Below are 263,412 nucleotides of genomic sequence, written 5' to 3'. Positions count from 1 at the left end.
CCTGATTGGCTCACACCTTATAGACCAGATGGTCAATGTTAGCTCAGTGTTCTGGAGGAGTGTTCATATATATTCCAACCGATTCTGTGGTCTAGTGGTAGTCATACAAAAAAAGACGTTAAAAGATGGTGCTTGAAGTCAGTATACTGTGTCTGAGTAGGGTATTCATGTACTAGTACAAGCAGCCCCCGACGCACGAGCACACACACACACACATGCATGCCGCTATGTAAGTGCAATTTTCTTGGATGCAACTTTAAACCCCATTTCATCTCACCCATGCAGATAGGTTTTGTATCAGAGAGAAAAATCAGATTTGAGTAAGATAGATGAACAGTTAAAAAGAGTGAAATTGAGGACAATGCTCCACAGGATGGTTCCCACTCCCTGCCGGTCTGGGTATTTTGTTCTGCATTGGAAAGTGCATTTGGAGTCAAAAATGACCAGTGATCATGGCAAATGAACAACAAGCTGGTTTTATTTATATCTGTCACGTTTCAGCAGTATGAACTGACGCACAACCATTCCAGGTGGAGATAAAAATTGCAGGCTTGTCGGAAGTAGGTGTGTCATGTGTACCAGTACAGGCTACAGTGTAAAGATGCGATCAGTGTTCTTGCAATGTTGAGGTGATTTCTTGATAGATCTTTTTTGTTAATTGAAAACTTGCGACGCATACTGTATTCATAGCTAGTGATTAGATTGGCATGTCCCCAGTAATGCTTTGATAGTTCTAGTTGTTAATGTAATCAAGGCGTTTAATGGTCAGCCCTATGTGTGTTAGTCACTCGGTCAATTTAACCTGGGCACCAGGAGCCCCTTCCACAATGCGATCTTAGTGCTAAGTTGGTCGTAACTCCCATACTTTATCATAGGCTTACGATCAACGTAGCACTAAAATCACTCTGTGGAATGGGGCCCCGGAACCAACGCATGATAAGGAAAGAGAAATATTCTTGCTCCGACCTCTGACTGCCTCACCTGACGTGGACTGTATTATCAACCACTGATTTGTTTTGTCTAATCACTGACTTGTGATTTGTATCACTCTCTCTCTCTTGGGACACTCTGTGGTGTAATGGAGAAAACGTCTTCCTGGAGAGCGGACGGTCAGTGGTTCGATCCTCGGCCACATCATACCGCAGATGGTACTCGTTGTTAGTTAGTACTTGTTACTAGGGCTGGGACGAATTTACTACACGGGTACCCACCCCCCTATTAACAGACCCTACTCGGGTACCCACTGTAGGCCTCAAGAGACCTCAATGTCCGATTGGGCATTTTGTTACCATAGCACTGGCAAAACATATTTAGATACATGTATTAAATATTCTGGTCATGCATACACTGAAGTTGACTCAAGTTATGTCTTTATTCAAAGTTCAAAGATATGAAAAGTCAGAAGGAATGCGAACATTTGTGACTTGTGGTGTAACCATAGAGTTCTAGATACTTTTTTGTCATTAAGCAATATATCACGTGACTGACCACGGGTCCGGGTAGACTTGTGGGTAAACGGGTCATACTCAGCACCCACCCGACCCGGGAACCCGAGTTACCCGTCCCAGCCCTACGTGTTACCCTGCCTGGCATTAAGGGGTAAAACAAAATGAAGGCCTGGTTGGCTTGGAGTCTGTATATTGTTTCTGAGTGGATATCCATGTTAAACTGTGGCATGGTATCTCAGTCGGCTAGCCCTATAAACTGGGGTTCGTATTGGCTAGTACAAGCACACACACACTGTGAAAACAGTGGACATTAGTTTGGTACCTAATGGTTGTGTGTGATTTATATATTTTCATACGATCAAGTTCTGGGATATTGAACTGAATAAAATGTTGCTATGTGACTATTGTCGTTGTCATTTAGAACAAAAATCCCCTTTAGTCTGTTCATATACAGTAGACAAGTAGCTCCCACCACAACGCATGGTGATGGGATGATAGATACTCTTGAAACAAAGAAACATTGGGATACATATTGATATAGATATACATACCTACTGTGAAGATCCGGGATAGAATAGGTCTTCAGCAACCCATGCTTGCCTCACCCCGTGAAGATCCAGGGTAGAATAGGTCTTCAGCAACCCATGCTTGCCTCACCCCGTGAAGATCCAGGGTAGAATAGGTCTTCAGCAACCCATGCTTGCCTCACCCCGTGAAGATCCAGGGTAGAATAGGTCTTAAGCAACCCATGCTTGCCTCACCCCGTGAAGATCCAGGGTAGAATAGGTCTTCAGCAACCCATGCTTGTCTCACCCCGTGAAGATCGGGGGTAGAATAGGTCTTCAGCAAACCCATGCTGGCCATAAAAGGTGACTATGCTCGTAAGAGGCGACTAACAGGTGGTCAGGCTTACTGACTTGGTTGATGTATCCCAATTGCGTTGATCCATACTCATGATGTCAATCACTGGACTGACTGGTCCAGATTCGATTATTTACAGACCGCTGTCATATACCAGAGACAGTTTCACACCTGATTCAACCTTATAACTCTCTGATTTAGCCATCAGACAACAGAAATCAAACCTACCACAATGATGTTATATTTTTTTATCAGGCCAATGTTAAGGCCATTATACTTCATGCAAGTTCATGTTGGCTGTTGAACTCAAGTTCAGCTTATTAGGATAAAATGTTGATAAATATAATGAGAGTCTGACTATGGACTTAGTTGGGTATAACTGGGGATTTGACATGGAGGCGCTCAAGACAAGGGTTTCGACGATATGAAATACTTTTACAAATAGCACATAAGAGATATGTAAAACATGAATATAATTCTATTTGGGACCAAATTAATAATGTGCGAATCGTAAAAACGCAACCCTGTCCAAGTGCATAACCATAAGGTAGCAACACTTCTCCATGTGATGTGTTTGTTTGTTTGTTGTTTAACGCAACACTCAGCAATATTCCAGCTATATGACGGCGGTCTGTAAAATAATCGAGTCTGGACCAGACAATCCAGTGATTAACATCATGAGCATCGATCTACGCAATTGGGATCGATGACATGTATCAACGAAGTCAGCGAGCCTGACCACCCGATCCCGTTAGTCGCCTTTTACGACGAGCATAGTCGCCTTTTACGGCAAGTATGGGTTGCTGAAGACCTATTCTACCCGGGACTCTTCACGGGCCGTTCTCCATGTGAAACATGAATAGGCCAATACATGTGCCAGATCATTCTGATGGCAACTTTTGAACTGCAAAGTCAAGCCAGGGCCCCATTCCACACAAATCTTAGCGCTAAGGTGATAGTAACTTCCATACTTAAACATAGGCTTACATAGTCCAGTGCTGAGATCAGTTTGTGGAATGGTACGTAGGACTAACGGAACCACAACGGAACAACGTCGCTGAACGTTTGCAAGCTGTCGACTAGTGTAGCCAGGGTATTCAATTTGTTCCAGAGTACATCTCAGAGTTTGGTATCGGCATCGACAGCGTGGTACGTCAAGTGACCGTCCCTACGTTAAAACGGCTGCCCAGGACCGCTTTCTACGGCTACGTCGTTTGCGGCAACACCAACGTGTAATACAGCATCAATTCGATATCTGACCTTCATGAGGCTGGTCTCAGAGCAAGACGACTTGCCAGAAGTGTTGTTTTCATGCAACACCTTCGACACCAGTGGTGCCATGGTGCGATGGAGACCTGGATGCCTTGAATGTTTTGTCACCAGCTGCAAACAGGAGGTCGACAGATTTGGCACTGGCAGTGTAATGATGTGAGGGTAAAACTCAGGCTGAAGAACACGACAACCGTGGATCCATATCCTACAAGGACCTGTGTCCACCATGGATCTGAATCCTACCGTGGATCTGAATCCCACCACGGATCTGAGTCTTACCATGGACCCGATATGATACCTTTGGTATTAGTCAACAATTGATCTTAGACTAACATGAAATGTCCATAATTCCTCCAGGAAAGTCCCTGAATCATCAGCGGGCACTCTGCAGGTAGCCTGACCTTTCAGTCAACTAAACCACGATCGGGAAGGAGACCCTTTAACTTTGACCTCACTGATTATGTATCAGCCTTGTGTGTGTCTTGTTGCTTGTATTATCAACCACTGTTTGACCCAAGCGCCATGCTTGTAATGATGCGGCTGTGATACCGCTGACAATGGCCCATGCTGCGAACAAGCAGACAAAAAATGCAGCTTACAGGACAGTCTGGGTGTCATCTAACCTCAGTGATAGGAATGGTTTGACTCCGCCTGGTTTTGACCACAGAGACTGAGAACAAGACTAGTCTTGACAATCTTACTTGCTCTAAATTATATGTAAAACTTCACACTACATTACTTTGAACTTAATTATCTCCCTAATCAAGCTTACACATAAAAAAAGGAATTACTGTTCAAGGCACACTCATCTCATCGCACGTATATCGTGACCTTGTACTCAATTTGAGGTCACCGAATGCGACTGGAATTTGTTTGGTCTGCAAGGATCCACGTGCTGCAGGGGTCAACGAGGTCGTAGCCATCGACATTGTTGCCTTATCACCGGATCTGTACACTTGGGGAAGATTCTTGGACAAGAATGGCATTCCAGTTTCAAAATAGATCCGATATACACGTCTCTCGCATTGCAGCTGTGGATAATATATAGAAGTAAACACAAGGGATGTCGACACCGCAGCATCTCCACTGGACAAATACCTACACGTCGACAGCCATGAATGTATCTGTCGGGAGTAGGTTTATAAAATAAATATACACAAACAAAACTACAAGGCGTCCTGCAATGCCACTGAGTCTCATTACTGCATTACGCCTTTCCCTGCGTTGGGCGAGTGTCTTAACATTTACATTAAAAGGAATTTGAAATAGACATTTTTTTGCGCTTTATAGTTCAAACACCCCTTTTTCGGTATACAATTTCAGTATTTAACAGAACTCCGGATTTCTGTATGGTATTGTCGATAAGCGCTTCTACACCTAACCTCCATATCGTTCCCACCCAATCTTGCTGCTGAACTCTATTTAATTGTCCATATTCAATCAAGACATTGTAATTGGTGAAATGTCTAAATTGACATGTGTCTGTGTGTAATTATTCATTTCTTGATTGTCTACAGTGGATACTTGTTAATCCGGAAACCATATTGTCCGAATGATTCTTTTAGGAACGTCTGCAGACACATCGTTCGGTAATTTGTTATTTCCGGAAATATGCATATCCGAACGATTCCATTGAGGATGCACTGTCCGAATTAACGGGGTTTCGGTGTACATAATAACAAAGTTTTGGACAGCCGGGATACTCAGGGCATGACAACCTATACAGTCTACAAGAGCGCCTACAGTTGTAGTTCAGGTGTGAACTGTCTAAGGTTCGTGGTGCCAACGTGTTGGTATTTCAAAAGATACCGCTTGTTCTAAATGACCAATTGGAATGAGTGAGTGAATCTGGTTTAACGCTGCTTTAAACAGTATTTCAGGATGCTGTGGGAGGAAATCCCGAAGTGATGCAGGTCTTGGACGTTTACCACTTTGGTGAAACCCACGAGCTCGATATGGTGCTGACAAACCTAGGAACATAATCAGGGCCAGACTTGAACCCACGAGTATAGGTTTCTGACACGTCTAAGGGGTGCAACTCTGCAGAGCGAATAGCGCAGCCTTATTCGACTGAGCCAACAAGTGGCCAATTGGGAAATAAACACCTTCGTGGCGTTCATCCCTTGCGAGTGTTCTCGAGACCTCACAGATCTGATCTGGTCAGATCTACTGTATCTGTTTGGCAACAATAAATATAATGATGTATGTTTGATCTATATATGCGTCAGCACCATTTTTAATGTTTGAGTCTAGTACCAGTATCCGCTGATCGAGGGTTCGAATCCGGTGTTTTATATGGCTATGAGCATTGGCTTCCGAATCAACACATCCGTGGGTTTCATCAAAGAAGGACGTACAAAACCTGTGTCGGGACAACAGAGACCAGGGCACATTCTTATATCAGCTTTGTGGCCCAGAACAAATCACCCAGAACACCATAATATGCAGAGTTTAGCCATCTGTCATTGAGATCGAATGCAGTACATCGTATTCCCTCTATTAAGAACGCGGGCCTAAGCAACTTCAGATTGCCTATGTTAGAGGCCCTGATTTTTAAACTTCTCTCAATCTCACAAAATTCAAATTATTATTATTATCATTTGTATTTTCATTAGTATTAGACCTTATGGTACTCAAATGCAATGGGGAGAAATAAGTAGCTGTAACTTACTCATGCCCTTATTATAAACCCGTCTGCTACTTTTAGACCTTACCTCCAGATCCAGACCCTTAAAGGACGTCTGCTCTTAATAGCGGAATTACGGTAAATACACATGGGTGCCGCACCTTGAACAAGCACGGTGTTAACAACTCACGTGTGTGATGAAGACGAGTAAACACAATAGTGATAACCATCAGCGTTCCCAAAATACCCCCATGATGAGAGAAGAGCTATCGTAAACAAAGCTGTTAGTTTAATCACCCCTCTTGCAGACAGAGCCAAACTGGTTCCTCACAACGCCATGTCAGAAATATATAGGGTAGATATTGAACGGTGTCTTGTTGGCAATATGTAAGCAATTGCGAATGTATTACCGTTTCCTTGAGACAAAAAGTCTAGGAAAATGCATTTATTTTGGGGGAAACTGATATCGGAGTCTACACTTGTCGTCAGGAAGGCCATTTTGATTTAAAATATCTCATTTCACGTTTTTATTTCTCAAAGAATCGTACATTTTACACGCAAAATAACTTTCGATGATGTCATATTTTTATCGGGTTTTTTTAACATAGTGGAAGCGTGTGTGGGTAGCTGCTGATCCACCCAATCCTGCCATTGTAACCACCCGACCCCACGCTCTGTCGCCACTTTAAACATGCCGAGTGAATTTACTTTCCACGAAACAGTTTAGGCTTTTCACAAAATTCTCATAGAAGCAATGTTTCAACGCTTGTGGCATGTCTATAGGTTCGACTTGAGGAATATATCATTACAGATGGACTAGGTTAAGGTCAATTGGCAGTTTAGTTTGAATTAAATTATCCAAAAGACCAAAATCCAGTTGTTCGTCTGTAAGTACAATAATTTTAATGTATTTCAGTCTAACAGTGAATGGTGACCGAAATTACACCGGCAATGATACTTAAATCATAGCCAGGTCACCTCCAAAAGTGTCTCAAAGATTATTTATGATATGTACTCCAGAAGATCTGCACTCATTAACGCAAAACCTGTCGTAACACAGTTCCTATGAATGCTGTCATGAACCCCCTTTACCTACTGTATGCTATCATGATAGTGTTACTATGCTGATTGTCTGTAAAACATGCTATATCTGTAGTATAGATTTGTACCCTGCCCCCTGGGGGTGTTCTGTACAATAAATATCTTGAATCTTGAATATCTCGAATCTTAATGACACAATTTGACACAAGTCACGTATAATGTCTAAACCAGTATTCTGAAAATTACACGGACGGGGACCGGAAACAACACCTTTTGCGTGGCCTTAGACTGGAGATTGGCTCCACATCATGGAACGTCGTCCTCTTTGAGATCCAATTTACCATTGTGAAGGAAACTGTAATTTGAAGCATATTTGCATTGTGATATACAATCAGCTTGATTCTGTATTGCGAGGTTTGCAAAGATTTATGTTTATTGTAGTATGTACGAGTATCCTTCAAGTGTATGGTGTGAGACGCCATTGCGGAGCACCCTCCATGTAGTCACCATTACCATACGAGGTACCCGCCTCAAAGATGATAATAATATCTTCACTAAGCCTCTTTACTGCTATACTTATCTCCTAATCACCTAGTCACAGTGAATGATGTCATGATGCTAACATATGAACTCTAAGTGTGAATCTGGTCGTCCGTGTGTCAGTGTGAATGATTAAGGTTTACTTTTGTTTTTAATTTAGAAAAGCAGTTCCATTCCAAAACATCTTTATTTTAATAATGATTCATGTTACCCTGGATATGGTGTCATTGAACTGTAACAGGGATGTTTCTGGAATAAAAATAAATAAATAAAAAAATAAATAAAAAAATAAATAAAAAAATAAGACTTCACTGAGCTGTCTTGTAATTGAGCTTCGATGTTTGTTTGTTGTTTAACGCGCACTCAGCAATATTCTAGTTATATGACAACGGTCTGTAAATAATCGACTCTGGACCAGACAATACCGATAATTCACACCATGAACATCGATCCACGCAATTGGAATGATGACATGCATCCACCAAGTCAGCAAGCCTGACTACCTGATCCCGTTAGTCGCCTCTTACGACAAGCATGGGTTGCTGAAGATCAATTCTAACCCTGGTCTTCACGGGTGGGGCCTTCGATGTGACGATCTGACGTTATGTTCAAGTATCCCCTGCTGGTCGTGGTCTTTGACGTGGTTGTTTTACGCCGCATCCATCAACATTCCGGAGGACTGTAAACAGGTGGCTGACAACATGAGCAACATTCCACATCGTCGGGGTAAGATGACACGCAATCAACCAATCCGCAGATGCTGACTGTCCGATTCAACATCGTCACCCCTTACGACAGGCAATTATAGATTGCCCGGGACCTATTTGCACCTGGTTCACCACGGACTGTAATGTAATCAAGTCGTGAATATCAGGAACATTATCTGTAGAAGGTCATTGTGGACGTTGTGCGGTGGTTACAAGACCTTCTGTATTTTTTATTGCATTAGCGAGCTTCATTTTGACAGACGATGCAGGTATCAATGCTGCAATATCGTTTCAGATAGCATGTCATTATAGAGAGTACAGAGATTAATGACGATGGAAATAGCTTAACCTTTAGTTGGCAATCACGGATCATGTATTACTATTGTCAACTAAAATAGCAATATTGTCGTCATACACCGTCTAGAGCCAAGAAAATTGATTTTCATCAACGCTTCTATTTTATTTTTGGACCATTTGTTTTCCAGTCGTAAATATGAGACACAAGTCTCCGTATTAATGTCCAATATTATCGACAAGTCGCAAGGAAATTAGGTTCTGCGACTCTCGTCATCTCGTCTTGGAAATAAGAGCGCTTGTGCTTCCTTCTCGTTTTACACATATATGATACACAAACCATAAGTGAAAATCATGTTATTATAAATGTATCTAAAATGGTTAAGCTGGTATGATTTTCTAACTATCGGCATGTTGTAGCAACAGTGGAAAGAGATACAAGCAAACTGGTCTTCACAAATTGTTGGGAGTTGAACCTGCGTCTACACCACCCTGTCAGTAACACACACACACACGCGCGCGCACGCACGCACGCACGCACGCACGCACACACACACACACACACACATGCTACAGCCTATAACACCCTGTCAATAACACATATATTGCATGCCATAGCCTACATCACCCTGTCAATAACACATGTATGCCATGCTACAGCCTACATCACACTGTCAATAACACATGTATGCCATGCTACAGCCTACATCACACTGTCAATAACACATGTATGCCATGCTACAGCCTACATCACACGTCAATAACACATGTATGCCATGCTACAGCCTACATCACACGTCAATAACACATGTATGCCATGCTACAGCCTACATCACACGTCAATAACACATGTATGCCATGCTACAGCCTACATCACACGTCAATAACACATATATTCCATGCTACAGCCTACATCACACGTCAATAACACATGTATGCCATGCTACAGCCTACATCACACGTCAATAACACATGTATGCCATGCTACAGCCTACATCACACGTCAATAACACATGTATGCCATGCTACAGCCTACATCACACTGTCAATAACACATGTATGCCATGCTACAGCCTACATCACACGTCAATAACACATATATGCCATGCTACAGCCTACATCACACGTCAATAACACATGTATGCCATGCTACAGCCTACATCACACGTCAATAACACATATATTCCATGCTACAACCTACATCACCCTGTCCATAACACATGTATGCCATGCTGCAGCCTACATCACCCTGTCAATAACACATATATTCCATGCTACAGCCTACAACACCCTGTCAATAACACATATATTCCATGCTACAGCCTAAACCACCCTGTCAATAATACATATATTCCATGCCACAGCCTACATCACCCTGTCAATAACACATATATTCCATGCTACAGCCTAAACCACCCTGTCAATAATACATATATTCCATGCTACAGCCTAAACCACCCTGTCAATAATACATATATTCCACGCCATAGCCTACATCACCCTGTCAATAACACATATATTCCATGCTACAGCCTACAACACCCTGTCAATAACACATATATTCCATGCTACAGCCTAAACCACCCTGTCAATAATACATATATTCCACGCCATAGCCTACATCACCCTGTCAATAACACATATATTCCATGCTACAGCCTACACCACCCTGTCAATAACACATATATTCCATGCTACAGCCTTAACCACCCTGTCAATAACACATGTATTCCATGCTACAGCCTAAACCACCCTGTCAATAATACATAAACAGCCAAATTGGTTATCAAGCCATGTTTTTCTCATTTGCAGTGCAACATTCCCAAGTTTTAGTGTCACCCTGGTTATAATGTCATCCTGGTTATAATGCCATCCTGGTTATAATGCCATCCTGATTATAATGCCACCCTGGTTATAATGCCTCTGGTTATAATGCCACCCTGGTGTTTATGAGTGAGTGAGTGAGTAAGGTTTTTACGCCGCTTTTGGCAATATTCCAGCAATATCACGTCGGGTGACACCAGAAATCACCCTGGTTATAATGCCACCCTGTTTATAATGCCCCTGGTTATAATGACACCCTGGTAATAATGCCAATGCCAATGTTTTTCAGAACAAATGTTCAAAATCCGTGGTTATTATAATGCCATTTCTTTTGGCAATTTGGCTATTCGTTTGGAGATAATTCAACAAATCGACACACTAATTACATTGCTCTCTGGAGTTTTCACACATAATAATCTGTCCCCACCATCAACGTCTACGTGCAATCACTACATCATGGGTATGATGTGGAGTCTTGAGGCACAAGTCAACACACAAGCTAGGAGTTAATTAACCAGGAGTAGCGCTCATACTTGATTGACAGACTGGCGCAATTATCAGCTGCTTCTTGGCAGACGTTTTTAAAACAATTAAAATTGTCCACATTTGACCCCAAGGTTGGCAACTTTGATGTGTCGAACATGCGGTTGTTTCGAAGTAAGACTTTGGTCCCTTCGTATTCCTTCTTAATTATCATTTTCTGTTGTGTCGAAGCTCGGATAACTCGAAGTATCTACGTAGGTCCCTTCAACTTCGACACACCAGTGCTTGTCTGTATATGATGTAGTCCTGTTTGATAAAATAACCTTGGATTGAATGCATGTCTCTTGGTTCTTATATAATCTTCCATATATCATGTCAGTCAGGTCTCGTTTTCACCTCCCTGGTAATACTGCCATCCTCGTTATAATGCCATCTTTCCCGCTGGACACAACCTACACCACACTGTCAGTAACACATATATGCCATGCCACAACCTACACCACCCTGTCAGTAACACATATATGCCATTCTACAGCCTACACCACCCTGTCAGTAACACATATATGCCATGCCACAGCCTACACCACACTGTCAGTAACACATATATGCCATGCCACAGCCTACAACACTCTGTCAGGAACACACATATGCCATGCCACAACCTACACCACTCTGTCAGTAACACATACATGCCATGCCACAGCCTACACCACCCTGTCAGTAACACATATATGCCATGCCACAGCCTACACCACCCTGTCAGTAACACACATATGCCATGCCACAACCTACACCACCCTGTCAGTAACACATATATGCCATTCTACAGCCTACACCACCCTGTCAGTAACACATATATGCCATTCTACAGCCTACAACATCCTGTCAATAACACATATATGCCATGCCACAGCCTACACCACCCTGTCAGTAACACATATATGCCATTCTACAGCCTACACCACCCTGTCAGTAACACATATATGCCATTCTACAGCCTACACCTACCTGTCAGTAACACATATATGCCATGCCACAGCCTACACCACCCTGTCAGTAACACATATATGCCATGCCACAGCCTACACCACACTGTTGCCATGCTACAGCCTACACCACCCTGTCAGTAACACATATATGCCATGCCACAGCCTACATCACACTGTTGTCATGCTACAGCCTACACCACCCTGTCAGTAACACATATATGCCATTCTACAGCCTACACCACCCTGTCAGTAACACATATATGCCATGCCACAGCCTACACCACCCTGTCACTAACACATATATGCCATGCCACAACCTACACCACCCTGTCAGTAACACACATATGCCATTCTACAGCCTACACCACCCTGTCAGTAACACATATATATGCCATGCCACAACCTACACCACCCTGTCACTAACACATATATGCCATTCTACAGCCTACACCACCCTGTCACTAACACATATATGCCATTCTACAGCCTACACCACCCTGTCAGTAACACATATATGCCATGCCACAGCCTACACCTACCTGTCAGTAACACATATATGCCATGCCACAGCCTACACCACCCTGTCAGTAACACATATATGCCAAGCCACAGCCTACACCACCCTGTCAGTAACACATATATGCCATGCCACAGCCTACACCACCCTGTCAGTAACACATATATGCCATGCCACAGCCTACACCACCCTGTCAGTAACACATATATGCCATGCCACAGCCTACACCACCCTGTCAGTAACACATATATACCATGTAACAACCTACACCACACTGCCAGTAACACATATATGCCATTCTACAGCCCATATTTCCTTGCCAATAATACTCAGTGATGTGTGTGATGATTGATAGTGGAAACCACGTGTGGTCACGATCAATGCTGCCGACCAGCAGTCGCCACACCATAGATCACAATCATAGATTTACAGTAATAGGGTACTCACAAATCAATAGTCTTCATTTCCGACCCCGCTAGAACCGTTACACCAGGCATCTTAATGCACTTTGATCATTCTGGCACAAAACGCCGTTTGCTGGTGCGGGAACAAGTTTGGACATTTGGCAGGTTTGCTGATCGGATGATGGACAAGTGTGTGGGAGTCAATCACAGGGGCTAATTAGTCTGTCAAATTTGAGGATGAATCAGGAATTCGCAATTTCTGTAACGTGTATATTTACGTGGGTTTGCGTGATATAAATATGAGATATGTGTGGAGTGTGATTTGGTGTGAGAGATGTAAGTACAAGAGTAGAACTGAAAATGGTACACATGTAAGTATAAAATGATAAACAGTGTTACAGGGTGTCACTTCCGTCACATCAGTGTTACAGTGTCACTTCCGTCACATCAGTGTTACAGTGTCACTTCAGTCACATCAGTGTTACAGGGTGTCACTTCCGTCACATCAGTGTTACAGTGTCACTTCCGTCACATCAGTGTTACAGGGTGTCACTTCCGTCACATCAGTGTTACAGTGTCACTTCCGTCACATCAGTGTTACAGGGTGTCACTTCCGTCACATCAGTGTTACAGTGTCACTTCCGTCACATCAGTGTTACAGGGTGTCACTTCCGTCACATCAGTGTTAAAGGGTGTCACTTCCGTCACATCAGTGTTACAGGGTGTCACTTCCGTCACATCAGTGTTACAGTGTCACTTCCGTCACATCAGTGTTACAGGGTGTCACTTCCGTCACATCAGTGTTACAGTGTCAGTTCCGTCACATCAGTGTTACAGTGTGTCACTTCCGTCACAGCAGTGTTACAGGGTGTCACTTCCGTCACATCAGTGTTACAGTGTCAGTTCCGTCACATCAGTGTTACAGTGTGTCACTTCCGTCACAGCAGTGTTACAGTGTCAGTTCCGTCACATCAGTGTTACAGAGTGTCACTTCCGTCACATCAGTGTTACAGGGTGTCACTTCCGTCACAGCAGTGTTACAGGGTGTCACTTCCGTCACATCAGTGTTACAGTGTCACTTCCGTCACAGCAGTGTTACAGTGTCACTTCAGTCACATCAGTGTTACAGAGTGTCACTTCCGTCACATCAGTGTTACAGGGTGTCACTTCCGTCACATCAGTGTTACAGGGTGTCACTTCCGTCACATCAGTGTTACAGTGTCACTTCCGTCACATCAGTGTTACAGGGTGTCACTTCCGTCACATCAGTGTTACAGTGTCACTTCCGTCACATCAGTGTTACAGGGTGTCACTTCCGTCACATCAGTGTTAAAGGGTGTCACTTCCGTCACATCAGTGTTACAGGGTGTCACTTCCGTCACATCAGTGTTACAGTGTCACTTCCGTCACATCAGTGTTACAGGGTGTCACTTCCGTCACATCAGTGTTACAGTGTCAGTTCCGTCACATCAGTGTTACAGTGTGTCACTTCCGTCACAGCAGTGTTACAGTGTCAGTTCCGTCACATCAGTGTTACAGAGTGTCACTTCCGTCACATCAGTGTTACAGGGTGTCACTTCCGTCACAGCAGTGTTACAGGGTGTCACTTCCGTCACATCAGTGTTACAGGGTGTCACTTCCGTCACAGCAGTGTTACAGTGTCAGTTCCGTCACATCAGTGTTACAGAGTGTCACTTCCGTCACATCAGTGTTACAGGGTGTCACTTCCGTCACATCAGTGTTACAGGGTGTCACTTCCGTCACATCAGTGTTACAGTGACAGTTCTGTCACATCAGTGTTACAGTGTGTCACTTCCATAACATCAGTGTTACAGGGTGTCACATCAGTGTTACAGTGTGTCACTTCCGTCACATCAGTGTTACAGAGTGTCACTTCCGTCACATAAGTGTTACAGTGTGTCACTTCCGTCACATCAGTGTTACAGGGTGTCACTTCCGTCACAGCAGTGTTACAGAGTGTCACTTCCGTCACATCAGTGTTACAGTGACAGTTCTGTCACATCAGTGTTACAGTGTGTCACTTCCATAACATCAGTGTTACAGTGTCACTTCCGTCACATCAGTGTTACAGTGTGTCACTCCCGTCACAGCAGTGTTACAGGGTGTCACTTCCGTCACATCAGTGTTACAGGGTGTCACTTCCGTCACATCAGTGTTACAGTGTGTCACTTCCGTCACATCAGTGTTACAGGGTGTCACATCAGTGTAACAGGGTGTCACATCAGTGTGACAGGGTGTCACTTCCGTCAGAGCAGTGTTACAGTGTCACTTCCGTCACATCAGTGTTACAGGGTGTTACTTACGTCACAGCAATGTTACAGGGTGTCACATCAGTGTTACAGAGTGTCACTTACGTCACAGCAGTGTTACAGGGTGTCACTTACGTCACATAAGTGTTACAGAGTGTCACAGCAGTGTTACAGTGTGTCACATCAGTGTTACAGAGTGTCACTTACGTCACATCAGTGTTACAGGGTGTCACTTACGTCACATCAGTGTTACAGAGTGTCACAGCAGTGTTACAGTGTGTCACATCAGTGTTACAGAGTGTCACTTACGTCACAGCAGTGTTACAGGGTGTCACTTACGTCACAGCAGTGTTACAGGGTGTCACTTCCGTCACATAAGTGTTACAGGGTGTCACTTCCGTCACATAAGTGTTACAGAGTGTCACTTCCGTCACATAAGTGTTACAGGGTGTCACTTCCGTCACATAAGTGTTACAGAGTGTCACATCAGTGTTACAGTGTGTCACTTCCGTCACATCAGTGTTACAGTGTGTCACTTTCGTCACATAAGTGTTACAGAGTGTCACATCAATGTTACAGTGTGTCACTTCCGTCACATCAGTGTTACAGTGTGTCACATCAGTGTTACAGAGTGTCACTTCCGTCACATCAGTGTTACAGAGTGACACTTCAGTCACATCAGTGTTACAGGGTGTCACTTCCGTAACATCAGTGTTACAGTGTGTCACTTCCGTCACATCAGTGTTACAGAGTGTCACAGCAGTGTTACAGTGTGTCACATCAGTGTTACAGAGTGTCACTTCCGTCACATCAGTGTTACAGAGTGTCACAGCAGTGTTACAGTGTGTCACATCAGTGTTACAATGTGTCACTTCCGTCACATAAGTGTTACAGAGTGTCACTTACGTCACATCAGTGTTACAGGGTGTCACATCAGTGTTAGAGTGTGTCACATCAGTGTTAGAGTGTGTCACATCAGTGTTACAGAGTGTCACCTCCGTCACATAAGTGTGACAGAGTGTCACAGCAGTGTTACAGTGTGTCACATCAGTGTTACAATGTGTCACTTCCGTCACAGCAGTGTCACAGGGTGTCACATCAGTGTTACAGGGTGTCACTTCCGTCACATCAGTGTTACAGGGTGTCACTTCCGTCACATAAGTGTTACAGGGTGCCACTTCCGTCACATCAGTGTTACAGGGTGTCAATTCCGTAACATCAGTGTTACAGTGTGTCACTCCCGTCACATCAGTGTTACAGAGTGTAACAGCAGTATTACAGTGTGTCACATCAGTGTTACGGAGTGTCACTTCCGTCACATCAGTGTTACAGAGTGTAACAGCAGTATTACAGTGTGTCACATCAGTGTTACGGAGTGTCACTTCCGTCACATCAGTGTTACAGGGTGTCACTTCCGTCACAGCGGTGTTACAGGGTGTCACTTCCGTCACATCAGTGTTACAGAGTGTCACTTCCGTCACAGCGGTGTTACAGGGTGTCACTTCCGTCACATCAGTGTTACAGGGTGTCACTTCCGTCACATCAGTGTTACAGGGTGTCACTTCCGTCACATCAGTGTTACAGTGACAGTTCTGTCACATCAGTGTTACAGAGTGTCACTTCCGTCACATAAGTGTTACAGGGTGTCACTTCCGTCACATCAGTGTTACAGGGTGTCACTTCCGTCACAGCAGTGTTACAGATTGTCACTTCCGTCACATCAGTGTTACAGGGTGTCACTTCCTTCACATCAGTGTTACAGTGTGTCACTTCCGTCACATAAGTGTTACAGTGTGTCACTTCCGTCACATCAGTGTTACAGGGTGTCACTTACGTCACAGCAGTGTTACAGTGTGTCACTTCCGTCACATCAGTGTTACAGTGTGCCACTTCCGTCACAGCAGTGTTACAGTGTGTCACTTCCGTCACATCAGTGTTACAGTGTGCCACTTCCGTCACATCAGTGTTACAGTGTGTCACTTCCGTCACATAAGTGTTACAGTGTGTCACTTCCGTCACATCAGTGTTACAGGGTGTCACTTACGTCACAGCAGTGTTACAGTGTGTCACTTCCGTCACATCAGTGTTACAGTGTGTCACTTCCGTCACATCAGTGTTACAGTGTGTCACTTCCGTCACATCAGTTGGAAATCACGGATACTGTATTAATAATGTAACCAATTCACAAGTATGACCACCCGATCGCGGTCGCATAGCTGACATAGGATCTCCAGACTCTGCTGTCGCTATAGATGCCGTGACACTCGTGAAAGTGGGGAGACTCTATTACAGCAATGAAGTCAGATTGACCGCTGTCAGTATATGCTTCTGCGAGTCTGACATGCATGTCTCAAGGATACAATCTATCGGACTGTTTACCATAAACATGAATGTGCCATTACGAGCCAAACATAAAGATGTCAAAACCGTATACCTTAGCAATCACGCTTAACTGATTTCACGTATCATTACACTGATGACATGCATGCGTGTACATGGTGGTCGTGGGTCATCTATAATATCAAACAGTCCACTAAAGTGGCCCTAGTCCCATCACAGCTTCTGGCAGTTTCAGTATTGATGAAGGACTGGGGTAGGCCTAGTTTGCAAGCACTCACCATGTGAACACACCGATCATATGTATATGGTCCCTGGGGCTGCATGAGTTAATAGTCTCGTTTGACAGATAGCCTGGCCTTATGTCCCTCAGATTCCCTATCGATTCATTGACGCGTTCAAGCAGGACGTAAATAGGATCTGATTGATCCTCGGTATGATGTAGCAATATATTGACTTCTTTCACACAAACAAGGCCTGAGCCTAGCTTCACTCTAACAAAGCCGAGCCTAACTTCACACAAACAAGGCCTGAGCCTAGCTTCACACTATCAAGGCCTAGCCGAACTTCACACAAACGAGGCCCGAGCCTAACTTCACTCTGACAAGGCCTAACCTGACTTCACACAAAGAATGCCTGAGCCTGTTTGATATTATAGTGACTTCACACAAAGATCGCCTGAGCCTAGCTCCACTCTAACAAAGCCGAGCCTAACATCACACAAACAAGGCCTGAGCCTAGCTTCACACTATCAAGGCCTAGCCGAACTTCACACAAACGAGGCCCGAGCCTAACTTCACTCTTTCAAGGCCTAGCCGAACTTCACACAAACAAGGCCTGAGCCTAGCTTCACACTATCAAGACCTAGCCGAACTTCACACAAACGAGGCCCGAGCCTAACTTCACTCTATCAAGGCCTAGCCGAACTTCACACAGACAAGGCTTGAGCCTAGCTTCACACAGACAAGGCTTGTGCCTAGCTTCACTCTAACAAAGCCGAGCCTAACTTCACATAAACAAGGCCCGAGCCTTACTTCACACAGACAACGCCAGGGCCCAACTTAAAAAATGTCAAAGCCTAGCCTAACTTTTATACGGAGAAGGCATGCGCTTAACATAACATGTAATAAGGCCTAGCCTTACTTCACACGTAGCAAGGTCTAGCCTAACTTCACACAGACAAAGCCTAGCCAAATTTCACTAAAAGAAGGCCTAGCCTATTGTCACATGTAACAAGGCCTAGTCTAACTTCGCGCAAACAAAGCCTGAGCCGAGCTTCCCTCTATCAATGCCAGAGTCTAACTTCAAAAAGACAAAGCCGAGCCTAACTTCATACGGAGAAGGCCTGAGCCTAGCTTCACTCTAACAAGGCCTAGCCTAACTTCCCACAGACAAGGCTTGAGCCTAGCTTTACACACAATGCCAGAGCCTTATTTCACACAGACAACACCAGGGCCTAGCTTTAAAAAGACAAAACCTAGCCTAACTTTTATACGGAGAAGGCATGCGCTTAACTTCACATGCATCAAAGCCTAGCCTAACTTCACATGTAACAAGGCCCAGCCTTACCTTACACAGACAAGCGCAACCATGCAGCTGGTCTGTAACGTGGTGACTTTCCACTGCACTCCCACTATAACATGCAGTGTCTGTAAATTGACTTAACGCTGCACCCTCACTATAACATGCAGTGTGACTGTAACATTGCGACTTTCCACTGGACTCCCACTACAACATGCAGTGTCTGTTACATTGCGACTTTCCACTGCACCCTCACTATAACATGCAGTGCGTCTGTAACAAGGTGACTTTCCATTGCACCCTCACTATACCATGCAGTGGGTCTGTAACATTGCGACTTTCCACTGCACCCTCACTATAACATGCATTGTGTCTGGAACAAGGTGACTATCCACTGCTCCCTCACTATAACATGCAGTGTGGCTGTAACATGGTGACCTTCCACTGCACTCCCACTATAACATGCAGTGTCTGTAAAATGACTTTCCACTGCACCCTCACTATAACATACAATGTGTCTGTAACATTGCGACTTTCCACTGCACCCTCACTATACCATGAAGTGCGTCGGTACCAAGGTGACTTTCCACTGCACCCTCACTATAACATGCAGTGGGTCTGTACATTGCGACTTTCCACTGCTGCCTCACTATAACATGAAGTGTGGCTGTAACATGGTGAACTTCCACTGCACTCCCACTATAACATGCAGTGTCTGTAACATGATGACTTTCCACTGCACCCTCACTATACCATGAAGTGCGTTAGTACCAAGGTGACTTTCCACTGCACCCTCACTATAACATGCAGTGGGTCTGTACATTGCGACTTTCCACTGCTGCCTCACTATAACATGCAGTGTGGCTGTAACATGGTGACTTTCCACTGCACCCTCACTATAACATGCAATGTGTTAGTAACATTGCGACTTTCCACTGCACCCTCACTATACCAGGCAGTGTGTCTGTAACATGGTGACTTTCCACTGCACCCTCACTATAACATGCAATGTGTCTGTAACATTGCGACTTTCCACTGCACCCTCACTATAACATGCAGTGGGTCTGTAACATTAAGACTTTCCACTGCACCCTCACTATAACATGCAGTGTGACTGTAACATGGTGACCTTCCACTGCACCCTCACTATAACATGCAGTGACTGTAACATGTGACTTTCCACTGCACTCCCACTATAACATGCAATGTGACTGTAACATGGTTACCTTCCACTGCACTCCCAGTATAACATGAGTAAGTCTCTAACATGGTGACTTTCCACTGCACTCCCACTATAACATGAGTGGGTCTGTAACATGACTTTCCACTGCACCCTCACTATAACATGCAGTGTGACTGTAACATGGTGACCTTCCACTGCACTCCCACTGACATGCAGTGTGACTGTAACATGGTGACTTTCCACTGCACTCCCACTATAACATGCAGTGTGACTGTAACATGGTGACTTTCCACTGCACCCTCACTATACCAGGCAGTGTGTCTGTAACATGGTGACCTTCCACTGCACTCCCACTATGACATGCAGTGTAACATGGTGACTTTCCACTGCACTCCCACTATAACATGAGTGGGTCTGTAACATGGTGACTTTCCACTGCACCCTCACTATAACATGCAGTGTGACTGTAACATGGTGACTTTCCACTGCACTCCCACTATCACATGAGTGGGTCTGTAACATGATGACTTTCCACTGCACCCTCACTATAACATGCAGTGTCACTGTAACATGGTGACATTCCACTGCACTCCCACTATAACATGCAGTGTGACTGTAACATGGTGACTTTCCACTGCACCCTCACTATACCAGGCAGTGTGTCTGTAACATGGTGACTTTCCACTGCACCCTCACTATACCAGGCAGTGTGTCTGTAACATAGTGACCTTCCACTGCACCCTCACTATAACATGACCTTCCACTGCACCCTCACTATAACATGAGTTGGTCTGTAACATGGCGACTTTCCACTGCACTCCCACTATAACAGGCAGTGTCTGTGAAATAACTGTCCACTGCAGCCTCACTATAACATGCAGTGTGACTGTAACATGGTGACATTCCACTGCACTCCCACTATGACATGCAGTGTGACTGTTAACATGGTGACTTTCCACTGCACTCCCACTATAACATGCAGTGTGACTGTAACATGGTGATTTTCCACTGCACCCTCACTATACCAGGCAGTGTGACTGTAACATAGTGACCTTCCACTGCACTCCCACTATGACATGCAGTGTAACATGGTGACTTTCCACTGCACCCTCACTATAACATACAGTGTGACTGTAACATAGTGACCTTCCACTGCACTCCCACTATGACATGCAGTGTAACATGGTGACTTTCCAGTGCACCCTCACTATAACATGAGTGGGTCTGTAACATGGTGACATTCCACTGCACTCCCACTATACCATGAAGTGTGACTGTAACATGGTGACTTTCCACTGCACTCCCACTATGACAAGCAGTGTGACTGTAACATGGTGACCTTCCACTGCACTCCCACTATAACATGCAGTGTGACTGTAACATGGTGACCTTCCACTGCACTCCCACTAAAGTGAGTGGGTATGGTTTTACGCCGCTTTTCCTCAATATTCCAGCAATATCACGGCGGGGGACACAAGAAATGCACTCCCACTATAACATGCAGTGGGTCTGTAACATGCAGTTGGTCTGTAACATGGTGACTTTCCACTGCACCCCCACTATAACATGCAGTGTCCGTAACATGACTTTCCCCTGCACCCTCACTATAACATGCAGTGTAACATGGTGACTTTCCACTGCACCCCCACTATAACATGCAGTGGGTCTGTAACATGGTGACTTTCCACGGCTCTAGCGGATTTTATTATTAGATGTATTCAGTGAAATAAAGAATGTGGACATTTCAATACAGAAGGGAAAGGCAAGCAAACTTTGATTTTGGTTTTATGACACGTTTATAAATATTCCAGCAATATCACAGTAAGGGACTCCAGAAATGGGCTTCATACTGTTCCTCCACCTGGAATCAAACCCTGTCCTGTACAGCCAATGTCATCCAATGTGCTCTCCATCATCATTGTTTATTCCTTCAAGTAAAAGCTAGAGACTGCTTCGCAAAACAATGTTCAGATGTCCCTGCTATTTATTACAAATAACAAGCACTTGGACCCTGTGTCACATTGATCCTCCCGACATGAAGCATAGTTGACCTTGTTTGTATAAGAAACTCATTACCACATTTTGATTTATTATGCAGGTCAATTTCAGTATGTTGTAAATCACTTCACACTCTTAACTCAAAAGCAGTCAAATTGATCTTAAAATGATGGGAAATTTAAGAATGAAGAAGTAAAACCTATTTTCTTTCAAAATCTCAGTGTCCGAGAGGGTTTATACATTTTAGAAATATATGTCCCTTTAATGACAAAAACCAAACCTTGTCATCACCATGAAGAATCATGGGCCATAAGGTCAAACATAATGCTTCACTGGGTCCTATGTTAAGTCCAGGTAGTCAAATTAATTTCATACCAATCATTGTCTAATGGTTTTTACTGAAAGATTTCTAAATGTTGAAAATATAATTTGGCTACACCTTCTAACATTGTAAACAGTGCTGGCGTGAAAACACTTCATTACATGAAACTGTATCTGTGAACAACTTGAAGGCACCTATTCATAATTTTACTTGAATATCACAAAAGCAGGCAACTTTGACAACTTCTGCAAAAACGATAAAACATTCGTTCCGGTTTGGGGACCTAAATAATGTCCATACAAAATTTGATTCTGAAATGAAATCTTTCTGTGACTACATGATGTACTGGGTAACATAGATTACCGTGAACAATGATCCAGGGTTTTAGGTGAAGAACAATTATGCATCCAGTACACACAAATGTTGAGATTGGACACAGAAAAAGAATATACTGCATCCCGAGGGACACACAATAACATTAACTGTACCTACAGCGGATTAAGAGCAGTTATAGGTGTCAATCATTTCATTGATCAATCATGACCACTGTCTACAAGATCATTGATTCATTCCAGGCCCTAAAGTAATTATCTACAGTACACAAAACCATTTCATTACTTTACAGGACGCTCATATTGCCTGCAAGGACCCGTAAAACTAATTATTGGAGGTCATCACCCCCACTTTTGTAAGTAAAACCCTGATGTGCTGTGAATTTACGACCAATGAAAGTATCAATATTGGCAGTCAAATTTGAGCCAATCAGATAAAAATCTGAAATTTTACTCCTATACCATACCTCTTTCAGCAGAGAGATCACATTAGATTAAGGATCAATGAGACTCAATTTGGGACTACTAACCCTCCAACATCACATCCATAAAGACAACAAAACCCAGATATTATCAGGGGGAAATAATCTTTTTTATTAAGAATGATAGGACAATACTAAAAGTCTCTAGCTGTTATGCGTAACACGTCAATGTTGCCTGAAAGGAACAATAAACATTTTGCTCCACATTTCTTTATAAAAATAATCTATCATGGTCTGTACACGGCTAGTATGTAATATGTAGTCATTAACAAGATGGATGTAAGTATGGTTGTCAACTTGTTGACATGACTGACGCTTCCTACGCCCCTATCTCACCAACAGCAGTCCATCTTTCAAGGGCCACTGCAGTGTCCTTAGCCACACTTTTGCTAGTGGTACGTATTTCTAACACTATAGTCGTCAGAACTATGAACACCTTCAAGATTGCAATATTTTGCATGCTTATTCACAAAGCTTCTTAAATAGAAATGCAAAAATGTGAAAACAAATGATAACTGGTATGGCCAATCCACAATGTTCTGTGAAAGGGAAATGTAAATAATATAATGAATGTAAAAATGAAAGCCAACGATGAAATAACAGGGATTATGAATGTGAAATGTGTAATACGGAGGTATGGCCCCATAGAAACAGTCTGATGATACAGCAATGTGATAACGATACTCTGTGTATATATACAACATAATGCAGTAGGTCTATACAACACTGTGGGGGCAAGACTGCCCTTAGTCTTTTGACAAACATAAACACCGTCAACTTAAGAGTTGAGACATATTACATAGTATACAGTAAGCCTAAAGAGGCATACAACCATTGTGAACTCCATCACTATACTACAGACGACCTTCATATAGTCTCAGGTAAATTAAATTATACAATTCTCATATTAATAAGGCTATCACGTACTATAGGCTTGGCAAACGCAAAATCCCTGACCATTGAATCACATGGCTTTATGCCTCGGAGATTTAAGAGAAAAAAAAAGATTTAAAAAGATACAACAATAACAAGCCAAGTTGTCCAGTAGCCAATGCTACATACAGTGTCTTTTCACCCTAAACATCAAAGTATTTATTACGTAGTCCATAAGTTCATATTAAACTCTTCACGTTTAACTCGGCAAATGTTAAAAATAATTGGAAAAGATCAGCAAAGATGGAAAGAGGTTATTACTTCGCAAAATCTCTTTCTCTATGCCGATAATCACACTTGACACCTTGTACAATTCTACACAGCCAGTGTTGAAATCATATTGAGCACTTTTTTGTACAGTTAACTCCTTCAAGCAAGATCCTTCTCAAGCCGAAACACGCACATCTAGAACATTTCCACAATATACATGGTCCATACTATGCACCAACACAAACAATTCACAGTTCTTGTAAATCCAAAAACAAAGGAGAGAAAGAAAGTTATAAAGCAAAGCCCAAGTGAGCTGTCCCAGTCTCTCCTTTCCACCTTGTTCCTGGGGATCTTGTAGCATCCAAGCACCTATTACGGCCTGTGGCACAACTCTAGGCAGGCAGGAAGGCTTCTGTTTTAATAGTAGCATGGCAGTGGTGCTTCCTTCCTGATGCCTTAACTGTCAGTATATCTGTTCGTCCACATGGCCTACAGCAGATGTAACAGGGGCAACATTAGTAGTCTCCCTTTAATTTTGAGCACTTTTAAAAATCTGCAGCACGAGTGTTTGTCAGTCCAGGTAGGTCAAGCATCACTTGACTGGTGTCGAGTAATAGTACTTGACTGGTGTCCAGTTTGTGGTCTTTGATTCTAATTACTTCCGATCTGAAGCCATCTGCATTTGCAGCGTCACATTCTGCAGTGCTGTCCATTGCAGATTGTGAAGGAATCCTTCTCATATCTGTGGTCCTCTCTTATTGAGAGGTGCAGGTGTCAGGGTTCTGCCAGATTTGGCATCAGTTTTGATGGGATGGATCAGTCATCCTCGTCAGGGTCTGTGTCCCGGAGAACAGCAATAGCATCTTTCACAGCATGGTAGATGATGTTCTTTACCTGAAATGAGCACCGTAATATTATTAGTCAGTGGATAATACAGTCACTTGTTTTATTCTACAACTTCGTAGGCTTATTTTCGTTGTGAAAAATTGTCAGATGTTTCCAAATTGTCAGACGTCTTGGAATACCACAGCTACGCAGAAAGGAGATATGACTGTAGGAGATTGACAATTTCTCACCTGTAGTTTATCTTCATGGTTGGAGTGAGTGTCGGAAAGTTGGCGGAACTCCTGTGTGAGACGGAAGCAGTGGTTCAGATGTTCCGGTGACACAAAGTCCTCCGCTACCTTGATGCAGCTGTGCAGATTCCTCACTTGATGTGGGGCACCTGCGGGAATGAAGATAGCATCGCCCATACACTGCACAATAGTGTAGCCCTGTACACCATACTCCTTGTACACTCGCTCCCGGAGCTCCTCATCAAGGTACCAGCTCTGGTCATGGATTGGGTCATGGTCTGGTTCAATCGTCTCACCACGCTCTTTCGCAACCTACAGACAAAAAACATGATATAGAATTCAGAAGATTCTTAATCCACATACAAAAGAAAATATTAAATAACATTTCTAAACAGATCACAAGAAGTGGTGTTACACTGTTCTACATGTTCTACTGTTCATGGAAAAAAAAAATCAATAAATAAATTAAAAAAAATAAATCACAAATCATCAAAAGGCATCAGTTCCCAACTAGAATGATCTATTTAGAAAGTTTCAACAAGAAATATATAACGGTTTTGGAGTTCTGCTCTGGAAACGGAAAACAGATGGCTGAACATGGTGATCAGACCGGGGGGGCACTCATTAGATCTAGTTAGACCCTTAAAGGAATTGGGTTCTTGTGAGTTTAGCCATGGTATCTACAACTGTACAGGATATTATTCTCTGTGAGTGAGTGAGTATGGTTTTACGCCGCTTTTAGCAATATTCCAGCAATATCACGGCCGGGGACACCAACAAATGGGCTTCACACATTGTACCCATGTCAGGAATCGAAACCGGGTCTTCGGCGTGACGAGCAAACGCTTTAACCACTAGGCTACCCGACCGCCCCCTATTCTCTGTGAATATGTGTAGCATACATACCTTGTTGAGGAAATCTCTGATCTTGTCAGCGTCATGGGCATCGTAGATTTGCCAGAGAGCACCAGGCACCTCGTTCACCTCTCTCACACGACGCTTCGTAATGGAATCACACCCAGCATCATCAATAGCCTTCACTGCAGCTGCAAACACATAAGTCAAACATAAATACATAGGACAACTGATGACTTCTTATGTTAATTAAAACATCATACTCCCTGCACATCAATACCATAAAATCGTCTTTTTCTTAGAAAAATGAAGGACCCTAAATATAGCAGAACCAATCTGTAATCAGTATCCACCATGTGTCACTAAACATTGCAACAGCTGTGGAGTTCTAATATCCGCAATCAATACTACTGCATCTACAAACACAGTCCCAGTTGGTCCTTGCTACAGCTGTTTCACATCAGCGTCAGCCAACGTGGATGTATCACTCACACTACCACCATCTACAACCAGCAGTCAGTGACTTAAGGCATTAGTCAAAAGTCAGAGTATCTAACATTTTGTTTGGCCTTTCATGCTCAGCTGATAAGTCTATATATGAACAGTTTCAATCAACTGAAAATGATGCCATGAGACAATTTCGGGCTACACCTTTGTCACAGATCATATACAATTTCAACACAGATTCACAACCTATTTACAGAATATCCTACCTGCTTCATGCACCTCCTTGCCACCTTCTCCACCACAGGGGATGCCTACGTACACCATCACATTGACAGCATCCGAGATATCCAGATGGAGATTTGTTGTCCCCTCAGAAGGGAAACTGGCTGAGCCTGCAAGACAAACATAAAATTAAGACATTTATCTAAATGCACAGAATCCAAATCAGAACCTCTGAAAACATTATCTAGTCAATTATCCTTCAATATATGTTCAGCTTGCATAGAATCAACATGTCAACAATGATGCTGAGGACCAAGATGGATGGAATGTCTCCATCAACACCTTCCACTATCAATTGTTCTAAATTCTTATCTTACATAAAATCAAACCTGGATAATTATGAACAAAGATGCTAAGGCTACCCTTTGTACATCAGATACATTTCTCTACAAAATCTCATCTGACATCACTCACCATAGGCATTATACATCTTGGGTCCCAGATCCGGCCTGACCAGGAAGTCAGGTAGACGAGATGCAAGGTTCAGTTTGCCCTGTCTGTCAGTGTATTCAGGTAGCGGAAGCCCCTGCATCAGGTCCTGATAATGACGAGGCAGGAGTTCACTGAAATCATCCCCAGGAGGCCAGTCCTTCAGTTTCAACAACATTGGGTCATCGTTCTCATCTTGTGGACGACCTGCACAACAACAAAATAGTCACATGAATTACCAGTGGACATTAGTAATAATTTAACTAAAATAACTAACACAACACATTCGTTTTTGAATGATTTCCAGTCAGCAATATTGCAAGGTAGTAAAGAATGTATCCTTGGCCAGGTTAACCAGTGGTTGATAGTATGAGCTCTGCTTTTAGGTACGATAACAAACAATCAACCTGGTTAGACTGCAACAACTATTCTTCATATTAATCAATTCCTACAACAAATCTCAAGAGGTTCACTAAAGCAAACAGTTATGAAATATCCTTACTTATAATCCTCTCAAAGCCATCCCAGAACTCTCCCATCTGATGTCCAATGATGACATTTCCAGTGCGACAATTAACCAGGTCATTCTCCTGATGACCGAAGTCACTTCCAAATGACTTAGGATGCCACAAGGTAGAGTCTAGATTCTTGGAGACCCCTGACACCAACACAGGTTGGCCTCTCTTCCACTGTTCCTGGAAGATCTTAAAGTTGCCCTTGTGTCGCGGGTCATGCAAGCGCAGCAGTCGGCCATCACACAGCCAGGAATGTGGAACATCAGGATAGAGAACACTAGTTTCAGTCAGGTTGTGCACCATGATTGGCAGGTCGCGGGTCCAGCCACCAAGACGCGGCGTATAATGCATGAACTTGAATGGTTGGGTGTTGTCAATGTCACGACAGCTTTTCTCCACAACCGACTGAATGATATCATCGAGGGTGTTCCCAGACGATTTCGCCTTGGATTTTGTCTTGTTACCATCGTTCTGCACCTTGACCTTGCCCGCAGTCTTGGTGAGCAGCTCACGTAGAGTTGAACAGCTCGCAGGCATCTTCTTGTCATTTGGGTCGTTGGATTCAGCAGCAGGCTCACTAGCAGCTTTCTTCTCCTGTTGGTCAGACTTCCTCTTGCTGAATGGCGAGTCACTGCGATCTCGACTGCTCTCGGAATCCATGGATGCGACATCAGCGAGGAGACTGAGAGGGGAAGAGGCTATGTCTGGGTTGTAAGTGCCCTTGCCATTGACACTGACCTCATTAGATGAATGGTGAGACTGCTTCTTAGATTTCTTCCCATGGTGAGGTTCTTCACCCACACCATTCACCAGGGCCTTTTTACCAGACAAATTATTCAAGATTTGCTGAAATATAGAGCATTTCCATTTAAAATACATGCTCATTTACAGATATAGACACAGAAAATCTTGCGAATATTTACTCCCAGTGAGTGAGGATATAACAGCCATACAACAGTGTTAGAGAAGAGAGACCAAGTCTACATTTTATCTTTGTGATGATTGAAGGTGAGGTGAGGTGAAATTGAGTTTAACGTCGCGTCCAAGATTATTGCACTTATATAGCGACGTGCATGCACGTGTATGTGTGTGTGTGGCTGCTTGTACTAGTCCGGACTGATGCCGATTTATAGTGCTAGCTCACTGAGATATCATGCCGCAGTTTAACATGAATACCCCACTCAGACACAGTATACTGACTCCGAGCCGACCAGTCCTTGTTTTAGCCCCTTAATGCCGAGCGCCAGACAGGGTAACAACAAGTACAATCTTTTAACGTCTTTTTGTATGACGCGGCCCGGGATCGAACCCTGGACCTTCCGCTCTCCGGGCGGACGCTCTACCACAAGACCACGGAGGCGGTCGATGATTGAAGGCAACAACCATTCATTCTTTCATTCATAAGTGAATGAGTGAGTATGATTTTACACTGCTTTTGGCAATATTTGAGCAATGTCACAACTTGGAACACCAGATATGAGCTTCACACATTGCACTCATGAATTCAATCCAGGGTTTCCAGAAATGACTTGGTTTGTGGAACATTGGCACTCTTTAACCACTGAGCTACCTACACCATCCAGTCCAGTGTACAAGTTACTGTAATAAAGAACATGTATGTCTGTATTCACCTGATTTAGCCCGTTCTTCCCAGAGATCTTGGCATCTGTAACCTGACCACATGGACACTTTGCTGGAATGGCCCACTTAGCTCTGATCTCATGGATCAGCTTCCCAAGTTCCCACAATGCTGAAAGACAGAAAAAAATGCATTTCCAGGAAAATCATTCACTATCCCATTCATGGATAACACGAAAACATTGTTAACTAATTAGTCTTTTGATTTTTTTCTCATAATATATTCACATATTAGAGAAGTGCATGAAATGAAGGCTTTCGGTAAAAATATCAATTTCTTACCATCACTAGGAATGATCTGAGTGAGCATGAGTTTCTCCGCATCATGAGGCTGTCTGTTGGCGCTACAGGTTAGCCATCGATGATCCTCCTCAAGTGCCTCTGTAGTACAAAATCAACTTGTTAGTATTTACGAACAAGTCAGAAGGTAGCCATTACTCTAGCGTTAATCAATATAGAGCTCCTTGGCATCACATCAAATAACTGATACACTGATAATCCTTAATGGCCAGTTATAACTAAACTGAATGAGACAGTTCATCTATAAATAAATGCCACCTGTGACATAAACCAACTTAAAATATTTCCTGGATAGTAATAATACTTTGAACTCAAAAATAAAATAAATACAACCAGGATGTTTATTGAATTTATTTCAACACACACTGCTTCAATCAAGATTTGTTGAGCTATGCCAGGATGAACAACTAACTCCCTTCCTTCAGGGTATGAACATGGACTCACTTTTGCCATCATCCTTGCTGCCCCTGACCTTCACCTTGTAACAGTCAAGGCAGACGACAAAGCCACATTTATGACACACCCAGTGCATGTTGAACAACGTTGTATCACAGACATCACACATCTCACGCACTCCTGTCACAGCTCGCTTCCATGCTATTTTAGCTGAAAAAATAGTACATAATTTATTCTATAATGTTACAGTTTATAGTCACCATATATGACTTCAGTATGAAATTCAAACAAATCTTTACTAGGGATTATCCTTCAATGAAATCAAATATAAAATTGCTTTCTGATATTTGTTAGATCCTTAAAAGTTTGCATGTGACATTTTTAAATCATAATGATCCTCATTCATCAACATTTAACCAGACAGAGTGATTTCCAAATATTCAGTTATCTATTCTGATCAATCAATAACAAACAATGATTTTTGTAAATCGGATCATTAATGGTTAAAATGGTGAAGAATGAGGTGATTTGTGGAAAAAGGAAAAGTGAAAAATGATCCTACATTTTCCCTTACCGTTGGTCCCGGCCAGGGCTTTCGTTTCACGTTCTTGCTCCACCAGTTCGCAGAACTTGTCTCCAACACGAGTGATGATAAACTTAGACGTCTCAATATCCAAAGCAGGCTCTTGAACTGAAAGTTATTCACAAATTATAGCAATATTATTTTCATCACAAGAAATCTAACAAATAATTAGCCTACTGTTAAAACAATTTCTTGACATGAAAAGGTCATCATGACAACCTTGTGATGTTAATTCCACCTGACTAAGGCTAGGTAAAACCTTTCATTCTGAAAGAACATCTAACTCCCATGAAAGGTGCATATTTGTATTTTTTAATTATTTTTTCATCAGTTTAGAAACAAATCATTTTCAGTTAAAAGAAGGATATCTTTTGGGTTTTGCAATTTTGTTTGGGGATTGCTTTATTTTTGGCTAATATTATCAAATGTTACATCTTCGGCAGTTCTGTGAAGAGATGATGAATGTATTCCTGGATTACCTGGTGTTCTGGATAACCAGGGTTCAATGTCATCCATTTCTGCATCAGATAACTCGGAGAAGCCAGATATCGTCACCACACCTTTTGGACTGTAGCGCAGCCTGTTGAAATATATAGACTAAACATACAGTATATACATACACATGTAATAAATCAGTCACGAGGCATGCATTCAATATATTTATTGTAGGTAAAAATTAATAAAATAATTTATACATTCAGAAAAAAGAGAAAGCCGGAGAACCACCCATACCTTCTGAACGCATAGAATCTACAGAAGATGTTGGGTAGTTTCTTGCTGCGTTGGGTGGGTGTCATTTTGCACTCTCTACATTTCATCAGCTTTGGTGTAATTTCAGCACAAGAGGCATCCTGGACAAAAGGTTGACATGTTCGCTTCAGTGTCGCAACAGAGTGCTTTACTAGCGGTTTGTTGAAAGATGAACCTGAAATTCAGGAGAAAAAATATATAAATTAATCAATCAAATATTGTGTACATCAAGAAACAAAGATGATATTTTCTACAACAAACTCTCACTCTTTAAAACCCAAGAACAAACCTGGGCTTGAGTGTCAGAATCTAGGTCAAGTGATATTATCTCCCCTTGACAGTAAGATAGCTTTTACCAACCATTTTTGCCATCTTGAGAATCCTTTGCAGCTTCTTTGGACCTCCTGTTTTTCTTTTTTTCTTTGACTGGTTGCTCTGGAGCTTCAGTCTGTTTCAGCTGCTGGGATGGACTTTCTTGCTGTTGTTGTTGTTGTTGTTGTTGTTGTTGTTGTTGTTGTTGTTGTTGCTGCTGCTGCTGCTGCTGTTGTTGTTGTTGTTTGGTATTGGACGGAGGTGGTGGGCTAACACTATCTCTCTCCCGAGATGGCTTAGTTGATGGTACTTTGGGCTTCTCTTCAACCTTTTTTGCTACAGCTTCTTCTTCCTTCTGCAACAATAATTGGTTTTGAATAAAGTAATTATGTTGTTTTTTTATATCTTCAAATACATTCTCCATATAACTGCTTCCATCACACCATCCTATTCATAACTCTCCAAACATGTACTTAGGTACATCACAACATACTGCACATTAATGAGTCCAGCAAACCAGTGGTTGATATAGAATATGGAAAATAAGGAACCAAAGCCATCAGAGAATGAGACCCCTGACTGGTCTTGAGTTCTTGAATCAATATGGCTGCATCAGAGCACTCCACTGCACCATGTCCTTAGCGTGTGTACTCAGCAATTACAGATATGCACTCTCTCAAATGGCTTTTGAACAGATGATGATCTAACCTTGATTTCCTTTGTTTTAGCTTCTTTTGTCTCCTTCTCTTTTCGCTTATTGGCTGCCTTCTTCCGGGAATTGTTTGCAGGTTCCTCTGTTTTAATTTTTTTAGCGCCAGTGTTGTTGGCCTTCTTGGTTTTCACTCTCTTCTTTGGCTGTGTGCTCTCAGTGCACTGAAGGGATAAAGATAGCCAATTACATGGACTGGTAATGACAGTGTAAAAATGATTTTAATTACACTCTATTTATCACCACTAGAGTGATGACACAACAATCTGACATCATCATGTCACTAATTCAATAACAAACTGCTGGGTTAGAACAAAACTCAAAATCTTTACTAGCCCGGTTAAAGATAAAATGCCCTTGTAATGTTAAAATAATGTGGAAATGTGGAAATGTGGAAATTGTTACTAGCCCTGGGATAGAGGGCAAGCGTTAAGTTCTAACCCTGAAACTGCATTATGCAATTAAATAGCTGTGAAAAAATAATTCAATTTACATACAGAAAATGACATTTATTCAACACCATATACAATTAGGGCAAATATTCCTAAATGACTTATCAATGTCAGTATGCTTTCTTTGTCAGAATTATGTGTTATGTAATTAATATTCACAAAGTTATCTCCAAAAACATTTCCCCGAAACCAATAATATGTTAAAACTCCACAATGATGTCAAGAGTTCAAACAAAATAAACACTGTGTCGGAGCTATCATGGCCAAAAAGTCACATTACATGAAGGCTACGAAAAAATACTAGGAGCATGAATACGCTCCCTTGGCAACTAACATAAAAACAGACCAAGTCACATGATTCTATCCAACCAACAAATCTGTTTCAACATCTTTAAAGAAAACTGACACCATCTATTTTTCAAACTGCCTACAGAGGTATTTGTGAAAGGGGCCCAGTTACATTCTTGTGTTGGATGCGCTGTGTTGTGCAATATAGTAAACTCTTTATATAAGCAGTTTTGGGAGAACAGCACTTCTTTCTGCATTCACCAAAGAATCTGAAGGCGATTTGACAAGGACTCTGTATACTTGTGACAACTTGGATTATTTACAGCTCGAATTTACATCCTTGTATATTGAATAAACAGATATGACATAAATTCATTTTGATTAGCACAATGCAAATAATGATCCTAGGTCATTGCCACATCTTTTGTTTTGCAGATGATACCAGTGAAGGATTTATATGCAACATGCGCAGATTTTCCAACTTATTTGACATGTGCTTGAGAGCTTGACATATTTGTTTTTGTATGCAGGTGTTGTGAACAAGTGATGTAGGCAAGGGGTCAGTGAGAAGTGGAGTTCCCACGTTCACATTACTTCAATACAGTATCCAAACATAGTCACTGAACACTATGCAGGCAAGGCTTTCAATCACACAGCCAATTATTTACTCTTTCTAAAGCTAGCATTTAAATCAGGACAGTAATAAAGACATCTGCCTGACCTGACTGGTTGAACATTGGGGTCACCTATGATATATGTCATCAATGATATAAAAATGATATATGAATTATATATGAATTATATATGAATGATATACGGATGATATTTGTATAGTATATGGCTGGAATGACTTGCACCAGCTGGTGGCTGTTCATAGTAGGCATAAAGATATTATTGTGCTTGGTAAAATACAATCTTTTCATTTCTCTGATCAACGCAGCATAAGCTGCTGAGGCAGGAACACTATCTCGTGACAAAAGAAACCCGACCTAATATTCTGTATTGAACTTCCATGAGACAGATTACTTTACAAACTCAAATGTTCAATTAACTGAGAAAACATACTTCTGGAAGAGATCATGTTTTCAATAAAAGATTAGAATTTCAAGTTTATAGGACCACTGCTTGTATGGCTGAAAAGACACATGTAAAAAAACTGTAAAACTACTGAAATCTTTATAACCTTAATGAAACAGACAAACAGGTCACAGAACAGAAAGGATTATCAAAACAATTACTTGATGATGAACATCTATATATTTTTCACAAAGTGTTCTTAATCTAAACTGATTTTTAAAAATATTCAAAACAATTATCTCTATGAAATAACGGTTGGTCATTTTTGGCACAGGTGCTATGTAAGAACAATCTTTACAATCTGAATTAAAACTAGCATTAGAATGACCAAACATTTTTCTGTTATTTCACAATTATACATGCAGGTATTTTTGAGTAACAAGCCAGAATTACTTTCAAAATATGACTTCAAGTAAAACACGAGTCAGAATTGTGTAGCATGTATGGAGAAATCTGTTTCACAGGCTCATGGTTTCATATGAAACAATCTATAAACAAAAAAAGGATGAATGAATGACGAAAGAATCTATTTCTTTGGATAAGGTGAGCTAAAAAGATAGATAATTAAATCTCAAAGCCCAAGAGCACCCGACAAAACATAATATTGATTTACAATCAAGGAGTCAAAGAGCCAACAGTCACAAGCTGCAGCAGCAAACATACTCTACTGTTCTGCTATTCCAGTGAACGACATGACACAGTATCCTACTATTACAGTAGATGTGTATAGAAAGAATTGACACTAGATGCACCATGAACATCAATCATCTACAGCCATACACCTTGTTCTACAGGAAATTCCACATGACATCAGATACAAAACTGTCTGGAAAACTACACCATGACATCAGACCTATGTTGGGCTATGAATCATTCTACTACCACCAACACTTGTGACAAGACATCGATACACAATACATTAATAACCCATGGGCAGTATTTACAATTCAATATTAGTTTCATGAATAATGTAACGAGTATTTGACAGCCATGTGTTACAATATCAGCCCCAAAACACCATAAATACCCATAACACAAGTGTGCCCACAACTTCATGGACAAACACATGTGCACAGTAAAATATCCTGAAAGCAAAAACAGCTTCATGTGATGGCTTCACTGGCTGTGATGGTGAAATATGAGATTACAAGAATGGCAGAGTAAATGGCAACATATGTTGCGTTGGGGATGTAGGTCAGCATACATACTGCTGATGATGGCAGAGTATCTGAATCCTTCTCACCAAGGCTTCCATACCGAGGCAAATGGCTACCATAGCCAATACATTTCCAAACCCTTTTAGCAGGAACACCATGTGGTACCGATTATTCAAAATTGCGTAGTTATACCAACGTGAAGTCAAAACAAACAGTCTTTCATAAATTGGGGACAAGTTGGAAAGTATTTGGACATTTTAGAGAAATCTAAAGCAGTTTCCGACAGAAGCCCTGGAATTTGCTGAGCATGTGTTGAATAGGCAGTTTGTCATGATGTTTGCATGAAGCCTTCTTCTCAGGTTATTCCACCCATAAACATCACATACTCTTGAAGGTTAAGTTTTTTCACAAGGTATAGTACTGGTTATCATCAAGAATGAATACAATGCTCTGCCTGTTTGGAATATTAATGTCACAGCAAGATGGTAAATATGATAACAGCATCAACCACATTGTACTGAAAAGGCTTAGAGATTTAAAGTATTTGAAGTTTTTATGATGTTTGCAACAATAAAGCCAGAGACCTTTGAAACAAGGCACAATTTCACCCTTCCACTTCCCGCATCAAATGGATAAGGTGTATCACTAGATCTATCCGGGAATTCTAATTGCACAACCATGAAATTAATCCATTCAAACAAACTCCATAAAGTCATTCATTAAAGATAATATTATAAAAATAATAGGTGAAACTAAAATGCTAAGTTTTAAAATCATAAAATACGTCCCATATAGCATCAATAATTTCAAGCAACAAAATATCAACAAACTAATGAAGGTAAACAAGTCATCCAATCCCTTCCATACAGAATAAACACAAACAATAATCACAAAATTACGCTAATCATAAAAACCAATCTGAAGAATGTATAACTTACCACTGTTTCTGTTTCTGAGGCTGATGAGGTAGATTCATCGTCCTGTTTATTGAGATCAGTGATGTTACCGTTGGGCAGAACAGCTGATGGGGACCCAGCACAACTTTCACTATTGGAAGAATCCATCGATTCTTTCAGTACATTGTTTTTAACATCTTTCGATGGATTCCCCTCACCAGGGACTGGAACACTTTTCATTTCCTTGTCCTCATCAGAATGTCTCTGTAACCATGCCTTTTTAAGATTTTTTGGATGGCTTCCAGATTTATTTAATGGACTTGCATCTGATTTTGATTGAGGAGGGGGGCTAGGAGCACTTAATGTATCACTATCAGTGTCCATCTGTCCATTGGCTACCCTGTTGATGGTGTCCATGTAACTGGAAGCAATGTTGGTACTGACGTTGCTGCAAGTGGTCACCACAGATGAAGACGTATCCTCATTCACAGTGCTAGGTGGGGGAGGTAGACTGGGTGGAGCGGGAGGAGGAGTGGTTGTTACCTCCATTTTCTCAACCTTGACCTCAGCTGGAACAGACACTTTCTCACTTTCTGCTGCCGTTTTGTGACTGTTCATGGTTCTATTATTGTCCCCCACAGGGTTTTTCTTCTCTTCCTGTTGAAACACACTTGTCACAGTGCTTTCTACAAAAGAGCGAAAACTGTCCATGAAACCTGAATTCTTTGAGAAAGGATTTGAGAGCAGAGCAGTTACTGCTGCTGCAGAGGATGAAGATGATGAAGAGGAGGAGGAGGAGGAAGTGGACCCTGTGGTGGCAGGTGCTGTCACTGAAGGTGTTCCAGATTTGGTGGTAGTAGTGGTGGTGGTGGTTGTGGTGTAGGGTGAAGGATTTGTTAGAATTTGAGGGGTGGTCACAGGTACTGTCACCATTGGAGATGATGAGTTAGGGGAAAGTGAGCTTTCCTGGCCTTTAGCACGCTTCCTTCCACTATTATCACGATTAGGCTTTCTCTTTTGCCCTGTGGGAGGGTTAGACTGTGAAGATGGTGGCGACACAGACATCATGGGAGAGGGAACAGAACTCTGTGTATGCACTATAGCTGAAGGAGTTGGAGTCCTTGTTATCTGCACAGTGGCAGGTTTGGCAGCACTTTGTGATGGCCCATGACTGTAAATGGGGTTTGGCACTAGTCCTTGCTGAATTAAGCTATATGTAAATGAAAGCGTGGAGGGTGGTAACGAGACTGGAGGTTGTGCAATAGCAGGATACGCTGCTGTGGATTGTCCAGGATGGTGCCCTGCCGCTGTGCTGCTTGGGGCAGGGTGGTTGTTTGAGGGGCTGGGTATGTGAGCTGGAGAAGCTCCAGCAGATTTGAGCTTTGCACTGGATGAAGAGGAGGACTTGCAATAATCCACAGGTTGTGACAGGGGGGAGCTCTGGTGATGTTGCTGCTGCTGTTGTTGTTGTTGTTGTTGTTGTTGGTGAGACTGCTGACTAGTTGACTTGTATGGACTTTGAGATCGAGAACTTTCTGGGGGCCTAAATGCAGTTGGGTGTGTTTGGTGAAACATGGAGCCCCCTGTTGTACTGACTGCATGAGGAAACATATGTGGAATACCTGCTGGACTAGTTGACGATGAAACAGGTCGGTCCGGCCGATGTTCTGGGGTGTGTGCAGGGCGTGGTTGTGGGCGTGGTGATGATGACATGGGTGCTGGACTGCCATAATGAGGACTTTCAGATTTCACACTGGACTTATTCTCAACTATCACTGAGCTGTGCTTCTCCTTCGGATGCTGGTGTGCCATCTGAATTTCTTTTGACCTTGGTGACTGTGAAAGTGAATGACCTGAATGGGCTGGAGCAGGGAAGGTCTTAGGATCCTGCTTTTCATCTTTGATATGCTTACCGGTAGGTGCTAATCCATGCTGCTGCAGTTGCTCTGGGGTTATTATTGAAGGATGTGGTTGAGATGGATAGCCATACAAGTTAAAAATAGTCCTGTGTTTGTCAGGAGGGAAAGATCCTCCTGGATAAGGGTATGGATAACCATACATATTTTTACCATCATTTGGTGATCTAGAGGTATCCACTTTAGAGTCTTTATTTTCACTTTTCTGATGAGCATCTGCAATCATTTGCTTATATGCATCATGTTGTGATTGAATGTATCTCTTCTCATCCATCTGCTGTCTGGCTGCCATTTCTTGATGATGATGATGCCTTTCTCGTTCCCTTTCACTTTCCTGAAACAGAAACTCATAATAATAATATTGGGGGAATGACTAAGCTTTTGAATCTTGGTTGGCCCCATCTAAAAAAAACCAACACTTTCCACACCAATTCTGTTGGGAACCTCTTCATTTCTGGAAACCACATTACTCTTGATTCATTATGCGGGACATTTGTCAATTCTGATTATTATTTCAATGGAATTGGTCCCATCCAGATTACCAAGGTTTCATTACATTCAGTTTGCCTGTTATCAAACACACATTGATACTGCAATTTTTCAGATGCCAGGACATCAGTGGTAGCAAATGAAGCTAGACACACTGGCTGTCCACTGATGAAGTTCTTTATCATGCTCCATCAACTTGGTACATTTCAATTCACAAAACCACCTGCATAATCAATGAATCAATAAATTCCCTCAGTTTAACACCTTATGATTCACTGAGGCAAGCCACACTGGCAGCACAGCAATAGAGGCTGACTGACTGGTGCCTGATGCAAGGCCTGTGAGGATTACAGCAGCCAGAGTATTATAACAGATCAATGGCCTCCTTGTGACTCACACGCACATCATGCCACATAATGGTAAGATTTCACTTGCTTGCATGCAATGTCAGATATTCCAGTCATTCTCGAAGTCTGACTTGGATTCCACACAAGTCATAAGCAGCGTGAGTAACTTCGGGGAGACTGTGGTCACATGACTGAACCTCACAAGTACATGTCTTCCTTGCTTGTATGTGTAAAATAACTACAACAAATCTACTCAACCATGTCAGTTCAGTTTCTATAAAATGAATCCATTCAGGATAAATGACCTGTGAAGTATAGCCATAAAGATGGCTTGATTTTCAGAGAAAATGCCTAAAATACTTCCATTGTATGTGAGTAACATTGGCCAGAATATAATAGTCCATTCAAGGAAGGCAAAATGAAATTCAATCAAAATCTGTATTCAGTTGCTTCATGTATGACACATAGGAGTGTCATTGTCAGTTTACAAAGATAAATAAATAATAGTGTCTTCATAATAAAACTATATGTCGTTACAGATATATATATATATATATATACAAAATGTCATTATCTAGGGAGCTTCACTGAAAAAGACGCAATTCTGTCCATAATTATCTATCATTTTTCATCGGCAGATTCATTCTGACAGACAAATCCGTGTCAATACTAGTTATAAGATAAGTGGTCTGAACTTATACACACGAACTTATAACTCCAACAACCAAACAATCATGAGACTACAATGTATTAACTTAAAATACCTACTCGTTTTATTATAGTATCTTCTTCTTTCCTTGTATCGTGAGATTTGTCTGCCACGAGGTGAAGTGGATGAAGTCCTGAGCGCGTCTGTGGCTCTGGCTTAGGTATGCCAGTTCCCCTTGTTATTGACGGAAGGGGCCAGGCAGAGCCAGGGGCCTGAAAATAATTTTAAAATTATTTTTCAAACTACCTAATCTGTGGTTCCTCTATTCTCTGTAAGTACTTTCTTTACCACACAATGAAGTTCTAGAACATCACTCCTAAATCTGACAAGACTAAAATTAGGTTTTCATAGTAAGCTTAACATGTTTATCCATGAATGAGAAATATCAATATTATGATTTATAACATACAGTGCAAGGTAAGCCAGGGGTAAATACCTCATAAATACTTATTACTGGTGGACATGTATAAGTGACATAAAACTATTTCCCTTTGAAGGGTCTACTGTAATCAATAACACAGCAATCCTTGAACTCAGGTATTGACAATACAGAGCATTAGTCATCTCCTATATCCTGGTGCAATTCATCAAACTGTCAGACCATCTGTCAAGCACATCCACAACACCAGCATCACGTAACTCGTCTGCATATCACTTTAACATGATGTGAATAACACTCGTCACGATCCACTGAAGGCTGACACGTAACTGTGATGACAGGATTGCCTAGCTTACATTTTCATTTAGATTTTTTTAAACCTATGAGCTACTTCTTTTTTAAAAAAAAATCCTTTCCCTACTTCCTTACTGAAATCTGTAACGCAACAACAGTTCAAATACTCTGAAACTGAAAAAAGTAGGTCACTGCTATAAGGAAAATATTAATTACACCACCTGAAAGGATTGCCTTGACTTTGAAAGACTTCCCTTTAACATAACATTTCCATCAAATTTACTACAAATATCAGATATGGGCAACTAAATCGTCAGTTTTACCTACCCTTTGACTTGCTAGTCTCAGTGACTCTGTGAAGTGTTTATCTACTGCAGCAAGAGCATCAGAGGACTCATGTAAGATCCTTTCCCTCTCCTGTCTCTGTTCCTGTTCTCGGAGCAGACGCGAATGTTCCCGCCTTTCCCTCTCAAGTCTATCCTGTCTTTCTCGTTCCTTCTCCAACCTTTCCAATTCGTGTTGTTTCTCCCGTTCTTGTCGTTCCCTTTCTGCTTTTTCTCTTTCAGCTTTCTCTAACCTGTCTCTGAAATTTACAAGCATGGTGGTGTGATTCAAGCTGTACATGGTTGGTGGGTACTGGTGGAATGCTTGAAACTAGGACAGCAAGGGCAAAAGAAGGTCACACCTGACTTCACAGCTACAATAATGTATTGACAATCATACCCCGGGGAGCTATTCACCTTGTCTATCCCCTTTGAGAACTAGTCAACCATACAACATAGCAACTTTTGTCCAGTCCTGCATCAGTGACAAACTATAGTCTGTTTCAGAACAGCTCGGACAACTGCTTTGTATGCACAAGCAATAAATTCTATAATGATTTCCTTTAAATGATTTGGTATTCAAATTGCATGAAAATGTTTAATGTATATTCCGGATGAGTCTTAACCCTTTCCATTCCCAAAACACACAGTAAAAGATGGTTGGTTAACTTCATCACAAATTATTTAACATAGGTGTGTAAGCTATATCTGATACCATCTGTAGATACAGCTATGGCCCTTTGCCAAAACCTGATATTTCTGGGAGATGGAAAGCCATAACACAGAATAAATACCTAGAAACACCTAAGTGTCAGATAAGAACTATTCTTGTTTGCTTCACTACAACCCAAATACTTCAGTTTCAATGTCAGGTGATTACAGTCCCCCAAGTAGACAAGCTAGCTTGTATTCAACAGCAAGCCAAGCTTGATCAGGTTACATAAACGTTGAGTCTAATTACACCTGAGGGGCAGATTATACACTGACCTCTTCCCAAGGTCATCTCCCCAAACCTATCTTGAACCTCCTTGCATTATGGTCAACAATAGGCTTTGGGATTAGGTTACTAATTGTCCACTTGCCTGTGTGCTTGGCTGAGTAATAAAATCTTCTGTTCGTCCAATATACAGACTTTCAATACAAAAGCAAACGGCCCGGTTATGCTATTTCAGTGTAGAATCACCCTCATCAAAGCTGTTATTCATTCACATAAGCAGGGTATTGTTTACTTGTTAATTTTCAAATATTTTATTTTTGCATTTCTTAACAAAGAAACCCAAACAGATCTACAAAAACAACACACCTCACAATATCAGAAAATAAAGCAGTTCTTTCACTTCCAAATAAAACTTGAACTTTTTCTCTCATTTGTTTTCATAACTTTTCATGACACAAAAAGAAAATACCACATGTATGCAGCAAATATTGTCCACCTAACCTGAAAAACACCCCCCTATAAACACAAGGAACGAAAGCATATCATCCAAGACATTTTCTTCTGTATAATATTGACCTGTAGTTGATGTCATGTATATTGAATGTAAGGGCAGCATAAATCATTCAACAGCCCGAATCAGGCATGATCAATGTATGCCTCCCTTCTCCCCACCACTACTACGCAGTACTGACGTCATATACTCATCTTACTCTGCAGATGTCAGCAAAATTGATTGATAGCCTTCCCCCATACACACTTATCAGTCATCTGTGTACAAGAGGTACATCAATAATGTATATGACCATATGTAGTAAACCTTCCAACACTGGGCTTCACCTGACAACTCAGCCTTGCCATAAAGAGTACATGTGCCCCTGCATAAATCTCTCATTACGTGTCCTATGGTAGTATATATTACAATTTTGTATCTATTGTTTGGTTAGTTAATATTTTTGGATATAACCCTTTTGAATTGACAATCAACATTTATGAAATGTTTCATTTTCAAAAGTTATTATTCTTCAAACAATATTCAAATTAATAATGAGAGTCAAATTATTTTTGTATTAATATGCTAACAATTAATAATTTTGGGGATTCTGGGATCCTAGAATCTAACATTGTTACAGGCATCCCAAAGGATGCCAGTAATTTGTAGACTGTAAACAACAACTTTAAACCCTAGTAATGATACAACAATTGCAATTTTTCCTCCAATAAATTCAACACAAACTAAAAAAACAGATTTTCTCAGTAAATTAAAATAAATAAATTTTATTTTAACACATAAAGTCTTTCATAATAAATATCCACTATCGTGTTCAAAATGGCGTGCGCACATGGTGCACAAGTGACGTAGAAGGATATTCAAAGTAATATCCAACCAAGACAGTACCGTGATAACGTGGAGCTACTTAGCTGGGCAGCAGGCGTCCTAACACCTGCCATCCGTCACAAACTTGTTTTATTACCTGGGGCCAGAAGGAGCTGTCTGAGTCATAACCTAACCTCATTTATCTACAGTCCTCCTAAGACTACATTAACACTGACATACTCATGTCAGCGCTGCCTGTACTTTAGGTCCTGCCCTTGCAACAACCACATACATATTCATCCACTCACATGACATTTAGTCATAGCTTCTCTTCAGGACATTAATGACAACTAATTACATAAACTGTTTTTTCCAACATACTTACTCATTTACTTACTTCTTTTGATAATCATTATTCACAAATTGCTTGACATAAATAATCAATACATTTCCAAAGGCTAATTTATGAATCTGAATGCTAGTGATATTAGGACCCTGATAGGAAATATCAACAAAACTGATAAGAAAGGTAAACAATATTTTTCTACAGCATGTGATTTGAACTTGTGAATAACAATGTAGGCCATATCTACTATCTAAATGAGGCGTAGTGTTGAACTTAATCACGCAAGGGTTGTGTGAGAAATATGGCGGGCTAAACCCACAGACCAACATGGTGGACTCTGTACCTTGCTCCAACAAGCTACAACGACCTTCACCTTCACTCCTGGGCTCACTCGCTAGAATATGCCAAGCGTAAATGTTAACTGCCAACAGCATTTATGTAAGTTACCCATGCAGTTCAAAATGAGGTCAGGAGCAAGATTTATGATGGCATAAAACCCTCACACCTCAGATATTAAGCCTACACTTGGCTATCAGGCAACAAAATGCTCTCTATCTCCAGGCAAAATTTCACAACATCAAACCGATTGCTTCTTTGTTAATTATTTCCCAGGGCAAGGGCGATGTCATGACAGATAATCCACAGCATAAATTACTGACTAGGCTGATGTTTACACCATATACAAGAGAGAATATTACACCCTTTCTAAAACATATACAATCTCATTATAATAAATCAATTAAAAAAGCAAATCCACAAAGCAATAGTAGTATTACAGCCAGTAAATTGACAGTAGGAATGCAAAATAGCTAAAAAGGTGGTTATGATGCTTAAGATAGCTGAGGGGGGACTCTAAAAGCCCTGGGTGAAGCAAAGGTTTAGCATGCTCCTCTCTACAAACAAACAAGGCATTCAACGGGCCTATGGAAGCACATGTTCGAACTGCTGTTATATCAGCTGCACCCAGCCTCTGTCAAGGTCATTCGAAAACCACACACACAATGCCCATGTTTTGTATATCAACAACTAAACAGTACCTACTCATATCCAGCCCAAATCCAAAAGGAAGCTCCCAGAGACTAGAAAATAGTTCCGGCTATCCTCCATTAGTTAGATTCACTATTTCACAAGCTGGTGCCCGCCATCCCGACCTCAATCAATATGGCTGCCTGCCTGCTCGTCTGCTCAGCTAGAGAGAAGCTGAAGGCTGAACACAAAGCCATTCTGACCTCAAAGTTGTACCAGCCGCCATACTTTCATTGTTAACTCACCTAAGCATCTACAGACCGCCAAACACTACAGCAATGTTCACTGATGGAGACGGGGACAAACAACTGCCATGCCATGTCCACCATATCACCAAGGTGCTGTGAGCTGGTGCTAGCTATTCTCATTGAATATTAATGTGGCGTTGTCTGGCTGTAGTCACGGCTATAGCTCATTCTCAAAATCTTATCTTGATGGTTTCATTGTGTATTGATTTCTGAGACACAGCAACTGCTGTGCTGTCGTGTGGGTTTAACACTAGATATATTTATCGAGTAATGCACTGTGGATTGGAGTACATACTGTGACAAAACTGGTTTAGGAGGAATAATGAATGCTCAATAGTTCAAGGCATATTGAAGTGAAGTGAAGTGAAGTGGATCTCTATTCATCAAGTTTAAAAGGTACATGACATAAATATCTCTCACTATGTAACATTACAATCATCAATTATTGACCCCCCAAAAAAATCTGCAGGATTTTGCAGCATCAGCATAACGTAAACAAGCTAATCAGATCAAATGGTCATGGGATTAACTTTAAAATCAACACATTAGCATACACTCAGTATTTACATGATAGCCAAAGGTAAACCACCACAACTGACAAACATATGCTTGCACAAAATGTCATAATATCTTTCCAACCTGAAAATATCTCTATTTGACATGCAGAACCATGTTTTTCAGTACCCCAGTAACATGCGATCTCCCGATAAACAAAGCTGGCAATATCGCAAGATGTTATCATGCTTGTGACAGGAAATACCAGTGACTGGCCCAGTAGACTTGCATGCAAACCTGCTCAATCAGCCCTACCCTAACCTTTACACAAGGGGGAGTTACACAATACCCAGCAGTTCCAGGCTAGCCCACCCATTAAAGCAGACCAAGGGAGGCCTGGCCCAGAATAAATCACTCACTAATCCTGTCAACTCAAGAATGTTTACACTTGTGAGTCATTTTCTCCAAGGTGTCCAACTTGGCAGCCAGAGCCTCAACTGGCTCCAGTATTGTTTGAGTTGTTATGTCACAGGTCAGGGTACAATCAGCCACCATCCCTTCAGTGTGATCACTGAATCTGCCCAAGCTTAATTTGCCATAATTAAGTCTGCAGTTGGACCTTCTTTGTGGAGTAATGTTATCAAACATTTACTAGGTTCTATAGCTTATGCTGTAATTGGTTTAAAATGGGTTTGACAATGGATGAGAATACAGGCTATTGTTGTCTGCTGTCTGAAGGCGATTATATGGGGATTCATATAAGAATGTTTACTTCAGGGATAAGATGTTATCAGTGGAACATTGCCAGTTATGGAGCTACATATCTGATGTGTTACAAGACTGCATGACCTCCTATAAACATCAGAGACACAAGCAAGAACTCGCCACACAAAGTGAGACCAATATTAGAGACACTCTTACTCATTTCATTATGATCATAATCATCAACTCGATGCAAAAATCATCATGACCAACAAAATTAAAGCAGTCCTCGGGTATTTTAGGTTTGCTGTTACAGTATTTTAATCAAGAGACCTCCCCAAATTTTGAACAAGGTTATGGCAAGGATTACCCCCAAACTTCAAACACTGTTGACATTTAAGGTCAACTTCAAATGAAATTATGTCACAAATAATTAAAAAATTAAGAGAAGCTTACCGCTGTTCTTTGCGTTCCCTGTCCCTCCGATCCCGTTCCACTCTTTCGATCCTTTCTCGTTCTATCCGTTCTAGTTCCACTCGTTCCCGTTCCATGCGTTCCCGTTCCATTTCCCTAGTTGCTTCCCCAATTAGCTCCTCTTGGTGTTTAGCAAGAGCCCATGGAGGAGGAATGGGCACTGATGGGAATTTTTGCTGCCATAACAGTTCCAACTGACTCACTCTACGATGAGAATAAGGTAGTTGCATTAAATGCGCATTTTGTAACTGGTGCATTGCTGCAAGCTGCTGTTGCTGCTGCTGTGCCACAAGTCCCCGTGCTGTGAATGCATCCAACTCTCTAGGGTATGAATGAGGTAGAGGGAGTGGGTGAGAGATTGGGTTCAAGGAACTGAGTTGATGGTGGTAAGGAAGGGAGGTGAGCAGTGTGTGGGAGATGGGGTGGGAGGAGAGGGATGAGGAAGAGACAGGGATGCCAGGTATAGGTGCTGGCACTGGGTTGTGCACACTTTGATATGTAGGCTGGGTCATTGTCTTTGGATGCGCTAATACATTACTTTGCACAGGATTTTTTCGCATCAACTCAGGGTCTCTATATGGATGAACAGGTTCGTTTCCAAGCACTATTAATGGACTAGATGCTGGACTGTTTTTTAAACTTCTGAGATCGTCTAGACGAGAACTAGGTCTCTTTTCTTCATGATATCCTGAATAATAGCGCTCATCACTGGCACGAGAGTCTGACCTTTCTCTGGAGTCTGACCTGTCTTCTGTGGCAGGTGTTGTAGTATTGCTACGTGGTGCAATGGCATTAAAGTGTGACTGCACACTACTTGTGAAACTATCCCGAGACCTATCTGGACTCAAAGCCTGAGGTTTTGTTTCCATTTTGTCACTCTTTTCTGATGAGATTTCAGCCATGGAAGTAGCTGCCTCTGAGTTGCGGTTGATCTCAGATGAAGATTTTCCATCACCATTCAATGATATATTCTCAGCCTTAGCAAGTTTGGTCACTTGGTCAGTCAATGGTCTTTGCAAGTCAATATTAGCAAGAGATGGTTGATGATTTTGCCCTGAACTAATGAGTAATTGTTTCTTGAAGTGCATATTATCGTCCACCACTGCTTCCTGCTGCCTTGGCTTCCCGTCAGATGAGAGCAGATGGTTTATTTTCACACTATCAGTTGATTTTGACTCATTTTCCCCTGCTTTCACTACGGGGTTATCAGACACAGTTTCCTTCCTGATCTCATTGCTTTCACTAGAGTCACTGACTGCTGCCAATCTGATCTTCTCGCTCTTTAACTTCCTGTTTTCAGAATTCTTAGGCTTACTCACAGCGTCCTTGACCTTCAAAGGAAGGTCAGTTTTTGTTGAGTTTTTATGCTGATTATTATCTTTTGGTATACTGTTTGTAGGTTTGCTAACACAAGTAATCCCAACACTTTCTTTAGAGCGTCTGTGTTTTAACTTTAAAACCCGACTCTCTTTCACACTGTCTTCCTCTGAAGGAACTTTCACTTTGTCTTTAATAGTCTCTGTACTCTCTGGTACAGGAGACTCAGGTTTATCAGCTTCATTCGTGTTTTTCTGGCGTTTCCCTGGGGATGCAGAACGTTTTATCTCCTCAGCCTGATCCTCACTCTTTCTCTTCCTTTCCTTTGAAACTAGCTGTTTAGATTTCACTGGAGCTTTTTCTTGAACTGAAACAGGTGCGTTATCGAAATTAAATTCTCTTCTTCAACAACAACATTTACTCAAATTACAAACTAGGAAAATCAATCAAATTTATACTCAAACAATATCCAAATACATATCAGAACACAATACCAAGCTGGCTGTTTCAATCTGCAGGGCTGCTGAAGGTTACGACCTTTCAGCCTTCAGCTGTGTCCAAGAAGTGAGGTTTGGGCAGACAGGTCTGTGTGTAATGGGATGAGTTATGTGAAAGCCTGTCTGTGTACGCTCCTGAGTTAACAGTTCCGCTTCAGTAGCCGTAACACCTGCTGGCTGGCAACTAGTTATCTGCTCTGACTTACGGCCAATCATACAGGAAAGGAGGAATCAAGATATTTTTAGATCCAAACATGACTAAACAAGCATGTTACTGTAAACGCTTTTTTTTACACAAGAGAAGGCTTCAAAATTGCTGAAGTGAAAATATCGAGTCATCAAAAGTCAGGGCTGAATGGAGCATCAAGGGATCTTTTGTTAGGCCCACACCATGTGTGACCATAATAAGACAGCCTACACACACAAGTAAACAGTACACACATCTACTCCTTCCTTTTGATATCCCAGGGATAAATGAGTTCCACGCTCTTATCAAGACAGACACGATGTCTGGAAAATCTCAAACCCTTCAGAGTAGCACATTAACTCGCCTGGTCAATTACAATCTTCAGGGGATGGTATCAAGTGAGGAAAAGGCGAAATTTGCTTATGGTCTGCCTCCACATAAACCATCTGGCTAGGTTGCAGAATATTGCAGCTATTTGCTTCTGTGAGAGAGATACACTGCTATTAGGTCCATATGCAGGAGTTAATGGTTGGCCTGGATGGAGGAAACACTCGCATCTATACCATTCCAACAGCAGTTTTTAGGTGTGAATACATGTATTTCACAGCAGGTTGAGTAGAATTAACACAAACACACATCTGTGAAGATGTGAGAAAAGAATTGTGTTACTAGGGATACACACAGTTACCACAACTACATATAGTTACAACATATATTTCCTTTATTGATGTGGACACATACTTTGTACTTTCAGAAGGTTGCAATATGGCTGAATAGTTTCAATACAACTTAAAATTTGATTCACAACTTAAATATTTACCACAATAAACCAAATGATTCACAACTATGAATTTCCATGAGCTTCAATTGCAGATAAATTTCAATAACATTTTCATCTGGAACAATGGGGGTTAAAAGATTAGGTCATGTAACCCTGTACAGTGGGTCCTACCTCGGCAACCTGAGTAGCTCTGACCTAAACAACGCTGACTGGGGGAGTGTGGCCTTATCACTGTGATAAAGCTGTGACAATGGACAGCCACCCATTTATCAATGTGGGAATGTGAGCCCTGCTGCCACCAGCCACTATTTAGTTTCGTGACCTCCAACTTTGTTCATTTACAAACATGACAGCTTGCAAGCAAACTGATGGCTGCCCCTCAAACAATAGGGATTTGTCTGCACCAGTCCCCATATAGAATATCATGTTCAAGTGTGTGCATATTACATCTATTAACACAATATCTATTGATTTCCATTCAAGAAATATTGTACCAAATACCGTACTGTAGCAGCTGGGTTTTATCAACAAAAATTCAAATTCAGTTAAGTTGTCAATAAAAAAATCAGCCAAAAGGAACTCATTTTCAAAGAAGATTTTCTCAAACAAATTAGACAAATATTTCACTTTACCTTGCCAAAAGTATTACATTATTTGGCACAGAGTTGAAATTCCCGAGTATGTGGTCTGCATATTTCTATGAATACACAGGAAGCTTGTAAACAGAACCAAATGTGGGCAGCTGAGCTTGCTATCCTAGGCAGGGCATAAGCAGCTGAGTAAATCCACTCCATCCATGTTATTGATTCACAACGATGAGATGTCTCCATCTAACAGCATGTCACAGCCATTATTCCACAAGGCATGAATCACAAAATAAAGCACCTTACTGATCAACACGACAGCATACAATCGACAAAAATGTGAGAGCGTGTATGGGTAAGCGATTACAGCTCGGTAGACGAGCTGACTGGTACAAGCGAGTGATGATAACGCTTAAACCAGACACCTTTGAACTTTGTATCAAACCAAGATTAGAGCACTCACCTTTCTCTTGCTCTCCTGGTGTACTGCTTCCCGAGGTATGTCTCTGTCGTGTTTTACTATTTCGGCCTCCACTGATGACAGGTCGAATCACTGGTGTATTAGTTGGAGTGGCCGGATTGCAAGGGGGTTGACGGCGAGTGAAGTGAGCCTACAATGGCAGTGAAATAATTATTACACCCCGCTTCAGCACAATCTATACACAACAAGTGTTATTCCATGTAATCTGTAGCCTACATTATCCTGTGGCGAGAGAGAGCTGTGACTGGTAGACTCCACTGCATGCTGCCCCGCCAACTCAGACAATAGACCGAGTCTGGCGAACTCTCAACAACATGTGACCTTCAGGCCTGTTTGGCGGGCTAGCTCACAGGAATGTCAAACAGGGGTAAATGGATCCTTCAGCGCTTATCCAAACTTGTCAGTGTCTTGGCCCACAGCCAAAGTACATCACTACCTAGCAGGCCTCGGACCACTCACAAACTTTTTAACAGCATAACATATGAGACCTAGATTTGCACTGTTCCCCTCTCCACGGGCAATGCTGTCAGAACAGACATGATCACAGCCCTGTCCTATTCACAACCCAAATGGAGTGAGACCTAATGAGCAACACTTGAATATGAGCACCCTGGAGCTATGTTACCTTGGGTTACATAACGGCACACACTACTGTGGCAAATGGGATCACATTGAGTAATGCCTCTAGGTTTTCCCCAGAATAACAACAAGGGCTGTAAAGTAGTGAGATAAATAAAAGCTCCCTGCCCTGCCTTCCCTGCCAAGCATGGACCAGCTGTAAATCATACAGCAAGGATAGTCTAAGCAGGCTAAGCCTCACGCACCTGACCTGCTTTCCTCGTCTCTCTCACACACAGCTATTTCTCTAACCTCAGCTGGCTTCTTGCTTGGCTATTCATTGCCATAACAGTGTGAAACTAATCTGAAGCCTTCTGCTCTTTGAAAGGGCTTTATTATGCTAATACTCTGCCTGGGGTAGTATTGAGAGTTAGTGTAGGAGATAGCTACTGCTGCGTACACTACCATACAAACTTGGGGGTCATCTCAGGGATGTTAAATATATATGATTGTGCCTGTCCGAACTATTGTAGAAAAATCAATAAGGTGTGTTCAAGGGGAATTGATGCTAGCACATTTCACTAATCAAAGCTTACAAAAGCTCTTCCATTAGAGGCAAGGTCTCTAGATACAGCAACTCATAAATCATTGAATGTTTATCTGGTTTCCATCAGATGCAGATTCTCGGAATGTTCTCCCCTGCCAAGATTTAATCAGATTTGTTTCAATATTCTTACCACAATAACAACCTTCTCCATAGCTCGAGGTTAATTGCTCAAATCATTTCATAAACAATAATCCGGATAAGACAGTTAGTTTGGGCACTGTGGAGCACTTTGCCAGACCTGCCGATTTGATCGTAATTGAGCTAACACTGCAATTCATTCATCCTTAAAATTACATGCACAGCTGTGTTTCATGCAAAACCTTGAACAGATTCTACTACATTTGTCATCACTGATAATTACAGTGGGAATCAATTCAGCGCTGAACACTACGGAGTGCAAGTCCACAAATTGAAACTGGATGAATGACTAGTTCAGTGCAACCGACTCAATTGACTAAAGGAAGGTAGGCAGAAGGATCAAAGGTCATGTTAACACAGAAAAGCAAACAGGGGGGGGGGGGGGGGGGCATTTCCAATCCAGAGCGACTGTCTATCTTAGCCTAGGATGCGGTCTTATTTAGTTGGGGAATGGCTGGCTGTCAAGTTGAGTAAAGGGGAGCTGTTATCAGTGAGATAGAATACCACACACCTTCTCTCTAGTTAGTCATGCTGTTAGAAAACAACATCAGCTGACACCTATCTCCGTGTTACAGGATCGAGGAGATGCAGTTGGGATTCAAGTCGGCCAACAGCGTAATAAATCGGCTCTTACTAGGCACTAACCATACACCTGTCTTGCTTGGATTGAAATACATAACAGCCGGAGGAAAAACATAGGTGAGCTCCACAGCTGCTGCTCTTAAACATGAATGGAAGATTGTCTCAGTGAAACGAAACCAACCTATTTAGAGTTAGAACATCGCTTCATATTATCCAAAGAATGTTTATTGCATCTCTGATCTTGCCTCAAATCTGTTACAGAAATAAAAGAAACCATAGCACAGGTTTCAAAAAAAATTTAAACTTAAAAAATTAAATCATTGCAACAAAACAATACTTTTTTTCAGAGCAAAACATATAAAATGATTGAAATTAAAATATCACCCAACATAAGCGTAAATCAAACAACCATCTGAGCCAACAAACTGAAGCTACATACAGACAAGATGGAATTAACCTTGGGCAGATAGAAGCTTGTGTGGTGTTTAATGAAGGCTGAAAGTCATTATGGCTGTGTCCAGGTAATGCTGTCAGCATAATGGATTATTCATGTTGCCATTTCTCTAAACTAAACTAATTGATTGGGGCCTTGATCAATACCACAGCCTCCACCTCCCCAGTGCCCGACAAAGCACCTGCATATCAATACTCTAGAAGAACACTTCCTGTACTGCCATCCACCATCCTCACAACAAACCTACAGGAGACCAAGCACCTTGCTAATCAACCCAGCCTTCTTACACACCGCGGCAGATGGCCAGCCTATGATACTAATCCCATCAATATCACCCATGCCTTAATATCACAATGCGGGTATCCAGTAAGCTGAGAAATTGATTATGACCGTACATCATTTCTGAATCATTTTACAAAATTACTTATTCTAGAATCAATGAGCTAATTTCCTGGAATGTCTGTTTAAACATTTACATTGTAAATATCACAGTTCACAGCATTACAAAACAGCCGAGACCATGGACAATCAGTAAATATTGATTATGAAGCTTTCATAAGATACTTTAAATATATATATATATATATATAGATCATCAAAACTAAATAATGTATTACTTTATCAATATTACAGACATAAGAATACAATCATTAACAACTCATTCACAACTGTTGGGATATTTTTATAAATACGTGAACTGCATACCTTAGATGGAGTAATCACAGCTGACACTGAAAAGACTATGTGTGGACAATTGAACTAAAATAAGAACATAAACCTACTGTACCTGCAGATCAGTTACCAGGGGGCTACCACACAAGAATAACACGAGAGATATGGAACTCAATATTTAACTAATCACACAGAAAACCTTGTCTCCTTTGATTGAAAGGTATACCAAGCTTGACAAGATATCACAGGTCGTCACTGATTCAAATGGTTCCAGCTCGCTGCTAGTCAGCCCACCCCACGTTCATGTCTTTCAATAACTGTTAAACTCAACCAGGCAATGCTTTAATTGTGTATAGGGGCTTTTTATTTACTTATGTGAATGTACAAAGGTGATGTATAGCTTTTGACCCGAGAACAACAGACTTGTAGAGTGACCCACTTTGAAAGACTCAGTAAATACTGAAGGCTCAAGGGCCTTGTGTATTCAGTAGATGACCTTTTGCCCTTCAAAGCTTGTTGCTAGGCAACACGATCACACAGACAGCCAAGCTAAACTTAGTAAAAAGGCTTAGATTACTATTGAGCTATTCAGCCTAAATGGATAGGGCAACTCCTTGAGGGACCTTACACTAGGTAGGTAGGCAAGCAAGACTGGATATTTTGAATCCGAGGACAGTTAATAGGCGTAACAACCACATCCTGCAACCAAGTAGCTGCGTGCTGTTACTGCGTCACCGCTTGACCTGCATGTTAAACAAGCACAGATAGGGACTCAAAGGCACCTTCAACCATTAACAAAGCAAACCACACAAGGCCTGATAACTCTTTAGATAGCAAGTTTGAGCTGTCAGTGATAGCTCACCTAAACAACATGCCACCACATATAAGCATCAACAGAACATAGGTCTTCATTTCAATATATATGGTTCACATTAGGGTTGGCAAAACAGATCAATAACTGGAATTATGGTCAATGGGAAGGAATATTATCGTTTATTGATATGTAAATTGTGTTATAATATTTTCCATAACCTATTGTGATGAAATGAAGTCTAATTTTTTCAAAATAGTCTTATTGTCAATCATGCCAACTGTCGAAGATGTAAAGCAACTGTTTTGTTACATCTTAAACGTCCACAAAGTAATCAATGCAAATATGTCACCACTCACCAATGATGGGAAATACGTTGATTTCAATCAGACTTTTTTACAAATGTGCTCAAAGTTACTTTTCCGATATTTATTGATATTTAGTTAATGATTATCGATCTCTATGATCTATGTTGACAGCCAGCCCTAGTTCCCATAACCAATTGAAGTAAACCTTGCTATTTTGGGGGATAGATTTCCATTAGGATAACTGCCATATTTCATGATACACTTTGTTATCAAAATTAAATAAGTAATGTTAATAAAACGATTAAATAATAATGTTCATGATACGAGTCAATATTCAACATACCCTGACGCTCGCTATAACTTTTCATAACCATGCTATTTTTTGGCTTATTGACATAAATTTATACATGTCAAAACTGTTGATATACAAAGAGATGTCAAATTTGAACAATGGGTCTCGGTTACCTCCATTGCCTCAGGGAGCTAAGATCTAATCTAGTCTGCTCAAAGTTCAACGCGACATTCAATCTTAATATTGTACCAGCAAATACAAGTATTTTCTTCCAGTCCCCTTTCACTTGTACCTTCAACAAGCCATCTGATATCTGTCTTTAAATGGGTTACACTGGATTAATCTTAATAATTCAAATATATTTATAAAAAAAATGGTGTTTCATTCAGATGAGCAAACAGAATGAAAAACAGATTTGGTTAGTCAACATAAAAGATCATGCTGCTTACCTTTCGAAGCCACAAAAAAGAAATAACTTTCCCTCTTTACATGACAATGCAATAGATGAAACCAATTAGGACTCATTTTGCAGTACATAACTGATAGAGGAAAACCACCATTGGGCTGAGCTTGTATTGAAGGGAGTGAAACAAAGGAGCCTCAATGAAATGCTTAATAATTGATATCCATTGTCTCAGCCACTGCCTGTCTTTGTTTCTTGTGAAAGATTGCCTCATGAAACAATTCAGTAGACCGCCATTGCATGAGGGTACAGGATTCTATATTTCATGTGGCTTAATTACCACACCAAATGTCATTTCTGAAATTTCAACTTTTGTCTTTGATGAACTGAGTCAAGACTATTACCACTTTGGTGACCTTGTGGGAATATCAATGTGAGAAACCAAAATGTGTTTTAATAACCATCTGGGGATTAATTCTAGGATCTTGAACACAACACACAATCACATCATTAAAATTAATCAACAAAAAGATAGAAATCTAGTACCTATTATCAAAATTCAAATGTTGAAACTGAAAGGGGTGCCTATTCCCTGATATTCTATAAACCATCATACATGAAGGACCCGAATACCATACAAAAGCTAAAACACCAAAAGGCCGACTATCATCAAACTAAATACACTTTTCTCTCTGGTCACATAAAATCCAAGCAAGAGACATTGCTCCTGATATTTTTCTCCAAAATGACAAAAACTACAAACCCTAATAAACAAATCTGCTAACCTGGAGAGAACAGAACCTTTCTCTGATCAAAGTAGCAATGGAACACCTGCACAAGATATTTGAAGTGCAACTATGCTGACAAGGGTCAAAAGGTAGGTGTTAAGTTATTCTCCAGCGGACAGTATTTACATGAGGGACAACAGATAATGGATTCAACCAGCAGCACATCTTCCTTTCCAAAAATGTCACACATAGTTGGTGGCTGTACCTCACTCTGCAAATGTCAGTTTGCAACCAGAATATCGCAATGGCTAAATGGATATCATCTGGCAGGCGATAATGAGGGTCGTGTAATGAGAGCCCACAACAAGTCTCCAGGCATGGAGAGAGTCAGGGACTACAGGAATATAGGGTAATTGGACTCCTCATTGATCATGTTAAGCCATAAGATGCAAGCAATCTTCACCGAATTGAATTAAATCTGCTTCAAAATGCCTGCCATAAGGCTATAATATGTTCTACACACAACGGGAATTTACGTTATTCAAACATACTTTTTAATCCATGAATGTTCAAATCACTAAAAACCTTTCCCAAAGTTTAAATCTTATTTTTATAATACTGGAAACATACTTAACAAAAAGTCCTTTTGAAATTCAAACTAATTTGTAATATGACTTCACTGAAACCTCTCCTAAAGAGAACTACCAACAACTATTGAAATACCAGGGGAGCAGTTACTATCTTGATGTGTTGTTACATAGTCATTGTGAAAGTGCTTACCAGCACCGAAATGTCAATGGAACAATGCAAGTGATAATGATACTATGCACTACATAATTGATACATGTCTGTTAGCCCCCTCTCACCAACCTCGACCCATCCGCTCCCATTGGGTCATCAACATAGCAGTGTTCCCAAGCATGAATGAGGATAGACAACATGACTCACATGGTATTATTTTCCCCCAAGACAGCAGGTGGCGTTCTTTACAAAGGAGAAGGAAATATTTCCTGTGGTAACCTCAATGCCCTGTTTTTGAGGAGTGGCTTGTATTGGCATTCAGGATACTACTACCAAGACGGTTGTACACTCTACAACCTTATCCAACATTAATGTGGCTTTCCTAAACATAATTAGTAACATTGCCATAGTAGATAAGCTTACTTATTTATAGCACTGTATCAAATATCTTGTAGGGTTTCACATGATTGATGGAAACATAACTTGCTATCTTTGTACAGTAATATCAAAGGTAACTGTTTGGATTTCAGTTCAGTTCGGTAAATGTCAAATGTATATCAGATCATCTAAATTTCTCATTACATGCGGAGGCATAGGTTTACAGTTTTTAAAGTTTCAAAAAACATTAGTGGAAATAATGCACTGACATTTACAATGAAAACTTCAGGAGAGACTTTGTTGAAAGAAATACTCTTAAGAGAAGAATATCAACTACAAGACCAGAAGATTGCTTACCCAGTAAGGTGTTCATTTATCTAGATTCAAGGAGATTTCTCCACATCAGAGTTGTGAAAAGAGAACAATTAAAAAATTTGTTTACACAAGTAGTATTAGTCGGTTCAAAATCCATCAATCAACCTGTGCTAGACGACCACACCGAATAATTTCCTTGATCAAAAGCTATCAGATTGTCGTCCTTTTATTGATTTCTGGTCGGGAAACTAGACTAGCCATGATAAATCCATACACACAACATTAATTTCAGCTTCAGACATCCATTAACATCCTGCCTATATCCTCAGATAGGGGCAACAAGCACTTGCTTCACCTCACAGAATACTCAAGTTGTGCTAAAAACATAAACTATCTCGGTTAATGTGTCCTGTGATGATGATGTGAGCAGAGTTTGCATGAATGATCTGTAATAATGGTTGCATTGAAGAGGGGCTGGAGACGAAGGTAACTCAGTGTAGCTCCCTACAGCTGCTGTTGCTGCCACTGCCTCTAAAAGACTGAGACAGGAAACTGTAGGGTACCTGGTCGAGGTGATGTGGTACAGCCAGCCAGACCACCGTGGAGCTTATAACCATTACTAAAGGTCATCAAAAGCTATTGATTTTACTATTAGATCTTATCATATTAGTGACAGCATGACAATCCCAATATACTTCAATTTTAAGGAAATATTACAGGTCATCTGCACCTTATTTTGCAATCATAACTGATCACAGACTGGGAACCATTAACAAAAAAATCCTGTAGAACTTTCAGTGGATGAATCAGGCATGAAAGTCAAGGGGCTCTGATAACCTTAATGTTTAAAAGTTAAATATTTTCAGGGTTCCTAGATCCAAATACAGTAGCAGCAAATATCAAGGTCCCCAGGACCCCAATCAGTCTTAACACTGATTTAGATAACAAAACATAGACATAAAGTAAAAAAATATTTCCGAACCCACTTTCATCACAACACCCATAGACATTGAAACAAGTCTCAAAACGGTTAGACAGATGATTTAATTGGAAGGATGTTCAAAATATTCAAAATAATTATCTGAAAGGAAACAGGCCAGTAACAATGAATCCAATATCAATCTGTAGACACAGCTGAAAGTGTTCACTTAAACATTTTAATGTGTTGTAAACTATGGACCTTGACAGGGAGTGTAGTCTGTCTTACAGACCCTGATACAAATATATATCAAATACAGCCCATGCAAGTCTATAATGTTTGGCAAGTCTAGATCACTGCAGTATCAGGATGAAGAGAGTCACTGGGCTCCTTTTTATTATATTTTTATTAAGATAACTAAACAACTGTTTTTTTAATGTACGATATGTTCATTTCAGAGACTAGATTTTAGTCTACAGGGAGTGCTGTAGAGTGACAAGTACACTGAGAAAATTAAAGCTGGTGGAATGAGGTTAACAGTTGTTCAACATCCAAAAACACTGAAGTAAACATATACCCCTTCAGTAGTGCGGATGTGTATTTCAGAGTTGATGCACCTAGTAGTCAGGCAGGACACTCCTGCCTACTCCACAAGCATGGTCTTAGTTATCAAAAACAAGGTCTGGCATGGGCTGTTGATGGGGGTTGATGGGGGTTGGTGGGGGTGGGGGTTGGTGGGGGTGGGTTGTTGGTTGGGAGGTGGGCCCTGGGAGCTGTGGAAGGTAAATGGTAAGAGAATGAGTGTCAGTGAGGTTTTATCAGTGGGTGGATTGAGGATCAAAAGATCAGGTATATGTGGCCATCTTGAAGCTTTGATACAGGTCATGACAGAAGACGAGGAGGGGCTGGTGATATTTGAGAGGTTAGCCACTTGGAACAAACATATTGTAGTGCAAACAACCACGCCACACGTGATGTATTGGGTGACAGCATGCCCACCAGGTTAAAGCACTCAACAGATCATTATCTTTCCATAACAAACACAGGAAGGGGATTGAAGAACAATCCTTCAGGCCTCATACATGAATAAGCAAGATAATAATCTCAAAACGGAATCCTATACCACAGGTTCAGGCTATCAATAATCTGTACCAGACATTCATGTCCCATTAGATTCTACTTATGCCTATGTCATATTTTATATATTCAGCTTTGTCAACAGCACGAACAAACATACATAATAGACTATGGTAAATAAAACAGTAGCCAAATACAAAGTAATAACACTGATCAATTTCAAAATTAAATATATACAAATTCAAATTCAATACAAACAGGAGAGGCAAAAAGTGGACTTTATTATCCAAACTTTGAGTCATGGCACTTTGCATAATTTTCTGCTAAATTAAGTGTTAATATATGGAACATAATTAGTTGAGCTAATTGGACCAAACTGAATTTAACTAGAATCAGGCATCAGGCCTCGACCCTGAAGTTGCAACTGCTAACATACCTTACTTTAAAACATAACTGCTCTCCACAGTTAGTATATTTATAAATACCAAATCTCCAAAACACTAACTTCCTACAGATTTGTCTATAAACATAGCAAAATCAGTTCAAGTTTCTGAATACTGAAAGTATATGTATCTATAAAAGACATTTGATAAATCTTGTACTAACAGATGAGTCGCTGATACATTACAATGCAACCAAGTTATTAATGCTAGTTAGTGTAATCCTGATAAGTGTAAAATACTGCCACTCACCTGTTGATGCTCCTTGTTATTATTATGGGTATGTCTGGGTCTGCGACGAGGTGTAATTCCAATTTCAACGCCTCGAAGTATGGAGTCCACAACTGGATAAAAGAAAGAGAAATCAGATTCAACTCTCTTACCACTGAAATCCATGAGGGCCAAGCAACCACGCTACATATAACATCAACTTCACATCCGTGAACTTGTAGTAGTGACTGAAACCAACAAAGAAAGCCAGTCGGTAGGCCAGCATATGACTCACAGTGTGACTGCCATGTTCTCTGACATCTTGAGCGGCTCACGTCATCAACCCACAAAGGTCAGGGAACACACCTTTCTTTATTCACCCTGGGCTTAGCACAGGTTATTTTCATATTCCCTATCCGGGTCTGTCTTGGGTCTCTGCAGAGTGCTGATAACACCAGCGCAAATGAGCAGAGCACGACTGATACTGGGCTGTAAGTGGGAAATTGCCTGACTGCTGTGTTTGTGCCGTGTCTGATCAGGTGCTTGAATGCAGCATACACCAGACAGCCTGCTTGGTTAACAATGGGCCTACACAAATTTGTTACACACAGTGTTAGGACCTGGCTATGCCTTATCACAGTGGTGTAAGGTTCAAGTACAGAAAATCAATTCCAAGCTAGGGGACAAGGATCTCCCCTGGAGGTTATCTTCCACAGGAGGCCAGCCTGGTGACCAGATAACTACCAACAGCTTAACTATCAACTAAATAATGTGTGGTATTTGCCAAAACAAGATTACAGACTCTTTCTCCTGTCTGGGACCCAGTCCAGATTGGTGTTTACTTCAATTGATTGTAGTAAATAATTGATTCTTCTCTTCAATGCTATGGCAATTCAAAACTGGGATCAATACAGGATTACTAGTCTAGTTCCCAATCAGTCATTTTTCAATTTTGGAGGAATTAATCCTAATTTCTCCATTGGTGATCTGAGAAAGCAGTGCTAACATTCAATATGTGATTGTCAGACAGCTGAAACCTACAAGGGATTAAGCTCATGGGCTATTGAACATAATGTCCACTCCTGACATTAACACAGTGTCAAGTACACTTTTGTGTGAATGAGATAGCTCATGTTTTCATACAGACTTGCAATATTAAATCCTTTACATATAAGCTATTGAATGTATTTTCTATATGGTATTCAGAAACCAATACTGTTCGAAGTTGCTTCAAATCCATACCCAGCTGAAGTAATTCTGTTCTGGTGGAAATATTTCACTCCAAAAAATCAATACCTAGAGGCTATTGTGATTGTGAAGCAGATTGAAGGTGTTACACCCTAAGGGGTTGCACTTATTACATTAACACCAGATTACCCATGCAAAATGCAAGCACCCAGCCATTCTACACCAGGCAAATTATCAACAGGCTAAGTCTTCAACCGTTGTGTGGAAATTAATGTTGCCATCAACCACATCATAAATATCCATGTCACAGCCTTGTGACTTAAAAGGTCTCCATATTTTTTCCTAAGCAATCTTGAAAGCCATTTCACCACATTCTCCTCAAGCTAAGACTACCAGCTCAGCAGTGGCACATGTCTAAATCAAGGTATCGATTTTTCAAACTTGCCCAAGTTGATGCGTTCTTTTCTGAGAGTAATAAATTGAGGATTCATTTTCTGTGAGAGTGATTAATTTGCTCAGTGAAATCTGCGTCAGTGGTCCAAACCAGTCTTGTCGGGTAATTTCCTACCGTTGTTAATAGCATCTTTACAGATAGTCTATGTAGGTGATTGGGTCTTGCTTTGTCAATTATTACAGAGAATCAAATTAACTTTTCTCGACCAACTGAACATGGTCAGTCATTCTTTCTTCAGACAGCATCTTAAACATATTATTAATACGGACTTAAAAAAATGAGTTGTTTTTCAAATATATCAATATATCTTTAAAAAAAAATTATATATATTTTTTTCATTCTGGCAAGTATTTGAAAAACTATTAATTTTACGTACACAAAATCACAGAATAGAAAATCCATTATGTTTCTCACAGAAATATCTCCTATCTTCATCAATATCTGCTTAACTTCACTTGTGCAGGTGTACTGAGAATTACTTGCTCTTTCCTGCCAACTTACTAAAAATACAATCTTTCCCCTGCTTGTTTTAGCTGATAAACAACCTAATCCAAAACGATAAACAAGATGAGTCAACTTTTTTTTATCAGATACATCTTTACATGCTCATATCATTACCAGAGCAGAGATCTCGAAAGTAACATGTTGTTTGGCAAATCTCCCAGAAATATTTTGGGATTGGAATTCACATTTGTAGTTGATTAAGAGGCCAGCTGGCAATGCCGGGAGGGGGACTGGCAAGCATGTAGCAAAAGGCTGCAGCAATTGCACATCTCATGAGGGAGACACAAATATATGTCCTGGTATGCTGAGAAGGAACCTGTATTGCTGTCTGGAATGAGGTGAGAATTGGCCAGATGAAAACAAGACTACTTCTCATTATGTCTGACTGATGACTTACGATGATGTATATCAGTGTAATGCTAGCTGAACTCAACAAAACTGGTGTTGACATATTTAACAACAGACAGAGAACATCGCTGAGCCTGTGTGAACTGCACATGGTGGGTCGAGATACCGAGATACTATGTCAGCAAATTCTTCATTTTAAGAGTGATTAGATATATTTCTGTGTTTTTACTTTACTCTGTTGAGTTATAAGTTGATAAAATATACTGGAGTTTTTCATTTGTGTACACATCATGAAAAATTGTGATGTTTTGTGATGTGTTAGTTTATGTTATGAAAAAGACATGAGTAAAACGGGGGTCAAAGTTGGGGTTGGGGTTGACATGTTCCCCCAAAATCTTCTTGCCACAGGACAAATTCACTTCTGGCAATTACTTAACTTAGCCATGGTTGGAGATATGTTGAAGTGGCAATTGAGGTTAGGCTGGGTTTGGGTTTGGGTACTTGGAAACAACAAAGTTGGTTGGATCAAGTAAACAGGTAAAGGTTTTATGCAGTATGATGTGAATGAACTTAAATGGCAACTCCACACTTCCAACATGATGAAGATGCACAGCCCTCATGATCACAGGAAAAACAGCTTTCCCAAAATAAGTATGTGTATAATGGAACTAGAAGGTGTAGTGTTTTTGCCTGGCATGATGTCTATTTGCAACAGAGTAAACAGTATCTGTTGTGAGTTTTCTGAAATGGCCTGGCACAGAACCAAACTATGCTGGTGTAATCTACCAGACATTATCATATTGAGTTTCTTTCCTGAACTCAGTAACATTCCGTGTGAAAATATTTACAGGTAAACATCTGCAGCAGCTGAATAGCTGTGGCAAAAGGGCACCTTATCACATTATGTCATCATGGGCAAGTTCAGATTTGTTGGAGAGGAGGTAAAAGTCAATAGCTTTCCACCAGGTGGATCACAGACCTAAGATTGGGTTTCAAAGGGGGGAAGAAAACAGAAATTGCAACAAGCAGATATACCGCAATTTCTGTCAGTCTGTTGTCATTGAATAATGAATTTGCTACAACTAAAGATAATTTAAAAAAAGAAATTGTAAAATCCACTGTTCCTGTAAAAGGTTTTCACATCTAATCAATTAATATTTATTAATATAGTGATAGAGGAATTCTTGTCTTCAGCAATAGTCCAGCTGTATCACAGCAGCCTGTAAATAATCAAGTTAGGACCAGGAATACCAGTTAGAAACACTCCAAACTATTGGGGGAGATGACATACAATCAGTTAGTGAATTATCCTAACCACCCAATCCAATTTCAGTTGCCTTTTTCGAAAAATAATATGATGGAGAACTACTCTAATTGGTCCATATGGAAACTTATTTCATTATAAAACACTACTCAAGAAAGAGTAATGATACATTCCTATAAATTTGAGAAGAAATTTCTGTTAGCAATTGTCTTTGAAAAGAATTGTCAGAAATCTAAATGTCATATGAAAATGTAAACCAAACAAAAATGAAAGTGAAGATGATTTTCTACACAAGAACAAATTCACAGAAATGGACAGTTTGATTTTAGTGATTATGTGTTAGCTAGGTTACAATCTGTCCTCAGCAACCTATGCTGGCTGTTAGATGAGACTGAATGGATTGGGTGGTCAGGCTTGGTGATTTGGATGATAGCTTATCATTGAGTCGCTGCTCATTATAATGATCACTGAATTGTCTGGTCCATAATCAATTATTTACAGGTTGCCTTCAAATAGCTGGCATTCTGATGAGTGGCTTTAAACAACACACAGAATGGCATGTATGTTCACCAGCAGGATTCACTTACCCCCATCATCTATGAGGTGCATCTGAGTATATGCAGGATCTTCATTATGCTCTTCCAAGACGGTGTCATCAGTAACAGCTAAAGTCTGAAATAGACAGAAAAGACGTCACTCAACAAACCAACAGACGCCACAAGCATGCATTTCAGTCACCAGCATGGCTGCTACAATCGTGACACATGACATTCTGACACGTTATCTTATGCAAGTAACCTTGTCTTGAATCTGATAACGAAGTACGTTAGCTTTAGGAAATCTCTATTGATTTGGTTTATGGACCGCATAATCAAACGCTGCGTATTGTATAATGATCAAGGACTCAAACATGTCAGCATGACATTACAATCGAACATCGACCTTTTAGGATGTTACAATGTCATGTATTCTCAAGTTAATATTTGAAACAAAATAATAAATCCCCAAGAGCAGCAGTTTTATTTTCCTCATGTCAAAGTTATCTTTTCGAATTAAGGTCTCACAAAGAACAACCCAAATCACTAAACAATCCCATTACCTGAGAAGAATGAAACTTGTAAATCCCCTACAAGGAAATTAAAGACTCATATTTCAAACCAGTCCTTGGCAAACACATTCAGAGTGCAAACAAATCAATCCAGCTTTCTGGTACATGCACTCTGCCTGTGGTAAGCTAAGCCAAGGTTAATGGAAAACAGTTGTGAGCAGACACTCTAGTATCTGTTCTATCCATCAAGGTACGCTTGTTTTCTCAGCCTCCTCAGTCTACTCCTGACATTTGAATACCTCCTACCTGCCCACATAAAACCTGATACCTTTTGTAGATTGCCTGACCTTTTTCAATATTTTCTCGTTTCTTGCCTGCATAAATCTTTCATGGGCTGTTGGTCTGAGTGTAAAGCTTTAATCATGTCTAGAGCCTAATAATGAGTAGTATGCTTGAAACAGCATGCACAGGGAGAACTAACAGTAAAGTGACATTGCATTGTGCTGGAGAAGTCATACAACTCACACAGGCCTACTTAGGTCAAAGTTAGTGGACTGTTTATTTGTGAGGCCACTTGCTGGTCAGGCTGGCCGGGGCTGACAGGAGGAATGTGACTGATCACCAGCTTGGTCAACCTCCTCTCTCCTTCCTGCTTGGCCACGTGGTTGCTCAGTTCCTAAGACAATGGGCTACTTTTGATACAAGGCTTTTATGTCTTCCTGATCTGATGGTGCTATTTAACTGCTAGTTATGAGTTACATGTTTCATACAAACTTCATTTATGGCATACACATGGAACGTCCCAAAATAAATATCTGATCTCCTATCTCTACAAATCTTTTAAACCCAAATATTACAAATTGATCCAGAAAATAATTATTAATGTCAGATTACATTCAAGCATAACATTGCTGACATTTTCAAATTATCCATAAAACACAGAAATGATAATCAACAATAAATTCCTGAAAAAGGAGATGTAACATTATGACAAGTGATTTCATGGTAATAACTATGATCTACAACAGCAAATTGATATCAGTCTCATACTTAAATATCTACTCTGCCTGTATACATGTATTTCTTTCCAACACCCACTGAAACTCACTGTTGACAACAATATCAAAAGTTGAGGTTGTTTATTTCCTTTGGCAGGGACAGGGTCAGAAGACAGCACAGTTGTGGTGATGAAGAAGACAATAGGTCACAAGTCAGAACCTGTTTCCTGCTCAGCATCCTGCACTGACTCACATGACATGTTTCATATCAAGTTTCCAGTACAGGAATTACTCAACAAGACAATCCTGGGCTTACAGGGCTTATTAGATTTTGGGGACAAGCAACATTAACTGAGATATTATTTAATAGCTTTGTAAATAAAGATTCTAAATGTTAGCAGGCATTTAAACATTCGTGACCAATTAATGAATGATCAAAGAATCATCAGCGAAAAGTGGTATTGATAGGTCATCCCCCAAACAACTCAAAATAGATCAAAACGACGGACTTACTCAGTATTGGTACCGAATTCTGTAATCAATTTTGAATTACATTATTCTTTAGAAATAGCTTTAAGCCTGATTAATGGATGTAACGTCACTCCTGTTTTGTTAATACAAGTGTTACGCAAGTAGAAATTCTTTCTAAATCATGGGTACTCTTGAACAATCTCACTATTTGGACTGGTAGATTTTCATGTAACACATAAAATCTTAAATTAAAACTTAAGTTAATACATGTGACACCCACAAAAAATATTTAGTGTCTTCAAAATTGCACACTTAAACATTCATCAATATCTGAGAAATGTCCCTGAAAGACACTTTAATACTGTCATCAATTGATTCAGTTGAGTGTGGGTTTTAATGCCACATGGAACGGTATTACAGTAATATCATGGTGTGTTAGTACAATGTCAGAGGACATCCAAAAGTAACGCAGCTTGGAGACATTTACAAATTTGGTGAATGGACAGACCATTGATCATAATCCGAGTGATTCAAAGCCAGTCAAGCCTAATATATGAATCTTAGGAATCTTAAACCATGCTTAGATAGGGCCACCCACCCATTCTACACACACATTAAATCTAGGCTATAATTTGAATCATCTGTACAAAATACCAGACCCTACAACCTAATTTTGATTAAACAGCTGTGATCATATAACAAATAGCAACATACTCACAAAGACAGTTTAACTAAAAGAATAAATCTGCGTGGGCCTACAGAAGTGCAGTTTCAGTATAATCTGTAGTAGGTCAAGAGGTTATCGACAGTGAACCATCCAGCTGCTAAGCCCAGATTTCAACACAAACCACATGTAATGTGATATGTCACGTAGGCACTACAATGCATATTTACCTGTACTAATTTCAAGGATAAGTTACATTACAGCTGAGCAATAAGATTAATATGAATGTAACGCTGGCCATGTGCTAACACCAAATGAGAATCACGTGCTATCTAACCAGAAATAATCCACAATTTCTGAGGATATGATATCGATGCCAGGGTTAAAAATACAACAAAACTGATATGTTGATTGACACTGATACAACGTTATTGCAAGAGTGAGTGAGTGAGTTGGGTTTTACGCCGCTTTTAACAATATTCCAGTTATATCGCGGCGTGTCAGCTTAATGTGGGAGGAAAGCCCGAAGTGATGCAGGTCTCAGACGTTTACCACTTCGGTGAAACCCACGAGCACGGGTATGGTGCTGACAAACCTAGAAACATAATCGGGGCGAACCGGGATTCGAACCCACAATCATAGGTTTCTGGCGTGCTCAAGGGACGCAACTCTGCACAGCGAATCGCGGCGCCTTAGACGACTGGGCCACCCGTGCCCCCCGTAATTGCAAGACTGTTCATGATACAGTGTGTGACAAATACTACCGGAACATGAATATCTTATATCACAGGCGCAAGAATCGGAAATACAAATCAACACACAAACTTGTTATTCTATCAAAATCCTTGTAATGATTATTTGACTTGATATCATAGGTCTACAATTTCCATTAATACCAGATTGTAGGCTGTTTTGCAGAAAACAGTCAACTAAAATGAAACATACAAGACAAATAATAAACAACTAAATATCATAGTGCATTTGTGAACTGTCAAAATTGAGGCTGTACTTAAAAACACGGATGATTCTGCCAAAACACAGGGAGTTTGCGGGTGGACTGACTGAAGGAATTGGTTCTAAGAAATGCATCTTGAGTAAATTGGTGAAGTGAAAGGACGAATCACATATGTGAGTCACAATACAATGCATTGAACTTGATTGTTCCTATTGCGATATGCAAAAATACATATTTCTTTTAAGCAGATGTTCATTCGTACGCTATCAATCTTTCCGTAGATCATCCCATCTAGTCTAGCAGGTATTGTCAATATTCAATGCCTGTTTTAAAGGACAGAAAGATAGGTAATCATACTCAACAGAGCTCTCTCTCTCTCTCACTCTCTCTCTCATGATGAATGTTGTTTCACATTTCAGTCGGCAATAACCATAGTGGTTTGTAAATAATCAAGTCTCAGCCAGAAACCCCCGTGGTTGATGAGATGGCAAAGATCCACACCGTCACAATGACACACTATCAACCAGATCACAAACTGTAACTACCAGTTCATTTCCCACACACAGACAGGATGGGTAGCTGGGGATCTATTCTACAGGGTTCACCCTGACAAAGGTAACAAAGGCTCCTACCAACCCTGCACATACCCATATTTTCTCCTTTCATGTGTAAAAGTGCACTATCCTGACATACATGTAATGAGGGCTGTCAACACTATTTAAATTTTTTCATACATGGGAGTTCACACTGGGGTTAGGCATTGGGGTATTGAGGTGTTATGTGTTTAAGCCTTCGAATGAGGTAGTGGCATTATGATCTCCCATCCTGTATGTTTAAACTATAAGTCAGTGAGTATGGTTTTACGCCGTTTTTAGCAATATTCCAGCAATATCACGGCGGGGGACACCAGAAATGGGCTTCACACATTGTACCCATGTCGGGAATCGAACCCGGGTCTTCGGCGTGACGAGCGAACGCTTTAACCACTAGGCTACCCGACCGCCCCATGTTTAAACTATAAGAGTACAGGGCCTAACATTGAGGTACTGGCATCAAGATCTATAAAAAGGAGAACACCAGGGCCTCATATTGATGCAGGCATCAAGATAGCCAACTCCTATGTATAAACTGTGAAATACGGATTAACATTGCGTTCAAGATTATTGCACTTATATAGTGACGTGTGTGCCCCTGCTTGTACTAGTCCGGACTAATGCAAATTTTATAGTGCTAGCCCATTGAGATACCATTCTGCAATTTAACATGAATACCCCCTTCAGACACAGTATAATGACTCCAAGCCGACCATTCCTTGTTTTATAGCCCATTAATGTCTAGTGTCAGACAGGGTAACAACAAGTACCATCTTTCAACATTTTTTGGTATGAAGCAGCCAGGGATCGAACCCCTGACCTTCCGCTCTCTAAGCAGATGCTCTACCACTTAAACCACGGAGGTCATCATGAATTGTAAGACACACTAGAGCCCATACTGAGCAATAGACATCAAGATCTCCCACCCTGTATGTATAGACTTAAGGACACCAGGGCCCCTATATTGAGGTGTTATACAGTGGTGATGTAAGCAGGCCTGAATCGCGAGGGGTGATGACCACATGTTTGTGAGCAAGTCTTGCTCAAGGCCGACACTTCCTCTCTGCAATAGCCCAAGTTCGCAGTGCAGTGTTTACACGCACACTCCCTCCATTGTTTACTCACAGTCCACAAGGAATGGAGCACGGTTTTCACAAATGCAAGCTTCACAGACTGATTCAATATTTGCGGCCACGTGAGCACCTTGAACGCAGCACAAGGATCAATCGGCAAATCTACAGGTCAAAAACTTACTCCACCACAATTCGAAGCAAAAAATATCCTCATCACTTTCCTGTCCTATATTTGAAAAAGCACGAACTTCCATTCTAGAATTTGAAGATCAGCAAAGCAATCAAGAAGCTGTGTCTCCTCCTTGTCTAGAATTAGCATACCATATGTTACCTGCCAGGCAAGGTGCAAAACAAATTTGACTTATAAATAGACAAAGTCTGATAAAAGGGCAGAGCTGTTTATTTGACATACGGTACATTTCAATCACTTACTGTGTTTTACCTGTTCTTTAAAGAACACAAAGCTGTATCAAGTCTACATCAGCATCCAATAGTAACCCACATGCAGTCAATGTCTCCCATCCTTGTGTACAACCCCAAATGTCCTCCCACCCATGACTGGGAAACATGTAATACATGTACACAAGTTGTCACAAAAGGAAATAGCTCTCTTGGGTGAATCAGAGCATAGCTGTTTAGAGTGATAAAATGTACCTATTAAGTTTTCTGAAAAGAGTGCCTCCATCTTGCTTCTTTGAACATGGGAAAAGATTGTATTAGGTTTCTTACTGTATGTATAATAGGGAATTAAAATCCATCTTATCTGGCTTCATGCGCATGGGTCATGCAACTCGTCTGGCAAGCTTGTTTATGTAAAGACTAATACTTGATAGTACAAGACTTCTCTGTTGAGCCAGTGACAAATGCATTTCCCTCCCCGTATGATTCATATTTGAGTGTGTAATGTACTGCTCTGTCAGGCATGTACTTAACATAAAGAAGCTCCCTGTAAATTGTGAATGTGTACTGGAGCATGGGAATTAGGGTGCAATATTTATCTAACACATAGTTCATCTTGCAATTGACAGCCTTTTAAATAATATGGATCTTGGGTACTTTAAGGTAAAGCATATGTGTAAGAATGCACTTGACCATTAACAAAAGAGTTATCCTTAACTTAAAAACTGTACGAGTATCTTTTTTACTTCACCCAAGATTTCAATCAAAACAAAAATCCCATCATATATAACTGCAATGTTTTCTATCAAATGTCTAGTATACACTTTACCTCGCACTAATATGCATCAATCATGTTAATACAATTTATTTGCCCTTGACATTGAAAAACTACAGATAGTCCTTCCAATCACTCAAGGAAAGGATCAACACAAATTCCCTCCATCTAACTAGGACTGTGTTATACCAACCACCTAATGATAACATCATTTTGCATCAATTTGATAATGACTACCCTCCCTGCCCGGAATCACCCATTGGAGTCAACCTCCCTCCTGTACAAGAATGTATTATTTCAGCAGCATCATAAATATCAACTAGCAAAACTGGTATCATCCCCAGTACACCTTCGTGCGTACTCAAGCAATGTTAAATCATCAGCCTGGTATCAGACCCTCCTTAATTGATAGTGGATACTGTTCTCTTCTCCAAGTCTAATGCAGAATAGATAATCGGATGTCTGTGGCAAGGCCACCTCCTTGTATCCATCCCACTAGCCCCACTTGACCACAATCTTGAGGGGTCTATGGTAGAGACTGCAAACCACTCACTGGTTATCTCCTGCTTTAATGTTGCCCAACCCCACCCTTCCTGCCCTGCCTGTGACAAGTTCAACACCATCAAATGGCCAAACAAAGGGCCATGAAGCCGCACAGATAATAGCTGACAAACAGGCAAGATGTATCAGAAGATAACAAGGCAGTGGACATTGATCACCTACACGCAAACAGATACAAAGAGCAGTGTATATATTGCCTAGATTGGATTGTCAAGGGGACAGCCATCACACCAGCCACCAAAATACCAATCTCTGCCACCGGGTTATTACAGTGTCAAATGGCAAAACAAGGTGAAGGTCACAGTCCGGTGATGACTTCCAAGGATGATGACAACTTGATTACTTTAATTCAATCCACTCCAAACTACAGTAGAACATCTGAATGTTTCACATTTCCTCCAAACCACCTGGAGAAGTTTATGTTATCAACCATCAAATGTAATGGTATATTTCATGACAAGTGGCATCCATAAAGCTAAAGTTATTGTCATAGTATCTGACTACAAAACGTGAAACTGATAAAAATGATAATTGTACTTTTTTGATGAGTATTCCTTCCTGAGTCCATTAACCTAAATGACAAACATCAATTTTCCAAATGCATTTCCAAACAACATACTTGAGCCAGTACTACTGGCAACATTCAAGATGGTTGTAATCATGTTGCACAATAGGGCAATAAGTTCCCTTCCCTGTTTTCAAGTGGAGTCAACTATGTCCCCCAGTGGTGTAAACGGATATGAATAAGCTTTTTCGGAAGTTTGTACTAACATTAATATAGGTCATGACACACAACAGTTGAGTCATTCTGGATATGGTCAAAACAAAGGCTCAAAATATATTTCATAGAAAACATAAAATTCTTTTGAATATACCCCAGACAAAAAAACTTAAAAGGGACTGCATTCTGCTCGTTCAAAATAACATTCTTTCATGCTGTTAATTCAATGTAGTTACAGAATTACCTTTGCCCTTCATATAGTGTCCATCCTGTTGCAATAAACTCCTTATTTGTACCATGCTTCAACATATTCAGACTATTTCAGAAATAACATACAAGCACCTGTGGCAGGCAGATCAGGAAATTAATGACAGAAGATACTTCACAGATATAAAATCCTACTTACAGTTAGAGTGAAACCTTCACACATTCAATGTAATTAGCTGGCCATGCCAGTCAATTTATAAGTGTAGAGATGTGGATGAGGTGGTATCATGAATCATGTATTATTTTGGCTTGCACATGTGTGGTTTGTGTTTGCGAGAGAAAGCTTGTGTGTTCAGTCTCTCCCAGTGCTAGTCTCAACTATATTTGTCTTTCTGTAACAGTTGAGTGACAATATCTGGTTTCTTGGCTAACAAACTCAGATCCTGCCAAAAACATCAATCGACTCCAGATTTCTGTCCCTTTTTCCTCCTCTTGTTCTGACATTTCTTTCTTGTATTGAATCATGTAATGTCATGGTGCACTTTCAAAAAATCCCCATTTCTACACATTTGTTCTCTTGTGATTTGACAGGGTCTTGTTTAAATTTTTCACCACTTTGGTTTCCCGTTGGCGCAAATAACTTAATGTTGAAATGGCAATTGGACATTTTAATAGGATTTCTAATTTCCGTCACACAAAATATATAATTGGATATTTGCCACTTAAAAGCTTGTCACCTGCAAAAGCTCCAGTTGTCCAAAAGGCAATAGACACGTTAAAGTCAAACCATCTGTAAGCATGATTAACTTCAGACAATATCATCAGGTGGCAAAAATTTGCAAGCAATTTGTCTTTGTAACATATGCAAACCCCATGGAGGCTTGGGTGAGTTTGAAAAGGTCAACTTTGGAGTGTAAGTTAGATCATTCATCTTCCCTAGTATTTCAAATGCCAGGGCAAAGGGTGGCAAGTAAGTCAGCAATGTGGGCAAATAATCTCTACCAAACACATGAATATCAATGGCCCTTGTTATCTTTCAACTTGTACATCTACTTCAGGTGCAGGGCAGATGACACTGTCTATACGTGCATTACAAGGCAAATACAACTGCATCTACAGTGCATCATCATTGATAGGTGCTGCTGCGTGTTTCAGTATGGATGTGTGCCGAGAAAACACTGGCACAATGGCCAAAATCTGAGTCTGAAAACATATGGTCCTGAAGGTGTATTTACTGCACATGCACATGCACATGCACACACACACACACATCCACACTGGCTGTAATACGTGTTTGTGTGTCCTTGAGTTGGTGTGAACTAGTTGCATGTCACCTTCAGTAACGTTACAGGAGCAGATATGCAAAAACAACAAACAGAAGCACTACTCTAGTGCTTGTCAGCAGCTGACTGAGTGTGTACTCAAAGCTTGCCTGCGTGTACATTGCACGATTTGACACGTCTGCGTGGATGCATATGCATGCATGCACAACACGAAGATGCAGTATTCTTCAACACAACTAGAACATGTATAATGCCCTGCGCAGCGCCTTCTTGCATACTCCCTGGCATCAGCTTAACCTAAGATACTTACGGTGTAATAACGTTGTCAGGGAAGATTTACATTAAACACTGGGTGGTGCCCAGGTGCATTCACTTAAAAATGAAAGCCACATGAGTCAAACTAAGTAAGGTGTCTCGACAATGCACAGAATGAACAATACGACAATTCACTTGCATACTACTATTGTGAATTTGTTCATATACTATGGGAGACGCTTTACACTATTTAGCAACATAACAAGAACCATTAACCAAGTGTAGTTGGGCTGTGACTGTCTGTTGTAAGTGGCTGATAGTGAAAGCAGTGATTCATGCATCTTGGGAGTGATGACAAATTGAAGGAGCATCCCACTGAGAGTTTGCAACTAAAATTAATGGCAATCCAAACACAATGTCATCACAGCAGCCATATCGGCCTCCAGATTCACAAAAAGCTTGAGCAAACTCGGACATTTGTTTATAGCAGGAAACCTTATGATTTATATCAAAAGAAACTGGAGCTATTTTTGACAAAACTAAGGCCAACAATGGTGTCACCATGCTGAAAGATTTATGTGCTACCTTCCTAATCATAATGTGTTGACACATCACTAGCAAGACAAACCATAGATAAAATGTTTAGTGACAAACATGATTTCCACCTGATGAAACTGATTGATGGCTTGTAGATGTATTTTTATTCTCATATCATCAAGTCTGTTGGCAGGAAGACATGATTGAACATCCTGAACCCTTGGATCTATCAGTGGCAGGAGGTAAAAACAATCCTCTTCAGAACATCCATCAGCTTATAAATAATTGACTCACAAAGGTCAGGCAAAAACAATAATCCCAGTAAATATTTCACATCTCATAAACAGGCCAACTTCAGTCATAATAGTTTCAGTAGGTAAGCGTCTTGGAATCAAATAAAAAGAAAATTAACAAAAACTGTTAAAAGGTGTCTGGACAACTTCATTAAGTGAATGATATGAATCCTGTGTAAACATAAAACTGTCTGAATGTAATCAACAAGTACTAGTTCAGCCATTCCACAAGATGTAGACCTCAAACTTTGTCAGCAGCAAGAAAGTCGTCCCTGTTCATGTTCTTCCCGTGGCAATGGAGTTAACTGACTGTAAAAGTCCAGTTTCCACCCTTGCTGAACTTTCCTGGAATTTCTGGGATTGATCAAGCTCCACCAGGGTGAATCTGGGATTTGAGCCTACAACCACAGAATTCTGGCACACCTTTAGGAACCCCGGCATGTAGGCAATTTGGCACATGTTCTAACAACTTTAAAATGCCAATGAAAGTCTTCAAAATATAATAGTGCATAAATTTTGTAAAAGTGTGTGTACCTTAGTAGTATGGTTGTATGACTGTATAACTGCTGTGTACCACTGGGTGGTACCCTCAGCGCGGTACACTTCTACACGGTAGCCGACAAGAACAGTAGGTGTGGTCAACAGAATCCGCTGCCCATCCTGATAGTCCACCCAACTCTTCACAGCCTTCTGTACATCACCATACTGTAGTGCAAGCTCTTTCTTTGTTTCCTCTCCCTCCTGAAAACAAACAAAACAAAACTTGAGTGCACTGAAATAAATTCTAAATAATACCCATCAACACATGAAGGAAGCTTTTAACTGCAAATGGCAGCATGTTTAAAAAATATTTAAATACATTGTGTGCAAATACCTGCTATCCTAACTTCAGATCTCATTAAGAATAAGATCGACTGAAAGTTAAAATATTTGCTTGAATGGTTAAGCACTCCTGCAGATGTTTTCAAAGTGAAACTGTTTGTCACAAACCATATCTATTTCTAGAGATAAAGTGCAGCCTTATAGCTGCCAATAACTGTCATAAACGGTAAACATCAAATACTTTCTTGTCTAGGAGACATGACTTTTCCTGGGCATCACTGTCAGTACATTTTATTTTAACATATAAGCTTGCAACAAGCAACTTAAATACTAGACTCGTAACTTATTTCCAAACCCAAGTTATAAGTTGTTCCATATTCACAGATACAATAAAGTTTGGATGTTTTTTCAAATATGCTCATACTACCAGGGGAAGGGTACAGCCATGATCTGAAAAGGTTAGAAGTTATGAACCCCTAGTGCCATAGCATAAACTAGTATGGACTGCAACAGAGTACAGAAATCCTCAACACAAATACAGCACAGTTTCACATGGAGGACAAAATGGCTGATATATAATAGGTATGGCTGTTATTCTGATATATTCTGATATATCATCAGTGATGCAAGGCATGAACTAATCCAAAACCAGCACGTGGAAAACATGATAAACGCCTGTCCATGAGGGGATTACAGTGAACAACGTGGAACAATGACTAGTCATGTAACAATGCAATTGTGAACTTGGAGGGAAAAATGCATGTAATCAAATTCTCATTTCTCACTCCCCCGCCCCTGTTGTTATTGTGCAAAATTAATATTTTCTAAATAGGATGCAAGACATGTGGGAATTCAATTATGTCATGACTTAACAGAACACCATGAACATGCAAAATGCTGTATTCATCCAATGATCTAATCGGAGAATTCCGAGTGCTAATTGTGAATGAATCACTACTGGAGACACACATCTGAATCATTCCAAATTTAAACAGGGACTCATCCTTACGATGTAATTGACACAACGTGATAAATCAAATTTACTCACATTCAAACTGATGACACTAAAGACGGATGACACAAAGAATTGTCTCCAAATGTGTTGAAGAAATGTGGCACCAGATTACACATTCATCTTCGTTGTTATGTTGAATGTCTTTTTAACAATGTCTTTTTACATTTTATAAAAAGAAAGAAACAGATATAGTTTCCTACACCAATTCATGATGTTACGCTTGAGCAATCATTTAATTTTTAAAGAATTCTGATAAACATTACAAAAACATATATAATCTTTCTAGACATGCCATTCATACTTGCTTGCCAAATAGACAAACACGTCTGTCAACTGATTTTTAAAAAATTCAAAGATTTAAAAAAAATAATAAAAAAATAATACAATGGACTGTCAAATATTGATAAAATGTCCAATGTCATTTTTCTCCAGAAACTTTCAGTTCACTAAAAAACGAAGAAGAAAAAAATGCATAATGTTCCAGAAAGCTGTTGTCCAATAGAAATCAGTAACCAAACTATCCACATAGGCATACAGCTCGTCAAATGATGCGAAGGCATCGTGTAAACACAGTTACTGAAGTACTTACTTCAAGGTCTGAAATGTATCAACACCTGAACGAGAGTTACATCACAATAAGGAGATGCTAATAATCCACAGAGAAGACACCACCTCCTCCACAAGTGTCCAGGCAACTGTGTGGTCTTACTGGCCCTTAGATGACCCTGGTGGGAGAGACTGGCCTGACAGCAGCAGCAGGGCCAAGTGGACACAAGCTACAGCTAACCCAATCAGGTGTTAGGGGCATATGACTATGTCTCACTCACTCATTCACACACACAGCCAGAACAAACATAGGCAGCAGCACTCTTGTTATTGGAATCATTACAGAATTATTCCATGCAAATATGTATTCAAGATATCTTCATTTTGCCGACTTATCATCATCGAGTGACTAATGGAAAGAATCGGAAGCTGTTTAGTGATAACATGCTAATTTTGTGTGAGTGGGTCCAACAATGTTTTGAGTTGTTACTTACAATATGGTGTGTTGACTTAATGTGGAAGGAAAGCCCGAAGCACTGCAGGTATTAGGCGTTTAACTCTTCGAGAAACCAACGAGAATGGGTATGGTGCTAACACAAGAATGGTCATTAATCAGGAGGAATCTGGATTCAAACACCCTCCTCAAAGCTGAAGACTGTTTCTTTGTTGTCTGGACCAGACAATCCAGTGATTGACATCATGATGATTGATCCATGCATTTGGGATAAGATGGCATGCACCAACCATAGTAGCCTGAGCCCCCCCCCCCCCCCCGATTACATTAGTCACAACTTACGACAAGCATAGTTGCCTTTTACGGCAAGCATGGGTTTCTGAAGACCTATTCTAACCCGGATCTTCACTGATGTGTGATGTGTGATTTCAAAGCATTTCATGAATATGTATATCCATCAGTGTAAAATATCAAACAAATCAATTCAGCATTTAAACTGAGTAACTTCACTACTAAAACTTGTCTGAGCAATACATCATCTGTAAGAGCAAGATTTCCTCAACATTTCTTCTGAAGCTGTGGCATAAAAAATGTTTTATCAGCTTTCTCTTGTCAGAACAGTTCATCCATAAATTACAATGATCAAAATTAAAGGGCAGACCTGGGGTCTCCTTGGAAGTTTTCTGATTTATCATACAGGGATAGATATGGCCACCAGTCTGTTGGTCAGTGACTTGTTAAAATCGAGAGGGACTATTTTTTTCTCCAAATCTAGATACTTTACATTAACAACTAGTTTGAAAAGAGCTGGGAAGATGATATGAGCCATAGTGTCTATCCTTGCCATAGTACCTGAATCTCATCTGAAAGACCCCTGACTTTTATTCTTAATTTTGATCACTGAATAATATAATTTCAAACCTTTTAATAAGGGTAAAATAAGATGGTATATTATCTATCATGGACACCACTGTGAGTATAGAGGTAAATTAAGTCACATCCCATAAAAATCTCAGTTCACAAACAGTATTCCTCAAATTCGCACCAGAAAAAATTTCTAACACTTTCAACAAGCACCATATGGATTACCAGATATTATCTGTAGTGACAGATAGCCAGTGTCCTTCTGTTACTGTTCCCATACCTCGCTTCTAGGACATACAATACTGGTGGACTTTGTTATTGTAACGCCACACCACAAACATGTGAGGAACAGCTCCATGCTTCACTGATAAGGTAATCAATCAAGGCAATTCTAGGCAGGCTGTTTGATTGACATGGAGGGTGGCAAGACAACATTTCACATTCTTGTTCATTTGCATATCCCATCTTCGCTGATAAACAACATCTTATCTTCCAACAATTCTTCCTACCATTTTTCAAAAGACATTTTATCCTTTTCCCACACTTCTGCTTATCACTTCCAACCATTTCAAAATTCCCTATCTCATTATATTAATTATTATGTCAATAAAGATTTGATGATGAGAAAAAAGTCTGTTCTTTATTGCAAACCACAGCAAAGAAATGTACAGTTTCAGGGGAATCATTTTCAGGGAAAAATCAATGAAGATACATGTCAACAATAATTTAGACACAATCAACTCGATATCCTGCATTAGGCCTCACTTTTTTCATCTGATGTTTCACAGATTTATTCCAGCTTCACCATACAATGTCAGTTGGAAAAAAATACTAAAAAAATACAAAAAATACAATAAATGTTAATCATGAAAATCATTCTGACGTGGAGTTGCAAGTGGCCTCTTGAATCACGGATAGTGATGCATACATGGAACTTGTATATAACATTTTATATTGTATAAGACGGTCTATATTAGTGTTGGGAGACATAATAAAAAACGTTATACGTTGTGTTTCATTTGTTTTTTTAGACCAGCTGCGTGTCAGTTTGTTTGTTTGTTTGTTGTTTTACGCCGCACTCAGCAGTATTCCAGCTGTATGACGGCGTTCTGTAAATAATCGTGTCTGGACCAGACAATCCAGTGATTGACATTATGAGCACCAATCTATGCAATATGGATATGGCATCACTTGGAATCAGTGATCCTGGCCACCCTATCCCGTTAGTTGCCTTTTATGACAAGCATAGTCGCCTTTTATGACAAGCATAGTCGCCTTTTACGGCAAGCATGGGTTGCTGAAGACCTATTCCATCATGGATCTTCACGTGTATCAGCCTGAAACAACTACACCAGTGTTCAACCATTGATCCAGAAGCAAAAGAACAGACCATTAATACCTAATGACCTAATGATAAATTATGCAATGAAATTTGGCAGCTACTATGGTACAATTCTGAAAGCTTCTACCTTCCTCAGAGATCAATGTTGGGCCACCACTGAATCATGACTAATCTTCATGTCTTCACGAGTTCAAACTTCGGCAGTCCATGCTGAAGGTCACACCTACCAGCTGGCAAAATATCCATAGTATTTACCGAGTTAGATATATCATATCACCACACAATTCAATCTGCTACAAAGTGCTTGATGACTAAAATCGTTAAAACTGACATTGATATTCACAACAGCCTTATTTTGATTCAATGAATATCAATGTGTAATTAACTACAAACTTCTGTATTCAAAGGGCCTACTACTGCTGTGACATGAATAGGTTTACTTGTGAATTCCATGCCAGCAGCTAATTTCCATAGCACACAACTTATCAGCCACGTTTGTATATAATGAGAAAGTGAAATTGCTACTACCTGAGTGAGTGTGTGGGCAATGCTATATAGGAGCAGAGCTTTATCTCCACGTGGTGTAGTACGTGGAAGGTTGGGCATATCAGTGACCTGGCATATGGCTTATCTTATCATGCAAGTCCATTATCTTTACATATCTAGACTAGAGTTCAAGAATATTCTCAAGCGATAAGTCATATGAACATGGTGAATATTACTATTATTAGATAACTAAAGTTCTGCTTTTCTTAAAAACTAACACAAGTTTTCACCCAGGATAATGTTAAGATGAGCATTGAAAGCAAATTCAGAAATATTCTGTAATTCCTGTGCTAGCAACCCCATGCCCCTGAAATACCAACATCAAATTTGATGATCTTGATGTGCCCCAAAGCCAATGTTATAGCCCAATTGTTCCTTCGTACAACAATTCTTGATTCACTCATAATAACAGTGTATGGACTAATGTCTCAGTCTCAAAGGATAACCGACTGCATTAATTCCCCACATGTAATTAATGTGTGAAGCCCAAGTTCCACAATCTGTTGTGCTGGAATATTGTAAAAGGTTCCCTAAATCATTCAATTGTAGACAGGTCATTTGGGACTAACATTTTATACAACTGAATAAGTAAAGAACCAGCAGGCCTGTATTTGAAGTTCAACATAAAGTCTCTTCTACAACTAAGTACACAAGCAGTTTCCCGTTACCTCATGGGAATGTGTCAAACTGTGAATAAAAATCAGTTGTGAAAGTAGCAGCGCTGAAATGAACAGCTTCTCCTCAGGGACTGTGTGACCTTGGGATGAACTTCATTTGTCACTTGTTGTGGAAGCAGAGGGTTGTGATTACCAAGTCTGTCCTGCTCAGAACCTAAGACCTGCCATATAAATCACCCTCACTGTCCAGACATAATGTTGTGTTGAGACAAGGCAATGTGCATAAGGTGTCATTAATCTGACTACGACTGGGATATATCACTGCAAATGAAATTTCTACTTCAGGGAATGTCTTTTAGTCGATATTCTTCACTTCAAAATTCCATGGTATCAGTGTGTGCCACAACATGTCTGCCCTGTTGTTCATCGGTATTCATGAGAATGCTGCACGGGATTCAAGAATCTGTTCCAATAGACACATTACAACATAATCTCTGTGCATTGTAGTCTTTGCCTACTGTATATGAATGAGTGTCTGCATTGGTCAGATTGTATCTCAGTATCTGAACTTCTATTTTTCATAAGATATTAAATCTCATTTACAATCACATATAATCATGTGTTAGACACAATGTTTCAAGAAGACTCCCATTTCAGAGTATGTGTTCGAAAAGAAACATGAAAGTCAACAGTCCTTGTCATAGCAAGAATTTCTCTTCATGGAATCATGGATTCCCTTGATTAAAATATGACCACAGGGAAAGAAGTACCCAGTGAGATACACCCTCCACACAACCCCGACCCATCTGCTTAATTACACTCAAACTGGCATTGAACAACCAGTTCAACATCCAGCCGATGATCAGTCCACAAAAATATCAGTATACAAAACACTGGAAATGGTATTCTAACTTCAGACACAACACGCTAGCACAGGATAAAAAAGACAAGTTTACGCTAGTAGATCGAAAGATTTTGGCACAGACTGGTTCTTTACCAACTTACACTATCTACCAGATAGAGACACCTGCTTGAGGCAAGAAGGTACTGACGCCAACTGTTTATTATCAGCACCTGTGTGTCACTTCGACGAGATGAGGCTGTAAACAGCATTTTTTGACATATTCTTGAAAAGAAGAAAACATCATAATTCTAGATGTTTGTTTTGAAACAGCTCCAAGCAGTTCAGTGAGAACTAGGCAGGTAGGTCTATGATATAAATTTGAGGAACAAAACAGGGCCAGTGACTTGAGCTGCCACCAGCAGTTATGTGGAGCAGGCAGCCAAGCAACATGTGTTACTATTTCTACACTGATTACTAGCCTCCAGCAACTTCATGTGTTAAGCAAGAAGACATGAGTGTCTGGCAGACTGCCAACTGGAACTGACAAGTGACGTCAATGCAATCACTTGTGTTACATCACGTTTCCTCGCTTCCATCCTTCACATAACCTCAACCACTATCTTGTAACACACGCATCATTCACAATGTCTATACACATTCTCACCTACACCAGTACCTCAAAAGTACCACAGGGAGTTGTGTAAACAATACCACCCAATAGTAAACTCAATTCCCACGTGCTTTTTGACTTGGGGCTAACTACCATGAATGAATAATACATGGCACAATTAATTTTGGCACTTAAAAACGCCTCCAAACATTTTCACAGAGTTTACAGAATGTATAAAACATGAATTATTACTGCTGCATTAATGATAAGGCATCTGGCTAAGAATCATGTAACACACCATAGTCCATGAAACTGTCACGTCAATTGGTGACACTAGATTTGTTTTCTCTTTTAGCACTGTACAACAGCACAATAAATAGAATCTGCCTGTCATGTTTCATGTTACAAGGTTGCAGGTGATGTTGATCATGCTTGTTCTAACAATGAACACTGCAAGTATTGTTCAAACTTAAAACCACCCTGCACATTAGTGCAGTCATGTGTTGCAAGTCTACCTACATGACAATCACAACAAAAGTAGGACATTGGGTGAGCAAAGTTCAACATTTATTAAAAAAATAATTACAGTTAAATGTCAGGGAATTACGGTAATACCCATAATTGCTTTATCAAAACCATCTTCCCTTGAGTGATTATTTCCCTCCCAAAAGGCTAGTCATCTAATATTCCTCCCTTGAAGTTTGAGACAGGTTTTACACATTGTGGCTCATTGTCACCAAAAGTTAATTTGCAATGGATATTGCTACTACATTACAGCACGTTTTCCTACTCATTCTCCGGAGAATTATCTCATCCTTTCAAGCAAGCTAATTAAATTTGGTGAAAATGCTGCTTCATCAAAAATCCCTTTTTTGTATGACAAGTTGATGAACGACAGGACACAAGAAAGTGAAAACACAAAGCAATGCCTTGCTTGAGAAGCTAATGTGAGAAATATTCAATGAGTTGTATGACCCAATGAAACTCTTGGAGCAAATTGTCAGATGAGTCACTGCAGAGAATGTCGAGGGCTGCCAACAACTTCAGACAATGAGGTCCTGGGTTTCTATGAAATATGGTGGCAAGTTCATGACACTTCTAGCATGACAGTAGGTGACAGTATTATGACTGGGTAACACCACGATTTACTGCCCATTATATACATAATTCCTAACCTAAAGCATTGTAAAGTGGTTTGTGAAAGGCAACATTTCAACAGCCCACTGCTATTGTGGTTAACATAACATAAATCATCCATTCCACTAACCTTAACATTCCAAACTGAGTATATGTATATTTAAACCATGCTCAAATGACCAATCTGACCTTGTTTCAAACTGGCATGAATGATGTAAATGTGTTTAGAAATAACCGTTACCATTTGTTCATAACAGCCAATATTATTTTAAAAACAAAACCACAACCAATACAATTCTCTTGATCTATGTTAGTAGGATTTATATAATGTCCTACGGCAAATATATAGGCACCAGACACATATCTATCATCTTCAAAGATAAAATGCATCCCATAACATCACAAGGATCTATTGATCTTTACATAAAGCAAAGCAAGTGGATATGTATTTTTCTTTCAGGGTCTGAAAATAGATGCTACTTTGAGGTTGAACCAGCTGGAGCTGACAGATACTGCAAGCTTGTTGGGGCTGGTTGGATGAAAAACTGGCAAAGCTATTCCCTGGTAAAATATTGATCTAGCCCGCGAGTTGATCCGTGCTGCCAGTGCAAGTCAATGGTGACCCAAGTACACAAGATATTTCAAACAAGCCATATTGATCTGGACAGGGGAGTTCCACCTCTTCACAACACTCTAATGTCGCAAGAAATTTGTTTATGTGAAATTGCGAAATGATACATGCAGGCTTTTCCAATAGTAATATGGAGTGGGTGAATTTATGTCTCCAGTAACATCAGATTTAATTTGTACAGTGTTAGCAAGCCATGTTTCACACATGGCGCCTGCCTCTGTGAACATGATGGACAAAACAGTATTGACTTTACACTAATCTCAATTCCAAAGTACAATTAATGCATAAAAAACAATCAATATGAAAATCAGTATGGTGAGTCTTGAAGGCACTAAAAAATGTATTTCATAAATGGAAACCTTAAAAGTCTTCAAAACCATATTTTCCTGTCCAACTCTGATCAAGGCTGAGTAACTGAGGCATGTTATTTCCAGTTTCACAATAAAACTATTTTCACAATCAATGTCCTTAGAATCACAATATCAGCTAAACAGCATAACATCTAATTTATAATGGCAGCCTCTAATGAAAGACATGAGTCCCTAAATATTCCAGACAGGTAATACAGCAAGCATTCACAAACAAGAATGCAATCTTTAATGAATATCAAAAGTAATTTACATCAGATCATTAAGAGAGCAAACAGTGTGAAGGTCTGCCTTCCCACATACCAAAAACAACTGCTGATGTAGGCTAGCCTTGGACAAATGTTAGGCTCGCAAGGAATGCTATATATGGATCTTACACAGTATTGTGTAGTTGATCTAATATGGAAACATCTGACAACATTAGGGTACCTGCTGAGATAGGTACAACACTGACCACTGTCTCAAATGGCCTGTGGTTGACCTGTCAAGGTGGTCAGATGGATGACCCACACATGACCTTGGGTCAAAGGTCAATGAGTGAAATGAAGGAATGCAGGTACATCCCTTCTCACACAACACATTATTGTCAGACCCCAGGTCAAAACAGAACACTGTCAATATGGCAAACAGAAGGGCACAATGACATTTAGATCCTAATGTTTCCATTAAAAGATATCTCCTTATTTACATTACACAGGGCTATTTTTCAGTCAGCATAGCACTGAAATAGGAAATAAAGAAAATTCCACAAAGGTGAAACGTCTTAGCCTTTTTTAACCCAGCCCTGAGTGGGTGTATATGTACAATGTTATTATCAATCATCCACAAGCATAGGTTCCACCATGGCGTCATTAGAGTATAATTTCATTATCATTGTAATAATACATAAATGTCATGTTACATTCAATGTATAATGTCTCAGCTGCTTGTACCCAGGCCTTAGTGTGTGTTTTCGTACAATAACCTATCTTATCTTATCACAATGAAATTTTAACATGGTAACACTCATGCCAATGCCTGATCATAAAATTATTTCAGTCTATTACATGATCCTTCTGTCAACGGTAGGTGACAAAGGGAATAACCCTCTATAGAATATTCCCTGGCATACATACAATACATTTAGCGTTTATAACTGATCGGGTTTCGTGTTGACTCACTGGCGGGAGATGTGTTTATGTAGATTGGCAATTCAGCCCTGACCTTTAGTGTTGATCAGTGACGCAGCAAAATAGGTGCAACATACCAGCACATATCCATAGTCCTCTTTAATTACAGGGAAACACCCTTCATTCCTCATATCCATGTGGCATATTATTCATGCTTACAATTCCACAGCATATTGTTTGTGATAGCAACTAAACCACTTTCAAATTAATCTCCACTGAAAGTAGCACATAGCTGTTCAGACTGCAAATGTTGCACACAAATTAAATACTTGTATATGCGTAGCACATGGTCCCAAACCACAATGTGTTCAAGAAAATCAATTCAACAGCAATGAACCTTTGATAAAGATACAGCTACATATTGCAGTAAGGAGCACTAAGTTTCAGATCATAAATTGCCTTGGACAGGACTGACTGTCATCCAACATGTCCTGAAGATAGATTTTGGTTATGATGTAAGTTGATAAAATCCCCAAATTGGTCTTCGACCATTTGCCTCTGGATTGTCACTGTTGGTGTATCAAGGAATCCCTGAAAAGTTGGTGACTTTCAAGAACCTTTATAAAAGGGTCACATGGGTGATAGAGTATTTTTTACGCTTCTGAGTTGAATGTACTTATACAATATCATTCATGCTAAGGACCATAGCTGTATACATCTCATAATAGATTGTTTGAGAAAAACATGACTTGCCTGGTAAAAAGAATACTCCTTCTCTTCCACAAAGCCCACAGACCTATCAAGGAGGTACTCAACAGGTTTCTTTCTCCCTGACGTCAGTCCAACTTTGTCTACATAGGATTTGTAGCACTGTAAACAGAAGAAATACTTCAATTATTAATACATCAAACCTGCATGATTTGTAAAATGCGTTTTCAAATGGTAAAATAACATGTCAAGGTGAAGCTAAACCATGTCATAACTTGTACAAATCTAACAACTGTATTTCAGTGAAGCCATCATGAAGTTTAGAACAGGTTGAATATTTGATATAGTACATCAAACTATCTCAAACAGGTATCAATGTTTACCAATATGTTTAATGCACCATAAAAAAACCTGCAAATTTGTTTTTTCCATTGACGTGCATGAGCAGATCACAGTTCTGATGATAAAATCAGAACGCGAAGCTTTTCTCTGTGTATTAATGTCTGCCAAGTCTTAAGTGGTTATACAGAAATATTTACCTGCTACAAACAAAGTCAAACTGATATGAAATAAAATGCAGCCATTCATTTTCAAATTTCTCATCACAGCACTATATGTTGAGGGAAACACTTGAAAATATTTCTTCTCATTCATTTTCATGTCAGATTATTTGGACGATATGTATTGAAAGATTACTTCAATAGTCCTCAATCTTATAGGGTGTTTACATTTTCATAAATAGTTGACAAAGACCTCCCTAACAATGAATGCCATAGATAAGAAGTGTCTCCTCTCCTGCTCAGCCAGATTGAACTAAACGTGTGTCAACTCCACCCAACCCATAACAAGCTGAAATCGTGTAGTGGTTGGAAGTAGTGAGCTGGCAGCCAGGTCATGACAACAATAGCGACTCAGTCCTCTCAATCACGCTTGCAGCTTGCTCAGTGGCAAGTATACCAACTTCTCCAATAGGTAGACAGGTAGCCCCTGCACGCCTGATAACGTTCGCTCCTCGGCAAGAACACCCTGCAATGACCCAAATAACCTGCTCGCCATTCTCCGTCTCCCAGTGGAGAATTGACATTCTATTCCTTCTTTGTGAAATGCACACAAAATCCTAACAAATATTTACTATGGGCATTATTTGCCTACAGCTTGCTCTATCCTACACCAATAGAATTTGGCTAAATAGGACTGATTGTAATGGGAGGAAGCCAGAAAGCTTCGTACAGGAGGTAGACAATATGGAGGTGTATGAAAAGAAACACACACCGTGAGGTGGTACAATCAAAACATACTTGCCTGTCCCTGCCTGTGGAAATTTGAGAACTACCAAAACCAAAATTTCCTGAAAATTGAGTTATTTTTTCCTTCTTCAATTTTTGGACATCAAGTCTCAATGTACAATCTGAAATGTACAGATCTCTGACCTTTAATGGCTGATGCAATATGTGACCTCATTCAACAACTTTTGATTTGACAGCAAAGATATCCCATAAATATATATATTTATTATGCAATATCCTTGTACATTTTAGCCTTGAAAAGGGTTAATTCAGCATGTCTATTGTAGGAGTGATGTGTCCATAAAGTCTATGGTTACTGGAGAAACCAGTGCCCCACCAGAGATATGACACCAACTCAGGGCTATGAGGCATCAAACCTGTCTTCCACCAGCAATGTTTGTCACATAACCTCAAGTTGGCTTAACTATGAAAAGGATATGACATTTGACCATACTAAAAATCTCCCAAATTGTTGCACGATAAATCAGCCAACCACAAACAAGAAAACACCTAGAAGCCTTATACTAACAGATTAAGGTCAGAATGTTTGAATTTGTATTAACAGGTGTAACTTACACTAATTCCCTCCGTCAGCCAAGCTTTCACGTTATTACATTTTGAAATCAATTGTCTTCCATGGACATATTTTCAGTAGACATGGTAGAAGACCTTTTCTCAGACAGTAGTGAACAGGTTGTTGGTATCAGTAGCACTTGATAAGATAAAACTGACAATATTGTTCGAAGTCCACAACCTCATATGCCACCTGAATTCAATTTCCCATAGACTGTACAGGTAGCCACAGCTTGGAATTGATTGACCAAGTTTCTTAGCTGCGAATATTGACTGAAAACTTGTATATCTCTTCAATGTACAGCACAAAAGGGTTGACAGAATGATCTATAACCCATTGGAACAGGGAAACCTAATGACACTACACATCGAAGACATGCTTGGCCCTATTCCAAATAAACCCTAGAAATAACAGACTTTCTGGTATCAGGCTTCAATCCATTCCCGCTCAATGGTCCGTCACTGTGTGCCCATGGGCTTCCATTAGCTTGTGGCATTATGTACACATACACAATGAAGGCTATAATTATATATTGATCTCGAGTTGCCTAGGCTGTCCCTTCTGACATACAGCTTGCATGTGAGCGCTCCATTAGTCAAGCAAGTCTGCTTTAGAAATGCATTGTATTGGTCAGGACACAAGCTTTAAAAGCATACATTTTCATCAGAGTTGAAAGCATGATTGTGGATAACACATTCCTCTACAACCGTTACAGCACAAAAACTCCATTACAAGGTAAATTCACAACAGTAAATGAAGTTGTATGGGGAAATATATTTTGAATGGATCCTTTTAAGGATCATTTAAAACAGGGCAATCAGTTGTGATTGATATGAGGGTCTGTGCATACACACTGAAAACATTGGGAACTGCATACCACCGAGTACTGGTGTAGAATAATCAGTCACATCTGATCAGTCAACAAGCATCCTGAAGCATCAATTCATTTCAATTTCTAACTTTAATAAATTAGTCATATTAAGTCCAACCTCTAACCTCCAGCTTGCATTTTAACCCTATTTAGATAATAACTGAAATCAACATAGCAGTCTATACTAGTGTAAGGAATTTGTTGGGAAATTAAAAGCTTTCACATCCTAAGGTTAACTACCGATAGTTGATGTACTTTCATATCTGGCGGATTCATAATGAATGAAACCCGATATTTTAGTCTGTCTTCAGACTGTGTGACCTGTATATATATCCATGAGAAAATTGACACATTTCTTAACAGTTTTGACTCAAATCTAACCTTTGTGACATATAAAATAATCAGTTTCTTATTCATAATTGAAACCACAGACATTGCACATTTTCAAAGTGACAAATCAACTGTTAAAATTTTGATTTCCAGGATTCTTGCTAACAAAATCAATTTATTTCTAAGTGATCATCTAAATTATGCAGGTTATGTACAGCGAACCATTCTGAATCATCCCCTGCTTGAACAAGTTCATCAAAACCACACAGACTTCCATTGCTAAAGGCCTCCATGAACGATGCAGGCGTTTCCCAACTAGAAAGCAGCATAAAATTAACAAAATTTATGAATACTTCGTGGACATGTTCGTATTCAGAAATACCTGAGTTTGAGAAACAGAATATCAACTATGATGTTGAAAAGTAATTAATAAACCGAAGAGTCATTAATAAACAGAACAGTCATTAATAAACAGAACACTACTCTGAATAGTATCATGTATCAGCCATATATGAATACTGAAATAAAGCCGGCAGCTGTCCAGACAACACACTCATACATAAGCGTACACTGATCCTATGTTGCATGAACATTCCCTACTTATACTACCAGGTAGGCAGCAATAGTAGCAGCAACTTGCTGGCTGCATGCTGGCCTAGCCACATGGAAGACAGAAAACAGCTGGGTCTGACAGACGGAACTACTTTTTGTGAAAAACAAGCAAAGCTGCTTTGAGACGGCCCCTTGAAAGCTGATAATGCCAAGGTTCAGAACACAGCTATCCATCAGGACTGGCGCTTGAAAGGTTCAATCTCAGGGGCCAACCAACCCCTGGCCTAGTTTGCCATCTTGATGCATGCTAAGTAACACAAACACTAAGCTAAGGAATAGCAGTTACTCAAAGCAATTTTACCCAACTTGTTCATAACAACCGGTCACAGCAGTCTGGGGCCTGACAAGTCGCGCTATTCTTTTCCAGCCAATGAAGTTCTAGGTGTGTCCGAGAAGACACAATTAGATAATGCTTCTAGAACGCATGTATTTTTTATAACTTCGCCAACAATGTTTATTTATTGATTCCAGCCCAATTAGACACAGAGGCATTCCCCAAATAATTCATGGAGTCCCATGACACTCAGGCAGAAGAATTGGCACGGTGAAAAAAGAAAAATCATAGAATCATTTACCCATATAATTGGACGAAAATAAGAATTTTTATTTTTTTTCAGTTATAGACAAACTCAATGTATTTTCTTCCCTTTGAATCTAAACAAACACAGCATTTGTAGAGGCACCTCAATGCATGGTTAAAAGAAATAGGCATCAGACATATTGTAGAATAATGTATATTCAAATTCAAAAGAAAAGTATACTTCTAAATGTAAAACATTACCAAAGTGTGTATTTGACTTCCGATTTGACTTCCATCTGCTGATTTGACATTTAAAAAATAAGTCCTCCTTGATTGATCATAATCAAGAAAATGTATTCCACAGATTTGTCTTGTTTTCCTTGTGATTTTCTGATTGTGAAATATTACCTCAAACGTTTTTTAAAACATTCTTGGAGAGAAAAACAAACTCAAGTTTTCACACACAATGATTACTTCATATAATAAATCCCAATCATTAACAATTAGTTCTGAGAGTTAAGATTTGTGTTCTTTTCTATACTTACACTGAAAAGAATAGTTTACCAAAATTAATTATGCATGGGTTTTCTGCATAATCTAATGACAACTTTTACAATGATGTTTTCAGGCAACACTCTAAAATCTTATCTACCTTAATATACAAACTACATCTCTGATAAAATGACTAGTTTGCTTTTCAGAATAAACACCTTATTGGAGTGATTTAACACATCATAACATCCACGAAACAAAGTCTACACACAAAAATATATATCACGTTCACCACTGTCCAGTACCTGATATCATTTCAATAATGCCATATTTTCAGATAAATATAGAGCTGGTCTCATTAATATTACCGAGGCGATATGTTCACAGCCATGGCGATAAAATTACATACACTTCCTCTCCTATCTCAACTGAGCATGACCAGGTATGATAATGAAATATTGAATAAACAGATGTAACATCAGGAGACCAGTGGCCGCTGCCTGTTTGGTCATCAATAACCGCCAGCACTGTGAATACAAGCCTCTCTTCTCCTCTCCCTCCTGCCCTTCCAAACAAATCAGTACAAGAATAAAGGGGGCCTTAGGAGAGAGTTATTAGCAGCCAATCAATATTGCAAGTTCTATGGTGAGTTGCAGAAAGGTTACAATCAATACAGCTTGAATGGGCTGGGCTCCACTCCAATGAGATGTCTCGGTCACAGGAAATAGAAGACTGTCCCAGCCTTGATTAGCTAATGCGGTTTTTACACCAGCTCACCATACATTACTTTTTTAATGATTTGGAGTAAAAGTTTCCATTAAAAAACAATACAGGAGACACTTGCCGTTGGTTGGAAATCTAAAAACAACCTTGTTTATGCTGCTGTTTTTCACTTTTGATAAATTGGTTTCAGTCTGGATAGATTAGCTGATGCTTAAAATTGATGCATAGGTGATGTTCATTACTACTGGGTATCGGTAGATACTGAAGGTATCAAAAGGGCCAAGATGAAATTAATGCTCAAAAATATATTACAACATGTACTTTGAGAACAGTTACTCCCTATTGGTTATTAATATGGAATAACTACAAAAACATCTAATCTAACAATTTCAAATGAGTATTCAACACATTGAACTTTTCTTGTTAAATATTGGAACAGTTTCCCATGTTAAGAATTTATCATATGGTTATATATTTACAGGGCGTGGGGGAAGACTTCATAAATTTATTGTATTTTAGGAAAAAAAAACAAACTTTTCATAATTTCAACTGTTAATTATTTGAAAGTACAATAATGAACCAATTACATGCCAAAAACAGAAAACAAATGACAATATTTTCAAGGTTAGTAACAATTTTGTAAAAATTCAATTTCGAACAAAAATAAATACAAATGAAATGTCAAATCTAATCACTTCTGCGCAAATTATTTGAACTTTTAAAAATAACTTTGTAGTGATGTGACAGATTTCTTTATACTTGTGATAAAAAACAATTCTGAAACACAGCAAATGATTCAATACTACCACCTGAAACAGCCAACTTCACAACCCATTAGGTAACACTGACAGACCAAAGATGTCAGTCAGCATACTTAAAAACCCTAAAACTTTTCACCAGTGTGTGCTTGTGTATACACATTAGAAAAGCCTCGCCTACCTGTACAGTTGAAAGGTTCCCTCATCTGACACAACATGCTGATAGAATATGAGCAAAATGAGAACTTACCAAAGCTGGCCAGGTGACTTGATTACGAGGCTTTCCTGGATCCTGCCGCTCGGCCCAAACAAGAGTATGCTCAACCAAAAACACTTGAAAAACCTCGTGTACCTTAATCCACTCCCGCTTTTGCCAGTCACGGTCATCAAATTCCACCAGAACCTGCAAAAGTAATAAGGAGCAATTGACAAAAGTGGTAAGAGTAAAGCGGTACAGTCTATGAATTTCCAGGATCGATCTCTGGGCGAAAAGAGATGATGTAAAGTTGTTTGTTCACCGACACTAGATAATGTTCCAGACTGTAGCCATCAGCGAACTACAGTCAGCCAGCTAGCAAGCCTCAACGGTGAAGCAAGGTGAAGGTCGTGCTATTAATAGCTCCCCACAGGAAGAAAGTGCCTGCTAGGCAACTGGAAGTGCGAGAGAGGGATGGGATGACTGCCTGGGAACATGATACTAGGACATTAGCGAGAACCCTGTGGTAGACATGATAACTCATAGCCTTATTACTATCTAGGCTGCGCTTCCAACATAATCAACATCAATCTCATGCAGAATATTAACACAACTTAATGTTTGGGGATGTTTCAAATGGGGTTGAATGAATAGAATTATTACAATAACTTTGAAAATTGAATCTTATTAAATTTTAAAGTGTCACAGACAGTTGCTTGAATAGGTTATGATTTCTTGAAACCAGTATACAATTGTAATAATTAATCTACTTTTACACACTCTTTACTGCATATTAAATTTCAATCTTGGGGAAAAGTAGGTGATGAATTGTTTGAATTTGTGTTCAAAGTATTCACAAGTGATAGATCTCATAGACCTGAACATGTATTATCAATTATGATATCTACTTTCTCTAACATCAAACATGATAATTTTGAAGAAAAATAAATCAGAGTAGTCTTTTTCTTAGCTTGATTGTAATAAACCAAAACCTCATTTCACTTAGCAACAGATATTATCACCTGTATGTACCTGTAAAACTAGTGAAGAGTGTTATTATGTAAATAGAAAATTCATATAGACCCATGGGCCTCTCTGTGACCTGTTTTCCTACGACAAAGTAGCTGATAGACTCAGAACAGGTCTCGCCTGGCTCAGGGGAGGTAACTCTTGTCAACTATTGACCCCTGATTGAAATCCTCTCATTTACCATCCATATTTTTGTTAATCATGTTCATATTTACAAAACTGAAAACTTCACACAATAGATTACTTTAAAATAAAAGATACTGAGAATATGTTGCCAAACCTAGATTATTCAGAGAGATATTATTAATGGAAGGGTTTGTTAACTCAAAATGTCAATACAAAATATTTTTTAAAAGCCAAAAAATAAAGACTTTACAAATACAACAGAAGAACTGCCATGATTAAGTAAAAAACAAAATGTGTTTATTCTAGCAATATTTCAGCAATGCCATTCATGAACTTGATCTTCATTGTCAAATAAACAAACACAGTAACCTGCGTACCAATATGTACACATCAGTAGCTGCCCAACATATCCTTTGGATTAAAACCAAAAACAACAAAAAACAGAGAAAAATCAATCTGAACTGGGTTCATAAGGCCAGCATACAAAGATTTTCGTGCAAATATGATATTCCCCAAATGAGTTCCTGTCGTAGATGCCGGAGATTTTTCTAGGTCTATTCCTCTTACAATATACTTCTTCTACCTCCTTTCAAGGAGCTGATCAATATGTCTGAGCAGAACCAGTTTTCATCCGTGTATTGATTAAGATGGATCAGACGGGCTACACGACAACTGCTTATTTTGGACGCAAAGTAAGCAGCCAGTTACTAGCCCAGCAGGCTGATGCATGGAAGTTAATACTGCAAGGAAATTGCTGGGACAATTTCTAAACAAAACCATACCAGTGTCCAGTGTTGGCAATTAAGCATGAAAGTTAAGCAGTCCTCGTCATACATAACGCTACCGTTAAGAAGTTTTCTCCTAAAGGAGACTAAAAACTTTTAGCACAAACTGCCTTTGTGGCATGCACCAATATGAGAATAGTCAAGACCTCCATGACCATTTCAAGATTATGATGAAAACAATTAACCTATTTACCATCACATAAAAAACAGCAATAAAAGGACCTGATACAGGCTAACAGATCAAACTTTATGAAGCTAATTCTATTTGTTCCTACCTCCACACAAAACAATTTGATTTTGTGTAAGTTAGCAGTGTTTGAAATAAAGTGGGATACACACAGGGGTACTTGTGGTCTGATCCTACAGTAATTGAATCTTTGGACCCTAAAATCATTTACTTTTAACCTTTTGATAAGGACACCTTAACTTTCATGCCTAATTTGCAGCAGTCAGCAGTATCCAAGCTACATCACTGAAACCTGTAATTAATTAAATCTGGTCCAGACAAACAATTGGTTAATAACAACCAAGGATGTCAGGGTGACATGTCGTCAGTTAGGTCATACATTGTAACCACCTGACCTTTATTTGAGTTGGCATGGAGGATTTCTGTATTTAATGTAGTATTTTCTCTGGGAGCCCATACAAAACTGTTTGTAAAAGATTCACAAATGTCACCCATATACAGATCACATGTTGCTCAAAGCCACACCTACTTTTTGAAAGCCAAGGTATTTGATATGTAAATGACCTGACTCAACAATTTCTACACTCTTATTCACACTCTATTGACATAGTTGTAATGATCTGTAACATATTTGAGTTACGTCAACAGAGTAAATACAAACACGGTTAGAACTAAACTCAAAAGCTTCACTAACACAGTCCAGGTAAAGAAAAAAGGACCTTGTAAAGTTAAAACAGTGGGGAAATTTGTACTCGCCCTGGACTATAAGCTTGTGGTAATTTCTAAATAAGGCTTAGAACCACAATTTCACAACTGATACATCCAAATAAACAACAGCTGTGGCAGACAAATCATATAATCTACAACTACTTTCAAACTATTAAAGAATGTGAGCAAATATTCAGAAAACACAACTTGTCTTAAAATACTTCTACCAATCTACGACTATGAACATGCCAGCGAGAATATCTAACCCTGCTTCAAGTCACTAGTGTGTATGCAAGTATGGATCCATGCAACTTTTAGCAATAGGCAAGTCATTTGGCAGGGAGACACTGAAAATAGGTTTCACACTATGCCCATATTGGGAATTGACAGGGTTAGAACTGAACTCAAAAGCTTTACGAGCCCAGTTAAAGACAAAAACACACAAACATGGCGCTACAACTGTCTTAAGTCTATATGTTAAAGTTTAGGAATTACGGAAGTCATAGCGCTGCAATTGTTTTGTGAAACGGGGCCCTGAACATGAAAGAAGTCGTAACATTTGTGCTCTGATCAACTAAACATATTGATGCCCAAAGATAATCATATTTTGACCACTTCCAGAAAAACACAGCAAGCTTCAATTTCCTCTGACTACATCTAAAGACATTATTTGCCAAAGAATACCACCATGAACCTCATTACTACTGTTTTCTAATCCCAAAATACCCCACACCTTTACCATATCAGAACACATGGAAAATGAATGCCAATGTTGAAAGTTGATATCATAAATGATACAGATGACACAGATTAGGAAATGAGCAGGTTTGAGAGCCTTATTATATCAACATTAGAGAATCAGCTAACACTAGTTTTGTTGAACCTAGATTTTTTCTGTGAAGTATGAGTTGGCAGAAGTAGGGGCCATGTGCAGACTATCTCTGCTGGAAAATTAGAGGAAAAGAGCATCTCTCATCACAGAAGCGTGGGAAAGCAAGAGTTGTCTGTAGAATCTGTTGCTAGGGGCCCAAAATAGAACCTCTCAAATATGAAACGCTGCTGAGCATCAAGGAAGATAAACACATGTTGAGCAAGATAGGTTCTTGTTGATAGTAACTTTGGTTAAAGGAAAATTCTCAGAACATTCGGTTTACAGAAAAACAAACTCTTGAATTTTATTGATATTTACACATGACATTAGTAAACCAATGTTACTGCAATATAGCTTCATACACAGTAATATTTTTAGTTTTGTATAACCTAATTTCCACATGTGTGTGAGTGAGGTTTAATGGTGAAATAAGAAATATTCAAGCAAAATAACAATGGGGACATCAAGAATTGGCTTCACACATTTTACCCATGTGGGAAATAAAGCTTTTGATGTAACAAGCTAGTAACACTTCCTGACAACCCTTTATCAATTATGAAGATGTGTACCATTCAAAATACAAAAATTGGTTGAAAATAAGGTAGGTCCCATGGTCCTTGGGGTTTGCTTTTGTTTCGTTTGTTTAATATTCCAGCTGTATGATGGCGGCCCATAAATAATCAAGTCTGGACCAGACAAACCAATGACTGATATAATAACAATGATCCATGCCTTCAGGGTACAAAGACACACAATTAACCAAGTCACAAAGATTGACCACCTGATCCATTACACCACCTGTTTTGTACCACAGTACTGATTTTGTCTGCCATATTAGAATTCCTAACATCTTCAAGTTTTAGCACAAAGGTTACAAGGAACACCTTGACCTTTATGCTTAATTTCAAACATTGATAAACTATACAAGACCACGGAAGAATGTCAAGAAGACCTTGTCACTATCCTTATATTGAAATAATTTTGAAGGTTAAATTACAATAACAACAAAGCAAAAAACCTCAAGGACACAGGACCCAACCCATTTATATCTTGTGCATAAGATCATCTTCTGAACCTACTTATTGTCAAACAAGGAGGTTTTCACACAACCCTTTTGAAACATCAAACTTGCACAGTCATCTTATACTAAAACTGCTAAGATAAGATAAGATAATATTTATTGCAGAAATGTTCCATTACAGGACAGATGCAATTTTAAAAGACAAGACATTATGATTCATATATACATATATACAGACATACAGTAAAGTATGGTTATAACGAACTCAAAGGGACTACTTATTTTAGTTCGTTATTATCGTAGTTTGTTATTATCGTAGCTCGTTATAAGCATATATACAGCATAACTACAGCAAAAAGTCGGGACAAAAAAAGTAAGTTTGTTATATCCGTCAGTTTGTTATAAGCGTGTTCGTTATAACCGTAGTTTACTGTACATGATTAATATTCCTGTAGACATACAAAAACAAAACAATCAATATTACATAATAGATGATATTATTATACATAAAATGTCAACGGTTGATTATGAAGAGGTATTTATATTGTTTTAAATGATAGATATGGAAATAAATGCAGTTGATATTGACTGCTTCATTATTTGACAGGATGTAGTGAAATAATTTGTCTTCATGACTGTGGACATGTGAAAGAAAATCCCTAAATTCAAGTTATCAGAATTATCATCATTCAAAGTCACTGGTGTATGACCTTGCATATCCAAAGAAACACTGTGTGAGTTGTGCTACAATAGCATAGTCTCATATTTATCATGCTATTAATAATATATTTACGAACTATACTTTTCATAAATGTACAGTTGCACGGAAAATACCAATCTGAATTTAAGTGCAAGAGGTTTCTTAAAAATATTAGTCCGTAAACACTTAACATGTATAATGAATTTCAAGATTTTAAGCTTCTTAAAAATCTAGCTTCAAATGTTGTATGGTAGAGTACACAGAACTGCACAGTACATTGAACATGTTGACCATCAAATACATTGATCAATATTTGAGGTAGGGGACATTGAACTGGAAAGTCAGTATGTATTTGACTGTAAACAAGTGGATGGAAATGTAGATAGTAGACACAGAAATTAGAAAGAAAAACCTTAAGCCTATAAATAAATGACATTTTTCCATCTACCCAACCAACATTTGAATCAGTGGTACTTACTGTTCATGGAAAAATAATAGTCACAAATGAATATTTATACCAAACAGTAGTAGTTCTCCACCAGTTTCTCAAAAGAAGCCAACCACCCTACCCTATTTTGAAATTACTGAACTTGGAACCACAACATTATTATAATATCAGGCTTTATCAACAATTATTGGTTATGTCAGTTGATCAATCATGAGGTGTCAACAGGCACAGAGATAGTAAAATGTGAGGGGTTGCTGTTTCCAAAGCTTTAAAAAATTCCTTGGTGTTCAACATGACTTCAATGACATATCAGCATTTCCCCTTGCTTTCTTTATGGTGGAGATGCTATAGGGGTAGAAGAGCTTACAAAAACATGTTCTGCACTGAAATAAGAAACAGGCATTTGGTGCTGGCATACTACTCATTGTGTACACTAGCATCTCCAGTTTCCCCATGTTGCCAGAAGTACTAACTAAAATGTAGATTGGATCATGATGTATGATGTGGCTCATTCTATGGATTCACCCACTCACTCAAGCATTTCAAGAATAATCTAATTTTCCCATGTACCAAAAAACAAGAGTAGGCTGATTTGCATAAACTGTTTCAATATCAACAATACATATGAATTGTGTCAGACACTGGTACCACTGGCCACATGAAACTCATTCAAGACTAGTGGTTTATTTATGTAAAGTAAAATGGATTTTCACTAATCTCAGACTAATGGGCTAGTGGCCATGTCTAGCCCTGTCGCACAAATATTCTTGCCTCCCTATTTGGTAATTCAGAATTACAAGTTATCACAAACGCTTTATAAGCAAAGCAGGTTTGTAGTCAGAAGCAATTCCAAGCCTTGATGAACATGAACTAACACAGAACTAGTGACTGCTAACTTACACTGGTCCTTTCTTAGTGAAAGTAAACTATCAACCTTCCAGAAAGAACCATTTGTAGCACCCAGTAATATTCATTTTGACACTTCATGAATATCAAAGGGCATTTTCCATTAGAGCATGTCCAAATAGAGAAACATTTCTAATGCTCTGTTGATACATTGTATGTTCAAACTTATGTTAACATTTGCATAGATCTTTTCAAAGGTCCTGAGCACTTTCATGAAGCATAATAGCAAAACATGTATGTTTTGTCACAATAATAGCAACACTGACCCTCTCTTCCAACATGGGATCCCTATCTGTTGGCGTAGCACCCACATAGCACAGCCCTCAGGAAATAACAGACTGAAGCTACTCTGTACTTTGGTCAGGGTTTGGAAGATTGCAGTTCACGGTTAATTCATTTCTTTCTAGGCTGAAAATACCTACATAGTGAGGAAATGATCTCTGTTGTAGACCTGAATGAAACAAGAGTTTGCCACTAACGTGGCTATATTCCCCGCCCCTATTGCAGAATTTATGACATAGTTGAATCTAAACAAACCCTAACTTTTTTTAACCGAGGTGGAACTTGTCATGGAAATTGTAAAAAATAAAAATTTCTAAAATTTCTCAATAGCAAAAGGCACCAGTTCAGCATGTACCTGACAGACCTGCAAAGTTTGATGAAAAAATATTAGACAGTTTATGAGTTATGCTCCGGAAACGAACCCTACCCTCACAGAACCTAATTCCATCTTGTTGCCATGGAAACGTAAAAAAGAAAAATTTCTCAAATTTCTCAATAGCAAAAGGCACCAGTTCAGCATGTACCTGACAGACCTGCAAAGTTTGATGAAAAAATATTGAACGGTTTATGAGTTATGCTCCGGAAACGAAACGTGACGGACGGACGGACGGAGCACGTTTCTATATCCCCCGCCAACTTCGTTAAGGGAGATAATAAGCTCTACAAAAGTAGCCTGGAGAAGGTAAAGTCTGGACTTGGCAGATTAGGTTTAAAGGCAAAATGATTAAGTGTGAGTTCAGTGCGGCCAGCTACAGTAATACATTTTGTACATTCAATCAGGACTCACATGTTAACTACTGGTGTTCTGATTCATTGAAATAATCGAGGACTGATCGGCAGGTCGAAATGATCGAGCAATCAAACACAAATTTCTATAACAGAACTCAAACAATTTTGCTCTCAAGTTCTCAACTATTCTGGTCTCTTATTAATGTTTACCTATAACTAACTAGACTATTTGTGTTTGTGAGGCATGGTAGGTGTGATCTAGTTTTACTGAACTTAACAGAAAACCTGAAAAATGACACTAACCAATATATTTCAATGATCGATCAGTTGGGATGATCCAATCATCAATCATGATTTTTACAACCAAATTCCCAGCACTTATCATAGAAACCAATATTCATTCAGGAGCACCTCTGTATACACAGGGGAGATAGGTACTTCATATATATACATGTTTTGCAGGAAAAGGGGAACCTCTGTAAACAGGTATGGTGGGGAGACGTGCTAATATATAGTATGGAGGGGAGATCATATGGTTACCTCATATACACATGTATGGAAAGGTTAGAGGTGCCTCTGTATACATCATTACAAGTCAAGAAGTCTTTTGTTTTTCGCGAAGATGTAAACAGCATCTTCTGATTATGAAGGCATTGAAGAAATACAGGACTGTTTCACATAAGACTGTCAACTATCACTGCTGTATACAGGTATAGTAGGGAGACTGGTACCTCATATACATACAGGTATCTATGGTAGAGAGGTAAATGTTGTCTGGAAATGGCATACACAGAGAGGGCAGATGGAGGTGAGAAACTTAAGTCTGTGATATTGAGCTCTTCAACATAGCTGAGGTCCATAACAGGCCTAGGAATGCACATTTAAATACCAAGCTTTCTCACAAGCCTCTGGCAGTTTCTCAAACTATTCCTGGCCAGTTTATTAGCAGTGGCAGGTACTTGAAGCTAGGTACTCAATGTGAACCCATTATTCAAATGGACTATGAAAATTACAACTCATTATTTGCTCTATGAGAATTTGCAGATCTTTAACTTCTCAACATATCCTCACAAATCATATTAAGGTTATGTGAAAACATCTGTGGATAGAGAATGCATTAATGTACACTTTAATAAAAATGGACTTACAACACATATCATAACAGTTTTTGATGGGTTTTGGAATTTCAAAAAAGAATGTAGTCGTAGAAAGATAAATCCACCCACCAATCCCTCCAGCTTATGTGGTTTGCCAAATGTTAATATCCTTCATAAATAAATCAGATGAGATAAAACAAGTAATTGGTTAGAAATTGATGTGGTGAGTGACATCTGTTGCTTGGTACCTCTGCATGAAGTCATTTAATTTGTTTTGGTTCTATTTATTGTGATAAAACAGCGTTAGAAACTAACAGTTTAGTCCACTAGTCCTTATAACGTAAAACATATAGCAAAACCCTTAAAAATGGCAAATTTCTACTGGTCCTTATGATACCTTAACTATTGGGCATTTTGGCAAGGACTATAGGACTAGTGCCAATTTCTAACGCTGTAAAATTACAAAACATGAACAGTTTGCTTATAACCTATTAGATTTATTTATATTTGACTGTCAAAACTTACTCAGAACTTCAGGTTGTAATTTGCATATACAGCACATCCAATTTAATTCCTAATTAATGCATTGGCAGGTAGTCGGGACTAGTGAGAGTGAATTTGGATTTTATGCTAACAGTATATCAGTTCCATCATGACGTGCTTGTTAAAATGGTAGGGAAAGCCAACAGCAGCCTGCATCTTCAGCCACTAGTTCAAAGTTCAGCTTAGATGCTATATAAAAACTAACATCTACTGGAAATGATGTCATGTGACAGGTTCAGGCCAGGAGACATGTTTTGGCTTTGAATGCGAAAGTGTTACAGTTTTTAGGACATGTAACACATGTGTTCAAAGGACAATCAAAAGTAATCAGGGCAAATCTGAGAAACATGACTTATTTGTTTGTTGTTTAACAACGCACTCAGAAACATTTCAGTATATGACGGTGGTCTGTAAGTAATCAAGTCTGGACCAGAGTATCACGTGATTGACAACATGACCATCAATCCATGCACTATCAACTAAGTCAGTGAGCCTGACCATCTGCCTCTTTCAACAAGCATGGGCTGCTGAAGACCTATTCTAACCCTACAAACACATGACAAGTTGATCCTGACAGGACTAAGGGCAACAACTTTACGCAACAACTTTACACACTAAATTGAGGCACCTTGAACTGGAGGGGCAACTGTGACACTGACCTTGCCTCTCCTGGTATTATGTAGGTAATTACAAGGGTAAATAACATGATTAATGAGTGAAGATTATTACATTAGGAAAATAATATAACAAGCCAGTTCAAGATATTGAACAGTACCTACGTCATATCATGTCACACATACATGTGAGGGGAAGCCCTATGTGATGTAGGTAAATGGTCTTTAGCATAATCCAAGCTAGCATAAACTAAGGATCATACACAACCATGGGCAATCAAACCGTCAACCAGAAGATCTTGTCTGCTGTTAAGGACACAACACAGCACACTGTCATGCCTTCATCTCCGGGCTTATTAATCTACTAATGCACATCAGATTTTACAGTTACACAGTCCCTGTGACCAATCCAGTTAACGGAAACATGTTAATGATCAACAATCAACAATGGATCTGCTTTACATGCATATGTAAGAGATTTCAGCATGCTAAGGTGACAGAAGATGCCATGGGTCATATCAAATTAGTCCAGGTCAAAGTTAAGAACTTGTTCATGCAAAATAACATGAGGTTGGAAGAAAACTAGTTTCGGATTAACGTACTAGTGGTCAGTTTTAAACTTAACAGACCCATGAAGATCAGCGAAGAGAAAAGGTTGTAAGAGGTGACTAACTGGATCAGGTGGTCAGATTCGCTGACTTGGTTGATGCATGTCATCATATCCCAGTTGGCTAGATCAATGCTCATTATGTCAATCACCAGAGTGTCTGACTCAGACTCGATTATTTACAGACTGATATCATATAGCTGGAATATTGCTGAGTGGGGCATTAAACAACAAACAAACAAAATCTAAACATAATATCGCTTTATCTGCTCTTAACTGAACTGAATGTATAATAATCCTTTCCTGAAAATATATTATGCCTTCAATCTGTGTTTTCTCTGTCGCTTGAGGAGTTGCTGTTGCCCTGTAAATCCAGCCAGTCTGTCACATTCACTCTACTCTGGTAAGCTCTTCTAAATCCATATTTTTGGTATAAGCTTTTTACCATAAAGATTTTACAATGAATCAGTGAACATGGCCAGATTTAACAAAATCTACATATTAACCACTAAAACATTATCAGATGCCATGAATTAACTTTCTAGCAAAACACAAAACTTTATTTGCAGTATCTTAAATAACCAACAGCCTGCTTTTCTTTAATGTTATTCATAATCCATCACCATTGTCGACCAGCCACTATTATACGAAAATCCAACTCAAATGAAAAGCAAATTTCAACCACTACATTCATCTGAGTTGTCTACAGATTCCAATATCATCTGCATTATTCAAACACTGAAAAAGTATTTTTTTTAACTTCTAATCTCAGGTACTGCATCAAATCAGAGGTGTCGAAAGATGGATTTAAAATATGTAACGCTTGAACACTTCTTCACACTCTGTGTGTTCAATTGTGTATTCAAGTTGATTGTGTGTTCCATCATCACCTGATTTAGACAGGCAAAGCAGCCTGTCCTGTGTGTATGCAAAGCTGAACGTGACCTCCTTCTAAAGATATTCACAGGGAATGTTTACAGCTGCTGTTAGCTGATAACAGACGAGGGACCATCTCAAAATCAATAGAGTATTTTTCTCTGCCAGACTGAGTGGATGAAGAATAGGCATGCTTTATCCATTTTGCATGCCAAGTGTTAATTGCTTTTTAGGGCAACACATCTTCACTCACACTGCAAAGTTAATTTCAGATTTGAGATTGTCTTTCCTTGGGTTGAAATAATTTTGGTGCATTTTAGAATTGTTTATTTTCTGAAGAGATCACAATGAATGCATATTTTCACCAGCAGAATGAAAATATCCATGCGTAAAAAGTTGATCCAATGAAAATATCCATGCGTAAAAAGTTGATCCAATGCAAAGCGGCTGAATTTACAGTCATCCATTTTGTTACTACAATTACGTTTCTAGGCCTGGTGTCATGTTTGATTAGGCCAGTCCTTGTTTCACATAACCATGCATGTACCCCCCCCCCCCCCCCCCCGCACAGTATTTCTTCTGCGGTAAAAACAATATATCTTTGCCTATTTTCCTGGAAAACCAAGTGGCTACATCCTGTAATGAAAGACATCAACCACCCTAGAGGATACATACAACTGGCTCATTAATTATATACAGTTGGATTGTGTACATGTTGTTACAAATCTGGTTTCTGGTTACCCTAAAGAGCTCCATGTTACAGGGGTGATTATGAATCAGCCGAGATATTCATTACTCCCACACCCGTTTGACTTGTAGTGTGTAGATTGCTTTGTGGAACAGGGCATTTCAAACAGTTGGGGGTCAAAATAATCCCCAGAGATGCTAGGTAAAATAGTAAGATTTTATAATTCATCAAATTTGTCATTAGCAAATGTACAATCATAAGTCCTTTCAACATAGAAATTGTCCATAACAACAAGATGCTAAACCACAATAACATCTTGCAAGCACACACCACATGATATTACCATGGAGGTCAAAAGTCTACCAAGTCATTAGAGATGACATTCAATGATTAATGAGTGTTACCAGTAATCTCTACCCATAGCCACATCAAGCCAGGATTGACATGATGCATCATCCAATAGTTCTCACTGTTTCTATAATTAAAGTCTGAAATCGTGAGGTGTTAGCATATTGAATATTTGGAGACACATATAAACGTGTTAGTGGCTGGGCATGAGTCAGTCGGCATGGCCACAGGCATGTCGGGGACATGACACCAATTACATGATGCACGCTCCCATCAGTGGGAGACAGGTTTACTTCAGGGGGCAGGGCTAAAGCCACCATTATGCAACTTGGAACAAAAGAACGGTGCCGCACAAATCATTATAATTTCATGACGAGAGACCCACGAGAAAAATCTGTCAAAATCCCACTGGGATGAAGTTGAGAAATGAGTACAGATTCATACCAAGTGCCAAAGTGGAAGAAAGGGTTCCAAATAAAAAGTGTGCATAATTGCATATCAAAGTAAAGATATTGAAATGTGGCTTTCATCTTTGAACTGCATAAAAACAAAAGTAAATTGCAAGTTTTCAATCACCATACCAGAAGGTCAGTTTCTCTTATCAATTACACATCACATGATTGATCATGGCTTCTCTTGGACAAACTGAATGAGGATTTGATTGAATGACACATCACCCCATCCTTAATAAAAATTGTTTAATTTTGCTTAATAGATTCACACCACCAATTTGATACCTGCATTGTGTAGACAGTATTTCAGGACAACTTTGAATGAACTATGATTGTTTGCTCTAGAAACAAGGAAGATGTGTGCATTTCATCCAACATCATTTTATCTTACACTTCTAAATGCCGCATAACATTCTAACAATTATTGTCAATTAAATGAATAACAACTAATAAAAAGAAGATACATGTGGCATTGTATATTCATTTATTGATACAAAATAATACTTGCTTATACAGTGTTTAAAATTAAGCATGAAAATCAAGGGTTAATATATTAGTCTTGTTAGTCATAACCAAAATGCAATAATAAAAAATTATCAAGCCCAAATAAGATTGCCTGATGTTGAAGGTATCCTGAAAGCAAGAAGAATTTCCAGTATTTTGGTTGGTGTCAATGCTATGGGACTAGTAAGTGTTTCCATTGGTTATTGAAATGATGCTCGATTGTATTGAAAAAGTAATTTGAAAGAACATGCATACACTAATTTATTTGAAGGTGTAAAAATAACGGCATTTAGTAACATTTACTCATCAACTTGGTTCACAAATATCTTTCATGAAGACACTCCTGAGCAAATGCAGTCCAAACTGGAAGGCCAAGCAAGGCTTGGGTCCACGTAGTATACCTCCCCTGTGCTATAACTGACATGCCTGAGTAGTTTTATGGCCTCCAACTTTATGAGCTGTTTTAAGGTGTTAATTGCACGCCACTGTACATATTACAGTACACAAGAACCAATTATGCATCAAAACAATATATAGGATTATGATATCAATGTATTAGAGGACGAATAAATGGCTTATCAGGTATTTACCAGACCCTGACAAAATATGTCAATACATGTATCAGTTGATAATATAGTATCAGGGCTCTGATATGATATTGATGTAATGATACAGATACCATTAAAAGACAACAACACAGGTCTGGTTTGATATGCCATAGATAAAGGTGTGATATTACAAGAAAAGCATGATACAAAATATTTACACGATAAAAATTATTTATCAAATTTTGATGATACTGCCAGTGGCAAGGATGTAACTTGGCACGAGCATCTAAGGTTAAAGCTACACTGAGGGTTGGGCTCATGGTACCATTTAAAGCCTATTTTGTTATCACTATTCAGGCTAGTACACTTCGCAGAGACAGAGAATATTATGCTTAAAGTTTAAAAGCTATCCAAAGAGCTAACATAATTTCAGGCTTTTTAAATAGTATCCATATATGTTATCACTATGTAGACATGGAGATGTGTTCAGGTGAAGTTGCATCCCTGGTGACCTGCGGCAAACTGAATCATGAATAGAGAAACAAGACCTTGCCCAGCTTGGCATGAAGGAAGGAATTGAAATATTTGACAGACATTCTGTTTCATTTCACACAAAGGTCACAAACTGGGTATAAGCTCTTGTCCAAGGCAAGATTGCTTTTTGATCATGCACAGCTTATCAACACAGTCTATGACTTTAGCCACTAGTCTGAAGCCAAGTCAAGTAATTGCTTTCAGTCTAGTAGGTTCGCCAAAAATAGTCCATTTATTAACACTAAAATCTACTAAAAATGATACCAAGAGACAAGTTTTGACTAGTAGACTCAGAGGGATTAGACACAGACCATCAACATAGGCTGTTATTGATACATGTCTTGCTGACATTAAAGGAGATTATTAACTGCAGGTAAGTTTGGATTCACTTTTATTGTCTTTAACTTCAGTACTTATCCCAATATTCTTGTACATGAACATATTACTTAATAACTCAAGCATGTTAGCCAAAAGATGAAGGGCCATATGTCCCATATTTATGTGTATAGGCAGTATTTGAAATTAAGCATAAAGTCAAGGAGTTATTTTCATAACAGTATTGATACTTTGTATTGTTATCCTGACTTATTATGTATCTGTTTATATAGTTTATAGAATATTGTCACTGTTTCTACACGGAATGTTTGCGTTATAATATATCTTGTACCTTGAATCTTAATAGTCCCCAGAGTCATATACCATAGAAGAAAATCACAAGGACCCCAGGACATACCTTCAACATGAACACATACAGTCCTGATACAATACACAATGTGATCTAATAGTTGAATAACGCCATCTTTTTATGTGTATTACCCTGTATTACCTATGTAGAAGAGCTATATGATAATATGCTACCAAGTTTGCATGTTTTGAAGCTGCCAAATGGCATGGGACAGATCAAGGGTTCTATTGTTTTTACTAGCCAGTAGGGCTGGGACAAGTTCAAATTCACTTCCTGGGCACCCGACCTTGTATTACCCAACACAACCCTAGCTGGGTAGGTCTGGTTAGAAATTGTTTACTGGAGCCTTGGCAATACACATATAAAACAATCTAATCATGCACACACAGAAGTTGACTGAAGCTATATCTGTACTAAAACATATACAAGTCAGATTGAATGTGTGACAGTGTTTTCTTTTGGTTTTAAGGAGTCAAAACTTTGTGTACAAATTAAAACAAACAAATGTTGCTTCATGTGAAATTTTTTGGTGAAGTCAGTGTTTGCGTTTACGGTGTCCCATATACAAAAATATGCACTGAAACACAATAGATCGCAAAAAAAACTAACATACACGAGTCCCCTTACGCGTTTATCATTCTGAAAGTTCACTTCACACATAACTTATTGTTGTTTTGTTTCGTGTTTCTCTCGCTCCCAAAACCCATGTGATAATGTGTATCCAATATTCGCCGGGTTCAGGTGCTAGCCAGATTTTGGTGTGAACGCGGGAAACCGAGAGGTATCTGATGATGTTTCTCTTCCATGTCGTGTCCATAATGGCATCACTGATTGGTGTACAAAATGGAAATAGAAACGTAAGCCAATCGCAGACCTTGTTAACAGTATTTTGTCAATGTCAAGGACTAAGGTCCAAATGGCATCGCTGAAACTTGTCAAAAGAAAAATAGGTTTCAAGAAAGTTTGCTTGAAAAGCCAATATACTCTTTCAACACCGCAGGCCGGTAGATCGACCAAGCCGTAGTCACGTCAAAATAGACGCTAGATAATATCATTCATTTATTAAATCTATCACATTTCACAATGTCTGAAATATGTATTCCATTTCAATTTATCATATTTTATCGCGATGTTATTGAAAATAAAATTCTTGGACACTCACTTCGACAAAAGGTCCACATCGAACATGTCAAAGAGCAAAATAAAGACATTTCTTGCAATATAGTATACAAAATAATAAATAAAATCAACCAAAATATATCTATAGGTTGTCAAACTTACAGCTAAGTTATCATGGTTATTATTTCCACCTTTTTTGTGCAATCTCGTGTTATGTAAATCAAATGACATCTCAGCTTTCGTCGACTCGATTTCTTGGCTCAGATACGATGTTTCCAATATGCCTGAATAACCTTTGTCAAAAAATCTCTCACCTAGCACGATACATCCACGAAGTTCCATGTTTTTAATATAGACTGCGAGTTTTCTGCTTGAAATGTTCAGAATAAGAAAAACCTTTTGCCAAAGTCTTAAATTCATTACACTCGTACCATTGCTGTAATTTGATTGACAGCCTTAGGTCATATGCTCTAGTTTGACCAATCACCACCCTTGTAGCCAATATCGGCAAGAAAGCACATTACAGCTACGAAAAGACTGGGCGAGGTTAGTGTTGAAAAAATATGCTTTATAATACGGAGCTTCGAAAACGGACGTATTTCTTCATGTTACTGAGCGGACAGCCGCTGTTATCTGGAAATTGGTGATGACAGATACTTTTTACAATTATTTTTAAATACTTTTCCGATCACGTAAACAATGAAAATAAAAAGAAATAGTTTAGTCGATTTTATGATTTTTTTATATTTGACAAAAATCGTCAAATTTTCGCTTCCTTGGTCCTCAATCTGGACGTTTGAATGTGTTAGTTCACATTTGTTTTATTTACAACTTACTTAAGTTGTAAATGCTATATTTAAATAATGTGATAAACACAAATATGTATAAACAGTAGGATTTAGACCTTTCAAATGGTGTATAACATGTAGTTCCAGATGACCCCATAGTGCAGGACTAATGTTTTACAAGCAGATATTTTCCTTGATAAATGTTGGCTTTATCTATCACATAAGAGTTTCTGGGAACTCGGTGTCACAGCAGTTAATGCTTCTGGTTGACTGGTGTTGAAAGAGTCAAGTGGCTAATCATAAATCAATGAAGATTCAAAGATGTTTTTTGTACATACATAAACTCTGACACTTAAAGATTTTAACCACACACTTATTTATGCTCAGAATGGCCTAAAGTTCACCATTTCAGGTTCACATTTAATGAAATTTCTTGGGGGGGGGGGGGGGGGGGCAAGGCAAGCCCCAAACCCCCCTAGATTGCTTCGTGTCTACCCCACCCCAAGGGACCCCATTACTTCCCCAGGAGAACAACACAAACACTGGAAGTAATTCTCTTCTCATTCAACTTTGATTGAAAGACAACCTGTTTTGTGTTGAAAGTCGTGAACAGACTGACGAATATGTGTGCCTTACACCATTTACATACTTTATTTACACACCTATGCTTTTCATTTAAAACACTTAGTAAATTTACATATACACATGTATGTATAGTTACACATGAGTAAAATTACTTACGTTAGTACCCCGGTAAATGTTGTGCATGTGAACAGGGTAAGGGTGACTATCTAAAAGTGAATCAGGTCTAAAATATTCATAATCCACCTGATCGTAGGGAATACTCCCAACAATGAACAGATAATGTTTAAATATTTACCTAGCCACCTGAAGTGGCTTCCTCATTGGAGGCGGTTTGGTGGCCTAGTAGTTAAAGCGTTAACTCATCATGCCGAAAACCCCGGTTCAATTTCCGACATGGGTACAATGTTTGAAGCCCATTTCCGGTGTCCCCCGCCTTGATATTGCTGGAATATTTCTAAAAGCGGCGTAAAACCATACTCACTTACTCCTCATCATCATATCATCATGTGTTCTCCATCATGTTGTTACACTATTATCCTTCTGTTGTCATGAGTAAACCTATCCATGTTAATCTCTCTTATGTATGATAATTGTTACTGTGGATTCTTCACCTAACATATATAATTCTGTACCAAGTTCATTATTCAGCCTTGCTTGAAATTGCATAAGGACCATTCACTTTTGTCTACTTTGTTATTTAACTACCCAGACTATCAATGTTTACCCACAGAAACATGGGAGCCTTATCAAACATACATACAGCATACAGAAGAAAAAATACTGTGGGTCATCATGACTCCCATTTATCAAACACTATTCACCCTGGAGTAACACCTTTAAAATGATTCTGAAAGATAAGGTTGGGTCTGAAGAAAGTAAGTGACTTAGCATTTCTTCCTCTCAATGCCTGAACAATCAAGTCTTCACATCTCAGCCATCTCATAGGCAACCACTTTGATCCCATATTTTACCAATTTCTATGTTTTGGCTCCTATGATCTATACCTCAAAGCTACCTTCTGTCAAAAACTTCCTGATGACTATGATCATTTCAAATACCTACCAAATTTTCAACCCAAAGGGAGTTTCTTCAAATATCAGATTCAATAGTATGTCTGGACTAGATAAGGTTGTCATTTCAATTGCTTGAGCACCGCACGAATCGTAAAGCCTGATTTACATCACTTCATATAAGTTGGCTCCTTGTGAAATTGTTTTGGCTTCTGAAATATTGCTTCAACTACAGGATAACTTATATTGAGAGAAATATGGAACCCAGAGATAAATAGAACTTTGAGATCTACATTGCCCAAGCCTATTTTCTATAATGTGTAATTTGTAATTGGACAAACGAATGTGATATATCATGTATATATTCATGAAAACAGCTGTGGTATTTCAATGTTCTATGTAGGGTCCTATATCAGATTGAGAAGCCAATTATTTTCAGGTGTTGCATGCATCAGCTGTAGCTTATTCAGATTCCTTTCAATATTCTCTGAATTTAATCAATTTTAATACCGTATTCCTCGTAATAAGCGCCCAGGGCGATCTCAAAATTAGAAATAGGGGGCTCTTATCAGAATATTATTTTGAGTTGAAAGATCGTAAATTTCGTGGTTTATGCCGACAGCCTGAAATGTTTATATACGACAGGTATATTTTTCCAGAATTTAATTGCCCATAATTAAGGGTGCATATAACATACGAGTGCGTATTATACACAAATGAATAAGTCTTGTGTACATTAATCAATTGGAAGGGGTGCTAATTGAGATTGTTCACTAGCCAATATATTAACAAATATCGCTGTGGGCGCTTATTAGAGCAGGGCGCTTATTACGTCGAATACGGTATATGTATTTGGGATAACATTTGTTACATTTGATATTCCATCATCTATGCAGTGTAAAGAAATTGAGGCCTTCATCCCAATTTTCAGCCACTGAAAATCTTGTCTGGGGAATTCAGCTTGTGAAGACTTATTGAAAAACAAGAAAATGAACATTGCTATATATATAAAAACAGCACCAACTCACTGTATCTAATTTCAAAAGGCTACTAATAGCCTTCATTTCCATTCATTCATTGCATGGATTGATGCTCATGATATTAATCACTGAATAGTCTGGTCCAGACTCGATTATTTACAGACCACCGTCATATAGCTGGAATAGCAGTGATGAACATAACACTGTGGTTCAGGCAGTATCACATTAGCAACTTGGACCACGTCAACAAAAACATGTAACTGTCATTCAATATTTCAGTTTTTAACGTGATAATTGAGAACACTGACCCAAATTGGGTAGGTATACATTTAATTTGGCCAGTACGAGGCTAGGTATATTATATTATCTTGTCAATGTGAAATGATTTTGATCCAGTTGTGTTCTTTTGTCAATATATACTACTCACAAGAAGTTGAAGTACAGTGATCGCTCGCTATTGCGCTACCAATGGGGTCCAAATAATTGGTGGGCGTTATAGACGATGAGCCGTTTAACCGAGGCCGAGGCGGGGGAGCGCGCTCGGCAAATCTCAAATCATCAATAGGCCTATGTGTTTATCTCACGTCACGTCAAAATAGTATATATTTTTATGGACCTAGATCTACCTGTAATATCATTCATTTATTAAATCTGTCATATTTCACAATGTCTGAAATACGTACTCCATTCTAATTTATCATTTTTTATCAATAAATTAAAAAATTATTCACTATTTCCCGCGATGTTATTGAAAATAAAATTCTCGGACACACATTTCGACAACGGGTCCGCATCGAACATGTCAAAGAGCAAAATAAAGACTATTTTAAGCAAATCTTTAAATATATTATACAAAGTGATAAATAAAATCAACAAAAATATATCTAAAAGTAATCAAACTTACATCTAAGTTATTATTTCCATCGTTTCGTGCGATCGCGTGTAATGTAAGTCAAATGACATCTCGGCTCGGACACAACGTTTAATGCAAAAATATATGCATGAAAAATCTTTGTCACAGCTCGTAACCTAGCACGATACATTCGCGAAGTCCCATATTTTTAATATATATCGTGATTTCCTGCTTAAAACGTTCAGAATAACACGATTTAACAAAAAATCTTTCGCTAACTTCTGAAATTTATCAAACACGAGCTTTGTATCAAAGCTTGATTGGCTGCCTGAGGTCACGTGCTCAAAATTGACCAATCACGAAACTTGTAGCAGATTTCGGCAAGAAAGCGTCATTAGAAACAAATTTTAATCCAATGAAATCGCTTGTTATAACTACGGGGAAAAAACAGGCGATGTTACGAAAGCGCGATTACGAAATGAATGACCGCCGTGTTGTGACAGCAACTACATTTGTGTGACAGTTTAGCCTTAAATTGGATTGCCCACTAATTAAGAATATAAACTTCACTTGTGGTTCTCTTTTATTGCATGCATGCGCTTCTAAGATCAAAGGATGTATAGTGTGAAAAGTTAACTAGTTGAACAATCGTATTTCCGGGACTTGCCGCGGATATTTTCAAACAGATTATTAGAACTCCATTCAGCGATAAACCGTTGATTATGCAATGAGAAGCGTTATGTGCAAATAAACAACGAACAACAATACAATCATGTCTGTGTAAAACTCTCAGTATTAAAAGTGTACATAAATTTTGGGAGCCATGCGTTACCGCGCGTAATAACCGAAGTAGCGCTTTATCGAAGAGCGCAATAGCGAGCGATCACTGTACACCCAAATTTTTCATATGACTGTAGTTGATCTGTCATGGCATGGGTGCTCTTTAACTTGTTTTCAGTAGAAGTGTAGGCACCACAATACACCTACCTCAATTCTCAATACACAATATGATACGTACCCTGAAACTTGAAACAAAATCTTGTGAAATTCTCCATGTTCACCCATTGTTGAACATGCATGACATAATTTAGGCTTGTTCTAATGGTATTAATACCATTATGCAATCAGATTTAGCAAAACAAATCATTAAAGGTAAAGTAATGCTCATATAGGTTGTAATGTCGAGTACTCGCAGATTTTGTAAACATTAATTTTGAAAATAGAATCAGCATCAAAATATGATTCGATACATGAAAAGGCGTACAGCATTTTTGTATCGTCAGGTGTAAACTTGTGAATCATGACACACCAAGAAACAAGGTATTTGCTGATCCTTCTCACATGTTAACAAAGACAACAGAAGCAGAATGATACAACTGATGCAGGCACATATCTTCAACAGTCTTTCACAAAATTAGTCGGACTCCCTTATGAAGCAATTCTGCCAACAGCTGAGTACCAGTGTCTAATGGCCATTTGTTGGCAAGTGAAAAGGTCAGGCCAAGTTCAGCAGCCATCAGGTGTTTGGAGCAAAAGGCAGGTCTAAATATGACCATACATTAGTGTAACTATGTGCACTAGACTTACACTACATGTATCGGTTTGCAATCACCACCTTACTTTAAGCAAAGTGCCAAATTCTGTCAGTTGGGTTAGCATCTCAGCAAGCAACAAAAATAGGTATGATGGAAAATGTCCCTGGAAAACAAGTTCAGGCCAGTTGAATGCCAGTGATTTGTAAGATACCAACAGACAGAGTCAATACCATAACAAAATGGGTGTGATTCGCAATACATAGAGTTTCAGACTGCACAATATAAAGTGAAATCTGTAAAATTGCAGATTGCAACTACAAATATTTTGCCGTCTGTTAATATAAAATGAAAACATTGTACTATTGTTTGTACCGAGACAGATGTAGAAAATTGATGCATCATACCAGCAGCTGTTTATCATGATTATAATAAACATGTCTGTTGCCGAAGGCAAAAATGCAAAGTTGCAAACATTTCAAATGTGTTAGTAAAAGGAGTTTCAGTGCTGTGATCGATATCATCAAGTGGAACTAATCCTATGAATAATAAACTGATTAAAATCTGGGAGCCAAAAAATATGTGGTCTCCGCCCTCAACAAAGGAAGGTTCTTGAAACATTTGCTGTAGACAAAGGCATCAGATCTGAAATTGGAACTGATTCAGCCACCTTGTCTGTATATCAAAGACCATGTAAAGGTTCTCCAATAAGATCTGAAGCTGATTTGTTGTGTAGTGTTTGGGCAAAGTAGGTCATTATTTTAGGAGGCTGTGAAGTTCACACTTGAAGTATGACTCCCACAAGGAAATGATCATTGGCATTACAAGTACACATCCTAAAAGGTCCAAAGATCTCTGATCAATTGGTCCTGAATTGTCTACTATGATAAATTAAGGTTTCATAACTCGGTCAACAATAGAATATTGGTCAATATGGGCAACACAAACAATGCATTTTATTATATGTCTATCATTAAAAGGTTCATACAGACATGCAACACTAAAATTCATAGCTTTTCAAGGCTTTCAACTGTCATTTTCAAGGCATTTTAGTTGCGTTATTAACCAGTCAGCCAATTTTTTTTAAAAACCAGCACACTTATATTAGTCGTAGAACCTAAAATGTAATTTATGAACATCACAAATTTTTCAACAAGATTTAAAATAAATTAAGACTTTGCCCACAAATCTGTCCATGATAAATCATTCTTAAACTTTTATTAACAAGTATGTATCCGTCACTTTGTACATGTTGTACATGTTGTACAAATTCAAGGTTAATTTATTCTAACTAACTTACAAAACACACAAATAGAACATAGTCCATCTTTACTTCTATTTAACTCTTTCAACACCAGTCAACCAGAAGTGTTTACTGCTGGGACACCGAGTTCCCAGAGACTCTTGTGTGATAGATGAAGCCAACATTTATCAAAGAAAATACCTGCTTGTAAAATATATTTGCTACTACATGTTATACACCATTTGAAAGGTCTGATCCTATGGTTTATAAATATGAAAGTTAAGTTTTTCACATTATTTAAAATAATGCATTTACAACTTAATTAAATTTGTTGTAAATAAAAAATGTACGCTAACACGTTGTTAACATCCAGATTAAGGACCAAGGAAGCGAAGACTTGACGATTTTCGGCAAATATATGATTTCATAATATCCACGTACCTATTTCTGTTTTATTTTCATTGTTTACGTAATTGGAAAATCATTTTAAAAAGAATTATAAACAGTTTCTGTCATCACCCATTTCCCGATAACAGCGACTGTCCGCTCAGTAAAATGAAAAAATACCCCCGTTTTCGAGGTTTCGTATGAATAACACGTCCGTCGAAGAATGGCATATGACACATCGCTGGAAAGCTTATTCCTTCATCTACACGCACGTAACATCGACTGTTTTTCTCTCGTAGTTATAACAAGCGATTTCATTGGATTAAAATTGGTTTCTAATGACGCTTTCTTTCTGAAATCTGCTACAAGTTTCGTGATTGGTCAATTTTGAGCAGGTGACCTAAGGCAGCCAATCAAATTACAGCTGTGATACCAAGCTCGTGTTCGATAAATTACAGAAGTTTGCGAAAGAATTTTGTTTAATCGTGTTATTCTGAACGTTTTGAGCAGGAAATCACGATATATATTAAAAATATGGAACTTTGTGAATGTATTGTGCTAGGTTACGAGCTGTGACAAAGATTTTTCATGCATATATTTTTGCATTAAACATCGTGTCTGAGCCGAGAATTCAAGGCGACGAAAGCCGAGATGTCATTTGACTTACATTACACGCGATCGCACGAAAAGATGGAAATAATAACTTAGATGTAAGTTTGATTACTTTAAGATATATTTTTGTTGATTTTATTTATTACTTTGTATAATATATTTAAAGATTTGTTTAAAACGTCTTTATTTTCCTCTTTGACTTGTTCGATGCGGACCCGTTGTCGAAATGTGTGTCCGAGAATTTTTGTTTTCAATAACATCGCAAGAGTGAATTATTTTTTAATTTAACGATAAAAAATGTTAAATTGATATGGAATATGTATTTCAGACATTGTGAAATGTGATAGATTTAATAAATGAATGACATTACAGGTAGGTCCATAAAAATATATACTATTTTGACGTGACTACGGCTTGGCCGGATAACCGGCCTGCGGTGTCTGGGGACTCGATGCTTCTTGGCCGGATAACCGGCCTACGGTGTTGAAAGAGTTAAGATGTTGCACCAAACAAAGATTGATAATATACATTGATCAAAGCTATAGTGACTAGGTCTCAACACAGCTTTTGGCAATATTCCAGCCACATCACAACAGAACAGATAGAATTGACTTACATCTTTGGGGAATCAAATCTGGGTTTGCAATGTGATGAGTGAATGGTTTAACTACTGGCCTACTGTGACAGCAAAATTCTCGTGACGTGAGTTCATATTTCAATTGAATATCACACACAGACAGATTGTAACCCAAGGACACTTTAACCAAGAAAGTTGACTTGCCTGAATAGTGATAACATATAGCAACACCACCTAAGTAGTATAGACAATGACAGTCCTGGACCACTTCCACCAGAGCCAGAACTGTCATTGTCTATACTACTACCTAAAATATTTGAAATTCTAAAAAAACCTTAAGGTCAATTAAACAGTTGTGAGTTTGTTACAGTTATCACCATACAGATGCACACCACACTATCAAATGACAATCTGTGCTTACCATAACAAAGTCAAGGTATATGGGTTCAAACCTTATCTAGGTCATGCAATCAATTGAACAACTCGATGACAAAATTTTCACCAAACTATAGATTTCAATAAGCACTGTTTGAAATATAGCATGTAAATAAGCCTAGCGTTAAAAATTACAGATTTAGGGGATCCCTAGATACAAATACCTTAGGAACAGATGTCGAGGACATCCTTAATATTAAACAGTGGGTTCTTGTCATGTCGCCAGTGTATGGGTTCACATACCCCCTTAATTTCAATCAATGAATAAACATGTTTTTTATAAGGATTTGGGAAAGCAGAACACATCTTTTTAATTCTTTAAAATGCAATTTGTACTGAAAAGTTTCATTTTCATACAGGTTATAATTTGTGATCATGGTGATAACTTGACATGATTATGCTTGAAACAAATGGCATATGGGCTGGGATGGAAATTAACCAAGACCATCTACTAGCCCAAATAATGATAATGATAACAAATGTTTGAAATTATACTAGCCCTCAGTATACCTTTAGCATTAACAAAACTGGTCCTGAGGTAGCATGATAGTGCTAATTTCCATTCCTCATGTGCATTCTAGAACGACCTATAAAAGCATTAATTTTCTGACAAATTTATCAGCATCACAATTCAGTCAAGTCTCGTTAATCCGACACTCGTTAATCCGACAATCGGCTTTATCCAACACAAATGATGGGAACCGATTTAATCAGTGCTATTTAGACCTGTTAATCCGACAGTCTCGCACTTCGACTCCAACACACCTAATTTGCAACGAATTGCGAGTACACAGCCCCGTGTTTTGAGTCGGTGAGTAGCTGCATATTTTAACAGCTGCAGAGATAAACTTGCTTAACAATAAACAATTACTGCTTTAAATAAACAAAACAGGATTAATCACATGCCTAGATTACCTCAATCTCATTAAAATCGGATACAAGTTCTCGCTACCGCTGAGGACATCCCATTACAGGTCACGTCAGAACGACCTTTCGCGAACTTTGACCGACCATTGAAATTACTAACAGGAAGTCGACATTAGCCACTAAGAAAGCAGCTTTCTCAAGCATTGCGGCACTAGTTTCAAATTAGCCACTTCCATTCCAGACTATGCTTTAAAAATCAGTCAATTTTGAATCAGTCATAGTCTGTAACAGTAGTTTTGTGTTAAACCTTAGTGGTTGCATGATTAGAAAACATATTCCGCTGACTATGTAACAAAACAATATGAATATTTCATTTTTCATTTTCTTAAGTGTTCTTATCGTTATCTATCGTGTTGTTGTCCAAATTTCGATCAAGAATGTTTATACTACCTAATTTCATTTATCCGACATACTCGTTAATCCGACATACTCATATGCAACAAACAATGTCGGATTAACGGGACTTGACTGTATATATATTTTTCTGAGTTTGAGATTGATGTTATAACCTAAGGGTCAAGCAACCCATTAGCTGTGAAAAGGATGGACCAGGTGTTAGGTTTGACCCATATAACTCATAAATAGAACCCTGGCCAGTTGTTTTATTAGAGGGGTCAATGACCCAGATGTCCACCAGCAATGAGGTATTAGGAATGGAGATTTTGATTGTCACACTTAACCCTTTCGCCCCGACTGCCCGATTTATCGGGCAGAATAAACCGTGTCCCAGGACCCGGCTGCCCGAAAAATCGGGCAGCATAAGCCGAGGCCCAGAACCCGGCTGCCCGATAAATCGGGCGGCGCGAGCGTGTTTACAAAATCGCTCTTTCTACTTCCTTTCTCGTATGTAATCTCGTTCTAAATATGGAAACGAGATCTACACGTATTGACACGTCATTCGATGGAATTTCCCCATCTTTTTGGCGCGAAAATCGCGGGTATGTCACCTGTTTTCGCGACAGGTATTTTTCTCGCTTGAATCGTAAATCAAGCGTAATGGCGGCCAACTACGATTCGGATAGCGATCAGATGATTAACAACGACTATATTGGGAATAATAATGTGTTTGAATTGAATAATTTACGCGAAGGGGAGAGGGAATTTCGCGAATATTTTCGTGAAGATTTTGACGGTTTCGACGAGGTGTCCCCCCCCCGCCAACTTTCGAGAATGGGAGTGGCAGAGGGACACACGACAGTGGAGACATGAGGGATTTTGAAGAGGCGACCGGATTCAAGAATATATATTGACACGGTGAGTGAAGAGTCGTGCTATTGATTTTTTCCAACTGTTTTACAATGATTCTGTGTTTGAACAGATTATCAGTGCGACGAATGAGAATGCAGCCTACACGTAAACGAGCGATCACAACAACAACAAAGGTGAGTGGCATGACGTATCTGTTTGTTTTTTTTTAAAATTTATTTTTCTGATCGCAATCCGAATTGTAGTTTGCCGGTTTGTCGTATGTCCTTATATTTCGCTCAATTTGAATAAAATTTATTTCCATATTCATGTTTGTTTTCTTGTTTTTTACATCTTAATTTAAATTTTAGTAACTGTAATGATTATTTATTTATTAATTGATTTAATAAAGTACTGATTTAATTTATTATGCAATTGTAAATAGCAGTGTATTGTAAATATGTTATCACAACTTGTATATTTGCAGAACTTGAATTTACGATCTTTCCGTCCTTTTACAATGTTTCCCTCTTCAGATCAATCTGTGTTATCTTCCCTGTGATGTCATTCTTATAGTAGCTGTGGTTCAATGTTCAGATAATGTGATAAATAACTTTTTAAAAACTTAAATACTTAATTTTTGTTTCAAATCCTGAAAAAGAACAAAATAAATCAAATATTTGTGTTTTTACCTGTGTTAACAAGTTTACCTGTGTTAACGAGTTTACCTAAGAGGCTGTAAGTGTATCATAAGTAATATGTGACATCAGTATAGAAAACAAAGTCAGTACCAAGAGTTGTAAACTTGTTTATTTGTTTACAGATGTGCATGAAGAGAATTTACCTGTAACACCTGGGATTACCTGTGCCGTCCAAGATGACAAGACCACTGTGTTATGTTTACCTTGTATCTGTGATTTATTTTTGTGATTTGTAATACAATTTGAGCCAAAATTCATTGTCTGTTTTCATTTTTTCAGTGTTTTCAAGTTTTATTTCACTTGTAAACACCTGTAATTAGAAAATAACAAAGGTTAGAGACAATAGCAACAAAGAATATTAAAGTATACTTAATCCTCTTTACAATGGTATATGATAAATGTATATTAAAAGCAAGTTTCTGGTAGAAAAAGTGCATCAAAAATGATAGTGTGATTTTCCAATAATACTGCCAGGGAGGCCAGTGTACAGGCCTTGTCAGTGTCAGGGACTGCAGGGTCTCAAGGGACATAACTCTGGGGCAGCCAGTGATGAAAGAGTTAATCAGACATTCACATCAATAATTTTTTTCCCTTTTAATGTCAGCCTGGGACTTGGTAACAAAATGATTCCAATAGAACAATGAAGTTATTTATTGAGCCTTAGTTTATTTCAGTAAGTGTGTAAGCATGGTTTTTACGCCGCTTTTAGCAATATTCCAGCAATATTACAGTGGAGGAACACCAGAAATCGGCTTCATACATTGTATCCATGTGGGAAATACAAACCGAGTCTTTGGCATTACGAGCCAACATTTTAACCACAAGACTAATAATATTAATCAATGTAATAGAAATGAATAAAGTATTGCTGACAATCTCAAAGATGGCAATTTTCCTCCCTGTCACTACTCAAATCAAAGGTTGGTTGGTTTGTTGTTTAACGCCACATTCAGCAATATTCCAGTTATATGATGGCGGTCTGTAAATAATCAAGTCTGAACCAGACAATCTAGTGATTAATATCATGAGCATCACTCCACGCAATTGGGATTGATGACATACATCAACCATGTCAGTGAGCCTGACTACCCGATTGCGTTAGTCGACTCTTACGAGAAGCATAGTCCTTTTAAAGCAAGCATGGGTTACTGAAGACCTATTCTACCCAGAATCTTCATGGGCCTCAAACCAAAGGAAAGTAATTCTAAATATGAAGTTGTTGTAATCCACTAACCAATTGTACAGGCAGGTTTGAAATTTGCATTCGGGGGTCCAACTTTAACTACTCTGGATGGTAAAAAAAATTCAAGAACTTGCATCAATAATTTTATATAGAATATGGTGTCAAGGACATCTTGTGGACTGGAAAAGTTATTTCATAGACTGTTCTGGTAAGGGAAACATACAAATACCACACTTTTAAAACCACCAGTAACATTTAATCAACAACAAAAATGTGTAACACAGAACCATGCAACAGGACATAGCAAACTTTTGTGGAGTTTCCTCAATTTCATGTGTCATCTCATAGAGGACCTGTGTAACATAAGGCATGCTGAGTACATTTAGAATACTGTAAACCAACATTATTTAATAACTATAGTGTGTACCATATGGTGTTTTAAACTGTCCAATTACACCCTGTTAATAATACATATCACAGAGGCTGTCTATTTGGAAATACTAAGTATCCTGAATAGACCACCGCATGGCCACATACTCAGCTCAACATGTCAAAATAACCTTCCTCTCTAGCTAACAGTGTAACAAAATACACGAAGTGGTGAATACAATTCATTAATTATTCAGGAATACCACATATTCTTGGGTATGTTTAATCTACATATCTTCACCCCAAAATACACTTGGGTAGAGTGGGGTCCACGGTTTATACAGAGTTTTGATATTTTTCCCAAAAAGCAAATACAATACCACTGGAATTTATCACTGAAAATAGCCTGCAAGTTAGTCCCTTTTATTGCACTATCTGGTTATAACAAGAGTCATCAGGAGATGACATATGACTCAGCAATATTCGAGCCATATGACAGCGGTCTGTAAATAATCGAGCCTGGACCAGACAATCCAGTGATTGACATCATGAGCATCGATCCACACAATTGGTAGCGATGATATGCATCAACCAGGTCAGCAAGTCTGACCACCCTATCCTATAAGTCGCCTCTTACGACAAGCATTGTCACCTTTTACGGCACAAATGGGTTGCTGAAGACCTCTTCTAACCCCATTCTACGACCAACTTATTGCCATAAAAACATGAAAAAAAACAACAGTAAAAATATAAAACCCCAATCATTAAAAGGCACCATTTCACCACTCAACTCCCCTGTATGGCATCTTTCATCAAGAAGTATTCAGCGGTTTTGGAAATGATTCATTGTAAATCGAGCTCTATGTTTTTCATCTAAAACCAACCCTACCTCAAGCTGTCCAATGACAGAAACAAACCTTGCTATCTTACAATGTGTGCCGAATAGGACTGCAACGAATACACTATGAGGCGAATACGATTCATATCACGAATATAGGGAAAAGAATACAAATATTAATTCACGAATACAATAACAAGTCAGCAGTTGATGTATTATTTGTTATATTCAGTGAAACAATAACAACATAAATTTTTGACATGGTTTGATAATGATTAATATATTATACATTTATATATTGCACTTATCCAGGTACTAGTATGTGCTCAAATGTGACAATGACCAGTGACCACAATACTGTCAAATCAAATACAAGAGTGTTGTCTTTTGAAGACATCTATGCATATAATATGTTCTCATGGATATCTTTAGGTACAGGGTATGTAAATGCACATGACTGCATATTCATGAATGGATTTGGTTCGATTCAACGAATCCGCGAGTGAATCGTAACAGCCCCAGTGCCGAACACCTTTCAGTCTACAAGCCCAAACTTGGCTCTTATCGTCATTTTCAGTTGATGTTTATGTTATTACATGGACTAGTATTACCATACAAATATAACAGGACTTGGACTTAGGACCAATGGTTTAAGTCACAGACTACTCTAAGACACCAAAGATTTGAGTGAGTTGGGTTTAACGCTGCTTTCAACAGTATTCCAGTTATATCACAGCGAGTGAGCTTAAGGATAACCCAGAAGTGATGCAGGTCTTAGAGGTTTACCACTTTGGTGAAACCCATGGTGCTGACAATTATAATGTAATATACCATACAATTTGGAATTAACTTATGCTCTTGATCTAATAATGGATTATGCGTTGGTTTGTTCAAGAAAGTGTCTTTAATGATAAAATCAATTTTCAGCAAAATTAGACTTAAAGTGCTGTCCATAAAAGTGAATGAATGAGTTGGGTTTACCATGCTTTTGACAGTATTCCAGTCATATCACGGCGTGTCAGCTTTATGTGGGAGGAAAGCCCAAAGTGATGCAGGTCTCAGACGATTACCACTTCAGAAAAAACCACGAGCACGGGTTTGTTGCTGACAAACCTAGAAACATAATTGTGGTGAATCGGGATTCGAACCCATAATCATAGGTTTCTGGCATACACAACACTGCACAGCGCCTCACAGCGACTTAGATGACTGGCCACATGTCCATAAAAGGAAAAGGTGCATTAAAACATCTCACAAGACTTATGGCTTGTTGTCCATGCTATCAACAGAAGGTTTGCCCATTTCGGACTTAAATATTTATGTGATACAGTTGGAATATTAATGACAATGGCATGAACGAACTTGGAAGGACAAGTTGTTGCTCTCAAAATTTAATCTAGTGACCTGTTACAACCAATCTAACTATGGACAAATCTGTTAAATAAGTGGTGCGTAACTCATTGTGTCCACCCTACATGCATTCTAATATTATTCAATTGATTGGGAAAGATATAATTTCAAGAATAAACACTGACTGACAGAATACACTTGCTGACATAGATATTGATAGTGATGTCCTTGTGAATCAAAATGTATTACATCTTGCTATTTTCTTCACACACAACAAACATCAGCTGAAATCGGATTAATATCAACAGATATACTATGTCAACTAGATGTTTTTATCCCTACAGGACAGGTGGATTGGGCTCTAATTATGACTAAATTACAATTCATTTATTAAATTGGGAATGCCACTAACAGAAACAATATTGATCAGAAATATATATTCAAAAGGGTAAATAGTTCTTCCAACTAATCTTCAACATCTGGATGCAAATTGCTATGAAATGGAAATAAAGGTTCAAAACTATGTGACAGTTTCCTTAGATCCTCACTACAATGAAGGATCCTAACTGTAAGAAAGGATCCTTTTGTTCATTCATGGTGAAATACTGTTTTACCCCTATCCATACAAGAAACTACAAGCTAGCTGAAATGAAGGCTCCTTGTGATGTACCACTTCAGGGTGCAATATAGTTATATTCCCATATCTTGCACAAGATACTCCAAGCTAGCTGAAATGAAGGATCCTTGTGGAGTTCCAGTTTAGGGGCAATATTGTTACATTCACCTATCCAGCACAAGATACTAAATGCTAACTGAAATGAGAAAAACCTAGTGGTGTACCACAGGGTGTAATATTGTTACATTCACCTATCCAGCACAAGATACTAAATGCTAACTGAAATGAGAAAAACCTAGTGGTGTACCACAGGGTGTAATATTGTTACATTCACCTATCCAGCACAAGATACTAAATGCTAACTGAAATGAGAAAAACCTAGTGGTGTACCACAGGGTGTAATATTGTTACATTCACCTATCCAGCACAAGATACTAAATGCTAATTGAAATGAGAAAAACCTAGTGGTGTACCACAGTGTGTAATATTGTTACATTCACCTATCCAGCACAAGATACTAAATGCTAACTGAAATTAGAAAAACCTAGTGGTGTACCACAGGGTGTAATATTGTTACATTCACCTATCCAGCACAAGAAACTACACACTAACTGAAATGATGGATACTTGTGATGAACTACTTTAAGGTGCATTATTGTCACATTCCTATTTCTTGCACAAGATACTACAGGCCTACTGAAATGAAGAATCCTTGTTGTGTACCAGTTTAGGGCGCAATACTGTTATATTCCCCTATCCAGTCAAGATACCACAGGCCTACTGAAATGAAGGATCCTTGTGGTGTACCAGTTTAGGGTGCAATATTGTTACATTCCCCTATCCAGTCAAGATACCACAGGCCTACTGAAATGAAGGATTCTTGTGGAGTACCAGTTTAGAGTGCAATATTGTTACATTCCCCTATCCAGTCAAGATACCACAGGCCTACTGAAATGAAGGATCCTTGTGGAGTACTACTTTAGGGTGCAATATTGTTAGATTCACCTATCCAGCACAAGAATCTATATGCTAACTGAAATGAAGGATCCTTGTGGTGTACCAGTTTAAGGTGCAATACTGTTATGTTCCCCTATCCAGTACAAGATACTACAGGCCTACTGAAATGAAGGATCCTTGTAGTGTAACACAGGGTGCAATAGAGTTATATTCCCCTCCCCAAGGTAAGATACTACATGCTAATTGAAATGAAGGATTCTTGTGGTGCAATACTGTTTATTCCCCTATCGAGCACACAATGCCACATGCTAACTGAAAAGAAGGACCCTTGTGTACCAGTTTAATTGGATGCAATACTGTTATGTTCCCCTATCCAGTACAAGATACTACAGGCCTACTGCAATGAAGGATCCCTGTAGTGTAACACAGGGTGCAATAGAGTTATATTCCCCTATCCAGCACAAGATACTACATGCTAATTGAAATGAAGGATTCTTGTGGTGCAATACCTTAATTCCCCTATCGAGCACGCGATACCACATGCTAACTGAAAAGAAGGATCCTTGTGGTGTACCAGTTTAGGGTCCAGTACAAGATACTACAGGCCTACTGAAATGAAGGATCCCTGTAGTGTAACACAGGGTGCAATAGAGTTATATTCCCCTATCCAAGACAAGATACTACATGCTAATTGAAATGAAGGACTCTTGTGGTGCAATACCTTTATTCCCCTATCGAGCACGCGATACCACATGCTAACTGAAAAGAAGGATCCTTGTGGTGTACCAGTTTAGGGTCCAGTACAAGATACTACAGGCCTACTGAAATGAAGGATCCCTGAAGTGTAACACAGGTTGCAATAGAGTTATATTCCCCTATCCAAGGTAAGATACTCCTACATGCTAATTAAAAGGAAGGCTTCTTGTGGTGCAATACTGTTTATTCCCCTATCGAGCACACAATACCACATGCTAACTGAAATCCATGTGGTGTACCACTTTAGGGTGTACAACTGAACTGCAGGCTACAGTCTACAAGATTTTAATTGTAAAGGCATCATATTGAGGGGAGTTTATATATCAACCATAAATTGTGTACTGCAACCTGGTGTTGATAGCAACAAGTAGTTCAACTGGGAGAAAATTAGAAGTCCATACAAATTCTCACTTTTTCTGGTATGCAGACTAATGACTATGCAACACCATACATGTGACTTACAACATGAAACTGCACAAGAACTTGTATTGAATGTCTCCAATGAACCAAATAAAATAAAATAAAATATCACCAAACAATAATATCTTTTAGCCGACAAGGCTTCATCATTCTTCCCAGGACATAATAATCATCATAATGGTTATGAACATATAAATATTGACTGAACAAGTTTTCCCTTTTTAACTGTTTACATAAAAAGGAAATGTTTAAATAAACTCTCAATGTAATCATCAGTCAAAGATAATATTGATCAAAACAACTTAAAATCCTAATTCCTTAGTCTACAACACTGGAGCAACATTAAATTCATAGCAAAACAAAACTTTATGATACTGCAGTACTGTATAGATAAGTACTGTATACTATCAAACACTGCTTCCTAGGCTGGTTTCTATAATGCAAGCAGCTTACATAAACATCTGACAATTTGATATCAAGATCATCTTTGGAAAAAATGGATTTGAATACAAAATTGGTTATAAAATGGATTACTAAAGCTTTACCGGAACATATTTACATTATATTTCTAGTATAAATAGACCTGAACTTTTTATATAATAACTGATAGATGAAAGCAAAATTGTCAAGTATAACTAATGCATGTGTAGCCACCACCAGACAAATCCAATTAGGCCACAATTAATATTCAGTGTTTGAAATTGAGAGGGTTCCTTGGGTCCTTGAAATATTCTCTTATGGACACCCTAAATCTTGAACCTTAAACATCAGGGTTATGACAAGTACCACTTGACTTAAAGGGTTAATTTCATATGCAGTTATTGGGACAAGCAGACCATCGCCAATGTCGAACCCTGCTTTGGCCAATCCCTTGATGATACTTTGTTTGGTGGGCTCAGTGACCTGTGACAAATACACTGACACATAACCATAAACTGATCATAGCTCTAGTGGCTGGTTCACTGAATAATATTATGTAAGAAACTGTGCATGTGCCACTATGGTGGCCCAATTACAGTAATTGCCCTCATTACTGAAGGGTCAAGGGGACTGAGGCAAGGACCAACCACTTTACACTGATATAATCTATGCATTAGCACAACCCATCAAGTTCAACAAATATACAACACAAATCAACTCATGATTAAATTTGAGAAAGAGCATTCACAGATTTTTTAAACAGATAGCTAAAATCAGGGAAACAAATGTTGCATAGCTTGAGTTTGGTTTATTTGATTTCTTCAGATCTGTAGTGATATCACCTGAATGAAAATTATTTATCATTCATACATTAATCTGATTGATCATATTCCCCAAAAATAGCTCATGTCAGTAATATTAACTGCTCTTATGCATACATGAATGCCACACTAATCATTTAGGCCCTAAGTTCATAGAGAGAGTAAACTTAAATCCACATCGTCATGTATCAGTTAGAAAACAATGGCCTGTACAAATCAGTGATTTGATCTATGCCTTTGGTGTACAGTGAACACATAATGGTCCAGGACAGTCAGACCTTACATTGAAATCACATTCCCCAATTTTAGCCAGCTACCTGGTCCTAGAAACCCCACAGGGATGACTAGACAACCCCCAATCCAAGGCAATGTGACTATTGTAATACAGACCTCATCATTGCAGTGTGTGCCAAAGACTTTAGTGTCAACCAGCCCAAACTTGTCTCTTGGTTTTATTTCCAGAAGATATGTGTGTAAATTATGGTGCCGTTATTCAGCTGAACTCACTTGGCAGGGTTGTAATGACATTCTTCATCATGATATGATACACATATTGACGGTAAGGTAGTGATACAATATGTTACATGTAAACTTGCCATTTCACATGTTAGAGGACATTGCCATCATCAAAAGATGAAATTAAACCCAACATCAAATTATATAATAAGGGGATTTGAGTATATTGATGATACATGATCCTGAGACATATGTATGTTACGTGTACATAAATATACACTTGGTTTGTATCATATCGTAATAGGACTCATGATTGTTGTATTGTTTGCTTGTTGTTTAACGCTGCAATCAGCTGTATTCCATCTATATGACAGTCTGTAAATATTTGGGTCAACAATTCCAGTGATTGATACCATGAGCATCAATCCACACAATTGGGATACGACAATATGCATCAACCAGGCAGAGCTCCAGATAAGCTTTTGGTGTTGTGGGTATTTTACCCATGCATTTTAAAATCATTGGGTATCAGTAATTCTATCCGGGTATTCAAATTTCTGTTACCCACTAGTTTTTACACATGTGGGTATTTAAGTTTAATATTTAAAAACACTATTCATCTAGTTCCTGCAAACTGGTGTCGTGTGGGTTCAAGTGCTTTATCGGACTCAAAAATACCACGATACTTCCACAAGAAAGTGTGATGGCAAATGATCATGATGTAACTGTCATCGTGGAGTTTGGCAAGGTTGACGGAATGCCCGTTTATAATTTCAAAATAAGTTGCTAATCGAATATGCAGGGTTAATTCACAATATACCACGACATAATGAATGTTCAGTGAATCATTACACAGCTAATAGAAAGACAATTCTTTCAAGACTAGGTTTGGGTTTGTGACTAAAGTCTCCAAATAACTATCGAAACGAAATAAACGGTCAATATCCTTCTTTGACCCTGGAACATCTTAACATCCTGGTTCAGAGAAGATGTTCACTGGCAGCTTCTTACTAAGTCAGTGCATCATATCACAATACTTTTCAGTCCAGTAAGAACCAAAGCATTTACTTCCGCAGTCCACACCATCTAAATAGTTCCCCATTATAAGAATCAGCTGTTATCTTGTTATACACAAATCAAGACATTTCAGATTCAGGCAAGTCACACCCATCACAAAACACATGTAAGCATTTTGGTAAAGCTGTATGCTTGACTTTCACATCATGGGTCCAAATCCCACATAAATGTGAGAAGGCAATGGATGTTCAGGATTCAGTTGCAAGTGTATTTGCTCTCAGTGAACAAGGACTGGGTGTTTTTTCCCCACATGGATAGACTATGTGAAACTTACTGTGGATGTTCCTTACTGCGATGTGACTGTAATTTCGCAAGAATTATAAACTACAACTTTGGTGCAACGGTTCCCTTGTTAGCAATTTATGGTTATTGCATATCTAGTAGCAATTACAACATATGGTTTAATTCTGACATATGAATGTATGTTAGTGTTTTAGCCTTTTAGAATGCCATAAATCCATGGACAACCTGCACAATTTCAACAAAAATGTCTGTCAGTATGATGAGTTTAATTTTTACATATATATATCGGTCTGTACCAAACACTTTTGCATATGCTAGCCTTTGTTTTTTTTGAATCATTCAAATTGATTTAACTGTTAACTTAACATATGGACTACCGGTATGATCAGCAAAGGTTTTAAGCATGTGTCTAAAGTCACAGACTGATACATGTGCATTTTGCATGAGATAAAATGGTTCCTTGCAGGTTCATTTTCTAAAACCTATACTGATTGTCCTCCAAAATAATTTTTCAACATTTGGTCATAAAATTGGATTATGTCCTTACAGAAGTTGATGAAATGTCTTATTGCCATGTGTCTCAGCAAATTAACTGTTTTGATAATATTATCCACACTACAGCATAAACGACAATTCCTTATCTACCTGTGTTTTGTCAAAACTGTAGAGTAGACAAGCGCTACAGTGCTAACATAAGAACACTTTTTTATCTCATTATAAACAATATGCCATTTCTTGATACATTAACTTTCATTTTAATCATAAAATTACTGTCAACATTACAACACAGCATCATATTGGCATATATATGTGAATCACACAATTCAGTTTTGTGGTTTCTTTTTCATACCTGCCCTAGAAACTGACATTTTAGTCCGCTAGTCCTCACAATGATAACATAGCAAAACCCTTAAAAATAGAAAATTTCTACTAGTCCTTATGATACCTAACTATTGGGCTGTTTGGCCAGGACTAATGCCAATTTCTAACATTTCTGCATACACCATAATTCTAATTTGGACAACAGAATCTGGATCTTAAACTATGTGTATACCACTAGTTTTTGCAGATTTTGGACCCGGACTTTCACTATTCTTGGATTAGGGGACCAACTATCCCTGTATACTGTTTATGTGGTGATATTAGGCATGTTAGATGGAGGAATCATTAAAAAGCTTCTTGTCAGCTTTGAATTAATATTTTTCTTGATATGACATTATGCAGCCATCATGATGTTTCAATACACATGAAGATACAGTGAAAACTTGCACAGTTCATGAATGAGCATTATTGAATCATGTATACATGTTATACTCAGGGACATCATGATTCATGACCACAATGCTCTTAGTTTCAAAGCAAAACAAAAAGTTTGATACAGCATACATAATCATAGTCAACCTCAGGCATAAATGTGACTAGTTGATCATACATTGACAAGTGGGTTGAATTTGTATTGAGGCATAAAATAATGAGAAAATACAATTCAACCATCACTGGTGCTACATTTAATTAGGATAACAAAGATATGAGAGAAGAATCTTGTATGTGATGTTCTTTATGACCCAGCTGATAGTCGTGCAAAATAATAAATAAAGCAAGTGAAATAAAAGTTAACATTCATTCGTCTATGTAAACTTAACTGAACAATAAACAGACTAACAATACTAAACATAAAGAAACATCTTTGTGTCTCAACGTGGCAATTCATGTCCATAGTGACACTATCACATTCCAATGTACTCCATATACACATGTCGATGTTGTTTACAAATTAGCCATGCAAAAATGAAGTAAATTAACAATACGTATGAACGAAAGCACACCACATGAACCTTTTAATTAAGTTGACAAACATGATTTATAAAGGACTAAAATGGAATGGGAGGGATATCCCTTGAATAATCTAAGTTGGCCTGATACCAAGCCTCAGAATCGGCATGTTTTGCAGCCTACTGCCCATAACAGTACTGAACATAACGGCTCCCACGGAGCGTGTTTTTACACATATCGACATACTTTTAACACACAACGATACCCAAATGCATCATGTTTATATTGGAGAGGTAAATTCTAATTTCTAATGACATTTGTGGACCTTACCGTCAATTCCGTGCTTGTAGTATCTCTGCACGTCGGAGAAACAGCTCGTATAACTCCTGACCGCCATTCCCAGTCACCTATTTTGCTAACTTTTAGCTTTGTGAGGCTTCTGACTGACAAAAACCGCTTCCCAACTAGTTCTTCCCTGCATTTAAGCGCCATTTCTTCCTTCAAGTATCCATTTTTATCGTTTTGAAACCGAAATTTGGCTAGAAACCTCGGACAAATTTCCGTGGAATGTCTGCACTCTGATTACGCTGAGGAGGAATACATAACATTAATTTGACATCTGGTGGGTCAAAAGGTCAAATCTAGATCTTCTTCCGCAAGCAAAAATAGTCCCTGTAGTTTTACTGCCTAACTTTACTAATGGTTGACACATGAGTGTGTATTTGGGTAATTAAGTTATATATACTCATCTGGCAACTTCTTGTTGTAGTTTTTCTATAGTTGTTTCCACATAGTTGATAAATAATTTCCAAAGCTTTCAGGTAGAGAAAGAGTCACGTGCGCTCATGAGCATTTACTCCACAATGTTTAGCTCCTAATGTATTCTGTTTTCTTGAGTGAAAGATGTTGAGTCTGCTTTGACTAACATATGGAGTGTTTATTTTTGTTGTGTATAAAGAGAAAATGTTAAAATTTAATCAAATAGTCCTATTCTTTTGATAGGTATGGGAAACTGTAATTTTTTGTCCTACTGTCGAGCATTAAAGAAGATTAATTCAATACTGATAATATATTTCTTGTTTAAGTTGTTTATTTGTAAAAAAAATGCCTTTTACAAATATTTATCCATATCGATTTCATTTACACGAGCGACAATCTGCGTGAACATGTGCGTGCACATGTCTTCTGTGTTTTGATCACGTGACACACAATATTGGTGACGTCAGCAGTATGGCCGCCATGTTGTAACTTATGAGCTTGGACAGTAAACAAGGGCGAAAGATGCTTTTAATGCTCGTCCCCTGGGAGTGTCTGTGGATTTTAAATAGTGTAATTCATTAGAAAGATGGTGTCTGTTATCATATCTCGTCTAGTCATGTAAGTATATTTTGTTTTAGAACTTTACGAGACATTCGAAGAATCGTTGAAGCTCAGTGGTCAACCCGAAGGGCTTCCGGAAATGGATTCATTATTTTGAATATTTGAATGATAGAAGGCCTCTTATGTAAATATATATAGCATCATATTGACTGCTGTCTAAGTGTTTACGGTAATGTACCTTGGAAACCTGTTTATTGTGTTTCGTGTACCATTTTATGTAATGTATTAACATGACTCATGATCATTGATCTTCCAGTTCAATGCTAAGTTAAGATAAACAAAACATCTTTTTCATGTGAAAGCCTTCTCCATGTCTGCTATTTCCACGGAGGCTTTCTTATATTTTAACAACTTGTTGTAAAGACGTGTATAACAAAATTGAAAAGAGAAAGTCAGTGTCAGTTGCACTCAAGGAAACCTTGTTGACTGGCTCTCTCAGCTAATCTAGGATTAAGTGAGAATTGTGTAGCCTAACAGGCTTGAATAGTTAATCCCTTAATTCCTATTAGCTGTATTTGATCCTGTTTATGGATAAAGCACATTAGAAACACACATTTTGTGAAAACAAAGGTTCAATATTTATAACTTTGTTTAAGTTGTAACAATATTACCTGTCTTGCCCATTACATATAGGATAAGGCTACATCTTTTGGAGGATGTAACCTTGCAGTTTGCATTTGATGTTGTGAAAATGGCAATCTCATAAAAATGGGTTATAGCTAAAACGGCACCTTGTGAAAATGGCACTGATTGGCGAAAACGCCATCTCGCCTCAAGCGAAAACGGCTACTTTTGCCTGGCGAAAACAGCACCCTATTTTTTTTTAAATTTTGGTAAAATAAATGAAATTAAACTTACATTGCAGCGTTAGAAACTAACAGTTTTAGTCCACTAGTCCTTATAATGATAACATATAGCAAAACCCTTAATAATGGCAAATTTCTACTAGTCCTTGTGATACCTTAACTATTGGGCAGTTTGGCAAGGACCACAGGACTAGTGCCAATTTCTAACGCTGCATGGTTGCTTGCAAACACCAATAATAGTGAAATGTTAAAACAAGTTTACATTAGAAATTTGCCTCTAGTACAACTATATTCCACCTTAGCCTTTACGCAACTCAACTTATTGTGAAAACATTACATGCCTTGAAGTAAAATAAATGAGATTAAACTCACATCATCTCTTACAAACACTAATTATGATAAAATGTTAAAACAAGTTTACATTAGAAACTCTACAATTTACTCGCCGACTCTGATTGGGAGGCGCAACTAACTTATTGTGAAAACATTATATGCTTTGAAGTTAGTAAAAAATAAAGGAAATTAAACTCACATCGTCTCTTACAAACACCAATAATTGTGAAAACTTAAAACAAGTTTACATTAGAAATAAGCCCCCCGAGTCAGCTACTATCACAATGCTTGGTGGCACATGGGCCGATATTGTAAACTGTGATGAAGATGAAAACTGTGAAGAACTGTGTATATGTGAATGTATGTAGTTATCTGTGAACAACTGGGAAACAGGAAAAAAACATGTAAATACATCAAATAATATATAAATATATATACTACTACGTAAATCGTTCTTATCGTTATTAGAAATAGAGGTGCCGTTTTCGCCCGTCACATAGTAGCCGTTTTCGCCAAATGCGGTGCTGTTTTCGCCAGAGAAATCGGTGACGTTTTGCTGAGGTGCCGTTTTAGCCTGCACCCCATTAAAATCAGATCTAAGTTCTCACTTCTGCTAAACAACTATCTGAGGACATCCTATTACGGGTCATAATAACAAGTAGTTGATATCAGCCAATGAGAAAGCAGATTTCTCGAGCTGTACGGCATACATTGCAACCTGGCGACTTCTTTTTAAGACTACGTTTGAAAAATATGTTGACACAGTTTTGGTTAAAATTTTAAAAACTGAACAAACAGACATTCCAGAATGCCTAATATATTCTTGTGATTGTATGGCAGTGCTTCCCATGTACTGTGCAACTTTGATGGAATCAGTTGTATAGACAGTAACTGTCATTCGAAATACCCCGTTTTAATGTTTTCGAGGCTGCATGGTTAGAAAAAACACATTCCGACTGTCACTTTCATGATCTGGTCTAATGAAAGGTTGTTCTGATGTGACCCTTAATGGGATGTCCTCAGATCTTTGTTTAGCGAAAGCGAGAACTAAGATATGATTTTAATGAGATTATGAAAATGGGGAATATGAGACAGGACTTAACCTGTAGATTTCATGGTTATTTTGTTTTAAGTCTATGAGGAGAGGAATCCGTGATTGTTGGTACCATTTAAACAAACCTGTTGATTTTTTATTCAGCACATCATATCATGTGTCAATGCATAAGTACAGGATTCTCAAATCCTACTTGGAAATACTTGCACCCATGGGGTAACTTCAGTAATTTTGTCCCCAAACTGGAAGAACTGTGTTAGGTGTGTCAGAAATGTATGATATAGGGTATGAATCCTGGATTCATCCTGATTATCTTCACAGGTGTGTTAGCACCAGACCCAGGGTCATGGGATTTGCCAAGGTGGGTTACGTCTAAGAATTGCATCACTTGGGCCTTTCCTTCCACCATGTCCACACTAAGTTGACAGACTGTGAAATAACTTTTCAAGAAGTGTAACCAAAACTCACCAACCCATGCTTGCTCATACAAAATGTCAGTTTACGCCTTTTTCGTTTTTGACATAGGTTATTTCTCTTTCACCAAATGTCTTATTTTTGATTATTTAGTTTAGAAAATTGATTTTGTTATTGTAAAAGTATGGTACTGACCTTTAAAACTTTTTACCTAGTGTCACTTAAGTTCTCAGCTGTTTTCTTTGTGAGTTTTTCCCTGGCATTAGGTTTTTATGTTTGGAAGTTAAATAGTCAAAAGTTCCTATTCAACATTTCAGGGGAGAAGCACTTTGATTAGTTAGTCATCAGATTCTGACACTGATGATCAAGACTAAATACTTTCCATTAGTTGTGGTATAGGGTAACCAAGCAATTACAGTGTCTGTGTGTCTCCATCTCTATGTGTGAGGGAGGGACAAGTGAAGATTAATGTTATTTTGACAATTGGGATTTCGTGAACTGACCATGCTGATGTATTTGCGATAGAACAGCGGTAGAAACTAACAGTTTCAGTCCACTAGTCCTTATAAGAATAACATATAGCAAAACCCTAAGAAATGGTAAGTATCTACTAGTCCTTATGATACCTTAACTATTGGGCAGTTTGGTAAGGACTAGTGCCAATTTCTAACGCTGTTAAAATATTATGAATCCAATTATGTCTTGTCCACCTGTAATTTATTGCCTAAGGGACAGATACTCCAGTGTTTGAAAGTAGTTGATACCCATGTTGTCGATGTAAAGTGACCTGTAATCAGCCAAGCCACAGAACATGACCACCCCATCCTCATTTTGTGCCAGTACTTACAACAGACCTGAGGTACTGGTGACCTTTTCTGACCTTGAATCTCCACGGGATCAAATTCATTACTTAACTGGACTGAATAGTAAATTCCAGTGATTAAGTGCTGTAGTAGAAGGCCTCACCCACCCCCATCCTTAGTTTCAAACACTGCTGTTAGAAATTAAGTCATGGTGTCTACTTGTTTGACATGCCAAATAAGAGACAAATAAGTGAACTGCCTGTTCAAGAAGGAAAGGAAATGGTATTCAACCAATAAAATTACAGTTTTCAGAGGCTGTTGGAAGGTTTTCAATGTGAAGGTCTTTGGTGTCCATGTTCTACACATGGTAAATGGATATAATCCAAGGGTTCTTTTTATATGTGCATGGAGCTATGAGCATGTTACTGTCAATAGTGTCATGGATCTTCAGGGTTAGAAATTAAAGTTCATTGTCACTAATCTGCAAGAAAGATCTGCTGTATTTACCTTATGTAAAAAGTGGTATTTGACGAGCAAATATCTTCCTGAATATCACCTGGTAGGTTGATTTCAGATGGTTTTCTGGTCCTTATGATATCTTGTCTATTGGGCAGTTTGGCAAGGACTACATGACTCATGCCAATTTCTAACACTGTCACAGAGTCTGACCATCCAATTCATTGAGTCGCCTCTTTGAACCAGCATAGGTTGCTGGGGACCAATTCTAACCCACAATCCCCAGGGGCTCCCAGTTTAGTCACGTTTTACGACTAGCAGTGAATTGCTTGTGGCACATACTAACCCGGGTCCCAACAGGGTTTATGTGTACAAAACTATCAGGGTATTCAGAAGTATGTTGTGTCATAGGTCATGCAAGCAAAATGTTAGTTCTTAATATATTTAATCAGGAGACTGTTGTATTTGAACTTTTGTTAGGTGAGTTTTTTTAATTTTATTTGAGACTGCAAGCAACAAGGCAAGTCATGTAATAGTGATATAGTCACATTGTTTAGATAATGAAATTTGATTAGAAGGCTATTTTAAGAATCGTGTCATTCAAACCAGACTCAAATAGGCAATGGGTCCAGGGTATGTACATTATGTGTATCATGATAATAGAATTGAGATGTAATCATATAATACACTGGATAATCAAGGTCTTGAACCATTGATAAAAAGTTTCCTGCAGGGCATGAAGATGAGGATGGACTGGAAATGATAAATTCAACCATTTTGCACTGTCAACAGAACTCATTAATTATTACATTTTCATCCAAACCAGTATCAGGACCAAACACCCAACCTTACATCACTATACTGTCTGTTCCTAAGCACATGTACCTACAGAGTATTGAGTATGAGTTTGGCCTTGTTGCTTTACTAACTGCAATTATTAAAATAGCAATCCAGCATTAGAAATAGGCATTACTCCTAATGTGCTTGTCAAACTGCCCAATAGTTAAGGTATCATAAGGACAAGTAGAAAATTGCCCTCTTTAAGGGTTATGCTATATGTTATCATTTTAAGGACTTATGGATTAAAACTGTTAATTTGTCATGCTGCAATCAGTGATAAGCTGAAGGGTATGACAAATTAATGTTTATAGAAATCTTTTGACCATTCTGCACCTGCCTTCAATAGATTGTTTATACAAAATGAAATGTAAAAATAAAATGCCTCGCTTCTTACATTTGAAAAACAAAGTTTGAACTATTATCGCCTAACACTGAACAATGAGTATGATGAGAATTCTGTACTATGGATAAAAAACTCAATGATTACTTTGATGATACATGCTCTCGAAAATCAGTGTGAATACTTTGATTCCAAACTTGCATTATTGTTGGGCAGTGTTAGAGAAATATATTATGCTACATACAGCGCATCGTCCTCTCTCAGACAAAAATATGAATACCTCCCAAAGGGATAAATGTTACGTTGAGTTGTGTCATGGATTGAACTGGTGAGTGTGAAGATCATCCAACAGAACTCCCTTGTCTCTTCTATGACTCACTGAAAATATTTCCCCTTTTCCAAATTCTGTCATTTGAAAAGGATTTCATGGTTTTTATAAATGATACTTATGTATTTATTCACGTAAAATTCTTCATTTTGCGGTGTGATAATCCTTTAAAAAAATCTCCAATTAATTTGAAAATGATGAAACAAAAAAGAATTTAATGTGACTTCCATTGTTTCATTTGGTCAATATCGCGCCCCGTTTGCAAGACTGAATACAGCATGTATTAAGTATGCCAGAAGTAAAGCGCTTTCATTATTTATTTCATTAGAGGATCAAATGGCTCACTGGCATGGCAGCATGGTAGGGTTATTAATCAATTGAATATGGAGTTGGTAGCCTTAGTGGAAAGTGGCATGTGACAACCAAGTTGCCCACTAGAAATAATGGATTCTTTTACAGTTAGCTTGGCCAGGAGGCTTGCCCATTTAGGACTGACCCTTGCAGACCTGCATTTTAGGATGCCCAGTTATTTCATGAATAACTTAAAGCTCATGGGGAAAGCCAATTCTGATACATTTGAAGCTCTTATGAGGTGTCTCTTCACACGATATGGCAGGCCATGCCTTCAATGATGGTGGACTAAATGCTGAGTAATTCCTTCGGATCAGACTTGCTAACTAGCCCTACAAATTGCTGCCTGTATAATGAGTCTGAATAAGAAATAATTGGACTTATTTCTTTGGTCTCTCGTTTTTCTTCCCAAGAGGGTGTATTCTGGGGCTCAGAATTAGCCTGTCATCTGCATGTTGGAGCTGAAGTCATTTTGTTTCTAAGTAACAAAGCTTACCTAAAGTAAAGGATTTTCATGTTGGGTTATTTCATAAATTGTATGATGTACATTCACGATGAAGAGTTGAAATCATTTCGTTTTCTTTGATAAGAGTGATGGAAATATTATGTTTGGTGTGTGAACCCTCTCATACTTTGTGGCATTAGAAGTGTGTAGGTTAAAGTTGTTATATCAGATGCTGGCACAGTGCACAGCACATCACATAATTCTCTTATAACTTATTATAAGTATTGTTATTATCCATCAGTTCAGTATTGGTATGTTCGTTATAAACACAGTTTACTGTTTTATGATTTTGTTGTAGAGAGAAAAGTGTCTTTTGTGATTTGTTTAACATTTGGTCTAAAAGTTCATGAAAAATCATACCGGGGAAGTTTGTAAAGTTTTTTGCTTCAAAAATGTAAAATTTTCTATCCTTCACATCCATTGTAGAGATAATAAGGTGCAGGTTTTCATGATGCAGATGAGCGTTAGCACAAATAGCTCATTAGAAATAAAAGTTAAAAATATTTTGTGTCAGGGAAGATAGCACCTGCTTTATATGCATGTGGATTATGGAAAATAATGTTTACATTTATTTTGGAGTAACTGCTTTTTGGTTTCATCTCACCCATTTAGTCTATATGTATCCTTTATAACATAATTCGTGATTTAGACATACAAGTGGTCATGGCTTTCACCAAATACATTGCTCTTGGTTTTCACAAAAAAATTCTCAGACCTGCGTCACTTCGGCTTTCCTCTCACATTAAACTGGATATAACTGAAATACAGATCTAGGCAGTACAAAACACAAGTGATCTTGCATCTTATCCTTTCATTTCACCATCAAATCAAACTTTTGTTTACACTTCCAGGATGATGGATAGCATGATGATTGATCTGGAGGTGTTTTTGTTGGTTTAGAGACTGATCAGACGGTATTAAGATGCACGAGCATTGATGAATCCACAAAGCTAGACATCTTTGAGAAAATTGTCCAAGAAAGGTAAAAGGTGAATGTACCGAGTCTGATATGACATTCCATTGTTAGTTGACATTCAGCCTGTGCTGTAGGTCTTACTTGACAAGACCTGATCTGACTGTGCAAGAATAGTTCAGCCTCAGACATTTGGGGTGTTTATTAGACAAGTACAGAGGAATAGATTATTTCAACACTCCTCAATGTTTGTGCTGCTTGAACAAGACACAAATGGTTACTATAATTACATTTTCTGTTAGATTTGTTAAGTTCCACTTTGTAGCAAAATTGAAGATTTGAGGACTGGTTCGGAAATATAGCCTTCATATGCTAACAGTAAACTACCACCATTGCAGTTTTACTTGTCCCCAGAAGAAGTTAGCAGTCTCAGGCTACAGCAAACATGAAGTTCGAAGACTGTAGTTGATGCATGTCATCATACAAAACAATGATTGAAAGGACTGTCTGGCCATATCCACATGTTATTGAAAATACTTTTGGCTCCGAGATAATGTTTGCTTCGTCCACTACCAAATTCCTCAAATAAATGTATTATTATCAGTTCTTACCAACTGTGAACTGTTCAAATGTTGTTGCACATAACACACAGTGTAAATATCTGTAGGTGAGTTCAGACTCTTACCACAGTATGCTTACAATGATATTGCACAAATGTTTTGTGTGTGCACTGGGAGACATAAGAGAAGACTAAATTCAATAATTTGAATGCATTTCATTGTTTGGAATTAATGGGAGTACTGGGGTCCTTGAGGTTTGCTGTAATAGTATTTGAATCCATGAACCCCTCAAATCTTGAATTTGTAACATTTTTGGTTATGACAAGGGCCCCTTGACGTTCATTCATAATTTCAAACACTATATTTTATTTTGGATGTATTTACCAGGGATTTACCTGGGTTATATTTTTTAGGGTGTCCAGGGGACACAAAGCTATTACTGTAGTGGTCCCAGGTTTGAAACTGCAAAATGGGGTGCAAGTGAAAAGTCAGAAATTGAATACTGTACTTCAAATGACACAAGATTGCTCATGTTCAGAGGTTGTCAGTTAAAAATGGATATGTAGTTTCCTTACTATGCCAACTGAAGGGAATCTACCAGTGCTAGCTCAAGAAGATCGTTCATCATTCGACTGTGTATTGCATGGCATTGCAGAAGTTAATTTTAAGTGGTACCATGTTATGAAATAGCACTCCCAGTGGATGCATTCTATAATTTTTACCTCCATTTTCAATTTTTAGGTGGAAAGGATGCAGGGTTTTGGGTCTGGTAAATCTGGTGATTTACATTTCTCAGAAGAAGTTGTTGCTTTGTGAGAGACTGCATGCTATTGATTGTTTAGCTCGCCTGTAAATTCTGTTCAGAGTAATGTGGTGGAATTGCACAGTAAGCAAGTTTATATAGACCACCAACACATCTGTTGGTTACATCTGTGCCAGCATTTGCTTGTTTATAACATCATGAACAAGACTAGCGACATTTTCATGCCATACATCATTATGTTACAACAACATAATGCAATCAATGGTATACAAGAGTGTTGCAACAAAGTGAGGATCTCAGGTCTTCTTTGGTATTTGAATCTAGGGAACCCTAAATGTTAAACCTTTATCTTTGGGGCTACAACAGAGACCCTTGACTTTTGTGATTCAACACTGTATGAGGATATATATTTTGCTATTGCTCTCTTGGAATTTTGTCGATATTTGTTTGATGATAATATATGTATGGTCAAAAGTATGGATGGGTTTTTTTAAATTGTAAACGCATTAAGGAATTTTTTGTTCACGCACATTGGAAGTGTTTGTATTCTAGTATTGTTTCTATAAAGATCTTCAGCATCCCATGCATGGCCTAAATGGGCCAATCAAAACAAGGATTGTGTGGTCGCACTGTATCATACTTTAAAAGATGTATTTATATTTTTATTCTTCATGCTATCAACCATTGTTTTGTCTGACTTACAGTTTGTTATTTTCAGTCTGCATTGAACAGCTATAATATTTTGACAGCATTTTAGAATAACAATCTCACAAAACCTAGGGCTGGGATAAGTCCAAATTTACTACCCAGGTACCAACCCCGCATTACCCGACCCTACCCAGTTACCCGTTGTAGGTCTTAGAGTTGGGTACAAAATGTCCGATTTTGAATAGTTTCACTGAAGCCCTGGTAAAAACAATATATCAGGTGACTAACCACAGGTCAGGGTAGTTCTGTGGATTCCCGGGTCCTACTCAGTACCCACCAAGGACTACAACTGTCTGTGTTGAAGTGTGGGAGTTACGATCATCTTAGCACTACAATAACTTTTTGGAACTGGGCCCAGGAGTCCTTTGTCACCTGGTACTAATTTGGACCAAGACTCAGTGATGTAATATTGATGTGCATGTAGGGTTTATGTGTGGAGTAGGGTAAGTGTATGTTACAGCATTAGCAAATGATTAGCGCACTGGTAGATGAACTCCTGCATTAAATATTGTAATAGAAGATGTGGATGTGGAGATGTGGCAGGTCTGGCAACAGTTGGGAGAAGATACTTGAACTGCTGCCAACCTGCATGCTGTCTGTCCAATCCCACTCTACTTTGCTGCAGGTTAATCTTCCTGACATTTCTTCGAACGAATGTCCCGTAATGTCGATCACAGCTAAACTAAGAGTGAGACTGGGTTCTCTGTGTTAGCCTGACATTTGTACTGTGGGACAAATAGGCCCTCGTATTGAATTTTATGCACATGTTGAACAAAGGTTCAACATTATTTCCAAACCTTTCCTACTAGTGGCCACGATAATGATAATGAGTTGTTGTTGTGATTCTTGAATGTTGGATTGAGGTTCATGAATTCTATAGTAGACAGCGGGAGTGTGTAGGTATTCAATGACGTGCGTGAGTTGGTGTGTTTTACACTGTTTGAACAGAACTCCAGTTATATCACAGCTTTCAGCTTATGTGGGAGGAAAGCACAAAGTGACATACAGCAGACATGTTTGGGCCAGTGTGCTGACTGTATGGGCCAGTGTGCTGACTGTATGGACCAGTGTGCTGACTGTGTGGGCCAGTGTGCTGACTGTATGGGCCAGTGTGCTGACTGTGTGGGCCAGTGTGTTGACTGTATGGACCAGTGTTTCTGTGTGTTGACTGTATGGGCCAGTGTGCTGACTGTATGGGCCAGTGTGCTGACTGTGTGGGCCAGTGTGTTGACTGTATGGGCCAGTGTGCTGACTGTATGGACCAGTGTGCTGACTGTGTGGGCCAGTGTGCTTACTGTGTGGGCCAGTGTGTTGACTGTATGGGCCAGTGTGCTGACTGTATGGGCCAGTGTGCTGACTGTATGGGCCAGTGTGTTGACTGTGTGGGCCAGGGTGCTGACTGTGTGGGCCAGTGTGCTTACTGTGTGGGCCAGTGTGTTGACTGTATGGGCCAGTGTGCTGACTGTATGGGCCAGTGTGCTGACTGTATGGGCCAGTGTGTTGACTGTGTGGGCCAGGGTGCTGACTGTGTGGGCCAGTGTGCTGACTGTATGGGCCAGTGTGCTGACTGTGTGGGCCAGTGTGCTGACTGTATGGGCCAGTGTGCTGACTGTATGGGCCAATGTGCTGACTGTATGGGCCAGTGTGCTGACTGTATGGGCCAGTGTGCTGACTGTATGGCCATAATCCTGGTCAATCTTGGATTCGAACCCCAACCCAGTGCATCCTGGCTGCTGAAGTAATAAACAAGCATGGAAATGTCCTAGATGGGTTATTTATGCACAGCTTTACTGGGGAAAGGCCATATTATTTGTATTACTATTAGCTTTGGATCCCATTTTGCCACTATGTTTCTGGGTTTGTAAGCACCATACTCATGCTGATGGGTTTCACCAAGTGATAAACATCTGATACATGCATCGCTTTGGGCTTTCCTCCCAGATCAAGCTAACCTGCTGTGATATAACTGGAATACTGTTCAAAGCGGCGTTAAACCAAACTAACACGCCCACTCAATATCCAGGAAAACTGAATTCATGAAATAAACATCATCTGTTCCTGTCTGATGTATCAGTAACCAAAAATGTCTCTATTACAAATAATGTTGCAAATATTCAACAAATCAAATTCTCCCTCCCAGTTGTTATATACTTCTGCTTGTGGTACATGTCTTTTTGTCATGACCAAATCATCAATCTCATTGTGCCCCAAGGAGAATCCAGGTTAGAATAGTTCCAGGCAACTCAATGAAGAGGTGGCCAGGCATGGGGACTTGTTTGATAACATGTCTTGTACCCCAACAGTAGGGGATGTTGTTCATCATATCATTCAATGGTTTGTCTGGTCCAGACTCAATTACTTTCAGGCAACCATCATAAACTAGGTACTCAAAAGAAGTTGAAGGACACCCAATTCTTTCACATTACTATAATTAATATGTTGTGCCAATAACAGAGGGGTAAGTAGTGCAATATTGTTAAGTGTGGCTTTGAACAAACGACAAACAGTTGGTCCATATGTACATCTCCACATCGATTGTCATGATATCAATCACTGTGTTGTCTGGTCGAGATTCAATTTTTTACAGACCGCTGTCATATAGCTGGACTATTGCTGAGTGAGGTGTTAAACGACAAACAAACAAAAAACAACATCTCCACATCAAACACGTATATTTTCCTGATGATGATCAATCTTGACATTTTTCAGTGATTTCCCACATCCTGGTGCATTCCACTTAGTGTTAACCACATGTAGTTTCATAGAGATAGATATATGTGGTTTGTGACCAGGCAGGAACAGTCTGGATAAGACTTTAAGGTTTTCGCTTGTGTTCCTTGTTAAAGGATTGTAAGGCCAGCTTCCTCATTTTAAGCTGTCAGCGATGATGACTCCATTGTATAAGCATACACAAAAACACCGAAGATGAAACCCCATTTGTCAGTTAATGTATGACTCACTGTAAATAAACATGATCAGACATGGCCTGCTTGAACATGTATATGGAACACGTCAGTGTTTTTTAACTGCTGCACACCATGTCTAGCTTTGGGAGTGTTGCTTCTCCCTCAGGGATGTGCAGCACAGTATTTATTGTGTTTAAAGTTGTTGAACGCCAGGGTGATGTGGAATGGTGTTGAGGATTCTGTACCTGTGCTGAGTTTGAAATGTGAGGGTTTATCAAGTTTTGGTGCATCTGTTAGGTTTGCTGCTGGCTGTTGCTCAAAACAGCTTGTGCTGGATTCTCACTCTCCATCTTGTACCCTTGCCAAAAATGCCAGGCTGCCAGCCATGCTATATGATATGGCAGGGAGGGGAAGAATCTGTCCCTGTTACTCAATGGTTGCCATGGTAAACAGCTAAGCAGTGAGGCACCCTTCAGCACTTTACCTCCTACAGAACTGTAGCTCCTCTGCACTGTAGATCATCCTAACCTGTAATTATAGTGGCACAGCACATATTTTGACCTCCACTTCGGCTTCTGACCAACAAAGATGGCTGGTCCTGTTCTGAAGACTTTACCAGCCTTTGAGTGCTTCTAGATTCTTCTGCCTATTCCTCCAGAGTCCAGGATTAGATCTACTGTGATGTCTGCGTTTCATGTAGCCTTTAACCTTTTCGAGATACATGTACTTCATCCGTACATGTTGTGACCCAGAGAGTTCATCCATGTGAAATACATCTATCTTTCTGTGATAAGGAACCAAGTCAACATACTCATGATGGAAAGCTGAAAAAAAGATATCCTTGAATGTGAAATTTTCGGTTAATGTTCAAGGGAAAATGTGGTAATGTTGTGGTACAGGTGTTGTGTTATCGTGGTAGTGGGATGTCCAGTGGCTTCGTCTGAGGTGTAACACATGTTCAAAGGGGAGTGATAGATGGCTTGGACATCTTCTATAGAACACTCAACATGAGCTGCCTGTGGTGCCTGTCTGTGAGAACTGATGATGAATTAGGCTACTGACTCTCATTATTTTATATCCAGATGCCATGCACAAGCCTCAGGGGATTGAATGTAGCCTCCATCTTGTGCCATAGTTTTTTGTGTGAAAATAACAAGAGAATTTCCTGAGGGAATTTCCACTTCTCTGATCCTGACTGAGTCTCAGACCAGCATCCCCACCTGAGCTCATCAGAAAGAAAATGCTGTTGAAAAAACCGAGACTGCTGAGGTTTTGAGAATGCATTTTATTTCACATAATCCTAGCTTATAAATAATGATACCATTTAAAAGAAGTTACATCTTTCAACATCTTGTACATTGGATTTGGTTTTCGATTTTTTGGCAGGGGTACACGTTTGCATCCCGTCTTAAATATTTAACATTTGCTGACTTGTATGGGCACTGAGATCAATCTTTTTTGTTTTGTGTGAAATTGACCCCGGGTTAGATTGAGGGAAAAATCAATACCCATGTGAAGAATTCAAGTCTGAAGTGCCTGTTTTGTGGTGCAGAGATGTAATCAAGATTCCAGTCTGATTCCTGATAGAATTATTCTGGTGACTGACAAATGTTGAAGTCTTTGGATTAGCTTGACCAGACTCCAAGACCAATTCTGACACCAGTCCTTTCCCAATTTGATCCAATCTTGAAGAGATAATTAACCCAGTTGATGAGGGAAAATAGGTCATGTATTTACATCTGGCTAGGTGGACCCAGACCCACACCAATCAGATAATCGAAAACTAGGAAGACTTGTCACCTGTGACTAAACTAAGACCATCCTTAAAGCCTCCAACAACAAAGACTGTTTTCTCCAAGGCAATAAAGGACAGTCGACCTCTCTCAACGAGTCAGGTGTATTGTCATCTACTCAGTCGGAAACATTTGAAGTAGACCGTGTTTGAATGTGCCCTTTGGTTGTTCTCCTGGCACTGAGCTGGGACAATAAGAAGACGTATACAACAGATTCATCACAAAAGTTCATCATAGTGCTTTGCATACTTTGTGTCAACATGTCGCAATAAACTTTCATAAACTACCCACACCTATTCAGAAGGTACAAATGGCCCACTTAAAAGGTCTCATCATATGATATGAGACATTAAAACAAGGATCTTGCATAGTCCATGAATAGTTCTTGTACAGAAGAGTACATGTCTATGTTTGTTGCAAGAGAAACATTGAAAAAAGTGACAATAGATCCTGAAGAACAATACTTATTAAAATGTAACGTTGAAACAATTTCAGCCAGTATTACACCTTTACCACAACCATGAACTGTGTAGAACTGAAACTTTCTATATACACATGATATATATATTATCGATAATCGGCAGATCGGTACCCACTGACCTATAATGACCATGATTCTGAGACAATATTTTGACTATATGGAACAGCTGCAATGAGCACTTGGGTTTGAGCTTGTGTCATGTGCTTCGAATTGTCAGTTATTTCATTTTCATCAACATGATAGTTTTGAGAGACACCTTCTTGACAATTGAGGTTTTCATGGCCCCATATCTTTATGCTGTTTGCAGATTGGTGTTTGGGACTCTCTACCCAGCATATGCTTCGTACAAAGCAGTAAGGACCAAAAATGTGAAAGAATATGTAAGTATCTGAGCTGTTATTATTATTGTTTGTAAAATGCAGTTGGGAAGCCAACACAGACATCATGTGTGACCTTAGCTTAACTGGCCCAAAGGGTCATTGAGCCTATGTACTTGGAAGCTGTCTACAGCAATAGTCAGCAAACGTTTTGGATTTATAAGTCTTTCTTGAGAACTTCTGGGTGGATTGTGATGAAACCTTGTCTAGGTGCTGCCAAACAGCAGTTCAATTGTGTTCAAAGAAAGAAATTTAGTATGGCTGCCTGATAGACATCTTTGATTTTCTTAATTATCTTCTAAAGTATCAAAGTTCAGTGAGGTAAAGGCATTGGTGACTATGAGATGTAGTTTTATTCAAGTGCAAGCTATTTTAATGGTATAACAATTGTGACCTCTTGCTGCCATCTTATTCAATATCACTAAATTGATATATTGTTATTAATGCATAAGTAAAGATATATTACCCAAAAGAAGATAAAAGAACACCAGATTAGTTTGTCTATCTGTAACCTCTTTTGAGCAGAATATCTTCCAGTTCTCTTTTACAAATCTGGCTTTGAGCTTCCAAGCTTTCACTTGAAAAGGGGCTTTGAACTTAGGTCAAAATGCCCGGTGCCACCTGACCTGCTGATTTCAAAGCTCTTATCCGTAACTATTGTGTAAGAAATAGTTTTAGTATTATCTAGCCATTGTCTATGTGTTCAAAAAGGCATTTATTTATCAAAAGGTCAGCTGTTTCCTTGTGAACAAATGAGCTACTTTCACTTGATGCTATTTTTTACTTCCCTTGCCTTGACATTGCCAAGAAAGTCTCTGTAAATGTCACCTTAGTGGGTAGAACTGAAGCGGCACTTGGTGTTAGTGACATCTTGTTAGTGCCATATGACTGTTCCATTGGCTTGTGTTAGCTACAGTAGTCCAGCTTAATGTCACTTGATTTTCGTGGCAAAAAGTATGGCCAATCTAGAAGTAGTAACTGAATGGGGATAGTACTTTAGTGGAGGACCCAAGAACCTCTGCACAAAGTAACCGAGCACTGAGACCATTGTAAACCTGACAGGGGTAGAAAGTGACTTGTTATGTCACTCGTCTATGTAGTATATTCAAAACTAAAGTAATTTCTTCTCGCAATTTGGATATCTAAGTGGTTGTTGATTTTTGTTGGAAATAAAGTCACACTTTGACTCATGCTGCTCTGATACTCACAGTGGTCAGATACAATCATGACTTTGTGCACTTGGACCTTCTAACCCCATTCATTACTGACATGCTCTTTTTTCAGCATATTAACATCCACCTTTATTTATATTGCTTACATGTTACTCAGCATAGAGTAAAATCTCACATATTTAATGTACTGACACAGCTTACAAAGCAATCTTTGCTCCATGATGTTTTATGCCCAATCTGTAATCTTGACTTATGATGGCTGTAGTTAAAAGATTGCTATCTACATCTTAAAATTAAACCCAAATCACTCACACACTATTGTGTTTTACTGTACCATTTGTTATAGTTATTTGTCTTGTTAACTGTCCCAATTGCTTGTCATAAGAGGCGCGGTCAGGCTTGCTGACTTGGTTGATAGCATGTCAGTGTACTCTGATGTCATTGATCGTTGCTCATAATATCAATCATTGGATTGTCCAGATTCTTATTTACACACAGCCTTAATATAGCTTGAATATTGCTGAGTGTATCATTTAACAAAAAAAAAAAACCTGCTCCAAGTTGCAAGTGCAAATTTCATGCAATAGATTCTAAAACTAATGAGAGAAATGTGGATGGTTAAATTCAATGATGCATATTTTATTTGTAAAGAAAAAATAAAGAAACATGTTTCAAATTAACATAATCTATAATTCATCATGGTAATAGGTAAAGTTACATGCCAATATTACCTGTATCACTTGAACTTGGTCCTATCCAACCAAAATAGCTATTTGCTGTCTTGTTGGTCGCTGCATGAGCACCATGTCTGTGTATGTATCATGAAATATTGTTTTCTACGTTTTTGATTTATCCAACAATGTGTCATGAATTAACTGAACTTATACCTTACCAAGGCCCAATACCAGTGATGGGACTATAATTGTTGGGGCATCAGGCAATTGTAGTGTTACATCCCTTAACCTGCCATAGTATACTTGAAAACCTTTGTATAAATTAAGTGTACATAATATATGATTATTGTGCCATATATATCTATTTCACTCAGTGTTTGGAATACATGTAATTTTAAAACCCAAACAGACAGTCAGGCAGGTGACCCATAAGTGTTGCCAGCCAATCTTCAAAGTTACTTGCCCGCATCCAGACATTATAAATATTGAAAAATCACATTTCTGATTCAGTAGAAATAATTACTTGACAATCTTTGAGAAGTTCAAATAAGACAGAATATCTAAGTAGTCTTAAAATTATCTGCCAGACAATCAGACAGGTGGAGTAATATTTCATGCAGCCTGACAGAAAAGTTACAGCCGAGCACAAGCAGGCGGGCAGTTATTTCGGACACTGATTCTTCTAGCCCAAGCATGGGCCTCAGTACATTTTCAGTACATTTTAGTGAAATAGACCATTATTAGCTGACCTCATTAGAAAGACCAACTTGAGCTTCATACAAGTGGATAAAAGTTTCGGACTATGAGATTGTGATGATCAATTAAACACTATTTAGGCTGCTGACATGATCATTTCTATTGGTAATAACTTTCCCCCAGTATTTTGTAAAACACTTCCTTTTCCACTAGGGCTGGGACGGGTAACTCGGGTACCCGGGTTGAGTGGGTCCTGAGTAAGGACCCGGGTACCCAAAGGACTACCCGGACCCGTAGTTAGTCACGTGTATTTTTCAAGTATTGTTTGATGACAAAAATTATCTTAAACTCTATGGTTACACTATAAGTCACTAATATCCCATTTCTTTCTGTCAATGCACCCATTCCTACTGACTTTTATGTATTTGAATAAAGATAAAACTTCATGCATTAAACTTCAGTGTATGCATGAGCGGATCGTCTTACACGTGTATCTAAATACATTTTGCCAGGGCTACGGTCAAACTTTTCCAAATTGGACAGTTTGTACCTATCTCTAAAAATCTACAGCGGGTACCCGGGTAGGGTCGGGTAATAGGGTGGTGTGTACCCGGGTAGTAAATTTGGACCCGTCCCAGCCCTATTTTCCACCTCACACTACTTTAAGCATCATATCAGAATTATTAATACATTATATTCAGACATAGAAATTAGGCAAGAAAAGAAATATGTGGCATCGGGTAATGTTTGAATTAGGTCACTAAAGGATGGTTGTATAATCCTCGCCAATGCCACAAAAGCCCTTGCTTCCCCTCAGGGAGGGCTCACAAATCCCTGATTAAGCCCTGTTTGTGTAATCTGGTATTGAAGCTTGCACTAGTTTAGATTTATTTATGTAACGCATTGATCCCTCAATCACTGTGGCATATTGGAAATAGTTTTGTGCAGGAGACAATTGGTACCATAGTACTTTGCTCATGGTGTAATGCAATATTCAATGTTGAATATTCTTTAATCTATGTATCAAAGATGTGTTTTTTTTCATTTCATCTTTCCTGTTACTATGCAAAATGTCACTGACTACAACACTAAGTATTGATCATTATCATTTTGTAAATACCCAAGCAACCAATATAGACATGTGAAATGATGTGCATTGTAACGACAAGTTTAATTTTGCAATACACAATTTCAACTTCAATAAATATGTACTCGTGAGGAATAAGCTTCCTTTGATTGTGCAATTTGCTATTAATATTTTTACTGGGAATATTTATGTATCTCGTTGCATTGATTAATAATGTCAGGGTGAGTGCATGTTGTTTACACTGCCAATATTACCATTATTTATAGTATTTAATACTCTACTTTGAAACTTTGTGACTGCAGATGTCACCATTCTAAATAAAACATCTAGATTGACAAATCATTAAGATGGAGTAATATCATATGTGTATATATTTATATATTTTTCAACTTGTGTGGTATTTGTGGTGTGGACATTTTCCATGCTGGAATAGCTAGGGGCTAAATTATTGGTACCATAGAGAGTATTACCAGTATTTGAAATTCTGTCTGAAATACCCATCTTGCTGTTCAATTAATGGCACCCCACGGTGTATTACAGGCAGTATTTCAAAGAGAATAATACATGTTGGGTTTGTGAATGAGTTGCTAGAGATTTCTATTTTTGTTAACATCCACATTTGTCATGTTGACAGTTTATAAATAATTTAAATGATAGTCGGCAGATATGTTATAGGAGTGATGATAACAATTCATTTTGTTTCAGTTATTTTTGGGTATGGACACAGAATCAGAATTTTTAAAGATTGTCCTAACATGTATTTTGTATGCCAGAAAGATAGAAATTATGTTTTGGTTTGTTTTGTTAAAAAAGAAAAAGATACCTATTAATAATACATACATTGGCCAATTTATTTCAGTGTGCCACATTTCAAAGTATCTAAAAGTTAATGTACTCAAGACATGGTTCTTCTCACCTTTGGATGGTGGGGTAGCCTAGTGGTTAAAGCATTTGCTCGTCACACCAAAGACCCGTGTTCACTTCCCCACACCAAAGACCCATGTACACTTCCCCACACCAAAGACCCGTGGCCACTACTCACACTAAAGACCCGTGTTCACTTCACCACACCAAAGACCTATGTTCACTACACCACACTAAAGACCCGTGATCACTTCCCCACACCAAAGACCCATGTTCACTTCCCCACACCAAAGACCCATGTTCACTTCCCCACACCAAAGACCTATGTTCACTACACCACACCACACCAAAGACCCATGTTCACTTCACCACACCAAAGACCTATGTTCACTACACCACACCAAAGACCTGTGGCCACTTCCCCACACCAAAGACCCATGTTCACTTCCCCACATGGATACAATGCATGAAGCATTCCTGGAATGGAATTGGTATTGATGGAATATTGCTTAAAGCAGCGTAAAACCATACTCACTCACTCTTAGAACCTATATATATTACTATTTTTCATTTGAATGAGTCAATGGTATATCTTGCTGTTTAGTAGAGAGAGAAAAACGCGCACTAAAGTCAGTTTTCATTTTCATTTTTTTCCATAACAGTTAGTGTATGAATTCCATAAAAAAGACATTCCATCACACTTTGGAGCTCCTAATCTGACATTTGAATGACCAAGTTTGTGATCAGACACAGGAATTAATTGAATTGTGATCAATACCTTTGTGAGGGGCTCGCATTAGCATCTGTTTCCAAGAACACAACAATAGCCCTGTGTTGTTGCTTGTGAAATTCCTCTGGTCAGGACAGGACAGATGGTCTCAAATCAATACCAGCTGTTTTTCATGTGATTTTCCTATTGAAATTTCAGCCATGTTGTCACTGAGAATTCAAATTAATTTCTGTTTTCAAATTCTATGGATTTTGTGGTTGAATGTCAGTATATGTTGTGTGTCCTGAAATGTCGGCTTCTAGCAAGACAATCATATCTGGCTTGGATGCCAGGTCTAGGATTATTCTGATTGTCGGATAGCATCAGTCATTTCAAAATGTTAATTCCCAAATTAAGCAAGGGATTATTTGTTCCGGGGACTTGAATCCTCCTGTGTGAGATGATTTTTAGGATTACATTTTAAGAAGCAGTCTGTTTGAAATATTGCATAGGATTTTCTTTAAGCTTGAACAGATGGAAATATATTCCAGAGAACACATACAGACCACTTTGCAATAGGTTGCATACAAATATGAAAAATACATTGCATCTGAATGCACTCCAACAAGTGTTCAGTTTACTCTGCATGTATTCGCGAACAAAGCCAGCAGTTTGCTGTTTTATGTATTATATAATGTAAGTTAACGTGCTGAAATCTATTTTGTGCTTGAGTGACTAGTTCAGGTAGTATGTTGGTTGCACCCTTGTTTTACATTCTAAACTCGAGTTCATACTAACTATATAATCTGGAAATACATATTTCATATCATAAGAAAAACATTTCATTTCTTGTCATTAAATATGAGGGGATTTTGAAAAGGATTGGCTTAGTGAGCGGAGGGATTGGCTTTTGGGGATAGGGGTGAAGGATGTGACGCTACATTTATTGTTGATATTTTTGAAGTGGGATAACTGGGGTGAATAGGGACTATCTAAAGTAGGTTGATCGGTTGACCCTTGTTGGGATTCTGGGTCATAGTACGACTGAGAGAAGGATTGTAATATTAATCTAAGTTTCCAGATTTGACCAACTGTAGGACATTAAAATTTTGTTATGTGGTGACAGTTTCAAAGTGTGAATTCAAACTAGCTTGTGAACAGAGCATGTTTTATTTATGGTAAACTATTTCTCTTTGTTGCCAGGAAATATTATCCAGTCAAGCTTTTTAGATATGTATGTATGGAAACTGATATTAGAGGCTGCATTCTTATGGGTTCATTCAGTACTTACAGATAGTGTTCCTGTTGGGGATTTCACCTTCAGCAAATATTTGCTCTATATGGTAATTTGAATTTGATAACAATGAAAGTAAACCATGTTGTCATCTCTACAATTCATTTGAAGTGCAACATTGTAGAATAAACAGAGGCAATTACTGGTACCACTCTGAAATGATTTATCAGAATACAGATGTTCTATCTTGAGGAGGCCTTCTGACTTGAATACCAGATCAACCTGAATTAGATTGGTTTTGGATAGACCTGCATGTGTTTTGGGAAATCTTTGCAAATGAAATTTATATTTGTATTTAGACTAATAGATGGGTGATTTTTCTCAAATGTAAATTATAGTTTTCTGACCTAATTGTTCAAAATTGTGTTTGATTTTGTCAGTGAAATAATTTGATATTATTTCCAAGTTTATTTTCAGTTAACTTGTGTTTGATGTGAGAATGTTATTCTTTATTTGTGTCAAAAACATGTATTGACAATTAAGCTGTATTATGTTTGTGACTTAAACATTCTCACAAACTCCTTTCCACTGGTAAAGTGAAATTGACATTTTTGATTTTGAGACGGACCCTCCCATGTCTATCTCAGTCATGGAAGGCTTGTGACCTGATCTTCTTTGTGTTCTCAGCTTTCCAGAAACTACCACAATACATGACACACTTTTTACACATTGATAATTTTCACAGTTGTGTCTGAAACTTAACATTGCGATTTGGGACATACTGCAGAACTAGTTTGACCGGTGAAATGAAAGTCCTTTCAGAACACACAGGTTTACCATTTTAGAGTTTCATGGACAGAATTTTACTCCAAGTGCATTTGTTCACGTATTTGAATTAATATTTTTTAACTTTCAGAATGTTTCAAATCATTGTGCATTGAAGTTAAAAATTGAATTTTTAAAAATATGATGGAAAGTTTATCATGTTTATGGTAATGAATAATTTACATGATGGGAAATTCTATTATTTTAAACCTTTAAAATCTACTGTCAGGCTTAATTAGAGAAACTAGAATCACGGTAAATGTTGCTGCAATATATTGTGCGTTTTTGTATAACTTCAATAAAATCAGGTCAAGATTGGTGTAATTTGCCACTGAGCAGTTGCATAGCTTCTTCCAGCAAGTATAAATTATGATGAGATGTGACAACCATAATCTGCAAATCAATTCTAGGCTGTATATTTCTATCAGACTGTCTGTTCTAGTACTGTGAGATGTCATAAATTGCAGTGCAGGATTCAATGAGGGGAATTTAAGGGCATGTGCCAGGAATCGGTCTCAGGCTTGGTGGACAGGATAATGAGACACTTCCACCAAGTCTCTCTCACGTTATATTTTTTGGCCAGGACAAGCAACATAGTGATGTTGATAGTATTGATGCGTGTGCTTCAACCAGCATGTCTGACCAAAATAAACATTGTTTGAGGATGTTTGATTGAAATTTTGGATGATGTACTCAAATATATCCAAGCTAGTTCATTTTTAGTTGCACCTGGTAAATGTCAGTGCTAGACTAACTAATTACTCATGACATATTCTGGATGACATTTTGTGCAATTCTGCAACACTGTCATTATAATCTCAGGTGTAGGTACAGCTGTGATGGAACATAGACATGCATTGTTGGAGAGAATGGTTAAAATACGCTCATTGGCAGACAGCCAATGACATGAAGCAACATGGACGCTAATGTAGATAAAATGTGTGTAGCAAATATTTGATTGAGGCGGACCACGTTTGACTCTGGGGGTAGAATTTGAATACAGAATCCATCAATTAAGCATTGTAAATAGGTTTGGAATCTGGCCTTGTGGGTGCCTGGTACAAAACGGCATCTCAATGAGATTCTGTAGAAACAATGCTATTTGTCCTTTGGGGATAGCTAGCTATATTCAGGCTTGTTGTATATGGGATACCCTGCGAGTGTTCATTACTAGTAAATGCATTACTTGTCTAGTCAATATTAATACTAACAGCTGATACCACCTTTAGGTAGTGGTTGATTGTTGGTTAGAATGGGGAATTGTGTGTAGAAAGTATGGAAATAATGTTTCCGAATATTCAATATTTTCTGTTTGGATTAATGTTTAAATTGTATGTATATTTTTATGTTTGTGGGCACTTTCGTATTAAGCTTATGAATATATTGATGTTTGGTTTTGTATTTTTATTAAGGCATGCTACATATGTGAATATTTTTGGAATATGTTCATTCAGAAATTATTGAGTTAAATGGTAAATAGTTCATGTTGAGTTTTAGGCAACACTGATTTTTTAAAATCTTATATTCATGAACTTTAGATTGTCCATATTTATACAAATTTAAACCGTTAAAATTTACTGCTACATATTTGAGTCATTTATAGCAAAACTACTGCATGAATAAAATGTCAAATGAAGAATATCAATGAAATTAATTTCCTAGGCATTGTGCTTAGTAACTGCTGATATTATCTTCATTGGTGAGCTCTAAATGCTTGATATGAATTATTCTGTGTGTAGCAAACATTAATTTTAGCAAACCATTCGCATTCTCATTTCAAGATATTAAAGTCTGCTTTTAAATGTTCTAAAAATAATGAATGGTCACATTAACCTTTGGACCCTCTTCACATTGCTTTTTTTTTTTAGAGTTTCTTATATTTGTATTATTCAATATTTTGTTGATATCATTTTGTTCTAAGTTGGGATTTAAGAAAGTTTCTGTTTTCTTAGATTTGCTGTTACTGGTATTCAGAGGTATTTTACCATTGTATTGAATGCAATAATTTATAACTTAGCATTTTAGTCTCTTCCTCTTTACTGGTCATGCAGTGAAATATCATTCAATTTTAGAAAGCCAAAACTAAAGTAACATAATGTTGTAAATGTTTAATTTGCTGCAGACTTTGGGCGTTAGATCGAAATATATGCTGCTTAAAGATTTGAGAACTGTTTGAAGTATTACTGTTTTCAGCATGATTAGCACCCTCCCAATTTATTAGTACCACAATGCTAAAATTGGAATGCATGCTGTTTTTCATGACCTGTGAAGACTTCATGAGTGATCAATCTTGGTGCACCCAAGTTGGTGTCCAGTAAGAATCCTTTGGTTTCTGGCTTTGTGAAACAGGATGCTAATTCGTGTTGATTACTGTGGTTTCTGTTAGTGCTAAGATATCTATTTAAATGGTCCTTTTACACTATTGAGGCTCCTGAACTTCATCATGTTAATTTCTGTCCTCTTGATTTCCAACTTGATAAGATGCCCTTGGTGCTAATTACGTTGATGATTGTGGTTAATGTCAGTGTTATGAGAAGTAAAGAAATGGTGTTATGTACTATCATTGTGAGTACTGTTATAACCAGGTTCATTTGTATGCCGTGGTGTCAGATGTGTTTATGAAAACCTGAAGCCTACTCTTGGATCCGGCACCTGGGACAGACCGGTGACATGTTGACAGGCATGTACTGAAGCAACAAAATAGATTATTGTTTGGTTTGAAATTTTACTGCCCATAACCCATAGCAGAAATTTCCTAGAATTTACCCCCATTAAATCAGCTGACACAAACAACTTCATGCAAAATTAAACAAAATATCTTAGACTACACATACTTATTATTTTTATTTCAACCGACCCAAGCTGATTGTTTGGCAAATATTTGTATACATAATATATAAAAGGTATGGGCATAGTATTGTGTTTAATATAATGTGTGGCATTGCTGTTCAACTAGTACATATTCAGTGTACCATATTCGACCCATTAAGCGCCCCTCCCCCAATAAGCGCCCTCCCGGTTCCGGAAATTTATATAGTAATTATTTCGTTTTAAACAGAGACCATATACCGATATATGGTCTCTGGTTTTAAATGAAAATCGTCTGGGAACCGAGGTTTCCGGATTTTTGAAGTCCGTATAAGCGGGGCATGACTGTATTCTGTTTATTTTAGATATTTGTGACTTTGAATATTATGCGCAGAAAAAAATTACACCGTATCCCTTCAGCGAAGTCCAGCAAACGAACGGGTGATGAGAAACCTCGTCAGTACAAATTCGAAATTTGAGATAAAAAAAATCACCAGACATGTTGATTTACCGTTTAAATTGTATTTTTTTTGTTCAGCTAGTCATTGTTTTATATCCAGGGATTAAGATTACCTTGTGCATTTTCTCGTAAACTAAGCCGGACACAGCAATCAGCTGTACACACGTTTTCTTGGAATCTACCGGTGATTCGGTCAAGACACACCCAATGATATAACTTTACAGTATTATAAATGCAAGGATCGGCAAAAACTGTATCTAAAACTATTTTTTTATCAGGAATAATATATTCCAATATCTTGTTAATTTAGATGCAGCTTTTACTAAACATATTTAAAGTAATAATAACCCTAAGCGAAGCAGCTGATCGCTATTGCCGGGTATTATTTTTTACATGGAACCAGTCTGACCAGTCACCGTCAAGGCACCAGTGCACGTGATCGCGTGATCTCGAGAATTAGGTGTTGACATAGTACGTCCAACAAAAACAAATATGACTTTTAACGAATCAAAGTATGGCATTTATGATATATGTATCCATTCTCTGTCAACTTAAGTTCGGATCAAGGCGTCAATAGCGGTAATCTGACCGTGGTTGCTGTTAATAACGGTGAGTTGTGCGATCTTCTGATCGCTTCACACACGATTTCGCCGAAATTAATTAAAACAATATTAAAAGGAATTTTGAATAAAATTAATGAAATAAGTTACAAACAAAAGTCCAGATATACAAAGAACACTTTTTATAGCCAGACAGTGTAATTACATGAATAATTTGCGAACTTCAGTATGGATTTGTTGACATGGTATTTCCTGTGTTACGTGCTCACAGTAATGTCTTTCCATGGGGGAAAAAACATCAAAACTCATTCATTCGTGTATAGTGCGCACCCCCTTCTACAGAGCTGTGTTTTTTGGGGGAAAAAGTGCGCATTATTCTCAAAAAAATACGGTAAGGCTTACTGATGAATTTATGCCAATTTGACTCTGAATTGGTCCCAATAAGCGCCTACCCCTTCTGTCTTTTTTTAAGCACCCTGGGCGCTTAATGGGTCGAATACGGTAAGTGTTTTGGTCATGTTGAAATATTAAGTTTCTGAAAATGAAATGGGCAGTTGCATCATGGATTATTTTCTGAGACTATAACCAGAGCTCTTATTACTCAAACTGAAATCTATTTTCTGAAGCTGTTGAAATAGATTTGAGCATGAATAATAAGAGTTCTGATTGACCAATTTCCGTTTTCTGATATTCCCTTTCAACACACTTGATGAATCCAATTTAATATTTTCATTTGATTGCATATTTCCGTTTGTCAGCTAGCTCCATGGTTATTTTTATTCTTCAGCTTTTTAGTCCTACACACGTCAAACTGGCTAAAAAGAACAGAATATTCAAAGATCTTCCAATCAGTTTAGCACTTTCTACAACCACTCTGAGAATTCTTTTATGAATTCTAGACTAATCTGAAATCATTAAGCTTGAGTGTGTGTAGTGGTTGAATTGTTGATATGTTCATGGATTTATCTTGCGATGTTCGTGAGTGTTAGGATGTGTTTGGAGGACAGAAACATGACGCTATCTATATCTTGGAGCATCCTGTTATGAAGTATTTGCACAAGTCCTAGATTTCTGAATGACTGATAACATGGTTGTAATTCTCAGCAACTGGAGCATTGCTGGGCTTCCCACATGCATCCAGCCATGTCAAGAGAATTCATATCATTTGCATGTATTTCAATAATGGAGATGGGATTGGTATTTATGATTTATTTTAGGAATGTCTGCATTGTGGGATCAGACCAAGTTGTTTGATAAACCAAGCTTGCAAAAGGAGGAAAACTATAAAAGAGGGTATTGTTCCTGGAAGTGTTTTCCTTGTTATCTTACAAATAATTGAAGAATTTTTAGTTCTATAACAGTTCTATATCAGGTAATGTGCCTGCAGGATTAGCATTGTTATCCAAACCCTGATCACATTGTATCATAATTATCACGACGTCAAACTCCTTTGTCATTTTCTATATGTTTTACATTCATTGTTGATCAAATCCAACACATTGAACATCTTGGTGTTTTTGATGGACTGTTAAGTTAGTGTGTAAACAAGCACAAATGTTTCATGTGTGGTTTGGATCAGCCACAATTGCTGCTGGCATGATACAAATATCAGTTTTGGTTGCATGGTGGTTCATCCTCCGGGCTGTTTGCCATTTGTAGAATATTCACAATAATACAGGCTGTCTATCGTATACCAGCTCAGAATGTTGTGGTGAACTTTTCACCCAGCGCTATCAGGTAGCTGGTGGCACACCTTCCCATTCTTCCATCTACCCGGACTATATTCCTGTCTTGGCCATGTTCCAGTGCCAGGTGAACACCAGGTGGGGAACTCTTCCTCTTCAGGTTCCAGCTCACAACGGAAATAAATAGTTCTGGTCGGCCTATATTTCCCTATCATTGCCACAAAAACAATCAGATTGTGCAGATCTGTCAGTTTATTTGGGATTTAGATCTGGTGGTTCCAAGGTATATATGTTTGGATTTTAGGATGATGCATCTGTTTGGAAGAGTGAGTGATTGAATGTTATTTATATCGCAGATGACAGTATTCCAGCTGTTGTCCTGCAGACTGTGTGAACAGTCAAGTTGGGCCAGGGATACCAGTTTAGTTGTTGATAAAATGAGCAACAATCAATGCTGTTGACATACAGTGAGAGGGTTGCAAAGGGTTTCATGCCACAGGATTCTTTCAACATTATCACCTAAATTGGTATATATATTATTCAGTTTGGGACTTTGCCACAAGTCAAGTAACATTTCTTGACTAGGTCTAGACAGATCACCAATACAAGTCCATAAACTAGGAATAAAATACATTTGGGCTAGAATACTCAAAAGGCTTTGGCACAGATTGATATTTTATGTCATGCTATGGCAAGCATAAGGGGTGTGGCTGGCAGCACATGGTTGTTGTGACAAGCCTGAAGGATGGGAAAGTAGAATTTCACTGGAGTACATCTACTATGGAATCTAGTGAATCTATTCCAGTAATGAAATTGTAAATATTTATGATCAATGCTACTAAGAATACGATAGAGTCTTTGAAATATTTTTTTTACGAAATACAATTCTCTACTGAATAATTAAAACAAATAATTTTCCTGATGCTGATTTCATAGAGCTGGCCAGAATGACTGTTATATTAATCTTGATTGGTTTTGTTTTCAAATTTCATAAAATACATAGTCATGGTGCAGGTCTAATAATCATTGTATAAGCACATACGTTTATTATCTCCCCTCACCTATGAAATATTTAGTAATTGTCGTCTGCCATTTATATTTTAATATGAAATTTGTAAAGTACATGTATCACTGTACAAGAAAAGAATGAAAGTCTATGTAATATTCATGTTGAACAAATGTCTTCCTCTGCCCGGTATGTGGTCGTACATCGTCACGATTGCCTGGTTGCTAAAGGTTGTAATTAACTATATGTCTTCAGTCATATCCCTTTTTGAACATCTCCATGATACACAAGAGGAGGTATCTCCATCTTTACATGTGACCTAGTTACAGTTTAAATATTGAGGGACTGTGTCCAAAATATCATGAATAATTTTTTACTGTAAACTCTCTTGAATTTCAGACTTACAGCAAATCTACATAATGTATAAAGTTGCTTCAGGATGTTGGTTTTATGATCAAAGCGATCCAAGTCTCTTTGAAGGCAGTTTTGTTATTACTATGGAAACAGGCTGCATGGCTTATCGGGAAGTGGAGGGATTGTTCCACTGTGGCAGGGTGGGATATCGGGTGATGGACTCCTAAATATGGAGGGAAACTTGAGCCATCAGTCAGTCAGTCAGTCAGCTGAACTAGGGCAGGCAGGCAGGCAGGCAGGCTGGCTGGCAGATAGCAAACTGAGAGGTGTGAGCGATACAAGGCAAGAAAGCTTGCAGCTATATGTATTTGTTGTGTCAACATTGTGTGTGTAGCTGTGATCCCCTCAAAGTCTGCAACCACACGTTCTTACACTTACCTTAGCTCAAGTATTTCTGAGTTAAAATCAAGTTGAGAGATATATCAAGGCTGAACATTGCTGTCCGTGACGGTTTGTGTCATCTTTTGCCTTGAGAACATTTTAACGGCACTCTATTTTAATGTGTTGTCTTTGTAAATAGGTTATGGTCTTCTTGGAACTGTAATGCAGAAAATGTTTTACAAATTACAGAGGAGGGAGTATGGCGTCCTTGACATTCATGTAACAAATCTGTCAATTTAGTGTTTCCTATATCACAGTGATAAAACAGTAATATGGTTTGAATAGATGATCAATTATCCTAAACGATATGTTCATTTGTTGGAATCTTTATGACCATTATCAAATAAAGCATTTCTGGAGGTGTCAGTTTGCAATAAAATATTTTGAGATGGTCCCCAGAACCATTATAGTTGGAGGTCAGTAGAGGTCATCGCAGCTGATCAGTGGCAGCCAGATGAGTCAGCACTCATTTTCCCTGACAGTTATTGGAAAACGGAAAGCCTTTTATCCCACTCTCCAGGGGTTCACAAGGCTGTGTGTTGAGTCTCAATCTAACCCGAAGCCAGGCCAACCATTGAAGAGTCTTCCCAACTCTGCTGGTGGAAAACCTCTCTTTACAAAATTTGCCTCCAATTTGTAAGCGTGACTTCAGCTCTAAATTTACCAGTTCACTTTCCGAAAGCCACAGGAATGTTTACTGTTCGGGACTGTCACAGTGGATGCTTGTCATGATGAACGTTCCTCTCTATGCTGTTTACTCAAAATGTTGGAATAATTTTCGTCATCCTTTCATATTATTTGGTTCGAGGCTTCTCCCACATACAGGAACCAGACTCTGATCAAATGCTTTTCAAAGGTGACATGTTCCGCTTCAAGAGGAAATTAGAGAAAATTTAATATCCTCTTTATTGAACAGTTTGTTTTCATATTTGTATTGATAAAGACAGTGACGGGATTATACGATTTAAAACTTTGTGAATTTCTTTGATATGAAAGCATATTATTTTTCTTTGTGAGTTGACCACACATATCAATATCAAGATGCATTTTTTCCATGAAGCTAATCATCAGAGTTTTTAATAGTTTGATCAATAGTTTGGGCATGAAGACGTGTAGAGTAAGTTTTGTGTTTGTTTTTTTGTTTTGCTGATAGTACCACTCTCTTAGAGTCAATTTCATGAACGGAAATATTTTGACATTATTTTAACCTGCATAAAGAAATAAGAATTTGTTTTCAAAAGTAAGTTTCTAGTCTGCTAAAAGCATTCATTACTGCTGTTTAAAAATATGTCTCTCTAAAGCTTTAGAAGGGGAGAGCAGTAATTTCCTCTGTATTCATTTATCTGCTTCTTTTGGGGGATGCCAGTTGACAGTAAAAAATTTTAGTCTACTGATTAAATGAAATTTTGATTTAAGATTAATCTGATCTGAAGGTTCAACATGTTCAAGCAATCAAACACAATTTTCATAATTGTTTTTCCACTTCTCTCAAGTTCTCAACTATTCTAATCTTTTAAAACAATAGATTAGATTGTGTCGTTATTTTAAAACCTTGAGATTTTTGTTTCCTGAGATGGTTCTCTCACTACTTAGTACTTGGAGAAAAGTGTGAGAGAGACTGAGGTTATTGTCTTTTTTAACAATAAAGTGCTGAAGTAAGTCATGGTAAGTATTTGTGTTTGTTTTTGTTAGGTTTGATCTAATTTTACTGTACTTAACATTGAAAAACAGAAAACTCCTGCTAAGAGGTTATTTTTGAAAATCATTGATCGTTTGGGATGATCCAATCATTGCTCATGATTTTACAACCATGTTGTCACACTATGTAGGACTTCATATATATGACTACAATTGCTGTATGTAGGACTCCAAATACATCTACAGTACTTCTACAAGTTTGTAAAAAGTAAAAAATAAATATTTTTAGTTCATCTGAAATTAGAAGATTGAAAAAGCTTGGTAACCTTTTATTAAATTAAAGCCTAATAGTTCCAAAGGTACTATTTGAAAATAGGTTGCATAAACAATGCATGAAAAGCTCTCCATGAAACCTTGACATAGTTAGTTTAAATGATGTCACATAATTATGCCATGAAAGGAACAAAACAACACTTAGAAGAACTGACCCAGTAATCAACTGGTAATAATCATCTAAATAACAGAATAAGCCATTTTGTGTAATTGTCATAATACCAGAGTTCATTCTCACAAAATGCTTTTGTAAGCTGTAATTGTTCAAATTACACTTGTCAAAAGAGTTATCAATTTTGCAAGCGCCTGCCACCGATTTGGTATTTATAATGTCAAGGGCAGGTAACTTCCGTTGGTGGAGATGACACGAGCTGACTCCCAGGTTTAGCACTTCAGTGGCAGACATTTTTTCTTTATTTTCCAAAAGAAGGCTAATATCCTTTCGTGTCTAACTGACATACATCATGTACTTTTTTAAAGGTTTTAGGTTCTTTTAGCCAATTATTGTCAAGAGGTGAATATGCTTGAATAAAAGATGTTTTTCAAGTAAAATATTTTTTCACCAAGAGATTAAAATGAAAAAAACAAATGCATTCACATTAGTCAGTCAAACCATGATAGAGCCAGGCAGAAATAGATAAGAATATTTTAAAAGAAAAAGATTGGAAATCTTTGAAATAAAAGCTTTTTTTAATTGAAAATTTTAAGAGAAAAAGATTGGAAATCTTTGAAATAAAAGCGTTTTTAATTGAAAATGTTAAATATGTAGGAAATACTGTCAGCACTGACAAAAGGTTAGGTTTGATAATGGCCGTGGCTGATCACACGCGCATGGTTAGAACCGTGAACATTGGCCATGTTGTCAACACCACATCTATTCTAAATGAACATAATGTTTATTCATGAAGAAATTCTAAATGCATTCATATAATTCCATTGAAAAGAACAGACCCTGCCCTCACAACAGCAAACATTGTCTCATATATAGAACATGTGAAAAGACCCCGCCACGGCCACACCTCGGGTGTGGCTACACTCTCATAAATCCGGGTGGCTATGGGCGGGGTAGCAGGCACCGGAAAGGAAGGCGATTACCTCAATGAATATTCCTGTAACCATGTCGCTCTCTGTCATGGCGACTGAGCCAACACAAATGGCCCGCCCACCAGGGTGGTTGTACCCTCAACGATCCCGACAGGTGCAAGAGTTTAGAAAGTGGTGTTGGAGAGGAGAAACTTGGGGGTGGGTCCAACAGGCGAGGGTTGGGGGAGGGGAGAGATGACAGGGGGGTCATCAGCCATGTTACTGCATGCATAATACCATGCTTTGTCCCTTGAGTGGGGCTGGGGACTGAAAATCAATGCAGCTATTTGATGGCTTTCCTCCACATACAAGCTTCTTGCCTGCCTCGCCAGATGGAATAATGCAACTCTAGGTCATGTAGGGGACCATTTCAAAAGTTGCAACTCTATTTTTGTACATGATTACTAGCAAGCTGTTTTGAATTATTCACTGGATGTCAGGTTTGGAATAAATGTAATTTATTTCACACTAGCAGCACATGGTTTTCAACAAATACCTTGCCCTTGTTCTTTGAGGACCATTATTTTGCTTATTATTATTACTACGTAAAGAATTTAATTGAAAAGAAACCTGAAGCTCACTTTTGCAGTTTTGGGGGCATGTAACCCTATTTGCTATGCTGTATATTTAGACAGTATTTGAGGTAAATATTCAGATAGTTATCAAATTGTTAATTTCTATGTTGAGCATGAATTCAGGTTGATAACATACTGTGGAGCCTGCTGAAATTATCCTACAATGAGTAATGTCAAGTATGATATGTAATTTTCTTTTCATGAATGTATTTTTAAGTTCTCCCCACCTCCAAGCAGGATTGTAATCAAATTACCAAAACATTTCTCCCTTAACAAGATGAAACCATCCATGTTAAGCCTTTGCAATCCTCACCGTGAAATCAATTAAATAAAATCATATCTGTATCGACCGCGTGGTTTTGAAGCAGGGACAGCAGCGTGATGAATAGTTGAGAAAGAGGCCATTCTGACTCGTTCATGTCTGACATGAGAAAATCAATAACAGCCAGGGAGAAATACCGTAAAACATGCACTACATAATGCGTAATATTTTTTATACTGTTCTCAGTGAAATGTTCAGATTAACAGACTTAGAAAACACATTGCATGGTCACTTTGTCTTTCTATAAATTGGCTTTCCCAAAAGACAAGCTGTTTCAGAATTGCAGGGTTTTCCATCACAAGAATAATGGCTGAAATACTGGAAAGCTTCTCATTTTGAGGGACAGTAGAATGGCCCAACTAAACTATTATGTTCATTCCACCAGGGGTTGCTTCCAGACACTGGTAGAGTTTTGCTAAAGATGGCTTCTCACCTTCACCCTTCCATCTCTCTCCCTCTCCCTGTCTCTCCTTCCCCTCTCCCTCCTTCCCCTCTCCCCATCTCCCTCCCCTCTCCTTCAACCCTCCCTTTCAGCAGTCATCAACTTATCTCCAACCAACAACCTCTACATCCTCATGAGTTAATGAGGGTACAGTATATTTTGAACAGTTATTACTGTTACACTTGTTTAAAACATTTTGGGCTGAACATTTAACGATTCATTTTTAAGATATTTTATGTACACACTATATCTGAATTGTTGAGGTGGAGTTTGAGAAGAATTTCCATTTTTGAAATAGAAGCCTGTTCCTGGCCTTCATCAAGCAACACGATACATCATTACACCACCCAAGACAGGAAATGGATTATGTCTTCAACATTTTCAATCGTTTTTACTTTTCCTCTATGACTTGTTAATCTAAGTCAGGATCCCAGCTTGCAATGTTTACTTTTTTATGCTTTTCTAACATTCAGAAAAATTAGTTGCCCTAAAAACATATCTCAGCAGAATGACAAATAAGGGATACCAGAGTGAAAAGCAGTGTTGTGGTGCTAGCTGGTGCACCAGAGGAAATGAACAATCTGTATCTGCTAATTCAGATTTGCTCGAAGCGCTTCATTCATGTTTATACTTACTTTTTTTGTTTCCTGAATTGAGTTTGGAAAAGGTGAAACTGTTCTCCCAAGAAAATCGTGTCAGTTTAACTTTCTTAAAACGTTATTTTCTTCTTTTCCTTTTTTGAAATTCAAGCCATATGGTAGAATAGATTTCTATGCATGATCATAAGGATATATTTGTGCCACGGATGATGTTAAGTACAGAGAAAATACAATTCATCATTGAGAGAAACTTACCTGATTTGGGATTCTTGGTTACACTTGGTCCATAATGCATACATTTGCTATCATGAATAGTAGAAGCAATAATAATATTATTTCATGCATACTTAGTGTGTTTGAATAATATTGGTTGCAGTTTGGAAGGGTCACCGGGTAAATGAGTAAGTATGGTTCCATTTTGTGACGATGAAAATTATATACTATTCCGAAAAAGTTAAGGTCCATTCAATATTTTGGTGATATAATTGTGTTCACTTCGAGGTAACCGGAATGTTGTTCACTGTCACAATAGGTTATCCTCTGTGACTAAGCTCCGCCTCCCCTGTCCAGTGTCAAGGCCACAGGAGGCAGTCAGTGACCTCCCCTGTCATTTTGGGTTGGTAATGACCTTTGTCTATGATTACAGCTTAATCAGCAAAGATCATCAGAGTGGTCTCTTTTTTTTGTCTTTTGTTGGTGGTGATTTCATTGTCAGTGCATGATAACAAAAATGAATATCTAAATGTCCTAACAATGTGAGGAATTGGTTTGAAATATTAATATGCAAATATTATACAATGTAGGGTATTACCTTATCAGATTTTGTAAGATAAAATATCAAATTTGAAAAATATGAAACAATCAACAAATAGTGTATTAAATTCAGTCTGGTTTGTAGGGGTAGACTTGTGGTACAACACTAGCTCGTCATTATGTTGAAGACTTGGTTTGATTCCATCATTGGTATGCGATAATGTGTGAAGCCTATTCTTGATTTCCCTGCCATGAGATTGCTGGAGCATTGCTGACCTCACTCACTCACTCACTCACTCACTCACTCACTGATAATCTACTTGCCCAAAATATGGCTCTTGGCTTCATTTTATTAAATCTTATGTTAATATTATGTGGATTATTATTAGCTGAGCTTACAAGACCAAATAGAATATAACTTGTCTCTGGCTTTGGACTAGTGGCTAAAGTTGCAGGCTGCGTTCATGCTGAATTTTGTTCTTCAAGTAAATATCACTGTTGGAATTCAAGTACTGTTCTTTATAAATGATTGGAATTAGGGTGACCAATTTTTTTTAGTATTACAATAGGCAATACAATACTTATTGTAGTTTTCACAGTATGCCTAGATTGATAAATGCACTTTTCCATCATGAAATGAGATACTAATGTTCTTTTGATCAATAGGTTGACCTATGTACATCAAGTTCGTTTCCTGAGTGGGAGAAGCATGTAGAACTTGTTTTGTAGTAAATCTATGTATAGATGGCCTGCTACGCTCTGATAGAGGTACATTGTGGGGAATCAATATGGAAGAGTCAAAGCCTGTCCACCACACTGCACTGTAATACACATGCTCCCTTCAGACTGGGATCAATTGTTCAGTACTGTACAACATTGTTTTCCCTGAAAGCGGAGACTATTTGTCAATGCATGTTTTTATCTGGCAGTGACAGTTGAATGATTTATTAAAAATGACAGTATTGTAGTTTCTTTCTCCAAGGCTGAACTGTAAGATAAGTTCATGGATGCGTAGTAATTCTCTCAGTATAAAAGGCAAGTCTAGATGAGCGGACAGTACAAGGATGCTAGTTGCTTATAATGATAACTTGTTCTTATTATTTACATACTCTAGAAATTATGTTTTAAACTAATAATTATTGGCTCAGAGACTTGTGCAAGTCGAGGAACAGCCTGGGCAGTACTTTGTAGTGGAAAGTGGTTGGTGTTGGTTTGGTACGTACAACCTCAATTTGTTTCCCTAGAAGGGCACAAGTTCTGAGACACATAGTCATTCTAGAATACATGGCATGGTGTGAAAATAAAGGGATCCTTGAGGTGTGCTCCTATAGTATTTGAATTTCCAGACACCTTCATCTTTATTTTAGATGTAATGGTTATGATAAGACGGCCAGACTGTCATGTCAAACTCGGGTTACATGATCAAGTCCTACACAACAAAACCACATGTAAAGTAAGTTGAGCCAGGTTTAAGAGTACTGGGCTGGTATGATAAGCACATGACAGAATAGAATAGAAATGTGCACTTTCCCACTGTCAGTTATATTATTCTGAAGACTAGGAGGGTTTTCAGAGAAAATCACTATAAGTAAACATTTTACTTATTTCTACTGCTCAAAGTTTGTATTGACTGTGATGAGGTACTCAAAGTAATTGGTTTAAACAGATTTCATGTTTTTTGTTGTGTACATTGTGTAAAAGCTATCTCTTACTGTAAATCATGCATTTTTTCCCGTGAACCATGTCTCATTAAGTGCATCGGCAGTGCATTTTAGCATGCCATATGCCCTAGCATTTTGTGATGCTTTGAATCAATTTATGTTGTCACATTCCAGATCTCTAAACCAACTTCTGCACCTCTGGAGTTGAATCACTGTAATTTTAATCAGCCAAATGATATCATTTATGATGATTAATTTTGTTCACTGCATATCCCCTAGAGTTCATTGCACCAGCGGACGTTCCTCACAGAAAAATCAATAGCACTGAGGGCACGGAGGGTTCAAAAAGCCTTTGGTTGAGCTCCATGCGGGGTTGATGCAATTATCTGGTGGCATTCATGGTCAGACTAAAGCAGCATCAGCTGGCCTTATGTGACACTACAAGATGCCAGCACTGCATCAGCTGGCCTTATGTGACACTACAAGATGCCAGCACTGCATCAGCTGGCCTTATGTGACACTACAAGATGCCAGCACTGCATCAGCTGGCCTTATGTGACACTACAAGATGCCAGCACTGCATCAGCTGGCCTTATGTGACACTGCAAGATGCCAGCACTGCATCAGCTGGCCTCATGTGACACTGCAAGATGCCAGCACTGCATCAGCTGGCCTTATGTGACACTACAAGATGCCAGCACTGCATCAGCTTGCCTTATGTGACACTACAAGATGCCAGCACTGCATCAGCTGGCCTTATGTGACACTACAAGATGCCAGCACTGCATCAGCTGGCCTTATGTGACACTACAAGATGCCAGCACTGCATCAGCTGGCCTTATGTGACACTACAAGATGCCAGCACTGCATCAGCTGGCCTTATGTGACACTACAAGATGCCAGCACTGCACCAGCTGTCCTTATGTGACACTACAAGATGCCAGCACTGCAGCAGCAGCTTCTCCCCCAACATGAATTGCACTACCACAGAAATCAGATTCTGTGGACACTTCTTTTTGAGTGGTCGGCAGCTGGGATATAGAAGACTAATGCCTCTGAAATATCACTCAGGCAACACACGACATTTGAGGCCTGGACTCATGTTCTCCACAAGTCGAACTAAGCGCTGTGACATGGTGACTAGTCTGTGCTAAAAATGTTTACTTGTCCACTAACCAACTGGCAGCTTGGTATTATTTTCAGTAGACTTTTCTCGTGTCATATCAAGTAGTATCTTCTGGACTAGTTTTGATAAAACCAAGACTTGAGGTGGCTAAACTCATGGGTATCGCAGTATGGCATAAATACAAGCATTTTATACAAATTCTCAGAGCCCATGATTGAAGTAGCTCTGTGATTGAAGATGGCTTGTTATATTGAAAACAATAATTGATATCTGAAATAGGTATTTGTGAGTCTGTTCTGAACTAGGCAAACTATCGTCATTAAATGAAAGTTAAAACACTCTTGCTTTGTACAAAGGGTGAAACAATACACCAAAACACTGATGCATAGCAATATGTGCAATATGACAATAACAAGTAGGTATTTTGGGGGACAGTTGTGAAAAGAGGTTTTCTTTTTGTTCTTACTCTGGCGTATTGAGATATGTATAATATCTTGACCAGTGTTGCGAGATATGTACCGTATCTTGATCAATGTACCGCGATATGTAATGTATCTTGACCAGTGTGTCGAGATATATATCGTAACTTGACCAGTATACCAAGATATGTATCGTACCTTGACCAGGGTACCAAAATATGTATTGTTTCTTGACCAGTATACCAAGATATGTATCGTACCTTAACCAGTGTACCAAGATATGTATTGTTTCTTGACCAGTATACCAAGATATGTATCGTACCTTGACCAGTGTACCAAGATACATATCGTACCTTGACCAGTATACCAAGATATGTATCGTACCTTGACCAGTATACCAAGATATGTATCGTACCTTGACCAGTGTACCAAGATACGTATCGTACCTTGACCAGTATACCAAGATATGCATCGCACCTTGACCAGTATACCAAAATATGTATCGTACCTTGACCAGAGTACCAAGATATGTATCATACCTTAACCAGTGTACCAAGCTATGTATTGTATCTTGACCAGGGTACCAAGACATGTATCGTACCTTGACCAGTGTATCTAGATATGTATCATATCTTGACCAGTGTATCAAGATATGTATCATATCTTGACCAGTGTATCAAGATATGTATCGTACCTTGACCAGTGTACCAAGATATGCATCGTACCTTGACCAGTGTACCAAGATATGTATCGTACCTTGACCAATGTATCAAGATATGTATCATATCTCGACCAGTGTATCAAGATATGTATCGTACCTTGACCAGTGTATCAAGATATGTATCAAATCTTGACCAGTGTATCAAGATATGTATCATGCCTTGACCTTCCATTTCATTGCCCCCAATTTAATTGACTTATGAGGGGCAATATGTAGGTGAAGAGTGTCTTTTGTTACATCATACAGTGTAAGAGAACAGGTTCACCTTCCGATTACTGGAATAAAGGAAAGGATATGGGCTCGGACTCAACCTTTCAGTGATGATGCTCTGTAGACTGTATTCATATCTTGTGTTCAACACCCATCGGCCTTTCCTGAGATAACTATTTCAAATTAATAAAGAAATAATAGGCAATGTCCTGATATAATATGTAAATTATTTTAATTTTCCATCTGCTGTGTATTTTCATGCACAAGCATTTGTTCGTTTCTTTATCAAATGAGAACTTAATGTTTCACATCTGCAGTTTCTTATCAAGGCACTCATGTTTAGAAATTTAAATATTTATCTGAAAACCAGCTTGATGTCAGTTTTTAATACCCGCAAGGAAATGCAAACAAATATTGAATAAAATTAAATTGTGTATAAAATTCAAGAACCTTTGAAAAGAAGCTCTCATGCATTTATTCATCTTACACAAATTCATTTGATGTGAACAGGTCAAAGGGAAGGTCCATGAGAACAAACTTTATCTTCAGAAAAAGCTGATGTGAGAAGAATCAATTGATAGACTGGTTTTGTTGTAAGACAAGGGATGTGTACTGTACTTAGAAATCAATTTGATGTGACCTAGTTTCTAATTGACTGTTCTGGCTCTGTAAAGACTTCTAACGCTGTAGCTTCTAACATCAAACAGAAGAAAACACTGAGGAAAGTACCATCGCCCTGAAGCTGTAACCTAGTGTAGAAACTCGTCCAATTTCTAATCATCTGTTTTGTAACCCAAGAAAGCTAGGTAAATATTAGTATGTTTGTTATGCCTAAAGCGCCCTCAAACAAAGCTCGTGTCCTGCTGATTTCTTAGGCCTTAATACAGGACACGCCAGGGAGCCTTTTGAAACCTATGGCTCAAAGACAAATATGATGTTGACTGAACAACTCATCTACATCTCTTCTTCCACTGATCCTGCTGTGTTTCAAAATTAATTAATTCTGATTAATCCATGATTGATTTGAATCAATACCTGTTAATATTGAAGGGCATTGTTGTTCATGATGAACAGATACTATTTCTTTTTCATAAAATGCATGCTTGTACTGTGTGCTGGGCCGTTGTTTTGTGATATTTACACTTGCTATAATCATGTCACTACTGGTACACTTTCTGCTAATGTGCTATTTTGATGGTAATGGAAGAATGATTTATGTGGTTTGATTGAGATCTGGTTTGCTGTTGTGACCAAAATAGGTTGTGTGGTTTGTTTCGTCTTATGTTACATTACTAATTATGTTGCAGGATATTTGATGAATTATTCTTGGACAAGTATCGATAGTTGGGTCATTAAACCAGCATAGAAAAATTATATCAAAACACTCTCCCTGTATATTCCTGAAATGTGACAAGATAGTTCTTGACATTTCTCCCAGGTATGGTTATATTAAATGCTTATCAATATAGCTGTTTTTGACAGGATTTTGAAAAAAGATGTTTTGATAGATCAGATCAATTTGGAAGGGGACAATTACAAAATAATGGTGTGCAATTAATTTAATAATTTCCTTGAAAAAAAGAAAGACCTTGTCTTAAGTTAAAAACAAATTACTGACAAGTCAACGTTTCTCTCTTGTGTGAATACGGAAAGGAAATAGCTTTGGCTCAGTAAATAATGTTGATATAGATTTGAGTGGTTCCCTTGATAATAAAAGTGCAATAATGTGAAATTGCTTCCATTACTACCACTGAGTACTTCCAGTGAAATATGAATTATTGATGAATACCTAGTCTGTGTATGGTGGAATATTCAGGAGCATTGATTGCCAGTGATACGTATAGATTAATGAAGGGTAAAGAATGGTTGCAGCAGCTGCATCATGACTGAAGGACAACAACTGCCCTGGAGACCCATCACAGTAATTGCAGCTTTGGCTGGAGTGCTGCTTTCAGCTGCTATTGAGCTCTGGCAAATGGAACAAGGTCTTATTGACACATAAACCTAAGCCCAGCTTATGAGTGTACTTTTGAATGCAAATAATTAATGGTGACATTATTAGGATTGCCAGCTCCGATTTTAGTGTCGGCTGGTTTGTTTTATGTCATTTGTAGGCTTGTGCATGGAGGAATATGCTGTTCACAATGAGTGAATTGTGCAGTGCACTGCACTCAGTTCTGACTTTTTTGTTGGTCTTAGTACGTTGCAAATTGCTAATGAGCTGGACTGTGTGTTTGCAAATGTGAATTTGTATTTGTAACATGATGGTGAACGGTTGTGTTAGAGCTTTGTTTAATACCTCAGTCAGCAATCATCTAGCCATACCAGCAGATCTTTGTGTGTTATATAAACCGCACCCAGCAATATTCCAGCTATATGACGGCGGTCTGTATTTAATCGACCAGACAATCTTGTGATTGACATCATGAGCATGGATCTACAAAATTGGGTACGATGACATGCATCGACCAAGTCAGCGAGCCTGACCACCCGATCCTGTTAGTCACGTCTTATTACAAGCATAGTCACCTTTTAAAGCAAGCGTGGATTGCTGAAGACCTGGATCTTTAATGGTGCACCAGATGTAAATCTGGACCAGGTGAACCAGTGACTAATAGCAGTAACGACCATCATCAGGGCACATCACGCATCATGCCAAGTCAGCCAGCCTGACCATCTGCTTCAACTTAGTTGCCTCTTACGTATATCCAGCAATGTGTGTATGCTGGAGGCCTTTTTTGATCCAGGCCCACACATTTAATGTTTATGCAACTGGATTAAATCAGTATCAGTGCAGTGGTCGATCCTTTCCACAGTGGTGCAGTTAGTGCATGTCGTTATCGCTGTCCCTGCTGTTTTATGTGTGCAGCGTTGCTGGGAACAGTTTAAAACTATTAGTCACCTGTATCTTTTACACAGAAAAACAACAAATTATACAGGCTTTGGGAAAGGGGAAAGTTGATGGATTCCTATCATGATGATCAGTGGCAGAAATTAACCCCAAACATTTACTGGCCTAAATAGTGATAGCAGTGGGACACTCCTTATCAATCTAGAAGTTGTACTAGGCAGGTTCAAATGGTGCGTGAGTGTGTTAGTCGGAGTCGAGTAAAATTCACAGAAAATGAGGGACATTTTCTCTCAATCTTCCAGACAAATCATATCCAGTGTCTAATGTAGGTTTTTTAATGAACAATGACAGAGTAATCAATCAATCATAAGTTTTGTTATCTTCCAGATTTACAAAAGTTTACTTTTTTTCGAATACCTATAAAAACTTGTTAAAGTCCTGAGTTGATGAAAGCAAAAGAATGACATGGGGATAAAATTGACTTGTCAAGAATGCACTGAGTTAATAATGTCCTGTAGCCTACGTCAGTAACAGATTCAAGTATTAATGTATTACCAAACTATGCACTGCTCGCCAGTAAAGTGATTTGGATGTCATGAGATGCCTGTAAAATAAACATCCCAAACCTTGAGGGAACCGCATGGCTGATGCTCCAATGCCTAAATTTGATTTATGATAAAACTCTCCTGACATGACTTCGCACTCTTTACAAAGGTTTTGTGTTTTTGTGTATTTGTGCATTGGGAAAACAAATTGATTTGTTATCGATACTTCATGTAGCAAACTACACAACACCCAATTGCCGGCATGTTATACAGCGTGTAGCGAGCACAGAATTTATACTCCATGTTTAACAAAAAAGACTTTGAAAAGCTCTTCATCTTTAAAGTTGGGTCTGTGTTGTCCAAGGTTTAGGTTTCTCTGGCTGACAGCTTCAGCGCCAGCATAACAAAACAGTCAGGTAATAACTCACGTCTCATCATTTCTCACTAATCTCTCCTGGAATTCCACTCATTGTACCCAACACAGCTGACACCAAGCCAAAAAGATGGTCTACTATCTAGGTCAAGGGACTATCTCAAAAGTAATTCCCTAATATCACTGTAACTTTCAAATGATAACAATTTCACAAACTCTACTAACATGACTAAGGAACTTGTTGAAACATTCACATTTTCAAAATTTGTTTTGGTATCTGTGCATCCTTTCAACTGAAATGTCTTGTTGGATTAAATGGTTGTAAGAATTTTGAGATGGTCCTTCTTCTTCTGGCTTTTGCCCAACAGGGAGTTCTGACTATCACAGAGATGTGTGTGACAGATACAGCACTACAAGAGTCTTTGATGTGGCCTACTTCTTATGCTGGATGTAGCTAGCATCTTCTTCTTCCTCCTCCTCCTCAGCTGCTTACACTTCTACCAGGATGTTCGATGCATGTACATCCTAATCGAGATGACAGTGCACAGAACTGCTACTACTATCCTGTAAAGTTTCCCTGGAGACTAGTAAACACTATGTACTGTTGAGTCTGTGACCTTTCAAACTGGAAGGTTTCTGGAATACTTTCAGAATTGTTCATTATTTTTTGTTATCCTTTTCACAGGTGTTCATGAAAATTTAGAAAAAGCACAAACAATTGATTCTTGAATGTATTTTGCTCTGATGAATTGTTCATTAGAAGACATGTTTATATCGCTGGACATAGAACTGACTTTCTTCCAAATTTGAATTTCAGGAGTTGCCAAGTTCTTCCAATGTGAACTTTGAAAAAAAAGAAGATATCTGTAAACTAATTACAAAGCTATTACGCTTTAAAATTCAATCTCAAACCGCCTCCAATTTAAATTTCAGAACACAGCATCATCGCTTCTGTTGCCAACCAACAAGGCTTGAAAAAATAGTTTTAAAGTCAGGTGGAAATTGTGTTAAATTAGAATAACACGAGGACTCCAAAACAATTTTTGAAAATGGAATTTTTAATGCTAATGTTTTTACTATTACGATTTGCCATATTTCAGTTTAGTATTGCATTAGTATGTAGAGTTGAGGTTGCTTTGATCTACAACAAGAGCTCATTCACTTAGTTCCGCTGACCAACAAGCTTAAGATCTGCTATTTATAACTACCCATTTTCTTGCTTTGCACTTTCAAGATTGGAGTAGGATTTCAAGAGATGAAATAAGATTTCATAGTGATTTGGATTTTCTTTGATGTGTCAAATTAGTTTTGAATGTTACCGTAAGTTCTTAACCTTTGTTCATGTTTTTGTGACTCTGCAGAGACCATAATTGAAGTTGGCACTAGTGGGTGCATGTAGTATGTTCACAAGATACTGATCAGAGCTGGCACTTGTCCTTGAATATATCTTGTCCTACTTTGATGTTTATTTTTGTTGAAAGGTTATTTTTAATAATTCTTGTGGTAAACAGTTAATTTGAAATCTTCAAATGTTGTGAAAAGAATTGAGTACAGAAATGTATATATATAGTGTTTTTAGAAAAGTGTTTATTTATACAGAAAAATGTCAGATATTAGTTTATCCTGGATAATTATTCTTCATTCTCTCATCATGCTCTTTGCTTGATTTCTTCAATAATAATAATAATGATAATAATAATTATAAGCTAAGGATGTGGGACATAATCTCAATGTCAGTGTTGATTTTGTTGATGATTCTGCACTTCTGAAAAGTACTGAAATGAGTGTCAACCAAGCGAAGTGCCATATCAAGTCGGCCCAAACTTAGTTTTTCAAAGGGAGGCTATCTTAACGACCACGGCATCAAGTTTATGTGCATTGTGTTGAGAAGATCAGCAACCCTGAGGATTCTTTTGCTTGGAGGGGCTGTCGGGTAGCCAGGTTCGATTCCCGACATGGGTACAATGTGTGAAACCCATTTCTGGTGTCCCCCGCCGTGATATTGCTGGAATATTGCTAAGAGCGGAGTAAAACCATACTCACTCACTCACTTTTGCTTGGATGAAAGTTGGATGGCCTGAAAAGTTAAACATAGGCTTTCTGTTTGCTGCTCAGGCCCATTCACTTCCCACTCAAAACCGTCAATGTGTGACATTGCATCAAAATGTATACGAAATGTAGATTATGTAGTTCATTTAATGAGACTGTCCAACACATTGTCAGTGGGTGCCCCGCTTTGCCACAAACAGTATCTTAAATGACATGATGGAGTGGCTCGATCATTTTATTACCATCTTCGCTATGCTTGTGGTTTTGACACATAGGTCCATCCATGGTACAACCCAGAATATGTAGATGGTGTCATGGAAAATGATAAATACAAAATTGTTTGGAATAGGCCCGTGTACAACCTCAGATGTATCCAGGGCAACAAATCTGATCTTGTCCTTTTTGATAAATCCAATGACATCATTTATATTATTGAATTTTCTGTCCCTTTTGACAGTAATGTGATTGACAAGATTGAGGGAAAACATGGCAAATATGCAGACCTCACTTTCCAAATGTCACGCTTGGATCCCAAGTACCAAGTTGTCCAAATCCCCATTGTTCTCGGTGCCTTAGGTTTGGTACCTCCCAATCTGTTGAATGACTTTGGGAGAGTACCCGGGTTTGCTACCAGGAATACAGCCCTTCTGACAATCTGGGTAATGCAGAAGGCTGCTGTGTTGGGGAGTCTTCACATTCTCCCGAAAAGTTCTGGGTGGGTTTGACTAGACAGTGCTTCCTTGGAGAAGTCCCATTTGCTGCGTGTAGAAGGGGCAACGGCCCTGAGCTGATGATGAGCCTAACCATCCTGACTGTGCCAGGATCACCCAAACCCTCTTTGCTGTATTTTTTTATTTTAATCTGTACATCATCATCATCATCATCATCATCATCATCATCATCATCATCATCATCGTTGTTGTCATCATCATCATCATCATCATAATGATAATAATAATAGGAGATATGCGATCTTGGAAGGAAACAGTATGCACTGTAATTAAATTTTCTTTTGGGAATATTGATTGATAGGCTTGCTGGGATCAATAGTGTAATACAAGCTGTCCACGTGGTAACCGACATAATCACATGTGTCAGCTGAAACTGAAGCAAAGGAGCAAATTGTAGGCACCATGTGCCAGTTGTTAGTTTATCTTGGTGCAACAAGTTGAGTTGCATTCATGCTGGAGAAGAAAAAGGTAGATGGGTGCTCTCCCGAAAGATCAAAATCTTTAGCGCATCTCTTGGCTGAATCTTAAATGAATGCTTTTAGTAATATTCCAGCAATATCGCGGCGGGGGACACCATAAATGGGCTTAACACATTGTACCCATGTGGGAAATCGAACCCAGGTCTTCTGCGTACTGAGCAAACGCTTTGACCACTAAGCTATCCCTAACTGCCCTTTGAATGAATGTGATCATGGGAGGAACTAATGATTATATGCTCAAGGTTCCTCAAATTGGGTGTAGGTTAGTTAAGCTCAGTATGCAGCAATGATGGAAACCTGTGTGGTGTACATGGTGTATGATTTGAGAGATGTGACTTTATTATTTGGTTAACATTTTTGTTTTATTCGGTGATACAGCAGTAGAACTGATCAAATCAGCACAGATCAAAGGTGCTTTTAAATTTACTGATTTTTTTTTTTACTACCTGGGATGTCCTGAACCAAATGGCCTTCCAATACTTTGCAGCCTTTTTTTGATAGTTCATAGCATGCTTTCCAATGTTTTCCCAGAAATCAACTAAGATGTGTATTGGCTAGTGCCATAATATGGCACATTTGTTTTACTGTGTAAAAAATTGACCTTAATAAATGGGTAATCACTGGATTGTCTGACTCCGATTCTACTATGTACTGGATAATTGCTGAGTGCGGCATTAAACAAACAAACAAAACAGCTCTGACACAACGCGAACAGTGGCACATTTGTCAGTTGGATACAGTAAGTCATTTATGTGAGATGCAGTCATATATAATTTATAATACAATCTCGATATTGATACACTGGAACCCAGTGTAGATGTAACAAGCATAATGGGGCATATGTGACAATAATTTATTCCCTGTTGGAAATTCAATACAATGTGTAACATCTCCTTGTCTGACACCACTCCCCACACACATGTTCAGGTGATAAAGTTCTCAGGATTTGTGATATGTTTCCTGCATTCCAACCCTTCTACCACCCCAACCCCACAATTAGTAGCAGTGTCTCCCCACACCTCTCTCCTCCTTATGCCCCCGCACCCCCCTTGTCACCAAACCTCCCATCTGGTCAAGGGAAAGTTGTTATGGATATACATCAGGCAGTACTTGATCAAACCACCTTCATTATTCAGTGTATTCTTTTGAGCAGAAAAATTGTATCATGCATTCATCAACACTCTGTTGTGATTGTTTCTATCCCTGTATGACCATGCAATTGAGTTGTGATATTTGACCATCATCTAACTGCCCAATCGTCTGACCACTGTAATATTTTCAGCTCCTCTGAAGCTTTTAGCCTTTGAAGATAAAACATTGGATGAAGATTGAAATACAGCCAAGTGTAGTCTAACAATTCCAATTTGACATGACAACTGATGCAGCTACTTTCATCCATTGCTTATTAAGTCATAACTAGCATATATGTGATATGCTCAAAAATGTGCGTTTTGACATTTGGAAATGGTTGCCATGGAAGTCAGAAAGAAACATTCCAGCTCTACTCAGCTGAAGTATGAATAATTTATTTATGTCACAATTATGTGTATTTCAAATATGCATGTTTTGCTGATTGCAGATCCTCCTGTTACTTACCCTTAAATATTCCTGAATACTACTGCATTATGAACAACCTTGATAGTCCAGTATTCCTGAAAAATTAATGTGAGCTTCAGAGCCTGTGGCTCTATTTTTCTTGTTTTTTTATCAGTCAAATTAAAGTTCTCTAACATGCATATTTTCTGTTTAAAATAATCCCCCCATATCAATTCCACTCATCCTTCATCTTCCTCCTCATCTTTCTTCATTTTTCAGTGTCACTCCCCTTCTTTGATTCTGTAATCATCTCTCGTTTCCCTCACCCTCACTGCAATCATCTCATGACACACAACCCCACCACTCTTTGCCCCCCCCCCCCCTCCCTTCCTCCCCCCTTTCTCTCTCTCTCTCTCTCCCCCTCCTCCTCCCCCCAAATGTCATCCATAACCTACTATAACATCCCCTCAATCAATGCTGGTGTGTCCCCAAGCTGTGAGGTGGTATTACTCCATGCTATTATCTGAAACCTCCTCCGCCATCTGCCATGGCATTAACCCACTTTCTGCTTCCATATTACCTTTGTTTTCATTCCATATTTATTCATGCTTCACTTAATTCATTATAGCAGGCAATCCGTGAATGTGGAAAATTGCCTCGGGTCCCGTATCAGATGCATTGATTTTGGCTTGTTTTTCATGTGTTCGAGTAAGATTCACCTTGTTGGTTGTAATTGCATTTCTTTGTAAAAAACAATTAGTGAGTTACATCAGGTTCAGTATATTAGAATCTTATCATGCTATCATGTGTTAGGAATTGTCATTTTGATGTCCATGTTTGAAAAGGATATATTTACAAAGATACATTTATATTTTGGGGGGCCTTGGTTGGGTAGTCATTGACTTGTCAGGGAAAGACTATGGTTCGTCTCCCCATTTGGTCCAGTGTGTTAAATCCGTATTTTGGTGATATTGCTGTGATATGGCTTGGTGTTAGGAGCAATGTAAAAGGAAATTCACTCCATCCCACCCAATAAACAAGAAATAGAAATATTGCACCCCAGCAACCTATGTTTGATTTACCAGGTGGCTCAACGCATTGGGTAGACAGACTTGATGACATGGTTGATTTCATATCATTGTACCCTAACAGCATGGAATGTTGTTCATCATGTTAACCACTGGTTTTTCTGGTCCAGACTTGATTATTTGGAGAGAGCCATCATGTAACAGGAATGTTGCTGAGTGCAGCATTAAAACCACAAAAAAGCATCAAAGCAAAATCATAAAGTAAAGGGCAGATTGATATTTATCAGGACTGGAATATGATTTTGACAACAACCCCATGTGGCAAATAAAGATTTTATGTTAATCTAACACAGACTTTTCCATAGTTTTATTCACACTCATGTCAGTTCAGTGGTGGTCATAAAAAGGCAAGGAAACAGTTCAATCTCTAATATTTTGCTACTGTTTTACTGAGACATATCAAACAAGCATTTTGTGGAGCTATGAATGTCAAGATATGTGTTTGTTCAATGTAGGACAGTATTATTACAGATGTGTATCACTACAATCCCTCCGCAGACTGTCCCAACATGATATATGCCTATCCATGTCACTTTTTGTCAGCCAAACAACTGCCCATTTACACATCTTTACAGCCCGTGTAGAAGTTTACAATCACACATACATGCCATCAAATGAGATCAGATCTCATTGTATGGCAGTCCAGTGTTTATCTTCAGGCAGAGATATAGAATTTAATCCTGTCACAACCTGAGTATGACTGACCTTATTTTGAGAGCAGGTGTGTGCTATTAATATTATGGTGATTGTGGTCAAGTGAGATATGGAGCACAATCATCAACAGCCAACTGCCCAAACCAGTTGGAGACAGGGTTTTATATAAACTTTCTAATTCACAGACTAAAATATCACTACATGTACTCAATACAAACACTGGTTAGAAGATGAAGGTTTCTCTCAGACTATTCCAGACTTAGAAATCTTGTTTAAAAAAAATTACAATTTTTTTCTGGGCAAGTACTGGATGACAAGCTGATAAACAAATAAGTTCAAACCTATCTTGAACAATAATTTCCAAAGGGAATATGGATAGATCACTTTTTAATGTTTCCCTTGCTGCTGAGAAATAGGTTCAATGCTACATTTCTGTCTACAAACAGAGTAAATATGGATATATGTACAGTGTATTTGTTTGAGTGTAAATAAACTAGGTAAGTAGACAGGTTGTCAAACGATGCTATCCTTCATGCTGGCAAATTGCCAACCCTGTGCCCCAGTTTGGTATATGTGCTTGTAATCTGCATGCTAAGTTCCAGTCCTCATAAACCTCAGTATGTGTACAGTACAGTAGTGCTCATAATATATTCTCAGGATATGATTGATGGTTGTGGACAATGTTCTTAGAAGCTAGATTAATTAGATTCAATTATTTCCAGGTCAGAATGTGATTTAAGGGATTTGCAGCAGGTTTTGAAACATTGATTTCATAAATACAAAGTTATTGGAAATTTGTGTTTTCAATACTTTTATTCGTTTTCTTTTATTTTAATTCACTGATGTTTTGGAATGAATTATTTGATATCTTTATATATATGTCCTGTATTTACATGGTTCATTGATAATTTCAACAAAAATAGTTCTTAATGCCTTGAGCCAATATATCAATGTGGCGATTTTGTTATAGAAATGATAGATCTGGGTTGATTGAATGTGGTCACATTTTTAATTAAAAATGCTCATGTTTGATGTAATAAGAAAAGGTATGCATTTTGAAATAGATATGTAATATGTAAATTTTATGTTCGAAATGACTCAAACAGCTATCTTGATTTAAATAAAAAACAGTCCTGTATAGTATTTGAACAATAAGGCAGAATGAATGACAGGTAAGTAGACTTTTGTTGGACTTCCGAATGAAGCAATGTACTCCCAGCTCAGTTACTATTTATCACTAATGCATTGATTCTTTTGGCCATGACCCAAATAGTACCATGAATTGTTGCTTGTGATCCGGAGACCTTTATGGGTTATAATGAGTGTTCCTATTTACACCACTTCGAACGCCAGCTGGAGTAATGCTTGACAAATGGCAGAGACCTGCACATTGGGAAAAAAGGGCAGTGAGATAGCCTATTGGTTAAAGTGTTTGCTCACCACGCCGCCAACACGGGTTCTATTTCCCACATGGGTACAATGTCTTGAAGCCTATTTTTGGTGTCCCCCACCATGATATTGCTGGAATATTGTTAAAAGCGGCGTAAAACCATGCTCACTCACTCTTTCGGGAAAATGTTTAATCAAGTCTCATATTCTAAAATTTCCACGAAAGGCAATATTGTTTTACAATGAGCATAAGTGGTGGTGTGAGTGGCATTATTGCTGGTGGATAACGATGCATGAACTTTTCATTGAGTTTGCCAGAGGGCTTCATGTTGGTGGCAGGTGCTGGGGATCATATGATCATTTTGTGGAGATCATATGAAAATTAGGTGGAGTTGCCTACATGTTGTTGCACTGACTGCTTCTCATCATTTGAGAGTGCCACTACCGTATCTAATGTCTATTTACCCTATGGGGAATCTGGCTTAGAATAGGTCCCCAGCTACCTATGTTGGTGGTATTGACAATCTACACTCTTTGTAACAATAATGATGGGTCGATAGGGGTTGTCTCATCATTTGTTTCATGTTCAATGGTAACATTTTGTGATATTTTGTAATATCAGTTTAAGATTCTTAAAGTCCTCTGTTATTTATGCTTTATAAAATGTCAATAATTGCTGTATATTAATATATAGAACAATGAGTAAATTTCACCTCACATGTTTTGATACACTTCTTTTGGATTTGACTGGATCTGATAAGAATGTTTCCTCTCCGTCGTTTTATACTTACTGACATGAAGCCAATATCAGTCACCGAGGTATGATATCGGTGGTACTGAGAACTGTTCTTGAACCAAAATCTGTATTGAATTGCCTCTGTAAAATACATGGTAGAAAAAGACACATTGGAAACATTTTCAGTTTAACTTTACAGTCAGGTTTTAATATGTTCTACTTAGAGACAGTGTGGGTGTTGCCATGCTGGGCTGACACATCATCTCGAACCTTTCTGTCTTGTCGGAGTGTAACAAGTGCATGTAACCTATGTACTCACACTTATTATGCACAATCCCAACTTTCACCATTAACATTAGATGAAAAGATTTCACAGGGTTGGGGATAGGACATCATATATTTCAATCTTCAAAGAGCTGCTGCAACATTTAAGTGAGACTTGATGTGATCTAAAGTTGTATCGGGGCCAGGGGTATGTCTGGAACATGATAAGGGATTGTGCTGTAATCTCCTCCCAGTTGTGCAGGTGTGCAGTTGGAGCGATAAGAAAATGGAAATAATTTTGAAATGAAAGTTTTCGGCAGAAGCCCAACAATGTAGCTGAGATTTTATGACTTTGTCGATTGAGCTCTTTCACATCAGTGCAGGTGGTGAAAGATGCTTGGGACGATTTGAAAAGATTTGCGTTCTGCCTACCATAAAACTGACAAGCTGTTATTTTAGGAGGACAAAGTATACCATTATGCATAACAAGATTGTGTTTCAGTGGATATGAATAACAGTGTTTCTGAAAGAAAGTCGAAGGGCCTTTTATTAAGCCTGATGTTTACAGATATATCTTTATGAAGATACAGCAGCCACTACCTCAAGATCTCCAGGTCGACTATATCAAACATCTATGTATTAAGTTTCATGTTTTAGAATAAAACCTATTAGAAGTAAATATCAAGGAACAGTACAAACCTTTGTTTTACTACATTGGGAAATAATTAAACTTGGAACATATTTTTGTTGTGTCCTTATATTTAATTTTTGTCCGAAAAGCTAGGTTCAATTTTTGATATATCGTGTCTGTTTTATGATTCTGTTATGGCATTGAATGTTACAGTTCCTATTTTAAATAATGCTTTGAGGCACATATGCAGGTGCAGAATAAAATGTAGGTGTGAATACACAAGTAGGTCATAGCAACACAAATCTATTGTGGGTCAAAGCTACAAAAGTCTTTTGTGGGTCATAGCTACACGGTAATACCAGATGAGATGTGGTGCCGTGCCATGGCAGGTGAGCTACAGTATGTGGCATATCCAGGTGAGCTACAGTGCCTAGCGACAGAAGGTATCAGAAAAGAGAAGTGTATGAAAAGGTTCTTGCATTGCTTCAGTAAGACGTCTATTGCAATCATTTCTAAGTATGTTGGACACATTGTACAGCACTATTCTCTCTGTCCATAAGGCTGGAAAGAAGTTCCAATACCATCCTTTATTCCTGGAGACGTCTTTGTTGACATTCTCACCAGTAATAGTGTCTGAGGACACAAGACAAATGCAGTTATGGCATACAGACAGACCTATGTAGTTGGGGTTATCAGCACAGAATTCATAGTAAGAACTGTCCCAAATCTTTCCCCTGTAATTGTCCAATACAATTGTCAAATTTGTCTTCAGGAGGCCCTCAGACAGAGTGATTTATGCTTGGGTTCGCTGGAATTCATGATTTCTTTCCTGGTTCTTCTCATTCAACTTGTCTGTGATTCTTGTCAGATAACCATGTTGACAGCTAGTGGGGTGTAAAAGCATCTTTAACAATGCCTTGAGTGTCAGTTAATGATTTTTATGCCCTATGCATCAATGCCACAGCTGCTTCATTGAGGCCTTTATATACTGAAAACTTCAAACCTGGTAAACTAGTGCATGATACAGGGTTTGTACAGGCTGGAAAAAGCCTTGAATTTTGAGGTATCTCTTTAAAAGCCTTGAATTTTAAGGTCCCTCTTGAAAAGTCTTGCTTTTTAGTGTCAACCTTAAAAAGCCTTTAATCACCAAACTAGCTTGAAAAGCCTAGAATTTGTACAAAATGACATACTTGTTAATCAAAGTATTAAAGCACACAAAATTATTTAGCAAAAGTGTTTTAGTGAGATTCATCACAGTGATAGATTTGTGCCAAAGACCCTGAAGAATTCATGACAGACTTAACTTATTTCTTTGTTGGGTGAAAAATAAATTTTGTTGGAAAATGTGAGATGGTTATACTGCTTTTTAGGTCTTACAACTAATATATAGTATGAATACACAATGCCATTTAGAAAGTGGTCAAATGTAACAGATGTTATATTTGGGATAACACTTTCTTAGTAAAGTACACATTCTCGTACTTTTTTGGGGGTTGAGTCCCGTCCGGGATTCGAACCCACACTTGCCAGAGTGAGGCACCTAATCGCCAGCACACAAAGTCAGCAATCTAACCCACTCAGCCACCAAGGCTTCCACAAAAATGAATGTCCGACAACTGGTAGTCTAGATCACGTACTTTGAGTACCCCTCTGACAAGTGTAAATTGGCACGGCTCCCATGGCCGAAAGCTATGAATAAACAATGCCATTTAGAAAGTGGTCAAATGTAACAGATGCTATATTTTGGATAACACTTTCTTAGTAAAGTACAGATTCTCTTACTTTTTTGGGGTTGATTCCCGAAGTGTTCTCCCAAATATAGCATCTGTTATAATATATAGTATGCTGTATCAGTGTTGGCATTGGTCTCCAAAATAATGTCATTTTTCAAATGTAGACCTGAAATGTTAAATCACATGGATTTTGGGAGGCAAGAGAAACTATAAACAAAACAACTATAAGTTATGCGTAAAGTAAACTTGTTTTCAAAATGAAAAACACATAAGCGGACTTGTGTAGGTTTCTTTTCTTGCCTCCCAGTTTTTTTTCAGTGCATATTTTTGTATATGGAATGCCGTAAACGCAAACATTGCTGTATTTAATAAAATATTGACAGATTAAGGTTAACGCAACCAAAAAAGTCTTGAAGAAAACAGTTAGCAGGCTTGAAAAGGCCTTGAATTTTAGTGTTCCATATCTGTATGAACCTTGTGATTGTGAAAGCATGGAACTGTCTTTTGACAAATGTTCTTGATAGCTGGACAATTCCTGTGAAATATTGTATTTAGGCTTTACTTTACTATACTGATTTTGGATTGCTGTTCATGCTATGCCTAAGATTCTTTTCTTTTTTGACTGTTAGTATCAAGCTATAAGATTGCTGACTGTGCTGTAACACATGAACTTTCAATCACATTATGTTAAGAAGCAATTGTGTGATGCAAAAGTCCTAATTAACCACTTTGTACTGTTTGCATCTTGTTAACTATTACAATGAACCAACAAGACATTCATTGGCAAGACATGGTTCAACGGTCAAGTGTCGATTGATGTTTCAAGTCTCAACTTTTACCATTGGGGTCATGACAAACTCTGAGGATGGAGCCGGTTCAAATCCCAGATTCTTTGTGATTGTACCGGTAATCATAATAATCCTTGGTTTTTCTGTACCATAACTTGAAGATGTAATGTCTGCTACCTCAGTCTCTCTTGGTCACCGCCTACACAATCCTCATAGGTCATGTTATAATTGTTCAAAGCGATGTTAAACCAAACATAGTCATTATCACGTTTTTTTTGTTTTTCAGGTGAAATGGATGATGTACTGGATTGTATTTGCTCTGTTCTCATGCGTGGAAACTTTCTCTGATGTGTTTTTGTCATGGTGAGTACAGTTCAAAAGTCATTGATGACATTACCCCTTCAGTTATAGCTCAATATACCTGTACAAGTAATGTTTTAAACTCCACTGTACTGGGCATTATGTGGTCACAATGGCTGCTGAATATGACCACGAGGAAATAGTAACCTTCAGCCTTGACCAGATGATTTGTGTGCCTTTGTACCCAGATTGTTGCTCACACTATCGACCACCGGTTCATCTGCTCCAGACTTTTGCATCTGTGATGTGGACTACAGCTTAGGCCCCAATAATAAATTAGTTGAAGTCATCCAACTTCGTCGAAATATTGTGGGTGGAAAGCACTTTATTAATAATTTTCAAATTTTATTGCTTTCAAACAATCTGATAAAGGATCAAGGAGATGTTTGGTTGTGAGGGGAGCAGGTATCAAAATCTAATAATCAGTTTATTGCCAAATTGTGTAAGACTCTTTCATTGACACTGACTCTCATTCCAGGAGCTCTTTACTTCTATTCCTTGCATACCATCTCAGCATCGGGGGGGGGGGGGGGGGGGAGATTCTTGGATAGACAAGTTCTAGAACCCACTCTTTGTATGGAAGGCCACAAGTTAAAAGACTGTAACATCTGAATTTAAGAGGCTAGTTACATCCTTGTGCATCAATATGATTGTAATTATGTTCACTTTAATGCAGGCGTAAGTTCTTTCCAATTAGCATATGCTGGCATATTCGTAGTGTTGTGAGTCAGATCGTCTTTACTTGAAAGCTGAGGCGGTCGGGTAGCCTAGTGGTTAAAGTGTACGCGGAAGACCCAAGTTTGATTCCCAAAATGGGTACAATGTGTGAAGCACATTTCTGGTGTCCCCCGCAGTGATATTGCTGGAATATTGATAAAAGCGGCATAAAACCATACTCACTCACTCCTTGAAAGCTACTGTATTGCAATGTTTAGTTAGAAGTCCACACCACTATTATGGCCTTGTAATGTTCTTCAGACAGGCAGTCCAGGCATTGTGACATGTGCAGACAAGATATCTCAGTGTGTCACAGTCGGGCAATCAGAAATATACAAAAAATATATCAGTATTTGAAATTGTCTCCTGTACTTGTTTGAGTAAGAAGTACTCTTAAATATTTAAAATATTGTTTGCGGCCATTGGCAAGATCCTGTTGATTTGATACCACATTTTTATTAATCTTCCTGAAGTATTATAAAATATGGAAATATTTTTGATATTATAAGCAATCAACTAAAATAGTTGGATGTTATCATGAACTGAGCATATTGAACAAAATAAATCCCAGTACCCAATAGAGCTTGGCTTTGATGCTTTTAATTTTAATTAATTTAATGAAGACACCCAACCTAAGAGTTAATATATTCAACATGCTTCAGTTGAAAATCAAGGTGTGTACGACAGTTTGTATCAACTTGAATCCAGTTGACAGATCACTAACCTTCACCTTGCGTTCACAATAAATTGCCATCAAAAGTGGGTGTAGCTGGAAACAAACTTGAACAATGGCCCTTATTACACAAGGAAGTTTTGTGGACAACAAAGACAGGCCTGACAAGGACACTTTGACAGGATTCCCCCTCTCACTGGCACAAATAAAGACACACATTCTTACTTAGCCCATGTTTCTCAACTGACTAAACTAGCCGTGCAGGGTATTACCTTACAGCTAATTACACCAGGTGTGTTCCTTGCAGGGACTTGACAGTCTCCTGTAGGTAAATGATGTGTTGGGGACGCTAGATCCGGTCTCAAATTGTACCAGTGTTACATTATGTGATCCTGGGTCTCGTTCCACAAAGCGACTGTAGCGCTACGACTGTCGTAAGCCTATGTTACAGTATGGGAGTTATGATCACCATAGCACTTAGATTGCTTTGTGGAATGGGACCCCTAGTTGGAAGATGGTGATATTTCTACAAGATAAACAGTGTAGTATTCAGTGTTCAAAATAATGCATCATGATTCAAAAATAATATTGCACTAGTCTTGAGACTGGTAAAATTCAGGAAAGACGAATGATATTTCCCTGTGGACTACCCAACTCTGTAGCAGATCATTTCTGCGGACTCTTGAAAGTTAAGATTAATACAAAATCCGGAGTATGAAACTCAAGGGGCCATAGTCAAAACTCTAATATTAGAAGTAAACAGTTTAGGTGTAATTAGATCCAAATACTACAGCAATCTCAAGAAACCCCCCTTTAAATAAGTTTCAAACACTGTATTCATAGTCCAATTGAAAAAAGAGGACGCCAGATTTGATCATATAAAAATATATTAATGTATGTATCTGTCTGTGACTTTAGCATCAGTGAGACATCAGTCTTTTGGCTGAGGCGTTTAACACAGATAACGGTTTGTGTATTATCTGTTGATGATCACGGTGTACTAGATCCATGGATATCAGGACAAAGACTTGTACCTGCTTCACAATACTGTTAAAGAGGAACTGTGCTCCACAATATAGAGATGTGTACTACAGGTCTTGTTGACTGAGACAATGTTTCTTCAGTGAAAGCTCACAGTTTACAAGATGGACATACATCACACAGTTTGAGTCATCAGACAATTATGTTGCAGTTTGAAACTTCTGAACTGCCAATTTGCCGAGAACCGAGTGTTTGAGAATGAAAATGCACTGTATATGTTCATCAGTCATCACAACTTTTGATATGATAGATCAAGTGTGGTATTTTAGTCGTCGTTAAGTATCTCCAAGGCATCAATATTTTCATACCAGTGCAGATATTTTATCTTTCAAAACTAATCATTTCACCGTAGTATTTTGAACCCTAGACTCGTCTATGAGCTGAGATAGAAATGCAAAATTATGCCCACCAGGTAGATTCCACCATTGTGACGTTGTTGTTGCTTTTGTTAAGTCATATGTTATTTTATGTATAATGTCTTATATCTGTTTTGTGAGTGTATATATTAAAATTTAAATTATCTTTATATCTTAATTGCTATGCATTATGTATACATTTATTGCATTATATGTTCTGTTGGGCATGTGTTTTGTTTTAACACCTAGACAAGCGGTAACAGTTACATAGTGTGTCATCCTGATTCTCATTCTCCATGATGAAGCGTGGGCCTATCCCTGTGTGGCAGGTAGTTGAGAAGCGTGTGTCAAATGGCGGAGAAGAATATGTCCCACCCTTGTGTCAGCGTGTAGACATGTTAATGGCGGTCGACTGCATGGACTGGGTCACGTAGACTATCTGTCACTCTTGTCACAATGCTGCATTTATCTGCAGTACTAATCACAGCTTAGTTCTCCTGATGGGTTCTACCTTTGGAAACTTCAGTCTTAGATACCACTTATCATGCTTATCTTGGTAGTCTTTTTCTTGGACTTAGAAAATAGTCATTTGACAGGTTTTTTGTTGGTTGTGTTATGACGCCGTTAGCAGTAACCTAGTTATGTCATGATTGTGGACGCCATTTCGCTTGTTTCTCATCTTGCCTTTGACCGCCTACATGGTCTAGAGGTAGAACGTCTGGCCAGAGAGCGGAAGGGCGGGGGTTCAATCCTCGGGCCGCGTCATACCAAAAGACATTAAAAGATGGTACTTGTTCTTACCCTGTCTGGCGCTCGGCATTATTAAGGGACTGGTCTGCTGGGAGTCAGTATAGTGTGTCTGAGTAGGATACTCTTGTTAAACTTCGGCATGGTATCTAAGTGAGCTAGCGCTATGAAATCGACATAAGAGCATGCTCGTGCACATATGCACGCACACACATACGTATGTGTGTAATAATCTTGAATGCAACATTAAACTCCATTTCACCTCATCTTGCCTCCATTGGTAGTATCATAGCACTGGGGATGCTTAAGTGGTTGTCCCAAGTGTGTGTCATGCCAGCATGCGCCAAAGACTGTTTGATTCCTTCATAATGAATGTACAAGGTGAAAAGCTGGTGTCCCCTTCCATGATATGGCTGGAATAATGCAACAGAAAACCATACTTGCTCACTCAATGGAATTGTGAATAATTATCACAGAAACGCGAATGTTCATCTGTGATAGTGTTCAGCAGCATTTGAAATTAAGCATGAAAGTCAGTGGTCCTTGTTATAACTCTAATGGTAAAGAGTTAGAATTTTAAGAATACCTAGATTGAATTACTATAGGAGCAAACCTCAAAGATCCCAGTCCCCCCTAATTTTGAATATTGTTTCATCTTGATCAGTTAAGGGTGGACAGCACAGTTGGCCTTCTGGCTGGCTGGCATGGTTGGTTGGAGCAGTGATGGTAGAACCATGATGTACACTGTATGACATGGCTGCAGATGTTCCAACAGCTTTCCCAGGCAAGGGAGTTAACTGACTGTAAACTCATATCATATCATATTCTCATATCACTTGCATTGGCTTCAAAGAAAATGGAGTAACCCAGTCAAGACAATCTGATTAATAATAAATTTCTATATTGTAAAAAGAAACCGGGTCTTATTTCGAAATATCAAATCATGTGAGCACCTTCATTGAAAATCTGAAAATATTTGGAAAATATCTGTTGACGCTGAGTTGTCAATACACATGCTTTACAAATACTGCAATCAACTGAAAGGTGCACAGCAGATGAACTAGATGGCGATTATGTTAAGCGATTTTGATTGGACTATGCACGGACTCGGTAGTCCAGCCAAAATATTACTCCATACTTCCAGCCTAGTTCGGCAAGGGTGGAAACTGTACTTTTACAGTCTATTAACTCCCTTGCCTGGAGAAAATGATGTTTCAGTGCAACCTTTCAGTGCAACCTGCATTGGTTGATGATCAGCACAACTACGCTTGTCAAGTCAGGTGCTGGGTAATCTGCATATTCAATAAAACACATGTTGCCAAATTGAATTCATCAGCACATTCATTGGGCTGGAACCCTACTGACTCTTCAGCTTTGAATGGCTACACAGATTGTGCATACTGTTATTGTGTAGAACATATTAACATTAGCATATTGATATCATATCTGTGACAAAGTGAAAATCGTGTACTAGCCTAACATGAGGATTCTAGCATAGAATAAGTCCCCAGTACCGTACTTGGAAGAGCTGAATCTTGAACATATTCAGTCTTGACAATGTGTGTCCTGCAGGAGTTTTCTGTGCCCTAGTAGCCTGGTTCGTAGCTCATACTGGTGCCAACTGGTCTGACCAGACTTTATTAATTACAGGTAGACATAATATTGCTTGAAATGTGTTAATTGTACCACAATACACCATTCACTTAATAAAGTTAGACTGATATGCTGTCCTACAACTGAAGTACAATTTTGGGGAGTTAAACCCACCCCCCTCACTCACTCTTGATCTATGCAGTGAGTAGACAGGAAGCAGTCCATTTTTTAAACATAACTTTTGAGAATAATATAATTCTGAGGTATGCTTTTTCCTTCTCACTGGTATGTTTCAAATGCACGAGAAACCCCTGGAAACATGACTTATTACTTTTTATGTTTCCTTGTTGTATTGGTCATTTGTTTGATTGTTTAAGCTTATGTTGGACATTATTTGCATTTTATCATAATAAACTGGGGAACACTCCAGTTTGTGCAGGAATCTGGGAAGATGTTCAACAAGTTCCTTCTGTTTTCAGGCTTCCATTTTATTACGAGGTGAAGATTGTGTTTGTGCTATGGATGCTTTCGCCAATGACAAAGGGATCCAGCTTCCTTTTCAAGAAATTTGTTCATCCACAGCTGGCAAAACGGGAAAAGGTAAACTGGTGATATAGGATCAAAAAATAAATCAGTTTTCATCTGGATGCATTTCTTAATGACATATTTTGCTTATGACCAGAACATTGTCCAGATCAATGTATGCCTGACCTTTCAAAAATGTTATACCTTTGAATTAATATCAAGCAAGGTTTCATACAGGTAATCATCAGGTTTTTGTTATGTGGGATGAGTGTAATAAATGGAGATGCTCATTTGTGCTTTATGATGGAACACACACACCCAGCCACCAACAAGAGTCATGTAGAAAACTAAAGTTATTTAAAGTAATAATTACACATGCATACAAACAGTTAGTCAGTTTGTTGTGGTCTAAGAATTGTATACATTAACTGCCATCTTGAGACCATGAGGGTTGTTGATCAGGACTGTGAACATTTCACATGCCCCTGTAATATCACTTCCGTGCCAAACACAAACTATTCACATGAGTGGTAAACTTTCAAACTGTTTGGTTTCACATAGAAAGCAAACACAAATAGTTTACCCTGAGTGTTATTATCAATGTAGATATTCTGAAGTATGAAATGTGAAATGAATATTTCTTTTTCAAATCAACAAACAAGTGCATGTACTTTTTCTGATTATCCCCCGCCGCGCGAAAGCGCGAAGCGGGGGATATAGTATTCACGACCGTCCGTACGTCCGTCCGTACGTCCCACCTGTTTGTTGCCGCGATATCTCAAGAACTAAACACTGGATTGTCTTCATATTTGGAACTATGGTGTATATACAGACTCCGCAGACACCAGTCGGTTTTGGTGACCTTGACCCCATTTTCAAGGTCACAGCAGGCATATCTGCTTTTGGAGTTGGAAAACGGTGTTGCCGAGATATCTCAAGAACTAAACACTGGATTGTCTTCATATTTGGAACTATGGTGTATATAAAGACTCCGCAGACACCAGTCGGTTTTGGTGACCTTGATCCCATTTTAAAGGTCACAGCAGACAAATCTGCTTTTAGAGTTGGAAAACGGTGTTGCCGCGATATCTCAAGAACTAAACACTGGATTGTCTTCATATTTGTAACTATGGTGTATATACAGACTCCGCAGACACCAGTCGGTTTTGGTGACCTTGATCCCATTTTAAAGGTCACAGCAGACAAATCTGCTTTTAGAGTTGGAAAACGGTGTTGCCGCGATATCTCAAGAACTAAACACTGGATTGTCTTCATATTTGGAACTATGGTGTATATACAGACACCGCAGACACCAGTCGGTTTTGGTGACCTTGACCCCATTGTCAAGGTCACAGCAGGCAAATCTGCTTTTGGAGTTAGAAAACGGTGTTGCCGCGATATCTCAAGAACTAAACACTGGATTGTCTTCATATTTGGAACTATGGTGTATATACAGACACTGCATACACCTGTCAGATTTGGTGACCTTGACCCCATTTTCAAGGTCACAGCAGGCAAATCTGTTTTTGGAGTTGGAAAACGGTGTTGCCACAATATCTCAAGAACTAATCGCTGGATTGTCTTCATATTTGGTAGTATGGTGTACAGGCGGGGGATATTTCGTCACTCTGTGACAAATACTTGTTTTTTTTTATTGCTTTGCTAAATGCGATATGGCAAAATGCTTTCAAAGATACGTTCACTCAAATGGACACTTCAAATAGTTCACATTGTCGTCATATTTTTGTTGCTGTTTAATGCCACACTCAACATTATTCCAGCTGTATGGCAGCGGTCTGTAAAAAATCAAGTCTGGACCAGACAATCCAGTGATTGACATCATGAGCATTGATCTATGTAATTGGAATATGATCACATGCGAGCAACTTAATACCACCTTCTTATCTATTGCAGGCACACACCCACACACACACGCACACACACACATTTAAAATAATAATATAATAATAATGAAAGACAGTTCCCCCATCAGTACAATTGATTTACAAAATGTCAGACACTATAGAAGAAAAAACTCTCATTCACAGTACATTTAGACGTTGAACTGTTTCCACTCCAAATACCCCTAAACTAATTGAAAACAGTGATCATGCCCCCTGCTGATATGATTAGTCCTTCTTTTATCAGCTGGCTTTGAAAGCCAGACACTACATCTTCAGAAGCTTGGTGAAGGGTGCAGATAAACTTTGAAGTGTTGTTTCGGAATTAGATTACCGCATGTCTGCATCATGTGCCAAGACCCGGAGTGATTCTGTCTGACTGATTTCTGAACTGACTGACTCCAAACAGCTGGTGTCGTTTTGACCACTGTGCCGAAAGCTTCATGCAGACTCTTTCTAAACATTTACTTCTTTGATAAATAAACCTCGTATTCCAGACAGAATATGACGAGATGATTGATGTTGTCTGTTACAGGACATCGACGAGTTGATTGTCCAAGCCAGCAAGCAGGGGTATTCTACTCTACTCACCCTGGGAACAAGAGGGTTGCAATTTGCTTCCAAAACCATCATGCAAGCAACACTCAGAGTAAGAGCCACTGGCCTAAGGGAGATAACGCTTGGGTTTTGTGTTGTTGGGTGAATGGTCAAAGGGAGATAAATCTGTATGAGGGGTCAAAAAGTTAAAATCCAATGCATTTGCAATGTATTAGTTATTAATAGTATTAAAAATATATATATACTTTTTATTTTAGATTTTAGGTTGTTTTTCCAAGCTTACAATAGTGAGCTACAGTAATTGATGACTGTAAGCTTAAATAGTAACATAAGTCTAAAACAAGTAAAATTCTGGAATAACTGATGATATTTCATTGCGGCCTACAAGTTTTACAATAAGGCAGATGGAAACACTGTAGCAGGTCATTTTTGCAGACTATTGAAAATAACAGATAATTTCTGCCCCTGTTAGCAGTGTTCATTCACTGACTTAAGATGGCATCTAACTGTTTCAGGGTCACGGAAAGCTGGTTGACCACATACGACGGAGCTACAGCACCAGTGACCTTACTGATGATGGTCACTCGCTGGCTCAGAGACACGTGTTTGAGGAAGATGATGATGATGATGAGTTAGGTAAGAGCAGTGCTTGTTACAGTGGTGCCACTTCAGTTCTTGGCCGGGAACGCCACCTTTGAATAGCAGATAGTCAAAGGAAATCTGAACACATAATTTGGGACTTCTGCTGATGGTACCACTTGCTCCACATCGATGGATTAGCAGTGAATGAGTAGAGTTTTATTATATACTTCGGACAAAAGAAACATGAATATCATACATGTTGGTTAATATATTAAGAATTACCGTACTCATATTCAAGAGATAGTAGATTGGTTCAATGCACAAACAAACATACTGGTATGTTGTGTGAACTGATGCTCATTCGTGCATCACGTGACGTCATAGATCCATGCTTGAGATGCACCATTTGTTTCCTGCAGGATTAGCATGTCAAGTTTGGAAATCATGTGCAGCATGTCATGATAAGAATAAAGTCACTCTGTGGTAGCACTTGACTGATTGTTAATTTTGTCACTAAGTGGTACATCATTTCTTAAGGTACATACTTCTCTATATGTTTCTATGGTTCACGTTTCTGTTCTGTCAGTATATTAACATACAGAAATACAAAAATGTTTTATTATATTGACATGTTGATAACTTGAATATTGCAACTGGACTAGTTAAATTTTTTTAGTGGACAAGTTGAATATTTCAACTGGACTAGTTAAAGCTCATGGTGTTGTATTTTGTATGTGCACCAATCACCATTGGAAGTAAAAGCAGATCTTGCTTGCAGATTCACAAAATTAACATTTTATTTAAGACCACCTAACCATCAGCTTCACTATTTGTTTGTAGATAACAGGTTACGAGAAGATCAGCAGGAACTGGAGACGCAAGGGCGTCTAACTCGCAGCAAGGACTCTATCGATATATCCAACAAACATTCGCGGCTCAAGAAAAGTCAGAGCGCTGCTGCTGGTAATGGTCCATAGTGTCATCAATCACACCTGCCTGGCTATACACTGCCTGGCTATGCACTGCCTGGCTATACACCGGCTATACACTGCCTGGCTATACACTGCCTGGCTATACACTGCCTGGCTATACACTGCCCGACTATACACTGCCTGGCTATACACTGCCTGGCTATACACTGCCTGGCTATACACTGCCCGACTATACACTGCCTGGCTATACACTGCCTGGCTATACACTGCCTGGCTATACACTGCCTGGCTATGCACTGCCTGGCTATGCACTGCCCGGCTATACACTGCCTGGCTATATACCGGCTATACACTGCCTGGCTATACACTGCCTGGCTATACACTGCCTGACTATACACTGCCTGGCTATACACTGCCTGGCTATACACTGCCCGGCTATACACTGCCTGGCTATACACTGCCCGGCTATACACTGCCCGGCTATACACTGCCCGGCTATACACTGCCTGGCTATACACTGCCCGGCTTTACACTGCCTGGCTATACACTGCCTGGCTATACACTGCCCGGCTATACACTGCCCGGCTATACACTGCCTGGCTATACACTGCCCGGCTATACACTGCCCGGCAATACACTGCCTGGCTATACACTGCCTGGCTATACACTGCCCGGCTATACACTGCCCGGCTATACACTGCCTGGCTATACACTGCCCGGCTATACACTGCCCGGCTATACACTGCCTGGCTATACACTGCCTGGCTATACACCGGCTAAACACTGCCTGGCTATACACTGCCTGGCTATACACTGCCTGGCTAAACACTGCCCGGTTATACACTGCCTGGCTATACACTGCCCGGTTATACACTGCCTGGCTATACACTGCCCGGTTATACACTGCCTGGCTATACACTGCCTGGCTATACACTGCCCAGCTTTACACTGCCTGGCTATACACTGCCCGGCTATACACTGCCCGGCTATACACTGCCCGGCTATACACTGCCCGGCTATACACTGCCTGGCTATACACTGCCTGGCTATACACCGGCTAAACACTGCCTGGCTATACACTGCCTGGCTATACACTGCCTGGCTAAACACTGCCCGGTTATACACTGCCTGGCTATACACTGCCCGGTTATACACTGCCTGGCTATACACTGCCCGGTTATACACTGCCTGGCTATACACTGCCTGGCTATACACTGCCTGGCTATACACTGCCCGGTTATACACTGCCTGGCTATACACTGCCTGGCTATACACTGCCCAGCTTTACACTGCCTGGCTATACACTGCCCGGCTATACACTGCCCGGCTATACACTGCCTGGCTATACACTGCCCGGCTATACACTGCCTGGCTATACACTGCCCAGCTTTACACTGCCTGGCTATACACTGCCTGGCTATACACTGCCCGGCTAAACACTGCCCGGTTATACACTGCCTGGCTATACACTGCCCGGTTATACACTGCCTGGCTATACACTGCCTGGCTATACACTGCTCGGTTATACACTGCCTGGCTATACACTGCCCGGCTTTACACTGCCTGGCTATACACTGCCTGGCTATACACTGCCTGGCTATACACTGCCTGGCTATACACTGCCCGGCTATACACTGCCTGGCTATACACTGCCCGGCTATACACTGCCTGGCTATACACTGCCCGGCTATACACTGCCTGGCTATACACTGCCTGGCTATACACTGCCCAGCTTTACACTGCCTGGCTATACACTGCCCAGCTTTACACTGCCTGGCTGGCTATACACTGCCTGGCTATACACTGCCTGGCTGGCTATACACTGCCCGGTTATACACTGCCTGGCTATACACCGGCTATACACTGCCCGGCTATACACTGCCCGGTTATACACTGCCTGGCTATACACTGCCTGGCTAAACACTGCCTGGCTATACACTGCCTGGCTATACACTGCCCGGCTATGCACTGCCAGGCCAACACTGCCAGGCCAACACTGCCTGGCTATACACTGCCTGGCTATACACTGCCCGGTTATACACTGCCTGGCTATACACTGCCTGGCTATACACCGGCTAAACACTGCTTGGCTATACACTGCCTGGCTATACACTGCCCGGTTATACACTGCCCGGCTATACACTGCCTGGCTATACACTGCCCGGTTATACACTGCCTGGCTATACACTGGCTATACACTGCCTGGCTATACACTGCCCAGCTTTACACTGCCTGGCTGGCTATACACTGCCTGGCTATACACTGCCTGGCTGGCTATACACTGCCCGGTTATACACTGCCTGGCTATACACCGGCTATACACTGCCCGGTTATACACTGCCTGGCTATACACTGCCTGGCTAAACACTGCCTGGCTATACACTGCCTGGCTATACACTGCCCGGCTATGCACTGCCAGGCCAACACTGCCAGGCCAACACTGCCTGGCTATACACTGCCTGGCTATACACTGCCCGGTTATACACTGCCTGGCTATACACTGCCTGGCTATACACCGGCTAAACACTGCTTGGCTATACACTGCCTGGCTATACACTGCCCGGTTATACACTGCCCGGCTATACACTGCCTGGCTATACACTGGCTATACACTGCCTGGCTATACACTGCCCGGTTATACACTGCCTGGCTATACACTGGCTATACACTGCCTGGCTATACACTGCCCGGTTATACACTGCCTGGCTATACACTGCCCGGCTATGCACTGCCAGGCCAACACTGCCTGGCTATACACTGCCTGGCTATACACTGCCTGGCTATACACTGCCTGGCTATACACTGCCCGGCTATACACTGCCTGGCTATACACTGCCCGGCTATACACTGCCCGGCTATACACTGCCTGGCTATACACTGCCTGGCTATACACTGCCCAGCTTTACACTGCCTGGCTATACACTGCCCAGCTTTACACTGCCTGGCTGGCTATACACTGCCTGGCTATACACTGCCTGGCTGGCTATACACTGCCCGGTTATACACTGCCTGGCTATACACCGGCTATACACTGCCCGGTTATACACTGCCTGGCTATACACTGCCTGGCTAAACACTGCCTGGCTATACACTGCCTGGCTATACACTGCCCGGCTATGCACTGCCAGGCCAACACTGCCAGGCCAACACTGCCTGGCTATACACTGCCTGGCTATACACTGCCCGGTTATACACTGCCTGGCTATACACTGCCTGGCTATACACCGGCTAAACACTGCTTGGCTATACACTGCCTGGCTATACACTGCCCGGTTATACACTGCCCGGCTATACACTGCCTGGCTATACACTGCCCGGTTATACACTGCCTGGCTATACACTGGCTATACACTGCCTGGCTATACACTGCCCAGCTTTACACTGCCTGGCTGGCTATACACTGCCTGGCTATACACTGCCTGGCTGGCTATACACTGCCCGGTTATACACTGCCTGGCTATACACCGGCTATACACTGCCCGGCTATACACTGCCCGGTTATACACTGCCTGGCTATACACTGCCTGGCTAAACACTGCCTGGCTATACACTGCCTGGCTATACACTGCCCGGCTATGCACTGCCAGGCCAACACTGCCAGGCCAACACTGCCTGGCTATACACTGCCTGGCTATACACTGCCCGGTTATACACTGCCTGGCTATACACTGCCTGGCTATACACCGGCTAAACACTGCTTGGCTATACACTGCCTGGCTATACACTGCCCGGTTATACACTGCCCGGCTATACACTGCCTGGCTATACACTGGCTATACACTGCCTGGCTATACACTGCCCGGTTATACACTGCCTGGCTATACACTGGCTATACACTGCCTGGCTATACACTGCCCGGTTATACACTGCCTGGCTATACACTGCCCGGCTATGCACTGCCAGGCCAACACTGCCTGGCTATACACTGCCCGGCTATACACTGCCCGGCTATGCACTGCCAGGCCAACACTGCCTGTATCACATGTCCCCATACTTTACAACGCTGAATGAAACTAATAATCTGTTTGTCGAGAGGAATCATTCTGAAAGTAACCACAGTTTAAGGTATATTTTCATTCACTAGAGTAACTTTACAAATTATGTTTTATATAGTTCCAAATCATTTGCAGCCTTATTGAGTAGGATGGGGGTGTTCAGATGTCCCTGCTGTCTAAGGCACTGCAATTCGTTCTAAAGCATGCCAGAAATCTCTGATCATGGGTACAAATCCCAAATTTTCCCAGTTCTTGTTTCCAGATTTGTCAGCACCATATCTTTGTTTATTTGTATGTTTGTTTTACAATAGTGGTAAAGATCTAGGCCTGCGTCACTTTGGGCTTTCCTTCCACAATAAGTTGACATGACGTGAGATCAAGAAAACTCACTAGCTGACCGATAAAGAGATTGATGTTTGTGTTTCAGCTCTGTCGAGTGTGAAGGAGGTGGAGGAGGAGGAAGAGGAAGAAGTGACAGTGACAGAGGAGATAATGCTGTATCCAAACACACGCAAGCAGTACACAGCTAAAGAGGTAGGTTTCAGGGGGAGGCAGTGTGCTTCTACTCCCACTTTTGCAGATAACACTGCATGGGGGCACACCTTACTGATATTTTTATTCATTTAATATTTTGTATCTGCTTACCAATATTATTATTTGCTCAAATTAATAAAGACTGTTCCTTATATTCATACAGCTTGGACCTAGTAGCATTAGCGAGTATATATAACAGCTTTATGATGAATAAAAAAAAACTCTGAGGTTAAGCCATATTTATCTTCAAGTATTCAATATGAAGTAGTGACGTATATATGGAATTAGGATAATATTATTTCAAGATAACATGAAAATGATAATAGTCCTTGTTACTTGTTGGTTTGTATCTGGGTCTTCTGTTGTGTTTCTTGGGGTGTGTCCAGCTTCTCTACCCTGATGTAATGTGTTGACAGTCAACTCCATGTGTCACTTTGTACACACATGCTTCTGGTGTATCTCTGTGTCTGTAATTAGTGGAGCACAAGGGGCCTCGTCACCTGAAGTGCTGACATTCACTGTGCAGAGTTGCGTCCCTTAGGTGTGTCAGGAACCTTTGATCAGGGGTTTGAATCCCAGTTTTGTCCTGGTAATGGTTTTGGTATTGTCAGCACCATACCCAGGCTGTTGGATTTTCACCAACACATTGTAAACGTTTAAGACCTGCATCACTTAGGGCTTACCTCCACAACGAAGTAACACGCCATGATATAACTGAATACTGTTCTAAGTAGCGTTAAACATGCACTATGTCTGTAGCATTTATCTGTAGACGTTATTCAGAGGATTTCTTCAAAATGTTACGAACAGGATTGTCCAAGTATTGACAATCATTTATTAAGATTACCATGTTTGTGTAAGTTAACAGAATGATCACTGGATGCCAAAGGTTAAAGCTCTTATATATTGCAGTCATATTGAATGCAATTTGTTTTTGAATTGACATCTCTTTTATCATACCATTTCAAAATGTGTACATTAGACGGCATGTTCTTACAATCTTTTCCATTCTTTTACAATATTCTAACACATTAGCATGTTTTCATGTCTTACAATGGTCATGCTCAATTAGCTAATCATCTAATCATTAACCACCAATGACCAATAATCACTGAGCATGTCACACTCTATCTCCAGGCTTCTTATAGCTTTGAGATGTAATCACTTGCAGAAAACATCCCAAAACAGTCATAGCACTCTCGTGGTAAGTTCTGGTCTAAGTCTACCATTTACCTATAACAGGACTCTAACTTTGGAAGCAGCATGGTCAGCTCTGGTAGTCGCTATAGCAACTATAGCTACAGCAGCGGTGGCAGCGGTTATGGAAGTAACTCTAGCTTACCTGACAAACTCACATCCAGCTACGGCATCTCGGCTAACCTGTATGACAAGAATTCACCAAGTTATGGCAGCACCTCGAGTCTTCCGGAGAGGAATCCTTATGATTCCTTCCTCTATGATAACCCTTCCAACATGTACCGGTCGACCTCTAGTCTGTACGAGCGGACTCGGAGCTATGGTGGTAGTGCTGGGTTGTATGATAAGAAGGATAGACAATACGGAAGTGGGACTGCGTTGTATGATCGGAACAAGGGGACCACTGGAACCATTCCTCGGTATCGAGCTCGGTCCAATTCTTGGACTCCAAGTGTGGGATACCCAAATTATTCCTGGAAATGCTGATTGCATTTTCTGATCCATCGTGTTGTGGAGACAGAAAGGAGAGGTCAATATAATTCGCATTGAGGAAGGACTTGTCGAAAATGCTTTGAAGCTTGTCAGCTAGGATCAATATTTTCAAGGTTTTCTGTTGTAACACAGAGACAAATTAAATTTCAATGAACCTTTGGAGGGTCCAGTGTTATCGTGTTGAATTTCAGACACACTCATAATCAGTTAAAACTTCCCTACATCAGAATATTTTTTCTGTTTTTTTAGACACAGTACATTTGCAAAAAGGCCCCCTCAAATTTTCATCTGAAAACTGCTTGTTACATTCTTTAATCTTACAAAACGTGCATTCAGATTAATATTAGACAAGCCTTGCATTAATAAGACTTGTTTGTTCATGGATCTGAGTGTCATATGCTTCTCACTAACTAAGTAATTTTGCTCCCAAGCATTTTCTGTAAGTCTTTCCATTGTTTTGGCTGTTGTGGAGCTCTGTGCCTACTATCGCCCTGGTCTTGTAGCCTGTCCGTCCATGCTGCGTGTCCGTCGTCCATGTGCATGTTGAGTGAGATGACAGGCAGTGGTGCATCACGACTTTCAGTTTCATCCCACACTGTAGACGTTACCTCCGACTGTTTTACTAATGTTGTAGTTACTAGTCTCTGTGCTAACCAGTGATGGCAAACAGGACACTGGAAACATGTTCTTGAACAAGGGTTCTGTATTGTGCCTGCTACCTTTATATGCTGTTGATAAGTTTGCAACAAGGACAGGATACAGTGATAGAAACTATCTGTTTTACTCTACTAGACCTTATGATGATAAACCCTTAAAAATGGCAAATTTCTACTGGTCCTTATGATACCTTAACTATTGGGCAGTTTGGCAGGGACTATAGCACAAGTGCCAATTTCTAACGCTGGTATACAAATTAATGATAGATGCTTTGAGAGGAAAATATCAAAATACTTCCTCATCGGCTGCTTTGTAAGAGAGTTTTGGAAAACTCTTTCAAACAATAAAAGAAATAATTGCTCCAAGCCATATTTCTTTTTCACAATTGTCTCACATTGAAATCCTTTACCATTGGGTATATTTTTTGTTGGATTGGTGGGCGGTGAACCATAAAAAATATATTTCTGCTGTTTTGGGGAGTTTTGTCATCTCTGATTTGTGTTTCACTTTTAATAATATTAATATGCCTTGAAGAAAACACCCATAGACTAGTCCCTTTGTGTATAGGTAGCTGTGTATTCAGTTACAATTAGTTACTGAAGCTAGCAATTAGTAGACAGCAATGGTAGTGTGATAGTCATGTAACTCACTGAATGGCAGCCATACGTCCATGTTCATCTCATTCTGTATCACTTCCGTCTTCCTGTTTTATTTCCACTTCATTTTGGCCAAATGCTGCTCTGTGTTGTGATATCTTTTTCAAACGTTCCCTGTTTTTTTGATTTACAGAAATCATATTTTGAAAGGGTTTCAAATTCGCTCCCTTGTATTTGTTTTGGTGGTGCGCTATATGAGGGTTGGGTCATTGTATTACAAGGACATCAATAGAATGCCCGTTGATTGCAATGACGACACATACATGAAACATGTCTATCAGTACGTCTTCATATATTTACCAACATATATGGTATTCGCGTTTCTTGTGGCGGTGAGTATATAAACAAAACATCATTATATCATTTTTTGTGTGATAAGTTTCATTTATTGAATGGCTAGACCAGTGTAACATGGGATATTTTGAGGTGTGGAGACATACTCACAAAGGGTTCCGCCCCATGTAGCTGTATTGGCAGTTGTAGACGTCTGAAATTAAACGGAAAGTGACACACCAATGATACAAGTAACATCGATCACGCCATAGAAAGCTTTAATTATTGAGTAAGCCAATTTCAAATACAGTATAGTCCAAAGACTGTAATGGCAAATGACATATATTTCCTAGCTTCATTCTGACATTGTGTTTGATGGTAGTTGGTTTGACAAGCACACTGCATGTGTAGTGGAGTTGATAAGCATCTGCTTGGTAGGGTTCTCAACATTAAACATTTACTTCATAACAAACAATCACTTCTTTCGTTTCTCTTTTTTCTTTTCACTTATGTAACAGTTTATCTAATTTTTAAATTTCAAATAGCACTTTTTGTTGATATTAACAATTCATGCCTCATGAAAGTTTTCAAAACAAACTGATGTTCGTAGAATATATTTACGGTCAGTATTTTCTCATAGATTATATTTTTGTCTATTTTTATGTGTGTGTGTGTTAATTGTTTGTGTTTTATTTTCAGCAAAGTAAGATATCTGCATATGGTACTCTTCCCCGGAACCGCGGTCGTCCGAAGGGCAGCACACGGAAGAGTGTCACCCAACCAGGAATCTTCAAATAGAGCCAGGACAGTGTCCAATAATATCTCAGGAAGTTTCCACTTTCGTAACCATAGCAACGCATACCTACTGCTGAGATGGAATCCTTGTTGGAACGATGACGATATTATCGCCATTTCTGTTGTCTTTCATGTTTCTGCACAACAGCGGATGCACTGACCTTCACTTTGACCCAGGGTCAGGGTGAGGCAGTGGATGGTCCATGGACTCAAAATGATGACTCAAACTTTTGGAATACCCTTTGCTTTCATTCAAGATCTCCATTGAGAATTTACATCATCTTTTAAGGTTGTAAATATATCTTTCATCATATATGCATCAATATTGTTGTAACTTATCTCAATTTTAACATAATAGCTTGTGTAACTTACTGCCTTTGAAAGAACTACCAAAACCTTTCCTAACACTCCTACCTAGAAATATTTGTGGTGTGTCTCTGTTTACAAGACATTTTTCTTGAAGTGTGTAACGTGTGGTATTTGTCACAGAGCTCTGTGAACTGACTTTTTGACTGATAGTTGAAACCCCACCAGATGACTTTTGACGATTGTGGCATCAGCCATGATTATTTTTGTGATGTTAGCCCAATCAGATGTCTTGTTTAGCTGGTGACAGCTGTGAATTATCCCCCCACCCCCCAACACACACACACTTTCATTCACAATACAAGGGTGTGAAAATATACAAGAAATTATCCATTTGTCCTAGATTTTGTTATCTGTAAAGACATACATAAGTTGGTCATGAGTGTTCAATTGCCTTTCGTTTCACAAATTGGACCTCAAACTTATCAGATTACAAAAATTTGATACCATGGCACACAATAACTGAATTCAATGTACATTCAAAATACACCATTTCACGTGTTGTATGTTTCACACAACCCTGTGAAACTTTGAGGATTTACCGTGACCCAGAGTTGAATGTTCTAATCCTTTGAAACTTTCATTGAATGTCCTTTTGGAATTTGAAATTTAGAAGCAATGTGATAAATTTCTCGCTACACTAATTTGAGGCTGTGTTTTTATCTACATGGTTGGTAGGAAGTGTTTGTCAATAAGGATATGACAGTTTCTTTCAAAAGATCCAGATGGTAGTTTGTAAGTTGCACAAGTTCACATTGGCATTATCCCAAGGTTCTCTTGATAAAAAGACATCTGCAAGATATGGGGCTGTTTGTGTTGTACATCACATATTTTCACAGTAATGACACTTTTGACACAAACATCTAAAGTTGGTTGTAGAAAATGAGATACAAACAGCCTCACTTTTGGTGAAATATTTAATAATGTTGGAGGGAATTTGTAGATATTGACTGAGATTTTTCAGAACAGTGACTTTTCACAAATTTCACATTTTCTAGTCTCAGAGTTTGCATGGAAGAAGCAACAAAATTCCGCTTTTCATTTCCTCATCCCTGAAAACATGACCTTTATGTCACAGTGGCCTCGGCATCTGCAGGGTACCCCTTCTATACATGCACTAACAAATCTTTAGTTGCATCTCAGTATGTATAACCAGGTTGATCGGGTGAAGGGTACGCTTTTAACTCGTCTCACATCGCTGGGCACTAGTCTTGCCTCCCCTCAGAATGGAAGGATGCAAGCTGCAACACAGCACAAGGTTGAGATCGACACTTCACTGATGCAACACCAGGAATAGGGGAGACGAGCATCCTCATCAGTCCTCATCAATACTACTTATATCATACTAACATTTTTTCGATGATCCAAATTAATAGGGACTGGATTAAGCATAATTTAAATTTCCAAAGGATTTTGGCATTAGTGTTTGTGAAGTGTTGATCAGTTGACTAACAATTCAGTCTGCACGACTTTGATAACTGAGAGGTTCTCGTATTTATTTGAAATGTGTGATGTGTGTATGTTTAGACTACCTCTGCCAGTAGATAGATTTTCTCCACTAATGGTATGGTACTGGTGTAGTGTAACAATGTAGACATGAACGAGTGAAGTTTTTGATTTTCTGTAGTGATTTCTGTAGTTATTGGAAACATGGTCCTGCAATCAAACTTATCTGATTCCTGTCATACAAAATCAATCAAATCTATCACTTGATTTGTTTATCAACCCAAACACACATCTTACTATGGTAACTGTATTTGATTTTGTACCAGCATTAATGACTCCAATGGCATGTAAATCTGTAAGTGTTGTTATTCAGTCTGTAAATCTTCAAAGTGGTGCCAATATTTTCATTTATTTATTTTCTAGGTCTCAGGCATTATCTGTATTTTGTTATCCAAACATTCCACTGAAACTTCCTTAGTTTCATTCACATGGATCCGTACACTTTATTCCGCCTGATTCTGTACATCTCAAGAAAAGTTCACATTTTTGTAATCTAAGGAAAATAATTACCTTTGGGTCCATTCAGTCAAATCATGATTTTTATAACATTTCTGTTTGTTTTGTCCCAACCACGGGGGAATTTTGGAGTTTCAATGATCCCCTTAGGTTTTTAATGACTCGCACTTTGTCTCGTTTTATGTTGTGTTTTGACAAAACTAGTACTTAAGATAGAGGTAAATTGCCAAATTCGTTCACAGGCGTTTGATTTGTCACTTTCATTCTGTAATCTTCAAATTAAATCAAACAAGTAGTAAGTAGGATGGACCTGGTTCAGGCCATGAATATAACTACTGGTACTCAACGAATGTTTTTTCTGTGAACAAATTAGATTTAGTTTGTCTTCACATTTTGCCTCTGTCCTATTTTCATTATTTACATTTTTATATAAAATTAACATTTATGAAAAGAATTTGTATCAACTGTGTCTGTGAATCTAAACTTTGTCTGAACCCTGAATATAAACAATGATCCTGATAACCAACCACACAGCTGATATATATAGAGAGAGAACAGAACATATCATAGGATTTAATCAATGCAATGGGATTTTTCAGTTTTGGTTGGGATGATTTAATCAAGAAAGTATGTATTGTTTCCTAAACTTTCGTCTTGCATAGTGTTAGATGCTCAAGCTTTGCATAATAATGTGATACTCAATCAGATCTGAATGAACTGTACTGCTGTAAACAGTATCTTACGTTTTATGGAGCAAGGAGGTTGAGGTTGTTGATAATGTTTATATTGTGTACATAGTAGATGCAGCAGGTTGTGACGAAGCAGTGTAGTGATCGCGACTACAGGTAGTGCTAGTTACTTGGGAATATATTTGATTTATGAATAATAGTATACTCAAAAAGCATTATCTTGTTTGGAGGGAGTAGTTATAAGTTTCATTAAGAATGTATGGTATATTAAAGGAAATTTTGAATTTATATTGTATTTCATAATCAGCAATATTGAACTTGAATATTTTACAGTCCCTGTGACTGCCATAATTAAAGGTGGACCATTTATAGATGTAGCATTATTATCACTTTGTTTTTTATTCATTGGAAGGAAAATCTTGATACTGGAAAATGGGTATGCATTGTTTTAAATTAAGGATGAAAGTCAAGAGGTCCATCCCATAGCCCTAATATAAAAGTGATTTAGTGTTGTTAGACTCAAACTAGGAGGAAAGAGCAAGGGTACATATGTTACAAGCTGTGACAAGAGATGAAGTGATTGTGTGAACAGAATCCAGTAAGTGTGCATGCTTATGGGAAGGGCAATAAGCCATGGTATGTCATCCTTAGTGATACATGTATGTGTAGATGAGCTATTTACATTGGTGATATAGCGCTGGTGATACAGATCTTCACAATGTTTCAATTCGCAGTGAAAGGATATGACTGTTCAAATGGTTTTACATCCATTGTCCATTTGTGAAATCTGCTTGTTATGCACTAATGAATTTGCCTGTTTTAGACTGATATACACAGGTAGATTAACACGGCACTTCTGTGGTACAGATTCAGTCCTTTAGAAAACCAAATGTTCAAACAAATGGCAACTTTGAGGACATAGTTGTGGACCAAAACAATTTACTGAATGTTCAGTCTTGAATTTTTCATAAGCACAATCCAACAATGTGTTTGAGTACCCTGCTACAGAAATATGCTGGAGTAAGATGGAGGATCTTGTCTGGAGTGCCGTGTTAACCTACGTGGTAGTTTACCGAGCCACTAAACCACGTTACGCTGAGCCCCGATGGGCCAGGTGTGTTGTTCTGACTTGTGCCTCCCTCCCCCCACTTCCAGCCCCCCGGCGGTGCTGCTGTTATACATTGGTTAGCTGTTCAGTTATCATGTGATAATGAGGGTGTTCAGGTGTACATAATGTGGTGGAGAGCTATATTTTCCCATGACCATGTTTTATAAGGTGCTTGAACAGCCAAAAGTTCAATAAAAAATATGACTTTTTATGCATATTCTTCATTATTTGGTTTGCCTGGAAAGAGACAAACAGCTGATGTGGTGTTCAATCTGCTGCTTGGATCACACTGTCGATCTTTGGCCTGACTGACCCTTGACATCAGCAGACCATATGAACATTTACAAACAGAATCACTTCAGGCTTTCCTCAAGCTGTGATATAACTGGAATACTGTTAAAAGCTGTGTTAAATCCGACTAACGCTGTCAATGTGAATATACAAAGACAAGCCCACCAGTGAACAAGATTGAACATAGAAATTATTGATTTGACAAAACTTGTGAATTTGTGTATAACCCTCGGAAAATACAGTAATTCTGACACTTGTTTGGTAAAATCAGTATGCCACACATGCGAGTGTAATAATTTCTGTATTACCCATTATTTCTTAATCCCTTTCATCTCCCCTTTTAAAAAAAATTGCAATGGTCAGGGTCGGCATGTTAGAAAATAACACTTGTTCAATGATGTCAACAATCTTCAGCTAGGATATCTTTTCTTGTGTGACATTTTCCAACCTTACATCACAAAAAGATCCAAATGACGTCAACAATGCTGTCCAGATTTTTAAAAATTATTTCTTACCCTGTGGGTAATAAAATATCTGGCACATCAGTAAACATGATCATACAATGTCTAACACACAAGTCAGTGTGAACATACAGCAATTGGTCAATATGAACATGCAGGCATCAGTCAATATGAACAAACAAGAATTTGTACCAGTTAATATGAACATCCAGGCATCAGTCAATATGAACATGCAGGCATCAGTCAATATGAACAAACAAGAATTCGCACCAGTTAATGTGAACATACAAGCATAAGTCAATATGAACATACAGGCATCAGTCAATATGAACAAACAAGAATTCGCACCAGTTAATGTGAACATACAAGCATAAGTCAATATGAACATACAAGCATCAGTCAATACGAACATACAAGAATTTGTACCAGTCAATATGAACATGCAGGCATCAGTCAATATGAACAAACAAGAATTCGCACCAGTTAATGTGAACATACAAGCATAAGTCAATATGAACATACAAGCATCAGTCAATACGAACATACAAGAATTTGTACCAGTCAATATGAACATGCAGGCATCAGTCAATATGAACAAACAAGAATTTGTACCAGTTAATGTGAACATACAAGCATAAGTCAATATGAACAAACAAGAATTCACACCAGTTAATGTGAACATACAAGCATAAGTCAATATGAACATACAGGCATCAGTCAATATGAACAAACAAGAATTCGCACCAGTTAATGTGAACATACAAGCATAAGTCAATATGAACATACAGGCATCAGTCAATATGAACAAACAAGAATTCGCACCAGTTAATGTGAACATACAAGCATAAGTCAATATGAACATACAAGCATCAGTCAATACGAACATACAAGAATTTGTACCAGTCAATATGAACATGCAGGCATCAGTCAATATGAACAAACAAGAATTCGCACCAGTTAATGTGAACATACAAGCATAAGTCAATATGAACATACAAGCATCAGTCAATACGAACATACAAGAATTTGTACCAGTCAATATGAACATGCAGGCATCAGTCAATATGAACAAACAAGAATTTGTACCAGTCAATATGAACATACAAGCATAAGTCAATATGAACAAACAAGAATTTGTACCAGTTAATGTGAACATACAAGCATAAGTCAATATGAACAAACAAGAATTCACACCAGTTAATGTGAACATACAAGCATAAGTCAATATGAACATACAGGCATCAGTCAATATGAACAAACAAGAATTCGCACCAGTTAATGTGAACATACAAGCATAAGTCAATATGAACATACAGGCATCAGTCAATATGAACAAACAAGAATTCGCACCAGTTAATGTGAACATACAAGCATAAGTCAATATGAACATACAAGCATCAGTCAATACGAACATACAAGAATTTGTACCAGTCAATATGAACATGCAGGCATCAGTCAATATGAACAAACAAGAATTCGCACCAGTTAATGTGAACATACAAGCATAAGTCAATATGAACATACAAGCATCAGTCAATACGAACATACAAGAATTTGTACCAGTCAATATGAACATACAGGCATAAGTCAATATGAACAAACAAGAATTTGTACCAGTTAATGTGAACATACAAGCATAAGTCAATATGAACAAACAAGAATTCACACCAGTTAATGTGAACATACAAGCATAAGTCAATATGAACATACAGGCATCAGTCAATATGAACAAACAAGAATTCGCACCAGTTAATGTGAACATACAAGCATAAGTCAATATGAACATACAGGCATCAGTCAATATGAACAAACAAGAATTCGCACCAGTTAATGTGAACATACAAGCATAAGTCAATATGAACATACAAGCATCAGTCAATACGAACATACAAGAATTTGTACCAGTCAATATGAACATGCAGGCATCAGTCAATATGAACAAACAAGAATTCGCACCAGTTAATGTGAACATACAAGCATAAGTCAATATGAACATACAAGCATCAGTCAATACGAACATACAAGAATTTGTACCAGTCAATATGAACATACAGGCATCAGTCAATATGAACAAACAAGAATTTGTACCAGTTAATGTGAACATACAAGCATAAGTCAATATGAACAAACAAGAATTCACACCAGTTAATGTGAACATACAAGCATAAGTCAATATGAACATACAGGCATCAGTCAATATGAACAAACAAGAATTCGCACCAGTTAATGTGAACATACAAGCATAAGTCAATATGAACATACAGGCATCAGTCAATATGAACAAACAAGAATTCGCACCAGTTAATGTGAACATACAAGCATAAGTCAATATGAACATACAAGCATCAGTCAATACGAACATACAAGAATTTGTACCAGTCAATATGAACATGCAGGCATCAGTCAATATGAACAAACAAGCATCAGTCAATACGAACATACAAGAATTTGTACCAGTCAATATGAACATGCAGGCATCAGTCAATATGAACAAACAAGAATTCGCACCAGTTAATGTGAACATACAAGCATAAGTCAATATGAACATACAAGCATCAGTCAATACGAACATACAAGAATTTGTACCAGTCAATATGAACATACAGGCATAAGTCAATATGAACAAACAAGAATTTGTACCAGTTAATGTGAACATACAAGCATAAGTCAATATGAACAAACAAGAATTCACACCAGTTAATGTGAACATACAAGCATAAGTCAATATGAACATACAGGCATCAGTCAATATGAACAAACAAGAATTCGCACCAGTTAATGTGAACATACAAGCATAAGTCAATATGAACATACAGGCATCAGTCAATATGAACAAACAAGAATTCGCACCAGTTAATGTGAACATACAAGCATAAGTCAATATGAACATACAAGCATCAGTCAATACGAACATACAAGAATTTGTACCAGTCAATATGAACATGCAGGCATCAGTCAATATGAACAAACAAGAATTCGCACCAGTTAATGTGAACATACAAGCATAAGTCAATATGAACATACAAGCATCAGTCAATACGAACATACAAGAATTTGTACCAGTCAATATGAACATACAGGCATCAGTCAATATGAACAAACAAGAATTTGTACCAGTTAATGTGAACATACAAGCATAAGTCAATATGAACAAACAAGAATTCACACCAGTTAATGTGAACATACAAGCATAAGTCAATATGAACATACAGGCATCAGTCAATATGAACAAACAAGAATTCGCACCAGTTAATGTGAACATACAAGCATAAGTCAATATGAACATACAGGCATCAGTCAATATGAACAAACAAGAATTCGCACCAGTTAATGTGAACATACAAGCATAAGTCAATATGAACATACAAGCATCAGTCAATACGAACATACAAGAATTTGTACCAGTCAATATGAACATGCAGGCATCAGTCAATATGAACAAACAAGAATTCGCACCAGTTAATGTGAACATACAAGCATAAGTCAATATGAACATACAAGCATCAGTCAATACGAACATACAAGAATTTGTACCAGTCAATATGAACATGCAGGCATAAGTCAATATGAACAAACAAGAATTTGTACCAGTCAATATGAACATACAAACATCAGTCAATATGAACATACAAGCATCAGTCAATTTGAACATACCGTCATTAGTCAATATGAACATACTGGCATCAGTTCAATTTGAACATACCGTCATTAGTCAATATGAACATACTGGCATCAGTTCAATATGAACATACAAGAAATCGCACCAGTCAATATGAACATACAAGCATCGGTCAATATGAACATACAAGCATCGGTCAGTTTGAACATACCGGCATCAGCTGACACACTGTGATATAACTGATGTACCATTGAACCCAACTCACTCACTCAACATACAATGTCTGGGACCTTGACAGAACATCAAATAATTGGGGGGCAAACAGCAGTCATGTCATCGTCATGTATAGAAGGATTGGATGAAAAAGCATTGAAAAAGCATTGAATTGTCTCCCTTTGCAGCCATAGCTTGATTCACCGCAGTTTAGATCCTTGGTCTGTCAATGCCAAGTCTATGCTCCTGGTCCAGCAGTAGATGGCATTACAAGTCACTGAAGAAGTGTGACAATCAGGCTTGCCAGGATCCTGTGAACGTGGGTTTAAACCCAAGAGTTGCCCTGATTATGATCCTTGCTTGTCATCACCATACCAAATAAGGACATTGTTTTATAAGAGACTGTCTCAACACAATATGCTGCCATGCAGTGGTATAACCGGGAGACGGAAGAAAAGGAGTTAAACTCAGCCTACTCCTTTACCAGAGAAGTGAAAATATAAATACATGCTATTCATGAACTAACAGGATCAGGTGGTCAGGCTCGCTGACTTGGTTGATGCATGTCATCGTAACCCAATTGCATAGATTGACGCTCATGATGTCAATCACAGGATTGTCTGGTCCAGAATTGATTATTTGCAGACCCTGAATATAGCTGTGTGGCGTTACACAACAAACAAACCAAACCAACAAACAAGCAAACATACATCATACATATTTCACTGCCAATTGAGTACATGTGAATATATGTGTATAGATAGTATTCCACGCATAAATGTACATGTTATTTAATTCAGTCTCGACCAGACAAACCAGTGATTGAAAGCATGAGCAAGAGTCCACAGCATGAAGACAAACAATCAACCAAGTCACCTGGCACCCGTTCATTTAATCTCTGTACAACTAGATCGCCAATGAGGTAGTTTCATAACCCTTCTCGTCTAACAAGTTTAACATGACTTGCGAAAAGATATCCAGAAGGAGAATACAGGGTGGAAGAATATTTTCAAATTATGGGCAATTGCTATCAATGCTGTTTGTACATATGGGGCAGAGGTTGCCTTGAGGTTAAAGCGTTCGTTCATCATGTCAAAGGCACATGTTTGATTCCCCACATGGGTACAAAGTGTGAAGCCCACTTCTGGTCTCCGACACTGTGGAATATTTGCTAAAAATGGCTTAACCAAACTCACTCACTTTTTCACCACGGAGGAGGTCGGCACTCATAAAGTGATAGTTATCAAGTATTAAACACAAGTAAGCCAGAGTGAGCGACTTTGGTTTTACGCCGCTTTTTCGCAATATTACGGCGGAAGACACTGGAAAAGGGCTTCACACATTGTACCCATGTCGGGAATTGAACCGGAGTCTTCGGTGTGACCAGTGAATGCTTTAACCACTAGGCTACCCGACCGCCCCCCAGATACTTTGGGTCAATATGCAAAGAGACAGAAAGCAAAAAACACCATATCTGGGAAAATTCATACAAAGTTTCAGACGGGCCTTGTGTAGGAAATATCGAAAATTTTTGGACAAAAATGATGGACAAAGCATCACGACATAATATCATTGAGGATAATTTCAATTTTTCAAATACAAACAATACAGCATATTTTAAATAAAAATGACACCTTTGTAATAATTCACTGAAAAGTTGTCTCCTCCATAAACTTTATGTATTGATTTCATGTTGTAAAAGCAGACGACACATGAAGTAACACAACACAGGCAGCAATATATGAATGTTTAAGCAATATTAATCAAAGCATGTATCTCAAGAGTAGTGGACCACATGAGAATTGGGTTCATCTGCCCATCTGGTTATGTTAGCCAGATGATTGCGGTCAGACCAAGCACCACAGATCTATGTTCACTCCTCTCCCACAAGCACCTAGCCAACTTGAAGTTTGCCGTCTCCCTCGTGCTGCTGGTCACTGTCGTCGCTATCATACATCTTGGATGATGCTGGACAAACTGCGTCAAAGAGGAACAACACACCACGATCTGTTGTCCATTGAGATCCAGACGCTTTAATTTAACATGTATGAAAATGTAACTAGGTTACATGTTTGAACTCATCCATCCGTCTCTTTAGGGCTCGCATCAAATTTGATAACAAAAGAAGATTCGGGTTAGAATAGGTCTTTAGCAACCCATGCTTGCCGCGAAAGGCGGCTCTGCTTGTCATAAGAGGTGACTAACGGGATCAGGTGGTCGGTCTCGCTGACTTGGTTGATGCATTTCATCGTATACCAGTTGCGTGGATGATCATGATATCAATCACTGGATTGTCTGATCCAGACTTGATTATTTACAGATCACAATCATATAGCTGGAATATTGCGGAGTGCAGTGTTAAACAACAGACAAACAAACAAAGCATTTCGATAAACCCACATGAAATATGTAGGTTCACCGAAATGCGAGCTCTTGAGATATGGAGAATGGTTTCTGAATGACTAAAATCAAATTTGCTGGTACTGTCAATTGACCTGATTGATATCAAGAACCAATCTTAAGTTGTCAGGCTGCAATGACGAGCAATCAACAAAGTCACCAAGCCTGACCAATTGATCCTTTAAGTCACATCGTATGACAAGCACGGGTTGCTGGTAGCAAGTTCCAAACCGGAATCACAGGACTTGACACCTGTGAAGATCTGGGGTAGAATAGGTCTTCAACAACCCATGCTTGCCATATAAGGCGACTATGGGGATCGTGTGGTCAGGCTCGCTGACTTGGTTGATGCATGTCAATATCTCAATTGCGTGGATACATGATCATGATGTCAGTAACTGGATTGTCTGGTCCAGACTCAATTATTTACAGGCCGCCCCCATATAGCTGGAATATTGCTGAGTGCGGCGTTAAACAACAAACAAACATACAGAAGGGTTATGTGTCCAGATCTGCTGCTGTTGACTGCACTCTTTGTACATGAATTCCAGGCAAAACATGGAAATATATGGAGTATAAGAGGCCTATCTTTAATTTATAAATTCTTGGTACAAGAGAGCAAAGCATTTAGACAAGCATAGATGATTCTAAATCTCTAATAAAATATAACTGGGGAATCCGAGTGCAGAAACATAAAGCCACACTATTTTACTGTTGTGGGTATTTTATACATCCATGGAATCTACATCCATAGAGGTATATGTGTGTTCTATTTTCTTTTGCTAAGATTGAAATTTGCAAATCAAGGTGGTAAAGAAATTTAGCAGAATTGTTTCAGAAGCTGACATTTGATTGTATAATTAGACCGGGCATTCAAACTTGGCTCACCTGACACCACCTGCTATGGAGCACACATATCAACCTGCAAATTATCGGCAGAGTCATATGGAGCAAAGCTTTCCAAAGCCCCTAAATACTGGGCACAAATTATTAGTATATAATGTTCCTTTTCTTCTGTGTTAAGATTGAAAAACAACCAAGATCCAGTCCAGTATCATTTCATCCATTTACTAAGAAATATACAAACATTATCAACATTGTAAAAGAATCTACAAGCACACATCACAGGACCTTCATGTTTTACTCATTAATTGTAAACCATTAAAGACTTTAAAGAATAGCCTTAAAAGTTACATCCATACACATTCATTTCAAATTATGTCTTGTATAACATGACTATGTACAGCATATAGAAAGTTGGCTGACTGCTAGTTGCAAAATGCATCCACAGCAACATGACTGAAACAAAAAATATGTTCCATCACTGTTCATTATTGTTTTGCTTTTATAACAAGCAACAGAAACAATCAATCCCATCTGGACGTCCGCTTTCTTGTTGACAATGTTCCGTCTGGATTCATAGCAGCATAGGTGTTGTTTTTCTCATCAGCTTGCTTCATGTAAAACATGTAGCCCACACAGGTAAGAAATGTTGCCAAGCCCGTAAACATCACAAACTTGTTCTAAGACAAAACAAAAACATAATATAATGAAGTATCCATCTACAAACATGACAAATAGCTTATCATGTACATTGACCTTGAAGTTGGAATTTAAAATTATAAATCTGATAGCTGTCAAAAAAGGCTTATTTTTTATGTAGCGATTGATATGTGATGTGGTATATAGGAGTCAATCAGTTATATAGAATGAGCTTGATATAACTATGAGAGATATTTATTTTGTTCATCCATATTGATCAGTTTGGAGTCAAATAAATCATAAACATGGTCAGGGCGATCAGCTGATGATAGACTTGTAGATGAAATATGGAATGGATTTGAAATTTCCATCAAAATATTGCTTTTACTTACAGGACGTGCATAAAGCTCAAAGTTTACAGTTCGAAATAGTGATGTTGAATCCAGTTTGCGAGCACCAGGATCGCGTATCTTGAACAATTCTTTAACTTTTGAATCTGACTCAGGTGGCACATTTTCTTTCGACATTTTGTCTGCTATGGGAGTACTCATTGTAAAAGGACAAAATGATAAAGAGAAGTGATTTAATGTTTTAATAATACGTTAAAGAAGATACGAAACCTTTCATTTAGTTTATATCTTTTAATTATAATATATTTAGATGACAATTACAAAACCAAATAAAGTATTTGTATTGAACAAGATGCAAGCAATGACACGTCCCTAGTTCAGTGCTCTTTAGAATCGGAGTTAGAAAACGGTGTTAACTTCCGGTATACAATTTGTGAGGCGTATTTTCTTGTACAATCTATGTTTGTAGCATTAAGTGAAACAAAAATGATCATATGTGAAAAAACAAAGTCGTGTATTTAAATAGTATCGTAACCGGACAATTTCAAAGATAATTTATAATCATTAAGGCTGGCGGTCATCAGTTGTCAACGGTAAATAGGTGAACGTGGTTTCTCATTCGGATTATTTAGCGGTGCTTGTTTGTCAGGATCTATTTTGAGACATTTGTATGAATAAGATAATTTGCTATGGCAGAATACTGCGATATCCAGTTTGATTGGGATTGTGATAGGGATCCTAACTCCATCATTGATTACTTTCAAGAAAATGACGAGAAAGACAAAATGTATGGGTAAGTGAATATTTTCAAAAGGCTGTGGCGAAGTGTTGATTGCATGATACTGGGTAGGCCTATAGTATAATTTGCCTGGATTGTGAGTAGATAGACAATATAACTGCTTGATTGTCATGTTCTTGCTTATGAACCCATAGAAATCCTGACTGCCACAGTAAGGACTAACTACATGTTACGTCAACACAGTTAAAGTTCTTTAAATGTGTCCCATCCTCATGCGGGTGTTTGCCGTCTGCAGAGTAGGCAGACTACATACAACAGACATGACATCATAAAGTGATGTAACAACTGAACGTGGGTGCTAGCATGAGCTAGGGAAAACCTCTCACTATTAATAGTGTACACAACACTACCTTTCCCCTTTGTAAAATTTGAAGCCCCTAATGACTAGCAATGAGTCTACATTGTCTAGCCCTTGAAATATCTGATGCATCACTTGCTGAAACATAACAGGTGCTGTCAAAATTCCAAAAGACAATCCCAGGTACTCATACATGCCCTTGTGAGTGTTGATGACTAGTAGAGTAGAATAGGAGTTTACTTCCTTCTGTCAACTCTAACTGTAGACCTACCTGTACGCATTTGTCAAATCTAACTTTGTAAAGCATTTGGCCCCCGACATCATGCTCAGCAAGTTTTCTACAACAGGTAATGGGTATATGTTCTCTTCATATACTGGGTTAACAGTGACCTTGCTGTCCCCACAGACCCTAATTTCTTTGTTTGCTTTTGGTACAATAACAATTGGCGTAGCCCAATCTGACCTGTCAATTTCCTTTAGGATCCCTTCTTTAATTCTTTCTCAAAGGCATTTTTCAGAACATATGGCACCGGTCGTGCTCTCATGCATTTAGGTGAACTCTCTGGTTTCACTCAAATGTCAGCTTTAAATTTTTTCATAATTCCCTCCCCTTGGAAGTCTGATGTGTTCGAATTTGTCTCTCTGTCTGTCATCCAAAGCAGCCCCCAAATTACAATGTCTTGCTATTAATAGTGTACACAACACTACACTTATCATGCTAATGTCCAAATGGAGGAGGGCCTCACAATTTAATCACTTTCTCATCCTCTGGACATGAGTATTTTTCTTAGACAGTGGCAGCCAAGACTTGTTTGATCAATTATATCAATCTAGCAGTTGATGATAACCTTAAGTACACAGAGACGTTTATGTGTATGTTTACAGTTACACATACCCTGACACGTTCCTATGTATACATGAAACCTAAGAGAAGAATGCGTGTAAATCTTCAGACATCAGCATTATGAAAAAGATACATTGTCATTCAGTATGTTTTTCTGCATTTTCAGTGAAAGCAAGCGTGACATGATACATTTCCTTTGTTTCAGGCTTGAATTCTTTTCTTTCCCTAGTAAGCTGGAAGTGTTCAAAGTAGCAGATGATGAGAGCAGTAACTGTCACTTGACAATCCGATGCAAGTCTGTGTACCATGTTGGAATAACAGGAGTCCAGATTGTCAGTGAATCTCGGAACATGGAAGTCTATGGACAAACTGAAGGATACATGCATACAATCCGAGGAAAGTCAGTTCCCAAATCTGAAGATGATACCCACTATTTTATCTCATATTTGTCTACACAAGAACCAACAAACTGCCTTACCTTTAAGGTAAACTACAAGTATTTTATCATCCCTTTTGTCAAAATAGCTGGGCTGAGTGAAAGCAACTAACATAGGACTCCAGTGGCCACAATGGCTTCTGTCTATGACAACATGGTTAATCCTACCGATCAAGTAATTAATTAAAAATAACCTAGAAAAAGAAATAGTTCCTGAAGTAATTGCATTTGCTGTGAAAGAAAATAGGAAAAATACCTGGCTTCCCTATTGAAATCTTTACATTCTTTTATAATGATCTTTGATTTTTTATATGAAGAAATGTAAGATATGTCACTAGTCTGAAGTCAGAGTCTAGTAAAATATCTTCTGGTCTTATAAGATCAGCTGATGCTAGTTTATATGCTAAGACTTATGTTTTTTCTGAAGAAAATGCCAAAATACAAGTTCAGACTAGTAGACTGAAGGCCTGTGAAGATCCGGGGACAGAATAGGTCTTCAGCAACCCATGCTTGCTGTAAAAGGCGACCATGCTTGTCATAAGAGGCGACTAACAGGATCGGGTGGTCAGGCTCGCTGACTTGGTTGATGCATGTCACCGTATTCCAATTGCGAGGATCGATGCTCATGATGTCAATCACTGGATTGTCTGGTCCAGACTCGATTATTCACAGACCGCCGTCATAGCTAGAATATTGCTGAGTGCGGCGTTAAACAACAAACAAACAAACAAACAAATAGTAGACTGAAATGTTTTTGGAACAGACTGTGTTAAGAATGTTCAAAACAAAAATGGAATGAGACGTACATAGAAATTAGGTGTTATTACATGTATTCCAAGAACTACTATGAATAGAAACCTCCTAAACAAACTAGACACCAGTTACCCCCTTATATGCACTATATAAAAGTATTAGTGCATATATATCTTGTATATCAAACTATATTAGTTCAACATTGAAAGGTCTTGTACATGAAATGACAAGCAAACTGGATGTATTACTGGCAGATGTGTCAGTGATAATACAAGTCTACTACTTTGCAGTGTTTGAAACTAGGAAAAAACAAACCAGGATTACACTTATTAATAAATCTTGAGAAAAAAAAATTGATAATGTCTTAAAGTTATTTTCAGAAAAGATGTATTGGATAGAAATGGTAAAATCGATTAAATTGTCAACCTATATCAGTTCATGATGTGTCTCGAGGGTTCGATAACCAGCCCTGTCATACCAAGAGACGTTAAAAGATGGTACTTGTAGTGTACTGTGTCTGAGTGGGGTATTCATGTTAAACTGCAGCATGGTAGGCTAGCACTAAAAAATCAGTATTAGTCCGTACAAGCACGTGCGCACGCACGCACACACACACACACACACACACACACACACACACACACACACACACACACACACACACACACACACACACACACACACACACACACAATTTTCAAATTTCTTTACAAATGAAAGAGGCTGTGGAAATTCTGGTATGTATGATAAAATGTGATAACATAAAAGGAATGTGTAATGCAAAACAGAGAACATAGACTAGGACAGTATGCTGATGACTAGGGCTCTGACGGGTACTCAGGTACCTGTATTTGATAACGGATCAGGATTTGTCAGACTTGGGTCTCAAGGACTCGAGTACCCAAACAAAAGGGGATAACAGGGTTAGAAATTGGCACTGGTCCTGTACTCCTGGCCAAACAGCCCAATAGTAAAGGTATCATAAGGACTAGTACAAATTTGCCATTTTAGGGGTTTTGCTATATGTTATCAGGACTAGTGGACTGAAACTGTTAGTTTCTACCGCTGGATAACTGTAATTTTATGAGGGCTCTGATGGGTTGTAATCACATTTCTAATAATGTAAGGAGGAAGTCTATATGCAGTGCCTGGGGGTGCTAATGTGTATGACCTTTATAATGTTAGTTTGAATTAATTTGCAAATAGTTTGAATTTACTTTTGCAAATATTCGGAAAGCCTCCTGACTTATTTCTTCCAAATTTATACATGTAGTATTATACTGGAAGAACATGAGATAAACTAAAGTAATGAAAGACATTTGATTTGTTATTGCAGTTCCTGTCACTGAAAGACAGAGCCTCATTCCTGATCAAGCGCCTGCAGATAACGCTTACCCAGATGGCGCCACCTGACAGTTCCACTCAGATGGACATCGGTAAACTGAGGAATCATGTGAAAGAACTAGGAGATAAAGTCTCAGACAAAGCAAAGTCTCTCCTGGACACCATGGAACAGTATCAAAATGTAATTTTAATCACTGTAGTTAACAAGGTTTTCTAGAACTCTATGCTGAACTGTGAGAACACTGTCACCCATGCGTGATGCACATGAAATTTGTTCCCTGTGCATTTCACACGTGCACCATGCACTCTTAGTCTTGATGATAGTGAACATGTCATTGTTGATCATTGATAATTCCACATAATTTCTTCCATGTTGTTGGGATAGAAGACTATATTTATTAGTCTTTACTGCAGAATCCTGTTTGCGCATCTTTTTTTCTAACATTGTCTTTTCATCAAGGTACATGATGCGAAATAAAAGAAATGTTCTGTCATTGCCAAGTTGTGTTTACTAACCGCTAACAATTCAATTATTTAATGCACAGTCATAGACAAAGGACCTATGATTTATATATATACTCACCACCAAAAGAAACACGACCATAGAAACATACAGAGAAGTATGTACGTTAAGAAGAGATGTTTCCAATGTGTACCAACTATTGACAAAACTAACAATCAGTCAAGGGTTACCATACAGTGACTTTATTCTTATCACGATATACTGCACATGATTTCCAAGCCATACACGCTAATCCTGCACGAGAAAAATGGTGCATCTCGAGTCACGGATGTATGACATCAACATTAGTATGTTCGTTTGTGCATTGTCTCTTGAACATGAGTAATTCTTTATATATTAACCAACATGTATGGCATTCACATTTCTTTTGGTAGTGTAGTTTATAAGTACTTGTATATTAATAAGCACTGTTGATTTCAGAATCAGCGGGGTGCGCTAGACAATGTTCGAAGCATGATCTCTGAGAGCTCATTGCCGCCTGACAAAGAAACCTCATTATCGGGCATGGCTGGTCTGTTGTCCATGTTTTCCAAGATGAACACCAGCATGCCGAGGAATCCGTCCACTGTTCCGATGGGGGACAACGGTACAAACAATCCCAGTGACTTGGCTGGGAATCTGTTGACTCATATGTCCATGAGTCAGAACGGAGACAGTTTACACAGCGATGACATGTACAAGTTTCTACAGTCAGTCTGCGGGAGAGTGTCGAAACTGCGGCATACTGAAAATACAAACCCAGGGATAATTCCAACCAACAGGTTTCTATGTTGTTTTATAACGTGAAATGATCATGTTGAAAGATCGGTGTTTGGAATGATTTGTTGAGCATGAATGTCAAGTGATTATCTTTGTGGACTACCATTCTTTACATACTTTTTATGTAGATGGCAATTTAACAAACCATTTTTGTGGATTAGTCAAAATGAAAAATAATGTCTTCCCCTGTTATTACTCTAATGTACAAATAAAACTTGAATTGTTCACACAACAGGGCCTGAATTAGCTATATAAAACATGCACAAGTGCAACCCATTATTGAAGAATGCATCCGAATATTTATGTCGACATACAGCAAGTGCATGTAAAACAAGAAGATTGTACTTGTTGTTACCCTGCCTGGTGCTCAGCTTTAACAGGAGTTCAGTATAATGTGTCTGAGTGGGACATCAATGTTAAACTGCAGCATGGTATCTCAGTGGGTTAGGTAGACACAATTTTATGGATAACAACTTCATAAAATTGTGTCTACCTTGTCATCCGTCAACTTCTAAGTAATGCCTATCAAACAATTTCTCAGTGGGTTTGCGATATAATCCTGGCATTAGTCTGGACTAGTTCAAGTTGCCACACACACAATATGTGCATGCACATTGCTATATAAGTGCAATAATCTTGGACACACCATTCAACCCCACTCAACCCCACCTCTCACTCTATCAATATCAGGACAGTTTATTATTCTATTACAGTGACGTCCCAGCAACACAGAACCACGTGGACCCAGCTGTTCTGGAGGAAGTGTCAAAACAAATCCATTCAGCTGAAGAACGGATCCTGACTCAGGTACAGCAACAGATGTTGGACATGGAAGCTAGGTTGAACAACAAGATGGACAGAATACTGCAGCTGTTGTCTCCTGCTGAAGAATCAATATCCGAATCGGAGGAAGAACCAGCTTCCCCAGACAAAATCCCATCACCACAAGCTATAGACTTGGACTAATCCTCATTGGTTACCTGAAAGACCAAATGGTTCTGAGAACAAATTACTTAAGGAATGGTGTTGCATCGTTCAAATTGTCCAGATGGAGAAAGAGCTTTGTTCCTACTCATCATCCCATCAGTGTCTAGAAACAGAGCATTGTAAGTTGTAATTGTGGAAGGTGGTGAGATTATCAGGTCTCTCTGTACATTGTTTCAAGTGTGTCGTTGATCCTAGCAGATGTACAAACTACTATCAGAACAAACTGAACGTTGGACTGGACACTGCATTATTACATGACATGGTCACTTGGCTGCAGATATCATCAATGATAATGGCATAACACATTTTTAGCATTTTGTATATTTTGTATATTTTGCATATTTTGCATATTTTGCACCCATACCATGGGCGAATATTAGGAATGGTATCAGGCCTACTACATCGTCTATACATCACGGTTTTGTATGCTCTTTCATCCTCCATCACCCTTGAATACATATGGCCTCTTTGTAGTGTAGTCTAATGCTTTGCAGGGCTCGATTTAGCTATATAAACATGACCAGTGCAACCTGTTATTGAAAAATGAAACCTAATATTTGTCAACATGCACCATTACAAACTCTTAGTTCTCACAACATTGAAATTGAACACATTACTGTTAAGCTTCATGTACCATAATATACCACTTATCCTTGTGTTGTGCGGCATTTGCCATGCTTTGTTGGGCTTGACATCATCAATCTGTTGACACTTAAAGATTATGTGCACATGCTTCAGTAATGTTTTACAGCAATATGTCCTTAATTTACTGACATTGGCTGAAACCGGCTTTTGTTGCAACTTTGATAAATTTATGGTTTTCCAATCTGGTTTTGTCTGGTGCAAGTCGGCTTTCATGTCAGCATGTATCTGCTACAAGTTAAATCCTGTTCCTTAATTAAATCAAGCCCTGCGTTGCCTATAAAGTGTATATGCACAATGTTCCACCCTCACTCGTGGATACACAGGACCAGTCTGTAGTTGCTATGTTTAAACAAAGGCCTGGATCAGCCAACAGGAAGCCAGGTAGTCCTCAGACAAATGAACACTCAACTTCCTCCCATGGAAACGTGTGCAACAAGTGCCACAGCCATGCAGCCTCTACTCCACACATTGCCTCAGTGGTAGGCATCATGAATGTCCATGTATGGCGTAGGGATTATTTGACATCCATAGATTATAAATGGCCTCATTTAGGTGACATGCTTACACCACCCAGCCAACATGTTTTCAAAGGTGTGTACAAGCGTGTGAAGTATTGACAATGGATCTTATGAGATCGGACATATTATTTATGAGCTGCTGTGGTTAATGAAACCAATATTGTGTACTTTGAACATGTGACGAAGCTGTTTATGTTACAAATACATGTAAATTCTTTTCATTTGAGTGAAAGATAGGTGTTATAGTAATTTGACAATGGCTCTTAAACTGTTCAAAACTGTTTTGAGTTTCTAGTTTAGCAATTTAAGTGTTTACTTTGTTGTTTAACGCCGCACTCAGCAATATTCCAGCTACCGGTATATGATGGTGGTCTGTAAATAACCGAATGTGGACGGGACAATCCTGTGATTGACATCATGATCATCGATCCACGCAATTGGGTTACGATGACATGCATCAACCAAGTCTGCGAGCCTGACCAGCTGATCCCATTAGTCGCCTCTTACTGCAAGCATAGGTTGCTAAAGAACTATTCTCAACTTGGATCTTCACGGATCTACTGTTTACTTATGACTGAGGGAATGAAAAGACATTTGGATGAAGTTATAATTCTGACAGCACAGACATAATTGTATTTGCAGTTATACTTAAATGGCTTTTTCATGTTTATGATGTGTGTACAGATATTTTTAGATTTTTTAAATTATTAGACATCACTTTCTCCATGATGTTTGTGTTTCAGAATATGTTTTTAGGTTTGCACAAACAGTATTGACGGGGCCAAAGAGTCGTTATGCTACTGACTCAGACTTAGGTAAATGTTTCCTTTGTGTATCATCATCGTGTCTCCACACAGAAATAAGCCATGGGGTGAAACCTGGCAACAATCTCCGTCTTTAGTCAAGGTAGTGCTGTCTGTGTTTTGTTCAATCTTGTTAATCTATCCCGAAGACCGTGGTGCTGACATGATACCACTTTGTGTGAAGGTCTGACCTCCCTACAGAATGTGGAATCAGTGAACATCATGTTTGACCGCCGATTCTAAATGAAGGATGCATGGAATCTTGAACCAATCAGATGTTGGCTTTCCTAAATGATTAGATTTCATTAATTTACCACCTTAAATTGGGAAATTTCTTTTTTAGCAAAAGTTTTATTTAGCCTGCATGATGATCAGCATCTCGGTACCAGTGAGTGAAACATCCAGACAAGCAGACTGATTCTGTATAATTGAAAATGAATATAATTGAGTTCCGAATGCAATAATAAGCCATGCTAATATATTGTTGCTAATATTTTACACATCCAGTTATTTCTTGGGGCCATCTGCACTCAATAGGGTGTACTATCAAGAGTATATTAATGCTTGGTGGCATTTGTCTTCTGCCATTATCCAAATTTCTGAGTTTGGACAGTCAGTGTTTGCTCAAGGTTTACCTGTCCTGACATAGAGATGTCCTCAGGGAAAACTCTGACTGCCCAAGTTAAAGGAAGGATGCGTGGGTTCACCAATCAGGTGTTGGACATTTCCACTTGTACAAACGACAACCCACATAGAACACAAATGGTCAACTTATTTGGGGGTAGATGCCATGGCTGTCATTAAGGCAGGGTGAATAAAATATCATCAGTTTAACATCACAGTTTATATATTTTAGACATTAAAGTTCATTCATGAGATACAGAAATCTGAAATCTGAAATCATACCAAGAATTCTGATGCCTCAAGTTTAAGTGGCTGATAAAAAAGTTCACCTGACAGTCGTCAGATCTTCATTCAGACAGGTATTATAACAGAGTAAAAGATCTTTAAGGAAAGTAACAATACTGGAGTAAAAGATCTTATGTTGATTATGCAGGAAAGTAACAATAAAGCACAGACAAAGCACAATAACAGTTGTCCTACCTGTGTTTTTTTATACAGTGAAACCACATTGTTCAGGACAGTATCATGAATGACAGAGTTCTATTTGAACATTAGTTGATATAACTTTTATTCAATTATCAAAACAAAAAATGGAAAAAATCCTGAGACCATTTTCACTGGCCCCTCCTCCTATAACAAATGACGAGTCCATTAGGGTGCATTTTACTGTACCAGGGAAGTGTATGTTTGTCTGACCGATGTGTGAGGGTCATCAGTTTTAACTGACCTATGTGAGGTGATGACGACTTTTGGATTACTTGTGAGTAGGCCATTATATGCTGCAAAGTTTTGAGTGAACCATGCTTCATTATTACATATTTAAAATATTTAAATAATTTACTTTGTGATAGTATTTAAATGTTTTGTGTTTGTGAAATTGTTTTTCAAGTAAGAATTTGTGGACTTTTCCTTTTGAATTAATTATGCTGTGACAAAGTTCTATGCAAGGTACAAGCTATTATTTCATAATCAGTTGTTTTGAAATGTGAAGTGTTTTCATTGTCTTCATACAAGCAAAAGGATGTCACTTAATGTTCATCTTAAACAGTCATTGGTGTGTGTGTATGAAATAGTTGTATGATAGATCTAGGAAAGATTGTCATTGTTAATACTGGACCCTTTCAGAACTCAATGAGGAGGCGCGGGTGGTCCAGTTATCTAAGGCACCGCAATTCACAGTCACAAAGCTATGATTATGGGTTCGAATCCTGATTCACTCCCATTATGTTTCTAGGTTTGTCAGCACCATACCCATGCTCGTGGGGCTCCCTAAATTGTAAATGGCTTAAGATGTGCATCACTTTGGGCTTTCAGATGTCTTGAGTTGGACCTAATTTGGAATCATCAGGCGTCATGACATCTCAGTCGAATGCCCTCTTTTGGTGGCCATGTGGTGTAAGCTAGGGCAAATTGCTCTGCAGAAGATCATGGGTTTAAATCCCTGATCCACCCTGATTATGATCCTTGGGTTGTCCACCCTGTACCATGCTTGTGGGTTTCACCAATGTTTGTGTGTTATTATTTAATGCAGCACTCAGCAAAAATTCCAGTTATATGGTGGCATTCTGTAAATGTTCAAGACAATCCAGGATTGGTATTATGAGCAACAATCATGGCATGTTTTGCACGCTATCAACCAAGTCACAGATTCTGACCACCAAATCCTCATGCTGCAATCTGTGTGACTCTGGGCTTTCCTCTCATATGCTGATGAGTCATGAAATCACAGGTAGTCGTGCTTTGTGATGTAATCACTATTTCCAGTATAAGTCCTTGTATTGCAACCAGTCTGTTAGACTTATGGATAAATCTAGACTGAACAAGCTGTAAACACTGCCAGAACTACTAAGCAATGTTTAGGGTTGAATTTATGTGTATTTAGGCTTTACATGTTTTTTTGTTGGCTTAGGAGACTGACTGTCATGAATAACCTGAAATCATTTATTAAGGTTTCATCATTAAAATATACCTTTGTTTGTGTTAAACTCTATCAGTGACTATTGCCAGTTGTCATTTCTAACTTCTCTGTCCATCAGTGACTGAACTTACAAGAGTTAATCAAAATATGTGTATATGTATGTTCTAATATAGTAGAACTATTTAGATCATTGTTATTCCCATCAATCTCTGCAGAATCCTTTAATCATTGTTATTTCTGTGAGGTATGAAGCTATGTTGAGTGATGTAAATAATTAATCATTATTTATTTGTAAATTGTTGTTTTCCATAATAAAATGTTTCAAAATAATCAATGAAGTGAGTGTGTAATTTAATCAACTGAACATGGTGTATGGTACAAACAATGCAATGATGTAAAAAGATGGTACTTGTTGTTAACCTGCCTGGCATTCAGCATAAGGGGCTAAAACAAGGCCTGTTCAGCTCGAAGTCAGTATACGGTGTCTATGTGGGCTATTCATGTTAAGCTGCTGTATGGTTTCTCAATGGGCTAGCACTATAAAATTGGCATTATTCTGGACTAGTACAAGTCGCCACACACGCATATTGCTACATGAGTACAATTATCTTGAATGTGATGTTAAACACAATTTCACCTCACCTTTTAATTAATACATGCGACCATTTTGGGGACAATCACTTGTCCTCACTTCTCCAGTATGTGCCATTGTCTCTCTCCTCACTGGCTTTTAAAGTGACAATTCTTACTATTACTAATTGAAAAACAAACAAAGTTGCAATTAATAATTTCAAACAGGAGACAAGGTTCTATGTAACAATTGTATCAACTAACTTATTTGATTGAAGGTCATTTTCTCCAAATTGTCTTGGGCCATTCTCTCTATGACCCACGCAGATTGCTGTCCAAGTTATGCCCCTTAGACATACCAGTAACCTTTAATCATGGGTTTAATCCCTGTTATCCAGGTAATATTTCTAGGTTTGTCAGCCCCATACCCATGGGTTTCGCCAAAGTGGCAAATATGTCAGACCTGCATCCCTTTGCGCTTTCATCCCACATCTCCCACACTGACTGATTCTCATCCAAAGGCCCTTACACCACTGGGCCATCCCCCTTGACTAAACAAACCAGTGTTGTATATATAGAGTTTCGTAGTATAATAGAAGAAAGAGTTGATACAATCATGGACATGCTGTTTGTCTCCAGAAAATCAGTGCATAATTACAAGATGCCATCAGATACATATCTTTTTACAGCTGCTGCTTCTCGCCATGTAAAGGTGTTCTGGGCTAGATTGTGTGTGATGGACAGACGGACAGGGTGGATTGGTGTGGATTGTTGTTCATGCAATCACTCAAAGGACCATGGAACTAATAATAACAAAAAAAACTCGCAGACGAGGCCTCGTCTACGATTTCTTTTGCGAGTTTTTTCATTGTTATTATTATTATAAGTTACATGGTCCGGTGAATCACTGTGTTGTCTGGCCCAGGGTCGAGTATTTACAGGCCGCATGTATATATTGTGTGCAATTTTTATATTCGCACATTAATCACATGTTCGATTTGGAGCAGTTAAGGTCCTGTGTGGGGAACAAGGTCAGGCTTTGAAACTATTTGGTCTATATAAGAGTTTATGATGAGGAAGGATGCATTGTGACCATTGCCCCATAATTCTGGCGATAACAAACCATTTTAGATATTCGTGGTCACTCCTTCAGATAAGCACTTCTTGTACAGTACCACGCTGTTAAAATCGTTTCATATGCATCCACTGCGAGCAAACACTTATTAGAATCTATATTTGAACGAGGCACCAACTCAACATTACGCTTGAAACATGACTGGGATCCTGATTTGACATACGACGTCCGAGTAGAGCAGGGAGAGAACCAGTCAAGCTGCTAACGTCACGTGATGCATGACAGTCTCGCGAGATTTATGACGTCGCCTTGACGACACTTTCACTACTGGCATCGCCATTGTTGAGGTTATACTGCTGTCATATTACAACTTATCTGCTGCTTTTTGCCTTGTCTTGTGCTCATCTCCGCTTGTGAAAACCATGAGCGCATACACCCAAGGTATTTCTTTGTTTCTGAATTAGCCTTGTTGGCCCATTTCCTTGTTTTCTGCTTAAATTTCTTAATTTAATTTGAAGTAAGCCGAGATCTAAATCTATTGAAAAGATATTCTAGTAGGCCTAGATTTCTACCACCAACCATTCACTATTTATATAAGATTGCATTTTTGTAGGCCATTGATAACATGTCCACATCTGAGTCTGAAATATGTCCGATAGGCCTATATCTATATACTTTCCTTATTCTTATTCTGAAAAGAGACCATTTTTTACACTCAATGTCAAGTATCGAAAGAAGAAACTTCAAATAAGACAATTTGTCTTTTTTAAATAAATATACTGAAGATTAATATTAGAATCAATCATGAATATTTTGAAGCTTTCAAGGTGCTAATGTGAAAGTGACTTCAAAGAGGGGATAGACACGACCGCTACTCCGTTAGTTCGAGACTAGTGAAAATGGAAAGGGACTAGTTGTTTGTTTTATTCCAAAATCTTGTTGCTTTAATCAAACCACTATTCTCAACTACGGAATCGTTGGATATGACCAGTCTGTGGTGTCTATCCCTGCAAAGGCTTTTCATCCCTATAGATAACCCTGTGCTTTTATGAATCTTTCATAACGTTGTGACAATGACCAATCAATATCATAATCTAGAACAAAATCATTAATAGTGTAAATATGTTCTATCAAGTATTATTCTGTGAATGTACACCCTACGACCACTTAATACCGGAAAACAAATCAATTTCGCAATCATTATCAATCCGAACACTGAACATTTAGACTAATTAAACTATTCATGTAACATGAAATGCATGCCAATTGTACGTCAATACTTAACAAACTTGTATAACGTTCCTACCAGGGTACCGACGAATTGGCTTAAAGTATAAACGATGAGTATACGCCACACACAGTGTAGTTTACATACACTAATTATATTTCCGCATACAGGTACTGACCGTTGAGAAAACCTTTCCTTCATATACAATATATAGGTTGATGTAATGACTCTCTCTCTCTCTCTCTCTCTCTCTCTCTCCTGTGTGAAAAGGGCGCAATATTAATGCGTCTGGAAAAAACTCTGTATATCTTAATGATTCTGTTGCTAACACTTATTTTGCTAACGACAAATGTCATAAGGACAACCCATGAAGATTCAGGTAAGAAAGGTCTTCAGCAAACCATGCTTGTCGTAAGAGGCGTTTAACGGGATCGGGTGGCATGTCATCGTATCCCAATTGCGTGAATCGATGCTCATGATGTCAATCACTGAATTGTCTGGTCCAGACTCGTTTATTTGCAAACTGCCGTCATATAGCTTGAATATTGCTGAGTGCGGCATTGAAACAACAAACAAACACACCATTGGGATATTTTCATGATTTGAGCATATTTGGATTGAATGTACTTCCATAGCATCACCAAACTACAGACACACCCTTACAACGTTTTGGATGGCAATCAGTCAATGTCCTAGAAAATGTACCTATCGGAAACCCTTGCTACCGCTTATATACTTGCCTTTTTTGAACTGACTGGATGACAGTGATCGAATGGATCATCAGGACCAATTTAAATTTGTCTAAAAGTAGTTTATATACTGTCCAAGTTGATCCTGTTGCATTTATTCCCATTTAACACTCTCATTCTTTCTTTCCTGACAGCTCTTGACCTCGTGATCAGGTTCCCTTTGAACTTTGACATCTGGGCCCCTCCTCGCCAAGTGGGTGTCTTAGGGAATCAGTAATTTACTGTTATTCTAATCAATTAGTGAATTACTAACACGTGATACCAAAACGTATACTGTGGATTTGGAAAGTTATATTCATGAGCATTATTAACCACGTATCATTATCACTAACGTTCTTATAACATCCTTATCATCCCTTTATTGATCCATTTCCAACAACTACCCTCTTCTTCCTGTACTCCTATCTTCTGTCTCTCTCTACATGTCCTTCTCTCCCCCTCCTGTCAGCGTCCTACTGGGAGGTACATGACCATCCTTGAACCCCTGTCAGAACTCTCCGTCCCTTCCACCTCTATCCCCGCCCCCGCCCCTCTCTCTGCCTCCGTCCTCCGTGATGCCCCTCACTTCGTCGATATCAACCTGGATGATGACGACACCCCGACCCAGTCCCTAGTTCGAGTCTTCCTGTCACGTGTGTCTGGATTCTTGAGGAGAGTGTTCCGTGTCAAGATGGACGCTTAGAGTGACATCTTGCTACCTCTTAGAACTTGTGTTAATAAATACCTTGGACCTTAAGAATACTTAAAAAAATAAATGATATAGTGTTCTCTACATTTTGGACCTTTCGGACTTTTTTCATGTTTTGGATATTTTGATCATTTAGGACCATTTTGCTATTTTTGGACCCCGGAATAAATACTTTTTTAAATACTAAACCTTCAGTGTTTTTGGACTTTTTAGATACTTGGGCCATTTTGGATTACCTATAGAAATATGTTATGTGCTTTTGGCTCTTTCGGACACTTTTGGCTTTACACTTTCAAGATTGGACTTTATTAAATCATTATGATTCAATATTTATTGTTGTTTTGTTTTTACCATTTAGCCGTTTCTCCTATAGTGACGTTGTTGCATACAATCTCCTTGGTTTGTCAGCCCCTTATACCCGTGTGCTTGTGGGTTTCACTAACTGTTGGCAGTATTTGAGGGCTTTTATGTATGTCAACCGCATTCAGCAGTATTTCAGCTACAGAGAGTCTATTGACTGCAATCGGGGTACAATGACACGCGGTCATCCGAGACACTGACCACCTGATCCATGGACTAAGTCGCCTCGTACATTCTCGTACCAAGGAAATGGTTTGACGTTGTTATTTCATGAAAACAGACATTAGCAAGGACAAAGACAATATATTTTAATGACAATCATTTAGAATAGAATGTTGTGGGTGCTTACTCGTAATATTTACTCTTTACTACTACTTTATTACACTTCGTTTTAGAATTCTCAATTTTACCTTTGCCTCCCACCCTGCGCGACTCATTAAAGCTGTCGCCAAGAGAATGGATATATGTTGGACACGCACTCTAAAACTTCAACCAAACACAAATGGATGCTTACACGTTTGGTTTCAATACTATAACATTTAAGTCACTACTACTACTTTACTCCATTCAAATTTTCTTTTCTGTGCGACTTCTTTGAAGTTGTTGCCAAGTGCATGTACGTTGTACATGTCACGCATTCTAGCTTAAACGAAACACAAATAATCGCTTACACGTTAGTTTTCAGTGAGAAACAACAACACTAGAGTTAATGGTGAACACGATTTAAACAAATAATTTTTTTGATTGATTACAGTTCAACATGTCGGAGTTTATCTGCACGGTATTGTATTGTCACGTAATTTAAGGGACGCAACTCGTGTTCTCTTGGCAGAATCGTATGTAAATAAAGGGACGCAACTGCATGCGTCTCATAGTAAGGGAAACACCTCCCTTGGGTGTGAGTATGGGTTTTGCGCCGACTTTAGCAATATCACGGCGGGGGGCACCAAAAATGGGCTCCACACATTGTTCTCATGACAGGAATAGAACCCGGGTCTTTGGCGTGACCCTGTTACCACTAGCCTACTCCACTAATCCCTTCCCCTGGGAATGAGGCCGGAAAACAAAGGCATCTCCAAAGGCAGAAGGGACCTAGATTCGGCATGGTGTGAATGGAAGACGCGCAAACGTTGTTTACAAATATTTCTTCTCCGACAAAGAAACAACCAGGCTGGCCAAATTGTCATTGATTTTGCTCCAGAAAAGTAGCAGGGACAAAACACTACAACGTATATATAATTATATTGGAAGCCTGTTTGGTCGATATGTGGGTAAATAGCTGGAAAAACGTATGACTTTGTGTTTCCTTTATCGTTCTTATCTACATACACTGGTGCTGTGAAGATCGGGGTAGAATAGGTCTTCAGCAACCCATGGTTGCCGTAAAAGGCGACTATGCTTGTCAGAAGAGGTGACTAACGGGATCGGGTGGTCAGGCTCGCTGACTTGGTTGAAGCAATCATCGATCCCATTTGCTTGGATCGATGCTCGTGATATCAATCACTGGATTGTCTGGTCCAGACTCGAGTATTTACAGACCGCCGTTATATAGCTGGAATATTGCTGAGTGCGGCGGGAAAACAACAAACCATTCGTTCATATCTACAAACACAGATGCTACTTCTATTTTAATTCAAATTTCCTGAGAATGTAGTTGATGAGAGTCTGTTGTATATCCCTGTGTTCATTCCGGGTGTGACGACGCCACCAGCACCTCCTGCTTGGAAGAATTAACAAGGATCGGGTGCATCATACATAGTTACAAAGCGTCACTCATGCTATCAACCACTCGACATGCTCGATTTGTATACACGCCGTCGTGAAATGGCTGGAATACTGCTGACAACATTCACTCACACACTCACTCACTCTTTGTACAGCTGTTCCATAGACCCCCATTGGTATTCTAGGTAATGGGTCCAAGTACCCCTGCTTGTAGGGCCCGAATAATGAGGATCAGGTGGTTTGTATAATTACATTGCGTGTGATGGACAGACAGACGATGTGGATTGTTCATGCTGTCGCTGGATTGTCTGGCCCACGGTCTATGCGAAACACACTCTTACTGTTGGAAGCCGTGGAAACCCCAATTCACAGATAGTCGTGCTTTGTGATGTAATCACTATTTCCAGTATAAGTCCTTGTATTGCAACCAGTCTGTTAGACTTATGGATAAATCTAGACTGAAAAAGCTGTAAACACTGCCAGAACTACTAAGCAATGTTTAGGGTTGAATTTATATGTATTTAGGCTTTACATGTTTTTTTTAAGGTGGTTTACGAGACCGACTGTCATAAATAACTGAGATTATTTATCATTTATTCAGGTTTCATCATAAATATAAATCTCGTTTTGTGAATCAATCAACTATCAATGACTATTGCTAGTTGTCATTTCTAACTCCTCTGCCCAACAGTGACTGAACTTACAAGAGTTAATCAAAATATGTGTTTATGTATGTTCTAACATAGTAGAACTATTAAGAATATTGTTATTCCCAACAATCTCTGTAGAATCCATGAATCATTGTTATTTCTGAGATGTATGAAGCTATGTTGAGTGATGTAAATAATTAATCATTATTTATTTGTAAATTGTTGTTTTCCATAATAAAATGTTTCAAAATAATTAATGAAGTGAGTGTGTAATTTAATCACCTGAACATGGTGTATGTTACAAACAATGCAATGATATCCGTCACTGTTACTGAACATTCTGAATGATATGGATATATCTGGTTGTTTAGTCAAGGACCGCTTCCCTGGTCTAGTGGTAGAGTGTCTGCCCGGAGAGCGTAAGATCGGGGCCCGATCCCCGGCAATGTAATACCAAAAGATGTTAAAAGATGGTACTTGTTGTTAACTTGCCTGGCGTTCAGCATAAGTGGCTAAAACAAGACCTGTTCAGCTCGGAGTCAGTATACGGTGTCTGAGTGGGGTATTCATGTTAAACTGCCGCATTGTTTCTCAATGGGCTAGCACCATAAAAGTCCGGACTAGTACAAGCAGCCACACACGCATATTGCTACATGAGTACAATAATCTTGAACATGATGTTAATCACCATTTCACCTCACCTTTTAATTAATACATGCGACCATTTTGGGGACCGTCACTTATCCTCACTTCTCCAGTATGTGCCATTGTCTCTCTCCTCACTGGCTTTTAAAGTGACAAGTCTTACTACTACTAATTGAAAAACAAACAAAGTTGCAATTAATACTGTCAAACAGGAGACAAGGTTCTATGTAACAATTGTATCAACTAACTTATTTGATTGAAGGTCATTTTCTCCAAATTGTCTTGGGCCATTCTCTCTGTGACCCACGCAGATTGCTGTCCAAGTTATGCCCCTTAGACATACCAGTAACCTTTAATCATGGGTTTAATCCCTGTTATCCAGGTAATATTTCTAGGTTTGTCAGCCCCATACCCATGGGTTTCGCCAAAGTGGCAAATATGTCAGACCTGCATCCCTTTGCGCTTTCATCCCACATCTCCCACACTGACTGATTCTCATCCAAAGGCCCTTACACCACTGGGCCATCCCCCTTGACTAAACAAACCAGTGTTGTATATATAGAGTTTCGTAGTATAATAGAAGAAAGAGTTGATACAATCATGGACATGCTGTTTGTCTCCAGAAAATCAGTGCATAATTACAAGATGCCATCAGATACATATCTTTTTACAGCTGCTGCTTCTCGCCATGTAAAGGTGTTCTGGGCTAGATTGTGTGTGATGGACAGACGGACAGGGTGGATTGGTGTGGATTGTTGTTCATGCAATCACTCAAAGGACCATGGAACTAATAATAACAAAAAAAACTCGCAGACGAGGCCTCGTCTACGATTTCTTTTGCGAGTTTTTTCATTGTTATTATTATTATAAGTTACATGGTCCGGTGAATCACTGTGTTGTCTGGCCCAGGGTCGAGTATTTACAGGCCGCATGTATATATTGTGTGCAATTTTTATATTCGCACATTAATCACATGTTCGATTTGGAGCAGTTAAGGTCCTGTGTGGGGAACAAGCGTCAGGCTTTGAAACTATTTGGTCTATATAAGAGTTTATGATGAGGAAGGATGCATTGTGACCATTGCCCCATAATTCTGGCGATATCAAACCATTTTAGATATTGGTGGTCACTCCTTCAGATAAGCACTTCTTGTACAGTACCACGCTGTTAAAATCGTTTCATATGCATCCACTGCTAGCAAACACTTATTAGAATCTATATTTGAACGAGGCGCCAACTCAACATTACGCTTGAAACATGACTGGGATCCTGTTTTGACATACGACGTCCGAGTAGAGCAGGGAGAGAACCAGTCAAGCTGCTAACGTCACGTGATGCATGACAGTCTCGCGAGATTTATGACGTCGCCTTGACGACACTTTCACTACTGGCATCGCCATTGTTGAGGTTATACTGCTGTCATATTACAACTTATCTGCTGCTTTTTGCCTTGTCTTGTGCTCATCTCCGCTTGTGAAAACCATGAGCGCATACACCCAAGGTATTTCTTTGTTTCTGAATTAGCCTTGTTGGCCCATTTCCTTGTTTTCTGCTTAAATTTCTTAATTTAATTTGAAGTAAGCCGAGATCTAAATCTATTGAAAAGATATTCTAGTAGGCCTAGATTTCTACCACCAACCATTCACTATTTATATAAGATTGCATTTTTGTAGGCCATTGATAACATGTCCACATCTGAGTCTGAAATATGTCCGATAGGCCTATATCTATATACTTTCCTTATTCTTATTCTGAAAAGAGACCATTTTTTACACTCAATGTCAAGTATCGAAAGAAGAAACTTCAAATAAGACAATTTGTCTTTTTTAAATAAATATACTGAAGATTAATATTAGAATCAATCATGAATATTTTGAAGCTTTCAAGGTGCTAATGTGAAAGTGACTTCAAAGAGGGGATAGACACGACCGCTACTCCGTTAGTTCGAGACTAGTGAAAATGGAAAGGGACTAGTTGTTTGTTTTATTCCAAAATCTTGTTGCTTTAATCAAACCACTATTCTCAACTACGGAATCGTTGGATATGACCAGTCTGTGGTGTCTATCCCTGCAAAGGCTTTTCATCCCTATAGATAACCCTGTGCTTTTATGAATCTTTCATAACGTTGTGACAATGACCAATCAATATCATAATCTAGAACAAAATCATTAATAGTGTAAATATGTTCTATCAAGTATTATTCTGTGAATGTACACCCTACGACCACTTAATACCGGAAAACAAATCAATTTCGCAATCATTATCAATCCGAACACTGAACATTTAGACTAATTAAACTATTCATGTAACATGAAATGCATGCCAATTGTACGTCAATACTTAACAAACTTGTATAACGTTCCTACCAGGGTACCGACGAATTGGCTTAAAGTATAAACGATGAGTATACGCCACACACAGTGTAGTTTACATACACTAATTATATTTCCGCATACAGGTACTGACCGTTGAGAAAACCTTTCCTTCATATACAATATATAGGTTGATGTAATGACTCTCTCTCTCTCTCTCTCTCTCTCTCTCTCCTGTGTGAAAAGGGCGCAATATTAATGCGTCTGGAAAAAACTCTGTATATCTTAATGATTCTGTTGCTAACACTTATTTTGCTAACGACAAATGTCATAAGGACAACCCATGAAGATTCAGGTAAGAAAGGTCTTCAGCAAACCATGCTTGTCGTAAGAGGCGTTTAACGGGATCGGGTGGCATGTCATCGTATCCCAATTGCGTGAATCGATGCTCATGATGTCAATCACTGAATTGTCTGGTCCAGACTCGTTTATTTGCAAACTGCCGTCATATAGCTGGAATATTGCTGAGTGCGGCATTGAAACAACAAACAAACACACCATTGGGATATTTTCATGATTTGAGCATATTTGGATTGAATGTACTTCCATAGCATCACCAAACTACAGACACACCCTTACAACGTTTTGGATGGCAATCAGTCAATGTCCTAGAAAATGTACCTATCGGAAACCCTTGCTACCGCTTATATACTTGCCTTTTTTGAACTGACTGGATGACAGTGATCGAATGGATCATCAGGACCAATTTAAATTTGTCTAAAAGTAGTTTATATACTGTCCAAGTTGATCCTGTTGCATTTATTCCCATTTAACACTCTCATTCTTTCTTTCCTGACAGCTCTTGACCTCGTGATCAGGTTCCCTTTGAACTTTGACATCTGGGCCCCTCCTCGCCAAGTGGGTGTCTTAGGGAATCAGTAATTTACTGTTATTCTAATCAATTAGTGAATTACTAACACGTGATACCAAAACGTATACTGTGGATTTGGAAAGTTATATTCATGAGCATTATTAACCACGTATCATTATCACTAACGTTCTTATAACATCCTTATCATCCCTTTATTGATCCATTTCCAACAACTACCCTCTTCTTCCTGTACTCCTATCTTCTGTCTCTCTCTACATGTCCTTCTCTCCCCCTCCTGTCAGCGTCCTACTGGGAGGTACATGACCATCCTTGAACCCCTGTCAGAACTCTCCGTCCCTTCCACCTCTATCCCCGCCCCCGCCCCTCTCTCTGCCTCCGTCCTCCGTGATGCCCCTCACTTCGTCGATATCAACCTGGATGATGACGACACCCCGACCCAGTCCCTAGTTCGAGTCTTCCTGTCACGTGTGTCTGGATTCTTGAGGAGAGTGTTCCGTGTCAAGATGGACGCTTAGAGTGACATCTTGCTACCTCTTAGAACTTGTGTTAATAAATACCTTGGACCTTAAGAATACTTAAAAAAATAAATGATATAGTGTTCTCTACATTTTGGACCTTTCGGACTTTTTTCATGTTTTGGATATTTTGATCATTTAGGACCATTTTGCTATTTTTGGACCCCGGAATAAATACTTTTTTAAATACTAAACCTTCAGTGTTTTTGGACTTTTTAGATACTTGGGCCATTTTGGATTACCTATAGAAATATGTTATGTGCTTTTGGCTCTTTCGGACACTTTTGGCTTTACACTTTCAAGATTGGACTTTATTAAATCATTATGATTCAATATTTATTGTTGTTTTGTTTTTACCATTTAGCCGTTTCTCCTATAGTGACGTTGTTGCATACAATCTCCTTGGTTTGTCAGCCCCTTATACCCGTGTGCTTGTGGGTTTCACTAACTGTTGGCAGTATTTGAGGGCTTTTATGTATGTCAACCGCATTCAGCAGTATTTCAGCTACAGAGAGTCTATTGACTGCAATCGGGGTACAATGACACGCGGTCATCCGAGACACTGACCACCTGATCCATGGACTAAGTCGCCTCGTACATTCTCGTACCAAGGAAATGGTTTGACGTTGTTATTTCATGAAAACAGACATTAGCAAGGACAAAGACAATATATTTTAATGACAATCATTTAGAATAGAATGTTGTGGGTGCTTACTCGTAATATTTACTCTTTACTACTACTTTATTACACTTCGTTTTAGAATTCTCAATTTTACCTTTGCCTCCCACCCTGCGCGACTCATTAAAGCTGTCGCCAAGAGAATGGATATATGTTGGACACGCACTCTAAAACTTCAACCAAACACAAATGGATGCTTACACGTTTGGTTTCAATACTATAACATTTAAGTCACTACTACTACTTTACTCCATTCAAATTTTCTTTTCTGTGCGACTTCTTTGAAGTTGTTGCCAAGTGCATGTACGTTGTACATGTCACGCATTCTAGCTTAAACGAAACACAAATAATCGCTTACACGTTAGTTTTCAGTGAGAAACAACAACACTAGAGTTAATGGTGAACACGATTTAAACAAATAATTTTTTTGATTGATTACAGTTCAACATGTCGGAGTTTATCTGCACGGTATTGTATTGTCACGTAATTTAAGGGACGCAACTCGTGTTCTCTTGGCAGAATCGTATGTAAATAAAGGGACGCAACTGCATGCGTCTCATAGTAAGGGAAACACCTCCCTTGGGTGTGAGTATGGGTTTTGCGCCGACTTTAGCAATATCACGGCGGGGGGCACCAAAAATGGGCTCCACACATTGTTCTCATGACAGGAATAGAACCCGGGTCTTTGGCGTGACCCTGTTACCACTAGCCTACTCCACTAATCCCTTCCCCTGGGAATGAGGCCGGAAAACAAAGGCATCTCCAAAGGCAGAAGGGACCTAGATTCGGCATGGTGTGAATGGAAGACGCGCAAACGTTGTTTACAAATATTTCTTCTCCGACAAAGAAACAACCAGGCTGGCCAAATTGTCATTGATTTTGCTCCAGAAAAGTAGCAGGGACAAAACACTACAACGTATATATAATTATATTGGAAGCCTGTTTGGTCGATATGTGGGTAAATAGCTGGAAAAACGTATGACTTTGTGTTTCCTTTATCGTTCTTATCTACATACACTGGTGCTGTGAAGATCGGGGTAGAATAGGTCTTCAGCAACCCATGGTTGCCGTAAAAGGCGACTATGCTTGTCAGAAGAGGTGACTAACGGGATCGGGTGGTCAGGCTCGCTGACTTGGTTGAAGCAATCATCGATCCCATTTGCTTGGATCGATGCTCGTGATATCAATCACTGGATTGTCTGGTCCAGACTCGAGTATTTACAGACCGCCGTTATATAGCTGGAATATTGCTGAGTGCGGCGGGAAAACAACAAACCATTCGTTCATATCTACAAACACAGATGCTACTTCTATTTTAATTCAAATTTCCTGAGAATGTAGTTGATGAGAGTCTGTTGTATATCCCTGTGTTCATTCCGGGTGTGACGACGCCACCAGCACCTCCTGCTTGGAAGAATTAACAAGGATCGGGTGCATCATACATAGTTACAAAGCGTCACTCATGCTATCAACCACTCGACATGCTCGATTTGTATACACGCCGTCGTGAAATGGCTGGAATACTGCTGACAACATTCACTCACACACTCACTCACTCTTTGTACAGCTGTTCCATAGACCCCCATTGGTATTCTAGGTAATGGGTCCAAGTACCCCTGCTTGTAGGGCCCGAATAATGAGGATCAGGTGGTTTGTATAATTACATTGCGTGTGATGGACAGACAGACGATGTGGATTGTTCATGCTGTCGCTGGATTGTCTGGCCCACGGTCTATGCGAAACACACTCTTACTGTTGGAAGCCGTGGAAACCCCAATTCACAGATAGTCGTGCTTTGTGATGTAATCACTATTTCCAGTATAAGTCCTTGTATTGCAACCAGTCTGTTAGACTTATGGATAAATCTAGACTGAAAAAGCTGTAAACACTGCCAGAACTACTAAGCAATGTTTAGGGTTGAATTTATATGTATTTAGGCTTTACATGTTTTTTTTAAGGTGGTTTACGAGACCGACTGTCATAAATAACTGAGATTATTTATCATTTATTCAGGTTTCATCATAAATATAAATCTCGTTTTGTGAATCAATCAACTATCAATGACTATTGCTAGTTGTCATTTCTAACTCCTCTGCCCAACAGTGACTGAACTTACAAGAGTTAATCAAAATATGTGTTTATGTATGTTCTAACATAGTAGAACTATTAAGAATATTGTTATTCCCAACAATCTCTGTAGAATCCATGAATCATTGTTATTTCTGAGATGTATGAAGCTATGTTGAGTGATGTAAATAATTAATCATTATTTATTTGTAAATTGTTGTTTTCCATAATAAAATGTTTCAAAATAATTAATGAAGTGAGTGTGTAATTTAATCACCTGAACATGGTGTATGTTACAAACAATGCAATGATATCCGTCACTGTTACTGAACATTCTGAATGATATGGATATATCTGGTTGTTTAGTCAAGGACCGCTTCCCTGGTCTAGTGGTAGAGTGTCTGCCCGGAGAGCGTAAGATCGGGGCCCGATCCCCGGCCATGTAATACCAAAAGATGTTAAAAGATGGTACTTGTTGTTAACTTGCCTGGCGTTCAGCATAAGTGGCTAAAACAAGACCTGTTCAGCTCGGAGTCAGTATACGGTGTCTGAGTGGGGTATTCATGTTAAACTGCCGCATTGTTTCTCAATGGGCTAGCACCATAAAAGTCCGGACTAGTACAAGCAGCCACACACGCATATTGCTACATGAGTACAATAATCTTGAACATGATGTTAATCACCATTTCACCTCACCTTTTAATTAATACATGCGACCATTTTGGGGACCGTCACTTATCCTCACTTCTCCAGTATGTGCCATTGTCTCTCTCCTCACTGGCTTTTAAAGTGACAAGTCTTACTACTACTAATTGAAAAACAAACAAAGTTGCAATTAATACTGTCAAACAGGAGACAAGGTTCTATGTAACAATTGTATCAACTAACTTATTTGATTGAAGGTCATTTTCTCCAAATTGTCTTGGGCCATTCTCTCTGTGACCCACGCAGATTGCTGTCCAAGTTATGCCCCTTAGACATACCAGTAACCTTTAATCATGGGTTTAATCCCTGTTATCCAGGTAATATTTCTAGGTTTGTCAGCCCCATACCCATGGGTTTCGCCAAAGTGGCAAATATGTCAGACCTGCATCCCTTTGCGCTTTCATCCCACATCTCCCACACTGACTGATTCTCATCCAAAGGCCCTTACACCACTGGGCCATCCCCCTTGACTAAACAAACCAGTGTTGTATATATAGAGTTTCGTAGTATAATAGAAGAAAGAGTTGATACAATCATGGACATGCTGTTTGTCTCCAGAAAATCAGTGCATAATTACAAGATGCCATCAGATACATATCTTTTTACAGCTGCTGCTTCTCGCCATGTAAAGGTGTTCTGGGCTAGATTGTGTGTGATGGACAGACGGACAGGGTGGATTGGTGTGGATTGTTGTTCATGCAATCACTCAAAGGACCATGGAACTAATAATAACAAAAAAAACTCGCAGACGAGGCCTCGTCTACGATTTCTTTTGCGAGTTTTTTCATTGTTATTATTATTATAAGTTACATGGTCCGGTGAATCACTGTGTTGTCTGGCCCAGGGTCGAGTATTTACAGGCCGCATGTATATATTGTGTGCAATTTTTATATTCGCACATTAATCACATGTTCGATTTGGAGCAGTTAAGGTCCTGTGTGGGGAACAAGCGTCAGGCTTTGAAACTATTTGGTCTATATAAGAGTTTATGATGAGGAAGGATGCATTGTGACCATTGCCCCATAATTCTGGCGATATCAAACCATTTTAGATATTGGTGGTCACTCCTTCAGATAAGCACTTCTTGTACAGTACCACGCTGTTAAAATCGTTTCATATGCATCCACTGCTAGCAAACACTTATTAGAATCTATATTTGAACGAGGCGCCAACTCAACATTACGCTTGAAACATGACTGGGATCCTGTTTTGACATACGACGTCCGAGTAGAGCAGGGAGAGAACCAGTCAAGCTGCTAACGTCACGTGATGCATGACAGTCTCGCGAGATTTATGACGTCGCCTTGACGACACTTTCACTACTGGCATCGCCATTGTTGAGGTTATACTGCTGTCATATTACAACTTATCTGCTGCTTTTTGCCTTGTCTTGTGCTCATCTCCGCTTGTGAAAACCATGAGCGCATACACCCAAGGTATTTCTTTGTTTCTGAATTAGCCTTGTTGGCCCATTTCCTTGTTTTCTGCTTAAATTTCTTAATTTAATTTGAAGTAAGCCGAGATCTAAATCTATTGAAAAGATATTCTAGTAGGCCTAGATTTCTACCACCAACCATTCACTATTTATATAAGATTGCATTTTTGTAGGCCATTGATAACATGTCCACATCTGAGTCTGAAATATGTCCGATAGGCCTATATCTATATACTTTCCTTATTCTTATTCTGAAAAGAGACCATTTTTTACACTCAATGTCAAGTATCGAAAGAAGAAACTTCAAATAAGACAATTTGTCGTTTTTAAATAAATATACTGAAGATTAATATTAGAATCAATCATGAATATTTTGAAGCTTTCAAGGTGCTAATGTGAAAGTGACTTCAAAGAGGGGATAGACACGACCGCTACTCCGTTAGTTCGAGACTAGTGAAAATGGAAAGGGACTAGTTGTTTGTTTTATTCCAAAATCTTGTTGCTTTAATCAAACCACTATTCTCAACTACGGAATTGTCGGATATGACCAGTCTGTGGTGTCTATCCCTGCAAAGGCTTTTCATCCCTATAGATAACCCTGTGCTTTTATGAATCTTTCATAACGTTGTGACAATGACCAATCAATATCATAATCTAGAACAAAATCATTAATAGTGTAAATATGTTCTATCAAGTATTATTCTGTGAATGTACACCCTACGACCACTTAATACCGGAAAACAAATCAATTTCGCAATCATTATCAACCCGAACACTGACAACATTAAGACTAATTAAACTATTCATGTAACATATGAAATGCATGCCAATTGTACGTCAATACTTAACAAACTTGTATAACGTTCCTACCAGGGTACCGACGGATTGGCTTTAAGTATAAACGATGAGTATACGCCACACACAGTGTAGTTTACATACACTTAGTATATTTCCGCATACAGGTACTGACCGTTGAGAAAACCTTTCCTTCATATACAATATATAGGTTGATGTAATGACTCTCTCTCTCTCTCTCTCTCCTGTGTGAAAAGGGCGCAATATTAATGCGTCTGGAAAAAACTCTGTATATCTTAATGATTCTGTTGCTAACACTAATTTTGCTAACGACAAATGTCATAAGGACAACCCATGAAGATCCAGGTAAGAAAGGTCTTCAGCAAACCATGCTTGTCGTAAGAGGCGTTTAACGGGATCGGGTGGCATGTCACCGTATCCCAATTGCGTGAATCGATGCTCATGATGTCAATCACTGAATTGTCTGGTCCAGACTCGTTTATTTGCAAACCGCCGTCATATAGCTGGAATATTGCTGAGTGCGGCATTGAAACAACAAACAAACACACCATTGGGATATTTTCATGATTTGAGCATATTTGGATTGAATGTACTTCCATTGCATCACCAAACTACAGACACACCCTTACAACGTTTTGGATGGCAATCAGTCAATGTCCTAGAAAATGTACCTATCGGAAACCCTTGCTACCGCTTATATACTTGCCTTTTTTGAACTGACTGGATGACAGTGATCGAATGGATCATCAGGACCAATTTAAATTTGTCTAAAAGTAGTTTATATACTGTCCAAGTTGATCCTGTTGCATTTATTCCCATTTAACACTCTCATTCTTTCTTTCCTGACAGCTCTTGACCTCGTGATCAGGTTCCCTTTGAACTTTGACATCTGGGCCCCTCCTCGCCAAGTGGGTGTCTTAGGGAATCAGTAATTTACTGTTATTCTAATCAATTAGTGAATTACTAACACGTGATACCAAAACGTATACTGTGGATTTGGAAAGTTATATTCATGAGCATTATTAACCACGTATCATTATCACTAACGTTCTTATAACATCCTAATTATCCCTTTATTGATCCATTTCCAACAACTACCCTCTTCTTCCTGTACTCCTATCTTCTGTCTCTCTCTACATGTCCTTCTCTCCCCCTCCTGTCAGCGTCCTACTGGGAGGTACATGACCATCCTTGAACCCCTGTCAGAACTCCCCGTCCCTTCCACCTCTATCCCCGCCCCCGCCCTTCTCTCTGCCTCCGTCCTCCGTGATGCCCCTCACTTCGTCGATATCAACCTGGATGATGACGACACCCTGACCCAGTCCCTAGTTCGAGTCTTCCTGTCACGTGTGTCTGGATTCTTGAGGAGAGTGTTCCGTGTCAAGATGGACGCTTAGAGTGACATCTTGCTACCTCTTAGAACTTGTTAATAAATACCTTGGACCTTAAGAATACTTAAAAAAATAAATGATATAGTGTTCTCTACATTTTGGACCTTTCGGACTTTTTTAATGTTTTGGATATTTTGATCATTTAGGACCATTTTGCTATTTTTGGACCCCGGAATAAATACTTTTTTAAATACTAAACCTTCAGTGTTTTTGGACTTTTTAGATACTTGGGCCATTTTGGATTACCTATAGAAATATGTTATGTGCTTTTGGCTCTTTCGGACACTTTTGGCTTTACACTTTCAAGATTGGACTTTATTAAATCATTATGATTCAATATTTATTGTTGTTTTGTTTTTTCCATTTAGCCGTTTCTCCTATAGTCACGTTGTTGCATACAATCTCCTTGGTTTGTCAGCCCCTTATACCCGTGTGCTTGTGGGTTTCACTAACTGTTGGCAGTATTTGAGGGCTTTTATGTATGTCAACCGCATTCAGCAGTATTTCAGCTACAGAGAGTCTATTGACTGCAATCGGGGTACAATGACACGCGGTCATCCGAGACACTGACCACCTGATCCATGGACTAAGTCGCCTCGTACATTCTCGTACCAAGGAAATGGTTTGACGTTGTTATTTCATGAAAACAGACATTAGCAAGGACAAAGACAATATATTTTAATGACAATCATTTAGAATAGAATGTTGTGGGTGCTTACTCGTAATATTTACTCTTTACTACTACTTTATTACACTTCGTTTTAGAATTCTCAATTTTACCTTTGCCTCCCACCCTGCGCGACTCATTAAAGCTGTCGCCAAGAGAATGGATATATGTTGGACACGCACTCTAAAACTTCAACCAAACACAAATGGATGCTTACACGTTTGGTTTCAATACTATAACACTTAAGTCACTACTACTACTTTACTCCATTCAAATTTTCTTTTCTGTGCGACTTCTTTGAAGTTGTTGCCAAGTGCATGTACGTTGTACATGTCACGCATTCTAGCTTAAACGAAACACAAATAAACGCTTACACGTTAGTTTTCAGTGAGAAACAACAACACTAGAGTTAATGGTGAACACGATTTAAACAAATAATTTTTTTGATTGATTACAGTTCAACATGTCGGAGTTTATCTGCACGGTATTGTATTGTCACGTAATTTAAGGGACGCAACTCGTGTTCTCTTGGCAGAATCGTATGTAAATAAAGGGACGCAACTGCATGCGTCTCATAGTAAGGGAAACACCTCCCTTGGGTGTGAGTATGGGTTTTGCGCCGACTTTAGCAATATCACGGCGGGGGGCACCAAAAATGGGCTCCACACATTGTTCTCATGACAGGAATAGAACCCGGGTCTTTGGCGTGACCCTGTTACCACTAGCCTACTCCACTAATCCCTTCCCCTGGGAATGAGGCCGGAAAACAAAGGCATCTCCAAAGGCAGAAGGGACCTAGATTCGGCATGGTGTGAATGGAAGACGCGCAAACGTTGTTTACAAATATTTCTTCTCCGACAAAGAAACAACCAGGCTGGCCAAATTGTCATTGATTTTGCTCCAGAAAAGTAGCAGGGACAAAACACTACAACGTATATATAATTATATTGGAAGCTTGTTTGGTCGATATGTGGGTAAATAGCTGGAAAAACGTATGACTTTGTGTTTCCTTTATCGTTCTTATCTACATACACTGGTGCTGTGAAGATCGGGGTAGAATAGGTCTTCAGCAACCCATGGTTGCCGTAAAAGGCGACTATGCTTGTCAGAAGAGGTGACTAACGGGATCGGGTGGTCAGGCTCGCTGACTTGGTTGAAGCAATCATCGATCCCATTTGCTTGGATCGATGCTCGTGATATCAATCACTGGATTGTCTGGTCCAGACTCGAGTATTTACAGACCGCCGTTATATAGCTGGAATATTGCTGAGTGCGGCGGGAAAACAACAAACCATTCGTTCATATCTACAAACACAGATGCTACTTCTATTTTAATTCAAATTTCCTGAGAATGTAGTTGATGAGAGTCTGTTGTATATCCCTGTGTTCATTCCGGGTGTGACGACGCCACCAGCACCTCCTGCTTGGAAGAATTAACAAGGATCGGGTGCATCATACATAGTTACAAAGCGTCACTCATGCTATCAACCACTCGACATGCTCGATTTGTATACACGCCGTCGTGAAATGGCTGGAATACTGCTGACAACATTCACTCACACACTCACTCACTCTTTGTACAGCTGTTCCATAGACCCCCATTGGTATTCTAGGTAATGGGTCCAAGTACCCCTGCTTGTAGGGCCCGAATAATGAGGATCAGGTGGTTTGTATAATTACATTGCGTGTGATGGACAGACAGACGATGTGGATTGTTCATGCTGTCGCTGGATTGTCTGGCCCACGGTCTATGCGAAACACACTCTTACTGTTGGAAGCCGTGGAAACCCCAATTCACAGATAGTCGTGCTTTGTGATGTAATCACTATTTCCAGTATAAGTCCTTGTATTGCAACCAGTCTGTTAGACTTATGGATAAATCTAGACTGAAAAAGCTGTAAACACTGCCAGAACTACTAAGCAATGTTTAGGGTTGAATTTATATGTATTTAGGCTTTACATGTTTTTTTTAAGGTGGTTTACGAGACCGACTGTCATAAATAACTGAGATTATTTATCATTTATTCAGGTTTCATCATAAATATAAATCTCGTTTTGTGAATCAATCAACTATCAATGACTATTGCTAGTTGTCATTTCTAACTCCTCTGCCCAACAGTGACTGAACTTACAAGAGTTAATCAAAATATGTGTTTATGTATGTTCTAACATAGTAGAACTATTAAGAATATTGTTATTCCCAACAATCTCTGTAGAATCCATGAATCATTGTTATTTCTGAGATGTATGAAGCTATGTTGAGTGATGTAAATAATTAATCATTATTTATTTGTAAATTGTTGTTTTCCATAATAAAATGTTTCAAAATAATTAATGAAGTGAGTGTGTAATTTAATCACCTGAACATGGTGTATGTTACAAACAATGCAATGATATCCGTCACTGTTACTGAACATTCTGAATGATATGGATATATCTGGTTGTTTAGTCAAGGACCGCTTCCCTGGTCTAGTGGTAGAGTGTCTGCCCGGAGAGCGTAAGATCGGGGCCCGATCCCCGGCCATGTAATACCAAAAGATGTTAAAAGATGGTACTTGTTGTTAACTTGCCTGGCGTTCAGCATAAGTGGCTAAAACAAGACCTGTTCAGCTCGGAGTCAGTATACGGTGTCTGAGTGGGGTATTCATGTTAAACTGCCGCATTGTTTCTCAATGGGCTAGCACTATAAAAGTCCGGACTAGTACAAGCAGCCACACACGCATATTGCTACATGAGTACAATAATCTTGAACATGATGTTAATCACCATTTCACCTCACCTTTTAATTAATACATGCGACCATTTTGGGGACCGTCACTTATCCTCACTTCTCCAGTATGTGCCATTGTCTCTCTCCTCACTGGCTTTTAAAGTGACAAGTCTTACTACTACTAATTGAAAAACAAACAAAGTTGCAATTAATACTGTCAAACAGGAGACAAGGTTCTATGTAACAATTGTATCAACTAACTTATTTGATTGAAGGTCATTTTCTCCAAATTGTCTTGGGCCATTCTCTCTGTGACCCACGCAGATTGCTGTCCAAGTTATGCCCCTTAGACATACCAGTAACCTTTAATCATGGGTTTAATCCCTGTTATCCAGGTAATATTTCTAGGTTTGTCAGCCCCATACCCATGGGTTTCGCCAAAGTGGCAAATATGTCAGACCTGCATCCCTTTGCGCTTTCATCCCACATCTCCCACACTGACTGATTCTCATCCAAAGGCCCTTACACCACTGGGCCATCCCCCTTGACTAAACAAACCAGTGTTGTATATATAGAGTTTCGTAGTATAATAGAAGAAAGAGTTGATACAATCATGGACATGCTGTTTGTCTCCAGAAAATCAGTGCATAATTACAAGATGCCATCAGATACATATCTTTTTACAGCTGCTGCTTCTCGCCATGTAAAGGTGTTCTGGGCTAGATTGTGTGTGATGGACAGACGGACAGGGTGGATTGGTGTGGATTGTTGTTCATGCAATCACTCAAAGGACCATGGAACTAATAATAACAAAAAAAACTCGCAGACGAGGCCTCGTCTACGATTTCTTTTGCGAGTTTTTTCATTGTTATTATTATTATAAGTTACATGGTCCGGTGAATCACTGTGTTGTCTGGCCCAGGGTCGAGTATTTACAGGCCGCATGTATATATTGTGTGCAATTTTTATATTCGCACATTAATCACATGTTCGATTTGGAGCAGTTAAGGTCCTGTGTGGGGAACAAGCGTCAGGCTTTGAAACTATTTGGTCTATATAAGAGTTTATGATGAGGAAGGATGCATTGTGACCATTGCCCCATAATTCTGGCGATAACAAACCATTTTAGATATTCGTGGTCACTCCTTCAGATAAGCACTTCTTGTACAGTACCACGCTGTTAAAATCGTTTCATATGCATCCACTGCTAGCAAACACTTATTAGAATCTATATTTGAACGAGGCGCCAACTCAACATTACGCTTGAAACATGACTGGGATCCTGTTTTGACATACGACGTCCGAGTAGAGCAGGGAGAGAACCAGTCAAGCTGCTAACGTCACGTGATGCATGACAGTCTCGCGAGATTTATGACGTCGCCTTGACGACACTTTCACTACTGGCATCGCCATTGTTGAGGTTATACTGCTGTCATATTACAACTTATCTGCTGCTTTTTGCCTTGTCTTGTGCTCATCTCCGCTTGTGAAAACCATGAGCGCATACACCCAAGGTATTTCTTTGTTTCTGAATTAGCCTTGTTGGCCCATTTCCTTGTTTTCTGCTTAAATTTCTTAATTTAATTTGAAGTAAGCCGAGATCTAAATCTGTTGAAAAAATAATCTAGTAGGCCTAGATTTCTACCACCAACCATTCACTATTTATATAAGATTGCATTTTTGTAGGCCATTGATAACATGTCCACATCTGAGTCTGAAATATGTCCGATAGGCCTATATCTATATACTTTCCTTATTCTTATTCTGAAAAGAGACCATTTTTTACACTCAATGTCAAGTATCGAAAGAAGAAACTTCAAATAAGACAATTTGTCGTTTTTAAATAAATATACTGAAGATTAATATTAGAATCAATCATGAATATTTTGAAGCTTTCAAGGTGCTAATGTGAAAGTGACTTCAAAGAGGGGATAGACACGACCGCTACTCCGTTAGTTCGAGACTAGTGAAAATGGAAAGGGACTAGTTGTTTGTTTTATTCCAAAATCTTGTTGCTTTAATCAAACCACTATTCTCAACTACGGAATCGTTGGATATGACCAGTCTGTGGTGTCTATCCCTGCAAAGGCTTTTCATCCCTATAGATAACCCTGTGCTTTTATGAATCTTTCATAACGTTGTGACAATGACCAATCAATATCATAATCTAGAACAAAATCATTAATAGTGTAAATATGTTCTATCAAGTATTATTCTGTGAATGTACACCCTACGACCACTTAATACCGGAAAACAAATCAATTTCGCAATCATTATCAACCCGAACACTGACAACATTAAGACTAATTAAACTATTCATGTAACATATGAAATGCATGCCAATTGTACGTCAATACTTAACAAACTTGTATAACGTTCCTACCAGGGTACCGACGGATTGGCTTTAAGTATAAACGATGAGTATACGCCACACACAGTGTAGTTTACATACACTTAGTATATTTCCGCATACAGGTACTGACCGTTGAGAAAACCTTTCCTTCATATACAATATATAGGTTGATGTAATGACTCTCTCTCTCTCTCTCTCTCTCCTGTGTGAAAAGGGCGCAATATTAATGCGTCTGGAAAAAACTCTGTATATCTTAATGATTCTGTTGATAACACTTATTTTGCTAACGACAAATGTCATAAGGACAACCCATGAAGATCCAGGTAAGAAAGGTCTTCAGCAAACCATGCTTGTCGTAAGAGGCGTTTAACGGGATCGGGTGGCATGTCACCGTATCCCAATTGCGTGAATCGATGCTCATGATGTCAATCACTGAATTGTCTGGTCCAGACTCGTTTATTTGCAAACCGCCGTCATATAGCTGGAATATTGCTGAGTGCGGCATTGAAACAACAAACAAACACACCATTGGGATATTTTCATGATTTGAGCATATTTGGATTGAATGTACTTCCATTGCATCACCAAACTACAGACACACCCTTACAACGTTTTGGATGGCAATCAGTCAATGTCCTAGAAAATGTACCTATCGGAAACCCTTGCTACCGCTTATATACTTGCCTTTTTTGAACTGACTGGATGACAGTGATCGAATGGATCATCAGGACCAATTTAAATTTGTCTAAAAGTAGTTTATATACTGTCCAAGTTGATCCTGTTGCATTTATTCCCATTTAACACTCTCATTCTTTCTTTCCTGACAGCTCTTGACCTCGTGATCAGGTTCCCTTTGAACTTTGACATCTGGGCCCCTCCTCGCCAAGTGGGTGTCTTAGGGAATCAGTAATTTACTGTTATTCTAATCAATTAGTGAATTACTAACACGTGATACCAAAACGTATACTGTGGATTTGGAAAGTTATATTCATGAGCATTATTAACCACGTATCATTATCACTAACGTTCTTATAACATCCTAATTATCCCTTTATTGATCCATTTCCAACAACTACCCTCTTCTTCCTGTACTCCTATCTTCTGTCTCTCTCTACATGTCCTTCTCTCCCCCTCCTGTCAGCGTCCTACTGGGAGGTACATGACCATCCTTGAACCCCTGTCAGAACTCCCCGTCCCTTCCACCTCTATCCCCGCCCCAGCCCTTCTCTCTGCCTCCGTCCTCCGTGATGCCCCTCACTTCGTCGATATCAACCTGGATGATGACGACACCCCGACCCAGTCCCTAGTTCGAGTCTTCCTGTCACGTGTGTCTGGATTCTTGAGGAGAGTGTTCCGTGTCAAGATGGACGCTTAGAGTGACATCTTGCTACCTCTTAGAACTTGTTAATAAATACCTTGGACCTTAAGAATACTTAAAAAAATAAATGATATAGTGTTCTCTACATTTTGGACCTTTCGGGCTTTTTTAATGTTTTGGATATTTTGATCATTTAGGACCATTTTGCTATTTTTGGACCCCGGAATAAATACTTTTTTAAATACTAAACCTTCAGTGTTTTTGGACTTTTTAGATACTTGGGCCATTTTGGAATACCTATAGAAATATGTTATGTGCTTTTGGCTCTTTCGGACACTTTTGGCTTTACACTTTCAAGATTGGACTTTATTAAATCATTATGATTCAATATTTATTGTTGTTTTGTTTTTTCCATTTAGCCGTTTCTCCTATAGTCACGTTGTTGCATACAATCTCCTTGGTTTGTCAGCCCCTTATACCCGTGTGCTTGTGGGTTTCACTAACTGTTGGCAGTATTTGAGGGCTTTTATGTATGTCAACCGCATTCAGCAGTATTTCAGCTACAGAGAGTCTATTGACTGCAATCGGGGTACAATGACACGCGGTCATCCGAGACACTGACCACCTGATCCATGGACTAAGTCGCCTCGTACATTCTCGTACCAAGGAAATGGTTTGACGTTGTTATTTCATGAAAACAGACATTAGCAAGGACAAAGACAATATATTTTAATGACAATCATTTAGAATAGAATGTTGTGGGTGCTTACTCGTAATATTTACTCTTTACTACTACTTTATTACACTTCGTTTTAGAATTCTCAATTTTACCTTTGCCTCCCACCCTGCGCGACTCATTAAAGCTGTCGCCAAGAGAATGGATATATGTTGGACACGCACTCTAAAACTTCAACCAAACACAAATGGATGCTTACACGTTTGGTTTCAATACTATAACACTTAAGTCACTACTACTACTTTACTCCATTCAAATTTTCTTTTCTGTGCGACTTCTTTGAAGTTGTTGCCAAGTGCATGTACGTTGTACATGTCACGCATTCTAGCTTAAACGAAACACAAATAAACGCTTACACGTTAGTTTTCAGTGAGAAACAACAACACTAGAGTTAATGGTGAACACGATTTAAACAAATAATTTTTTTGATTGATTACAGTTCAACATGTCGGAGTTTATCTGCACGGTATTGTATTGTCACGTAATTTAAGGGACGCAACTCGTGTTCTCTTGGCAGAATCGTATGTAAATAAAGGGACGCAACTGCATGCGTCTCATAGTAAGGGAAACACCTCCCTTGGGTGTGAGTATGGGTTTTGCGCCGACTTTAGCAATATCACGGCGGGGGGCACCAAAAATGGGCTCCACACATTGTTCTCATGACAGGAATAGAACCCGGGTCTTTGGCGTGACCCTGTTACCACTAGCCTACTCCACTAATCCCTTCCCCTGGGAATGAGGCCGGAAAACAAAGGCATCTCCAAAGGCAGAAGGGACCTAGATTCGGCATGGTGTGAATGGAAGACGCGCAAACGTTGTTTACAAATATTTCTTCTCCGACAAAGAAACAACCAGGCTGGCCAAATTGTCATTGATTTTGCTCCAGAAAAGTAGCAGGGACAAAACACTACAACGTATATATAATTATATTGGAAGCTTGTTTGGTCGATATGTGGGTAAATAGCTGGAAAAACGTATGACTTTGTGTTTCCTTTATCGTTCTTATCTACATACACTGGTGCTGTGAAGATCGGGGTAGAATAGGTCTTCAGCAACCCATGGTTGCCGTAAAAGGCGACTATGCTTGTCAGAAGAGGTGACTAACGGGATCGGGTGGTCAGGCTCGCTGACTTGGTTGAAGCAATCATCGATCCCATTTGCTTGGATCGATACTCGTGATATCAATCACTGGATTGTCTGGTCCAGACTCGAGTATTTACAGACCGCCGTTATATAGCTGGAATATTGCTGAGTGCGGCGGGAAAACAACAAACCATTCGTTCATATCTACAAACACAGATGCTACTTCTATTTTAATTCAAATTTCCTGAGAATGTAGTTGATGAGAGTCTGTTGTATATCCCTGTGTTCATTCCGGGTGTGACGACGCCACCAGCACCTCCTGCTTGGAAGAATTAACAAGGATCGGGTGCATCATACATAGTTACAAAGCGTCACTCATGCTATCAACCACTCGACATGCTCGATTTGTATACACGCCGTCGTGAAATGGCTGGAATACTGCTGACAACATTCACTCACACACTCACTCACTCTTTGTACAGCTGTTCCATAGACCCCCATTGGTATTCTAGGTAATGGGTCCAAGTACCCCTGCTTGTAGGGCCCGAATAATGAGGATCAGGTGGTTTGTATAATTACATTGCGTGTGATGGACAGACAGACGATGTGGATTGTTCATGCTGTCGCTGGATTGTCTGGCCCACGGTCTATGCGAAACACACTCTTACTGTTGGAAGCCGTGGAAACCCCAATTCACAGATAGTCGTGCTTTGTGATGTAATCACTATTTCCAGTATAAGTCCTTGTATTGCAACCAGTCTGTTAGACTTATGGATAAATCTAGACTGAAAAAGCTGTAAACACTGCCAGAACTACTAAGCAATGTTTAGGGTTGAATTTATATGTATTTAGGCTTTACATGTTTTTTTTAAGGTGGTTTACGAGACCGACTGTCATAAATAACTGAGATTATTTATCATTTATTCAGGTTTCATCATAAATATAAATCTCGTTTTGTGAATCAATCAACTATCAATGACTATTGCTAGTTGTCATTTCTAACTCCTCTGCCCAACAGTGACTGAACTTACAAGAGTTAATCAAAATATGTGTTTATGTATGTTCTAACATAGTAGAACTATTAAGAATATTGTTATTCCCAACAATCTCTGTAGAATCCATGAATCATTGTTATTTCTGAGATGTATGAAGCTATGTTGAGTGATGTAAATAATTAATCATTATTTATTTGTAAATTGTTGTTTTCCATAATAAAATGTTTCAAAATAATTAATGAAGTGAGTGTGTAATTTAATCACCTGAACATGGTGTATGTTACAAACAATGCAATGATATCCGTCACTGTTACTGAACATTCTGAATGATATGGATATATCTGGTTGTTTAGTCAAGGACCGCTTCCCTGGTCTAGTGGTAGAGTGTCTGCCCGGAGAGCGTAAGATCGGGGCCCGATCCCCGGCAATGTAATACCAAAAGATGTTAAAAGATGGTACTTGTTGTTAACTTGCCTGGCGTTCAGCATAAGTGGCTAAAACAAGACCTGTTCAGCTCGGAGTCAGTATACGGTGTCTGAGTGGGGTATTCATGTTAAACTGCCGCATTGTTTCTCAATGGGCTAGCACTATAAAAGTCCGGACTAGTACAAGCAGCCACACACGCATATTGCTACATGAGTACAATAATCTTGAACATGATGTTAATCACCATTTCACCTCACCTTTTAATTAATACATGCGACCATTTTGGGGACCGTCACTTATCCTCACTTCTCCAGTATGTGCCATTGTCTCTCTCCTCACTGGCTTTTAAAGTGACAAGTCTTACTACTACTAATTGAAAAACAAACAAAGTTGCAATTAATACTGTCAAACAGGAGACAAGGTTCTATGTAACAATTGTATCAACTAACTTATTTGATTGAAGGTCATTTTCTCCAAATTGTCTTGGGCCATTCTCTCTGTGACCCACGCAGATTGCTGTCCAAGTTATGCCCCTTAGACATACCAGTAACCTTTAATCATGGGTTTAATCCCTGTTATCCAGGTAATATTTCTAGGTTTGTCAGCCCCATACCCATGGGTTTCGCCAAAGTGGCAAATATGTCAGACCTGCATCCCTTTGCGCTTTCATCCCACATCTCCCACACTGACTGATTCTCATCCAAAGGCCCTTACACCACTGGGCCATCCCCCTTGACTAAACAAACCAGTGTTGTATATATAGAGTTTCGTAGTATAATAGAAGAAAGAGTTGATACAATCATGGACATGCTGTTTGTCTCCAGAAAATCAGTGCATAATTACAAGATGCCATCAGATACATATCTTTTTACAGCTGCTGCTTCTCGCCATGTAAAGGTGTTCTGGGCTAGATTGTGTGTGATGGACAGACGGACAGGGTGGATTGGTGTGGATTGTTGTTCATGCAATCACTCAAAGGACCATGGAACTAATAATAACAAAAAAAACTCGCAGACGAGGCCTCGTCTACGATTTCTTTTGCGAGTTTTTTCATTGTTATTATTATTATAAGTTACATGGTCCGGTGAATCACTGTGTTGTCTGGCCCAGGGTCGAGTATTTACAGGCCGCATGTATATATTGTGTGCAATTTTTATATTCGCACATTAATCACATGTTCGATTTGGAGCAGTTAAGGTCCTGTGTGGGGAACAAGCGTCAGGCTTTGAAACTATTTGGTCTATATAAGAGTTTATGATGAGGAAGGATGCATTGTGACCATTGCCCCATAATTCTGGCGATATCAAACCATTTTAGATATTCGTGGTCACTCCTTCAGATAAGCACTTCTTGTACAGTACCACGCTGTTAAAATCGTTTCATATGCATCCACTGCTAGCAAACACTTATTAGAATCTATATTTGAACGAGGCGCCAACTCAACATTACGCTTGAAACATGACTGGGATCCTGTTTTGACATACGACGTCCGAGTAGAGCAGGGAGAGAACCAGTCAAGCTGCTAACGTCACGTGATGCATGACAGTCTCGCGAGATTTATGACGTCGCCTTGACGACACTTTCACTACTGGCATCGCCATTGTTGAGGTTATACTGCTGTCATATTACAACTTATCTGCTGCTTTTTGCCTTGTCTTGTGCTCATCTCCGCTTGTGAAAACCATGAGCGCATACACCCAAGGTATTTCTTTGTTTCTGAATTAGCCTTGTTGGCCCATTTCCTTGTTTTCTGCTTAAATTTCTTAATTTAATTTGAAGTAAGCCGAGATCTAAATCTATTGAAAAAATAATCTAGTAGGCCTAGATTTCTACCACCAACCATTCACTATTTATATAAGATTGCATTTTTGTAGGCCATTGATAACATGTCCACATCTGGGTCTGAAATATGTCCGATAGGCCTATATCTATATACTTTCCTTATTCTTATTCTGAAAAGAGACCATTTTTTACACTCAATGTCAAGTATCGAAAGAAGAAACTTCAAATAAGACAATTTGTCGTTTTTAAATAAATATACTGAAGATTAATATTAGAATCAATCATGAATATTTTGAAGCTTTCAAGGTGCTAATGTGAAAGTGACTTCAAAGAGGGGATAGACACGACCGCTACTCCGTTAGTTCGAGACTAGTGAAAATGGAAAGGGACTAGTTGTTTGTTTTATTCCAAAATCTTGTTGCTTTAATCAAACCACTATTCTCAACTACGGAATCGTTGGATATGACCAGTCTGTGGTGTCTATCCCTGCAAAGGCTTTTCGTCCCTATAGATAACCCTGTGCTTTTATGAATCTTTCATAACGTTGTGACAATGACCAATCAATATCATAATCTAGAACAAAATCATTAATAGTGTAAATATGTTCTATCAAGTATTATTCTGTGAATGTACACCCTACGACCACTTAATACCGGAAAACAAATCAATTTCGCAATCATTATCAACCCGAACACTGACAACATTAAGACTAATTAAACTATTCATGTAACATATGAAATGCATGCCAATTGTACGTCAATACTTAACAAACTTGTATAACGTTCCTACCAGGGTACCGACGGATTGGCTTTAAGTATAAACGATGAGTATACGCCACACACAGTGTAGTTTACATACACTTAGTATATTTCCGCATACAGGTACTGACCGTTGAGAAAACCTTTCCTTCATATACAATATATAGGTTGATGTAATGACTCTCTCTCTCTCTCTCTCTCTCCTGTGTGAAAAGGGCGCAATATTAATGCGTCTGGAAAAAACTCTGTATATCTTAATGATTCTGTTGATAACACTTATTTTGCTAACGACAAATGTCATAAGGACAACCCATGAAGATCCAGGTAAGAAAGGTCTTCAGCAAACCATGCTTGTCGTAAGAGGCGTTTAACGGGATCGGGTGGCATGTCACCGTATCCCAATTGCGTGAATCGATGCTCATGATGTCAATCACTGAATTGTCTGGTCCAGACTCGTTTATTTGCAAACCGCCGTCATATAGCTGGAATATTGCTGAGTGCGGCATTGAAACAACAAACAAACACACCATTGGGATATTTTCATGATTTGAGCATATTTGGATTGAATGTACTTCCATTGCATCACCA

The 263,412-nt window shown here is 38.9% G+C and overlaps 4 protein-coding genes across 9 annotated transcripts; 2 read left to right on the top strand and 2 right to left on the bottom strand.

Annotated features, from left to right (window-relative positions):
* Nucleotides 1-23,539: 23,539 nt before the first annotated feature.
* Nucleotides 23,540-132,894, bottom strand: LOC124123466 (lysine-specific demethylase 3B-like). 2 transcript variants are annotated; one of them, XM_046486666.2, is made up of 25 exons: nucleotides 132,634-132,894; nucleotides 92,857-93,009; nucleotides 86,486-86,602; nucleotides 75,362-75,568; nucleotides 64,582-64,666; nucleotides 60,279-60,370; nucleotides 50,586-50,733; nucleotides 46,739-48,440; nucleotides 41,218-41,473; nucleotides 40,277-40,429; nucleotides 36,799-39,006; nucleotides 32,886-33,050; nucleotides 32,226-32,532; nucleotides 31,848-32,040; nucleotides 31,595-31,695; nucleotides 31,095-31,223; nucleotides 30,581-30,742; nucleotides 30,119-30,217; nucleotides 29,830-29,948; nucleotides 28,186-29,044; nucleotides 27,669-27,890; nucleotides 27,239-27,364; nucleotides 26,577-26,716; nucleotides 25,671-25,982; nucleotides 23,540-25,488 (listed from the first exon to the last, which is right to left on the bottom strand). In XM_046486666.2, exons 1-25 carry the CDS (start codon nucleotides 132,793-132,795, stop codon nucleotides 25,411-25,413), a joined length of 8,295 nt encoding a protein of 2,764 aa, XP_046342622.2. In that variant the 5' UTR covers nucleotides 132,796-132,894; the 3' UTR covers nucleotides 23,540-25,410. The 2 variants fall into 2 exon arrangements, with proteins under 2 accessions (XP_046342622.2, XP_046342623.2); XM_046486667.2 differs by having other exon boundaries at nucleotides 31,107-31,223.
* Nucleotides 132,895-133,526: 632 nt separating this feature from the next.
* LOC124123460 (receptor expression-enhancing protein 1-like) lies at nucleotides 133,527-211,636 on the top strand. 5 transcript variants are annotated; one of them, XM_048385150.1, is made up of 10 exons: nucleotides 133,527-133,680; nucleotides 148,345-148,417; nucleotides 189,005-189,081; nucleotides 194,685-194,805; nucleotides 197,167-197,280; nucleotides 197,705-197,825; nucleotides 198,612-198,734; nucleotides 203,126-203,232; nucleotides 204,475-204,958; nucleotides 207,207-211,636. In XM_048385150.1, exons 1-9 carry the CDS (start codon nucleotides 133,649-133,651, stop codon nucleotides 204,913-204,915), a joined length of 1,209 nt encoding a protein of 402 aa, XP_048241107.1. In that variant the 5' UTR covers nucleotides 133,527-133,648; the 3' UTR covers nucleotides 204,916-204,958; nucleotides 207,207-211,636. The 5 variants fall into 5 exon arrangements, with proteins under 5 accessions (XP_048241107.1, XP_046342615.2, XP_046342617.2 ...); XM_046486659.2 differs by lacking the exon at nucleotides 204,475-204,958 and adding an exon at nucleotides 204,404-204,436; XM_046486661.2 differs by lacking the exon at nucleotides 204,475-204,958 and adding an exon at nucleotides 204,370-204,436 and having other exon boundaries at nucleotides 207,207-207,281.
* Nucleotides 211,637-219,463: 7,827 nt separating this feature from the next.
* On the bottom strand, nucleotides 219,464-220,454 carry LOC124123469 (small integral membrane protein 8-like). The gene is made up of 2 exons (XM_046486670.2): nucleotides 220,286-220,454; nucleotides 219,464-219,934 (listed from the first exon to the last, which is right to left on the bottom strand). The coding sequence occupies exons 1-2, from the start codon at nucleotides 220,442-220,444 to the stop codon at nucleotides 219,779-219,781; spliced, it is 315 nt and encodes a 104-aa protein (XP_046342626.1). The 5' UTR covers nucleotides 220,445-220,454; the 3' UTR covers nucleotides 219,464-219,778.
* A 196-nt stretch (nucleotides 220,455-220,650) lies between these two features.
* Nucleotides 220,651-231,424, top strand: LOC124123458. Its single transcript, XM_046486656.2, has 5 exons — nucleotides 220,651-221,036; nucleotides 222,390-222,669; nucleotides 224,710-224,898; nucleotides 225,661-226,001; nucleotides 226,713-231,424. The coding sequence occupies exons 1-5, from the start codon at nucleotides 220,933-220,935 to the stop codon at nucleotides 226,963-226,965; spliced, it is 1,167 nt and encodes a 388-aa protein (XP_046342612.1). The 5' UTR covers nucleotides 220,651-220,932; the 3' UTR covers nucleotides 226,966-231,424.
* Nucleotides 231,425-263,412: the final 31,988 nt, after the last annotated feature.

This window comes from Haliotis rufescens, unplaced genomic scaffold (genome assembly GCF_023055435.1).
Source record: "Haliotis rufescens isolate VD_foot unplaced genomic scaffold, xgHalRufe1.0.p SCAF_54, whole genome shotgun sequence".
NCBI classification, from domain to species: domain Eukaryota; kingdom Metazoa; phylum Mollusca; class Gastropoda; order Lepetellida; family Haliotidae; genus Haliotis; species Haliotis rufescens.
This window is presented reverse-complemented; position numbering and strand designations above follow the sequence as displayed.

Bases quoted from the DNA above. Each gene is read 5' to 3' on its own strand.
- LOC124123466 (XM_046486666.2), bottom strand. From the start codon at position 132,795: ATGGCGCTTAAATGCAGGGAAGAACTAGTTGGGAAGCGGTTTTTGTCA. The intron at 41,474-46,738 runs GTAAGCTTCTCT...TGTAAATTTCAG, and splicing joins AGGGAACGCAAAGAACAGCG to AGACAGGTTAGAGAAAGCTG. The intron at 39,007-40,276 runs GTAGGTATTTTA...TTTCTGTTTCAG, and splicing joins AAGATACTATAATAAAACGA to GAAAGTGAAAGGGAACGAGA.
- LOC124123460 (XM_048385150.1), top strand. From the start codon at position 133,649: ATGGTGTCTGTTATCATATCTCGTCTAGTCAT. The intron at 194,806-197,166 runs GTAAACTGGTGA...TGTCTGTTACAG, and splicing joins AGCTGGCAAAACGGGAAAAG to GACATCGACGAGTTGATTGT. The intron at 197,826-198,611 runs GTAAGAGCAGTG...ATTTGTTTGTAG, and splicing joins TGATGATGATGATGAGTTAG to ATAACAGGTTACGAGAAGAT.
- LOC124123469 (XM_046486670.2), bottom strand. From the start codon at position 220,444: ATGAGTACTCCCATAGCAGACAAAATGTCGAAAGAAAATGTGCCACCT. The intron at 219,935-220,285 runs GTAAGTAAAAGC...GTTTTGTCTTAG, and splicing joins TTGAGCTTTATGCACGTCCT to AACAAGTTTGTGATGTTTAC.
- LOC124123458 (XM_046486656.2), top strand. From the start codon at position 220,933: ATGGCAGAATACTGCGATATCCAGTTTGATTGGGATTGTGATAGGGAT. The intron at 224,899-225,660 runs GTAATTTTAATC...TGTTGATTTCAG, and splicing joins CCATGGAACAGTATCAAAAT to AATCAGCGGGGTGCGCTAGA. The intron at 226,002-226,712 runs GTTTCTATGTTG...ATTCTATTACAG, and splicing joins GGGATAATTCCAACCAACAG to TGACGTCCCAGCAACACAGA.